The 269,298-nt window shown below is 40.7% G+C and overlaps 6 protein-coding genes, 1 non-coding gene and 1 pseudogene across 16 annotated transcripts; 4 read left to right on the forward strand and 4 right to left on the reverse strand.

Annotated features, from left to right (window-relative positions):
* Window positions 1-15,768: 15,768 nt before the first annotated feature.
* Window positions 15,769-27,667, forward strand: MILR1 (mast cell immunoglobulin like receptor 1). The gene is made up of 9 exons (XM_070392932.1): window positions 15,769-15,961; window positions 17,429-17,698; window positions 18,964-19,242; window positions 20,794-20,901; window positions 23,240-23,329; window positions 24,248-24,301; window positions 24,428-24,487; window positions 25,128-25,208; window positions 26,821-27,667. The coding sequence occupies exons 1-8, from the start codon at window positions 15,871-15,873 to the stop codon at window positions 25,178-25,180; spliced, it is 1,005 nt and encodes a 334-aa protein (XP_070249033.1). The 5' UTR covers window positions 15,769-15,870; the 3' UTR covers window positions 25,181-25,208; window positions 26,821-27,667.
* A 5,292-nt stretch (window positions 27,668-32,959) lies between these two features.
* On the reverse strand, window positions 32,960-46,708 carry POLG2 (DNA polymerase gamma 2, accessory subunit). 2 transcript variants are annotated; one of them, XM_070392931.1, is made up of 8 exons: window positions 46,077-46,708; window positions 40,046-40,172; window positions 39,829-39,934; window positions 38,903-39,076; window positions 37,690-37,830; window positions 36,091-36,171; window positions 34,785-34,885; window positions 32,960-33,134 (listed from the first exon to the last, which is right to left on the reverse strand). In XM_070392931.1, exons 1-8 carry the CDS (start codon window positions 46,636-46,638, stop codon window positions 33,122-33,124), a joined length of 1,305 nt encoding a protein of 434 aa, XP_070249032.1. In that variant the 5' UTR covers window positions 46,639-46,708; the 3' UTR covers window positions 32,960-33,121. The 2 variants fall into 2 exon arrangements, with proteins under 2 accessions (XP_070249032.1, XP_070249031.1); XM_070392930.1 differs by having other exon boundaries at window positions 32,960-33,163.
* A 2,462-nt stretch (window positions 46,709-49,170) lies between these two features.
* On the reverse strand, window positions 49,171-56,168 carry DDX5 (DEAD-box helicase 5). Of its 2 annotated transcripts, XM_070394008.1 has the most exons (14): window positions 56,065-56,168; window positions 55,597-55,783; window positions 54,193-54,358; window positions 53,745-53,841; window positions 53,527-53,660; window positions 53,356-53,421; window positions 52,999-53,140; window positions 52,758-52,918; window positions 52,489-52,661; window positions 52,021-52,131; window positions 51,710-51,771; window positions 51,567-51,626; window positions 50,091-50,315; window positions 49,171-49,876 (listed from the first exon to the last, which is right to left on the reverse strand). In XM_070394008.1, exons 2-14 carry the CDS (start codon window positions 55,638-55,640, stop codon window positions 49,473-49,475), a joined length of 1,845 nt encoding a protein of 614 aa, XP_070250109.1. In that variant the 5' UTR covers window positions 55,641-55,783; window positions 56,065-56,168; the 3' UTR covers window positions 49,171-49,472. The 2 variants fall into 2 exon arrangements, with proteins under 2 accessions (XP_070250109.1, XP_070250110.1); XM_070394009.1 differs by lacking the exon at window positions 56,065-56,168 and having other exon boundaries at window positions 55,597-55,811.
* A 310-nt stretch (window positions 56,169-56,478) lies between these two features.
* CEP95 (centrosomal protein 95) lies at window positions 56,479-88,288 on the forward strand. 7 transcript variants are annotated; one of them, XM_070394007.1, is made up of 20 exons: window positions 56,479-56,692; window positions 58,103-58,231; window positions 59,765-59,872; window positions 63,092-63,202; window positions 64,965-65,070; window positions 66,283-66,398; window positions 71,720-71,851; window positions 72,855-73,048; window positions 74,810-74,922; window positions 75,105-75,234; window positions 76,064-76,214; window positions 79,738-79,877; window positions 81,485-81,571; window positions 82,615-82,744; window positions 83,789-83,958; window positions 84,069-84,143; window positions 85,234-85,386; window positions 87,163-87,309; window positions 87,596-87,667; window positions 87,955-88,288. In XM_070394007.1, exons 1-20 carry the CDS (start codon window positions 56,674-56,676, stop codon window positions 88,129-88,131), a joined length of 2,460 nt encoding a protein of 819 aa, XP_070250108.1. In that variant the 5' UTR covers window positions 56,479-56,673; the 3' UTR covers window positions 88,132-88,288. The 7 variants fall into 7 exon arrangements, with proteins under 7 accessions (XP_070250108.1, XP_070250107.1, XP_070250102.1 ...); XM_070394006.1 differs by having other exon boundaries at window positions 71,720-71,827; XM_070394001.1 differs by having other exon boundaries at window positions 56,594-56,692; window positions 71,720-71,827; window positions 72,858-73,048.
* Window positions 88,289-93,155: 4,867 nt separating this feature from the next.
* Window positions 93,156-186,944, reverse strand: SMURF2 (SMAD specific E3 ubiquitin protein ligase 2). Its single transcript, XM_070395583.1, has 19 exons — window positions 186,408-186,944; window positions 136,476-136,514; window positions 130,957-131,065; window positions 128,169-128,302; window positions 127,066-127,131; window positions 125,439-125,523; window positions 122,755-122,838; window positions 120,203-120,405; window positions 117,689-117,773; window positions 109,923-110,081; window positions 109,298-109,493; window positions 108,148-108,251; window positions 105,395-105,509; window positions 103,480-103,658; window positions 102,598-102,735; window positions 100,228-100,348; window positions 98,089-98,290; window positions 96,751-96,826; window positions 93,156-96,445 (listed from the first exon to the last, which is right to left on the reverse strand). Exons 1-19 carry the CDS (start codon window positions 186,457-186,459, stop codon window positions 96,346-96,348), a joined length of 2,247 nt encoding a protein of 748 aa, XP_070251684.1. The 5' UTR covers window positions 186,460-186,944; the 3' UTR covers window positions 93,156-96,345.
* On the forward strand, window positions 159,762-160,239 carry LOC138994174 (large ribosomal subunit protein eL32-like; annotated as a pseudogene).
* Window positions 186,945-243,331: 56,387 nt separating the features above from the next.
* KPNA2 (karyopherin subunit alpha 2) lies at window positions 243,332-250,708 on the reverse strand. Of its 2 annotated transcripts, XM_070394217.1 has the most exons (12): window positions 250,625-250,708; window positions 250,143-250,240; window positions 249,528-249,626; window positions 249,160-249,297; window positions 248,569-248,657; window positions 247,311-247,579; window positions 246,957-247,051; window positions 246,612-246,875; window positions 245,949-246,182; window positions 245,527-245,709; window positions 244,506-244,655; window positions 243,332-243,654 (listed from the first exon to the last, which is right to left on the reverse strand). In XM_070394217.1, the coding sequence occupies exons 3-12, from the start codon at window positions 249,600-249,602 to the stop codon at window positions 243,562-243,564; spliced, it is 1,590 nt and encodes a 529-aa protein (XP_070250318.1). In that variant the 5' UTR covers window positions 249,603-249,626; window positions 250,143-250,240; window positions 250,625-250,708; the 3' UTR covers window positions 243,332-243,561. The 2 variants fall into 2 exon arrangements, with proteins under 2 accessions (XP_070250318.1, XP_070250317.1); XM_070394216.1 differs by lacking the exon at window positions 250,143-250,240.
* A 4,999-nt stretch (window positions 250,709-255,707) lies between these two features.
* On the forward strand, window positions 255,708-255,780 carry TRNAR-CCG (transfer RNA arginine (anticodon CCG)). The gene has a single exon. It is a non-coding gene; the product is annotated as a tRNA-Arg (tRNA).
* Window positions 255,781-269,298: the final 13,518 nt, after the last annotated feature.

The raw sequence follows: 269,298 nt of genomic DNA on the forward strand, positions 1-269,298 counted from the left end.
TCTTGGAAGACACTTTTAGCTGAAAACACAATGATTGAATTACTAATGACACAGCACTGAGAAGGGTAGGGAAGAGGCCAAATGACAGAATCGGCAGTCAAAGGAAGCAATGGGCCAATATATATACAAATAGAAAATCAAGTTCCTAATCTTAGTTCCTCAACACTGACCTACAGATACAGGATGAGGGAGATGCTACTTAACAGTAGAATGCGTGGGAGACTGGTGAGTTTGAAAGGATGTGGCCCCATCAGTGTTGGCAGCATTAAAGGAAGTAAAGAGTTCAGAAGAGGGGAGGAGACAGTGCCACTGCATTTTGTCATACATGCTTGATTCTGGGGGCAGAGAAGATGTGACACCCCAAGGCAGGTGGACCAGAGATGAAAATGCTGAAGCAGGGACCTTCAAACCATATCCTAAGAGGAGCATTTGAAGGGAGTGGGAATGTTAAGATTTGGGGGCAATGTGATAATTATCTTTAAATAATTACATTGTATTTTTTAAAATATGTTTTCATTTATTTCAGAGAGAGGAAGGGAGCGGAAGAGAGAGATAGAAACATCCATGAAAGAGAAACATCGATCAGCTGCCTCCTGCACGCCCCCTACTGGGAATTGAGCCCACAAGCCAGGCGTGTGTCCTGACCAGGACTCGAACCAGCACCTCATGGTTCATAGGACGATGCTCAACCAACTGAGCCACAGTTGTTTTTATGTGAAAGAGGAATTGGACATTTTTTTCTACTTTTGGGGAGAAATGATAAAGAGGTATACAGGGTGTCCCAAAAATGTATACACACTTTAATAGGGGATAGCTCAATTTTGAAAATTAAATATATTTTAATAAATACTGCCTTTATCATTATTCAAAGTGTGTATATACATTTGGGGGGGGGGGAACACCCTATATTTCAGTTAGAACTTTGCAACACAGCAGGTGAGGCAAAGTTCTGTGAAGGTTTTTAAAGGCAGCCGAGGGAGAGGGAGATGTTTCCAGAAACATCTGTGGCGTCTCCTTTGAGTCAATGTTGGCAAGAGGCGAGTAGACATGCCAGTTCCTGAGGATGCCAGCGCCACACAGGCCATTCCTTCTCTCTCCGGGGGAAACCTGTGGCTACCGAACATCTCTTCACCTTATTGATGAAGCTGCTAAGGAGGCAAATCTTAGTCAAAACCAAAGCCATGAGTCAGAGAAATGTTCCTGGGGATGAAGTGATTGCCAGAGTTGAAGATAAAAGAAAAGGGGGCCCTAGCTGGTTTGGCTCAATGGATAGAGCGTCAGCCTATGGACTGAAGGGACCCAGGTTCAATTCCTGGCCAAGGGCACATGCCTGGGTTGTGGGCTCAATCCCCAGTAGGGGGTGTGCAGGAGGCAGCCAATCAATGATTCTCATCATTGATGTCTATCTCTCTCTCCCTCTCTAAAATCAATAAAATATATTTTAAAAAGAAAAGGGAAAGAGACCGTTGTCGTCAGTCATTGCAGAGGTCATTAGTGGCCCTGTTTGTTGTGGGCTGGGATCACGGTTCTGGCTTGATGCTGAGCAGAGCCGTGATTTTGTTTGTGGAGCTCATGAAGGACCAACCAGATGGCATTCCCCTTCGTGGAAGCCTGAGCACATCCACTGACCAACCGAACAGCAAGTGTGACAGGGACCAAGAAAACGAGAAGGAAAACAAAATGCGGCCCAAGTGCTCACAGTCTTCATCCCGGGGGACTCAAGGGTAGAAGAATGACATACGCCACGGATGGGACACAGAACTGAGGAAGAAAGGAGCCCATCTGGGAGTGAGCGTGACCGAGTGAGACATACGGCTGACGTTGGGAGGGACAGCGGGAACTTGATTTTCTCTGGGAAGTGTGATGCAATGCTTCCCTCGCAGCCCCCCTCAGGTAGCCCCCTTCAAACCACCTTCCTCGAAGGGCTGTGTTGTTCTCAGTGGGGTTGCTGCTGAAATGTATGGAGCATTCAGTGTTTCCCATGTGGATGGAGCATTCGGTATTTTCCAGTGTCTCATTGGATCCTAGGAACCACATGTATCCTCATTGTACAGGAGAGAAACAAGACCCTCAGAGAGGTTAGTACACTTGCCCCAGGCCCCACAGCTAGTTTCAGTGGCCAAGTTCATTGGAGCCCTGGCTGCCCCACTCTAGCGCTGAGCCCTTAAGTTTTTGCACAGCGTCTCTAGAAGAAAAACATTTTGATTGCCCCACAATAGGAAAATCTTTGGCTCAGAACAAAGACTGACGGGGTCAAAATCTGAAAAAGTTGAAGTACACAGAATATGAAGTATTTATTCACCAAGGTTATTCTCGGACGTCATCCTTCAATTTGTTCTATACAACTGTCTTAATGTTTCCTGTTCTTTACAGCTTCATTACCATTGATTTAAACACAATTAGAATCACTAGATCAGTGTTTCTCAACCTTCCTAATGTTGCGACCCTTTAATACAGTTCCTCATGTTGTGGTGACCCCCAATTTCATTGTTACAAATTGAACATAATTAAAGCATAGTGATTAATCTCAAAAATATGTAATTATATATGTGTTTTCCGATGGTCTTAGGCGACCCCTGTGAAAGGGTCGTTCGACCCCCAAAGGGGTTGCGACCCACAGGTTGAGAACCGCTGCTCTAGATACATCCAAATATGAAAGGCAGCCAAGCTGGGCATGAGAATATGCACAGGAAACGGTGCTTCTAGCAGACCTGAGATTTGTGTGAGTTAGGACCAAGCCAGGAATCTGTACAAACATTTCTAATATTGAGGATGTGAAAACACATGGAGGTCTCCAAATGAATCCCTCACAAACCTCAAGGATCTGCTTTAATTAGAACTGTTTTTAAAAATGGACCAGTTCCCCCAAGGAAATTTAAAAAACAAACAAACAAAAAAACGTTATGTTCACACAAAAACCTGGATCTGAATGTTGACACGGCTTTATTTGTCCTTCCAGCTTTCTTGGAAAACTGGAAGCAGCCCAGATGTCCTCCAATGGCCGAATGGTTCAGCACACCATGGTTCATCCATGCCATGGAATATTCCTCAGCAATAAAAAGGAAGGAGCAACAGATCATGCAACATCTTGGGTGAGACTCCAGGCAAATACGCTTGCTGAGCAAAAAGGCCAACCCCCCAAATATGATTCTATTTGCAACACATTTTGGAAATAACAACATTTTAGACATGGAGGACACATTAGCAGTTTCCAGAGGTTGGGGATGAGGACAGGGAAGGAAGTGGGTATGGCTATAAAAGGACAAAGGAGGGCCCTGGCCAGGTAGCTCAGCTGGTTAGAGTATCATCCTGATACACCAAGGTTGCAGGTTTGATACCTGGTCAGGACAGGTATCTGATGCAGGCACTGGCCTCTAAGGAATGTCCTGAGTGCTGGGCCAAATCCAGCCCCAAATCCAGCAGCCTCAGCTCTCTGCTGCCTCCAGCTGAGAACACCTGAAGCTCCTGTGAATGAGGAAGTGACTGATGATGCAGGAGGGCACTGTGCTCCGAACACCGAACACCGATCTCCCTTCCACTGGCATCTCAAGTCCACCTGCAGCTCCCCTCTCCCGTATCCACAGGTGCCCTCCATCTGTAAGCCTGACCCTCCAAGAAGGGATTTCTCTTGGGGTCTCCACTGGTGGGTAGGCACACGCAGAGGAAGGGGGCTCTGCCCTGCCTGGAATCACATCTGCCCTGCCTGCATGGAAGGCTTTGGCCACACAAAGCTAACACAGTATTACCTGCGCCTGCCTAGAAAGCCATTTTAAAAATGTGACCAGGAGAGCCCAGGGGAGGGGAAGAGCGGGGAGGGGGGGGGGAGGGGGGGGCGGGGGGGGCGGGGGGGCAGTTCAGCCATTGTTCTCACACCAGCATTGTTCTCAGGCCTCCCGCGTACCCTGAAGGCCCCAGGACCCCTGGGGAATCAAATGAGATTGTTTTTCCCAAGCTCAGGCTCTTCAGGTGTGAGCTGCAGTTCTAGGACAGATGACAGTAGTGACCGTGGCATTTCTGCAACAGGAAAGAGGAAGGAACTTCTGATCTGTGCAGCAAAGGCATCAACAATGACAATGTGCGCCCCCAACCAGCCAGCGGCAGAGAGGAAGGGAGCTGGGTTTCCATGGTGATCAATCCGCAGGAAGCCAGCGACAGAGCAGAGCGTCAGCAAGAGGACTTTTCCCTCTGCTGCAAACGCATTCCTCACTCCAGAGCTGGTTAGACGCCTGGCACCTCTCCAGGCTGACCCTCCAGAACCACAGGTAGAGGAAGAATGAGGAGGCCTCTGCCAGATGGAAATCAATACTGAAAATCCCTGGCCACTGAGAGCGGGAGGAGAGGGGTTTCGGCTACTCTTAAAGGTATACATTGGGCACCTTTGCTGGGTGGGCCCAGCACTGTGTCATACTGGGGTGGCCATCTGCTGACTTTAAAGCTCTTATACAGTGTATGCCACCTACACTATTCCATTTCATTAACTTACATTGTGCCCCACAGCATGGGTATTATTAGCCTTTTAATGGCAGAAGAACTGACCAGGTGAGGGAGAGTGATTGGCCAGAAACAACTCATCAAGTAGAGATGGTTGCCGCAAACCACTACTGAAGGTCTTCAGGGCCCTCATCTGAGACTCTCTCTTGCCAAAATCAGACTTTTTTCCTAAGGAAAATTCCAGGATATTTTTTTAATGCTCTGAAATGTTATTTGTTCCAAGCCGCATTGGTCACCCTTCATCGTGCCATGTTCTCATGCCTTTTCATATGCTGTTCCCTCTGCTTGGAATGCTGTTCCCTGACTCTTTGATCAGTTAACTCCCCGAGGGAGATGCCTGGCCCCTCCTTCCCAGTGGCTCAGACACCTTGCCACACCATATGGTGAGCACAGAGTAGTGGTAAGAAAAGGCTCCTCTAGGCCCAGCCTAGCTGTGTACCCTTGAGGGACTAACTTAATCTCTCTGGGCCTCCGCTTTCTCATACGCAAGATGGGGAGAGTGGTAGTATCTGCCTTATTGCATTTGCGAGGATTAGATGTTAACACACATAAAGCACTTAGAAAACTCTAGCGCATGGTTAGTGGTCAGTAAACATCAGCTGCTAATGAATTCATTTTCCTAAAGCAGGGGCCATCTTCCATGCATATCCTCAGACGGAGATGCTTCAGCCCTCGGCGAGTGTTCAGCAATATGAACACTGAATGAACACGTCAAATGAACTCTGAATTCATGGACAGCTGTTTTCAAGCTACCATTTATACAACAGACACAGGGCTAGGCACCTTGACACTCCACTAAATATTTCAAGACTGAACCCAGGTAGCTAAGGACCAGCATTTTGCCAGTGGAGCACACAGCAGCGTCCTTGAAGGGGCCCTTCTGATCTCCTGAGAGCACCTCCCAACCTCCTGCCTTGCCCTGGCTGGGCCTGGAAAGGGTCCCCACCCTCACTGCTAGGCCCCAGCTGGGTTACCCCTGTGGTCTGTAAACACCAAGAGATTCAAATATTCCACATACCTGCAAAACCAACGCCACTCCGATGGCAGAAGACAAACCACACCGCCTCAGGCAGCCAGTCTCCTCTGTGGTTTTGCTTGAAAAGTGAAACCAAACTCTTCATGTAAATACCTTGGTTTTAAACTAAACTGTGGCTCAGTGGTTGAGCGTCAACCTATGAACCAGGTTGCAGCCTATCAATGATTCTCTCCCATCACTGATGTTTCTATCTCCCTCTCCCTCTCCCTTCCTCTCTGAAATCAATACAAAATATATTTTTAAAAAATAAATAAATAAACTAAGTTGTATAACAGCTGAATCCCTCTGCTTAAAAATGCAGCCTTCCTCAACTCTATAGAGACAGAATGCAGACCCGTGGTTGCCTGGGATGTTAGGAATCAGGGATTGACTGCAAATGGGCAAAAGGGAATTTTAAAAAATAAATAAAAGGGGAATTTTGGGGGTGATGGAAATGTTCTAAAACTAGCTTGTGGTGATCATATATATTTATCCAATGTAGAGTTCTCAAATTTAGCAAATAAAAACAGGACATTCAGTTAAATTTGAATTTCAGATAAGCCACACATAATATTTTTAGTGGATGTATGTCCTAGATATTGCATGGGACATACTTATACTAAAAAAGCATGTGTTGTTTATCTGAATTTCAAACTTAACTGGCAAACCTAACTAAATGTCATTACAGTGCACACTTAGAATGGGTATAGTTTATGGGTCTGTAAATTATACTTTGGTGTTAAATGTAGCACAGTGCCTACAATAGTTTTGTTGATTAAGAAAAGCACAGCTTTTCCTCCCACATACCCTCTCACTCCCTCCCCACTCTCACCCCTGGCAAAATGCAACTATAAACGACCACCCCACCAGCCCAGGAGCCCAAAGAAGTCAACAGTGTAGGAAATTGAAACAGTCGCCATAGCTTTGTTTTCCTGGGGCTTGGAGCCTGCAGAGGGAAAGACTCCAAGGTCAGAAACACACAGCCTCTAATTGCTGGGTGCTCCAAGCCCTATAATCACCCCCGTGCCACCCCCTCATTAATTGCTGCCCAGCAATTCAACTCTCATCAGCTTGGTGGCTGACTGCCCAGCCTGGACTGCCCAGCACAGGCTGAGCAGGGGGCTACACAAATGAGTACTAGTATGTCCCTGCCCTTCTCTCAAGTACTATCTTAAGAATTGCAAGCCCAGTGCACCCCACCCGCCAACATACACACTAATAGCGTTAAAAACAGAGAGAAAGTACGCTTTCTCTGCTATGGAAAAGAAAGTTTTTCACCTCCTCCAAGAAAATGAACTTTCCTATATATCTGTGGGGTTTGCCCAGAATTGCATTGTGCGATCAAGAAGAGGGTGTCAGTTATCTTATTAGAATTAGCATAGTTAACGCTCGTCCATAGTAAATATAGGTGCCTCTGAACAACATGGGTTTGATCTGCAAGGGCCCACGTATAATCGTATCTTTTTTCAATGTCCCTTCTTATCCCTGGGTTTCTCATCCACAGATTCAACCAAATTCGGAACAAAAACAGTATTTTCACATTCCCAACGGCAGATTCCCAACTGTGGATGGAAAATACTGTTGTCAATCTTCAATTGGTTGAATCCCTGAATGCAAAGTGCCAACTGTATAGTCAAAAGTTATACATGGACAAACCTCAGAGGGAAGGTAGGGGAGGATGGGGGTAAGGGGGAAAGATCAACCAAAGGATTTGTATGCATGCATATAAGCCTAACCAATGGACACAGACAACAGGGGGTGAGGGCATGAGTGGGGGGGGAGTGGGGGGAAGGACACATATGTAATACCTTAATCAATAAAGAAATTAAAAGTAAAAAAGAAAGAAAGAAAAAAGTTATACATGGATTTCCTACCATGCAGGGGTCAGTTACCCTAATTCCCGAGTTGTACACAGATAAACTGTACATACAAAGCCACATGCTGGCATGCCTGGCTGTAAGCAATCCTGGTACCAAATTCTGACCAACCATCTAAATGATGATAATCTGTTTTTGTTTTTGTCTTTAATCCTCACCTGATGATATTTTTCTATTGATTTTTCAGAGAGAGTGGAAGGGAAAGGGAGAGACAGAGAGCGAGAGCGAGAGAGAGAGAGAGAGAGAGAGAGAGAAACATCAATATGAGAGAGACACATTAATTGTTGCCTCCCACATGCATCCCGACCAGGGTCGGGAGCGTGCAACCGAGGTACCTGCCCTTGACTGGAATCTAACCCGGACCCTTCAGTTCTCAGGCCAACGCTCTATCGACTGCACCATGGCTGGTCAAGGGTCCGACCCCAGGGCCCTTGCTCTTCCCTAGCCAGACCAGCTAGGGTGGTAATCTGTTCTTTAAATTCACCAACTGAGATCTGCAAACTGACTCTTCTTGAATGAAAGGCCCTCATCAACATTCCACTCTGCTCTTTACTTCCGTGGTTCCATTTCAATAGCAGAGGATTTCATAAAAATGGCCCCCAAATCATAAACCTAAGAATCCTGTTACTCAGTTCACCAACTCTATAACCAGGGCAATTTGGAAATTTCAAGCAGAGAAGAGAAGCACTCCTGAGCATTCTCACGGCCAGCCCAAAGGTAAACCTAGACCAACAGTGCCCACCTGGGACTTCTCAGGGTGAGTGATGCATACGTCAGTGAGATTCCAAGTGGCTGCCTATGGGTGAGGAGGCTCATGTTGGATAAAATGCCAGTAATAGTAACTGGCGTTCATTGTAGAATGCGAAGTGATTTCTGTGCACCATGGCTCAGTCTCATTAGGCCCATAAAGCTCCAGGAACTCGCCCACAGCACCATGGCTAGTCAGGGCTCCGACCACAGGGCCCTGGCTCTTACCACTCAATTCTAGTTCCTCCCACTTTTGGCTGAAGTTATATCAACCTCAACAGATTGTCCCTTTGTCTATTAGGAACTTTAATTAATAAAATATATACATACGAAATAGAAGAATCACTAGCTACTTAGTAAATGCCATTTTGGATAACAATTTTCCTAATTACGAGATTTACGATATAAAAATAATGGAGATGATAGTGAAAAGGTGGGAATCCTAGCCCACTCAGAATTATGAAAACTCTAAAGTAGCAGACAGCATTTTGTGCTTCTGAAAATCAAGATATCAGCAGTGATTTTTTTTACAGGACGGAGAGAAAGTAGCTTATTTCCAGGTACCAGTCTTTACGTGCATGTGACAGTATTTTGTTGTTGTTGTTTATCCTCACTAGAGGATATTTTTCCATTGATTTTTTAGAGAGAGTGGAAGAGATGGGAGAGACAGAGACATCTATGTTAGAGAGATGCATAGATTGGTTGCCTCTCATGCCCTGACCAGGGACGGGCCAGGGATTGAGCCAGCAACCCGAGGTATGTGTCCTTAACCCTTCAGTCCCCAGGCCGACGCTCTATCCACTGAGCCAAACAGGCTAGGGCGACAGTATTATTATTATTATTATTATTATTATTATTATTTTAATCTAATGACTAAATTCCTTCAATAAGCACTTCAATTCACTTATCCCCATTGACTTGAAAAAGGTTATTTCTGAAGGTTCAATTCCCCATCTAGGCACATGCCCAGATTGCAGGCTCGATTCCAGTGTAGGGCATGCAGGAGGCAGCCTATCAATGATTCTCTCTCACCACTAATGTTTCTATCTCTCTCTCCCTCTCCCTTCCTCTCTGAAATCAATACAAAATATATTTTAAAAAATAAATAAATAAACTAAGTTGTATAACAGCTGAATCTCTCTGCTTAAAAATGCAGCCTTCCTCAACTCTATAGAGTCAGAATGCAGACCCCCCAAAAAAGCTTTCACCTTTTTTTTTAAGTGACTTAAAAAAAAAAAAAAAAAAGCAAGCAAAAATAAAGTCTTTACAGGCAGAAAAAATGGGCTGGTGGGTTCTTTCCCAGGCTCATTTGAAAATACAGAAATACAGCAACAGCGCCATCTAATGGAAGGTTAGAAGGTTAAAAACCATTTTCTCTTTCAAATTTGTTTTAGCAACAGCAGCGTCCTTTTTAAACACCTCTTTATCAGCTTTGGATGTCCCCATTATTTACATCACCTTGAAGTTATAATTTACAGCAGGAACATACTATCAATGTAAAAAAAAGTATATGAAAATAGTATAAAATATTGAAAACTTCCCCATTTATTTCTCCAGATATATATACATATACAAATAAATTAATGAACAAATACATAAACATCTCTATATATTTATATGTGTGTATACATACACTTTATAAATAAATGGGCTGTGTATTATATATTTTCAGCAACATGCTGTGTTTTTGTTTTTTGTTTTTTGCCTATCATGAATATATTTTCACTTAAATACAGAGAACTACTTTATATTTTTGTTTTCGTTTTTTTATTCTTAAAAAAATTTTTTTTATTGATTTCAGAGAGGAAGGGAGAGGAAGAGATAGAAACATCAATGATGAGAGAGAATCATTGATCACTGCCTCCTGCACAACCCACACTGGGGATCGAACCTGCAACCCAGGCATGTGCCTTGACCAGGAATTGAACCATGACCCCCTGGTTCATAGTTTGACGCTCAACCACTGACTGAGCCACACCAGCTGGGCTTCCTCATTTTATCTTTTTCTAAATGCTTCAAAATATCTCATCATGTGTGGAATTTCTTTTCAGGCAAATAAAATTGTTCTAAAATTAGATTGTGTTAATGGTTACTAAAAAACACTGAACTTAAATACTTTAAATTTTATGGCATGTGAATTATATCTCAAAAAAGCTGTTTATCAAAAAGCACAGATTTCAGAGAAACCAAGATGGTGGCATAGGTAAACACCGGAAATTGCTGCCTCCCACAACAACTTCAAAAATACAACGAAAAGACAAAACGGACATCATCCAGAACTACAGGAAGGCTGGCTGAGTGGAAATTCTACAACTAGACGGAAAGAGAAAAGCACACTGAGACTCAGAGGAGCTGCAGAAGTAAAGTGCAGAGGTACGGAGGTTCGAGCTCGCGGAAAGGGGCTGGCACCTGAGGACACGGCTGTCTTTTTGAATCGGGAGGGAGTCACAAGCTCCCGACTGCTCTGAACTCCGGTTCCGGGAAGTCTCTGGGGACCAAGGACTCCTACAGGGAGAAACTGGACTGTCTGGCAGCAGGCAGAACTCGGAACTTGAGGGTGGCTTTCCCTCAGAGGTGCTTGCAGCAATTACTGGGTCACTGGGATGCGGGGCCCCTTAGGGCAGGGCTGAGGATCAGCCATAGCTGCTTGCTGTGCCCTGTTGATTCTGAGACCCCGCCCCACCCAGGCTGTGGCAGAGGCTTTTGCATATGAATGCCCTGGCCCTTTGCAACCTGAAAATTACCTAACAAATTGCAGCTGGGCCAGACAGACCCAGAACTTCCAAGAGAAGGCCCAAGGCCTCATCTGGGCACCTCCAAACTCCAAAAAAGGAAGGGGAATCTGCAGATCTCTTCGTAGCTCCTGCTGGGTAACCTCAGGCAGAGGCTAAATTAGCACCTCCTTAGATCCAAGAGGCAGTGTACCCAGTGGTCAGAGTGGGACCATCCAGATTACAACTCCTCAGATCCATAAGGGACACACTCAGGGGGCAGACTCAGTGAGCACCAAAGCCCCACTGAAGCAAGTCTTGCCCCAGAAGGGTGTCTTGAGCACAGAAGTTCTCCCAATGCAGGCACAGCTGATTCTCACAGCCAATTGGCCTGGAGGTCAATTCCTCCCAGTGATACCTACAACAATCAAGGCACAACTACAACAAGACTGTGCACAAAGCCCACAAGAGTGTCCACCTCAGGTAACTGTGGAGGCTGAGCCACTGGGCCCTACAGGACACCTAGCACACAAAACCACTCTATCAACACAGGAAAGCATAAAAAATGCGAAGACAAAGAAATAGGTCACAAATGACAGAAATGGAGGAAAGCAAATGACTGGATATAGAGTTCAAAACCATGGTTATAAGGTTTTTTCAAGAACTTTCTAGAAACCGCCGATAAATTTAGTGAGACCCTGGAGGATATGAAAAAAGACCAACTAGAAATTAAGCATACACTGACTGAAATAAATAATAATATACAGAGACCCAACAGCAGACAAGAGGATCCCAAGAATCAAGTGAAAGATTTGAAATATGAAGAAACAAAAAATACCCAACTCAAAAAGCAAAAAGAATCCAAAAATATGAAGATAGTGTAAGGAGCCTCTGGGACAACTTCAAGTGTACCAACATCCGAATTATAGGGGTGCCAGAAGAAGAGAGAGGGCAAGATATTGAAAACCTATTTGAAGAAATAATGACAGAAAACTTCCCCTACCTGGTGAAAGAAATAGACTTACAAGTCCAGGAAGCGCAGAGAACCCCAAACAAAAGGAATCCAAAGAGGACCATACCAAGACACATCATAATTAAAATGCCAAGAACAAAAGACAAAGAGAAAATCTTAAAAGCAGCAAGAGAAAAAAAGTCAGTTACCTACAAGGGAGTACCCATACGACTGTCAGCTGATTTCTCAACAGAAATCATGCAGCCCAGAAGAGAGTGGCAAGAAATATTCAAAGTGATGAATAGCAAGAACCTACAACCAAGATTACTTTATCCAGCTAAGCTATCATTCAGAATTGAAGGTCAGATAAAGAGCTTCACAGATAAGAAAAAGCTAAAAGAGTTCATCACCACCAAACCAGCATTATATGAAATGCTGAAAGGTATTCTTTAAGAAGAGGAAGAAGAAAAAGGAACTCTTACCATTTGCCACAGTATGGATGGAACTGGAGAGCATTATGCTAAGTGAAATAAGCCAGTCAGAGAAGGATAAATACTACATGATCTCACTCATTTGTGGAATATAATGAACAACATAAACTGATGAACAAGGACTGATCTAGAGACGGAGAGGCATTGATTGGACTGTCGGGCCTTGGAGGGAAGGTAGGGGAGAGTGAGGGTAAGGGGGAAAGATCAACCAAAGGACTTACATGCAAGTTTATAGGCCTAACAAATGAACACGGACAATGGGGGGGAGGTGAGGGCATGAGCGGGGTGGGGGGGGGGGAGGTGAGGGCATGAGCGGGGTGGGGGGGGGGGGAGTAGGGGGTAACTTGGGGATAAGGACACATATGTAATATCTTAATCAATAAAAAATATATTTTTTTAAAAAGCACAGATTTCAAAAAATGTCCCATTGTAAGGTCTCCAATATTTCAAATTACTAGTTCCCAATTGATGGGCACTTTGCAGTTTTTCATGATTATAAGCAAAGCTGCATGGATGGCTTATGCCTATCTTTGCACCTCTGTCAATATAGAGCAGCGGTTCTCAACCTGTGGGTCGAAACCCATTTGGCGGTCGAATGACCCTTTCACAGGGGTCGCCTAAGACCATCCTGCATATCAGATATTTACATTACAATTCATAACAGTAGCAACATTACAGTTATGAAGTAGCAACGAAAATAATTTTATGGTTGGGTCACAACATGAGGAACTGTATTTAAAGGACCAGAAGGTTGAGAACCACTGCATTAGAGGGAAGATTCTAGGTCTACACAAGCCAGCTCTGGATATGAATGCAGGAATTTGGGTGTTCACTGGTGTGGTAGAAGCCACTTCAAATTTCTTCCAAGAATATAAAGGTTGTAATGTGCTAAAGTACATTTTCTGTTGCAGATGGACCCGTGTTCCCCTCAGTGACCATGGATAGGGGAGGAGAGAAAGATGGTTTAGTCTTCTAAAAACAAGGAGTGGTGATGGAATATATTAAAATTTCTTTGATCCATGCATTAAGTTATATATATATAACTTAAATATTTTAATACCTCTGGCCCTAGCTGGTTTGGTTTGCTGTGGTCGGCAAACCACGGCTCGCAAGCCACATGCGGCTCTTTGGCTCCTTGAGTGTGGCTCTTCCACAAAATACCACGTGCGGGTGCACACGTACAGTGCGATTGAAACTTTGTGGCCCATGTGCAGAACTCGATATTTTGTGGAAGAGCCGGTATTTTGTGAAAGAGCCACACTCAAGGGGCCAAAGAGCCGCATATGGCTCGCGAGCCGTGGTTTGCCAAGCCGCAGTTTGCTGACCACTGGAGTGGATAGAGCGTTGGCCTGCGGACTGAAAGGTCCTGAGTTAGATTCTGGTCAAGGGCACTTGCCCGGGTTGTGGGCTTGATCACCAGTGGGGGGCGTGCCGGAGCAGCCAATCAATGATTCTCTCTCATCATTGATGCTTCTATCTCTCTTTCTCTCCCTCTCCCTTCCCCTCTGAAATCAATAAAAATATATTTTAAAATAATAATAATAATAATAATATCTCATAGTAGTTTTACGGGGATTAAAATTATAGGTATTACACAAAGACAATGCAAGATCAGTGTAAGACTTACGCAACAGGAAGGAATATAGTACCTTTCCTGTTTGTATGACTATATTTATTGTTATTACCAATCTTACCAATATGGTGAGTTAAGGTGGACCATGACAATGTGGATTTGGCATGATTTGGACCCCCAGGAATGAGCCCCGTCCATGTACGAACTTTGGTTTTTTCCATTTCAGCTGTCACTTCTGGTTTATTGTGTAACTTCTGACAAGTTATGTCCCTTTTCCTGGGGCCTCACTAAAGTGCTCCTAGCAACGTTTACTAACAGCTGTAAGTAGTACTTCCTCTGGTTTCCTCTGCTATACTTGTGTCTAAGCTGTGGTCTGCAAGCTTCCTGCCCCAGCTGAAATGTTCCACATACACAAAGGCCCCAGCCACATCAGCTTTTCTGAAAGGCCCCCGGTCTTCCCAGGCACGATGGCTCTCAGGGGCCCAGCCTCCCCCCCGCTCTGCCCAGGCACGGAGGGATGAGATGCTGGTTGGTAAAGTGTCAAGAACAAAACCTCCAACTCCCTTAGCAGAAACTCTGGCATTCCCAGGGTCATCTTACCGGAGATCAAATTTGTGGGGTTCTTTCCCTTCCTTTAGTGAAAGAAATTGCCAATAATATCACAATGTGGAAATCACCATCAACCACTGAGTGCCGTCTTTCTTAGGAGAGTTGACTGTCAGAAGGGAATTAGGGCCTTTCGCAAACTGAGGGCTACATAAGAGGATCTGCTTCCAGACAATAGAGGGCAGCTAGGGAAGAAGTAGGAGTGGCAGCAGCTGGCCCTGGCTCCGTTCAGACCCCAGTGGTGGCTAGGTGAGGGACTGGGAATGAATGATCACCATAGTTGATAGCAGAGGTTGGATAATGTCCTAGAGCAGGGGTGGGAAACCTTTTTTCTGCCGAGGGTCATTTGGATATTTATAACATCATTCACAAGCCATACAAAATGATCAACTTAAACATTAGCCTGCTATATTTGGTCAAACATGTAATTAACTTACCCCTAATACCTCGGCAGGGCCAGACCAAATGATTTTGTGGGTCTTATGTAGCCCTCGGGCTGGACGTTCCCCAACCCTGTCCTAGAACAACCCATACCCGGGCAGGGGGCTGGCTTTCCCACAGAGAGGGCACCTGGCCACAGGAATGTGCGAGACCTACAAGCCCAACCCAGGGTGGCAACATGAATCAGAAACCCAAGCGGCCCAGTCACAGTTCCCTCCACTTGGGAAGCCCCTCAGCACTTCCCAGGCCCCACTTCAGAGTGGGGACGCTGGAATATGTGGTTTTATCTGTGTGCACTTCACAGAGCCCAAGAATTCTGGATCAGGCAGAAGTGAACCACAGTGCATTCTGGGATGTAAGTTAGAGACTCTGAAATCGCTGGGGTCCTTGTTAAAATTCAAAGTCCCAGGTTTCATCCCCAGTAAGTGTGGAATAGGGCCTAGGAATCTACATTTCACAAAATCAGGCATGTCTGATGCCATGCTTGTGTATGTCTGCTCTAGATAGTCAATATTTGTTTCCCAAGACTAAAGCAAACTTCCATTAATTTCCTTTTGATATAGGCCAAATCCAAAGAGAGATGATCAGGTGGGTTTTCACAAAGACAACACAACAGTCATATTTTTACCACCCCCACCCCCCCCCCACACACACACACACAGTTCAACTTCCCATCCAACCTGAGTTAGTGCAACCTCCTACATCTCTCTCTCTTCTTACAAGAATCATTGAGGAACACATGTTGGACAAGCCAACCAGTCATATTATGCCAAGCTTATGCAGACAACTGTGATCTCTATAACTTGGTCTAAAATAAGGAAGTTTTCTAAGTGACTCACCACTATGGTAACACCACACCTCCTTTGGCCTCTTCTTCAGTTTCATTCGGGAGAATTCGGAGCCATATGAACAGACTAGGGCATTTTTCTTCTGTCACATCTAAGGTTTGCATCTCAACACCAAACTATGATGTGGAAAAAGAGTATTTTTGTGTTTCTTTTCTCTCTTTTGACTCTAAAAGCAGAACTGGATTGTGAAACAATGAAAAAAACAAACAGTAAGTTTCATTTACTTCTCTCTCTTGTACTAAAACCGTCTTCACCAAAACAGTGGATGGTCAGCTTTAAACATGATCTTTCATGAATAAGTTTTTCTATGCTTTTAGATTAATAACCAGAGCAAAGTCTTTTCTATTACCTGCTGTTTAAAATGAAGTGATTTTAGGGAGGGGGTTGGAGTATCTTTTCTGAGACGCAGAGATAAATTATTGTGAATTGTTAGGAGTAATAATGGTAATTGGTATGTTCACAAAAGAGTCCTTATCTTTTAGCCATACAAACTACCAACACCCTCTAGCCAAAGATCACCAGGGATACACATGTAGTTGAACAAAGCTGGGTTTTGGGAGAAAATGTATACCAAGAAAATCATGGGATGTCTCAGCAGGAGGGTAATAGAAAGGTCTTATGATAAGATTTAGATCTGTGTTAGGTGGTTTGGAGGAAGATTCAAAGCAGCAGCCTCTACTCTGGATTGGATCCAATTAGAAAGTGGGAATAATGATATAATTGGGTATGTTAATAATTCTGATCTGTGTCCAGATATGATCATGGAGTTGTCTTGTTTTTGTCTTAATCCAACGGTCATAGAGTGAGTGGCCTTGTTTGGTATTGGTATTCTAGCTGTGAGTGACAGGTCAGTTCCTAGCCAAGCCAGTCCCCTACTGTTAGGGGCTGTTTTTCTCTTTCTCAATACTGAAATTTATGGGTGCAATAACATGCGGTCTGGGATTTTCTTTAAAATAATGGAAAGGGGTGAGAGGCAGATGAAACAGGATGGACCATGAGCTGATCATTATTGAAGCTAGGTGATAGGCCCATGGGGGATCATTGTACTCTCTTCTCTACTATTATTTTAAAGTTCTTATTTCCCAAAATAAGAACTTTAAAATAAATAATGGACAAAACAAGCTACCAGACATAATGGTTGGTCATAGAACCTAGAACTTTAATATTTCTAAGTCAGCATAGCCAGTCTTTGCAGTGGTTCTCAACCTTCTGGCCCTTTAAATACAGTTCCTCATGTTGTGACCCAACCATAAAATTATTTTCGTTGCTACTTCATAACTGTAATGTTGCTACTGTTATGAGTCATAATGTAAATATCTGATATGCAGGATGGTCTTAGGTGACCCCTGTGAAAGGGTCGTTTGACCGCCAAAGGGGTCGCGACCCACAGGTTGAGAACCGCTGCTTTAGAGGGTCCACTTCAGGCTCTTACTGGCCAGAGAGATAGCAAGCACAAAAAGGCTTGTCGAGGCCACCGCCTCTCATTGGATGGGGCCTCTGTAGGCCCTGAGGCTTCCTCACACACTGATCAGCCAGGCTGTGTAGGCAAGAAACACCCCCTTACGAAAGTTTGCCAAGAACATTATCTCCACCACTTTGATCCACAAAATGTGGCCAGACGGTTATTATCAAGGGACATTAACAAGAACTTTCTCTTGTGTTATTTTGTCTTCCAGAATTCATTTCTCCACGTTTGCAATCAAAAACGAATATAGTCAGGAAGGGTCAAAAGGTATCTCTAAATTGTTCCCACCAGAACAAATCACTACAAATCACCTATTCTTTGTTTCGGGATAAGGATTACATGGGCACCCAGGATAGCAAAGGAAGACCTGTGATTTTTAACCTAAGCATCTCAGAAGCCCGTGATTCAGGGCCCTACCAATGCAAAGCCAACATTTCCAACTGTCAAACATACAGTCAAAAGTTCAACTTCACAATTGTGGGTAAGTAGAGCACTCATTCCATGGGGCCCTGTGACGTGTAGGACCCTTTCCTATTCTACAATGGACTCTCTGTTCCCCTTGCAAGCACTCACTCGAGAGCCTGAAAAGTATGTCACTGAGATCTTTATTCTTAACTAGAGGCCTGGTGCATGAATTCATGCACAGGTAGGGTCCAGCCGGCACTCCCCAATTGGGGCAATTGGGCGGGGCTGGCGGGGGGAGGGGCCGCAGGCAGTTGGCCAGCTGGCCCCGCCTCCCAATCGAACTCCCAGTTGAGGGGACAATATGCATATTAGCCTTCTATTAAATAGGATAATTCCATTTCACTTTCCTCCCAAAGACTTTTGGCCTCTTTCAGATAATAATAGGCTGGTTATCTAAGACAAAAAGTCTTACTTCAACAATTTGGAAAATTGTTGAAATCTTTTCTAGAGGCTTTACTCTTGGATTCCCATCCGGTAGGCAAAAATGCTTTTTCTCTGCAGATTCGAGTGAGAAGTCTGAGAATCAGTGTTGGGCCTGGTGACAAGGGTCTCCAAAGCCCTAGGCTTTGCCCACCTCTTCCCTTTGCAATGACCACCCACCAGGTGCCCCATCAGCCCATGTTCTTCCTGCCCAACTACATCTTATTACTTCTATATTTTTCTCTCCCATCTTCCCACCCTAAGCCTCTCACAACCTAGCATTAATGGGCTCCTCTATGAAGGTGACCTTGATAATAAACTCCTTGGAGAGAGGGTTTCCAGGTAATACATGTACAGTGTACCTGGATTCTTCTAAACATAGATGCCCTGATACTGGTCAAATATTTGAGTGGTGCTCTAGATCTATGCTCTCCATTATGGTAGCCATTAGTCACACATGGCTATTTAAATTTAAATTCTAATTAATTAAAATTAGATGGAATAAAAAACTTAGTTCCTCAGTCTCCTTAGCCACATTTCAAGTGTTCAGTAGCCACAGGTGGCTGCCATATTAGACAACACAGACATAGAACATGTCCATCATTACCGAAAGTTCTACTGGACGCCTCTGCTCTAGGTCAGTGGTTCTTAGCTTCTTAGATTATAACCGTTTTAACCATCTAATGATAGAGTGGTCATTGGCCTTTCCCACTGGTTGCAAGCTTCTTGACTTCTCAAGAAGGGTGTCATTCATCCCTGGGACCACATTGGGGAATAGAGTAGGGGTTCGATCCACATTTGTGGACTGAGTGAGTGAACCCAATCTGCTTATCCCTGTAACATGCACTTTCATTTTTCTAGACCCAGTGACCACTCCAGTGCTGAAAATTGTTCAAAAACAGACAAACCTTTATATAACACTACACTGCATCTCCTTCAACGGTTCTCTGCCCATCAATTATACTTTCTTTGAAAAAGGCATCGCCTTATCACCAGTTATTTCCAAGCATGTAAGGAAGCCTGCTGAATTTAATTTAACCAAGAGCAACACTGGAGAAGGGAAAGAATATCGTTGTGAAGCTAAAAACAGGCTGCCTGACAACGCAAGATACAGTGATCCCGTCACCATGCCTTCAACAAGTAAGGACTACCTGAGCTCTTTCAACAGGTCTGGATTTGCTTCCAGAAACTTCTGCCTGTCCACTTCCCACTTTGGCCATTTGCTTCCAAGTGCTTTTCCTTTGGTAGGGTCCATATGAACTGTGATGGGATTGCTTTCTGCCATAAAAACAAAACAAAAAAAGTCATAGAAAAGCCTAGACACTGTGGCAGGAAGGGACCTTGCAATGAGACTTCCTGACTGGACCCTGCTTCCTGCCTTGACCTACCACTGCCCGGGTTCTGAGCAATCACACTAGAATTTGCATCTCTCTTGGAACTACCAGGTCTCTTTTCTTTTGCTTTTTTGGTGACTTCTAACGCCTACTTGGCTGTTTACTGTACCACTGCTAACACTTGGTGAGTCTAGACTTTCAGTGCCACCCTTGGCTTGGGGCAAGAGGGGCCCCTGTCCCTTCCCTGGGTTTTGGAGGGTACTGCTCCAGTGCATCTTGGCCATGCACATTCCCACAGGCTGAGGAGTCCAGGGGGCCATGGGAATATGCCCACCTGGACCCTCTATCCCCACTTTTTTACACCACACTCTTGGTACCTGGGTCCAAATTCCCTACCCAATCAGATCAGAACCCACCCACAGGGCCCGCGCAAGTCTCTTTCCCAGTTCAGTCTCCCAAGGGTGGACCACAGTGAGGATGTGAGCATTCCTGGATGCAAGCTAAGGGAGCTGCTTGTGGGGGGTGTGAATGGCTTTTGGACATGCAGGCTGGGGTCCACATGCATGCTAGGTCCCTTAGGGTGCAGGTCAGAGCCTGGGTGGGAAGGGGGTCAGGCTGGAACTGGGGCTGGCTCTCACCCATGCTGCCATGTTCCAGTACAGAACTCCAAGAAGCCTGAGAATTCTAGATTCAAACTTGGCCAAAAGTTAGGTTAGCAAAGGCGATAGGCACACTTGGGCATTAACACTCCACCAGCCTCATCCTCAGAAGAGCCCACACGCTAGCCTTAAGTCCTAAAAAGTGAGGCAGACTGTGGGAGTTAGACCCAGAATCAGGCTTTTGTCCACAAATCACAGCCTTTCCGTCTACTAGCTGTGTGACCTTAAGAAAGTCACTTAACCCTTTCTGAGCCTTACTCTACTCATTTGTAAATTGGGAGTGATACTAATAAGACAAATAAGGCAATGCATGTAAAGTGCTTAACACAGTGTCTGACATGTAGTTAATAATAAATGGTAGCTGTTTGGGTGCTGTAAATTACGCCAACATGACTAAGGGCTTTGTCCAATAAGTGACCAGGCCATTCTGAAGCTTATGACCCTAACATTGTAGCCACGATTTGGTCTGTTAAATACTGTGTTGTCTCCTTGTGTGACCCCTGTGGAAGATGCACTTGGTCATGACTTTAAGAACTTCACTGGGAGTTGCAGGTGTCCACAGCAGTGCAGGGATAGGGTGCACAATACATGGGTTACCATGGGAGACAGCCGCGATCGCCCTTTCCAGAACAATTCACAGTCCACGGTCATTGGGAAAGAAAGCTGTGCGCTGACTGGTGAATGCTGTCTTCCTCCAGGTGGAGACAGCTGTCCACTCTGCCTGCCGCTACTGCTTCCGCTGTTATTACTGATGCTAATCATAATCCTACTTCTGGCATTTTGGATACGACAGAAATACAAATCCAGTAAGTTCTATTTTCCATGGGTTTTGGATACAGGCCGCAGGGGAGAAAGTGAGGAGGAAGGGAAAGAGGAATCAGAAATGGATGTGAAGAAATAAAAAGAGAAGAAAAAGCTGAGAAAGGGGAAATGTAAATGAAACAGACTTGCTGTGGTTATTGGGTAAGAGCTTTTCTTATTTAGATTGCTCACCTGTGTAGGCCCTGTGGAGTCACACAAGGCCTGGGCTGAGAAGAGCCCCACACTTGGTTTAATGCTCCTTGGCTGTCACTTTTTAAAATTACTTTTTAAAAATATATGTATTTTTGCCCTAACCGGTTTGGCTCAGTGGATAGAGCGTTGGCCTGCAGACTGAAAAGTCCCAGGTTTGATTCCAGTCAAGGGCATGTACCTTGGTTGTGGGCACATCCCCAGTGGGGGGGGTGTGCAGGAGGCAGCTGATCAGATGTTTCTCGCTCATCGATGTTTCTAATTCTGTCCCTCTCCCTTCCTCTCTGTAAAAAGTCAATAAGATATATTTAAAAATATGTATTTTTATTGATTTCAGAGAGGAAGAGAGAGATAGAAACAACAGTGATGATAGAGAATCATTAATTGGCTGCCTCCTGCACACCCCCTATTGGGGATCAAATCTGCAACCCAGTCATATGTCTTGACTGGGAATCAAACTGTGACCTGGTTCATAGGTCAACGCTCAACCACTGAGGGACACTGGCTCAACAAAATTACTTTTTAAATTGTGGTAAAATATATAAGACCATAAAATGTACCATCTTAATCAGGTTAAGTATACAGTTCAGAGGCATCGAGTATTCTCATTGTTGTGCAACCATCACCACCATCTATCCCCAGCACTTTTCTCATCTTGTTAAATTGAAACTCTGCCCCCATCAAACACTAACTCACCAGTCACTTCCTCCTCCTAGTCCCGGGCCACTACCATTCTGCTTGTCTACTCTAGGGAGGACCTTATATATAAATGTAATCATAGAGATTCCATTTGTAACTAGTTTATGTCACTTAGCATAATGTCCTCAAGGCTCATCCATATTGTGCTCTTGGGTTATTCCACCTTTGGGCTATCATGAATAGTGTGCTATGAACATAAGTATATAAATATTAATAATTTTTAACAAGAGGCCTCACATTTTTACTTTGCCCTGAGCCCTGCAAATGATGGAGCGGTCCTGATTGCCAGCTCCTCAAAGGCAAAAGCTTTGTCGTGTATTTTTCAGCTGCTTGGAGGACACCCAGTACATGAAGACAAACACGAGCAGCCTTCCTCTCTGCTCCACCTTAAGTGCTGTGTCAATCCCTCATCTTATGGCTAACTCTAGTTAAGATTTCAAAATGGCCTTTTCATTGGGCACACAAGTGTAGAGGAATATGGAGATTTGCACAAAAGACACTTTGTGTCTCAGCACTGGCACCCACCAGTGAACCTGCCTGAGCCTCAGCATTCTGACCTGTAGAATGGGGTCCTGGGAGAAACTGTCACAACTGGGGAGAGAACTAAGCAATAAATGTTAGGCTCCAGCGCCTCCTCCACCTCTGTATTATAATTCAGAGAAGTCAGGGACTCAGCTGGTATGAAACTTGAAAATAGATGTCAAGCCCCAGCTGGTTTGGCTCAGTGGATAGGCAGCCGTGGGCAAACTACGGCCCGCGGGCCGGATACGGCCCGTTTGAAATGAATAAAACTAAAAAAAAAAAAAAAAGACCGTACCCTTTTATGTAATGATGTTTACTTTGAATTTATATTAGTTCACACAAACACTCCATCCATGCTTTTGTTCCGGCCCTCCGGTCCAGTTTAAGAACCCATTGTGGCCCTCGAGTCAAAAAGTTTGCCCACCCCTGGGATAGAGCGTTGGCCTGCGGACTGAAGGGTCCCAGGTTCAATTCTGGTCAAGGGCACATGCCCGGGTTGCGAGCTCAATCCCCAATAGCGGGTGTGCAGGAGGCAGCTAATCGATGTTTCTCTCTGGAAGTTAGAGTTTCTAACTCTCTATCCCTCTCCCTTCCTCTCTGTAAAAAAATCAATAAAATATATATATTTTCTTTAAAAAGTAAGAAAATGTGTCTCTGGCCATCTCAAGCATAATCTGATAGGCAAAGGATGTCACTTGCTGAGCTGGGAGAATAAATCAGGATCTTGGCTTGGGAAAGCAGGTATAATGGACACCTTGCTGAGTCCACAGTTTTCCTTTAATAGATAACAAGGCCATTGGAGCAGCTCATTCTTTGTTTCAGAACTTTGGGGAATTCTACTCCTTGGCAGAGGAGACCAGAAAAATGTGGCTGAATTGGTTTAATTTAATTAATCCTGCACAATTTACACAGGAAAAGCTATGAGAGATAAGGCACCCAGAGACTATGGAAACACACCCATAGAAGTTGGAATATATGCAAATGTCCATGAAAATCAAGCAGGTAAGATAACTTTTGGGGTATTTTCATTAGTTTGGTTGGTTGGTTTTCATCTTATATTTTTAAGGTCATACAGACACACAGGTACAATGTTTCCTTCCCACCCCTGATGCCCAGTCCCACTTTCCAGGGACAATAACCAGTTTTTAAAATCTTTCTACAGACAGTCTATGCGTATGCTGACATCTAAACCCATGGCAGAAATGGCAGCATGTCACAGAGAGGCTCTTCTACATCTTGATTTTTTTTTCACTTAACAACATACCTCGGAAATTTTTTTATATCAGTTTGGAATGATCTTCCCTGTGCCCCAAATCCCTTTATGATCACTTTTTAAATATATATATTGATTTCAGAAAGGGAAGGAGAGGGAGACAGAGAGAGAAAAAAAAAACATCAAGGATGAGAAAGAATCATTGATTGGCTGCCTTCTGCACTCCCCACACTGGGGATTGAGCCTGCAACCCAGGCAGGTGCCCCAACTGGGAATCAAACCATTACCTCCTGTTTCACAGGTCAATGCTCAACCACTGAGCCACGTGGCTAGGCACCTTTTTTTTTTTATTATTGATTTTAGAGAGAGAGGAAGGGAGAGGGAGAGAGATAGAAACATTGATTTGCTGCCTCCTGTAGGCCCCCTCCTGGGAACTTAGCCCTGACCTGGAATTGAACTGGTAACTCTTGGTGCATGGGGCGATGCTCAATCAATTGAGCCACACTGACGGGGCTATGATCACCTCTTAAAGCAGCCATCATACACTGCTTTACGGTAAAAAGACCCACAGCCTTGGCCAACAAGAACAAATCCAGTCAACACTGACTGAGGGCCAGCCATGTTCCAGGCACAGTGCTAAGCAATGTACCTGCCCTGTGCCACATAAACAGCCCTAACTCCCAATTTATGCCGTTCCCATTTTACAGATGAGCCTGTGCCAGGCTTGGAACCAAGACAGTGTGTGTCCACAGCCCAAGATGGTAAGCACTCTCTGCAAAGTCCAGAGGCTACATGCCATTGCGAGGGAGCCAGCCGAGCCACTGCCCTCGAGTGACCAGAGATTCCATTTGTAGGCCCAATAACTCTGTTTCTTGTCTTTTGCCCAGAAACTGAACATTCTCATGAGATACATTATGCCACCCCCATGTTCCTGGAGGTGACACCAGGTGAGCCACAGTTTGGGATAAGAGATACTATTGAATGAGACAGTGGTCCCTGTGAGGCCACCATATTTCAGGACTCTAGGAGCCCAAAAAACGGGGTGGATGGGGACCACATGCACACCCAGGAGACCAAGAGTAATCAGTATCACGGCTCCTAACAAGGAAGAGAGAACGCTGGGACAGGTAGAGTATTACATAAAACATCGAGAGGAGGATGCAGGGGCACTTCGAACCCATTTTCAATAATAAATTACTTGGAAAAGGTGAAGGGATTAGAAGTACAAATTGGTAGTTACAAAATAGTCATGGGGATGTAAAGTACAGCATAGAGAATAGAGACAGTAATATTATAATAACTATGTCTGGTGTCAGGTGGCTACTAGAAATATCAGGAGAACATGATGTAAAGTATATGATTATCTAACCACTGTGCTATATACCTGAACCTAGTACAAAATAATATTAAATGTAAACTGTGACTGAAAAATAACTTTATTTTTAAATAAAAATTTACTTGATATAGTCCAGGAAAAAAGTTAATACTTGTTTGTCATTTCTCTTTGCTACTAAAATAAAATAATTTAAGCGACTCTATGGATATATATTCTAATTTTACGAAATCATTTCTTCTTTTATATTTCAGAAGCCCATAATGATAATAAAACTGGATGTGTCTATGCTAAACTCAGCTTATGAAATTTGAAGATACAAACTACATCTCAGGGTAAGATAATTTTTACAAAGCTGATTTACATGAAGAAAAAGCAAACTTGATTTGACACTTTAAATATGTTTGTATTGATTTCAGAGAGGAAGGGAGAGGGAGACAGATATAGAACCAACAATGATGAGAGAGAATCATTGATCAGCTGCCTCCGCACTGGGGATTGAGCCCACAACCCAGGCATTTGCCCTGACCAGGAATTGAACCATGACCTCTAGTTAATAGGTTGATGTTCAACCACTGAGCCACACCGGCTGGGCTTGATTGACACTTTAAAACATCTCTCTTGCCCAGCTGGTGTGGCTCAGCAAATGAGCCTCCACCTATGAATCAGGAGGTCACGGTTTAATTCCAGTCAGGGCACATGACCAGGTTGTGGGCTTGATCCCCAGTCGGGGGCATGTAGGAGGCAGCCGATCAGTGATTCTCTCTCACTGATATTTCTATCTCTCCCTCTCCCTTCCTCTCTGAAATCAATTTTTTTAAAATGTCTCTCCTGGAGTATTATGCTAAGTGAAATAAGTCAGTCAGAGAAAGATATCCCATGATCTCACTCATATGTGGAATCTCAGTTAACAAAATAAACTGATGAACAGAGTGGATCCAGAGACTCCAAGACTGGAATAGAGTTCGGAATCTCGGAGGGAAGGTGGGGGAGGGGGAGTGGGTGGGAGGTAATCAACCAAGGACCCTGTATGCATATAGGCATGGCCCATGGACCAAAAAAAAAATGTCTCTCCTGGTTACCTACAGTGAATCACTGATTTTTATGATTAAACACTATCCCTTTGGCACATTCAGGTACTGCCAATCCTGTCATCAGACAACAGCTTTGTCAGGTGGGATCCTGACTGGTGACAGTTCTTAAATGCTTTTGCTATTTTTAGGCATGAACCGTTCTCCCCATTTCCACATCACTTAAGAAAGAATAACTGTTAGGCCACTGTGCTTTTCATAAATGCATCCTGAAAACTTTATGGTCATCTTTCTGGTTTCCCTGGCCCCGTGCCCATTAAAGCAAAAACAGAAAGGTCTAAATTCTAAAACAAAAAACAGTGACCTTGAAAATGTGCCTGAGGAAAACAGTGCCTGCAGTCACCATGAGAGGCAGGTAAGATTACTTAACAAGTACGCGCTTGTTACTCACTGCCATTGAAACTTGTTCTCAAATTTTCAGAGGCTACAAAAATTTTTATTTATAATATATTTTTATTTATTTCAGAGAGGGAGAGATAGAAACATCAGTGATGAGAGAGAATCATTGATTAGCTGCCTCCTACATGACCTTACTGGGGATTGAGCCCCCATCCGGGCATATGCCCTGACCAAAATCAAACTGGTGACCTCTTGGTTCTTGGGTCAAGGCTCAACCGCTGAGCCACACACGGCTAGGCTGCAAAAATATTTATTTATTTTTCAGGGATTTTCTCAGTCCTCAAGACTGAGCTAATGTCAAAGCATGCCTATATGCGTTGCATATCCAATCAGTGTTCTGTGGAGAGAACAGCCCAGAGTTGAGTTGGTGGAGAAGAAAGAATGGATTAGTTTCCTAGGACTGTGGTAACCAATTATCATTAACTGGTGAATTAAAACAAAAATTTTTTTCTCACAGTTCTGGAGACCAGAAATCCAAAATCAAGGTGTCAGCAGGCCCACACTCCCTCCAAAGGCTGTATGGGAGAATCCTTGCCTGCCTCTCCATATCTGGTGGTTCCTGGTAGTTCTTGGTTCGTGGCAGCATCACTCCAATCTCTGCCTCTGTCTTCACGTGGCCTCTGCGATTCTCTTATAGAAAAACTGGTCACAAGATTTAGGAACCACCTGGATAATCCAGAATGACCTCATCTTAAAATCCTTAACCTAATTTCATCTGCAAACACTCTTTTCCCAAATAAGGTGACATTCACAGGTTCCAGGAGTTAGGACTTGGACATATGTTTTTGGGAAGTCACTATTCAGCCCACTATAGGGGACAAATGAGAGAGAAATAACACCTATGTCATGGAGCTTCTGTGAGAGTCAATTCAGGCTTCTTCACGTCTTACCCTGAGCTCCTTCCTGAAGCAGAGCTGAGACAAGGCTTGGGTGCAAGTTGTTTATATGGGAGGTGATCCCAGGGGGCAGGAGAGTTCAGGGAGAGAGAAACAGGGAAGGAAAAGAAGGCAACACAAAGGGTAGGGAGGGGCTACATCTACACAATGGAATACTATGCCGCTATGAAGGAACTTTTATCATTTGCAACAGCATGGCTGGAACTGGAGAGCATTATGCTAAGCGAAATAAGCCAGTTGGAGAAAGATAAATATCACATGATCTCACTCATATGTGGGATATAAGGATCAACATAATTTGATGAACAAAAATAAATCCAGAGACAAATGGCAGGGGAGGTGGGGGGGTTAGAGAGCAACAAAAGGACTTGGATGCATGCATATTATTAACATAACCAATGGACAGACACTGGGGTGGTGGGGGCTTGCCCTGGGTGGGAATGGTTGGGGGGTGGGGGAGACATATCTAAAACTTTAGACAATTTAAAAAAAGGGTAGGGCGGGGCTAGCAAATGAGTGAGCATACTGGTAACTGGATTGGGTCCTATCTAGACCTCCCAAGGTCTTGAAGTGCAGAATGCTGCTGGGTTCCACAGCTTGCCCTCAAACTATCAATAGCCTCTCATTTTCTCCTTGCAAAGCTTCTAAAGCAGTTAGTAAAGCCAACCACCACCACCATCCATATAATTAGCATTGCCCTGTGTCTTCCAAGTGCTAGAACTATTGCATAACCTAGTGCTCACTATCTACCTCTGCAGTGGAAAATCTTAGTAAGTATGAAGCTATGGTGTGTAAGGGTTATCACCACTCCCCTTACTTCCATCCAGGAAGTAATTCCCTTTCCCAGGGCTGATTTCTAGGACCTTCTAATACCCTGTCTTATCCTGGGCTAGCCCTGAAAGCAGAACCTGAGATAAGATCTTCTGGCAAGCCCTGACCAGTGTTGCTCAGTTGGTTAAGCATTATCCCAAGGATTAAGAGGTTGCTGGTTCGATTCCCAGTCAGGGCACATGCCCCGGTTGTGGGCTCAATCCTCAGTAGGGGGTGTGTAGGAGGCATCTAATCGATGTTTCCCCTTTCTTATCAATGTTTCTCTGCCTTCCTTGATCTATAAAAATCAATAAAAATATTTTTTTTAAAAGACCTTTCGGGCAAATAATTTATTTGTGAGGTGAGGAGACAGGCATGAGGGACTGGAGGAAGAGCCAGTCCAAGGATGTATTGCTGTGTTGAGCACTGCTGTGGGCCACTGGGGCTTGATCCCACTGGAACCTGCTGAGGAACGAAAAAGGTGTCTCTCAGAATTGTCCACTTGAGGAACATAGTGAGAAGCATGTATCCATTGGCTGAGGGCCACCCCAGGAGGTGAGGCACCCACTACCCCCGCCCCCCGCCCCCGGCCTGACTTCTGGGCTATGCATGTGGGCATTCCAAGCAGTCTTCCATTAGTGTCTCACCCAGGACACTGGGAAGCCCCAGGGCAGAAAATGAGTGGTATGTGTTGTACACTTGAAGCATGAAACTGTCAACACAAAGTGAGTGAAGTCGCAGATGCAGCTGGAGTAAGAGGTGAGGCCCAGAGGATGTGACACAGGACACAGAGGTGGCTGTTATGCCATCTCTCAAACAACTATAAGGACAATAACTATCATGTGTTGAGCATGTAGCAAGGTTCCAGGTACTTCAGTGCTTTCTGTACTTATCCCCATGTAGTCCTCAAAATCCCCTCCTCCCCCAGCTCCACCTCAGCCCTGCACAGACTTCAGCAACCCCTGCCATGTGCCACCCACCATGGCTTCTGGATTGAATTGTGTAGGAAGGGAAGAAGAAAAGTAAGAGGAGAAGAAAAGTAAGAGGAGAACCTACTGGATTTTCATTTCAGTATCTACTTTTTTCCATGTCCAGAAGTTTCACTTTGATTCTTTTACAAATCCACCAATCTTTTCAATATTTTTTTTTGTTGTGAAATACAGCACACATTATATGGAGATGAATAAAAATATACATGCAAAAAATATATACATGCAGTTTAATAAATTATATCAAGTGAACACTAGTGATGAAATGTCACCAGCATCCCAGAAACCCTTGGCAGGTCTCTTCCCAATCACAACCTCACCTCCCCAACTTAACTACTACTCTTTTCTGGGATATTTAGGTGATTGTGGGTTTGGGGCTGTTACAAATAATGGGGCTATGCCTGGTTGGCGTGGCTCAGTGGTTGAGTGTTGATCTGTGAATCAGGAAGTCACAGTTTGATTCCTCATCAGGGTACATGTCTGGGTTTCGGGTTCAATCCCCAGTAGGGGATGTGCAGGAGGCAGCTGATCAATGATTCTCTCTCATCATTGATGTTTCTCTCTCTCTCCTTCTCCCCTCTCTGAAATCAATAAAAAGATATATATTTTTAAAAAGATAAAAAATGAGGCTATGACTACTCTTATGCATGTCTCCTGGTTCCCATGCGCATGCAATCATGTTGAATATACGTATGAATGGGTCATGGGGTATGTTTATCTCCAGTATAAGCAGACAAAGCCATACTATTTTCTTTCTTTTTTTTTTTTAACTTTTAATTAGAGCATTGTTGGATTTTAATATTCATCTTTATTAATTTTATCTGGAATGCACACGAGGTGTTTTTTGATAGAGACAGATTTTTTTTAATGTATTTTATTGATTTTTTACAGAGAGGAAGGGAGAGGAATAGAGAGTTAGAAACATCGATGAGAGAGAAACATCGATCAGCTGCCTCCTGCACACTCCCCACTGAGGATGTGCCCGCAACCAAGGTACATGCCCTTAACCGGAATCGAACCTGGGACCCTTGAGTCCGCAGGCCGATGCTCTATCCGCTGAGCCAAACCGGTTAGGGCAGATTTTTCTTTAAAAAAAAAAATATTTGTATTGATTTCAGAGAGGAGGAAGAGGGAGAGAGAGATAGAAACATCCATGATGAGAAAGAATCATGAATCGAATTGGCTGCCTCCTGCAAGTCCCCTACTGGGGATCGAGCCCACAACCCGGGCATGTGCCCTTGACTGGAATCAAACCTGGGACCTTTCAGTTTGCAGGCCGATGCTCTAGCCACTGAGCCAAACTGGCTAGGGCCACACTATTTTCCAAAGTGGTTCTATGTTGCCTGTTATAGCATTCTATGATCAGACACCATGAATACAATCCTCCTGTGAAGGCTAAAGTCCCTAAGACAAAGTATCTGAATAAAAGTACCTTTGGGGAGAACTAAGATTTTCTTCAGAAAAATCACTTGTAAAAAATAAACTTTTAAGTTTCTCATAGTTACATTAAAACAAAGTATTGAACCCCAAACTACAAAAATAAAATTGAAAATTTTAGATAGACATATGATGGTAATATTGGTCTTTCAATTCTGAGACTGCTGTGATTACTATGAGACAAAGCAAATGAGCATGGCATGGCATTCCAGTATCCTCAATATTCTTGAGAACTGGGATTCTTGCCACGAGAGGAGATACAACGTATGATAGAAGAGTTAAGTAAAAACCCTCAAGTGCTAAAGGGGCACGAAGGGACTTTTTCTCAGTGATGGAAATGTTCTATAGTGTCATTACGGTGGTGGATACACATTTCTCAAAACCTGTATTTGTACCTTTAAAATAGGTCAATTTATTGTATGTAAATTATATATTAATAAAGTTGATTAAAAACACACACACATTTTGCAATCCTGAATTTAAATGGAAAATATCAGTGTGGCCTTAGCCATTTTGGCTCAGTGGATAGAGCGCCGGCCTGGGGACCAAAGGGTCCCGGGTTCGATTCCGGTCAAGAGCACATACTGTGGTTGCAGGCTCCTCCCTGGTTGGGGCATGTGCAGGAGGCAACCAATCGAGGTGTTTCTCTCACATCGATATTTCTGTCTTTCCTTCTCTCTTCAACTCTCTCTAAAAATCAATGGAAAAATATCCTTGGGTGAGGATTAAAAAAAAAAAGAAAGTAAGAAAATATCAGTGTGAATTCATTAATTTTTTCATTTGTGGGGAAATACACACACACACACACACACACACACACACACATGGAGATATGTTTGCTAGCTCTAAACACTGAAAAGGCATCCAATTTAGCATCCAAAAAATTAACTTTAAAGGTGATGAATCCAACATTTATCCCAAACCTTTTCCATACCTCTAAGCCAGTGGTTCTCAACCTTCCTAATGCCACGACCCTTTATTACAGTTCATGTTGGGGTGACCCCCAATTTCATTGTTACAAATTGAACATAATTAAAGCATAGTGATTAATCATAAAAACAATATGTAATTATATATGTGTTTTCCGATGGTCTTAGGCGACCCCTGTGAAAAGGTCATTCAACCCCCAAAGGGGTTGCGATCCACAGATTGAGAACCACTGCAGTCTAAGCAAACAGTAGATGAAACATTTTCCTTTATAGAATTACTAGAGGCCTAGTGCACAAAATTCGTGCATGGTTACAGTCCCTAGCAGCTGCCGGCTGCTGGCTGCCAGCCGGGGCCTCCCTTCGCACCCACCTTGGCCTGGCACCACCCGCTCACCTGCTCCACCGATCTGCCCCAGTCCTGCTCTCATCAGGGCGGCAGCACCTCCACTGCCAGCACTGTGTTGCTGACATCCACCATGTTCTGCACTGCCCCCTGGTGGTAACCGCACATCTAACTCCCAGGTAGGTTGAACTCCCACCCATAGGGACAATTTGCATATTAGCCTTTTATTATATAGGACTAGAGGCCCAGTACATGGGATTCGTGCACTCGGGAGGTTCCTCAGCCCGGCCTGTGCCCTGCACCCTCTCGCAGTTCAGGAGCTCTTGGGGGATGTCCTTGGTGCTGCTGCAGAAGGAGAGGCTCCCGCCACCTCCGCTGCACTCGCCAGCTGTGAGCCCGGCTGAGCAGCGCTCCCCCTGTGGGAGCACATTGATCACCAGGGGGCAGCTCCTGCATTGAGCATCTGCCCCCTGGTGGTCAGTGCACATCAGAATGACCAGTCATTCCGCCATTCAGTCAATTTGCTTTTATTAAATAGGATTCTAGCCAACAAAAGAAGAAGACAGAATCAGAATATCACCACTTTGCCATCTCTAATGAACTGACTGATCTAGGCATTGATCAATGACTGCTAGCATCCCCTCAAAAGAAACAACAAGCCCTAGCTGATTTGGCTCAGCAGATAGAGCGTCGGCCTGCGGACTCAAGGGTCCCAGGTTCAATTCCAGCCAAAGGCATGTACCTGGGTTGCAGGCACATCCCCAGTAGGGGGCGTGCAAGAGGCAGCTGAATCGATGTTTCTCATCGATGTTTCTAACTCGCTATCCCTCTCCCTCTCCCTTCCTCTCAGTAAAAAAAAATCAATAAAAAAAAAAGAAAGAAACAACCAGACATTAATGACTCCTGATGGGAGAGCACAACAACCTAAAGAATCTTGCCACAAAAATTGAACTTAAAAGCTGATCAAGCCACTGGATTCAATTTCCAATCTAGAGGAACAGGTTAAATAAACTACATCCTGGGGATGTAATAAATAAAATCCAAACAGTAAAAAACCTGATAATAATCCAATTCTGGGGGCGGGGGGGGGGGGGGGGGGGGGTGGGGGGGGGTGGGGAGGGTAGGGAGGAGAATGAATCTATAGGATAAGAGAGCTAACAACCAATTTCAATAAATTAATATGACACCCAAATTAAAAAACACAAACATTTATTACACCAATATTGAAATTTATACATTCTTAGCTGATGATATATACTTGGTTAAAAAGTCCTTTACTTTGGATATATGCATCATTTCCTTCATAGTGGTGTCTCTACTTCTCAGATGTATTAATCCATTCTCCAAAGTAGCATCAGTAACCAAAACTGTGAAGAGGATACTCATTTCATCATATCTAAGAAAAAAGGTAGTTAAACAAAATACATGCACACAAACATAAATTGTAAATGCACCACATTAGCAGCTTTAATTACTTTAGAACTCATGCCACTTTCAGGGTCACGAAACTCAAAGCAAGGCTGGAGGGCTAGACCAAAACCACCTTTTTCAAGTTTCTGAATCGCATTCAACGTAAAATTTTCAGAAAGTTTCTGACTTATTGTAATAGCTGAAAAGTCATAAAAAGAAAATAAAATCTGAGAAAGAATCAAAATACCATTTGGGGTGATATTATGGGTAAACCTCAGAATAACCTCCGCCTTTTGGTATTTTAATGCAGTCCAAGAAAATTGTTTTAGATGAAAGTCTCTTATAATGCTACCATAATAAAAGTCCAGTGCACAATATATCATACCAAAATCATGCTTGATATGTAACTTTGTAGGCTAATAGCTTTTTAGCCAGTCACACTATCTCATTGTTTCTTTGCTTTGTTAGACTCTTATCAACATTACCTTATTTATCTATTTACTTGTTTACTGTCTATTTTATCCCACTAGAATATTAGCTGCATAAGAACAGGAAACTTCTCTGCCTTTTTTATTGCTATATCAAAGTACAGAAAACACACTAAGTGCTTAATAAATATTTGGATAAAAATATCCGAAAACAATAAAGCCTTTACTGTATAAAGAAAAACTATAATTTGATAACGTCCACATGACTCAAAGGATATGATTCTAGAACCGAGAGGACTGAAAAGTTTAAATACCATCCCTTCATTTTGGTTTATCTTACCCATAACAACCTACTTATCTTTTTACATCATCTGAAAGGTGTATTTTAAACAATTATTAGAGAACTAAGGAGAAAAACACAAAGTTTGACAACTTTTCACCCAAAAGGTATGTATTCAACACAAAAAGCTACATAAAATCACAAAATAAATCCAGAGGAAAGAATGAATTCCTTTATTAAAAAACAGAAGTTTTAAAACTAGAGACAGGAAGGTCAATTAGGAGATTACTTCAATAATCGAGGCAAGAGATATTGGTGACCTTCACTTGGGTAGTAGCAGTGAAGATGGAGAGATGTGGATTTGAAATGTATCTAAGAAGCAGGGAGCAACATTTAGTGACGAAATGGATGTGGAGAATAAGGAAGGGGGAGGAGCTAAGGATGACACCCGGGTTTTAATCTTGAGCGACCAGGTAAACAGAGATGCCAATCACTGAGGAGACTAGTTTTCTGCCCTCTGGGATGGAATTCTTTTCCACTCAACCTCAAAATAAACCACAACTCCAGTAAGGAAAAGGCACTCTGTTCAATAAATGCATCCAATGTACATAATTCCAATCCTGATAAATTGATAAACTCAGGTATACATACTTCATGACATTAAGTCTTGAAGTTGCACATGGTATGTACTCAAGTATGGCTGATGAAGAGTGTTTCCTGCTGTAGCAATTAACTACGGGCATGTGGTTGAGAAATGGGAAAATTAGGAATATTTTCAAGTTACATTATATAAAGATATGTTTAGAAGAGAGATCTGTTACTCATAAAATAAAGAAGAAACATCTAAAAAGACAACTCTGAAAAAAATACTGTTTTAGCGAAAGGAAGACAATTCTTACTTTGAATAAAGCTGTTCCAATGAGGATTGTGTAGTTTCCAAATAACCAGGCCACACAGAAATTCCACTTTCTAGCAATTCATTAAATAGCCCTTGACAAACCTGGGGAAAAAAAATTCAAATATGAAAGAAATCAAAGTAGCTAGAGTGATAACTCTATTTTTTTGAAACCACAAGTCACCTTTTCCAATCTTAAAAATGGGCATAAATTCCTTTAATTATGTGATAATATTGCTTATAATTTACATATTGTACACTTAAAATTGTATACTTTCTCTGAAAATAAAGAAATTAAGCACTGCAAAGATGAATATTAAATGCAAATCTTCTGAGAGAAAATTTTATACCAAATATAAGAATTTTTATCATCATCATTCAAAACACAAATAAAACCAAAACAGGTTTTGTCAGAGAAAAACCTAAGTCCAAAGGGCTATCAATGTCCACTCTAAAGTCATCTGAGTTGAGAAACTGAGCCCAAAAGTTTTTACTATCATGTCAGCAAGAGAAAAAAGAGCCAGGAAAGGAAACTAAGGAGAAGCCACCAGAGAAGTATGAGGACAACTTCGAGAGTGGTATTCTTGGAGCAAACTAAAGAAAATGCTTCGAAAAGAAAAGATGATTGATTAGTTACAGTGGAATGCTGGAGACAAAAGCCTGGCTGAAAATACACATAATAATGAGTCAATGACATAGTAAATTTACTCCTTTCTTAACAAGCAATGGTGAAGTAAAATGAAGCAAAATTTTAAACGCCCTGGCCCTGGCCAGTGTTATTTACTGGTTGGAGCGTCGGCACAACACCCAAAGGTCTCCTGTTCAATTTCCGGTCAAGGGCATATACCTGGGTTGTGGGTTCAGGAGGCAACCAGTCAATGTGTCTCTCTCACATCAATGTTTCTCTCTTTCTTCCTCTCTCCCCCTCCTTTCCTCCCTCCCTCTCTCCCTTTCACCCTCCCTGAAAAAACAATGGGGAAAAAAATGTCCTCCCGAGGATTAACCAAAAAAAAAGTGTTGTTTTTGTGTGTGTTTTTTTAAACACCCTTAACAATCTAGAGCTAAAACATTAGAGTAGGATTTCTCCCATTCGGCTCTGCTGACATAATATGTTTAGAAGCATCCCTGGCCTCCATTAGATCGATTCCAGTAGCACCCCTTCCCCACTGTGACAATCAAAAGTGTCCTACTTGAAGAAAAATAATTTTTTAAAAAGTAGATGAATCAAAATAAAATTCTAAATGGCAAACTCATTTACTTGAAATAATGGTTATAATTAAAATAATGACATCAGAACTCATTTAACCCACCTGTCTTAGTTCCACTGTTGGGCCTTTTCCCATATCCAAAGCAACCTTAATAGGGGCTAGACAAGGGTGAAGCTTAAGTACCTAAAGCAAATGAAAGAGGTGGGAGAACAATACATCTTAAGTAAAATACAAGCACTAACAAACATGGGCTTCTTAAACAGTAAAATTTTCTGTGTGAAAATGGAAGCTAGCTGGGGCCGCACAAAATCCTCTAACAATGTCTTCAGTTGTGTATATCCAGCTGCTCATGGATTTCTCCAGATGTTCTGCAGAAATGAGTTCACCTGATACTCGCCCATTTTCCTGACAACTCTTATTTTTTGTCAGCCAAAATGCCTCCTGGCATCGTTTTCCCACTCAGCTGGGGCCGTATGGACTTATCACTTAGAAAGAGTGGAGGTGGGAAGAAATGGTCAGATTCAGGATATATTTTGAAGGCAAAGTCAAATAGGTTTTGCTGATGGTTTGATGGGTATAAGAGAAAGGATTCACCTTGTTTGTATGCTACAGACACCCTATAAATCCCATCCCCCAGAGCAGTTTCATAATCTGATTTATGGCCATAGGTTAACTGAGCACTGCATAATCAATCACTTAACTACACAGAGTGGTGCTACAAACTCAGTTTCCAAATCCAGTTGAACACTCAACATGTTAAAACTTTTGATTTGGGACAGCTGCCTTTCATATTCAAGGGGAATATAACTATTCTAAACTCTTGCCACTTAAATCCCTACTCCTCCACATTTTAAGCAAATACTTGCCTCCTAATTCCCTAAGAAAATACAGTGTATGAATAAAACTTCCTGCAAAGGCTAACCAGTCCTGGTAGCCTATTTATATCTATACCATCATTTCTTTCCTCCCTGTTTCAAATAACTCCTTTTCAAATCCCTCCACCTATACTCTTGATTCTGTCTTGATTCTTCCTGTTTCTTCCAAAGCTTTACTTAAAAAAAAATTCATCTTTATTATTGAAAGTATTACAGATGTTCTTTTTTCCCCCACTAACTCCCCAAATCTTACTCTTTAGTAATTTCTTTCCTTTCCTATATAGTAATTTCTTTCCTATAGCATTAACCCCTCCTGCTTCTTGATTTGATTCCCCCCTCCCCCCAAAAATTGTTTGTCCTAAAATAAGCCTTTCCCTTAACCCGACCCATATCTAATCCCTATGATCCAGTGATCAGCCACTCGGGATCAGACCAGAAGCAGAGGTCAATACCACAGTTTTGACCTTGTCTGTCTTATTTACTCTTACTTAACGCTTCTGAGGCAAATGGGAACTATCAATGGAAAGGCTTAGAGGCTAAAAATCAGAGATAGCTGTCTAGTTCCCTAAGATGAAACAGAAATGCCTTTGGAATTACCCAATAGGAATGTCTTGTTCTATTCTGTGAGCACCTGCTTATTATTCCTGCAGCCAGATTTAAAAAAAAAACACAAAAAAAAAACCTGAAAAATACTCAAATTACTTGCACTAAAGAAAATTTCATTTTTCAGACTTTATGTTAGAAACCAAGCACATTAACATTAAAAAAAGGAGGAAAACATATATTTTTTTGTTTCCCAAGTCTATCTCTGAAATATCAAAAGCACCTTTCTATGAAGATTTTTCTTTCTTGTAAAGGAATTCTCTGTTAGCTGGAAAGAATCGTAGAGGTAAGCCAGCATGCCTCGGTCTAGATCTCCATTTATAGATAAAACAGAAGGAACCACATTTTTTCGTCCATCTCGGCCCTTCACAGAAAAGTAGAACAAAAGCAAAGTATCATTTAGCAAGCTATCTTTTAAAATTACATATCTTAGACTTATAAAATCAGAACATAGACTGACTGATAAACCTAGAAGAAATGATAAAATCAATTATTTAAAAATCACCATTTGGCAACCCTTTGTGGTAATAATTGATTTGGGCAAGAATCATCAATAGAAGCTGCAACTGGTAGGTCAAAATTTTGTGAAAAGCATAGTCTTTTAAATATCTGCCCACAAAAGACTTATTAATTACTCATCAATTAATAAATACAACTTTACATTTGGAGAAACCCAGCATGCATAGCAACATGTTAACCAAGTGATAAAAGTTAATATCCCCAATAACCAATTTATATCACAAGCCTCCTATGATATAATGAATGGGCAGCACCATTTCTGTGGCTGAAGAAACATGAAAGAAACTCAAACTAAGGAATATCCTACAAAGGAACTGGCCTGTACTCTTCAAGAACATGAAGATCGCCCTAACGGGTTTGGCTCAGTGGATAGAGCGTCGGCCTGTGGACTCAAGGGTCCCAGGTTCAATTCTGGTCAAGGGCATGTACCTTGGTTTCGGGCACATCCCCAGTAGGGGGCGTGCAAGAGGCAGCTGATCGATGTTTCTAACTATCCTTCCCCCCTCCTCTCTGTAAAAAATCAATAAAATATATTTTAAAAAAAAAAGAACATGAAGATCATGAGAGATAAGGAAAGACACAAGGAATTATTCATTGGAGACTATAAGGATATACAACTGCATGAAGTATGTGACTTGATAAGGTCCAGAACCTATAAAGGGCATACTGGAATAATCGGTTACATTTGAAGGGTTCTCTGATGGGATGGTAATCCTGAATTACTCTTACCAGTACTTTCCTCATTTTGATGGTTGCACTGTGGTTACATAGGTGAGTATCCTTCCACTAGAGAGATACATACTGAAGTATTAAGAAATCATGTGCACATGTCTGCAGCTTATTTTCATTCAAATGGTCAAAAATGATTACAGAGAATCTGGGTAAAGGATACATTACGAGTTCAAGGTAATACATACATGTAATTGAGACACATTTCCAGGATACATGTGTAAAAGTTCCTGATCTCCTAGATTCCACAGGGTTTCTATTGGCTCCTTTCCCCAGGGAAAATTGTAGTAAAGTTTGTTTCCTTTTCGTCCCTCTTCATCCTGACAGTCACTGCTGCTGAAGTTAGATGGACTCACAGCAAACTGAAAAAGAAAGTTCATTTGTCTTATTAACTTATTAAAGTAAGTGTTGAAAAGTAAGTTGCCTAAGGCTATTATGCAGCAGCTGAATAAAAATGGTCAAGCCCAAATCAAAACTACAGAGAAAAACTGTTGATGATCATATATATTATCCTAATTAATTAGAGGGGAAGGCAACCAAGAACTAAGTGAGATGAAGAAGTATCACGTACCATACTTATCCTTTTGTAAAGAGCTTGATTGTTTGTGATTATTCCACTTAATTTAGGTAGGTGTTTGGGGATTTTAAGAGTTGGAGAAATGGGGAGACAAAAATGCTTACTTCAACTCTTTCGTCTTCAGTGTATACTAAAACTTGATTACAAATTTATAGAACCATTTTGACTAATATGGAGAGTTCGTGGAGATAGGGAACAAAAGTTAAAGCCGTAAGAGCGGACAAGGGTCAAATTCATACCAGCCAGGAATGCCAGGTGAGGAATGTGAACTTTACCTTGAATGTAAAAGCTTATCAACAAAGGCTTCTGAGCAAGAGAGAAATATTAACAGATGTCTTTACCAAAGTAACTTTGCTATATGGAACAATGAAAATCATTAGAGTTTTTTATTTGTATTTGCTGATTTAGTATAGCTGTATCTTATAAATATGATATAGCTCCATCAAAACTTTTCATCTATTAAAGAGAAATATTACCTCTGACACATTAAGACAACATACTTATTAACTATTGAATTAAGGGTGGTTACTGTAATACCTTTCTCCACCACAGGAGTCGATGACGTAACCAGAAATCAAGCCACTGGCTGGCAGTTCTTGCTGAAGTAAACCATACCAGTGAAGCTTCCGTCGTCTCACCGATTCTTTGAATATCAGAAATATCAAATAGTTACTTATTTGAAAATTATATAATCTCTCTCAAAGTGAAAATGACTGATTCTTGACTATTTAAACACAAGCCATTTTTTCTGTACCTTTTAACACCATTAGATGTCTGCTTAGTATCAGAAGCAGGACGAAAACACACTCCAATCTGAGCGAGGCCATAAGGCAGCCTCTTGTTTACCAGATCCAGGCAATTAACATAGTGCTCCAAGGCCCCTGTCAAAAGGTAAATCAATCATCACATAAATCTATTCTATAAACCCAAATCATTTTGGTCAATTCACAGGCAAATTAATAATAAATTAATGCTAACACAACAGTACAAGTAGCATGGAGCTATTTATTAAGGCAGATCTTAATTACCACTTAATTTTAGGTAGCTTTCCCCCAACTTTTCAGTGTGAAGATTTTCAAATCTACAAGGAAGTTGAAATAGTACAATAAACAAATATCTGTAAACCTTTTACTGACATTCACCCATTACCAACATTTTGCCACTTTTTTTGTTCACCCCAAAAACATTTCAGCATTCATCTCCTAATTTTCTGTTACCATTATTACACCATAAAATTAATCATACCATAATTTCATCTAACATATGGTCAATATCCTTATTTTGTCCAATTATCACCCATGTCATTTATTGCTGTTCTCTTTCTCCGTAAGGTTCAAACACCATTTTGACTACATCTCTTTAACCTTTTTGAATCTAGAACATTTCCCCTGACTCCTCCCCCTCTAACTTTGCTTTTAATGACATTGACTTTTGAGTCCAAGCCAGTCATAGATTATCTCACATTAGAGATTTGTCTGATTGCTTCCTTATGATTTAATTTGGGTTAATTATTTTTAGCAGAAATAATACTACATAGTCAATGTGAATGTCTTAGTGCATCTTAACAGGAGGAACAAAATATCAAATTATCCTATTAATGAAACAAATTTGATTACTTGATTAAGGTAATCCATTTCCTAACAAAACCCTGCTCCCCCACAATCTTCCACCTATATTTTAGAATCCACTAATGAACATTGCTTGAATCAATTATACCTTTGGGGATTATAAAATCATACCATGGTGATTTTTCTTTTTTTTAAAAAAAAAATAAGTCATTTTATTTATTTGTTATTTTATTTTTATATATTTTATTGATTTTTTTTTTATATATATTTTATTGATTTTTCACAGAGAGGAAGGGAGAGAGACAGAGAGTCAGAAACATCGATGAGAGAGAAACATCGACCACCTGCCTCCTGCACATCTCCCACTGGAGATGTGCCCGCAACCCAGGCACATGCCCTTGACCGGAATCGAACCCGGGACCCTTCAGTCCCCAGGCCGACGCTCTATCCACTGAGCCAAACCGGTTTTGGCTATTTTATTGATTTTTTTACAGAGAAGAAGGGAGAGGGGATAGAGAGTTAGAAACATCGATGAGAGAGAAACATCGATCAGCTGTCTCTTGCACAACTCCTACTGGGGATGTGCCTGCAACCAAGGTACATGCCCTTGACCGGAATCGAACCTGGGACCTTTCAGTCCGAAGGCTGACGCTCTATCCACTGAGCCAAACCAGTTAGGGCGCATGGTGATTTTTCTAATCAATCTTTCCTTCTACATTTATTGCACAGTTTGTGTGCTAGTAAAAACATTAATTTTCTCTACTTTCCCTCCAACAGCAGCCTCAATCATTTATTTCTTTCGTTAACACTATGGTTTAATTATTTTAAATTTTATTTAATGTGTTATGATCCATTACCATCAATATTTAATGTTCAATTTGTCTCAAATTTAGCCAGTGGGAGAGAGTCTCCTTCAAGCCAACATGTGTGCTTTTGACATGACCCTACAAGTCTTCAAGTAATTCCTTGCTTCTAGCACCATAAAATGTTCCAAACTCACCTTGTATTTTCCCTGCCCTGGACCTGGAATCAGCCCTTTCTCCAAGCACTGGTTTACTTTAGAAACCAAACGTTGGGTATTAGGTGTACTCATTGCTATTGTCACTGCTTCTAGGCCCTTTCAATGAAGAAAGTTAGGAAATTTTTTTTTTTAATCCTGAGTTCATACTGATATTGCCAATTCAAATTTAACATTACAAAATGTATCCGTCTTATATTTTTTTCCTTTTTTTTTCTTTTATATTTGCATCTCTTTTCTATTATTGAGAAAATCCTGGTTTCTAAGAACATAAATCTCTTTGCTTTATCCCATAATATATATGAAATAGCCTCAGAGTTACAATTCCAACATTCCTATTTAGAGTAAACCTAAGTTCAAAATTTCTTTGCAGTTGTCTATGCTAGTTATATAAAAGGTTATATCCCACTAAATGACAGGAATGTGTTCAAAAGTTACTCGAGATTCCCACTAGCTTGTTGATAGCTGGTCCAGAAACTTAAAAAAAATCTGTTTAAAGACACGGGAGAACACCCTAGCTGGTTTGGCTCAGTGGCTAGAGCATTGACCTGTGGATTGAAGGGTCCCGGGTTCGATTCCAGTCAAGGGCACATGCCCAGGTTGCAGGCTCAATACCCAGTGAGGGGCATGCAAGAGGCAACCGATCAATGATTTTCTCTCATTATTGACGTTTCTATCTCTCTCCCTCTCCCTTCCTCTTTGAAATCAATAAAAATATATTTATTTTTAAAAAGACACAGGAGCCGAGGCCGGTTTGGCTCAGTGGATGGAGCGTCGGCCTGCGGACTGAGGGGTCCCAGGTTCGATTCCGGCCAGTGGGGGATGTGCAGGAGGCAGCTGGTCGATGTTTCTCTCTCATTGACGTTTCTAACTCTCTGTCTCTCTCCCTTCCTCTCTGTAAAAAATCAATAAAATATATTTTTTTTAAAAAAGACACAGGAGAACTATCAAGGCAGTAAGGACGTGAGGGTCCAAATTTTGGAGAAAAGGGAAGAGCATATTTTCCCTTTCAGTGCTACTTTTCCAATTCTCAAGTAGCAGAGCTGAGCAAAGCTTCCTGACATTTTATGTGATTGGAAAGTACAAAAATTATAGTTCCTGCCCTAGCCGGTTTGGTTCAGCAGATAGAGTATTGGCCTGTGAACTGAAGCGTCCCGGGTTCAATTCTGGTCAAGGGCACATGCCCAGGTTGTGGGCTCATCCCAATAGGGGATGTGCAGGAGGCAGCCGATCAATGATTCTCCCTCATCATTGATGTTTCTCTCTCTCCCTCTCCCTTCCTCTCTGAAATATATACATATCCTATATAATAAAAGGGTAACATGCAAATCAACCAAACAGCAGAATGACCAGTCGCTATGATGCACACTGACCACCAGGGAGCAGACGCTCAATGCAGGAGCTGCCCCCTACTGGTCAGTGCACTCCCACAGGGGTAGCTCTGCTCAGCCAGAACCAGGCTCACAGCTGGCAAACACAGTGGCGGTGGTGGGAGCCTCTCCCACCTCTGCAGCAGCGCTAAGGAGCGGGCCTAAGCTGGTAGGTGGACATCCCCAGAGGGGTCCCGGACTGTGAGAGGGCGCAGGCCAGGCTGGGAAATCCCCACCCCCACCCCCAGTGCATGAATGTCATGCACCAGGTCTCTAATATATATAAAAAATTATAGTTCCTGGTTTATCAAGGAGGGGCCCTGGTAAATACACCCACCTTTCACTAGGGACACTAGACTCTAGAGCAGCGGTTCTCAACCTGTGGGTCACCAACCTGTGGGTCACGACCCCTTTGGGGGTCGAACAACCATTTCATAGGGGTTGTCTAAGACCATCAGAAAACACATATATAATTAAATATTGTTTTTGTGATTAATCACTATGCTTTAATTATGTTCAATTTGTAACAATGAAAATACATCCTGCATATCAGATATTTCCATTATGATTCATAACAGTAGCAAAATTACAGTTATGAAGTAGCAACAAAAATAATTTTATGTTTGGAGGTCACCACAACATGAGGAACTGTATTAAAGGGTCGTGGCATTAGGAAGGTTGAGAACCACTGCTCTGGAGGTAGAGATGACTGAAAAGACAGCCCAGCCTCCAAATAAACTTAATCCTGGATTGTTATTAAGAGGATATGCTCCCACTCTAGCTGCCTGCCAAAAGCAAAAGTAAAACCTTCCAGAAGGAAGGAAACACCACTCAAAGCTTCAATTTATCTCTACCATTTTTCACAACTTAACTTAGAATATCAGGAAAGTCCAAATGACCAAAAGCCCAGAGAAAAACAGATAGTAGAAACAGAAAATTGTGAGTTACTGGACATGGACTTTAAAATGGGATTGTGTTTAACTAAAATATGGTAATTATCGCCGAAACCGGTTTGGCTCAGTGGATAGAGAGTCGGCCTGCGGACTGAAGGGTCCTGGGTTCGGTTCCAGTCGCATCCCCAGTGGGAGGTGTTCAGGAGGCAGCTGATCGATGTTTCTGACTCTCTGTCTCTCTCCCTTCCTCTCTGTAAAAAATCAGTAAAATATATTTTTTTTAAAAAATAAAAAATAAAATAAAATATGGTAATTATCACAGAAAGGCAGAAAAGAATGAGTAAAAATATTTGAAGACATAATGGCCAAGAATTTTAAAAAACCAATCATAAAGTAAGAAAGGGTGCCCAGCCAGTGTGACTCAGTGGTTGAGCATCGACCTCTGAACCAGAAGGTCAAGATTCAATTCCTGGTCAGGGCACATGCACAGGGCAATTCCAGGGTTGCGGGCTGGATCCGCAGTGGGGGACATGTAGGAGGCAGCCAATCAATGATTCTCTCTCATCATTGATGTTTCTGTCTCTCTCTCTCTCCCTCTCTGAAATCAATATATTAAAACAAAACAAAACAAAAAAGGTTATTGGAAATAGAAAGCAAGGGCAAACTGGGTAACTCTAACACTAGATAACCAAAGGATTTGGCAAATAGATGGATTAAGTTTCCTACAGGCAACAAAAAGTCTGACACAACATAGATGCTTTGATGGGTGGGCATCTAAGAGAGCTAAGTTTCATTTTCTAATAAGGAAGAAAAGATTGATTGGGGGGGGGGGGGACATGGTAATGAGTAGTGGTTTAACTCCCCCAAAATAAAACCATGGAATAAAGAGGTGTAAATAAAAATTATCACACTTGTTTCCATTTGATTTATTCCCTTAAGGAAATCTTTAACAATTTATAATGTAGGTACTGATTTTCAGAGAACCATGGACATTGGTTATTTTAAATTACTTTATAGTACAACTTAATGAAAAATGGCAAGGATAGCATTTTGCAAAGATGAGATGCTGTGGCTGCAAGTTGGTCCTATAAAGAACCCGAGTTGTTTTGTTTTCAGCATCTCTGCAATCATGTTCTATTTGACTTTAAAGGCAAATGGTCCCCTATAAGTTTGTGTATCCACTCAAAAGTCACTTGTAAAGCTTGATTAGTCCTCTTTTGCCTACATGACTCTCGAAACAACAGATTGTAGATCAGGAAAACCAGGGAAGGGCATTTTCTTTTTGCTCTAGAAAAATGAGTTTTGATTTTGTGTAAAACTGAAGGGTGACCGTGGAAGTATTTACAAGCATTTTATTTTTATTTTTTATTTTTATTTTTTAAATATATTTTATTGATTTTTTACAGAGAGGAAGAGGGAGAGATAGTTAGAAACATCGATGAGAGAGAAACATCGATCAGCTGCCTCCTGCACATCTCCTACTGGGGATGTGCCCGCAACCCAGGTACATGCCCTTGACGGGAATCGAACCCGGGACCTTTCAGTCTGCAGGCCGACGCTCTATCCACTGAGCCAAACCGGTTTCGGCAACAAGCATTTTAGTAACGATGAACAAATGATTCAAATACAGGCTTTAATTTAGGTCCTAATTCTAGGGCTGCTCAATTAACTCTAAAATTATAGGGGTTGCTCTGTGAAATGAAGAGCATTACCAGGTTGGTCCTTCGGTCAGATTCTTTAAGTAACAGTAAGGATTACATGGCCAGTTTTCTCCAACGCAGAAGCACTGTCAATACACCCAACTACCTCAAAAAGTGAGAACCACATAACCTCCTCCTTTCCACGTGAGTAAAGAGCCAGTTGCAATTCGCAGAATCGCGCGAGATTGCCTTTCCACCCCGACACCTATTTTGAAGCATGAAATCATGAAGCATACCGTGAAGAAGGTTCTCCCGTAGTTTCCCAGAAGTTTTTAATAAGTTCTCAAGAAATGCTACTAGCTGTTCCTTACTCAGTTCTTTGTCTTGCAGGATTTCGCGTAGAGTTTCTGCGGAAACTAACCTGAAGGCATTGTCCCCGGGCAGCGAAGGGCCCGATTCATGGTGGAGGGCGTCTACCGGAAAGACCTGTTCCCTGAACACCACCACGGAGGACCACCATTCTGCCACCAAGTTCTTCCGCAACTCTAAGCCCAAGGGGCCAAAGCCGGCGTGGCACCCGCTCAGGAGAGAATCGCGGCTAACCCGCCGCTGGGTGCCACTGAGGAAATGCCTTCTCTGACAGATCTCTACCAGCGCTTCGCTCCCCTCTCCAGACTCTGGGGCTTCTCTTGGTTCGCTCCCCCCAGGCAGCTCCGCGGGCGACCTCGGGGGCTCTCCAAGGAGGCTACTCCTTTCCGTCAACCGCTCTGGCTGGCCCCCATCTACTCGACCCCCAAAACCAGACAACAGGCATCTGCAGGCTTTCTGGCAGGCCCTGACGGCTGCCCCAGAGCGCATCGCCCTCGGGAGTGAAAGTACACAGTCTATTAGCTAGCAACCCCTACAAACAGCCGCAACCGTAAGAACCCGGAACTTCGCAGCCGCGTCGGAAGTGAGCTTGCGTGCAGCTGGCCCCGCCCACGGAAGCACGTCAGGGTTCCGGGGCAGCGGCAGCGGCAGCGGCAGCGGCAGCCCCCCAGGGCCTACCTCGCTCGCCCGGGCAGACAGGCCCTTCTCCCCTTGTCAAGCCAGGTCTCCCAGCCAGTGTTTTCATGTCCTCATCACAGATAAAGGGCATTCCCATCTGCTTTTCACTATCGTGCGGTAGCCACTGCTACCATCAGCTTCACTTTCCTTCTCCATTCTCTTGCGCATCAGACGTGAAAATACTTAAGATTGAGAAGGTGATGTGGAGAACATTTAAGTGCTAACGAAAATATACGTTGGTTCCCATTTTTTAAATCTTAGTCCTTTACGGTGGTTTAGAAACCCAGGTCTTCCAAATGCACCACCAGCGTGCCTACCCGTCAGAGCAGTTCTCTCCTGGATGTGAATGGGGCTGTAACTGGAAAGAGGTGGGGTCACTTTACTGTCTCAAAGGGCAGTGCCGGGCAAGTACCATCTGCACCACTTGGGAACCTTAACCTGCCGAGTCTGCATGTGAATGTGTTCCTACAACTGAGAACCTATAAGTTGCTCTACCAGAAGTTCCTTTTAGGTTTCATCAAAACATGCAATAAAACTCGACCACCAGTTTAAAACAGAGATTCAGGATTGCCTACCAGGCCTGTTAATTTTACAGTCTCCATTTTAACAATAAAAGCCCTTAAGAAAATTGCCCAAAAAGTGTAAACGGTGAAAATGGCTCATCCCCAAACCCATGATTCCCGTCCTCCAGGTTCCCTTCAAGTTTGGTTAGGAAAACCTTGAAAAATGAATTCATGTAAAATTAACTACTAGGTTCCACTAAGCTACCAGGAAGGGGCAGTTTGTGGAGAAGTGTAATAGCTTAGCAATTAATAGTAAAATTTTTCATTGCAATGGTGTTGTAGGACCTCAGACTATCATTCCATACAGTTAAGTGTGCAAGTTTATAAAAAGAGAAACTAGAAAATGGAAACGATTGGTAGGAAGCAACTATATTAACTGCAAAGCTGGGCACTATTAATGTACGTTTCCCACACTCAAGAAACGCACCAAAGAGGCCTATACGCAAATAAATCAGAGAGAGAATGGGGAGGAAAAAAAAAACATTTATTAAAGACAACCACAGGCTGGACACAACACACATGCTAAAAAGTGGACTGTCTTTTAAAATTTACTTCAAAGGTAAATAGATAAATGTTTCCCACAGCCCCACAATCATTTCAATTAAGTGTTTACAAATTTAAAGGCCCACAGTAGACATTAAACAGTAAAATATGTTAATTCCAACCTACCCTGAAAGCTTATTATGAATTGTCATTACAAATTTGACCTACCATGCTATTGAAAACTGTTAAAGGTTTATCAGTTTTCAATGTATTAGTCCAAAAAATACTTCCCTCCCCCCCCACAAACTCTATTTCAGAGATAAGGCATTAACACCAATTAAAGCCTCAGTTTAATAATCAGAATTTAAATGTCTTAAGACTTGTATCCTGGCAAAAAGAACATATATACCACTTTCTGGGTAGACAATCAGACCTACTTCTAGTCATTAGTGAAACAAAGTAATAAGAAATATTGGTGAGCTGAAGTTAAATCTAGAGCTAGTTCCTGGATCTTTCTAGCAATAAACCCATGTTGACACTAACAAGACTTGTACTATAGTCACTGTGCTTTTGGTTATGTTACTTCCTCTTGGTTAACCATTAATTCTGACAAGGATTTTTTTGTGTGTGTACAAAGATGAATAGACCTTAGTTTGAAGTGCTGTAGAGTTCCCTGGATTATTGGAAAGACATTCAATGACTCCCAGTGTGACTGTAATTAAGAGTCCCTGGGAGGCTGTGAAGACTAGAATCTGCACTAAGAAAACAAATTGAAACAGCTCCTGCCAACCTTATCTTTAAAGGTGGTCTTAGCTTTGCTCAACATTCCAGTAATTCACAAGAGCATGAATATAATCTTCAAAAAAGGAAGTTTTTGGAGCTATTAAATAAATTTTGCAAAAGGGAACAGTCATCCATGTTCCCACACTAACCAGTTTGAAGGTGGGGCAATACAGTTAGTTGATTATTTCCTATCTACTTTAATATCTCATTTCACCATTCTAACAAATAGGCTACTAAATGACTCACCTTATTATGTTGGGAGGTACTGACAGAATGCCATTACACAATTTAGCCTAGAATTATAAATTAACCTAAATCTCATTCTAATTCTTGCAATATAAATAGATGACTTCAAAGGCCTTCTGATCTCCCCACTTCCCCAAACTAAATTATGGAAAGTTTAGTTTTTTATTTAAAAAACAAAAAAAAAAACAAAACAACACAAAACCAACAGACCACCTAAGCAGTTTTACATGACATTATATATGTAAAATAAAGTACAATTTCCACTTAATTCAGTCTTCAAATATTTTTTATTGGAAGGCCATGCATTGCCTTCATTCATTGTATTTCAAATCACTGTACATTTACTTTGTGAAAACACTGCCTGCATTTTCTAGTACAAAAAAAACCTAAAAATTGTTTCAGGAATGTAGAGAAATATCCAACTTAAATAGCGAAAAAGTGCACCATAATTACTGCTGCACTGCAGTCATTTCTGCATTTCCCATGTTTCTTAAATAACTATCTTGTCTGATAACACACAATATAAAGAGCAATTATGAAAAACAGACATTTACATATACTTCTAAAGTCTTATTGAGAATATCCTGTTGGCATTGGATAACCAATCATAGGTGCAGCTGCAGTAGCAGGATATGCATATGCCTGTTGGTTCATACCATTGTGCATATTTGGAACATTACTTCCATATTGCTGAGTGCTATCATAACCATTCTGGTAAGTCCCTGTTGGATTACCAGTCCTAAAACTGGTCTGTATACCAGCAGACACAAAATTACTTCCAAAGCTCCCATTGGTGTAATTTGCAGCACTGTAAACACCATTCTGGGTCTTTGCCCCAAAATCTCTCTTAAGCAGACTAGAGTAACCCCTGTCATAATTTTCCCTGTCTCTAAAGGTATTAAATCCACCCCTTTTGCCTGCAGAGTATCTGTCCCGACGATCATCCTTCATGCCTCCTCTACCCCTGGAACGACCTGTTAAGAAAAAATAATTGCAAGCTGATTATTTCTGTCGCACAAATAATTTCTAACACAGAAGGAATTAGGTACCTCTCACTATAGATGAGGATCACTTTCTATTTGTGTCATACCCGTTTCACTCACCTGCCAATCCCTTTTAAAAATGGGTCTGTAGACAATTATGAAACACAAAACCACCAACATTTCTTATTGAAGATTATAGTCTTACCTGAACCTCTGTCTTCAACCAACTGAAGCAACTTGGGATTAATTGCTTGATTAGCTTCACGAAGCACAGAGATAAGGTCGCTCACTTGCTTTATATTATTAGGTGTAAAGAAAGTGTATGCTGTGCCTGTTTTGGTACTGCGAGCAGTTCTTCCAATTCGATGAATATAATCCTCTGAGGAGTTAGGGTAGTCATAATTGATGACAAATTTCACATCTTCCACATCTGTAAGGTGTTGCAGTGTGGCAAAATAGCAATGTATGGAGTTTTGCACACCACAACAGCCAGACCAAAAATAAAAAGTTAGACATTTGTATTCCCAAGAAGGTACGGGCTGCAAAAAATAGTTAAAATGGTTATCCGTTCCCTGAAGGAATACCATTGAGGTTGGGGGGGAAAAAAGAGGGAGAAGAAAAAAAAAAGCACACTTCAACTGTGTGTTATTGCCCACCCAATGATAGCACTTGTAAAAAGGATGTGTATTCCCTAACACACCCCCAAATCAGTAAGTCCCCGTATAGGTCATCAAGTGACATCTGAATGCTTCTGTGCAGTAGGGCCACTTAAAGGTTCACAGCAACCTCTTCATGTGCTCATTTTGAGGACCTTTAAACAAAAATGTACATGGTCCTTTGCATTACACACTCATCAGAAGTTCAAAATTCTGGCCACACTGCTTGTCTTGCCAAGACCTTACAACTGCAGCTGCAAGAAAAACATACCTGTCCCCAAAAAGTTGTTTTTATGCACTGTGTCTCGTCTAGGCAAGCACTTCCAAGAAGCCAGGATTCACTTGAGAATGTCTCTCTCTCTGGCAGGTCTCGACATGACGACTACTGTGTAGGTGAGGGAGGAACTTTCAAAGCATTGTTTTATTTTCCCACTGACTAAGTGTGGGAAGTTGTTCCTGCTCTAGAGGCTCATGTGCCAGTACTCACCAATTTGTAAAAGGCTTTTAGTACCTTTTAAAGCTGCTCTCTCCATTTCAAACTTGAACAAAAATGTCATTGAACATTGAAGTTTGGAAATATTTCTTCGACATTTCAGCAAACTCACTGAAACTCAAAGACTCACAGATCACAGTAAACAGTCTGAAACAATGCAGTACCATGGCAGTCATGCAAAGCATGGGACAGAAGAAATACCACGGCAGTGAACTGTGAGGATAACTTCCATTTTTTTCCCTCGGAGAGAACAGTTTATGCGGCAGAGGTGGTATGTTCTGCCTTTTGAAGATTACTGGCACACTTTCAGTTTTTCACCTCTCTAATCGACTGGAAGCAGCCAGCCGATCACTAGTCCTCCATCCCCCTCGAGTCCTCCGATTGTCATGCCTAGGCCTTGCCACAAAGACTGCACCTTTATATGAAAAAAAACTTAGAAAAATGCAGAGGTTAAAGAAAGCAATAAACTTTCTTTAAAAATTGTATGGAGATCTTCCAGAAAACTAAGCCATGAATTCGAGTTTGTACTAACCTAGCCCTCTGGAAGCCACATCTGTAGCAATCAGAATAGGAGCTTTTCCATGTTTGAATTCTGCAAAACAAGGTATATATATGATCATTAATCTGAGAAAAATCCTAGGTGTGGGGGAGGGGATCTTCATTTGAAATCCTTACCATTTAGAACCCAATCACGTTCCTGTTGACTCTTGTCACCATGAATACCCATGGCAGGCCACCTAAATTAGAGAGAAATTATATTAGTAGACTCACATATAGAGTAAAACCTGATAGACTTTAGTTTAACACCTAGCCATTTTGGGGGTCACAGATCCCTCCAATTTCACCTGAAATAACGTTATACATACAGTTTTACCTACAAGATGATTCCCATCCACAAAACTCAAATCCATCACTCAAGATCTAAGTTTGCCCTTCCCCTAAACTCAGCTCTAGTACATCTGCTCCAATGGAGGAAGCCCACATACCCGTCTCTCCTCATTTTTCTAGTAAGTTCATCACATCTTCTTTTGGTTTCAACAAAGACAATGGTTTTATTCTCCTTCTCACTCATGATCTCTTCCATCAGACGAATAAGTCTGGAAAGAAAAAAAAAAGGTGGTCAATTTTTAAACTCCATGGTGTGACCATGAATTTATGGTCAATGTAAATAGCTACAAATAAAAAGGGAGACACCTGATTAGTAATCACTTATCAAGCAATTATACCCTTTGCCCTTAAATAAACCACAGGACACTTGCGTTCCATGTCCTACAGGGATTCTGTAGTGATAGCCAATTATCTGAATGAAGAAAGCAATAATTTTTAGAAAGACTAACAGGCTAGTTTTAAATTAACATATCCAGGTTACACCCACCTGAAAGTCACTTTAAGGTAACCTATAAAACAGGAACTGAATTTACACAGCATTTGTTTTTATGTAAGACATAACTTACTTTTCATCCTTTTCTACATCATGACACACATCCACAATCTGAAGAATGTTGTGGTTTGCACTCAGTTCCAGTGCACCAATGTTTATATGAATATAGTCTTTCAGGAAATCTTCAGCAAGCTGTCTTACTTCTTTTGGCCAAGTTGCACTCCACATTAGGGTTTGCCTGTCAGGCTAAAGAATTTTGAATTAGAACAAACAAAAACCAATCTTGTATTCTAAGAATAAACTTAGAGCTAAGTTTGAAGAAATATATGTTTGGGCACTTACTCTTATCTGATCCACAATCTTTCTTATTTGGGGTTCGAAACCCATATCAAGCATTCTATCTGCTTCATCAAGGACAAGGTAGGTGGTTCTTCTCAGATTTGTTTTTCCACACTCTAAAAAGTCAATCAGTCTTCCAGGTGTTGCAATACAGATTTCCACACCTTCAATGAAACACAGAGACTAAGACATCTAGAACTTTTCATAGTATCAAGTGACAAAAAGAATCTTTTTTGTTACGTGCCTCTCTCCAAATCTCGTATTTGTGGTCCCTTGGGAGCACCACCATAGATGCAAGTAGACTTCAATCGGCATGCTCTACAGTATTCAGCAGCCACTTGCTGCACCTGCTGGGCCAGTTCCCGAGTTGGTGCCAGCACCAAGCACTAAAGAGGAACAAAAAGTAAAAGCAGCTTTTAGCAGAATCCTGGAGCCTACTTTTAAACTAATTATTATACCAACAGATGACAATACCTAACTAAATCGAGTAAGATCATTAGTATCTGTACATAAAACCACAAACTGTGTCCTTTGTTATATATTCTACAAGATCTCCACACTAAACTTCTGGCCAAAAATTGAAAGAAAAAAATATACTTACAATAGGCCCATCACCTCTCTCTAGGAACGGCTGATGATTGATGTGGACAATGGCAGGCAGCAAATACTATTTAAGGGGTAACAGAGAACAGAAGGTATGTTAAAATACTTCTGGTTTCTTTTGATTCCCAATCCATTCCCTCCAAACATCTCAAAAGTTCTCCAAACTTACAGACAATGTTTTCCCAGATCCAGTCTGTGCTACTCCAACCATATCCAATCCACTTAGGGCAACTGGCCATCCCTGAGCTTGAATAGCAGTGGGTTCAGTAAAGTTCTGTCTTGCAATCACATCCATGATGTTTGCTGCAATTAGGAGCAATTTAGAAAAATTAGTATTGCCAAGAGAAAGGTTTTTAAAAAGAAAGAAAACTCAAAACTAGCACTTACCAGGGAAGTTTGCTTCATAAAAATTCAGAACTGGCTTTGGGCAGTTGTGTCCTCTAACTGTAATTTCCTTGCTTCTTCTGTATGTCTCTACCTCTTGCTACAAAACAAAGAATTTAGTTAAATCTTATGACAGTTCCCCTAACTTAAATATGCAACTAGTAAACCCCTAAGTATATAAATTATTAGATACTTCAACATGGCCATTTTAAATCTGGATCCACATATGAAAACCTCATTTGACACACAAAGCACCTATTACGTTATACTCAATCATCCTAAGTAGAAAAAATTCAAAGCCATCTGTTTCCAAAAATGAGTAACACTTCTTCCCCAACAAATTAGCATGAATTTCCAACAATTTGGTCATTTGGAAGACATTTCTTTTCTGATTTTGATTTACTATGTTATTTTTTAGGTAAGCTTGATGAAGCTACATGAAATTACTCACCGCTGTGCGCCTGGCCAAATCAGGGTGTTCTTGGTAAAAATTCTTCTCAAATTTGGGCAGCTCATCAAGATTCCACTTCTTTTTAACTAGTTTCTCCCCAGGGTTTCCAAACTTCTTTCCTGATAGAGGCCCTGCCCTACTTCCTCCAAATCGAGGTGCACCAAACCTGAAATTAAAAACAAAACAAATAAACCAAGAAAACCTAATGCTTTCAAATATCTACATAGCAATGTGTATACACACCAACCTACCATCCGCTTGGCACACCCTAAAGATCAATAAAAGACTTGTAGTTGTGAGAGAGCGCGCTGTCCTTAGTGACGACGATTCAGCAAACAATTAGCACCCCAGGTTTCACTTCCCCTTGCCCTAAGTACACGCTACAGAAGCCAAGTCAGTAGCCCAGGATTTATCAGGTCGGAAACTGGCTGCCCAAAGGCCAAAAGCTTAGATTACACGGATAGACTACAGCTTGTGGTTACGTCTTTCCCACGAGCTCGGGAATTAAGTATCTGGGAGAGAGACAATACAAGACCGGAGAAGCTTAGCGGTGATATAATTTACCAGCTGTTTTCAAGCCAAGAAGCCTTGGTTTTCATGAATAACGGGCCAGAACAGGCTAGGAGAGCAGAACGTGGACGGCGGGGGTCTCTGGGACACTTAGGAAAGCCAATCGACTAGGGGAATCCCGCGGAAGGGCTCCCGATCCCGGTAGCAAAATTATATAACAAAAAAAAAAAAAAAGAGAGAGAGAGAGAAGGAGGAGCCGGCGACTACCGGGGGAGGAGTCGCGGCCCGGGCGGAGTCGGCCGGGCGGCGTTCCCGCTGGGGCGGCGCTTCCCCCTTTGTCTCGCATTTCTCTCTGCGCCACATTTTCTCGCCGCTGCCATTTTGAGCTCCTCCGCCGGGCGGGGTAACAAAGGCGCCGCCATGTCCGGCAGCGGCATTTTGTACCCGCGGCCCCGCCACATGGCCGAATCCCGTGGCGCCGGCCCCCGTGCTGCCCCCGCCGCACCCATGGCTTCGGGGGCGGCCCTCTCCGCTCCCACAGAATTCCCGGGGCCCCTAAAACGCCTCTCGAAAGTAGCACCTAGCAGCGGCGACTTCGCCCGCCTCGAAGCGTCGCGTCTCCCTCCCTTTGCAATACGTTCCTCCGAATTCTCCCCACAGCGGCCTCATCGCCGAGGCCCCAAAGCCCCCTCCCAAACTAAAGGCGAAGTCGACGGCCGTTAACAGAAAAATTTTTCAGTCAGCTTTGGGCAAATATCGAAATGGCGCAATCCTTCGACGGATGAGGCCCAAAAATGTTGAAAAAATAGATTCGAGTCGCTGCCCACCCCTCATTACCTCATCGGCCTCCCATCCCCCACCCGCCGGGCCTGACAGGTCTGTTCCCACACTCACCCTCGATCCCGGCCGCGGTCTCGGTCACTCGAATAGCCCGACATGGCGTCAATGATTGCGGTTGGCGGGGAACGAAGTGGAGAGAATCGGGTGCGACGAGTCGCTGGTGGAGGCTTCGGCGACAGCGAAGCCTTGCGGGGGCGGCAGCGGCGGAAGAACGGCGATGATAGGAGCCGGAGCTGCTCGCCTACAGGCCGGTGGAAATGAATGAGGTGCCGGCCGCGTCCCGGCAGCCGGTTTTATAGGCTGGACCGCCTCCTCGGCCGCAGAGGATGCTGGGAGCCGCTCTATGACCTAATCACCCCGCCCCTGCGCAGAGGCCGCAACGCCCGCCGGCGTTCCGGAATCCGCCATGTTCTCGCCCCTCCCCCCACAGCCCCTCCCTCAGATTCGCCCGTTTTTTTGCCCCTTTCTTGCCTGGGCCCACCCACCACCGCGATGCCTCAGCCGACACTCTCTTGACTTCACCTTTTTCTCGTCTTTCGACACCTCGAGGAAGCCACACCACCCTTTTTCAGGTCCAACCCAAGCGATAAAATGGCCAACGCAAGACAACCCACTCCGCCTCCTCGGAGTTGTTTACGTCTCCAAAGAGCCTTCACGCCCAGAACCAAATGCGACGAGAAGGCGGAGCCCGTATTGTCACGTGGATGCCCCGCCCACCGGGTGAGAGGGCCGCACTATTTCCTCAGTTGGCGTCGGCGGAGGAATACAAAACGAAAAGCTCACCGGAAGTGCCCTCTCCTGCCGCGCTAAAGCCGCGCTAATGCCGCGGGGAGACCACCAGGGGCTGTTGGTGACCCGCCCCGTCAAACCCACCCACCTGAGAATCCCTCAGCTCGATCTCGTCCGAGGAGAATAGTATCTAAGGCCCCCAAACCGCCGCCTCGGCGCGCGCGGCGAGAGGAAGTGCCCGGAAGACCAATCAGCAGCGAGAAGTCGTTTTACCGTTCCTCCCTCTCTCACCCCTCCTCTCCTTCCCCTCCTCTCGGTTCGGTGTGGGCGCCGTGCGTCCCTTCCCGGACACCGTCCCTCGCGCGCCCAGCTCGGAGTCCGGCGGCGACCGGCCTCCGCGACATGGCGGGCTCAAAGGCTGGTGAGTCTCGGTCTGGAGTCCGGGTTTGTGTGGACCCGGACGCCCCTGCCCGCTTTCTATGGAGACCTCCGGCCAGCTCTACTAGGTCTGGCTCGGGACGATCTCCCGTCGTGGTGGGCGTGTTCTCTGCATAGGGTCTCTCAGCCCAGCTCTCTGTCTGAGGGGAGGCCGGGGAGTGCGATTTGGGGATGGGGGGAGAGGAGGCCCGTGGCACACCCGCATCCCGGCTGCAAAAAGCAGGCGGAAAGTTTCTGCCCCGGACTCGTATTCCTCTGCGGAATCTGGCCGCTGTCAAGCACCTCTGCTCTTGTGCGGACAGAGGTCGTGCCTGCGTCTGAACTTACAAGGAATGGCACGTACAAGACAGATCTGTGGTTGCCCCTGCCAAAGTAGATGGTTGGGGGTTTTCTCTTTCGCGCCCTATGGGGTTACCGTCTCTGTCTGGCACCGCTCTGGAAAGCGACCTGGTTCGGTTGTCTAGGACGCTTTCATCCTTTTCTCCCGGACAGCGTTCAAACCAGTTGCCATGGTTTGGTCCTATGTGAGAAATGGACACGGGAGGGAGGGAGATAATGTGTCTTTAACACACAATCACACACATGTCTGGAACATACTGAAGGCAATCGAATACAGAATAAAATAAATTGCCCTTTAATCACCAATCACTTCAGGGAACACATTTCAAGGTTTTTAAACTACCTTGGTCGAGAAACCTTTGAAATAACTTTGCAAATTCCAACAATATGGGAGGGGGAGGGGTGCACAGGAAATTTAAACAGTATTGGCAATATGCTAATTCTGAATTTACGGACTTTTGGCGTGTATTTTCCATATTTTCTTTAATATAACCAAATATTAAAAAACTAACAAATGCACTAATGTTGGTGTCGTTACTCCAGTACTTAACAGCCTAAGTTAATCACTACTTTTTTGGGCACCAGAGAAATTCTGTCTTGCACAAGATAATTGGATAAAACTATGACTAATGCTATTGGGAATTTGAAACAACATCCATTAATTAGTTTCTAGTAGCCTCAATATCATTAACAACCCGTCTTGTTTGGGACATAATATTCCCATTTACTTGTAAACATGGTCTAAATAAAAAAACACTGAAGTATGGCTTGTAAAATAGGAACTACTGTAAATAACAAGATTTTAGGTTCCAAACATTGAATATTGGATTTGCATCATATTTTTGACTGCACTGAAATTATAGCAGTCTGGAAGACATTCCAAGACATTAAAAAATCATGCCTTGGAGGGTCTTTGAAATTCTGTCATGATCAAATTTCTTATACAGAGTTCAATTCCTATTCTTTGACAGTTTTGTGAGGATTGGTGTTTTAAAAATGTATAACTTTTTCTAGTGGTATTTAAAGCTGAACTTTTCCCTGTCTTTCCCAACAGAGTGGGTAACAGTTGCCAATAACCTTCTCCAGAAATGTCACATACACCTGAGGATACATGAACTAGAAGATTGTGATGCTAATGTCTTTATTGCTCTTTATCAATCCATTTTGGGAGAAAAGGTACCAGGTAAGGATACTAAAAAGTGGGAGTAATAGCCCTGACCAGTTTGGCTCAGTGGATAGAGCATTGGCCTGCTGACTGAAGGGTCCCAGGTGATTCCGGTCAAGGGTGTGTACCTTGGTTGTGGGCACATCCCCAATAGGGGGTGTGCAGGAGGCAGCTGATCGATGTTTCTAACTCTCTATTCCTCTCTGTAAAAAAATCAATAAAATACTTTTTTTTAAAAGTAGAAGTAATAATGTTTGTATTTTGAGCCAGAAGTTTCTAGTGCCTTTGGTTAGAGCCTGTAGTATTTATAAAACCTTGAGTTTTCTCTTTGTCTACATGTTATTTCTTCTAAATTATTGCATTTATTTCTGTAATGATACCTTATGAGACCAAGCCATAATAACAGCCTTGGTCAGATCTGTTTAACCTAATCATGCTAAATGCTCTGTGAAAGTCACATTTTTTCTGTAAATGTACCTTAAGAGGTTCTAAAATTGAGTGGAACTTAGATATTTGTCAGGTTCTCTCTTAACCAATATTATGGATAAGAATTGGTATTTGTACTGTATCTTTGGACATTCAGTAAGCCTCCTTTCACACCTGTTGTGGGGTTTTTTTCTCTCATTGAAAGGAGCCTATAATTATTGGTTCAAGTCTCACCCTCATGTATTGCCTCGCTTATTATCATTCTAGAGGCCCGATGCATGAAAATTCGTGCAAGAGTAGGCCTTCCTTCCCCCAGCTGCCAGCACTGGCTTCCGTCCAGGACCCAGGCTCTCTCCTCCAGCCGCCAGCAGGCACCTGGGACCCGGTCCTGCTTCCCTCCAGCCCAGCTTCGTCAGGAAGGACGCCCAGTCTAATTAGCATAGTACCCTTTTATTATTACAGACTAGAGGCCCGATGCATGAAATTCATGCAAAGGGCTGGGCCCTCGCAGCTGCAGCGGTTTGCCTTGACCCTCACAGCTGCAACTGGAAGGATGTCCAGTCTAATTAGCATAGTACGCTTTTATTGTTATAGATTATATCATCTCATTGAATTTAGGGACCTCTTTATCTTTTTTTAGCATGGTGCTTAATGTAGAGCATCCTATATAATATAAGTCTAATATGCAAATTGTTCCCTCCGGAGTTCGACCCACTGGGAGTTCAACTGCTCACTATGATGTGTGCTGACCACCAGGGGGTGGCACGGAACGAAGGAAGGCCCCAGCCAGCAGCCAGGAAAAGGAAGGCCCCAATTGGCCCTGATTGCCGGCCAGGCCTGGGGACCCTACCCATGCACGAATTTCATGCACTGGGCCTCTTGTGTTCATATATTTACTAAACTGTATTCAATCAATCAATAGTCAACCAATAAAGATTCTGTGTGGAATTCACGTATGCTCTATTAACTTTATCTGTACTTTTAAAAACCTGTTTTATTTGGGGCAGAGTTTACTTTTGTGGTAGGTGAGCTTATTTAGAAGCCTAATCAGAGACAGATGAAAATGTGGACCCTCATAGATGCAAAATCATGTAGCTTTCTCCCTCTCCCCTCTCCTCCCCCCAGACCTCATAACTTGTCCCAGGAGTCAAGAGGATGAAGCTCACAATGTACAAGCAGTAATTGATTCTTTGGCCTTGGATTACCTGCAGGTCAGCTTGTCTCATATAACAGGTTGGTATATACTTAACCATCAGATAATTTTGCATTCTACTAACATAACTTGTTTAGAACCCTAGACATTGTTTAGCAAAATGAGTAAGCTTATGATATAGACCAAACAGCAAGAATGAGCCAAGACAGCTGACTGGGTATAGTTAAGGCAGCCACCCCTGAGAGCTTTTCCAGGACAGTCAGACATTGAGTTTATAATTTATCTGGGTCCATAGTCCTAGCTGGTAGTTTGAAGTGTTATTTTTTAATTTTTTTATTTTAAAGCTACCAATGCTGCTTGTTTGTAGTAGCTAAGAAACACTTGGATGTCCATTAATGGCAACAGGTTAAGTAAATTATGGTAGCTCCATAGAGGGAACTACTCTGCAGGTAATGATTATGCTCTCTATGTACAGTGTCCATGTTAGTGAAATAATCTCCAGTAGAGTGTGAGAAAAATGTGGTGTAGTTACAATGACAATATGTAGAGTATGCTGTTATTTGTAAATACAAAGGTAGGGACAACATACGTATATGCAGTTGATTTCATGCAGAAGGACTCTCTAAAAGCATATACAAGAAACCCATGATACTGTTTGCCTCCAATAAGGGGAACTAAAGGGCTCCAGGACAAGGGAGGAATGAAACTTTTCATTGTATGTTTTTTATATTTTTTAAATTTTGAAGCGTGAATGTATTACCTATTCAAAATAACTGAAACTGTAAATTGTTCTTGAACCTTTCTCTTAAATAGAGTAAATTATTTCCAGCTAACAAACAGGGTATCTTGGAGACTTGAAACTATATTTAAATCACTAAGAGAAGGTTTATATTGTTGATCTATTCTTTGACAGTAGTTAAAGGAGATAAATGTTAATCAGGTTATGTCATTTACATCTCTTAATTTGATATTGACAAGAACAAATTTTTGTAAAAATACTAAAGTTTTTGAATACAGGTAAGTAAATGTGGTACATTAGTTTGGAAATAATTTATTTTGAGGGATAATCCTGGGGTTTGTTTCCCTGTTCTTTTGCAACTTAGAATTGCTTTATCACTAGAGCAGGGCAATTTCTAGTATTTGTGCTTTTTAAACATACTGTATAGCAAAGCTGTGTCGCTTACAGAACTTTTTTTATTGTAGAACTTCCCCTGATAACTCATACCCACCCCATGACAAGTTGCAGAACTGCTTACCTCCTCCAGTAGACTGCAAAGCAGCTTTTTACTCCGTGTGTTTTGTTTAAATCAGTTTCCATGAATTACTGGATTCTGGCAGGCAGTTGTAGTTGCTGGGTTGGCAGAGTATACTCCCCTTCCTGGAAACTGTGAAGTCCTAAGTATGCCCTTGGGTATACCTGTGTATCTTGTTAAGCTAGAAAAACATAAAGCTGTAAGATTTCTGTTTAGTTGTTTTAAACACACAAAAATCTGTCAAACATTGTTTGACTAGCAGTATTGCAAAACATTAAGTTTCTGGTTTGTTTTGCATCATAACAAACGGCTAGATTCTCTCAAATATCAAATTTCCACTCTGCTTCTTCATGCTGCTGTGAGCGCATGAGAAGGCCAGGCTTGATCTCCCTCTTGAGTGCCTCGAGAATTAAGTCTGTCCATACCTGATGTTGACTGGAGACTATCTTAAGGGGCATTTAACACGGCAAGTTTCCATGCTTTAAGAAACCCGTTTCTTGTCAACATTTCCAATTTAACTTTTATTAAAAATCTATTATGGGCCAGGTGGTGTGTTAGGTACTATTTCAAGATTAACTTCTGGGCATAAAGTGGTGTGGGGAGAGGTTGGGGATGAGGTGAGATTAAAAAGGGTTTTACAGTCCTAACTGGTTTGGCTCAGTGGATAGAGCGTCGGCCTGAAGACTGAAGGGTTTGATTCCGGTAAAGTGCACATTCCTGGGTTGCAGGCTTGATCCCCAGTAGGGGGCGTGCAGAGGCAGCCAATCAATGATTCCCATCATTGATGTTTCTCCCTCTCCTCTCTGAAAGCAATAAATATATATATATATATTTTTTTTTTAAGTGTTTTTTATGTTGGGAGCCATTGGCGGTTTGTTGTTTGTTTTTATTAATTTCAGAGAAACATCAACCCTAACCAGTAATCAAACCCACCACCTTTGGTTTTTGGTGTACGGAGATGAGGCTCAAACCAACTGAACCATACTACCAGGGTCCATTGATAGTTTGTTTTTGTTTTGTTTTTTTTGGTAATTCCCACCTGAGGATATTTTTTCCATTGATTTTTAGAGAGTGGGTGGGGTAGAGAAAGAGAGAGAGAAGCATTGATGTGGGACAGACACATCAATCAATCGCCTCCAGCAAGCATCCTGACTGGGGCCTGGGATAAATCTGCAACCCAGGTATGTACACTTGACCCTGAATTGAACCCTCCGCCCTTCAGTGGTGTGCACGCCAACACTCTACCACTGAGCCACACCAGCCAGGGCCCATTTATAGTTTTTAATTTTAAAAAAAATGGTATGATCTATACACAATAAATAGGAATTAACATATTTGAAAAAATTAGGAAATCTGATTAAAGTATCCCAACACATTTCTTATTGTTTTCTTTTTATATTTCTTTATTGCTATTATCTTCAAAAAAACCACCATCTGGGAGGATTCCACAATCTGAAACAGTGTTCTCTCCTTTCATTTTTTTTTCACCAGCCAAATAAATTTCTGCTTAGCTGTTTTATACTTTGGTATAAATTTTATCTGAATATGTTTTCTTAAGTCCATTTTTTGCTTCTTGATAAAGGAGGGAATATGCCAATGAATTATCAAACACCATATTCAAACCTACCCTCTTTGTTTCTTCAGATATAATCAGGTATCAGGAAATTGATGTTTTTAATACAGTGATCCTTGAGCAACACAGGGGTTAGGAGTGCCAATCCTTGCACAGTCAAAAATTCAGGTATAACTTAAGTTAGCACTCCACATATGCAGATTCCCAACCACAGATAGAAAATACTGTTTTCAAACTGGGTTTGGTTAAATTCGCAGATGCAAAACCCGAGGATAGAGAGGGCTGACTGTATATTTATTGGGGAAAAAAAAATCTGTGTTGTTCAGGGTCAATAGTATTACATTGTTTCTCCAGAGTTGGTTTATAACCCTTGTATCTTGAGCAATATTTTCATAGTGGTATATCCATTTCAAAATTATGAGGCTTTTGATTTCTTGGTTAAATTTTTTAATAGCTCTGTATTCTGTGTCCAGGAGAAAATATAATGAAAGGAGATAAAGAATCTATTAAGAATCTCCTAGAAATATTTGATGGATTGCTGGAGTATCTTACAGAACACATCAGTGAAGCATCTCACGAGAAAAGTAAGTTTAAGAACAGAAATTTGGTTTAGTTTATTTGTTATGTCCCTTTTTGCCTTTTATATTTGGGCCTCCCTATGTAGTAGTGCCTTAGTTGGACAGTGTTTTCTAAAGTCTGATTGTTACCTTTGCAGGTGTAAGTTTATATGGCAGTATTATCTATAGCTGATCAGATTCCTCAAAACACCAGTTAATGATGGGAAGTAAGTCTTTATTAACATTAGTCACATCTGGTGTGCAGAGCAGCTTCTTTGGTACCTGAGCTAGCATTTCACTTACCAATGATTAAAAAGGTATTTGAAGGCAGACCATGGGCTAAGTGCCATTCTCATCTGAAATTCACTTATAGTTGTAAAGAAGGTTAAGTAAGTAGATATGCATAAATGGTTTAGCACCAAGCCTAGCTCAGAATAAATGCACAATAATTGTTACCTAATGTTATTAAAATGTTGCTTGGTAAATACAGAGGGGTAGATCTGAATCATAGGACGTTTCACCCACATACCTTCTGAAATCCCTCCCCTGGTGAGTTAATGCCTCTAGTGAAAGTGTATTCCTCATGTATTTGGGGTAGAAAAAAGGTTGATAGTCCTAAGGAAAATATTATCCAAGACTTGATGTGGTCTCACTCTTAGAGCTTAAGGTAGGCTGACACAGTCATTTTTTTCTGAAGCCACACCCTAGTCATCTTGCCTCAGACATCCCTTACAGATAGAGAAGTATAATAATAATAATAATAATAATTAATAAATCTGCTACCTAACTTAAATAATAGAACATTGCTAATACAACTGTAGACCCACCTTTTTTTGTTGTTGTTGTTAATCCTCACCGAAGGATATTTTTCCATTGATTTTTAGAAAAAGTGGAAGGGAGAGGGAGAGAAAAACATCTGTGTGAGAGACACACATCGATTAGTTGCCTCCTGCACACACCCCATCCAGGGAACCTGCAACTAAGGTACGTGCCCTGAATCGAAATCGAACCCAGGACCCTTCACTCCAAGGGCCGACGCTCTATCCACTAAGTCAGACCAGCTAGGGCTAGAGTCTAGCCCAGGGGTGGGCAAACTTTTTGACTCGAGGGCCACAATGGGTTCTTAAACTGGACCGGAGGGCCGGAACAAAAGCATGGATGGAGTGTTTGTGTGAACTAATATAAATTCAAAGTAAACATCATTACATAAAAGGGTACGGTCTTTTTTTTTTTTTTTTTTAGTTCATTTCAAACGGGCCGGATCCGGCCTGCAGGCCGTAGTTTGCCCACGGCTGGTCTAGCCGCTAGACCGTGCTTTTAAAACAATACTTGTGCCCTAGCTGATTTGGTTCAGTGGATGGAGTGTCGGCCTTTGGACTGAGGGGTCCCAAGTTCAATTCCGGTCAAAGGCACATGCCCGGGTTGTAGGCCTGATACTCAGTAGAGGGTGTGCAGGATGTAGCCTATCATTGATTCTCTCTCATCACTGGTGTTTCTTTCTCTCTCTCCTTTCCCTTCCTCTCTGAAATCAATGAAAATTAAAAAAAAACAAAAAAAAAAACACCAACAATACTTGTATTGTTTCTTTGTTACCCAGATAATACATTCTCATTATAGGGGATGATTTGGTGCTTTCAAATTTCACTTTTGCAAGAGCCCAGTTTACCAGGAAGAGTTGAGGGTGCCTTACTGTTCTTACCTTTACCCACTCCTATATAGAAACAGTAGTATATTAACTTGGGGTTTTGTGTGTGGGGTTTTTGGTATTGTTTTTATCTATTCTAAACAGGTGAAACTGGAGAGGGTTTTAAAGAATCCCATGGAGAAGAACCTTTGGAAGAGTCAGAAAGTATTAAAGAATCCAAATCATCATGGAAAAGAGTTTCTTCTGGGAGGTACCACTCAATGTTTGAATTTAATCATTACAAGTTACACTTTTTCCTTCTCCTAAGAATTAAAATTGTACACAGTATACCAGAATGGCAGCAAAAAAACAACAACAAAACACACACACAAAGCTAATGTGAAAATTTTACTAACTTTTAAACCTCTCTGAGGGAATTTTAAGAACCTTGAGCTATATACAGTGCTTAATTCTCAGCATTAACTACCTACTTATTTTAATTTTTCCACCACCTTCAAAGTAGCTTACATCCCTTGCAAAAAGAAGAGAAATAAAAAAAAGAAAGATATCTACCATTTAGAATAGCTACTTTAACATTTTGTTATACTTCAGTCTTCCTTATTATGTTTTTTTATTTAGTTATATTGTTTATATAATTTTGTTTCCTGCATTTTAAAATTAGCATATCAAGTCTTTTTCCAAGTTATTAAACTCTTTATAATCATTTTTAATCACTGTGATAACATACCATTCTTACGGGTGTATCATAATTTACTAAACCACTTCTCTAAAGTGGAGGTGGTTGTTCCTGTGTGTGTGTTCTTTTTAATTTTATATATATATTTTAAAGAATAGTTGATTGATTGGGCGGGGGGTGGGGAGGGAGGAGAGAGGAAAAAAACATTGATGTGAGAGTGCAACATTGATTGACTGCCTCCCATGCACCAACCAGGGATGGAGCCCGCAACCCAGGCATGTGTTTATAATTTTTAAATGTGATCTGTACCTTTGTTTATTTTTTCTTCCCCTTCCCTCCCAATATCTTTAAGTTGCATTCAGAGTCAAAGAATATAAATGCTACAAGGCTGTCAAAAGTTGTTAAATTGCTTTCCCAAAAGGTCATGACTGATTATACACCCACTAGCAGGATGAAAGTGCTGGGTTACTGAACCCTCGTGTACCAATATCACTGACCAATATTAGAGTTTAAAATTTGTGCTATTTTCATAGAAAAAATAATTATTACAGGCTTGATTGTACTTCTGCTAACTAGATGTTGAACATTATAACAATACTTTCTTTTAAATATCTGATTCTCAGATAAACATCAAGAAGTGATAAGTGATAGAAGGGAGTGTCTCTCTTTCTGTGTAAAGCAATGAATACTCACAGGCAAGGCTGCTTGAAGCAGCTCTTGGGGTTCTCAAGGGAGGGGCCCTCTATGGTCAGGCTGGGCCCTGAGTAAGTAAGGGAACTCTTTCAGGTATTCCTGGTCATCTGAGGCTTTGGACCCCTCTTGGGTTGGAGATGAAGTAGAATCTACTGGTGAAATAATTAGACTTGGAGACACAGCACACACCTTTTCTCTAAGAAGTAATGGTGAGTAGTTAAACTTTAAATATAAGTTATTGTTATTCAGCATACAACTGTTAAAATGTAAATAATCCTATTTAGAAGTGTTTAAAGTTGAGAATAGAGAGAGCCCTAACTGGACTTAAGAATTGAAATCCCTGAATACCACCATTACCCACTAAATATGAACAGTTCTCTGAAATTAATGAAGTGGGAATCATAGGCACATGGGCAAATAGGCGAATGCAAGTTTGTCCTGTAATATGTGGGACTTGATGCCATGGGAATGGAATTCTAGATGCAGCTTAACAATCTAGTCACACTCAGGGTACCCCTTAAGTATAGTTTCCTGAACTGGGTGACTCTTTTTTTTCATGGTTTCAACCAACAGGACTGTACATCCAGTGGCAGTTTTTCTCTCAGGTTTCAGGCCACACATATCCTACAATCTACTGCTTATATACAATAAACCTGAATATCTTTCAGGCCCATTTTGAGCCTTTCTCCTTACCCTCCTCCAACCATCCCAATTCCCTGTGCTGTCCACTTGATTGCCCTGCTCTTCTCTGACATTATATTGTTTCTTCTGCAGAGATGCTCTTCCTTTCTATTCCTGGAAAACTCACCATACAAAATTGAGTCTCTCCCTGACCTGCCTCAGGCTCTGAGGCTCTTTTACCCTCAGTATAGCCCCCACCTTATTTTGGTAACACCATTTTATAATTTTTTTTAATGTGTTTTTATTCATTTTAGAGAGAGAGGAAGGGAGAGGGAGAGAGAGAGATAGAAACACAAATTATAAGAGAGAATCATTAATTGTCTGCCTCTTGCATGCTCCCTACTGGGGATCAAGCCCACAAACCGGGCAAGTGCCCTGATCAGGAATCAAACCATGACCTCCAGGTTCATAGGTCGATGCTCAACCACTACGCAACACTGGCCAGGCTTGGTGGTAACGCCATTTTTTTTTTTTTTTTAAATATATTTTATTGATTTCTTACAGAGAGGAAGGGAGAGGGATAGAGAGTTAGAAACATCTTTCAGCTGCCTCCTGCACATGTGTCCACAACCCAGGTACATGCCATTGGCCGGAATCGAACCCGGGACCTTTCAGTCCGCAGGCCGACGCTCTATCCACTGAGCCAAACCGGTTTTGGCGGTGGTAACGCCATTTTCACTTTGCATATTAACTTTGAGTTTTTCTATTATGTTAACTGTAAGTTCCAAGAACAGTAGCCATATCACATTCATTCAGTAAAGAAGGACATTTCTGCCCTAACCAGTTTGGCTCAGTGGATAGAGCTTCGGCCTGCGGACTCAAGGGTCCCAGGTTCGATTCCGGTCAAGGGCATGTACCTTGGTTGCAGGCACATCCCCAGTGGGGAGTGTGCAGGAGGCAGCTGATCGATGTTTCTCTGTCATCGATGTTTCTAACTCTCTATCCCTCTCCTTTCCTCTCTGTAAAAAATCAATAAAATATATTTTTAAAAAAACAAATTTAAGAAGGACATTTCTTAATGGTAAAGGGATCAATCCAACAAGGGGATATAATCCTTGTAAACATTTACATACCCAACATAGGAGCATCTAAATATATAAAGCAAATATTGACAGACATAAAAGGAGACATAGACAGTAATACAGTTATAGTATAAGAAACTTTAACATCACGTTAACATGCAGAAGGCAACCAATCAATGTGTGTCTCTCACATCGGATGTTTCTCTTTGTCTTTCCCTATCTCTTCCACTCTCCCTAAAAATCAGTGGAAATATATCCTCAGGTGAGGATTAACAAAAAAATTCAAAATATACAAAGAACTACTACAACTTAACAACAAAAAAATTCCAATTAAAAAATGCACAGCTGCCCTAGTTGGTTTGGTTCAGTGTGGATAGAGCATCAGCCTGTGAACTAAAGGGTCCCAGGTTTGATTCTGGTCAAGGGCACATGCCCAGGTGCAGGCTCGATCCCAAGTGTGGGCATGCAGGAGGTAGCCCATCAATGATTCTCATCATTGGTATTTCTCTCTCTCTCTTTCTCTCTGAAATTAATTTAAAAAGTATATTTTTTAAAAATGCACAGCTCTAGCCAGTTTGGCTCAGTGAGTAGAGCATCACCCTACAGACTGAAGGGTCCTGGGTTCATTTCTGGTCAAGGGCACATGCCCACCCAGGTGGCGGGGCTCGATCCCCAATGAGGGGCGTGCAAGAGGCAGCCAATCAATGATTCTCATCATTGATGTTTCTCCCTCTCTGAAATCAATAAAATATATATATATATTTTAAATGCACAGAGATCCTGGCCGGGTAGCTCAGTAACTTGGAACCAAGGTTTTGGCTTCAATCCCAGTCAGGGCACATACATGGATCAGCCAATGAATGCATAAATAAATAGAACAAATAAGGGGGGAAAGGAGATAACTATAATAGTGTCAACATTAAAAATTTAAATAATTTTAAAAATAAAAATTGAAAAAGGGATTAAAAAGTCAAGAGAGGAGAAGTCATGAATCCACTTCATTTATGCAAAGTTTGTGTATGGTAGATTTATAAAGGAGCAAAGTGGATAATTTGCTTGATCTATAAATCTTTGATTATGGTATCAGCCAAGACTCCTAGCTTAGAGCTATACCTACACAACAGTCAGCGTTTCTATAACTCTAGCATATATTTTTCTAAAGCAAACTAATGAAACACTGTGTAAAACTTACCTTTCAAGTTGTATACATAATTCTGGGCTACAGAACTACATCTTGCTATCTGATAGTCATGAAAAGTAATCATTATTTTGGGGGAGAAACCAAGATGGCGGCATAGGTAAACACTGGAGATTGCTGCCTCGCACAACCACTTCAAAAATACAACTAAAAGACATAACGGACATCATCCAGAACCACAGGAAGGCTAGCTGAGTGGAATTTCTACAACTAGAAGGAAAGAGAAAAGCATACCGAGACTCAGAAGAGGTGCAGTGCTGAAGTAAATACAAAGGTGCGGAGGTGCATGTGGAGAGGGCTGGCGGCTAGGACACAATTGTCTTTTTCTTTTTTTTTTTTAAATATATTTTATTGATTTTTTGCAGAGAGGAAAGGAGAGAGATAGAGAGTTAGAAACATCGATGAGAGAGAAACATCGATCAGCTGCCTCCTGCACACCTCCGACTGGGGATGTGCCCGCAACCCAGGTACATGCCCTTGACCGGAATCGAACCTGGGACCTTTCAGTCCGCAGGCCGACGCTCTATCCACTGAGCCAAACCGGTTTCGGCCACAATTGTCTTTTTCAATCGGGAGGGAGTCTCAGGCTCTGAGCTCCAGTTCCGGGCAAATCTCTGGGGACCCAGACTCATACGTGAGAAACAGGACTATCTGGCATCGGTCGGAACTCGAGGGCAGCTTTCTCTCGGAGGCTCTTGCTGCAATTGCCAGGACCTCTGAAGGCAGGACTGAGAGCAGCCATACTGCTGGCTCGCTCGGCCCGCCCTGTTGATCCCCTGGGGCCCCGCCCAAGCCATGCACGGAGACTTTTGCATATGAAAGGCCCAGTCCTTTGTAATCTGAAAATAACTTTACAAACTGCAGCTGCCCCAAGGCTCCAGGGCAACTTGCAGAGCTGGCTTCTGCTGGGTAGCCTCAGGCAAAGGCTAGATTAGCACCTCCTTAGATCCAAGAGCCAGTGTACCCAGTGGTCAGAGTGGGACCATCCAATTACAACTCCTCAGATCTATAAGGGACCCACTCAGGGGGCAGACTCAGCACCAAAGCCCCACTGAAGCAAGTCTTGCCCCAGAAGGGTGTCTCCAGCACAGAAGTTCTCCCACTGTAGACACAGCTGATTCTCACAGCCAATTGGCCTGGAGGTCAAATCCTCCCAGTTTTATCTACAACAATCAAGGCTTAACTACAACAAGACTGTGCACCAAGCCCACAAGGGGGTGCACCAAGAGTGTCTACCTCAGGTAATTGGGACACTTAGCACAGAAAGCCACTCTGTCGACACAGCGAAGCATAAAAAATGCCGAGACAAAGAAACAGGACACAAATGACAGAAATGGAGGAAAGCAAACTACTGGATATAGAGTTCAAAACCACACTTTTAAGGTTTTTCAAGAATTTTCTAGAAACCACCAATAAACTTAATGAGACCCTCGATGTTGTGATAAAGGACCAACTAGAAATTAAGCATACACTGACTGAAATAAAGAATATTATACAGACTCCCAACAGCTGACCAGAGGATCGCAAGAATCAAGTCAAAGATTTGAAATACGAAGAAGCAAAAAATACCCAACCAGAAAAACAAAACGAAAAAAGAATCCAAAAATACGAAGATAGTGTAAGGAGCCTCTGGGACAGCTTCAAGTGTACCAACATCCGAATTATAGGGGTACCAGAGAAGAGAGAGAGCAAGATATTGAAAACCTATTTGAAGAAATGATGACAGAAAACTTCCCCTACCTGGTGAAAGAAATAGACTTACAAGTCCAGGAAGCGCAGAGAACCCCAAACAAAAGGAATCCAAAGAGGACCACACCAAGACACATAATTAAAATACCAAGAGCAAAAGACAAAGAGAGAATCTTAAAAGCACCAAGAGAAAGACAGTCAATTACCTACAAGGGAATACCCATATGACTGTCAGCTGATTTCTCAACAGAAACTTTGCAGGCCAGAAGGGAATGGCAAGAAATATTCAAAGTGCTGAATACCAAGAACCTACAACCAAGATTACTTTATCCAGCAAAGCTATCATTCAGAATTGAAGGTCAGATAAAGAGCTTCACAGATAAGAACAAGCTAAAGGAGTTCATCACCACCAAACCAGTATTATATGAAATGCTGAAAGGTATCCTTTAAGAAGAGGAAGAAGAAGAAAAGGTAAAGATACAAATTATGAACAACAAATACACATCTATCAACAAGTGAATCTAAAAATCAAGTGAATAAATAATCTGATTAACAGTATGAACTGGTGATTATAATAGAATCAGGGACATAGAAAGGGAATGGACTGACTATTCTTGGGGGGGAAAGGGGTGGGGGGGTGCAGGAAGAGATTGGACAATAATCATGCACCTATGGATGAGGACAGTGGGTAGGGAGTGAGGGTGGAGGGTCGGGTGGGAACTGGGTGGAGGGGAGTTATGGTGGGAAAAAAGAGGAACCAGTGTAATAATCTGAACAATAAAGATTTAATTTAAAAAAAAAGTAATCGTTATTTTGAGCAATCACACCAACATGGTTCTATGATTATGTCATTCCTGTGATTTTTTTATCTTCTGGGTACAAAATGCTTGTTTCAGTATGACATTCACAATTTTAAAAATTTACCTTTAATATTTTCTAGGTACCCAAGATCCTAACAAAATGCATTCTGAACAGTCCTCAACTGTACCATGTTCTAAGTCACGTGAAGAAGTGTTGAACCCTCTCTCACCCAGTTTTTTGTCCAAGAGTAAGACATCCTTTCCTAAAGACAGTAGTAAGGTTATTAGTTCTTGGACAATTTCTGTGAGTTGGAGATAATAATTAGTTCCTGGGACAATGCTGTTGCTATTAGCCCTTTTACTTTTGTTGCTCTATACTTTATGCAGTTCTTTTGGGTTTTACATGATCTTATTTGTAAATTAGAGGCCTGGTGAGACAGCCCGGTGAGGTTGAGACAGCCCCAGTGAGGTTGAGACGGCCCCTGTGAGGCTGAGACGGCCCCTGTGAGGCTGCAACGGCCCCTGGGAAGCCAAGAAAAATACCACATGATCTCACTCATTTATGGATAATAAAGACCATTATAAACTGATATACAAAGGCAGAGCAGCATTGAACAGACTGTCAAACTACAGTGGGAAGCCTGGGGAGGGTTGGCGGGGTAAGAGATCAACCGAAGGACTTGTATGCAGGCAAATAAGAATAACCAATGGACACAAGACACTGGGGGGTAGGGGAGGCTGGGGGAATGTCAAGGGGCGGGGGGGAAGGAGACATGTGTAATACTCTTTGTAATACTTTAAGAAATAAAACAAAATTAAATTTAAATAAAATAAAATAAAAAATTAAAAAAAATAATTTCATGGTTGGGGGTCACCACAACATGAGGAACTGTATTAAAGGGTCGCGGCATTAGGAAGGTTGAGAACCATTGCATAAAGCCATTGTTAATGACTGTCTTTATAACATGTGGACAACCATAATTTATATAATTATTCTTCAAGCTATTTAGGGTTTTTAGTAAGTTTTTCATTGCTTTTAAATAATTTTTCAGGAAACTTTTATGATAATTTGTATTCTTCCTAATTTAATTAGATCCCTACTTGTTTACTGAGGATGAGTCCCTGATTTGTTTTTTTGTGTGCTTTTTTAAAAAAATCAAGTTAAAATGTATTTCTAAGTAGTATTATGAATATGTTTACATAGGTATATGTGTATATAAGATGATTTATTTCTTAGAGTTTCATTTTAACGTCCACTTAAATTCATCCAACTAGCAGAAATTCCTTCTGTGGAAATGACTCCAAGTGCTAGGAAGCTAGGGGAGCCTATCCGATCAGCTATTCCTTTACATCCACCTTATCAGCCTTCAGAGCCTCGAGCACCCTATCCCATAGGAAAAGAATACTTGCATTCAAGTCATTGCTCCCCTGCCATGAATTCTACTGGAGAGGGCACAGAATTTTTTGTGGTAAGTAGAAAAGCTTGCTTTCAATTGGTTAGATGTCTATAGATTTAAAGAAGTCTCTGCTAGAATAGTAGTCAAGGATATTACACTAATCAGAGCACTGTACTTCTTAAACTTTACCTCTGCATATTCCTAATGGTCTTACTTTAGGAATATAGGGGCAGGATGAATGTATAAAAAGGGAAATAATAAGAGCCAACACGTTTACTTTGTACCAGGCACTGTTCTAGGTACTTTACAAATAGTGAATAATTTACTCTTCTCAACACAGCTCTGGGAGTAGATACTATTTTTCATTTCCCATGGGGAAGCTGATAGAGGTTTAGTATCTTGTCCCAGGTCACACAGCAATTGTAGAGCCAGGATTTGAACTCAGGTATTCTGGCTTCAGAACCCACATTGTCCCTGATTAAGTAAATTAAAATGTTTAAAAGTATAAAAGGCGTGAAAAAAACCTTTTATCCATAGTCCTTTTATCCAGCATGAACTACTATTAATATCTTGGCCTATTTGCTTCCACTCTTATTCTTTAAAAAAAAAAAGAAAAAATTCTTCATAAGAGTTAACCTGTCCTTTATCTTCCTAGAAATAAGAACAGGTAAGTATATGCAAAGAGTAAATTTATAAATAATGATATATTCTCATTTTGAAAAAGTCAAACAAAACAGAAAAAGTACAGAGACAAAATGACCATCATTAGCATTAGGTGACCATCATTTTAAACATTCTATGTATCTATTCAGAGAGGAGGGTGGATGAAAGAAAAGAGAGCAAAAAGGAATCATAGGACAGTGATTGCATTTGGAAGAGGCTTGGGGGTGGTGGTGAAAGGACTTATGAGTTGCTGGTAATACTCCATTTCTTGACCTGAGTGGCAGTTGAGCGGGACACTTAAACTTCAATTAAAAAGTTTTTTAGCCCTAACTGGTTTGGCTCAGTGGATAGAGCTTCGGCCTGCGGACTCAAGGGTCCCAGGTTCGATTCCAGTCAAGGGCATGTACCTTGGTTGCAGGCACATCCCCAGTAGGGAGTGTGCAGGAGGCAGCTGATCTATGTTTCTCTCTCATCGATGCTTCTAACTCTCTATCCCTCTCCCTTCCTCTCTGTAAAAAATCAATAAAATACATTAAAAAAGAAAAGTTTTTAAAGTATAATATTTTAAAAATATTATAGTTATTTACTAAAAAAATATTAAATTTAACTTCAATAGAAGAAAAAGATACTGAAGTGAAACTAAAAACATTGTTAAATATCAAATATTCCTTTATCGCAAGAAATATTTTCCAGAAGATTCCCTCTGAGGTTAAGAAATAACTTGTTAAAATATTAGGAATTTATATTCATATTTTAAGAGGTTTTGTTTTTAACTGTTTCAATTTTGGACAATTTATATTGACTTCTTGATATGAAAGATAATGACTTTAATACTTTCCACTTGTGATTTGATCATTTTTCATTGTTCAGGTTTAGCCATAATCCCTGAATTTTCGTATTTGCGAATACCTCACCTGCCTTTATAGTTGAATGGCACCCTGAGCCACACTTTTTCTCTGAGTACAAGTTTACAGACATTGCTCCATTCTTTTAGTATTGAGGATCCACAGTGTATTTGGCAAATTCTCTATTTTTAAAAAAAAGCAAAACATGGAGAATAAAGGGACCTAGCTTTGTGAAATAGATCCTCCCCTTCCCTCACACTCAAAATGTTATTTTTGTGTGTCTTCTTTATAGTTTTTCAAATCAACTCTCTTTTGTTTTTAATAGGAACCAGATAATAGAGTTTTCTTAACTTCCAAGTTGCCTGAAGATAACAAACAGGAAACATATCCAACTCAAGTCCAAAGCCCTAGGACAAGGAAGCTTCCTAAAGGAAAAAGGTAACATTACTGCAGGCTTCATTGTTTATAATCTAGTAAAGGGATTTGAGGTTAGGGCTATACTCTCCAAATTTAGCTGTGAAGACCGGTATGAAATATTTGTTAAAGCACATATTACAATTATTTTAAACTAAGTAATGTACACTTGGCTACCTAAATATCCATGGTCATTTTTATTACAGATATGAAAACAAAGCTGCTGTCTCATCCTGGGATTCACCTTTCTCTCAGAAGCCAGAAGATAGGTTAACAGGACAAGAATTACATGCAGTATCAGAGAAACTCTCTCAACGGCTCTCTGAACTAGATTGGGCAAGTCTTGTTTTTATCTATATTGATATTGCCATAGTTGGTGAGCATTTAAGTCATTTTATAATTGAAAGTGAAAGCTAAGCTAAAAAGCTGGAAAGTTACTTGTGTTTTAGTTGCTGTGAAAATGTTCTTAAATAAGACAGAACATAGGATGAAAAACAATCTAGCCTTTCATGATATAACCAAATTTGGTACAGATTTACCCAAATTTTTATTGAATTCTGATGAAAACGAATCACTTAACATAGGTAATTACATGAAATCATTTATCTTTTTTGTTTTTAAATACATTTGTATTGATGTCAGAGAGGAAGGGAGAGGGAAAGAGAGAGAAACATCCGTGATGAGAGAGAACCATTGATTGGCTGCCTCCTGCACGCCCCCCCAATGGGGATCCAGCCCACAACCTGGGCATGCGCCCTGATCAGGAATTGAACCATGCATGACCTGGTTCATAGCTCCACACTCAACCACTGAGCCACACTGGCTGAGCTAAATCATTTATCTTTTGATACATCTGTAATATAGTTTCCTTTTGTCAATAAAATTTATGGATCTCTGATTCTCACAAAATACAATATAATAGTTTGGGGGTATCATTGAATAAATGTATTAAATCCTTATTGAATTACTCCAAAGTTTATTGAAACTGAATAGTCCAAAGCACTGGTATACACTCTTTAGAAGTTAAACATGCATAAACATCTGAAAACTTGTTATTTATTAGTGCCTGATTATCAGGGGAAGCTTTCTAAAGGTTGCGTTTGTCCTGTCCTTCCAACTTACTTTCTGCTAAAATCAATAAAAAGATGTTGAATTTCATTGGTAGATGTTAAAAAGTGCCCTGGGTGATCGAATTAAAGAAAAGACTCACCACAAAGAAGATAATGGAAATGAAGAAGTGAAGAGTGGAAATTCTGAGACACTGTCCCAGCACAGTGACGGCGTCATGGAGTGTGGGCCAAAGAAGCGAAAGCCAGGTACCTATCCCAGAGGGGCAGGATGAGGACAGGCTACGGAACCACATAGGCACTTCTATGGGTTTATAATGACTGGCTTTCTCATTTTAAATAGTTCATAAATATAAAAAGGATAAAAAATAATATCAAGTACCTGTATCTTCACCATCTAGAAGTAGCAGATGTTAATAATAGTTATACTTTACATCTCTGCATTGAAGTAAGAATCTAAATACCTTATCTGTCCTTCCCACAGTCAATTCTTTTTCCTTCCCTCAAAGAAACCACTCTCAAAATTGGCATATTTTTTTCGTATTCCTGTTTTTATTTTTTCTTTCCAGTTTTATTGAGGTATAATTGACATATGTCATTGTATTAATTTAAGGTGTACATCTTGATGATTTGATGTGTATATACTGCAAAATGATTTCCACAAGTTTAGTTAACATATAACCTTTAAGATCTAACCTCTTAGCAACTTTCAAATATGCAATACAGTATTTTTAACTAAAGTCTCCATGAAGAACATTACATCCGCAGAACTTATAACAGGAAGTTTGTACCTTTTGTTCACCTCCACACATTTCGCCCACTCCTAACCCCTACCTTTGTCACCTGCAAATCTGTTCTCCGTATCTGAGTGGGGTTTTTTTAGGTTATACATACGAGTGAGAAAATACAGCCATTTATCTTTTTTGTCTGACATATTTCATTCAGCATAATGCCCTCAATGCCCATCTATGTTGCCACAATGGCAGGATTTCCTTCTTTTTTATGGTTGAATAATATTGCATTGCATTTATATGCATTCCTCATCCATTTATCTGTCAGTGGACACTTAAGATAGGTTGTTTGCATGTCTTGACTGTTGTAATACTACTACTTTTCACGTGGAGGTATAGATATCTTTTACATTACTACATGTGTGAAAGTAGCAAACAAACCAGCCCCCAGCACTGTGGCCCCAAGTCCTCAGCACCCACACTGTCTTGAACTCTCTCATCATTTAAATGACAATGTTCCATCACTTCGATTGTGGTTTCTGGAGAATTGCCATTTTCTTTCTGCTACCTGTGACCTTGGTTATTCATGGTATTTGATGGGTTATTCCTCTGCTGGCATATTTGAAGTAGTGAACACCTTTATTTAGGTACAGTCTTGATTTTAACAATTCAGCAGGTTGATTAGATCTTTCTTTTTCCCCCCAGTAGGTGGTGCTATAGCACAAGTTTTTGTTTTTTCTTAGGTGCGCTACTTTGCACCCTCTGGGGTTGTGGTTTGTGGGGGTGTATGGTTGTAGGAGTCTCCACCTGGGTGACTGTGTGTGTGTCCCTGCTGTGTCTTAGTCACCTGGATCTCCAGACATCACCATCATGGTGGGGAGATGTGACGTGAGGGGATAGGCTGGGTTTTCTAGCCTGCTACACTGCTACCTGGTTCCCTGTGGCTGCTTGGCACCACTGTGCTGTAGCCAAGAGGCTGTAGACATGTCTCCACTGCTGTTACACAGCCCACTGCAGTTGGGGGAGGGAGCGGATTCTCAGGTACAGACACTGCTTCTGCCTCTCTTACCCTCTGCCAGGCTGTAATGTGTGGGCTGCACCCCTACTACACCACTGCCACCACTGTTGTGTTAGCTGGAGCCATGGGTCTAGCCATAGCAGCAGGGAACTGCATCTGCAGGTACCATCCTTGTCCTTACCCCCACCCCCTTCTCCCCTATACATTCTATCTATACACCCACCTTCGGATGTACCAATGTGTGGATCTCTCAGGCATGGCAGTGTTGAACAGAACCTTTGTTGGGTTATAGATGTCTGATTAGTTGTAAATTTAAGGGTAGATACATAGGGGTCTTCCTACTCCACAATGATGCTGAAGTCACTCCTGTACTGCCATCTTGAACAGGAACCCTTTTAACCATGTGTTTATACTTTAATAGCCTGTGTTACCTGTCTAAATATGTTATTGTTTTATTTTTTTAAAACAGTTTACATAGATACTGTATATATTATTTGGAAACTTGCCTTTTTGGTTAACATTGTTTTGGAACTCAATGTTGATACTTATACATTCAGTTCATTCATTTTAACTATTATGTAACTAAGGTCATACAATTTATCCCATTTGGGTTTGTGTATATATTTCTCACCATTTCCCCTATTGTAGGACATGTGGATTGTTTCCATAACTACAAACAGTTCTGCTATGAACAACCTTAACAAGTTTCTCTAGGATCTACATCTATTAGAATTACTGGATCATGGGGTTTACACTTTTGCACCATTACCAGATTCCCCTCCAAAGTGATTGCACCAGTTTATATTCATCTCAGCAATGCATGACAGTTTCCAGTTTGCCACATTTTTGCAGATACTTCCTATTGTTTGTTCAAATTCAAGTAATTATCTTGTCTTTCACCAACTAGAATTCTGCATGTTTTCCATCTACTTTGGCCATCCTTTTTTCTCTAGAAACCGTACTTCTCATCTAAAACTTCCTGAACATTTTCAGTTGTTGTTTTTTGGTGTGTGTGTGGTTTTTTTTCACTCCAAGAATATTTTTTCCTTCTCGTGATTATTGTATCTCTTCCTTTACACTTGGCTCAGGTAATCTCTAGAACCCTAACCCACTAACCTACATGTTCTCTTACTATATGCATCCATATGGTAGTCAGTTTTCAAACATTATAAGTTAAAATGTTATTTTAGCTAGATGTTCAGTTTCTAAAGAATACTACATTATGGCTGTAGTAAAATGTCCTAAAAGTATCATTTTAAATAGATTGTGCAATTCAGCTTTTCTTAAAATCTCAGAATTCGAAATGAATTAAGATTTGAAATAAGAGTGAAAGGAAAAATAAAAGCTCCGGGAAGTTTGATTTCTCTGGGAAATTTTATTTAGAAAGATATTAAACTAATTTCCTTGACCTTAGAACTATATTGAATTATTCCACTTTTCCAAAAAGGCACAGAGTCCCCCTCTTCACAACTGTTAGATGTCCAAGCACAGCTATAAACAATGGAACATAAAACAGTTTGTGAAAAGTGATTTGTTAGATTATAGGTAGTGTGGAATTAGGATGGCTAGATGGCTAAGTAGGAAATGCCAGGACTGCTTAGAAAAAACTAAAATATGTTAACTTTTGCTGATAAGCGCACTGCTTTATAAGGATAAGATTTGGGTAAGTAAAAGGATAGCAGACATAACTCAGATGGCCAAACATTTTCTTTCTTCCTCTACCACTAAGAGCACTTTATCGGCTTTTGTGTACAGCTGGCATCCCACATTTTGCTCCATGTTCAACCCCAAGTTGAGTATAGAACCTAAGTACTTTGAGACAGTGCACATTTATGTGCAGTTGTCTGTTTATTTGGTAGGATTAAAGATACAAATACAAATTAGTCATAGGAAGAGTCCATTTAGAGTACACTTAGCAGTCACGGCCACTCCCTTTGGATTTGGTGAAAATCAACTATTTCGTCTCTTATTTAACATTTCTGGTTGTCAGGAACTAATGGTATATGTCTCTTCTGTGTTGTAGGACTTGCCACGCCTAGAAAGCCACCCTACAGATCTCATTCACTCTCTCCATCTCCAGTTAACAAAAACAAACAATTCCATATGGAAAGAAAAAAGCAGAGAAAGCCAAAAGAAACAGATATCCGCCAATTCCAAGCTAAGGTACATTCCATCTCTTGACTACCATTGGACAGCAGGTAGTACCATTTACCCTCAGCCAAATGCTACAGTGATTAAAGGCTAAAATGCATTTAATATTCTTGAGCTAAGTAGATGATAGGAAATTATGTGACATGGCTTTTATGTCCCATATTAGGGAGCATAAAACTTGTACTCACAAAATTTTAAGAAGACTAACCTTGTCAGATATAGACCAGTACTGAAGGAAATTAAGAAAGAGTAGGTCAGTAAGGATTGATCGTTTCAGAGAGACCTTTAGAGATTAACGGAATTTGAGGTAGATTAAATGTGACAGGCCATTTGAGGTACAGATAGGATGAAAGTAACCAAGACAGGAATGAGAGGAGGTGGTTAGGATTCAACAAGGAGATTGTATGATTACCAAGGAAGACTTTCTGCTATGGAGTAGGGATTTTGAAATGTAATATAAATTTAGAACACTTAAGTTGTTTTCTATAGTTTCCTATATAATGAAAGCCTAATATGCAAATTGTCCCCTTGGGCAGTCATTCTACCGGGAGTTTGACCGTTCGCTATGATGTGCACTGACCACCAGGGTACAGCGTGGAAAATGGTGGGAGTTGGCGACCTACTGCGACCTCTCGCAGGCTACCTGGGGGCAGGGGTGACGGGGACAGAGGTGCAGTAAAAATGCGGGATGTTCACTGAGCTCACTCTCACTCTCACATCCCACACCCGCACGGCCTCTTTCAGGTGAGCTGGGCCATAGCCACCAGGACTGCAGGGGCCCGTCGGGCTCCTCATGGGTTTGCGCAGGAGCCAGTCTGCAAGGCCAGCTGGGAGAGAGTGTGCTGCCCACCCCATGGGGACTTGGATGCTGTGACTAAGGCAGAGAAGGGCACATGGAGGCCCGGGGCCCAGGTTTTGCCCAGGACCCAGAGGTCAGGTAGGACCTGCCCTTCCACGCCAGAAGCTCACGCTTTGATCGCTGGCCAGGCCTAGGGACTGAATCCATGCATGAATTTCGTGCACTGGGCCTCTAGTATTTTATAATTCACACTAGAGGCCCGGTGCACGAATTCGTGCACAGGGGGTCCCTCAGCCTGGCCGATGATCGGGGCTGTCTTGCTCAGTCTCATTGGGGGCCGGCCAGCCGGGGGAGGTTGGCACTGACCACCAGGGGGCAGCTCCTGCATTGAGCGTCTACCCCCTGGTGGTCAGTGCACATCATAGCTACCGTCCAGTCATAACGGTCATTTAGGCCAGTGGTCGCCAACCTTTCAGACCTCACGGACCACTGATGGCGACCGCTGGCTTAGGCTTTTATATATATAGATATATAGATGAGTTACAATAGCATGTAACTTCAATTCAACATGTAAATTCCACTCAAGGGAGTATCAAAATAATTTCAAGAACTATTAGAACAAAAAAATACATTATGTAGAATTTCATTTTATGTCTCAAGTACATGTCTATTAAATAATGTATATTTGTGATATAGATCACAATATAGAACTTTTTAAAGAAGTGAATACAATGGCAGGATCTTAGATGAATTTTCTTCCTTCATTTTCATTTGTATGTTTTTTTATAACTAAATGTCATATGGCCTTTTCCTGTTGTAGGCACTAACTGAGGCATTTGAAAGGGAACTAAGAAGAAATAAAGTTCAAGAGAATATTGAACCTCCAGAAACAAATAAGGAGGAAACAGTGGGTAAAAGTCTCTACTGTAATAAATGCCATTTGATCAGATCAGTGGAAAGTACAGAGAAATGAACTTTTTAATATGAAAAAAGAATCAGCAGGGCATTCGCTCCTTAGAAAAAGACAGGATTTCATTTCATGATGTGGGATTTTTCTCTTATTTATAGGGTATCCAAGTTGCTGAATGTAGCAAGACATGGTACCAGAGAACACGAGCATTTTTCCTTCCTGCCTAAAACTTCCCTCAGTTTTTAAGGGGTTCTATTGCTTAGCAATTCACCAAAGTTCTAATAGATAGTCTAGGCCAGTGGTCGGCAAACTCATTAGTCAACAGAGCCAAATATCAACAGTACAACGATTGAAATTTCTTTTGAGAGCCAAATTTTTTAAACTTAAACTATATAGGTAGGTACATTGTTATTAACTTCATTAGGGTACTCCTAAGGCTTAGGAAGAGCCACACTCAAGGGGCCAAAGAGCCACTTGTGGCTCACGAGCCGCAGTTTGCCAACCACGGGTCCAGGCTGACAAGTTAAAGGGATGTAAGAAAAGACAGGAAATCTCAGTTGTTAAAACCTGGTGGGAAGAAACCCAAAGCATCAGTTGCCATTGCCTTTCAAAAGGATGGTTATAGAAACTGAAAGCATGGAAAAAATGCTTATGCTAAAATGTTCAATAAATAAAACAGGATATAAAATACAATATGGTTACAACTAAACATTGGGAACTTCGACAACTTTTTCCATGTAGATTTAAAAAGAAACAAGTACATCAAAACATTATTAATTGTATTTAGTGTGTGGGAATATGGCGACTATGAAATTTTTTAAAAATTCAGTCCTTTTTCAAATTTCAGAGGATGCTGGAAGTCAAAAGATTCTTTATACTTAGAGTAGATAAATACTAAGCAGATTTTAGAAATCTAAAGTAAAATGGTTTGGCTCAAGATTAGTTAGCTATTTTTGTCAATATGTAATATTTAAGATGATGTATTAACAAGTTATTAGACTTCTGTCTTATTTCTACTCTGTTTTGTATCTGCTTTTAAGGAAAAAATATACAGAGAAGCTGGTCCTAAAAGAACTCCAAAACACAGTCAACCCTGGAAGATTTACTCTAGAAACACCATAACTCCAAGTCCAAGAGGTGGCTTGCCAAAAGCAAATAAAGTAGTTCCAAGTAAGAACCACAAAATTGTACTTTGTGGAACACTGGCATCCTTTACAAGTGTGTGCTACATCTCAAGGACACTCACCGAAAACTGACATCCACAAGTTAGTTGGAGAAAGTTTCCTCTTTTATCACTGCCATGCTAGATTTCTGTAAAGAGATAAAACTCTTCAATAAGGCATTTATTTAAAACTCTTCAATAATATCTTTGGTGCCAGGATATAAGCCACCCTAAGGAATACTAGGGCCACTCACTACCTGCTGCTCCGGCTTTATTGTTATTCTGCTCATTCATCCTGGCTGCCTTTTCTTTGTTTCTGGGAAGTTGGTAGAATCAGAGGGATGCGCCAAAGCAAGCAGATGGCCTGTCCAGCTCCTGTTATATTGACAGTTGGTGCCAGTGAGTGCTAGAGTTCTGTTACAAGGAAAATGAGGTCATGAAATGCCAAGGTGCGGTTTCTAAGACGGCTGGCCTAACTACGTCCCATCAGACACACTCTTTGCCTCCCAGTAGGGCTGAGGAGTCTGTGTGACCACACACAGAGCATCCACTCAAGGCAGCCGAGTCAGCTGAGCAGTTAGGATGGACTTCACAAGACCAGCTTGTCATCAGTCAGATCTGTTGAGCTTATTTTCATTCGTACTAGTAGTTGGCTTACTCTGATCAAAGAAGGGATGCAAAAGTAATAACATACTTTTAGAATTGTTCTTTTCAGGATCTGAACCACATCACTTAGGTAAGCTTTGATCTATCACAGCGGTTCTCAACCTGTGGGTCGCGACCCCTTTGGCAGTCAAAAGACCCTTTCACAGGGGTCGCCTAAGACCATCCTGCATATCAGATAATTACATTACGATTCATAACAGTAGCAACACTACAGTTATGAAGTAGCAACGAAAATAATTTTATGGTTGGGTCACAACCTGAGGAACTGTATTTAAAGGGCCAGAAGGTTGAGAACCACTGATCTATCAGGAAGGTGGGATGAGAGTTCTTATTAAAAACTGTCAGCAAGTCTCTCAGATTGAGCCTTTTTTCTTTTTACCTTGCAGTGAAAGTAAATGAACACAGTCTCCTGCCCCTGATGCTTGAGCAGTTTCCATTTCTCCATGTTTCTGGCCAAACACTAAGCAAAATGTGGAAACAGCAAATTGCACAGATTGAACAGCTCAAAAAAGATGCATATAGAGAAGATCGTTCAAAGAAGAAACTCCAGGATGAAGTAAGCTGTTAATTTTAAGTGTAGGAATATAACCAAAAAGGGAAAGAGCTTATCCCTGAAAATTTAGTGAACAGAATTATTAACCTCCTTCCCTTTGGTTTCATTTAAAGATAGAAGAAGCCTTAAGAAGGCATGACCTGCTTACTGCACTTGTCAAGAAAGAATATGAACATGACAAGAGATTGGTATGTCAAGAGCAAGTTGGGTATAACTTTGAATTTATAACTTATATTAATTACTTTTATTTGTACCAGCTGGGCAGTAGCCCCACAGATTGTTACCTTGAACACTTGCCTGTGGAAGCATCTGGGGCTTGAACCAAAACTGATGAGTGGGGAAGTTGCTAGGTGCTTTCTAATATAGTTTCATTTAGTCTTTATTGTAACAAGATGGACACATTTTCTATGAAATGAAAAACCCAAGGCTTTGAGATGTTAACTTGCCCTGGATCCCACCATAATCAGTAAGGAGCAAGGTGGAGATTTTAATCCAGGTCTGTCCCTACCTTCATGTCCCCTTAGAGGTACCACATGGTTGTAACTAGTTCTTTAGTCTACTCCCATCTTCTCAGGTCCCAGGTAGAGATGAGGTAGTTTATCAGCCTCCATTATAATTTGGATAGAGAATTGTACACAGCACATCATCCTCTGTTGAGTATAATGAAGGGAAAGGACAGAGGTCAGAGACAATATGCCAGAGAAAGATTTAAAAACCACTGGCTGTATGTAGAAATAAGCAATGAGAACCATAATCCCAGACATTTCCAAAGAAGGGGAAGCCATCTGAGGAACTGCATGTGGTACTTTGATATGAGGGAAAAGAAGCAGATACCTGAACACCTAGTTAAAGGGTTTATGTACATGACCTCATTTATTTCATCCTCACTACTTCATAAGAAGATACTGCCTAATTTCCTTAGTATTGATGTAAATACTCTTGGTGACTCAAATTTTGCTTGAATTGAAAGAGAGCCATTTTTCTGCTCCTAAGCTGGCATGTGGGTGTGGAATGGGAAGATGGGATCCTCAGCTCCACCAGGTCTCTGCTCCTCTCTGCAGCGGAGGGGGCTCATTGAGGCGGTTGAGGTGATGAACCACCAAAGGCTAGAAGACGTCTGGGGCTGAGTCTTTCACACTCTGTGCCCAGGCAGTAGGCCACTGGTCCTCCATACCCGGCTGCCTGCTGGAAGACACTGGTGCGGAGTGGGACAGATGGAATGCTGGAGTCTGTATTCCTCTTATCCTTACTTCTCTTTCCCTTTCCTCCCTTTCCCAGCAAGACTTCAAGGACTGCATTCATAGGCAGAAGTTGACCCAATCAAAAATAAAAGAGAGTCGACAGCAGATTGTTCGAGCCCGAAAATATTATGATGATTATCGAGTTCAGTTGCGTGCAAAAATGATGAGAATGAGGACCCGAGAAGAAATGGTAAGTATGGCTTTTCTAGCTAACCCTGTTAAGGTGAATTTTGTCTGTTACCTTTCAGGACCACCGTCTTTGTTTGTAACTCTTGTCCCAGTTTGAATCCAAAGTTCAAATACAAGTCCTAAAATGCTGGCTGTGAGAGTTCAGACTTGACCATACCTCATATTATTACCCCATAGTACATCCCAGTCTCTTCTCAGTCTCCACTGCCCTCATCCAAATTCCCTTTGGCCTTGTGCACACAGGTACTTCTCCCATAAAACGGCCTTAGGGGCTTGGGGGCATGTTATCAAAGACAGGAACTTAAGATGTGATTAGATGACCTAGGTTTGTACATAAAATCAGGAAAAGACATAGGGCAGATATGTTTGAGATGTTTCCACAAAGTATTTGCTGTCTCATCCAAATCAAGCTGAAATGCTCTAGAAGATACTACTAAGGCTTTGAGAGGTTAAGTGACTTGAGTAAGGTAATATGGCTGGCTAGTGCATACATGGCTCTAAGAACCAGTTCTTGATCAAGAATTCTTATTAATCAATGGAGGAAAAGTGAGCATATTCAAATCTGTTGAAGTTTGTTTTCCTGTGGCCTGTTATGTGCTAATCAACATCACCCTCAGTTATTCACAAGTGTAGATACAACATTTGTTTCTGCTTTGGAGTTCTTGCCCTATATACATGGCTGCTTTAGATATCTTTTCTGAAAGCAATAAAGAATCTTTGGGCTCCAGGAAAAGATGCTGAAACATCATTAGTCAAAACAGAAATATAAATCAAAACCACACTGAGATACCAGCACACCCACTAAGATGGCTGAAATAAAAAAGACAAGTGTTGGCAAGGATGTGAACTTGGAACCCTCATGCAGTGCTGGTGGGGCTATAAAATGGTACAACGACTTTGGAACAGCCTGGGGGTTCCTCAGAAGGTTAACATAGACCTACCATATCACTCAGCAATTTCACTCCTAGGTATTTATCCACAAAGATAACTTATATACAAGTGTTTGCAGAAGCACTATTTATAGTAGCCAAAAAAAGGAAATAACCCAAATGCTATCAGCTGATGAGTGGATAAATAGAATATGATATTCATACAGTAAAATAAACTTTAGCAATAAAAAGGAGTGACACATTGATACATGCTATGATCTAGATGAACCCTGAAGACATGCTAAGTGAAAGAAGCCAGATACAAAAGGTCACATAGTATATGATTCCATTTATATGAAATGCCCAGAATAGGCAAATCTGTAGACATAGCAAGTAGATTAGTGGTTGCCTGGGGAGGGCAGAATGGGGAGTAGGGTTTCTTTTTGTAGTGATATAAATGTTCTGAAACTAATGGTTGCACAACTATGAATATAATAAAACCTTACTGAATTATACATCTTCAGAAGGTGAACTTTATGGTATGTGAATTGTCTCAATAAATCTGTTACTTAAAAAAATATTTGTGCCCTAGCTGGTTTGGCTCAGTGGATAGAGCATCAGCCTGTGGACTGAAGGGTCCCGGTTTGATTCCGGGCAGGGGCACATCTCAGTTGAGGGCTTGATCCCCAGTGGAAGGTGTGCAAGAGGCAGCCAATCCATGATTCTCTCTCATCATTTACGTTTCTATCTCTCTCTACCTCCTCTTCCTCTCTGAAATCAATAAAAATATATTTTTTTAAAAATCTGTGTGAAATACAATGAGTATATACCTCTATTTGGGTAAAATGATTATATTCCTCCATGAAAAGTTCAGCATAACTTAATTTTTCTGATTAAATAACTGACAGATATTTAAGAAACTGTTTGAAGAAGGCTTACAAATTCAAAAGCAAAGATTACGAGACCTGAGAAACTATGCCAAAGAAAAGCGAGATGAACAAAAGAGACAGCACCAGAATGAACTGTGCTCGATGGAGAACTACTATAAAGACCAGGTGGGCTTACTGCTGCCTGCTTACATTCTCATGTGCTTAGTACTGACCACCCTGTCAAGAGTCAACTCAGTCTGCTAAACAGTAATTCTACATATTAATTCAGAACTTGTGACTGTACAGGTTAGACTAACCCATTTTCAAGATTGAAATTTAAGATTAAATAAGCTAGTGCTTAACTAAAGTACAGGTTCTATATTGCCCTATTTCTATTAGAATAAAAATATAGAACTGTTATATTTAGACTACAAATAAAGTATTTGATTTTTTTTTTCTTCCCTGTAAACAGTTTTCATTGCTGGCAGAAGCCATATCACAGGAACATCAAGAACTCAAAGCCAGAGAAAAATCCCAGACCCAGGTAATGATTAACAGGATAAAAATCATTTATTTACACTTTTAAGAAGTAAAAAAATATATATTACACCTTAAGGGGAACAGAGAGAATACTAGTAAGAAGGTTCATCTATGGTCCAAAACATTTATCCTGTGATTTTAACTTTACCTACTACGGCCTCTATATATTAAATTATTAAAATTATTGCAGGAGCTTGATCAGATGGAAGTTGGAAAGGGAATAAAAATAGATAGACAAGGGTGGCCTGGCTATATATTCTGAATAGCAGGATGACTTAAATTCTCTTTTAGACATTATATAAGGTGAAGAGGGAGCTGAGATCTAAGATGGAGAAGGAAATTCAACAACTGCAGTACATGATCACGCAGAACGACGAAGATGCTTTCTTTCGGGAATTAGAAGCTGAGCGCTTCAAATCTCGGCTTCACCTGGCTTCCTTTCAGTACAGTAAAAGTCCCTTCCCCTGAGGCTACTTCCATAAGTGGCCAAGTCTGGAAGACTTGACCAGGGCAGACTTAGAATTGAGTAAGTAAACTAAACCAAAAGAATCATTTCTAAATGTCTTGTCTACTTATTCATTCCAATACTTTTAATGAAGTAACGTTTTAAATAAAAATTGTTTTCTTAAAATATATTGCTCTTGAATTTATGACCTAAAACCTTAAAAGCACACATTCTTCGTGAGTCATTTGTACTAAAACAATCAACAAGCCTTGACTAAGCAGCCAGCTCCTGAAGCCTATTGTGGGTCAACAAAAATAGAAAGGAAAAAAAAAAAGTGCCTGAGGACCAAAAAACTCTCCAATTCAAAAAAGAGAAGTGTGAGCTTGTCATCAGAGATGGGACATAGGAGTAAACCTTAAAGACAGGTTCAATTCTTTTTCACATGGTGGCTAAAAGATGAGAATTTATGCATATGGCTTCTAGCAGTTGGTAGAGGATAGCATGAGGAGAGGCCAAGGTGGAAGGCCAACTGGTGTGTGTCTCAAAGCAAATTAGTGATGGCAGGTAGGAAAGAGGCATAATGGACTTGAAGCAAGCAAGAGGACACCAACCGTAGTGTGGGGGAACATGAGAAAAAAGAACCCAGTTGGGGTGATGTCTTCCATAGAGAAGAGGGCTTCAAAGAAGGCCAAAAACTGGAGGAAGGCTTCAGAGCAGTTGAGGATGCGGGGACTTTTGCTGATCAAAGCCATGGAATGGCAGAGGACACAAGGAAAGGAGTGGAAGGGAGAAGAGAGATTCCCATTAGGGCATGTAGAAAGTAGCATGGCGCCCTAGCTGGTTTGGCTCAGTAGATAGAGTGTTGGCCTGCGGACTATAGGGTCCTGGTGGGTTTGATTCCAGTCAAAGGAACATGCTGGGGTTGTGAGCTCGATTCCCCAGTAGGGGGCATGCAGGAGGCAGCCGATCAATGATTCTCTCTTCTCATTGATGTTTCTCTCTCCCCCCCCCTCTGAAATCAATAAAAATAGGTGATGAGCATATGAACAATGGTCAGTGGAACAGAACAGCCCGCACATATATGGTCGATTAATTTATAACAAGTGAGCCAAGAATATGGGGAAAGGACAGTGTCTTTAAATGTTGGGCAAACTGGATAGCAACATGCGAAAGGACACTGGACCAGCAGAGCTTACACTATACACAAAAATTAACACAAAGTGGGTTAAAGACTTGAACATAAAACTAAAAGAAAACATAGATCGTAAACTCCTTGACAATGATTTTTTGGATTTGACGCAAAAACACAATGAAAAAGTGGAACTATATCAAACTAAACAGCTTCTGCATAACAAAGGAAACCCAACAAAATGAAAAGGCACCTATGAAATAGACAATTTTTTTTTTGCAAATCAGGTATCTGATAAGGGGTTACTATACAAAATAATAGAGAACTCATACAACTCAATAGCAAAAAATCAATCCTATTAAAAAATGGGCAGAGGAACTTAACATTTTTCCAAAGAAGACATAAAGATGACCAAAGGTATATGAAAAGATGCTCAACATCACTACTCATCTAGGAAATGCAAATCAAAGCCACAAGGAGATATCACCTCACAATTATTAGAATGGCTGCTACCAAAAAGATAAGAAATAAATGTTGAGGGCATTGAGAAAAAGGAGCCCTGTGCACTACTAGTGGGAATGTAAATGGATGGGAAACATTAAGTTCCTCAAAATATTCAAAATAGACCTACCTAGCAATTCCACTCTGGGTATTTATCTAAAGAAAACAAACACTAACTGGAAAAGATATCTACACCCCACCCATGTTCCCTGCAGCATTATTTACAATAGTCAAGATGGGAACAAGTGTCCATCAGCAGATGAATGAAGAACTGGTGTATATGTATACAATGGAATATTATGCAGCCTTGAAAAAAAGGAAATTTTGCCATTTATGATAAGGTGGACCTTGAGGGCATTATGCTAAATGAAGTAAGTCAGAGAAAGACAAATACCATATGATCTCACATATATGTGGAAAACAAAAAAACTGAGCTCATAGATACAAATAACAGATTGATGGTTGCCATAAGGGGCTGGGGAGGTTAGTGAAAGAGATCAAAAGGTCCAAACTTCCAGTTATGAGATGTGATGTACAGAATGGAGACCATTGTTAACGATACTGTATGGCATAAAAGATCCCTTCACACCCAGAAAAAATTTGCAACTATGTATGGTGATGGGTGTTAACTAGACTTATTGTGATGATCATTTCAGAATATATACGGAACATTATGTTGTACACCTGACACTAATATGTTATATGTCAATTACACTTCAATTAAAAGAAATACCTTTTTGGTCTCGATGGTTCTCCACCACTTGGCCATGCCAGCATTGTCTCTGAGGGAGGGAGTGGTCTGAAAGGTTGAATCTGATGTGCTCTCCATCTTCACTCCCAATTCCGGGGCTGAAAGTGAGACAACTTCATGAACACTTTAGGCAGAAAAAACATCTTGGAAGGGTCCTTTGCCTACCCCACAGGCTGCTCCATTTGCCTCTCTCCACTTCTTTTTTTTTTTTAAATATATTTTATTGATTTTTTACAGAGAGGAAGGGAGAGAGAGATAGAGAGTTAGAAACATCGATGAGAGAGAAACATCGATCAGCTGCCTCCTGCACATCTCCTACTGGGGATGTGCCCGCAACCCAGGTACATGCCCCTGACCGGAATCGAACCCGGGACCCCTCAGTCCGCAGGCCGACGCTCTATCCACTGAGCCAAACCGGTTTCGGCTCTCTCCACTTCTTTTACTTATAAAACACTCACCGTAAGGGAGACAGAAGTAGGGTTTACAGCTCATATTAGAGACTAATTGATAACCTAGATAAACCCCAACCCAAACATTCATAAGAGGTATGCTATTCAAGAGTTGAGCACATTACCTTGGAAATGCAGCCAACTGTATGATGAACATGAACACAAGGAAGGAGCTACCTGTCCTGGAGACTAGTGTCTCTAGGATCTGAAGTATCATGAGGGCAGGAGGTAGGAGAACAAAACCAATTGTTTTAATACCAAGCCTGGGACTCGAGGCCTTGCTGAAGAAAGGTATTTAATCCTGTGCTCCCATCATGTCGGACTTCTTTGCTGTACACAAACTGAGTTGTGAGTACCTAAGTTTGAACTTCAGCTTCGAACAACCATCCTAAGCTAGTACAGAGCTTGACACATAGTAGTAGCATAGTAGTTATCTGCTGAATGAACGAAGAACAAGTCACATTTAGGGCAAATACCTTTTAATACAATGTAACTTTAAAATCTTTGTCTATTTAGCTAAGAATATTAATGTAGGAATGTAACCCTTTTTCTGTATAACTATCCTGTCAGTAGGCTCTTGTTCTGTTGTGTATTTCCTACTATAAGTATTTAGGACAAATAAATGCAGTGCGTGCCAAGGTTAACCTTCATTATAATGAAAGGACAAACCTTTCAGGTCACCACACAGAAAAACATCACATATTAGTCAAATCAAACTTTTGGGTAATTTATAGCTGACTAGAAGCCTAATGCACGGATTTGTGCACTGGTGTGGTCCCTTGGCGTGACCTGTGGGGATCAGGGCGAAACCAGCAGTCCAACGCGGCCTGCCACTCCTGCTCATCCTGGCCCTGCTGCACCTGCTGCCGCTGCTGTTTGGTAGGCTCACTGCCGCTCCACTGCTGTCTCCAGGCTGCGGCAGCCAGCCGTGAGCCCTGCATCTGGTGCCCGTCAGTCAGCTGAGCGGCACTCCCACTGTGGGAGTCCACTGACCACCAGGGGGCAGCTCCTGCGTTAAGCGTCTGCCCCCTGGTGGTCAGTGCACATCATAGCGACCGGTCAACCAGTTGAAGGGTTTCTATGATACACACGGACCACCAGGGGGCAGACACTCAACACAGGAGCTGCCCTCTGGTGGTCAGTGCGCTCCCACAGATAACCTGCCGCAGCCAGCCAACCTCTCACAGTCCCTCCCCCCGGCCGGCCAGCCCCCATGGGGACTGGGCAAGACAGCCTCTATCAGCTCTGAACGCCAGCCAGGCAAAGGGACCCCACCCATGCACGAATTCATGCACCGGGTCTCTAGTATAGATAATACTACTAAATTCCTTAATGTACTAAAATTTTATTTTATATATATATATATACATATGTGTGTGTGTGTGTGTGTGTGTGTGTGTGTGTGTATTTTATTGCTTTCAGAGAGGAAAGGAGATCAAGCCCACAACCCGAGCATATGCTTTTGACCAGAATCGAACCTGGGACCCTTCATTCCTCAGGCCAATGCTCTATCCACTGAGCCAATCCAGTTAGGGCGAATTTTACAAATTTTAGATAATAAACAATAAACGTGGTAATATGAGACAAAGCAAAAAATAAACTTCAAAAGGATAAAAATGGACAGCATGCCCAGTCTTGGAACTTTAATATACTGCTGCTACTTCACTGTATTTCCCAGACCTTTATTGTGGAGAGACAACACAGACTACATTGTGGATGAAAAAGCATCATCTCCATTCTTTTTCTCTCCCATATATTTAAGCTGGACTTTCATCCACTACCATGTAGAGTTGTGAATAATTACCCTTAAAGTCATGGCTTCTTTTCATTCTGAGGATTCTACTGATCAACACCAGGGTAGGAAGTGAAGCCCCTACTGTAGCTCTGCCCTCCAGGGCCCTGGCACATTATTTGCTGGACTGGAACACTTCCCCAATAAGCCTGTATTGGCCTCAGAAATCCATCTACATGATCCTGCCCCCAACAGCCACTACTGACTAATCAGTTTGCCACGGCAGCAGAAATGCCATTGGCACCTTCCCTGCTTTACCTGGAAAGGAGGTCCTGAGCGCTCTGAAGCTCCAGCTCTCCAAAGTGACAGGCATCAACTAAGGAAGGTGTGTGAAACTTCCTAAACTTCTCACTTTATGGTTCACATGCTGTCACCTTTCATAAGCCAATCAAGTTTTTTCAAAACAACTCATTATAAACTCAATCTTCTTTAAAAACTTTGATGCTGTGACAGTGCAAACAGCATTCATTTTATTGCTCAACTTCGGCATGGGCACATACATAGTTAATTTTTAAAAACCATTTATACAGATGTTATTAATAAAGCTCATGTAACAACTGAGTGAAAATACAAAGAATATCAAAGCTAAAACACTCTGTAATAAATACAATGAAAATGATAAAACTTTGTTTTTAAAGTCAGTTTGAGAGAAGGAAGAATATTACATTAAGTGAACTAATTACATCAAGAAACAAAACAACTCAGCATTTGGTACAATCATCACCCTAACAGAGGAAGGTTAAACACCACAAACGGCACCCACATGTGGTGCTGCAGCTTACAAACAGAAGCGGAGGCTGCTCTGTCAACGAAAAGATGGCTGGACAACTTCTAACTCCCATCAATGCAATCAGCTCAATGCACCCGAAGTTCAAAGCGGACTTAGTGTTGTAAAATAAAGCAAATTACATTGTATTTAAAAGAAAGGAAACTTGTGCTCTGGACTGTAAATACAAGAAAAAAATGACGATAAAAATAAAACTCATTCAGGGCAACAAACTATGTGCAAAACAAGATGTACATTATACACAGCACTATTTAAAAACTCTTTACACCAAGAAATAAGACCCTCTGAAATAAAACTCACCTCTGTACTGCATATGAGCTCTACAAAGTAACCACTGTTCATAATTAAGAATTCATGATGGAAAGGCAATGCACGGATACACAACAGCACATATCTGAAATAACACTAGAGGATTAGGAAAAAACCCAGTTAAGAGGGACATGTGGAAATAAATATTCACATTAAACATGAGGTGCAAGTCTAAGGTTCAAGGACACATTGGAGAGTTTTGTTTGCTTAGCACCTATTTGGAAATAATTAGGTAACATACTTTTGAAAATGAAATCTAAATCATGTTTTTATAAATTACATTGGTGATACCACAGACTATTAGGGTAATTTATTTATTTAAAGCTCTATTAAGTCATTTTTATAAAATTTTAAAAGGCACTCAGAAAGCGATGGTATTTGCCTGCTTGATATTGTACATTATGACAGTAGCATTTCATTAGCACTGCCTCCATCAGCTATGATTTCTCTAAAGTGTTCATGTACTTAATTTTTACCGAAAGATTCTAAGAGTAGGCACAATGACACTGCACTAGTGCTGTAATATGAGAGAGATGGACCTGCGACTAATTACCAAATAATATACAAACCTTTTCTGTACCTTTCAAGATGTTCTTCCGTACTAAGAATGCAGAGGGAAAGCACAAAGTGGGAAGAAAAAGGTCAGCAAAAGCACAGTTAAGATTATGACTAGGTTTGCATGTAGCAAATTTGGCTGAATACAATGAATTTAAATTTTTAGGAACTACACAAGTAGTTTTCAACTTTTTTAAAAAAGCAGGTTTCTATTTCTTTTACCCTGCCCCTACCCCTGTGAAAGCTTACTTGGAATTCCAATATATAAGAGAGAAAATCTGGAGCTGCTCTGAGTAAAGAGGGTGGGGAGTTAGAAGCCCCTGCTGAATACCAACTAGTCCTTTCCTCTCCCTCACTCTGTCCCTCCTCTCGCAAACCACTATTCTGAGGCACCTCTGAGGAGCCCCTTCGCTCTACGAACAGACTGAAAACCAATCCATCCCATGAAAGAACACACGGGCCTATTATTCATTTGGTAAGCCACAAAATTTAAACAAAGCTATATCATCAAAATTTGCTATTGTTGGTTTCACATCAATATATTTAAAAAAGAATAGTTCAGATTTCTAATGGCTGAGTTTAAAAAAATCTGCCCATGATTTCAGATTTTTCCAGTCCCTCACTCCAGAATTTTGGTTGCCTTCTGGATCATGCGACATGCCTCACCCTGAAAGCTAAATCTGGATATTTCAAAATCAGATGCTGATCTTCAACACCAAGGGAACTGGGATTCCCTTACTTCCAAAATTCACTCTCCGGTTTAAAGTAATTTATACTATAGAGTTAGAATCACTATTTCTTTAGTAATCACATCCCCTGCCCCACCAGCCGCACCAGCCCAACTTCATTTTGTTAAATAAAAGCAGGGTGTTTTAAGTTTGCTAAATAATCTTTAGAGCAAATTTTTTTCTTTTCATAACTTTAGCTGATTAAAATATCATGAGCAGCTGAATAAAGATTTAGGATGATTTGCTTGATAAAAACTTACACCGTAATTAAAATATAATATAAACTAGGTGTACTGGTCAGAGGAGACTTTGGTTTACAAGAAATAGTATATCTATTAAAGTTAAGTTGACCCAGCAAAAGAGTTAAAATCCTATCCCATCCACATGATCTGAGAAGCTATAAAAATGCAGGATTTCCATTTAAGGTGAAAAGTAAAATCCAAAACACCTGGTCATATTGATTCAAGATAAAAAATTAGGATTCGTTTTTAAAGTCTCTTAAAAATAGGGAGCCCCTGAAAGCATCTTATGTAGCAAATAAGCTACTAAGTTTAGACTAAATGGTTGCATTAGGAATTTGACAACCAAAATTATATAGCTGTATTCCAGGTAATTTGTACTTGAAAAAATATAAAAAAGACTCACCTAGGCTAGGTTGAAACATATAATGCTTTTAAAATATAATGCTTTGCTATAGAAAAATGTAATTAAACGTGTAAATGGCTTACTTTTTTAAAGACAATGATTCTTTTAGCCAATTGTTTACAAAGGTAGAATAATTCAAAATAATTTTATTTCATTTTTTTACAAAGAGCAAGTACAGGAGCTGTTCAAAATCATGTATTCAATCAAAATGAAATGTGACTTGTACCGCCTGCTGAAGTTGTCTTGATGTCTGAGGCTTGAAATCTGTGAAGCGATGTGAATAGGTTACCTTTATAAAAATAGTAGTAGTCTTTAAGTGTAGAATACTGCCTAACTCTGGAAATGTAGGAAAAGTCAGCATTCTTTAGGTTCAAGATATTAATTTTAAATAGCAGCTGAATGCGGCCTCATGGCAATGCATAGAGACCTGTTTTTTTCCTTGAAAAGGAATCTCAAAATTGTCCTTTCCCCTCACAGTGTCCTAAAATTTAAAAAAGGGAGGGGGGCATGTTCCTGTATTTCAGCATTCCTTGACACTGCTGAGAGGAGGCTGTCGAGCATAAATAGTCCTGGGTAGAACCTTGAAGTCTGTCATTCCACAGCAAATCCACACGTTTCTTCGATGGCTGTTAGCAGCTTCTCATATAACTTTTCATAGCTCTCATAGGGCGGAATGTCGATTCGATTGAAGCTGTAAATAAGCACATCAGATTTAACACAGTTCCTTCAAGATAAGCAAACCAGCCTCCAGTAGCCACATCGCTCTCTGTGTCACACAGAGAAGTAAAGGAATAAGGTTATATTTCTCTACAGCAGAGATTACCACTTGTGGGTGTTCCTACCAATGTCAGAATAATCTTCAATCACTCAGAGTTGCTTATCATTCCTTTTAAAGGTCCATTTAATAGTAAGAACAATAAATGAAAAGCCACCTGTTTAAAACTAATACCTACAACACACATGGAATAAGAGGGGAAAGCTACAAAAATAACTCACCACGTGTGGGCTTTGGGCAGGTTGTTAGTGCAGGCATCGATTTGGTGGATGGTAAAGAGTCGTGGGCCTGCAGCACCTGCCAAAGGAGTAAACATGGGTCAGATCACTGCAGGTGCCTGTATTCATCTCTAAAACATCAGGATGAAACTGGTACATAAACCACAGACGGGGTCTAGGGATAGAGGAAAACTGGTGACCCCACACAAGCTGCCAAAAAAATTCTTTTCCCAGGAAAAGAATCTGGGTTTGAAAGCTGGAATTGACCTTGGATAAGGCTGGATTCCTTAATATCCTAACATTTCAAATTTGAGAAAAAGTTCAGGATTGAAATCCTCTGCCAACTTCTTTCTTATTTGGATATCAATGTCCCAAAAGCATGAGAAGAAAAGTAAATGGGCAAATCCAAGATTAAATATACACCATTCAGAAAGATGATGGCCTAAATGCAAATTTAGGTTTTAATGGCTCAAACTTGGCTGAGAGTAAAAGATCAGCAGTCTACAGAATAAATTTGTTAATATAAGACAGCCCATACAAATATATGTAGAAGTACAACTTCACTTTATGGACAGTCTGATAAGGATGAGTTCTCCAAGTAGGGACTGTCACACAACTCCGAGTATGCTTTCCCCAGGGACTTCTGACACTGCGCTGTGGGCAACACTGTAGGAGCATGTACTGTCTGGCTTTGTATATCCTCAGTCATCACCAGCAGCAGCAACTTGGAAAATGAAGAGCTTCAAAGATAAAGCACTGCCATCCAGTGAAGCGCTATCATCCAGTCTTTAGCAATATTACCAACTCATCCAAAAAGCAAGCAGCTATTCCACAGAAAACTATGCTTTAACACTGAATATGGTTGTAAATAAACAGGCTGATGCCATGCAATGCACATGCGCTGACCCAACAAATGGCTTCCACAATTCATGCTGCCTGTTTCTGTTAAAGGATGAAAAAGGAGAGGGGAGAGGCACCCGGGGAGGGGTGGGGGTGAACGTTCTGCCAGGCTGAGATGTGGAGATGGCAGTGGACAGACTTCCCCCACAGGAATGTGCAGCAGAATCGAAAGCAAGGGGCATGGAAAGGCAGAGCATCACCACACACAGTCGAGCGTGCGGCACTCACTACAATCACAGAGAACCCCAGCAGAAAAAGCTCTTGGGAGGGGAACAAAGAGAAAGAAGGAGAAGAAGGGATCAAGATGTGAGAGTTACAGATCAGAAACAGGGTGAAAAGAGAATCTGTTGATAAGCACTTGGTTGTAAACCAGCTAGATAGCCCAAATAAAGACCCCTCCCCCAATCGTGTGGGGCCAGGCTGGGCCCTCTGGCCGACTACCTTGTAAAGCTTTGAAGCCCTGCAGAGGCACTCGAGACGATCCCGTCACAAACTGAAGCAACCGTGCTCGCTGCTCTTCATCAAAAAACTCCACGGCTTTCCAGAACCACTTGACCACATTGCTGTCCGGTGTGCAGTGTTTCAACCGGGTGTTGACCTTCCAGTCGTTAACATCTATCTTTCCAAGTCCACAAATAATGAGCTGTTAAAATATTGCACAAAGCATGAGCCAATGGAAACCCAAATTAAGCCAAAAATTCCTCAAAATAGAACTTCAGATTTGTAGTGTTGGCTCTCATAGGGTGATTCTTAAATTCGAGGGTACACACCAGAATCATCTTGAAAGTTTTTCAAAATACACACACCAAGTCCTATGTGCAGAGATTTTAGTTCTGTGGATTGGGGTGATACTCAGAAGCTGTGTTTTAAAAAGCTCTACAGGCACCTATATTCACTTTCAGATTCCCCACCCAGAGTCTGAGAACCACCCCTGTGAGCGACTCGGCAAGATGGAAGTTCTATAATTTCACATAATTTTACTTTTTTTATTTTAATGGACAGAAACTAGACTCCATAAGTAAATACAATTTATATGTGCCTTCCTTAAGACCTGCATCATATTCTAGTTTCAACACTTACTAGCTTGGGGATTCTGAACAATTCATTACATCCCTTGGCCAGTAATTAGTTCCCTATGGCAGTAACATCTATTTCACTGCATCCTTGACAGCAACCCGTGGCGTACAGGAACTCAAGAAATGTGTTGAAAAAGTGATGCAATATGTTTGATAATCTGACAATTGTAACAAAGTACAAAATACATAAAAGCACTGATCTAGCGCTCTGTGTGGCGTCCTGATGCAGGGTCAGTGGAGGTGAACGCCATCAACATCACCTAGATGCTATTCATACTTAGGGTCCTTCGGGTCCAATGCTAGCTCATCTCAGTAACGTGTTTCTAACAGTGAATTAGGATAGTGTGTAGTGTAAAACATAACTTGCAAATCCTATCATTCTATTAACCCAGTATAACACTAAAATAAATTATATATTTTTGTAAAATATATAAAAATTTTAATTTCATTAGCAGCAGAAGCTATATAATAAACCCTATCTCTGTTGAATAAAATCTCCAACAAAGCTACTATAGGGTTCCGAGGATTACGGAGCCACAGCCACACTGAAGAGGGAAGTGGCTATCCAAATAGGATCACAGAAGTATTTATACCAAAAAGGTAACTCCTAAATTCTTTTCTTCAGAAGTGGTAATTATAAGGCCAAATTCCTCATTCATTGTATGAACTAATGAAAAGGCATCGTATTTCAGCTTTATTGTCGATCCTGTTTTCCTCCTCCTCCTGACCATTCACTGTTGAGCAGTTCAATTACAAAGAGGAGAGGGGATGGTACTGAGTCAAATCCATTTTTAGACTTGTTTGCTAACAGGTTTGTTAACAGATTTAGTTTAAAAAGACACTGAGGTTAATTAATAAATCATGTAGACTTTGAATATTTATGCTCTCCATAGTTAAATTTGGAACCTCTGATAGAATAAAACCTCGATTTTTTTTACAAAGTAGTTCAATAAAAATTCAGATGTATTTGTTAAAGGTCTTAATTAAAAAACCAGACCTAAGGTGCTTTAATAACCAGCTTTAAAAGAAAACAAAACCAAAAAAAAAAAAGTTAACTTTATTACTGCTACTGTTAATAATGAATGTTTCCAAAGAGACTGAGGATGTTTAGACACAGTTTATCCTAAGTGTTTTAATTATTTCCTCTATGATCTTGTTTACCAAATGCCTTCTTGCAAAGCTTCGTGTAAATCGACTGAGCTTAGGATTTCATTCCAAATAAATTTCAATAGAAAACAACATTGGAAGAAGTTACACATAAGACATGAAATCTGTTGAAAACAAGAACGAATAATATGAAAAAATAAAATGTTCACAATATAAGGGAGATTGCTCATTTGTAGAAATTCCACAGCAAGATGGACTTCCTATGAATAAGAATGCTCACAGTACTACACCATGAAACTTCAAAAGTGCCAGAAATACAACTTTCCTCTAAAACTAAGAGAAAATTCCTAACCTTTCCTTGCTACACTAGATGATGTCATGACATTAATATACTGACCTCTAACTCCTTCTCATCAAATGTCTTCAGCAGATGCTGTGGAATGACTTCATTAAATCCTTTCTGCAGAGCCAGGAACTGAGCCTCGATGCCTCGTAAAAACCTCCAGTTCACATAGAGCCTAGAAACATGGGGCGAGGGTTTCCTATGATCCAATATGTTCAGATTTGGTCATTATGATGAATCTCTACTTTAGCAACATTACAAGGTGGCAACCTTCCACTAACAAAAGCTCCATCAACAAAGCAACTCTTCCCATCAGAGAAATTCCGAGTAAACTGGAAGTTGGCTGGAGCTTGGATGGGTCTGAAGTCACAATCTGGATGAAACTTCCTTCAGAACTTCTAGCCAAAAGCCACAGACAAGAGCCCATTCAACAAAAATCACTATTTTTCTGGTTTCACTTGAAAATATGGTCTGAATATGTTAGGTGTTTTGTTTATATTTTGGGAGTAGATGAGGGAAGAGGTAAAGAGAATGAGGAGAAATAGTAAAAGCCAATAGTAAGCACTTTTTAGTTAAATATTCATTGTTCCCTGGAGGCTTTAAAACCCCCAGAAGATGTAATTTACCAACAAAAAGAACACTACATTCAATGTGTAGCTTTTCTTATGCTTTTGACTTGTAATTTAATAAGTGAACTGCTTTTTAAAAAATCTACCCAGGAAAACCTCTCCATCTCACACATCTCAGAACTATTCATCTTCCAAGTTTATCAACATATCCTTTCCCAAATTTGGAGAAATAGTTCTCTACTTTAAGAAATAAGTTACTTAACATTATATCCTTTGGGGGACCTTATTTTTGCGTGTTTGGTTAAGGGGACACCAAAACTGCTCATCTGCAAAAAGGTTTTCTTTGTCTCAAAACTCTACTGGATGAGGGATATTACTAAGCGCTATAAACACGACTGACTCCTGGAGAGTGGGAGCCAGGGGCTGAGCTGTCCACACCAGGTCCTGGAAGTGACGCACAACAAATTCAGGAAATGCCCATCCATTCTTTCATTTTTTAATTAGAAATATAATAAATGCTTGTTAGATAAAGAAAAAAAAACCTAACTGTGGAGACAGAGTAAAAGCTGAAAGTCCATTATTTTATCCTCTTTTCCCTCTCTACTCCCAGGCCCGGCACCTCCGCTTCCTCATCCCAAACACTTTATTTGGTGAAGAGCCTTTCTGAACATCTTCCATATAATTATAAAACACAGAATGTCCCTACATAATTTTTCTAAGACTTGCTTTTTAAATCTGACAGCTTATACAGAGTCTCTCTTCCTTTTAAAAATCCACATACTATTTCTGCCAAATATATGTATTTAATCATTCTCCTCTAAAAACTTTTAAATTTTTTACAAGTAATATTTAGTTGAACATCCTTTCTCGTAATTACATGTGTTTCCACAGCATAGATTCCTAAAGCTGGAGCTTCTAGTTAAAAAGCATACACATTTTTATTTTGGAAGCTATTATCAAACTGCTTTCCAAAAAAAACTAACTCAATGCTCACGCCCATCAACTGTCTGTGAGACTGATGGGCCTTGTGTATAAAGTGGGAACATTTTAACCAGTTAAGACTTGGGGACATAATCTATATAAAGTAGTATAATGCATGTTTTTGTTTACACTCCTCATTTGATTACCAGAGTTTTATGTTCAGGAGAACTTTAGTTGCCATAGTCAAATGATCTAACCCACTACTTTTAAATTCCTCCATCAACAGGTGATTTTGTAAAACTTGGAGAACATTTTCTTGTATCTACCCTTAACCTCACAACATGCTTATTTGCAACAGGGAAGGTGCTAGAATACAGCACAGAAGTGCTTCTGCATAGCCAGCAGTCTCCTCCACACTGAACCTGGGTTCGCATGTGACTGGCTCTAACCAAAAATATACAGAACAGAGGTGACGCTGGCCAGTTCTAGGCTTAGGCCTTAAAAAGCTCCGACAACTTCTCTTGTGCTCTGGGAAACCAGCCAACCACCCCTCTACCTTGCTGGGGAGAGAGAGGCCACGGGGAAAATGAGTGACTTCTGATTCCACGTGAGTGTAACCATGGAACCCAGCCAACAGTGAGAATGAGGCCCCAGTGGCTGGTCCAGCCAGCCCCAGCCCTCAGAGCCCCCCGCTGAGTCATCAGACATGCCCCCACCAATACCACGCGAAGGAGCTGTCTGCTATCCTGTTGTTTATCCTAACTCCTAACCCTCAGGACTGAGCAAGAATAAAATAGTTGTTTTTAAGCCACAAATTTCTGCAGAAACCTGTTTTGTAGCAATAAGTAACATGACCTAAATACTAAAATGTTTTTCTGTTCTGCTATTCTAGAACATTCAACAATTCTCAGTCTTGGGAACACAGAAGTGTTACCTGACATATTCCTTTTTATTTTCTTCGGTAACGGGGATACTCTTGCCATTTGGCTTAAGTTCATGCTGAATAATTTCCCCATATGCATTATGTTCGACACAGAAGGTATGGTCCAAAACACCTGTAATATCATTCTCACTAGAAAGGAAAGAGAAGGAAAGATACTTAACTGGGAAATCTAAAACACAGATGTATTAACTGTGAGACAAATAAAACTAGAACAGTTTATGGCATGACAAATATAAGATCAGATTCCTCTGAATATTCCTATACTCTAAACCTGGTTCTGGGGCAGAAAAGTCAGAGCTTTAACCCTCATCAACACCGGGAGCATTTCACTTCCTGAGCCACAAGAAAGGGTGCTGGCCATGGCCGGGCTTTACGGGGAAACTTCAGTTGTGTTTGGCCTGCAGGTAAGAGGCCCTACTTGAGTCTCACTGGTTTGGCAAATAAGTATAGCCAATATACCTTCATAAGCTAATGCCTTCCCACAACACAGAACTGGTTCTTACAGACACCCCTTCTTAAAGTACAGCTTCAACAATCATCACTTCTGCAGGAATCTTGCTATTCTAACACATGCAGGACGGGAAACAAACTTGCATCGCTTTGGGAAAATCACTTACATATAGTAGTACTTCTAAAAATAGGACATACTAGATATTTTTTTTCCTTTTTAAAGTAATAACGTTCACTAACTTTTAGGAATTTGAAATATATAGGGAAGCAGTAGAAAAAGGAAAAATCTAATGTGGTTCTATCATTCAAATAGTCACTCTTCGTATTTTCTGTTTTTTAAATTTTAAAGAAGTACATCCATTGAGACAGGATCTTTTTTTAAAGCTCAGATTCTAACTATAATGAACAAGACTCAATACATACAGTATCCACACTAAACTGTTATGAAGATCTGGATCAACTAACTCCATGTCATCCAAAGTAATTGACTTCCCAAGCAGCTGTTTATAAAACGGCAATGTGAAGCCACCATCAATATAATGTCCATGAAACACAGCCATTCCCATTATTCGTCCAACAAAGTGGAAATATGATAAGTGTTCCTGAAATTGAAAAGAGTTTATATAAATACTGAAGTTAGACACTGTTCAGGGAATTTTTAATAAAAAATTAAAATTTAAGCAACATTAATCTTTTTATATCAACTTATACTCTAATTTATAACTATTTCAATGGAATAGGCTATCATACCAAAACTCAGTAATCATTAGGGTGAGTTTCTACTGGGCATGCTCAAGATTCCCTACATTGTTATAAAATGCTACACCAGAGTCAATGCCTCTCTCAAAGGATACAATCACTTTGTAAAATTCATCTTTAGAAACTAAGTCCAGACAAGAGTCCCACTGCAGCTTCATTAAACCACCCATAGATCCTGTTCTCTTCCTCTCGCATCCTGCTAAGCCCTTTACAATCTTGGCTGTCACAGAGAGAGAGAAAAAAAAAAGCTTTCAACCCTAAACCTCCCTATTTCCCTGACCTAACCAGAACTGAAATTCAAAACCTCACAGATTTAGGGCACAGATTTCATGTCTAACTTGGACTTGAGTCCGGATTCTGCCAGTTACTAGCTATGCATACTTGGGCAAATTACTTAATTCCTATAGGATTAATTTTCCACATCTGGAAAAATAAGGGAAATAATAGTATCTAAAAAGGATCTCTGTGAGGAGTAAAATGAGATGATGGAGCCCATGGCACTGGAGCTGGCAGAGGGTAAAAGCTCAACAAACATGAACTGTTATTACTACAACTACAATGGCAGTAATGGGACCCCAAGCAGAACCTTTGCCTGAAAATCTTCCCTTTGTGAAGGACTGCCTGCAATGAATCTAACATTCCTACCATGTTTCGGTATATCTGGTCTTTCCTGATAAATTGTTTTGTTAATTAGTATTTTAAACTTCTTTTACTTCTCTGTTTAGTAAGCGATCTTTAAACCCCCCTCTTATCTTAAAAACAGCATTTGTTTCCTTGTGAAAAGTAATATATGTTCACTACCCATAGTCTAATACCCAGAAGTAACTAATGGCATATTATAGGGTAGAGCCTTTCGATGTTGAAACATATACCTATTTACCAAAATTGTATCATACTATATTTTCCAACCCTCTTTTCACTTAATACATCACAAATACCATCTTAACATGTCATTAACTTTTATCTCACAATGTCATTTTAGAGGCTATATAATATGCCCTTGTATGGATAGCTAATGGAAATAATGTAGAAACAAATTAGTAACAGCTACTAACTTTTATTGAGTGCTGAATAATATTTATATGGTTAATAATGTAGAGCACTATGCTAAATAGTTAATGTGCAAGATCTCATTAAATTCTCACAAGCCTTCTCTGAGGTACGAACTCTATTTATTATTTTTAGCAATAATAAAATTGAAGCTTAAGTCAATGAATTTGCCCAAGGTCACAAAGCTTAAGTAATGGGACCTGGTTATGATCTCATGTCTAACTCCAGAATCTGTTTTGTCACTGCTAATGTCATTCTGCTTCATGTCACAATGTAATCAACCCTCTGCGTATGGACAGTGATCCTCTTTTGAATTGGGGCTACTACAAACAAAGATGCAGTCAATATACCTAGGCCCAAATTGCTGAACATATCCATAAGCATTTACTTGAGAAAATTTTCTAAAGAGGAACTGCTAAGTCCAAGGCTGTGACTAGGACAAGAAAAGTAATCCAAACTAATCGACATTTAAAGATGACAAGTATTGTAGGTCACTTGTTAATTCACGTCACCAGAACAGCAACCATACCGGGTTAACTGCAGAATCAGGATTGATCTGCAATGTATAGATATCATCTCTTGAATACTGGAAGAGGCCATAGTATGGATTCAACATTTCATGCGACAAGAGATATAACCACTCCCTAGAAAACAAGACATGACAAAGGAATTTTTTGTTAAAGAATTTATTTTTATTAAAATATGCTATTGATCATTTTAGCAAATAATTTTTTAAATAAAAGAAAATAAAGCACTAATTAGTTATAGATCACACTGGAAAAATATACCATGCCCAAAAAGCAAATGGAAACGCTTGTTTTATTATTATGCAGTCACTTCTCACTCACGCAGGCAACTTTATGACATAGCGGCAGAGAGCATAAAGGTATTACCCAGAAGTACCAACTACTAATTACATAATGCCTCCAGCAGTCTGCTCCTTTTAATTGCTAAATAAATTTTTAATCCATCATAAATATAAAATAACGGGAAGGGTATGGTTCAAAATATCCATGTGACCTACATTTCCTGTCCGCTGCTGTCACGGCAGACTTGTACTCGGTAGCATAGACACAGCAGTAATCCACTCTCGCTTTCGGTTAGGACAGTGGTCGGCAAACCGCGCTCGCAAGCCATATGTGGCTCTTTGGCCCCTTGAGTGTGGCTCTTCCACAAAATACCACGTGCGGGCGCACACGTACAGGGAACATTGTGGAGTGAAAGAAGATGTAGTGTCGAGGATTGAGAAAGGTATGTGGAGATGGTTTGGACATAGAGAGAGGATGAACGAAAGGAGATAGACAAAACAAGTATACAAGACGAGTGTGGATGGGAGAGTTGGAAGGGGTCGACCTCAGCGAACGTACCTCAATCAGATTGAGGATGTTTTTAGCAAAGGCCAGCATAGGAGTACCCTAATTAAGTTAATAACAATGTACCTACCTATATAGTTTAAGTTTAAAAAATTTGGCTCTCAAAAGAAATTTCAATCCTTGTACTGTTGATATTTGGCTATGTTGACTAATGAGTTTGCCAACCACTGGACTAGGGTGTGCTTGCTGTTGGTATTGTTTTAAAAGGAAATTCCATTATCCATTCCATCATCTTTTTTGTGTAAACCTTGAAATGTGGCGTGATAAAAGTGTAAGTGTTCACCTAAAACAAAGACGTGGTATAGAACATACCAAAAAATACATGCTTGTCCTAACCTGCATTTTTTGGTGTGTTCCTTACCACTTCTTGGTTTCAAGTGTAAATCAATATTTTTAAAACCTCATAATAAATAGCACTATCACCTTAAATTTATTAAATCCTTCATATTTTTCAAAGGATGAAAGATAACACTCTTTTTGAGGAAACTGAAATACAATCACTAGGCTATCACAGATGTAGTTCTCATCCCGATTCCTGTCCTTCCTCACCTAGGAAAGGTATTTAAATGATATGTTCTGTTATTATGGAATAAACACATTGAATAATATACTTTAAGGAAATACAGTGAAATATTTTTAATAAAAAGTTAGAGGAACATGTTTTCAGTTCTATAATGTGATGAAGTCTAGCTCACATCACCACCATTGAGGTAATATTTGAAAAACTCGAGATTAAAATGAAAGGGAGGTCTCCATATAAGAACGTTCTTGTGTGTGTGTTGTGTGTGTATTTTTTAAAGAAAATCCTAATTTTTGTTTTGTTTCACCAAGTATTTAGAGCACACATGAAAGCAAAACCCTACTTTTGGCTTCTAGCATGGAATTAGATCAGAAAAAGCAGTTCACTGCCACATCCCTTTTAGTCTGCCCAAACCCTGAGAGTAGTGAGGTTAAGAAATAAAAAAAAAATGATTTAATTAGCTTATACATATAATTATAGCATTTAGATCCCATCAGCAGGTAATTAATAAGTTTTCACAATAAGCATTAAAAACCAAGTTATAAATAAATCATAAGAATTCCACAGAAACGATCAAGTCCTAAGTATGATGTACAAGGGATCAATTCTAAAAATCCAAATTTAAGGAACTTCCATTTGCAGGTAAAAAGGTTGCAGAATGAAAATAAGTCTACAGGTAAAAACAAGTAATGCTAAGTAATAATTATGGGACTTGGTGAAAATACAACTTAATTAAGCCTGGATTTAGATTCGGGTAAGTGGAATTATCATGATGGTCCTTTAGAATGTTTCAATACAGAGCTATAATGTTTCTGCTACATTTATATAAAGTGAATTTCCACACCTAAAAAAATACTTTATGTATGAATATAACATTAGGACCACTGAGGATACACACACACACACACACACACACACACACACAATCACTCCTTTAACAAGGTTAAAAAGCATGGCAATGAAAGAAAAGGGAGCAGTATTCTGTTTAGATTATGTCATTAAAGCCTGAAGACTGTCCCTGACAATATAAAGCAGAGGGAATAACACACACTAAAGGGGAGATGAAGAAAATACAGGGCCTATGGTCACCAACAGTCCATGTATGGCTGCAGCTAGTTTTCAGAGGGTGTTCCATTGGGCTCTATGATCCATGAAGGAGTCCCAAACGGAAAGTCCAAAAGAATGTAAGTAATCATTAGTGTTCTCTTCTGGTGAAAGTACTACCCTAACCTCATTATGAATGTATTGATTAGGATATCCTCCTATTGTAAACATTAGGGAATATTATACTAGAAAATAAATAACAATGAGAAGGTTACACCACAGGGAGTATCTTAAATTTGTATATATAAGGATTCATATGGCATTTCCTGATGAGTGAGTCTTTACCTGGCAACCCCTCCATAATCAAGACCTTCTTCTCCACGAAATTTTATCATCAATCGCTTCCAAAGATCTTTTGGTCTCATTTTCATGACCTGTCGATAAGATTCCTAAAAAAAAAAAAAAAAAAAAAAAAATTAATATACTATAATTACTAGGTGCTTTTAACCTGTTATTTAAACTCTCCCTCCCATTCCACCTACAAAGCATGTTTATAAATAAGGTGAAATTCAACAATCAAATCAATGGTTAAACTCCAAATGTTTGAAACCTCTTGGAACTTCTAAAAACAAAATGAATATAGCTTAATGCTACTGAAAACAATTCAGGTGATAAATATTATATTAAAACCTACTACGTGTAAAACTCCGTAGTTAAGTTCTATGAACCACAGCAATGATTTCACTCATATTAAAAACAGAATTTGATAGAAGTACCAAAATTTTTCAAGTTGGTTGACCTAAATCTAGGTAGTTCACAGGCAACAATAGAAAGTAAAGGTAAGAAAGAGAAAATTCCAAAAGAATATCAGTAATCATTAGTGTTCTCTTCATTAAATCAACATTATTATTTTAAAATACAAATGATGGACTACAGACAAGGCCAGAACTGTTCCGAAAGAAAAAAAGTTCATCTTTTGGGAAAAGGGTTCTCAAGTCCCCAAACCTCTTGCCCAGAAATCCTCTAGAGTGGGAAGTCCCTGCCTGGGAGCTCTGCCACTAGTTCTGTAAGAACTCTGAAGGTGATGTTAGGGGTATAAAATCCAAAGGTAAAGAGTATAGTAGGAAGGAGGATTTTCAATAAACGAAGGAAATAGTCCAATAGTAATGAAACAAAATGATTTTCTGAGTTAAAAGCCCCTTACCTTTTGGAAGCATTAAAAGAGGAGGATGATACTTATGGTCTTTCAAAACTCATTATTAACAAACACTGGCAATGCAGAGGCCAAGCTGAACCAAATGGAACACCAAACAATCTTGATCCTATTTAAATGTGTACCTTCTACATTAAATCTCTCCCATGTTATTGCCGTTAATCCCCACAATTGAAAAAGAAATTAATGAAAACTCTCTCATTCTAAAGAGTCTCAAAAAGTTTATTGGAAAACAGAGCAAAACACTAAAATGTTATTTTTCAATAAGACTTGAAAGTTTACCTCAAAAATCTCTTCCCTGGAAACCTCAATGCGGCAATGGCCAGCCTGAGGCTGTTGTTGGGAAAGTTCTTGCCGCAAAATTTTTAGTTTCTGGACCAGGTCTCGCTTGTAGCGTGGGACCGTCAGACACTCAGTGTCGTCAGGGCATAAGGATACCACCTGCTGTTGCTGTTGATCTTTCAACTGATTCTGCCGACTAGAAGTAAACAAAAATACTATTAAACGAAAAAGATTATAATTACACATTTAAAATAGCCACCAACCATAAAATAAATCTACTATATCATTTTCACACCTTACTGTGTTCTTGGCTTGTCATTTTTGACAACGATAAACTAGCTCCAAAGTTTATTTCTGAGAATCCGTATGAATGTATGGAGTTTTATCCATCTACCCCATAAAGCAGCCTGTCTCTTCAGGTGTGCCACGGTGCACGTTGCTGCTTTAGCACAGCAGGATTAAAATACTCTTATATCAAAGTAAAACTTGTCATACTCTTATATAACATTCTGTTCAATGAAAGTAATAATTGAAGACAGCAGTCTATCCCACTTATTACAAAAAGCATCATCAGTCTTCTCTTGTTCAGACTCGCATTTTCACACATATTGTTTCAAAAACTTACTTTAAAACTAAATGCAAGTTAGCAGAGAGCCGAGGATCTGTGAACTGTGTTGTTCTGTTGTTATGGTCAACAAAATAAACTCTGCCTGTTGCCGTATTACGGATCTCCCATCCAGGAGGCAATGGACCAAGCTCTTCACAATTGATGTTGCTAAGATCCCTGCAAAAACAAATAAAAAATACCTCATTGCTGGGCCTGCTGAGCCAAGCAAGTGTAAATGACACAGAACAATTTCATGAAGTCTGAGAAAATGTATTGTTTCAGAAACTTGAGATGTTCAGCTGGAATCTTTAATTCCCAATGGTTTAACAAACTTGCATACTCAAAACTCAATCCATAAATGGCCCAGAAACTTATCACATAGCCTACATTTTTAAAAAAGTTTGTTCCTGGGCTTTAATGTGACACATATTTTAAATTAATATAAAAGCAATCACAATACTTGCCAACATAAACTGTACTTCAATCCTTATCTGACAAAATATTGTTTTACAAATGTCAGTGGTATAAGGAATGAGATGTTTTCTAAAATTTCCCTTCAATTTTTCTTTCATTACTACACTGTAAAATGTGGGTAAATCAATGTTCATTCCATTTTTAATTTTAAGCTCTCCAACAAAACAAAACTATAAATTATATTAAAATTTGGATCCTTAAAATAATCACAGTATATATTTTAAAGAATTAACGTCTGCATTTTGAATTTGGAAGCTAGTGAATGAAGAACCTGTTTAAGATACGTAAGGAAGAATAGTCTAAGGCTTGCTGCTACAATAAAAAAAAAAGCAGAAAGACTTTTAATGGACCAAAGACCATTGTTATGTATCACACATTCTTAAATATTATTATATACAAAGATTTACAAGACTTTAAGAATGAAATAAGAGCAGCATGTCTAATGTAAACTTAAACTATAACAGATAATTATAATGAAAAATATCTTCAAAATCATGTTTTAAAAGTTGAACTAGAAAAAAATTTTGCCTGGTCATAATGAAACAGCTATGGGCACATATAAGCACCCATAGATTTGTTGAAACCATAATTCTGACTTCTGCTTATGGGTGCTTCAAGAGACTCCTGCTACAGAACTATAGCTTGACAAGAACACACTATTTGAGACACTGCTAGTCTCAAAAGAGACAAGGGGGAAAGTTCTAAAAATCCTTCTCAAATTTATTTATTTATTTACTTATTTTTTTTTTTATAATATATTTTATTGAATTTTTACAGAGAAGAAGGGAGAGGGATAGAGAGTTAGAAACATCGATGAGAGAGAAACATCGATCAGCTGCCTCCTGCACAGCCCCCAGTAGGGATGTGCCCGCAACCCAGGTACATGCCCTTGACCGGAATCGAACCTGGGACCCTTGAGTCCGCAGGCTGACGCTCTATCCACTGAGCCAAACCGGTTCGGCTCCTTCTCAAATTGAAAAGAAAAAGTGGATTGAGCTTGCCCTAGCTGACACGGCTCAGTGGTTAGAGCGTCATCCCAAGCACCAGAGGGTCAAGAGTTCGATTCCCAGTGAAGGGCACGCACCTGGGTTGCAGGCTCAATCCCCAGCCCTAGTCAGGGCACATGCAGGAGGCAACCAATCTGTGTTTCTCTCTCACATGGATGTTTCTTTTTTCTTTTTTCTTTTTCTTTCTCTTTCTCTCTCTCTCTCTCTCTCCCTCCCCATATCTCTTCCACTCTCTCTAAAAATCAATGGGAAAAAATATCCTTAGGTGAGGATTAAAAAATAAAGTGGATTGAAATGAAGCTGGTACCTGAGTGGCAGGAAGGCACAGGGGTAGGAGGGGTAGGACTGCTGGTGGGTAGCTGTTAATTGGAAAACAGCCTCAGGCCAGCAGCAAGGTTGGAAAAGCGAATCTGACACTTCCTCCCTGAGCTGAAAACTAAAAAAGAAAACGAAGGAATCCCAGGAAAACTTCCTAAATTCCAACTTAGGTCCACAGAACTCAAACCAATTAAGATCAAATAAATTCACACAGATCACCAAACACTTCAGAAAAGAAAGTCATGCTGACTGAGAGTCAGTGGAAACAATAAACCACAGAATCAGATCCCCAAGTACTGTCAGAGATCAGAGAACAGCTACGACATGCGACATTAAAAAAATAAGAGAAAAAAATAATAAAATAAGGGAACAATTACAAAGGCAAAGTATCAATGAGAGATTATTAAAAATGAACAGCTGGATTTTTAAGTGGAGCTTTTAGAAATGAAAAGCAAATACTGAAATCAAAGAATAATCTTGATATAATGCAGAATTTTATTTACTTTTATTTAGAACTTTATAAATCTATTGTCATACATGGAGAGCTCTAAAGAATTGATTAAAAGAGCAGAAAACTGGGAACAATCTTTATTTCCACTTGGAAAATGATTGAAGAAAAATGTTTCACAGCCATAAAAAGTAATACAGAGCTGTATTTCAAGACTACACAGTCAGGATGCAATGGCATTAATCACTGTTTTAAAGAGATATGCAAAACTTGATGAAATGGGAATTCTCAGATAAATCTAAGTTTACTGGATATCTTTAAAAGAAGTATCTGAGTTACACTATTTTATAAATATCTTTGAATAGTGATTTTTAAAAAATATACTTTTATTGATTTCAGAGAGGAAAGGAGAGGGGAGAGAGAGAGATAGAAACATCAATGATGAGAGAATCATTGATCAGCTGCCTCCTACACGCCCCCTACTGGGGATTGAGCCCGCAACCCAGGCATGTGCCCTTGACTGGAATCGAACCCAGGACCTTTCAATCCACAAAATGACACTCTATCCACGGAGCCAAACCAGCTAGGGCTGAATAGTAACATTTTAATAGAATCTACATCAGGGGTCCTCAAACTACGGCCCGCGGGCCACGTGCAAATACAAATATTGTATTTGTTCCCGTTTTGTTTTTTTACTTCAAAATAAGATATGTGCAGTGTGCATAGAAATTTGTTCACAGGTTTTTTTTTAAACTATAGTCCAGCCCTCCAACGGTCTGAGGGACAGTGAACTGGCCCCGTTTAAAAAGTTTGAGGACCTCTGATCTACATATTTAAATAGTCTGCTTTGATAAAAGATCCTCCATGCAAACGGCATGTTTGCCAAAGGATCCTCCAAAAACAAAAGATATGATGATACTAGTGGCCTGGTGCACGAATTCATGCACATTGAAAGGAAATTAATTAGAAGAAATATTTTAATATCACTATTCACCCTTTCTCTATAATAGAAGTGTCAACCAATAATGACAGATGGAAACACACACATGATTGGCGCCAGTGAGAGCTTTATATGTATCATGCATGTGAGAGTTAACTTAGCCTTTTATATATCTAGAGTAAACTTGCCTAATTAGACCTGCTTTCTGATTTAGCTAACTTTTTCCAGCCCAGTGAAACACCCCAACTTCTTTTTCAGGTAATTGTCAGCAACACAGCAGTAAATATCAACATGAAGCAGATTATTATTGTAGATCATGCAGGGAGAACAAAGGGTAAAATATTTAACTGTAGCAGTGTTTGACTATATTCTGCACAGTGAGAAAACCTGAAGTCATTTTCAAGGTCCACCATTTCTTACTTCTTTTCAGTCAGGTCAAGTTTCTAAGCTTTCTAAATCTCCGTTTTCTAGCTAATGAAAAGAAAATAGGATTCCACCAAGTCTCCTATCTACCTACTCCAGGACTTCTGTGAGGATCAAATGAGATGAGGCACGGGAAATGCTTCACAGACATTTGGTTAAAGTGTAAAATGTTTCCACCTGGCTATAAAGCAAGTCGTGTTCCTAGGCTGAAGAAACTCCAAGGAGGCTAGTTGCTAGGGAAAGGAAGCCGGGTGTTGCTATGTGATGTCATTACCCGGACGGACAGTTAGCATATTAGCCTTCTATATATATAGATATGATGATATGAAGATATGATTGTTAAGATAACAATTTGGAGCGTAGAGATTAAGGAGAAAAAAAATAATGCAGAGCATAATTTCATAAAGCCATTATTCAGTACTCAACATGAAATATTCTTAAACCTTTATTGAAATCATGTATATGTTAATGAAAAACTGACACATTTCCTTAGGAATAAGAACATATTACCAACAGTGCTGCCAAGACCTCTCTCTATTTCATCTTCTGATGCCAGCTTACATGCTGTTCTTTCAACAGATAACTTAAGGTCTACTTTCTCACTACTGTAAAACATTTAGTTTTTAAAAATCACTTTCTTCTATACATTTCCTTCTAATGATTTTAAATTATTTTATTGAAAAGCTTGTCACTGACCTTCAATTGGATAAACAGAATCCATACCACTTTTTATAATTTACATAATAAAAGTCTTGTTGCTAAAAGTTAAACCCATGGATTTTTTTCAATGAGCTTATTAATAAAACAAAAATGTCCTCCTCACTACTTTTTTTAAACTAAAAACTTATATTACCAAGACAGAGAAATGGCAATCTTGATACAAAAGTTAGTGATAGCACATTTCTTTGGTTGCCAACCTCAAAAGACACTAATCAAGTTCTATGAGAAAGTAAAATATTTTTATTACTTTGCTTTAGTTATAAATAAAGAGATGGTATCAAAGCAATCCAAGATCAGCTAGTCACATCTGGTTTTGACATGAATCTTGACAAATAGAGCTCTGAGTATAAGCTTTGGCATTTAATAGAAATTTAATTTAATTAGGTTATTTATTTTCTATATTAAAATGAAGCTTTATTAAGGAACACATAAAAGAACACTGGATACACTCATATAAGGTTAACATAAATAAACCTTTTGTAAAAAAGCCTAACCAGAAATAAAAATGTCAATTTACTACCCTTTAAAAAATGGGTATGTTTTTTGTAAGATTTTGTATGTTTTTTCCCCAGGTCAGTTTTCAAACTCCTAAAAGACTCATGTTTTTGCCCAGACTTTTTATTATTTAAAAAAAATTTCATCCGTAAATCAATAAACGTAATACATCACATAAACAAATTGAAACAAAAAAACCACATGGTCATATCAATTGATGCAGAAATAGCATTCGACAAAATCCAACACCCATTTTTGATAAAAACTCTCAGCAAAGTGGGAATAGAAGGATCATACCTCAACATAATAAAAGCCATATATGACAGTCCCACAGCCAACATCATACTCAATGGTCAAAAACTAACACCATTTCCCCTAAGAACAGGAACAAGACAGGGATGCCCACTCTCACCACTCCTGTTCAACATAGTCCTGGAAGTATTAGCCATTGCAATTAGACAAGAAGAAGAAATAAAAGGCATCCAAATTGGAAAAGAGGAAGTAAAACTGTCCTTATTTGCAGACGACATGATATTATACATACAAAACCCTAGAGACTCCATCAAAAAACTACTAGACTTAATACATGAATTTGGCAATGTAGCAGGATACAAAATTAACCCCAAGAAATCCGAGGCATTTCTATACACCAATAGTGAACTTTCAGAAAGAGAGATTATAAAAACAACCCCATTTACCATCGCACCAAAAAAATTAAGATACCTAGGAATAAACTTAACTAAAGAGGTAAAAGACCTCTACTCAGAAAACTACAGGACGTTGAAAAAAGAGATAGAGGAAGACATAAACAGATGGAAGAACATACCATGTTCTTGGATTGGTAGAATCAACATCATTAAAATGTCCATACTACCCAAAGCAATCTATACATTCAACGCACTTCCCATTAAAATACCAATGGCCTTCTTCAAAGATCTAGAACGAACTCTCCAAAAATTCATCTGGAATAAAAAAAGACCCCGAATAGCTGCAACGATCCTGAGAAAGAACAAAGTAGGTGGGATCTCAATGCCAGATATCAAGCTGTATTACAAAGCCACTGTTCTCAAAACTGCCTGGTACTGGCACAAGAACAGACATATAGATCAGTGGAATAGAATAGAGAGTCCAGAAATTAGCCCGAACCAATATGCTCAATTAATTTTTGACAAAGGAGGCATGAACATACAATGGAGCCAAGATAGTCTCTTCAATAAATGGTGTTGGGAAAATTGGACAGATATATGCAAGAAAATGAAACTAGACCACCAACTTACACCATACACAAGAATAAACTCAAAATGGATAAAGGACTTAAATGTACGACAGGAAACCATAAAAATTCTAGAAGAATACAAAGGCAACAAAATCTCAGACATATGCCAAAGCAATTTCTTCACTGATACAGCTCCTAGGGCAGTTGAAACTAAAGAGAAAATGAACAAATGGGACTACATCAAAATAAAAAGCTTCTGCACAGCAAAAGAAACCATCAACAAAACAACAAGAAAACCCACTGCGTGGGAAAACATATTTGCCAACGTCATATCCGATAAGGGCTTAATCTCCAAAATTTATAGGGAACTCATACAACTTAACAAAAAGAAGATAAACAATCCAATCAAAAAATGGGCAAAGGATCTAAATAGACACCTTTCAAAAGAGGACATTCAGAAAGCCAAGAGACATATGAAAACATGCTCAAAGTCACTAATCATGCGAGAGATGCAAATCAAAACAACAATGAGGTACCATCTCACACCTGTCAGAATGGCCATCATCAACAAATCAACAAACTACAAGTGCTGGAGAGGATGTGGAGAAAAAGGAACACTTGTGCACTGCTGGTGGGAATGCAGACTGGTGCAGCCACTATGGAAGGCAGTATGGAGTTTCCTCAAAAAATTGGAAATGGAACTCCCATTTGACCCTGTGATCCCACTTCTAGGAATATATCCCAAGAAACCAGAAACACCAATTAGAAAGGATATATGCACCCCTATGTTCATAGCAGCACAATTCACCGTAGCTAAGATCTGGAAACAGCCTAAGTGCCCATCAGTAGATGAATGGATTAGAAAACTGTGGTACATCTACACGATGGAATACTATGCTGCTGTAAAAAAGAAGGAACTCTTACCATTTGCAACAGCGTGGATGGAACTGGAGAGCATTATGCTAAGTGAAACAAGCCAGTCAATGAAGGAAAAATACCACATGATCTCACCCATTCATGGATAATAAAGACCATTACAAACTTTTGAACAATAATAGATACAGAGGCAGAGCTGCCTCAAACTGACTGTCAAACTGCAGTGGGAAGGCCAGGGAGGGTTGGGGGACAGGAGGGAGGGGAGTAAGAGATAACCGAAGGACTTGTATGCATCCTTATAAGCATAACCAATGGACATAAGACACTGGGGGGTAAGGGAGGGCAGGGGTTTGTCAAGGGCGGGGGGGGGGGGGAAGGACACTTATGTAATACCCTTTGTAATACTTTTAGCGAAAAATTCAAAAAAAAAATTTCAATGTATTTTTATTGATTTCAGAGAGGAAGGAAGAGAGAGAGAAAGAGAAACATCAATGATGAGAGAGAATCATTGATCGGCTGCCTCCTACTAGGGATTTAGCCTGCAACTGGGGCATGTGCCCTGCCCAGGAATTGCACACTGATCTCGTTCACAGGTAGAAGCTCAACTAATAAGCCACACTGGCCAGGCATTTTTCCCAGACTTTTTAAAAGGGAAGAGTGGAGAAGGACTGGTTAGGGGGTAGGGCACTGGGGTAGGATCGCAGAGAGGTAGGTAAGACTTTCTACAAACGTCAAACTAAAATGAGTATTAGAAAGAGCCAATCTTTTACATAAGCTATTTTAAGACATTAAAGATTAAATAATCAAAGAAATCCTAAGAAAAATGGAGATTCAATAGTATGAGGAACGTTTAGAATGTGTTCTTACCTAGGCACTCTTGGATCATGCCACGTGCTCACGCCAGTTTGAGTATGTAAGAAATACACCTGACCTTGTTGTGTTGTCCTCTGTTCTGTAAAATTAAGAAACACTAATAATAAAGACATATTCAGAATGTCCAAATCAAAGACAGCTATAGACATGAGAATATTATATTAATAAGTAAGTTATCCAAATGACCAATCTGTATCATTACAACAATTTTGTTTCACACATCATTTGTTCTGAACTCCTGGAGAATACATTTTCTCCTAAAAACAATCTTGTAAGTAGTGATGAGGGGTCACAGGCCAGCTATTTAAAACCAACTATACTTATAACATGGCTCAAATACTAACCATGGTGCAATGCAAAATAGAAAACAGGATTGTGACAGTACCAATAATTCAACAAGACAAACGTGAAGAAATGATCCTTTATTTGTCTTGAATGTGGAGCGTGAGGGAACAAGAGAAGGCTCAGAGAAAGAGGCAAGCCAGCTTTGGGAACATTCTGAGGAACTTTCAGAAACTTTCAAAGGGTTTGCAGGACAGTAATGTGTTTTTTTTCTTATGCCTAATTCTTTTCTTTAGAGAGGTGTATTCTCGACTACATTTGGACTTAAAGAGAAGCAAAAAGGATGGAATACAGGGGAGACTCTCACTCTATAGTAAAAAATAGGCAAAGATGAGGACTAAACAGCAGTGTGCATATTGGGGAGTGAGGAAGCCAGGGCAGAGAGGGGGTCTATGAAAGGTTCCTTCACTGGTGGTTTTGGTCTTTACTTATCCATTTTTTTAAACAAAATCTAATGAAAAATTCCAACATATTAAATGACAACTATTGCTAATATTTATTAGTATAAATTTGTTTATAAACTTATAATTAAGTCAATGAATTTAAACTTTAAACTTTTTAAAATTATAAACATAAAATATTTAAAATTGGTTATACAAGACAGCTCCAAAGATTTCAGTCTTGGTACCCACTTTACTCCTATGTTTTGGTTGGATTTTTAAAAATTTTAATCCATATCATACAAATATTATAAAAGTATAACCACCTCCACTCCAAACAGCTTGCCTTATAATCTCAAAAAGAAATGGCAAGAAATACTTTATTCTGAGGTCTGAGCATTAATAATAGCAGCTACAATTTACTAAGTGCTTTCTATGCCAGACATTGTGTCAGGCACTACAAATGAAATTACCACTTATTTCTTGTAACAAGCCTACATAGTTGGTACTATTATTTTCCTCTTTTTATAGAAGATAAAATTGGGGTTCAGAGAGGTTAAATAATGTGCCCACTCTTACACAACTAATATGTGCCCAAGCCAGGATATAAACCATGCCTGCCTGTCTCCCAAGCCCAAGCTGTGCTGCAAGTTCACCTGTGCAGCATAGCACAGTGGAAAAACAGGGTTTTTAAAATTTAAGTAAAGAGTTCAAATACGTTAAAAAATAAAGTAAAAATCATGTGTCTGCAGAAAAGTTTAAAAAATATCCTACATTAAAAATAAAAGTAGGATCAGGCGATTCCCAATATTGGCCACTAGGCGTCACCAGCAGTCCAGGACAGTTTATGGGCAGGCTGTTGAGAGCACAAGGATGTAAGTAACTGATTAGCATTTAGCAAGAAAGGAGAGGACAGTTGAGTTCATACTATCTGCAAGAGTGTTCACAAGTTGTGATTTAGAAAGTTTCGTATTCAACCAGAAGATGCATGTCATCCTCACATGAAATTCTACAATTCAGGAAATTATATAAGATTATAATTTTATACAAACAGAAATGACTAAATCATTTATAACAATAACCCAATTACTCAGATACTCAAAATTATAGGTAATACAAATATATAAATACTGTTAGAAATATGCTTTTGAAATTATTTCTAAATATGCATGTCTAGAAAATTACATTTTAGGTCTGACTGCAGATTTCCATTATCAATAACAATACCATCTTACCTTTATACAGTGCCTATTTACAAAGAAGTAAATTATTTCATATGTTGCTCACAATACTTTTGTGATCTATTTCATTATAAAAGAGCAAAAAGGCCCTGGCTGGTTTGGCTCAGTGGATAGAGCGCCGGCCTGCGGACTGAAGGGTCCCGAATTTGATTCCTGTCAAGGATACATGCCCAGGTTGTGGACTCAATCCCCAGTTGGGGGCACGCAGGAGTCAGCCGGTCAATGATTCTCGTTATTGATGTTTCTCTCTCTCTCCCTTTCCCTTCTTCTCTGAAACCAATAAAAATATCTTTTAAAACAATAAAAATAAAAAACATAAAAGAGCAAAAAGGCTGAGGTTAAATGACTAGCCCAAGGTCAAACTGTTGGTTAGGCAGTCTTCTACCACTTCAAAGACTTTTCAAAGTTGGGAGGTTTTACATTTATTTTCATGCAGAATTCCTAAACCCAGATTAATAACTTATTTAAAAAGTTGATTTTCTGGATTTCTTAGCAAGCTGGAATTAGTAAACCACACTTTATTTTTCCTTTGCTAGTTGTCATACCATAGCCTTCTGGTAGGTCTGGAGGCGTATGTAAATGTGTCCTGCTCATGTAATTTCTATGTCGCTGTGACCTGACTCTCCTCTCTGCCAGTCTGGGATCTGAAGATTGTCCACATGTTGCACCATTTGTTCCACTAATTGGAGTGTTCTCATCAACAAAGCAGCTAAGCGGTCTGCCAGGACTAGAATATTCAGAAGCCGGTCTATTGAAAAGTAACAGGGGGAAAAGTTATTCAATTCAAATATCAAAAGTAGAGCTCTCTAAACAATGTATGCACTTGTAGTAACCATCACTTATAGGAAAATGGAATGACTAATACAAATATGATTTCACAAACTCTGAATAAAAACCTGAAACCTCTAAGCACCAATGAAACTCAAGTCATCAGCAGAATGTCAATTACTAGTATGTCTTTAAATCATTTAATATTTATTTTAATTACATTTTATATGAAATCCACATATATCTGTAGATATGAGTATTAGTTCACCAAGCACTACTTGACTTAGCTACAGCCCACCTCTCAGACCTGACTTCCCACCATTCTCCCACTCTGCTTCTGCTACATTCACATTCTCGCTGCTCCCTGAACCTGCACAGGTCAGCTACCTTTAGTTCTGGACAGTAAGCTCCTCCTTCCACCTAAAATGTGTTTTTTTTCCCTATTCCATCTAGGCCAGGCTCCTTTATTTTCGTGTGTGTGTGTGTCTGTGTGTGTGTGTGTGTGTGTGTGTGTGTGTGATTCAAATCGTAGCTTTAGCTTAAATGTGGCCTTGAAGAGGTCCTTCCTGACATTAGAATCTGAAGTAATCACCAGCATTTGATAGTACATCACCCAACTTCATCAGCATAGCAATTATTTCTGATATTTTTCTTATTTGCATATCCTTGTTTCGTCTGTCTTCCAGCACTTGAATACTTACTGAGAGACTAGAGTGCCTAGCTTGTTCCCCACTACACATACCCCCACACCCAGAATAGAGCTTGGCATACATGTAAGAGCAGCTCAATAAGTACTGAATGAATAAAGGAAAAATAGTCTGTCTCTTCAAAGAGCTTTCAGTCTATTGAAGGTCATCCAAAATAAGAGGATAATCAAGAGTTAATTTTTAAACTAACATTTACAACACAATCAACTTTATACATGTTGAAATTAAAGTCAATTTTATCAGTTTGTATGAAGTAGAAGGAAACGGATTTCGCTAAAACACTGACATAAGTACACATTTGTTTACACTCAGATATAATAAAAACGGCTATCTGACTTCAATAAAAACCTTGGTCATTTAATTCAACTCTCAAGCATTTTTTTTAAGAGACTGAGGTAGGCTTTTATTTCAGAAAGGCAAGTCTGATAAACAGAGTGAAGGCTGGGCATGGAAGTAAATTCTAGCAGCAGAAAAAAAATTTCTGCTAGACTCTGAAAGTCCAGGACAATAACCTGACACAAAAACCAAAATGCTAATTTGCTCATTTGTGCTATCAAGCATTTTTTAAAATAGCAACATGAGCTAAGTGTTTAACCAAGTATCACAATAGGGAAAACTGTGATCCAATGAGTTAAACAATTCCTAGCAAATAAAAGTACATATAGCTAATGAGAAGCATTTGATGTTCTGTGTCTGGTGCCAGCCAGGCCTGCTCGGGGGAAAAAAAAATTAAAAGGGTGGGGGCAAAACAAACACTGAGTACAGGTAGCAAATAAACTTTGTTCTTACTTTCTTTTGTTGTTATTGAACTTTGTTCTTACTTTTAAGAAAATGAAAAAATATTCAGCCACTTATCCTATTCATTTTCAGTTAATAAAGCACTCCCTTGGAGTTTCCAAAAAATATCTTGCATCCCTGTCTTTACACATTAAGCTCCATGAAGGTCTTTCCAACGTGTTCAATGTTACAGCCCAAACGCTGAGCACAGTGCCTGGCATATAACCACTTGGTTCACTGAACGATAGCTGTGAGCACTACTACCCTGAACACTTTTCATCATCTTCCCCTTACCTGGCTAAATCCTAACATTTTTCAGGATTTAGTTCAGAGATTCTGCTCCTTCAGAGTTTTCCTCTGCAAGTTCCACCATCCCCTTGCCCCCCATTCTAAGCCAGGTGCCCCTCCATATAATCTCAGAGCATCTGGTTCTTATCCTGATTACAGACCTTACTGAACGCATTATAATATATTCATCCCCTTACATGACTGAGCAAATGTAGATCCTGTATACATACTTTGTTACAGCCATTCAATAATGGGCTCAAAAAATTTTAAGAGTCCTAGAAATAAGATGACTTCTCAATTTATTCATTTACTTTATTTAATAAATATTTATTGAGTATCATCGCAGGCCCTGCAGCTACAATAACAGGATAACCTGCTAAACAATCCTTATTGAAAATTACTTTTAAAAATAATAATGGCACTTGCTATAAGATCTACTGATCTAGAGCAGTATAAACCAAGATAGGAAATCTGGTAAAGCTGATAGCTAAACAGAAAGGAACGCCTTCAGGAGGGTGAACAACATAGACCACGGGAAGATATTTGTATGTTCTTACCGTGTTGGGCGTTCCCATTGCGTAGTTCTTGTTATGTGGTTTAGATACTGGATTCTTCCAGAGGCAGTTCTCCTTTCTTCCCAGCTTAAATAAAAATATTGAAAGATAAGGTATTAGTAGGAAGCTGGATAGAAAATATTTTTAGTGTAATAATCAAGCCAGGAAAAGATTTGTGAGTATGAATCAAGAATGACAAATTGAAAGATCAAGTCACAGACACAGGAATTTTTTCAACTTATTCTTAAAATGTACAATATTATTTTCTGGAATTCTGAAGCTTCTAATATATTTGCATTGAGGTGTAATTACTATTTCCCATCAGCCAAACTGAGAATTTTTCAATAATGTCAATAAGGTTCAATTAAATTACACTAATTTATCCAGAATTTAGTGGGGAGGGAGGTGCAGACCAACTGAAAATTACATAATTTTTTAAGTATTTAATTTAAGAAAATATATAAAAGCTTTTTAAAGCATTTAACCTACTCAAACTAATTTTTTAAAAAGCAAGAATGCCACCTTTTCCTCAATATCTTATTTACATAACAAAAAATAGTCTAATGACTATAGAGATGCGGTAATATTAGTTACTATTTCCACTAAAACATTGGCAGACATTGGAAGGACTTAAAAAATAGGAAATAAGGCCTGGCCAGTGTGGCTCAGTGGTTGAGCGTCAACCCATGAACCAGGAGGTCATGGTTCAATTCCTGGTCAGGGCACATGCCCCGGTTGCAGGCTCAATCCCCAGTGTGGGGGTGTGCAGGAGGCAGCCGATCGATGATTCCCTCTCATCATGGATGTTTCTCTCTCTCTCTCCCTCTCCCTTCCTCTCTGAAATCAAAAATATTTTTTTTTTAAAAAAGAAAATAAGGAAATGTTAACATGATCTCTTCCCTGTGATTACAATTATATAGTATAATATAAAGCAAGTTTAGAATAATTAAGCCTTAGATTGTTGTAATGTCTCAATATTGATTAGTTCTTTCACCTTAAACTTCCCCTTAAAAACTACCATAATCTACCTCACATCCATAAAAGTTAATGGATATATCAAGAGGCTAAAGAGATCTATAAATTGGACAAACTTAAGTTATAGCAATTTTTACCAGTTTAAATAAAATGAGCAAATGCCACAGCTTGGATGTCAAATGTCATGTCAAAAATAATTTAAATCACAACTCAGCCACTTATACACTTTATATGTATATAATCTATAGAATATAGACTGCTCCTCATTGAAGTTAATTAAAAATACTTTGAAAGTTAAAAATAAAATCAGAAAAGTGTCAGAACTAGTATCAAAGATAGAGAAGAATGATAAATAAGCATGAGCTTTGGAATAAAATTTAGATTTATGTTCCAGCTCTTGCCATCTACCATGTGGCCTTCGGCAAGTTACATAATTTCCTGAGTTTCAGTTTTTTAATCTGTGAAATGAATGAGCGTAACAAGAATAGTAGCAGCAGTAATAATAAATTATTTTATATATATATATATATATATATATATATATATATATATATATATGTATTTCTTTATTGATTTTAGAGAGAAAGGGAGAGGGAAAGAGAGAAACATCAGTGATGACAGGGAATCATTGATCATCTGCCTCCTGCATGACCCCTATTGGGGATCAAGCCCACAACCTGGACATATGCCCTTGGCTGGAATCGAACCTGGGACCCTTCAGTCCGCAGGCCAACGCTCTGAGCCAAATGGTCTAGGGCAGTAGCTAATTATTTATTAAGCACTTACTATATGCAAGACATTGTGCTAAGTGATTTACACAAATGATTTCATTTAGTCTGCACAACAATTTATGTCATATGTACTATTATCATCATCCTCTTTTATAAATAGGTATAAACCAAAACTTACAGAATTAAATAAATTCATTATATTCATACAGCTAGTAAGCAGAAGAGTAAGGATTAGATATCACATGGTCTAATTCCAGAACCATATACTATGAGAATTAAATTATATAAATGCATTATATAAAGTGCTTTTAACAGTATCTGACACATGTATGCTCAATAAATGTTACTATGTTATTATAATTACTATTACATGGATCCTCAATCCTATACCTCTAAACAGAGCAATGTCTCAGATTCAGTACTTACTAGTATATACCCAGTTTTGAGTAATTTTTTAACATATACTTTTATTGATTTCAGAGAGGAAGGGAAAAGGAAAGAGAGATAGAAACATCAGTGATGAGAGAAAATCATTGATCAACTGCCTCCTGCATACTCCACAAATGGGTATCGAGCCTGCAACCCAGGCATGTGCCCTGACCGGAAATCAAACCGTGATCTCCTGGTTCATAGGTCGATGCTCAACCACTGACCCACACTGGCCAGGCTTGAGTAATTTAATAAAACAAAAAAAATTTAAAAAAAAAAAAAATTTTTTTTAGTATATAATATTTACAAGAGTTCTATTTGCCAAAAATTCATTTCCTAATCAAAACTCTTAAAAACCAAATTTAACATCTAATTCGTGGTTTATTTTATAAATTTATGACAAGATCCCTTACTAATTTTCCAAGTATAAGGAAAACCTAGATTTTGGAATTGATCAGCAAATTTTTAAAGTTATGTATACAATAAACACCAACTTCTTTCACATTATTTTAAGGATGTTATCCACATATTTCTCTAATGATTTTAGCTTACCCATCTGGTAAATCGTTATCAAACAAGCGACTGCAGTCCACAACTTGTCCTCCTGTGCCTATCCGGTCTCTGGACTGAAGACTTACTATTAAACAACAGAAGCATTACTAAGAGTCATAGATAATAAAGAATTGTTACAATTTCATAAGACATCTGGCTTAGTTTAATATTTTAGAATGAACTCTTTAGTAATTTATTTTTTCATGAGATTTTTTCCTTTACAAGTGATATTAGAATTTTAAGGTTTCCTATGCTTTATCATGTTCATGGAGAAGAGTCTAATTACTTTTTTCCATTATAATGGGCAATGCAAAGCTACTACTTCATTTAAGAAGAGGCAGAACACATGAACGGTATATTCATGTACAGAAGAATTTGAAAAGATCACATTAATTTCAGTTTAATTCTTGACTCGTCTTTTTTAAAAAATACACTAGATTCCGACACTGGGCAATATCTGAATTCCATGAGTTAAAACAGTACATCATCATCCAGTGTAGTATAAAACTATCACTATAAACTTGGCAGCAAGAGATGTGAACTCTAAACCAAGCTATAGCAACTAGTTTAGCTCTGTGACCTTGAACAAAACACTTAAGTTTTTGAGGGTAAAATAATCCCAATCTGAATAATGAGGAAGTTTGGCTAAATAAGATGCCTGATATCCTTGCTGTTTTGTTATTCTTTAGAGGCCCGATGCACAAAATTCATGCAAGAGTAGACTTTCCTTCCCCTGGCTGCCGGCACCGGCTTCCCTCGCAGCCCAGCTTCATCCGGAAGGACGTCTGGTCTAATTAGTATATTACGCTTTTATTATTATAGATTGTATTTTTGGCAACTCTCTCAAATCTAGAAGGGATACAGGAAAACTTGACTACAGCCCAACTTCTTAAAAGAACACTACATAAAGTATGACAACTTACGACCCTTCTAGGAAGGGTCTCAAAATTCTGAAATTTTCCAGGTCTGTAAAAATTTTGAAAAATCAGACAGTTCAATGCATTGTTCCATTTACAGGAGACAATACCCTAACACACCTTCTCAGTGAATGCAAATAAGACATTAGTGTTAGAATTGTACTAGAAAACTATATCAGAAAAGCTAAGTGAAATGCTTACCACAATACAATTACGGCAGAAACAAGGTTATTTTCTCATTAGCTTTGTTTAGAATAATATTAAGGATCAAAGCTATAGGATTTTATAAGCTTCAATGTACATCTCCAGAATGCTGTCTTACAAAAGACCTAAGAAATTTTTAGATGATATTCTGATTTTAAGTAGCCTAATTCTAGCAATATATAAAATGAGTCATAGAAAAATTATGTTTATCACAGCACTGCTCATAGTATTAAAACATCAGAAACAATCTAAATGTCCAACAATAAGAACTGGTTAAATTAGTTATTTGTCTTACCACAGACTACCAAACAAAATTTTAAAATGCTATAGAAATGTATCTATGTGACCTGACTGGGCATTGAACCCATGACCTTCCTATGCATGGGATGTGCTCTAACCAACTGAACCACACCAGCCAGGGCTGCACTTTTATTTAAAAGGTATTTAGAGTTTAGGTCAGCTTAAGTGAAGGCAAAAATTCATGTAACTTTGAGTTCCACACTTACCTACTATCTGTCCTCTAACTGTATCATTGTCATTTGGCCCAAGTTTGCAGAGATCCAACCTCTGATCTATTTCAAATCAACAACAACAAAAAGCAATGAAAAAAGAGGCTGGTATCAGAAATTCTAACATCTATTAAGTGATAGCAAATTTCTACAATCCACTGGAAATCAGGCCTGTCATTTAAAGTAAGCATGTCAAACTCGCGGCCAGCAGGCTGAGTTTGTTGACATGCTTGATTTAAAGAATTAATCATGTTTTAATGATGAAACATGTTTTAAATTTTCTGACTGTATATATAATTAATGTAAATGTCTCAACAAAAGTTTTGATAAATTTAGATTTCAAAAACCATGAGACACTGGTGTGATACTGCCAATATGCAATTACTTTCTCTCCAAAGATTTCAGACCACTTCAGTCTGTGTCTTGGCTCGACACTTAAATAGCTGTTGTTCTTAACAATTCATCCCTGAGTAACATTCAATAAATGTTAGTGTCATTGTTTTTCTCTCTAACCACTTCAAACGCACCCCCCCCCCAACCACCACACACAAAGTAAGTACTAACAAGCAGCCAAGTATTAACTGTAAGAAAAGGGTTTGAATCAGTCTGCTACTAACTCATGTAGGGGCAACTCATTCTCTCATGTCTCATCTATAATGTTTACCTTTCTATAACTTTAATTTTTTTCAGTTTTATATATCATTTTTATTCACTAATAATTCCCCTTTAACTGCCATCTTAAACACTCCAATTGCCTAAATAAAACTCACTTTATCTCAAAAATTCACCAAAACCAGAGAAGGGTGCTAAGAAATAAAAAAGGCACATATATTCTGACATCTTTCTTATTACTCTCTGGAGAGCAATCATTTCTGAACCCTTACATATTCACTGGAAACCTAGCACCAGCTCTGATTCAGTTCTAGGATTCACATATCTAAAATGTTTCATTGCTTTTTTAAAATAATATCTAATAAATTTAGACCAGGAATTATAACCAGTGTTTCAAACATACACAGAAGTTTTTGAGCTCCTCCCCCAAACATGTATGTATGTGTGTGTATATATGCACATTTTTAAAAGTACTAGTATCTACTCACAACCAGTGTCTTTAAGGCGGTTGATGGCATTGGAAAGAAGACGAACACAACCAAGAAATCCAGCACCTTGTTTTTTATGGATCTTCTTGTGATTCCATACACTGATAGTAACTGAATCAGACTTTCCAATGTACCTAAAAACACAAAATGACTACATGAGTAACTTGGCAATTATAAGTAAGCAGTATAAAATTTTTATTTTGCTTTTGTAGCCTAGAGTCACAAATGTTTCAGAGTATGGCTAGGTAATGTAAAACATGTTTTGAGTTCAATCAATCCACAGTATTGAATTTAAATATATTTTTTTTAATCTTAAGAGTAAAAGCTAAAATGAATTGGTTTTTAGATTGCTTTTTAGAGAGAGGAAGGGAAAAAGAGAGAAAAACATTGATGTGTTGCTTTCCGTAAGTGCCCCAACTGGGGATCGAACCCGCAAACTTTTGGTGCATGGAATGATGCTCCAACCAACTGAGCCACACCGGCCAGGGCTAAAAAGAATTTTTAATATATCCTTTATCACATCTGCCACTCTCAGGCTGAGTAACAATTTTTGTTAGTGAAAAAAAATATTTTTAGTAACTGGTGTTAAATAACACCATGAGAGTGTATGGTTATTTCTTTCCAAGAACAAAATCTTGTAAGAACATCTTTATAGTCACATTTTAAATATATCTCAATGATATGACCTGCTACCTCATAGAGTACTCCGTTCATTCTCAAGGGGCAGTGTCAAGGCTGACAGACCAAAAATCTGACATACCTGTTATGTTTTTAAATGCTGTAGAACAAAAGCTGACTGTAACGCTTTTTCCCTGCTTCTTTCCTGTATGCAGGCCTTGAGCGAGCAGGACTCTTGCAGATTTCACTTCACTGCCTGCAGACAAGCAGAGCAGGGAAAAGCGTTACTACACTTGTCTGTGCATATACCTGAAAGCATGTAAAAGCTCTACCACAGCCAATTGTTCACATGGTGTCATCCCATGCAAAAATATAATAAGATAACATAATTCTATCAGCAGGACCCTAACTGTATTTCAGTGTCTCAAAGAGGTCAAATTTTTGGTCCAGCAACCTTGATCTTAATGTCATTTAATAAAGCAGCAAATTCAGAAAAATTCACCTAATACATTAAAAAACCTAAACCAGAAAGTGACGACTAAAACTTTTACATGAGGAACATGGAAGCCACATGTGTGCTCCTGGGTCCAGCTGTCTTTAAAGCATGCCCACCCAACCCCCTAACTTTTAATTAAGCAAGCTTCTACATTCTCTTTTTTTTTTTAATTAGGCCAATTTGAATTTCATGTCTGTTGCTTGAAATAAAATATCTGAACTAAAGTATCACTCAGTATGAATGTACCGATTTTCAAAAAGACCTAAGAGACCTAACCTGACAAGTATCTACCACATGACATGTTGAAATTCTAGAACCAGATCATGTATTAAATAGCTAAATATCCCAAACCAAACATTTTTTTAAAAAATCACATTAAATCAGTTTCCCAACTGGGAAGCTGATTTATAGGAATGCTAAAATACTGATTCCCTCAGGTTTGAGAACAGCCCATCATGGCTGAAGTAGCCTATTGGGAGGCTAGATGTCAAGATCCATGGAGACCCTGAGACCACACACTGCAAACAGGGAAGCTTCAGTCAGCCTGTATTCCTGAATGACTGTATGACAGTGTCTCACCTCCCTGCCAAATGGACTTTATACATAAAATACACTTCTACTGTTTTAAGCCAATGGAAATTTGATGTTGTCTGCTCTAATCAATAGGGAGGACAAGTCATAAAGGGCCTTGTCAGCCACAGTATGAACTCTGGCTCTTACCTGGAAGTTAAAAATGTGAGAGCAGAAATAAGAAGGGAGCAGAGAATTGCATTTTCCCATTAAAAGTCCCACAGTAGTATCATTTGCCATTTTGAAAAAGTACATTTCCTATCCTATATAATAAAAGCCTAATATGCTAAGTGTTTGGTCATCTGTTCAACCAATCAAAGCGTAATATGCTAATGACATGCTAAGGCCGCTCAACCACTCACTATGACGTGCACTGACCACCAGGGGGCAGAGAGTCGACCAGTAGACCAGTAGCTACGATGTGCACTGACTACTAGGGGGAAGACGCTCCAACTGGTAGGTTAGCTTGCTGCTGGGTTCTGGCTGATCGGGACTGAGCGAGACAGACTAGACACACCCTAGAGCCCTCCCACGGTCCCTCCCTGGCTGGCCAACCTCCCACACCCCTCCCCAGCCCCAATCGTGCACCGGTGGGGTCCCTCAGCTTGGCCTGCAATCTGGGACCCCTCAAGGGATGTCGGGGAGCCGGTTTCGGCCCAATCCTGCAGGCCAGGCTGAGGGACCCCACAGGTGCATGAATTCATGCACCAGGCCTCTAGTATTATTATGATTAAAATAAAATTTAAAGGAAATAAACCATCCATATAGAAGCAAAAAGAATGCCTATAAGTGGACCTCAATTATGATTTCTGGTTTTATAATTATATTGGCCTAAAGTGAATACCTTCATTTAATTGATAAAAGTGGAGGGAGGGGAACTGCTCTATACTGTGTACACATTTTGTTCTTCATAGAGTCATGAAGGTTACTTCATCTTCCAAAACCAGCTATAAATTAACCGAAGTACCTTCTCTTTATATCCCTTGGTGAAGACCAAATTATACCACAGATCAAATTCAGATCTTTTTTAGTGATTCTTTTCCAAGACTTTATCAAATAATACTGATTTCTATGTTTCATTTCAGATTAATCATTTAAACCTACAGGTCATAATGCTGATTCCACTTTGGATCGAGTGTATTCTTCACAGTATCTGTAGAATGGCATTGCCCAGATCCATCAACCACCACCTTAGCAAATGGGTCTGGAAGTCCTGTGAAAAAGGAGATGATTTTTTTATTAAAAAATATTTTACATGGAAGATAGAATAATTACATGAAGATTATTATTTGCTACAAAGATTACTTCATTCTTTATAAAAGTTTAATGTTTACCTATAAAAGTGATCCATTTTGAAAACTAAGATTGAAGTTAATTCTACGTTAAAAACCAAAAACTACATTTTTTCTTATTCCTATCTGAAAACATTCTCAGCTTTAAACTACCGAGGTCTAGAGGTTACCTCAAATATGGAAGTTTTTATAGATCTTTACTTTTGACCCCAGAAAGGAGAACGCTTAAAACACTCCTGGCTCTCATAGCTTTCCCAAGGTCTCCCTGGGTAGCTTATTTAAAGAAAGAGCTTACTAAAGGTTTTCACACAGGAACATGGGCCACAGAGAAATTAAACTAGCCAAAAAGTATTACTGAGTAACTTCCATAAGTGTGAGAAATTGAAACAAAAAATCTAATACCCTGCCTTAAAAGAGATCAATACCTAATTGGGGAAATAAGAATGCCACACACACACACACAGCCCTGAGAATAAATGTTTGATTGTACTGATCTGTAATATGATGAATGTTTTACATATGTATTAAATCTCTCAATCCTCACAATAACCCTATGGAGTAAATAATACTATTATCTCTATTTCATCTATAAGGAAACTGAGGCACAAAGGGTAATTAACTAGTCCAAAGTTACAGTAGTAAATGGCAAAGCCAGGGTCTAAAGTTTAGATTCTAAACCCAAACACACACAGTCTGGTTCTTGATTTCATGCTTTTAACTACTATGCTGTACTATACCTCTCTCTTACTATGTGATTCACCAGTCTGTACAAGAGCTTCGAAAAAGAGAACAGTTTGAGTTTGAACAGTAAAGAAAAGCTTTTATTTTCTTTTGAGGGGATGGGGCTCATTTGGGCTTTAAAGAATAAGTAGGAAGAGCACCAAGGAGAGTATGATAATATCTGAAGGGTTCAGAGGAGTCTAACCAAAGGGTTTGTGCTAAGGTGTGAAAATAAATATGGTTGGAGAAATAAGACTGACCCAAGAGAGGCTTAAAAGTCAGAAAATCCAGGCTCAGAGTGACTGAGGTAGATAGCAGGGAGCCATTTTAGGTTCCCGAGCTGGCTGTGAATACATTTTCATAATTTCTATTAGTGGTATTCAGATGGACTAAGCAGCATAAAGAACACTAAGACGAGTAGACTCTGAACTAGTGAAGTCACATGGAAAGGAAAAGGAAATGAAGTGAAGAAAGCTACTCTAAAAGATCTAATATAATTCATAAGAAACTAATGTCAAAAAATGACACTACATTTTTCACACCAGACAACACTTTAAATAGTAGCCCTTTTGACCAAAAAACATTAGGAGAAAGTAGAACTAAATAAATTATTAAAAAGACAAAAATGACGGTTTAGATGTGAGACATATTGGGATGGTATAGATTTCCTATGGACAGCTGAAAATACTTCAACAAAATTTGATAAGTGTTAATAATTGGAGAAACTTTGCACCTAGACATCTATGCTAGTTTCTTTTTAAAGTCATGATACTAACATGCCAAGATTCAAGGTCAGACAGAAATCACCTAGCCAGTTCCAATTCTATGCTTCTGTGATCTGCAACTTCAAAAAAATGAGAGAAGACCTAACCTAAGAGTGTTAAGTATTTAAGAAGAAACTTGGTAAATTAGGGTATCAATTTATTTAACTACTAGAGGTCTGGTACATGAAATTCGTGCACTTGAGGGGGGGCCCTCAGCCCGGCCTGCACCCTCTTACAGTCTGGGACCCCTTGGGGGATGTCCGCCTGCCAGCTTACTAGTAGGCCTGATCCCCCCCAGGGATCAGGCCTAAGCTGGCAGTCAGACATCCCTCACACAGTCCGGGGCTCTCGCAGTCCGAGACCCCTCGCTCTTTACCACCTGCCTGCAGAGGCAAAAGAGGCTCCCGCCACCACCGCTGTGCTTGCCAGCCATGAGCCTGGCTCAGGGCTTCTGGCTGAGCGGTGCTGCCTCTGTGGGAGCACACTGACCACCAGGGGGCAGCTCCTGCATTGAGGGTCTGCCCCCTGATGGTCAGTGTGCATCATAGCGACCAGTCGTTCTGCTGTTCAGTCGATTTGCATATTAGGGTTTTATTATATAAGACATTGTTCTTGAAGTTTACTGCTGTTCATATTATTTCCATAATGCCTAACAATTTGTAAATGTGTTTAACAGAAAATACTTTTCCCTCTACATTCACTAACATTAAGTATTTTCTCCTGGGAGTAATGTACTCTACCTTGTTCTTTTGATTCTTCAATATAAGCATATAAACATATAAATGTATGATTGTAAGCAAAAACAAACAAAAATCACATTGAGGATTAAGAAAAACAACTTTTTCCACACAAAAACACTAGGTGTGTTATATGTATAACCCATAGACAACAGTGAGGTGATGGCCTGAGGGAAGAGGAAGTGGGGGCTGGATAGAGATGGGCAAGGGTGAAGGGGAATGGGGACATCTGTAATGGTGTCAACACCTAAAATAAAGTTTTTTTAAAAAGTATGAATGCCTGAATCTCACCTTCCTATTTCTCTCTTCTGTTAAAGAACACAAAATACAAGCTCTATATCCTAACCAAAAAATACTTTTTTCAACTTACCTAATTATATTATTCTACAGAATTTTCACTTGAGAGCCAAGTTAATCTAATGTGGTCAAGAGCTATCAAGTTTGCTGAAGTTATTGAGACCTCTAAGAGTGGTAAATATAAAGTGGGTAAAATATTTTCTGTATTTTTTTAAATTTCTCAATTCTCCCCATCACTCCTGAGTCATATAAAATAGCTAAAGCTCAAGAACTTTTTCACTACACAAATTTACTTAATAAGCTGAAATTAATAATAAAATAAAAATTTCAACTTAAAACTGAATTACTTATTAGGGAAAAGAAAGCTTTGTTTTTGATTAGGGGAAGAAAAAATAATTCAGCTAACCAATCTTGGTTCTGAGTGATTTCAGTATGGCCCCTATACAATATCTCAACAGAATATGTTACACACAGATATTTTATTTAAATGTTGCATAAAAGAAAAAATAATTTGATGCTAATAGCATTCTTTTAAAAATAACCATAATGGATATATGGATAAAGTTAATAGTAAAATCAAATGGTGAGTTTTCACTGTAAAATTCTTTATATGTTCCCACAGGTTGAGAACCGCTGTCTTAGAGGTTTACAAAGAATTAAAGATCCCTCTAGATTTCCTAGGAAAACTGAGACATGGCTATCTGGATATTTCATTGGAGAAAGTGTATCTTGGGGCTCTGAAGGAAAGAAAACAATTTGGGGAGGAAGGCTGGAAGACAAAACTGAAGATTTTATCTTTAAAACCAGAGCAGATGTCTTGGGAAGTATGCAGCTGAACATGTGCAGTCCTCACTTCCCCATCCTTTTCTTTCTCCTTGTCACCAACCTATCCGATCCTACCTGCCATACTGCAGTCCTACTAGGATAAATCCTACCTCAGAGCAACCTTAAGAAGGGTAAAAAGAGTACACACTGGCCCAGCTGGCGTGGCTCCGTGGTTGAGCTTCCACCTATGAACCAGGAGGTCACGGTTCGATTCCTATTCAGGGCACATGCCCCGGTTATGGGTTTAATCCCCAGTAGGAAGCATGCAGGAGGCAACCAATCAATGCTTCTCTCTTATCATTGATGTTTCTATCATCTCTCTCCCTCTCCCTTCTCTCTGAAATCAATAAAAATATATTTTTTAAAAAAAGAATACACACTCGTTACTAGGTTATTAAAGATAGGGTTGATTGAGGTGAGTAGTCCAGCACCAGCTGGTGAAGACAATAGTAATTAGTGGTAGCCCAGAGAAAGACCACTGGGTACAAAATTGGGGCATAGGGTACATGGAACATCAACTGGTTATATCTTTCTTCTTAACTTTGTCCTATAGCACAGACACAAATTTTAATTATAGAGTTTTATAAGAAGTTATTTTATAAGCTTTAATTCAGATTCTACACTAGGAAGATTGGAAGTAATAAAATTTCAAGTGGAATGAATTAAGTACGATTTAAAAATATATCAAGAGCTTATTATTTCTTTTAACCAAACCCTCAAGAATTATCTAATGTCATATTAAATTAGCACTTACAGCTAGTTTTTGCTGGCTGGTAGGACATGAATTTTTTTTAATATATTTTTATTGATTTCAGAGAGGAAGGGAGAGGGAGAGAGATAGAAACATTAATGATGAGAAAGAATTATTGATCAGCTGCCTCCTGCACGACCCCTACTGAGGATCAAGCCTGCAACCCCCGGGCATGTGGCCCTGACCAGAATCGAACCTGGGATCCTTCAGTACACAGGCCGATTCTCTACCCACTGAGCCAAACCAGCTAGGGCTAGAACATGAATTTAAAAATCTAATAATTCTTTATTTCTAACTTCAAATACTTTACATATAAAATTTTGTTGGCTTAGAGTTTTTAATAAAAATTTTATCATGTTTTACTCAATAAATTAAAGCTACCCACAATCCTCCTTCACAAAACTTAATCCTAAATAAAGCCACAAGAAAATTCACAACAGATCAGCAAAAAGACTGCAAATACGGGAACCAAATGTCCACTTTGGGGTCTGAGACAAGAGCATCTATGATCAAATGTGACATAGATTTCTTTCCTACAGCCTGGAAACTCTAAGCAAGCTGAATGACTTTGCTACTTTCCGAGAAATCCTGAATGCATAGGTAAAATTTGCTATAAAATGTTAGGGGGGAAAGTGTTCACAAAATAATCTCAAACTTTTTCTAGAAATCTAGTAGCATGAACACCTTTAATATACATTACACACATCTGCATATACACAGCACCACGCGCACATGCGCGCACGCACACACACATACACATTTCACACAAATATATGGGAGGGGTGACTAAAGGGAAGGGGTTAAACTAAAAAGATCAAAATCCTCCAAAAACAGAAAAAGTGCCCTAGCCGGCTGGCTCAGTAGATAGAGTGTCAGCCTGCAAATTGAAAGGCCCAGGTTCAATTCTGATCAAGGGCACATGCCCGGGTGGTGGGCCTGATCCCCAGTGGGGGGCATACAGGAGGCAGCTTATCAATGATTCTCATCATTAATGTTTCTATCTCTCTCTTCCTCTCCCTTCCTCTCTAAAATCAATAAAAAAAATATATTTAAAAAAAAAAACAGAAAAAGTGATGCCAAAAGGCTCTGAACCAAAAAAACAAACAAACAAACAAAAAAACCAACAACAACACTGAGTATATTTCTGAATAGAAAAAGTCCTAAGTCAGACAATTCTGAAAATGCTACCCAAAAAATTCACACACAACATACAAGATTTAAAGTTAATTTTACTTACGGAAAAAATCCTTTTTCACCAAGTTTTTTGCACAGAGTACTGTAAAGGAAACAAAAAATACAAAGGAAAATTAAAATAAAATGGTAAGACTGCATTGTCAAAAGTGTCATTTTTAAACACTGAAAACACCACTGAATAATAAACACTAACTACAGCAATGTATGAAATATGATCACAAACTTTCATTAAAAGACTAGCAGAAGACAGTTGAACCAGTGGTTGCATCTTTAGCAATGTAACAGCTGAGGACAAAAAGTTTGTAAATCTGGTATTCTAATAACGACCCAATTCCTATCTTCCACCAAGATCTGTTCTCAGGGTAGCTTGGTGGCAAGAGGGAAAACAGTTCTAAGACAGAAATATGTAAATTCGGGTTGACATATATTTTAGGACAGTGGTTGTCAACTGGTGGTCTGCGGACCACTGGTGGTCTGTGAGGTCCAAAGGGTTGGCAACCACTGGTTTAGGAGATAATTTTATGCTGAAGAGGATCATAAATAAAATAAAGCTTCCCTGATATAGATGAGTTTTTTTAAAAATAACACTGTTATTTACCCTGCATCTAAATGCCATAGAAACTTTACAGGAGAGATAAATTACCTTCTAAATTATAAGCTCAACTAGTGGCCCAGTGCACAGATTTGTGCACACTGAAAGGAAATTAATTAGAAGAAATATTTTAATATTGCTATTCACCCTTTCTCTATAATAGAAGTGTCAGAGATGAAAGAAAATTAGTAAAATGTATATGATAATAATATGTAAAATGATTAATAAACAATAACATGCCATAACAACAGACATGATATAAAAACAACTAAAACATGATATAAAAACAAAATATTATATAAAAACATTGATAAAAACAATGACTGATAAATTGATTAAACTTATTCTAATATCTTTCTGTATACCACATTAAGAGTAAAAACACTTTCAGAGTGCTTGACTAATTTCCCTTGTGATGAAATTTACAACTTTAACGTCACACGCTCTTCAAACTTGAGAGAAAGCAACATATAACTGATCATGTCTGAAAACGGGTTTAGGTAGAAATATTTCTACTTTGTCTAGAGTTTGTCCTTGTAATTTATTAATAGTCATTGCAAATGCTGGCTCACGGGAAACTATCTTCGAATTAATTTAAATGGGAGGCCAGTGTCAGACGGGGACAAATCAATTCTTGGAATCAGAACTACCTCTCCTTCCACAGATCCTGTTAATACTTCAGCTTCGATTATGTTAGGTTGCAATCTTTTGATAATAAATCAAGTACCATTACAAAGACCCCATTTACTATTAAGATTTCTCAGTAGCATGATGATTGCACCTACTTTCAATTTTAATTTATGACACGGCATTCCTGAAGGGGTAATACTATTAAGAAATTCGATGTGAAAATTTTCCGTTCTGGCATCATCTGTCGAATCAATGGAATCATCACTCAAATAGGTGTGAAAAACTCCAGTATATCCAAAACGTCTTCATTTATTTTATGAACGTGCTCATTTTTAGGACAAAGAATCGCATGTTTAAATATATTTTTAATATTATCTATAGATATACTATTTCCAAAGGTAGCTTCAAAAATAGATCCGTTACAAATCATTTCACAGGGGATTTCAATAATATCCATTCTGAGAGCTTTATATGTATCACGCAAGCACGATTCAACATTTATTTTTTAAATTGCCAGTGCACGTCAGATGTACTGGCCAGTTGGTCAGTCAGACAGTCGGATGGACAGTTGGTCACTTAGCCTTTTATATATATAGGTGACAAGATAGATCTACTATATCTTAACAAAAAATAAAAGTTAGTATACTGAGCTAGATATCCCAAATCTACATTCTCTTGATTACGTTGTATTAAATTATTATTTATAGGGTGATAGATGCACAATCTTGTGAATATATTAAAACCACTGAATTGCAGCCCTGGCCAGGTTGCTCAAGTTGGTTGAAGTGCCATCCTATAACACCAAAAGGTCTGGGGTTCGATTCACAGCCTGAGTACACAGCTAGGTTGTGGGTCCGATCCCCAGTCGGGGCACATAAGGGAGGCAACCAAATGATGTTTCTCTCACACATCAGTGTTTCTTTCTCTATCTCTCTCTCTCTCTCTCTAAAAATCAATTTTAAAAAAATAACACCATTGAATTACACACTATAAAGAGGTGAATTTTATAGCATGGGAATTATATTTAAATTAAAATATTACTGCCTATACAGAGTCATAAACTTCACTTTTTTAATTCAAGCCCAATACAAGTGAAGAGGAAACATCAATTTCCATGTATTTATGGTTTATAATTTATAAAATATCTATGAAAGTAATGACTGATTAATTTCTACCTAATTCTACTCACCATTAAATAGTCTATTCAATTAGTTACAATTATTGGAAGTTCAGTGTGTAAAAATTCATTTAACATTATAAACCTTGGGAACAAATCTAAATATAACTAATCACTTTTCAAGTTCAAATAAAAGTCATTTTGAAGACAGAGGCCATTACTAAATGAATAAAATTTTTTTTTAATTTTTTTAAAAAAATATATATTTTATTGATTTTTTACAGAGAGGAAGGGAGAGAGATAGAGAGTTAGAAACATCGATGGGACAGAAACATCGATCAGCCGCCTCCTGCACATCTCCCACTGGGGATGTGCCTGCAACCCAGGTACATGCCCTTGACCGGAATCGAACCTGGGACCTTTCAGTCCACAGGCCGACGCTCTATCCCCTGAGCCAAACCGGTTTCGGCAATGAATAAAATTATTAAGTAAGCACAAGGTACAGATTGACTAAGCAAAGACTCTTAGAAACAGTTTTATTTTTCAAATCATAATAACTCAATCATGAGAACTATGGCCATAACTAAGTACCAAATCACAAACTTGATTGGAAGTCTTCTCCAAATTTTTATTATCATCATATAAACTAAATAGAATACTTAGGATCAACACATATACAATATAAATACAAATTATAGTCTTTAGTATTAAAGAGGTGATCATAATTCAAGAAGTGAAATGGCCCTAGCTGGTTTGGCTCAGCGGATAGAGCGTCGGCCTGCGGACTCAAGGGTCCCAGGTTCAATTCCGGTCAAGGGCATGTACCTGGGTTGCGGGCACATCCCCAGTAGGGGGCGTGCAAGAGGCAGCTGAATCCATGTTTCTCTCTCATTGATGTTTCTAACTTGCTATCCCTCTCCCTCTCCCTTCCTCTCTGTAAAAAAATCAATAAAATATATTTAATAAAAAAAAAGAAGTGAAATGATTTCACATCCTACTTCAGAGAAAGAGAAAAATATGCAAATTCTCTCAACTTCTTATTACTAAACCTACAAACTTAATGCTTTGATACTCATTCTTTTTTTTCTTCCTTTCACTTACAATGTCCACTCTACTCTCCTGCCTAACTCTACTCTCCTGCCTTTGCTCTGGATCTTATAGCCAACTCACCACTTTCTCAAGGATATTATCTCTCCTCTCCTCTACTAAACAGTCTCGTCAGCACTTAAACATACTCAAGTCTCACCCATGTCTCCTACCTCCAGCCACCATCCAACCTCTTCTCCTTCATAATGAAACTACTTTAAAGAACTGTCTACGCTTTGTGGCTCCACTTCTTTACCTCCCACTGTATAGGGCTTCCTCTTCCATCATTTCCCTACACTGCTTCTCCAAAGCCCTGGGAACCTAATAACTAAATCCATCCAATGGACGCTTTTCATTCTTTATTACATTTGTCCCTGAAGGGCATTTGCCTCTACTGACTACTCCCTCCTCTGGCACCTCTCTCTTCTTTTGGTTCTGTTTAACACCACATCCACCTGGTTTTACAGTAGGTCATAAAACTCATTCTAAGTCTCCCTTGCCAGATTTTTTTTCCTATGTACCATCCATGAAAGTTAAGGTTCTTCTTGGTTTTGCCCTAAGTTTCTTTAAATCTATAACCTGAGGAACACAGATGCTCATATTTGTAAACCTTAGAATTATTTGTAAACTGTTATATGTACATGAAAGAACTCACTTTTTTTTCTGGGAGAAAGTTCATAGTTTAATAGACTCACAAGTCTCTTCCCTCTCAAAATATACATCTGAAAGGCCATTTTCCCATATATTCCTCCCTGGTCTGTACCATTTTAATGACGCCTAAATCTATAAACCCAAACCTTTGCTCTCTCCTGAACTCCAGGTCCACACAGGCAAACTAAATATATCCCCAAAATAAAATCCCCATCGTCCCTCTCCCCCACAAACTTCCCGTTTACTTTTTTTCAATAAATAGCTTTGCTTTCCACTCCATTGCCTCAGACAGAAACCTTCATAGCAGACTTCACTACTCCTCCCTCACCTCACCTCCCAGCAATTACCAGTTCTAACTAATACCCTTCATCTGGTCACTTCTATTATCAGAGCCACCACCCTAGTCCAGGCCACATCAACCACTATCTAGGTCAGTGATGGCGAACCTTTTGAGCTCGGCGTGTCAGCATTTTGAAAAACCCTAACTTAACTCTGGTGCCGTGCCACATATAGAAATTTTTGGTATTTGCAACCATAGTAAAACAAAGACTTATATTTTTGATATTTATTTTATATATTTAAATGCCATTTAACAAAGAAAAATCAACCAAAAAAATGAGTTCGAGTGTCACCTCTGACACGTGTCATAGGTTCGCCATCACTGATCTAGGTCATTACAGTAGCCTCCCAATCAATCTCCTGCCTCACCCCCCTTCAATCAGTTCTCCACACTGGACCCAAAGTGATCTTCCTAAAAATATGATTAAGTCCTTCCATCCATTTCCCCTCCTTCTAATATTCTAAAGCATCCTTAAAGCATTCCTCAAAACTATCCTTCTGCCTGTGCTCCATAGCTCATACCCAACCTACCCCCCTTCCTTAGGGACCTTGTCTCTCTCTCCTCTGCTGACCTTCATCCTTAAAACATTCCCAAGGTCTTCAGGCCCAAACTTTACTTTGGTTTACAATACCCTTCTGGCCCTGGCTCCTGCTTACCCCTCTGACTTCATCTTTCATCACCATCTCTCCCTTCCAAGCCCCCAAGTCCAAGACCCAGCCACTCTAAACTTTCACTTTCTTAAATGTACACTATCTCTCACCCACAACCTTCCCAGGCCTGACACATTTTTCTCAGGCTTCACCTTCTCATCTTTTAGGTCTCAAAAGGGAAGGAAGCCTTTTAGAACATGTTTCTCTCAACCCTCCGCCCACTTGTATTTTCACAGAAGCCCATTGCTATCACAAGCATTTATCACACTTCATTATAATTGTTTAAGTGTAGAATGTTGCTTATAACTATAGAGCTGGAAAACTCCATACAGCAAAACTCCATGTCTGCCTCATTTCTTTGTACTTCCAGCATCAAGTACACATTGCCAAGCATTTGATGGGCCCTCAATAAATACTTGTTGAATGAATGAAACAGACTTCAAAAAAAACTAAAATAATTTCACTGAAAGAGGAACTTTTATTCTATATGATAAATTACCAATTCTCAAATCATCATGATTTTGACTTAGGAAATCTTATTTTTAGTGTATTCCTTTATTTAAAACATACTCATCTTCTTTTAAAAATCATAAATAAGATGTTGCTAATATATAAAAAAGTTTCAAAGGGCAACTAAAAAATCAAAACAAAGAATTTTAAAATCAAGTTTAAAGTTTATGAAGAGAAACTGAATTTCAATAACCCAGAGACCAGGGAAGATAAAACAGGGTCCTACAAGAGGTTCATTTAAAGGTTAATTTAAAACATAAAGAGAAAAAAAATAAAATAAAAAATAATAAATAAAAAAATAAAATAAAACATAAAGAAATATCAGGATTGGTCAGACTGCTAACCTTAACACTAGATAGACAGCTCCAACCAATTTTGTTTTAAGATTTTTTATTGATTTTTAGAGAGAGAGGAGGGGAGAGGGAGAGAGAAACATTGAGACACTGATAGACTGCCTCCTGCACACTCCCAACCAGGGATTGAGCTACAACCCAGGCATGTGCCCTGACTAGAAATTGAACCGTCAACCTTTTGCTGCATGGAATGACGCCCAAGCAAATGAGCCATACCGGCCAGGGCCAGCCAGTTTTTCCCTAAATTATTTTATACCCTAAAAGAAAAAAAAAAAACTCTCAGTTGTATATTTTAAAAGACTGATTCTTAAACATAATTTGAGATTTGGTAATTTATTTGCATAAGTAAATTATTTTCATGCCTTGGAGTCTTTATTGCACTGTTCTTTTTCTTAGGAATATACTCTGGGTACTTGAACCAGCGCCCATTGCTCTTTCCATCCTTAGTACCAATTATAAGAGCTCAGGTAATGCTCAGAGAGTTAATGTATTTTTTTTATAAATATTTTTATTGATTTCAGAGAGGAAGGAAGAGGAAGAGAGAGATAGAAACATCAATGCTGAGAGGAAATCATTGATTGGCTGCCTCCTGCAGGTTCGACCCAGCCCGCAATCTAGGCATGTGCCCTTGACCGGAATCGAACCTGGGACCCTTCAGTCCGCAGGCTGACGCTCTATCTACCGAGCCAAACCGGCTAGGGCGAGAGTTAATGTATTAATAGGACAAATCTAATTTGTCACCATAATAAATTCTCAACTAAGGAGGTACTGTATATATCAGAATCTCCTGGGCAGTGGTTCTCAACCTTCCTAATGCCGCGACCCTTTAATACAGTTCCTCATGTTGTGGTGACCCCCAACCATAACATTATTTTCGTTGCTACTTCATAACTGTAATTTTGCTACTGTTATGAATCGTAATGTAAATATCTGATATGCAGGATGTATTTAGGCAACCCCTGTGAAAGGGTCGTTCGACCCCCAAAGGGGTCACGACCCACAGGTTGAGAACCGCTGCTCCTGGGGAATGTATGCACCATATTATAATGTAACTTTATATTTGTAACAATTTATATTTATATTTGTATAAATTTGTATTTGTAAATTTAACATCTTTTGTAATAGATACTATCGAAAGTTGAAACAAGATTGGAAATCATGGAGCTAGGGAGGGGTAGCAGTGCGGAAGAACTTTCATTTTAGTTTTCTAAATGATTATTACAGGAGAAAGGTAAAAATAATTTTGAGAAATGCCAGACTAAGCTACTAGAAGGGACTAGCAGGAGAGAAAACCTGTAAGGTAGATGGGGCCAAAGCAAAGGCTAGAGAGTATAGACTTTCTCCTAAATAGTTACCAATACTTGAATAATTTTAATGTTTAGTAAGCTTTCTACTGAAGTAACATATACAGAAAGGTGCAAAAATCTTAAGTATATGATTCAATAAATTTTCACTAATTTTTGTACTAAAACAAAATATTAAACTGGACTCTAGATATTTATGTAGCAGTCATGTGTCAATTTGATTAATGCTAACTACAAATGTGGCATTACACCAGCACAACGCCATTACTCCAGAATCCATTAGGGACCATGTCTCACATGGCCTATAGATTTGCACTAGATTAATCTTACTAGACTACTTTGATCATGTACCTTTCTCAAATCCCTTCAAAGCATTTCTCATTCTTAAGTTTACACTCCTAAAACCTATCCTGTTCTAGCTATTCTAATCACCCCTTCTACAGATAGATGGTTTGAAATAGGTGGAGGAGATTATCAAAATAAGCTAAGGTTGGCCTCATTGGTATACTGGTAACTCCTATTTCACACAGATGCTGATGTGACCATCTTGAGATGCTTAATGAGAAGGGAGCACTGCCTATCAGTGGTTCTCAACCTTTCTAATGCCTCGACCCTTTAATACACAGTTCTTCATGTTGTGGTGACCCCCAACCATAAAATTATTTTCATTGCTTCTTCATAACTGTAATTTTGCTACTGTTATGAATCTTAATGTAAATATCTGATATGCTATATGTGTTTTCCGATGGTCGCGACCCACAGGTTGAGAACCGCTGGCATTCATTCTTTCATTCAACAGTTCCTGAGCACCCACTTTGAGCCAAGTGCTATGATAGATTCTGCAGATACAAAGATAAATAAGATGTAGTCCTTTGCCCTCAGAGTCTGTAAGTCAAGTATAATTCAAATATGCTATAAATGCCTTTGTTGTTGTTGTTTTCTCAAGAAATGTTCTCAAATTTTGCAAAGATCCCCTTTTAGTAACTTTTATTTGAGGCAGTAACTGGAGGAAATCATTTGCAGAAGTGCAGATGTAATAAATATTACCATTTCACTTAAGTCAATAATTCTTTTCTGGATGAAAAGGAGTTACTACATGCAAAACACTATGTAATAATATCAGAGTATAAATCCCAGCTGTAGAAATAGAATGCTATTGCTGTTCTTACTGAGTTGTACTCATAATGAATGGCTGTCTATGCTTCATCTGAATAAAACTCCCAACTGCTCAGTGTCTTCTTGCCAAAAATTCCCCTTCCTCCTCCAGATTGGAGTTGCATTCCAATTACACTGCTGATTGGAATGAGACTGCTTGAGAGAAAGGAAAAAGAAACACTCAGACATCCCGTCTTCCTTCGCTGTACAAAAACAGATTTTATAATACTGTTCTTGCAACTCAAAAGTTGTACAGACTATTTTTGAACAGAGTAGAATTCTCTGGGTTTTCTTTGAACTTATATTATCATTGTAAAATACAACTGAAGTTCAGGATAACATTCCTATGCAAATTCCAACAAGATGGGCTAGTGTTTTAAAAATGTCTACTAATATGCACCCTTCCTGATTGCTGGCACATAATAGCAATTTAGATTTTTCTGCTCCAAGAAACAACCTCTACCTCAACTCTTAAATGTGAAGTGAAAATGAAAAAAGTTCTACAGAAAACCTGCACACAGTATAATTTTTATAGGTATGTGTTTTAGTAGTTATTGTTGCTTGAAACAGGAGCACTGCACAAAGAGCCACATTCAAGAGCATTATTATAAAACTAGAGGCCCCATGCACGAAAATTCGTGCAAGAGTAGGCCCTCCCCCAGCTGCCGGCACCAGCTTCCCTCCAGCACCCAAGACCCAGGCTGCTTCCCTCCTCCGGCCACCCGCAGGCAGGCACCCAGGACCCGGGCTGGCTTCCCTCCAGCCGGGCTTTGTCAGGAATGATGTCCGGAAGATGTCTAGTCTAATTAGCATATTACCCTTTTATTATTATAGATGTTGCAATGAGCAAAAATATCAGATACAACCCTATTTGCCCAATAATAATCAAATGGATAAGGATAACAACCAGCATCTTGAAATATTACAGAGCCATTAAAATTATGTAAATATGTTTACTGACAAAATATTTTCTTAACATGCTATTAAGAATAAAAGTCTAACCCTGGCCGGTGTGGTTTGGTGGTTGAGCATTGACCCATGAACCAGGAGGTTTGATTCCTGGTCAGGGCACATGCACAGGTTGGGGGCTGGATCCCCAGTAGGGGGCATGCAAAAGGCAGCACATCAATGATTCTCTCTCATCATTGATGTTTCTATTCCTCTCTCCCTCTCCCTTCCTCTCTCTGAAATCAATAAGAGCATTTTTAAAAAGGTTAAAAGTCCATTTACAAATAGTACATTTACTACAATGTAATTTTAGTAGGGAATATAAAAATATTGTATAACATTTACTGAGTATTTACTATGTGCAAGTATGTATCAACCACTCTGTGAAGCCAATAGTATTACCTACATTTTATTTATTTATGTTTGTATCACCTACATTTTAAAAATAAAGAAACTAAAGTTCAGGCATAAAAGACTTGCCAAAGATTACACTAAGTTCTAGAGTTTAGATTCCAAGTCAAATTAATTTAATTACAGAACCCAAACTCTTAACCATCATATATAAAATGAAACAGTCCCTAAGGTCAGCTCTTCCTTTTCAAAGCAACTTAAAGCATTTATTGGTGATATAATTTCACAAAATGGTTAATAAAAACCTAGATTGCAGAAGAGCCTTCTCTAAAACATGAGAGTTTTCTCCCACCTTCATGTAATCTTCCCTCCTTAATTCCAAATGCAGAAAAGAAACTGCAAACTGTTATTCTGGGAAGCATTGTTCTCAGTCTGTTGAGATCTTGCTTCCAGATATACCCTCTGTTTGGCTCAAATAAACTCTAATAAATTATTTTTAAAAAACACATAAGAATTTTCCTCTTTCAATAGATATAATAGTTTACCCTCTATAACCATATTAGACCTACTTTTAGCTAAATATCTTGCTACAATGCCATCTAATCAAGGAATTTTAGGCAATTCATGCTGCAAAACAAACTGGACCTCTAAGTTTAACTTACTGTACTTAGTATCTGGCAGGTAATTTAATTAGTGTATAAGATGATGTATTAAAAGACATAGGTTCTACCACAATGAGGTAAATATTCTTACTAAAACAACAAGCAATATCAGCATTTAAATATTTCACCAAAGGAAAAACTGGTTCTCAAGTTAACCAATTAAAAGTGACCTTTCTAGCCTTAGCCAGTTTGGCTCAGTGGATAGAGGGTGGGCCTGTGGACTGAAGGGTCTCGGGGTTTGATTCAGGTCAAGGGCACATACCTCGGTTGCAGGCTCCATCCCCAGCCCTGGCCAGGCCTCGTGCAGGAGGCAACCAATTGATGTGTCTCTCTCACATTCTAGTTTCTCTCTGTGTCTCCCCCTTCCTTCTACTCTCTCTAAAAATCAATGGAAAAATATCCTCAGGTGAGGATTAATAAACAAAACAAAAATAATAATAAATGGACAAGATTTTGAGGGTCAGTGGTTAGAATAATAGCACTTGAGGTGAGGGGAATATTTTGAATAAAGGCAAAGGCAGAAAAGTCCTGGGCTTATTAGTGGGAACAAACAGGTTCAGATTTTCACTCTAGAGGTTAATGAGAGAGATGGCTGGGATCACTGATAGCCTTTTGTGTGAGGAATCTATAGAAAAAGAGGATGGAGCCTGGATTCAGAATGCTCCTTTTACTAGGTGACAGGTTAGGGCAAGCCACAACTCTCAGCTGTAATTTCCTTTTCTGTGGATATTAAACATAACTCACAAACTTTTAAGGATCAAGCAAGAAACTGTGTGTGGAGGTCTTTTGGCACATTATAAAATAGATATATTATTTAAATGTGAATACTGGAAATGGAAATAGGCAGAGAGATATGTGATACTTGATGTAATCTGGCAAATGCTTTAGATGTGGGGTGGTCAGGGAGAGGGAGAGATAAGGAAGACATTTGCTTTCTGGATAATGGGAAGCATGTGGTGCAGTTCACAGAACCAGAGAAGTCAAAAGAAAGAAGAGCTGGTTCACTAGGGAAGCTGATTAATTCAACTTTGAATAAATATAATTTGAAGTGCTGGTGAGATTTCAAAGTGGGTGTGTGGTAGTCAATTTGAAATGTGGGTTCTGAGCTTGAGAGAGGAGTGAGGCTAGACATACAGAGTTTTGTGTTTTATTGAGACATACAGATTTAGACATACTTATTCATGTTTACTGAAAGCTTACTAGATGCATAAACTTTGTTATTGATTGAATGTTTGTGTTCCCGAATTTCATATGTTGAAGCCCCAATCCTCAATGTGATGACATTTGAAGGTGGGGCTTTGGGGAGGTAATTAGGTCCAGAGGGTGGAGTTCTTATACTTGGATTTGTGCCCTTATAAGAAGAGACTTAAGAGAGGTCACCATTTTCTTGGCCACGTGAGGATATAGCAAGAAAGCGGCTGTCTACAGAATAGGAAGAGGGCCTTCACCAGGCATTGAATCTGCTGGCACCTTGATCTTGGTCTTCTAAGCCTCCAGAACTGTGGGAGATAAATGTTAAGCCACCTTTGTGTTATGGCAGCCCAAACGAAAACAGGCTTCTCACCAGGTTGTGAGAAGATCCCTTTCTTGCTCTTTAAGATTCTTGCAACCTGGTGGATTAATTTTAAATTTTAGAATAGAGGAATAATAATAGCTGATATTTATTGAGCACTTGTTGTATATCAGGTAATATTCCAAGTGTTTTATATTTCAATTTATTTAATCTTTAAATCAGCACTATTAGGTATCTGTCTCATAGTATCTTCATTTTTACAGATAAGATATCTGAGGTAAAGAGCTATTAAGTAGTTGTTCAGGGTCACAAGTTAATAAGTGACAGTAAAACCCAGGCATCTGACTCTAAGTGTTTAACTTTATATAGTCTTATAGCTTAACACTAAACTATGCTGTCTTTTATGAGTGTCTATAGAAAAAGAAGGCAAAGGAGAAAAACTTAGGAATGGCCAGAAAGTGATGTAATTTCCCCCCTACATATAGAATAGTGTTGTGGCTTCACTGCAACTATATACTTGAATGATATAATAAGGTTTCTTTCTCTTGGTGTTCCCACCAAGAAAGTAAATTATTGTGTGGCTAAATTTAGATATACTGTATCAAATCTCTTGAGCAGTCATCCTATATAATAAAAGCCTAATATGCAAATTGTCCCCTCAGGTGGTCGTTTGACCAGGAGACCGAGTTCAACCACTTGCTATGACGTGTGCTGACCACTAGGGGGCGGGGCGACCATGGTGGGCATCAGCGACGCAGTGCTGGCAGTGGGCAGCAGTGGAGGTGCTGCCAGCCCCCGATAGGGCCCTGATGAGAGCAGGACTGTGGTGGGATGGTAGAGCAGGTGAGCAGGAAGCACCAGGCCAAGGTGGGTGCAACCGAGGGTCTGATCACCCTGCCAATCGTCCCAGAGACAGCGGTGGGGGGCGAGGCCACTGCCCGGCTCCCAGGTACTGAAGGAGATGGGATGGGGGGAGTGGCCCCGATCGATTGCCCTGCAGACGGGATGGTGGAGCAGGTGAGGGGGCAGCGCCGGGCCAAGGCCGGTGCCAGGCGGGATTGCGGGGCTGCGAGGTTGGGGGCACAAGCTGGGGCCCGATCTCTATAGGCCACCCCGAGGGACCCCACCCGTGCACGAATTCGTGCATCGGGTCTCTAGTCATCAATAAGGAAGTGGGTCTGTTTGAATGAAGGTGACCAGTAAAGAGAAGGTGGTGAGTGGCTGAGTCTCCAATAGCACTAGGCAGGACAGTGTTCAGTCCACAATTAGCATAGGAGATTCTTAAGTCATAGTGAATGAAAGTACTTTTACGTGTTTTCATCCTCAAGTTGGAGAAATGAAGTTACAGAAATACAAGATATATAGCTGAAATGCTTTCAGATAGTGCAGTAATAGCTTCCACAGTGTGCCTGCTATATGCCAGGCACCTAGACTACTTGCTTTGCATTTATTTCGTGTTGAATGTCTTGCTTGGCTTTAGCTGAACCTTATTTTTTAACGTGAATTTACACCAGAACGTGATTATTATGTTCCTAAGAGAAGCTTTCTTTTAAAGCTACCTCTGATCTCTATACGGTAACCATTTACAGTTGTGGCTGGCTAGAATAAACTATATCTGCATTTATTATATCAAAGTAGAGCACTGTTTTTGTGTTGAGAAAGTTAATAAACTTGCACTTAACTTTAAAAAAGCTTTTTTGTATATCCTAATCTTGTTTCAGTTTTATTCAGTTAAAAACTACACTTGCTGGGAAACTTTTTGACTAAAATCTTCATACATTTGATATAAGTGAACCATTTTTGTTGTTGTTTAAAATATATATTCAAGCCCTGGCCGGCTTGGCTCAGTGGATAGAGTGTCAGCCTGCGGATTGAAGGGTCCCAGGTTCGATTCCGGCCAAGGGCACATGCCTGGGTTGCGGGCTTGGTCCCCAGTGCGGGGCATGCAGGAGGCAACCAATCAATGATTCTCTCTCATCATTGATGTTTCTATCTCTCTCTCCTTCTCTCTTCCTCTCTGAAATCAATAAAGAAATATATTTAAAAAAAATATATATATATATATATATTCAAAAAAACTTAACTTCATAATTTTTAAAAATATGTTTTTATTGATTTCAGATAGAGGAAGAGAGGGGGAGAGAGAGATATATAAAAACATCAATGATGAGAGAGAATCATTGATCGGCTGCCTCCTGCACCACCCCACCCCCCTTTCTAAGGATTGAGCCTGCAACCTGGGTATGTGCCCTGACTGGGAATCGACCCAGCAACCTCTTGGTTCATGGGTCAACATTCAACCACTGAGCCAGGCTATAACTTCATAATTTTGAAGTATTTGCTGTGTTAATAGGGAATTACTAAATTTAATAAATTTTTTCTTTTAGAATAATTTTAGATTTACAGAAAAGTTACAAAGATAGTACAGTGTTTTCATATACGCACACCCATTTATCCTATTAATATTTTACACTTGTCACACTTTAATGAACTAATACTGATACCTATTAACTGAAGTTCATATTTTATTCAAATGTCCTGAGTTGTCACATCTTTTATCTGTTTAAAGATCCCAATGAGGACACCATATTACATTTAGTCATCATGTCTCCTTAGACTCCCCTTGGCTATGACAGTTTCTCAGATTTTTTTATTGTTTCTCAGACTAGTTATTAATGACCTTGACAGTTTTTAAGAACAATGGTCGTTTTGTAGAATGCCCCTCAATTAAATTTGTCTGATTTTTCATGGTTATTCTGGGTTCATAGGTTAGAGGAAAAACCACAAAAGGTAACAGTACCGTTTTCACAATATCCTATCAAGGGTATATACTATCAACATGACTTACCACTGTTGATATTAACTTTGACCTGACTCAAGTTGTGTTTTTAAGGTCTCTCCACTGTAAAGTTATCCTTATATCCTCCTTTCCATACTGTACTCTTTGGATGGAAGTCACCATGTGCAGCCCACATTAAGAACCAGGGAGTTATTCTCCCCCTCCTTAACAATGGAATGGCTACATAAATTATTTGGAATTCTGCATGGGAAATTTGTTTACCCTCTTCCATTTATCTACTTTTTTTCAATCACTTATTTGCATCAGTATAGATTTATAAATATTTATTTTATACTTTGGGTTATAATCCAATTCTACTTTATTTTATTGCTCAAATTATTTTAACTTTGGTATTGGGAGCTGTTACAGTTGGTTCCTGTGTTCCTTTGACATACCCACATCACTGGGGAGAAAGAAGCACACTTCCATACTTTCTGACTCTAGAAAAAGCTACCGGCTTATCTCGTATGTTCCCTGGCCCAGCCCAGGAAACAGTCATTTCTCCAAGAGGGCCTAGGAATTACCAAATTTAAACATTCATAAAGACCCACATTTTTCAAACAAACAGTTAAGCCAATTAACCCTTCAGTTCCTAAGGTCTTCCTCAACTACAACATTAAACTCCATGAGGTCAAGAACTTAATTTTTATCTCCATTGCAGCCCCAGAGCCTAAAACACCATGCACAGAGTACACAATTCAGTAACTTCTATAGATACCAAAGTCTCAGACATTCTGAAGCTCTATAGCAGGGCTCAGGATTGAGTCACAACATAACTTGCCATTCCAATGGAATCTGCCTAGATTTATCATACTTAGACTCCTGTTCTAACATCGCTATGTCTAATTCACTGCATTGTTTTACAGTAAACAAAAGGCTTCCTTTTTCCACTGCTCCTCCCTCTTATTCCACTGCAAGCCAAATGTGTGTTAAGTATTCCCCAGGAAAATTTCCAGTGCAAAGGACTAATGCATCACATTTCCTAGATTTTTTTCTATAATGGCATATTGCCATATACATCATTCTGCCCAAGCTCTATTCAAATGATCATTTTAACTTGCTATGTGTAGTTTAAATGAAAGGCACAATGCCAAATTCTTATCAACATTGGCAGAAGAAAAATCACTGACAACGAAAGTGCCAGAAATTCACTGATACCTGTTTACACATAATGCCCCCTCAAACACCCAGGTAGTATGCATGTAAAATAAAGCACCTGAAACCTATCAATATCTTTTTATAAATCTGTAAATATGTAGAAAGAAAAAAGCATAAGCTAAACATATACTGTCTTATGTGTATAGGGTTTGATTACAATTTGAAGGCATGTTTCCACGCACTATCCAATTACATGCAAAAATAAGCCAAGATTATAATAAGATGGTTCTATTAAACTTTGTATCTACAATTTAATTAAAATATTCACTAAATAATTTGTGACAGCTTATTTTTTAGAGATAGTTTCTGTAAGGAAAAAGAAAGCTACTCACTACTGACCAAAAGGAAGACACATTTGTATAGTGTGACCTTTACTCTGGCTAACTTACTAGGTTAAGGCTTGTTCTGTAGATAGCACTGTCAAGTTAAATGCTTTACAGAGGCATATATTTAGAGATTCCAAAGGAAAAATGAGCACAAAACAAAATTATAGCAGCCCTAGAAGCCCTTGTTTTCTTGTGCATACTGGCCTTTCCCAACCCAATGTTGCATCCAATACCTGTACTCTGGACTAAAGATCTTATAACAGAATATATGGTGCTGACCCTACTAAGACTTCAAATTGATCCTTACAAAGCCCTGCTTGGTTGCTCCAATATTCATTTAAACCTTAAATGATTATCAGGAATAAATCTCACATTGAGTCTTTATTAGAAGAAAGGCTTATTGTAATAAGTCTTTTGTAATACTCCCCTATTGCTCCTTTAGAAAATTAATGGAAAAGACTACAGACTCATTCAAGTTCTCAGGGCAATCAAAAGAATTGTGATGCTTAGAATTCCTGTAGCTCTTAACCAAACCCCTCCTGATCCTCCATTCCTTCCATAAGAAATCAAACAGCAGTGTTCACACCAGAAGCCTACTGCATATCTTGCTAAGACATACCCTCCCTGCTTGCATTTGGTGGCACTTTTCCACTCACTCTATGGATCCCACATGCTATGCAATTCTTATTACTTCTAAGCAACATTCAATAATTTGTCAACTGAAATCCTTTTTTATTAAATCCTTTTCTGTTCACTTTGCATATCACTCTTCAACTCTTTATTCAAAACTTAATTTTGCAACAGTACTCCCTCTTTAGATGAACGGGAACTACATGATTATTTAGCAATAACTCAAAAATTAATATGCCCAGCTCTAATCCTAAAACTACCTCCTATTGTCACCTCTGATTTAATATTGTCTGTGGAATGACTTATCTTTAAAATAACCAAAAATAAATAAATAAGGGCATTTCCTGTGCAGGATACACTGTTACCATTAAACATGCAGCCACTGAAGCAGGTTCACTGCTTAATGAAACTTGGGGAGTCCCTACCTTCCTGTCAAATGATCAAGAAGTTTGTTTCACTGGAGGAGTTAATTAACCACAAACTGGGTAATATCCTCTCTTAACACAGAAATTCCACTGTTCATATCATCCTCAAAGTTTCAGAAACCTTTCATGTTTCCCAGCCTGAAGTTTTGCCACTTACACTAATGGCCATGTAGTTGTTCCCTTAGAGCTCACACAGACTTTCTACCTATGAAATCATTATAATGTGCCCAATGCAAACGGGATCAATTCCACTAAAAACTTATTCTGTACTCTTACATGAAAATCTAACTAAGTAATGTCAGAGACTAACCTGATTTACTCAGTCTTATACTGAACAAGTGTAAGTTACACCTTTCTTCTCTAGAAAGGATCTCACCTAAAGGGATCATTTTCAGGTCCTCCTGTCAACAGCTAGAACAGTCAAGCTTCAAAGGTTTGTGTGTCACAGTAAAAACAAGCTACCGATCCAGACCACCAGATTTCCATGCCCCTGAGCGATCTTAAACTGAGTCTAATTAAAAGGACTCGGAAGCAGATGACTCCAAGAAACACACAACTTGCCCCAAAACTGCAGCTCAAGTTCATAACTACATATACTGACAGATGCTGCACAAGATTTTGGAACACAACAGAATTATATATGTTCTTTTTTTTAACCATCTGTACGCCATAAGCATCTATAGACACAAGCAGCGGACATTTTTTAATTAAATTCAAAATATCGTGGCAGTTAACTGATTAAAAAGGACTGCTATAATATTTTTCTGGTGATTTAATTTAAATATAAAGTGATGTTGTTAGTGGAAATGAGCTTAACTATGTTTAATTCGTGATACACTTCAAACATGTTTTCAGATTAGCCTGTGCCTTGGCAGCTACCTACACACCATAATCGCAAGACAGGTACATATGTATATACTCAAAACATATACACAGACCACTTCTGGCCGATACACTCCTTGTCTGACCAACAAATCCATATGTCACCAGCCTATCAAAAACACTCAGGGACTTTGCTTTCCTAATATAAACCAGAGAATCTCAAGGTCTTCTAGCTACTCTATTTCTCCTTCCCAAAAGTTGTCCCCAGCCTACCTAGACTCTGCTAGATCTGGTTCCTTGCTTGGCAATGCTCATTTTTTGTTCTCTGATAGCCTTTGTTTTTCTCTTTAGTAACTGTTTCTAGGGTTCCCCACTATTATATTCTTATTCATCTTTCCCTCTCTCCTTCATTTAACAGCATCACCAATACACATAGTAATCAAGGAAGCCTAGAAATTTACCTATTATCCATATACTTTCCATAGCAAATTTTCTAAAACAGAACTCAGACTACATCACTTACTTGCTTAAAATCTTTCAATGGCTTGCCAAAACACCTTAGCACACACAGTACTTTATAATTTGGTCCAGCCTAATCTTCCTACACACTCACAAACACCCTTCATCCACTATACACTTTCAATACAGAACGCCTTCTTCACTAACCTCCAACTTACATACCTGGTTAAATCCTATAAGCCTTAAAAATTGAGCAAAACCATCACTTCCCAGCAAAAAGTGATCCTTAACACCTACTCAGACCTCTACCGACCTGGCCAAGTTCACTTTTCCTTTCTTAGTCTCTTCACAGTACTTTTATCTCTATCATATTAAAATATCACACTGTAAGCTACCTTAAAATCAAAGATAATATCTTCTTAAATCTCTTCTGCTACCATAGTGCCTGACCCTTAACAAGTACTCAATAAATAATTCTTTACTGAATGATGCTCTCAGTATGCTAGACTGTCTCTGTTTCTCTTACCCCCAACCAGTTTTATTGAGACATTATTGACATATAACATTGTGTAAGTTTAAGGTGTACAACATGATGATTTAATATACATATATATATTGCAAAATAATTACCACAGAAAGCTTAGTTAACTGAGGTCCATTTCTCAAGAGGGAATAAAACCTTTGGTATGTAGATGCTCAGTATCTTCTAGACATCATCTTTTATATAAACTGTTCTTTTAGTCCCACAAAAATTATATGAGGAATATATAATTTTACTGATGAGGAAACTGAGACTCAGAGTCTCAAAACTACCAAGTAGAATAGGAAGATATAAATTCAAATTTTTCTCAGTTCAAGATCTATACTCTTCCCATTATGTTTTGCTGTTTATTTATAGGTAGAATCTAGAGAGAAAATAGCTCCCTTCATGTACTGTTTTATCCCCACCCAAAACATCATTATAAATTATAAAGGGTATTTAAGAACACATAAGGCAAATTAGAGCAATTATCACTGCACTGGAATTAAAAGGAAAACCAGACCAAGGTAGACCACGAGTTTCTAAAGAGATGAAGTTTCTAAAGGAATCAACTGATGTCCTGGGAAAGAATCTTAGAGGCTGAGACTAATGTCCCAGGGCAGAATCTTGAAGACAACTTTTTAGTAACACTGCAGTAAAAAGGCTAGAGCGAATGACAGGTAAGCGAAATTTAAGAAAAGAGGCTAAGCCTGGCAGGTGTAGTTCAGCGATTGAGCATCGACCCAGGAACTAAGAGGCTGCTGATTCAATCCCCTGTGGGTGGCATGCAAGAGGCAGCTGATCGATGATGTTTCTCTCTCTCTAAAAAAAAAAAAAAAACAATAAAAACATTTTTTTTAATAGGAAAAGAGGCTAAGATGAGCAGCATGTTAGTAGAATTTTAAAAACATAGCAAAAGGAAACAGAAGCAAACAGAAAAACAGAACTAAGAGAACAGAGGCCAGGAAAAGCAATCTTGATAACAAACAGGTAAACTATCCAGAACCAAAGTAGGTCTATTCAGAAACCTCCTACTGAAAGAGCCTAGAACACTCTCCAAAAAGGCTGCCTTGATGCAAGAATTTTGGCCTAAAGTCTATAGGAAATTAATTTGATGAATTGACTGCAAGAAAAATACTTATCCAGAAACCTAGACTACTGGTAGAGAAAATAAAGGGTTAGGCCCAGAAGATGTAGAGACAACTTATAAAGACAATAATGCTTAAGTGTTAGTTAGGTTTAGGAGAATGACCTGAGAAATCACAAAAGGTACCTGGAAAGAGCTATTTAATATTTGAAACAAGGGTCAACCTGAGAGACATGAAACTATATGTAGTTTGAACCCAGAAATGCTCTCGTAATATGAAGATTAACTGTTTACCTGATCTCGGTGAAAAGGGTGGTTTTACAAAAAGGGATAATGAATGACAAGGAAAGACCAGCCACTTGAGGTGACTGGAGAGAATAATCATCTGCTTTTACCCTTAGGTAGTGAAATATAAACTTAATGCAGATTAACTGAACAGCAAAAATCTTAGAAGCTTTTGCTGGTTTGTCTGTTTATTTTATAAACTTGCAAAGTCTTCATACCTGCATCAAGTAGAAAACACTTCCCTTGAGAGATTATCAGTCAACTGGGAATTTCTAAAATATACAATCCCAATCAAATTGGGATTGTCACAAAAGATGTTACTCTGCAAGTGAGCAGAGAGCTAATCTGCCCAAACACAATAAATGAGTTCCTGCCACCACACCCAAACTGGTGCAACAGGTTGGTATAAGCAGTAAGAGAACTAGCTCTTAATACTGTTCCACCTAAAAATTTCTACAGGCTCTAAGACAATCATCAGGGGAGAGAAAACAAATGATGGTCCATCCTCAGTTGAAACAAACTGAGCCAAATTGATTTTTTTTAAACTGTCCTTAGAAAACTATAAAAGCACCCAGAGTTTGCTTCTCATTAGCTGAACTGATAGATAAGAATAAGTTGCTTTACAAGCTCCTTGAAAGATCCAGGTAAGAATTTGCCTTGGATGATTGGGGAAAATTTTAAACACCCCCTGAAGCCCTACTTTCAACAGCACTTAACTAGCTCTAGGATGACCTTAAAAAGCAACTACTAGTCAAATGAAGTACATGGTGAGGTCAAGAAAGGTAAGACAGAAAAGTCTCCACACATTTTATCAATTAGGGAACTAGTATCCTCACCAAAAGCAGCTTTATAAGAGTACTGAACAAACACTGAATTAGCACTTAAACGAAAGGTGGGAAATGTGGATAGAAATGAGAGTAGACTACTCTTTTCTAAAAGTCAAACTTGAAAAGAATAAATACAAAAGCCCTGGCCAGTGTGACTCAATTGGTTGAGTGTCATCCCATGTGCTCAGAGGACACTGGTTCAATTCCAGGTCAGAGTACATGCCCGAGTTTCGGGCTCAGTCCTAAGAGGGGGCCTGCAGTAGACAGAACCAATCAATGTTCCTCTCTCACTGATCTCTCTCTCTCTCTCTCTCTCTCTCTCTCTCTCTACTCTCTCCTCTTTCCTCTCTCCTCTCTCTCCTCTCTCCCCCCCCCAAAAAAATCAATAAAAAACATATTTTTAAAAAAGAATGCAGGAGTTAAAGAAAATGGCCTGAAGGACTTTTTAAAGCACATGTGAATATTTAAATTCTGAAAGAAATAGAAAAATGTACTTGATAGGGCAAAGTTCCAGATCCCAGAAGGAAAATTAATTTCCTTGATGTGGAACACACCGTGACAGGTGTTCTTTGAAAACCCACTCAAGTTCCTATGACCTACTCTTTCATGACACCAAATGCACCTAACCAATGCCCTCACAAGATCCTAAATTCTACTTCTGAACTCATTTCACACCCTATTTATTGAGTGTAAAAAGTATTTACACAATAATAACTAATATTCATTGAGCATTAACTACTTCCCAAGTACTTTATATGATTAGCTCATTAAGTTCTCTGGATTAATAATATTTTTCCCATTCTACAAAAGAAAAATAAGGTTTGGAGAACAGCCACCCAGTGAGGTTGCGCTTTACTGTGACTATCTGTTAACCACCCATCATTCTAGTTTTCCTCTAAGCCTCTCTTTTTTAAAAAGGGGGGATAGGCAACACTTTCAATCTCCGCAAGCTTTGACTTGATTAAGTTTTGGCACATTAATCACAAATATCTCCATTAGCTTAGAAGTCTAAAGGTACAATGGTCAAAGTATCCTGTGTAATCCACACCACATGGTTAATAACTCACCACACCCCAACATACTCCAACAATCAGTCTTCCCAGGGAATATTTGCCAGTTAAACAAAATGAATCTCCAACTGACTTAACATTCAGTCAGCTGTCAAAAGAGACATGGGCAGAGAAAACAAACTTCTCTTAATCCAAAACACTCACTCAGCCTATCTGACCTAAAACCTGGTTCTAAGGAAGTTACAAACGCTTCTGTCTCCCTTTTCTTTTCTTTTTTTAGCTGGAGGGAAAACTGACACAAAAAGGAACTGCTTAGGGGGAAAAACTGTTCAAAAGCCTCCAGCCCTCTCTGTCAAGAAATCTTAAACAATTTAGGAGACAGTGTAACACAGAGCTTAGAAATGAGAGAAAAACACATCTGTTTTCAAATTCTAGCTCCTCCCACCTACTAGCTTTGAGCCCTTGGACAAATTACTTAACCTCTCTAAGATCAGTGTTTGCTGGTAATATTTGTACCCACCTATTTCATAGGATTACTTTGAGAATTAAATGAAATGATTTAGGTAAAGAATTTAATAGTCGGCAAATAGAGGTGCTTTATATCTACTATTATAATAAAAGGAAGAATACCTAACGACAGATTCCTCTGTATCCCGAGTATTGGGAGTTGATCAGGATTCCTTAAATTGGAGCAAAGGGACAAGAACTTCAAAGTGTATAAAACAGAAATAGAGGCAAGAAACTCCCTTCCCATTGACTCCTCCACACCCACCCAAGTATGATTCCATCCCAGGTGAAATGTTTGTATTAGCTGGGTAAAAATAATAACTTTATTATTATTAACATATAAATTATAATAAATTTATTGTTAGTTAATAATAATAAAGATAGTAAAATAGTCATTTCCATAAATCCCTTAGTATTTATTTACAGTCCTCTGGTGAGTATCAATAATAATAGCAACAACTATATATATATATATATATATATATATATATATATATACACACACACACACACACACACACACACACACACACACGGACTTCAGCTCTTCCTTGGCGCTGCCTATGGAGGTGGCAGCCATCTCCTACTTGGCACCATGGCTGCCCTCAGACCCCTCGTGAAACCCAAGATTGTCAAAAAGAGGACCAAGAAGTTCATCCGGCACCAGTCAGACTGATATGTCAAAATTAAACAGAACTGGCAGAAACCCAGAGGCACTGACAATAGGGTGCATAGAAGATTCAAGGGCCAGATCTTGATGCCCAACAATGGTTATGGGAACAACAAGAAAACAAAGCACATGCTGCCCAGTGGCTTTCAGAAGTTTCTGGTCCATAACGTCAAGGAGCTTGAAGTGCTGCTGAAGTGCGATAAATCTTACTGTGCTGAGATTGCTCACGTCTCCTCAAAGAACCGCAAAGCCACTGTGGAAAAGCAGCCTAACTGGCCATCAGAGTCACTAATCCCAATGCCAGGCTGCGCAGCAAAGAAAATGAATAGACAGATTGTGTACACATTGTATTTGTGTTAATAAAATCATAAAATTCTGCCAAAAAAATAAAAATAAATAAATAAATAAAAACATGGACTTCACAGAAGTAGAAATGGCAAATAAAAATATAAAAATATGATTTCCACACTAAGAATCAAAGAAATTAAATATTTTTTTTTAAATCCTCACCAGAGGATATGCTTATTTATTTTAGAGAGAGGAAGGGAAGGAGGGGGGCAGGGCAAAGAGAGGGAGAAAAACATCAATTGGTTGCCTCTCTCATGCAACGTGGATATATGCCCTGACCAGGAATTGAACCCTAAACCCTTCAGTGCATGGGATGACCCCCCAACCAGCTGAACCACCTGGCCAGGGCTCATGATAACATTTTTAACCAACCAAATTGGCAAATATTTTTCAAAATCTGTTAAAAATGAGCTTTTTAAAAGTATATTATGTATACATTATAGAAGGATTCTGAAAGTATACATCAGACATATTTCCTGCCCTTAAGAATTTTATAGACTAGTAGAGAAGCCATGACTAAAAATCATAAACCTGCCATAGTTGGTTTGACTCAGTGGACAGTGTTGGCCTGCGGACTGAAGGGTCCCAAGTTTGATTCCAGTCAAGGGCACATGCTCGGGTTGCAGACTCAATTCCCCAGTAAGGGGCATGCAGAAGGCAGCCAATCAATGATTCTCTCTCATCATTGATGTTTTTATCTCTCTCTCTCTCCCTCTCCCTTCCTCTCTGAAATCAATAAAAATATAGTTGAAATAAAAAGAATAAAAAACATAAAACTACCATCAATTTAGTGCACAAAAAGTAGTCCAAAATAGAAAAGTTCAATTAACAGAATATTTATCAACCACAAGTACATAAAAGCATTGTGCATGGGAAATAAATACCATAACTACCTATATATATATAAAGCTAATATGCTAAGTGTCCGTCCGGGTAATGACGTCACATAGCAACACCCAGCTTCCTCTCCCTAGCAACAACTAGCCTCCTTGCAGTTTCTTCAGCCTAGGAACACGACTTGCTTTATAGCCAGGTACAAACATTCCACACTTTAACCAAATGTCTGTGAAGCATTTTCCCGTGCCTCATCTCATTTGACCCTCACAGAAGTCCTGGAGTAGGTAGATAGGAGACTTGGTGGAATCCTATTTTCTTTTCATTAGCCAAAAAACGGAGATTTAGAAAGCTTAGAAACTTGACCCGACCGAAAAGAAGTAAGAAATGGTGGACCTTGAAAATGACTTCAGGTTTTCTCATTGCACAGAATATAGTCAAACGCTGCCGCAGTTAAATATTTTACCCTTTGTTCTCCCTGCGTGATCTACAATAATAATCTGCTTCATGTTGATATTTACTGCTGTGTTGCTGACAATTACCTGAAAGAGAAGTTTGCATGCTTCACTGGGCTGGAAAAAGTTTAGCTAAATCAGAAAGCAGGTCTAATTAAGCAAGTTTACTCTATATATATAAAAGGCTAAGTTAACTCTCACATGCATGATACATATAAAGCTCTCACTGGCGCCAATCATACGTGTGTGTTTCCATCTGTCATTGTCGATCGTGAATTTGGTTGACACTTCTATTACAGAGAAAGGGCGAATAGCGATATTAAAATATTTCTTCTAATTAATTTCCTTTCAATGTGCACGAATTCATGCACTGGGCCACTAATGTTATATAATCTAGCAAGGCTGTTAAGACAAGCAACAATAGAAAGCAGTAAGTGACAAGTGCCTTAAGTACAAGCAAAGAGTTCTGAGATTTCAGAGCAAAGAACTCAAATTAGCTTCCAAATTATTTGAAGAAGCTCTACAAGGAGGCACAATGTTAACTGAACTCTTAGGATAGGCATAATTTTTAACCAGTAGAGATGAGACTAGAGAAAGGATGACCCAGGAGAAAGAAATAGACAAAATTAACAAATGGAATGGGGCTAGAAACATGAGAGGGTAAAAGGAAAATTCCAAGTTCGCTAGAATCCAGGTTAAATAAAGGGGAAAAGGTAAGGCTTAAAAGGTAGACTGGATTAATTTTTGGAATGCCTTGAATGGCTAAGAAGTCTGGATCTTATCCTATCAACAACAGGGAGAGATACTAAAGGTTTCTGAGAAGGAGAAATATATGATCAAAATGAAGCTCTAAGTAAGATTAATCTAATACTGGTGTCCAGAATGGGCTGCAGGACAAAGGGCTTAAAGCTGAGAAATCATTTATTAACTACGGCAGCAATCTCAGTCTGATGTAAGAAAGACTGAATGATGGTACTGGAATGATTAAGAATGGAAAAGGAAGGGATACGTTAAGAGTTTTCAAAGGAGAAAAAGTAGGATTTGACCATTAGGGCTGAGAGGAATAGGAAATTAATTACAAATTTCCCCCTTGTTTGGAAATGTTTAACTCCTGACTACCTACTGGATAAAATCCAGGCTCCTTAGCCTATCATTCAAGTCACTGTACAATCTGACCAGGTGTTCCTTTTTTCCACCCCCCACGCCCACCTCCCGCCTACTCCAAATACATAACTTGGTATTTTATAGCTTGTGCTTTTTTTTTGCTCATGCATCTCTCTACACCTGGAGATTAGAACAGCTTGAGTCAATGAGGTGGGCTTAGAGCAGTGGAATTACTTGGACTGTGAGTGAGACAGAAGAGGTTCCTAAAAGAAAAAGGATACGTTACCAACAGAAGGGGCAAAACCACAAGCATCCTCTACTTTAGCAGCTAGCAATTTACAAAGTAGGTGAAACTGGTAACATTACATGTGGGGGAGGATGTTGAGAAACTAGGCACACATAGAAATTAATCTTTTCACTGTACAGTCTCTGTACAGGCTAAATTTGCCATGTATATAAACATTTTAGCTTAATCTATTTCTTTAACTTTTTAAAACCGTGCACGAAAGACATAGAAACTGGGTAACAACTTTTTTAAGTCACCTCAAATCAATCACAATATCAAGCACATAGTTCAAGCCAAAAAAACATTACCCCAAGATAATTCTGATCCTTCCCTCGCTCACTGTGTAGCAAAGTTGAGAGAGAGGGGGGGGGGGGGGGGGGGGAAGGAAGGAAGGAAGGAAGGAAGGAAGGAAGGAAGGAAGGAAGGAAACTTTTAAATAGAGAGGGAGGAAAAAAAGAAATTTTTTGACTGCATATCAATATAAATCTATTTTTAACCTTAGAGGGGAAAAGTACCATAATTTCCCCATTCAAGAACATTTCTGGGCCAAAAACTATTAAACAAAGAAAATGTTTAAATATAATCCAAAATGTAAGGTAATCTTGGGGTAATGATTTACTTTACTTTTCTAGTACTTAACAGTAATTTTCAAAATTTCTAAAATGTATCTGCACCATGTATTCAATCCAATTTCCTACATTACTTAAGGCCTCAATGCTAACATGCATTCAAACTGACATTCAAACTGCAAGAGTGGGAGATCATGGAACAGCCTTGAAGACATTACTAACTAGGGCAAAAAAGGAGATTTACAGTTTAGAAAAAATTTCAACACAGCAGATAAAACAACCCAAGTTGTCCTTAAATACTCATTCTTCAACAATTCTATAATATATTTATAAAATGTGTGTGTGAGAAAGATGTGTACTTTAATACTTTAGGAATTTTTCTTCACAGTTCTTTTCCTTCACAAACAGAAACGTGTAAAAATTTTGTTCTCCATAATGCTAAGGACTATTTGAAATGTCTATTTTAGGCTGACACTTTTTTAACTTTAAGGTGTTTTAACATAGTACTATAATACTCAAAAGAAACTCATTGGTTCTTAGATTCATCTTATTTATTATACAATGTTCAAGAAATTTAAAAGTGATCACGCAACAAAACTATACTAATTCAGAACCCTGAAGACAGCATGATATAACAGGGAATGTACATCAAAATAGGAGTCAGAACATCACTGTTGAGTAAGCCCCTGAACCTTTCTAAGCTTGTGTGATCTGAAATTGAACCCTATGCCACAGGGGGGGAGGGGGGGAACAAAAACCTGTCCGAATATACAAATTTACATATAACCCAGGGGATTCATAAATTCTACACAGTCCCAGGAGCCAATCCACAGATTTTTGAAAGGTCTACATATCCCAGGTTAAGGTAACCACTTGGTTCTCAGCCAGCTCTAAAACTTGAGCATTTCTGAGTATTTTAGCAATATATCCATAAAGTAATTGGCAAAGCAGATAAAAAGAAAAAAAAGCTGATAATGAAAGTAATCAACTTTTAATAAAAGGCTTTTAAACTCAAAAATTTTAAAACTTACCATTTCACTCACCCACAAAATTGTCAAAAACTAAAAAGTTGATAATGTTCATGGCTGGCAATGCATGAGTTTGGCTTTTGGTCATCCTTAACAAGAGCCCCAATGCAGACCGTCTCCCAAGAAAATATATACAAAATGTTGCATAGAATTTCAGTCTCTTGCCCTAAACTTTAGGTTCATTTTCCGGGGACTTCCCTTCGCCTCTCTCTGCCTTTTCCTTTGTGTACAGGGATACAATCACCTGTGTGTTCCTCTTTTGACAGTGTGCTCCCTCTCTTTGGGAGATACTATATCCTTCAGTAGCTTCCTAAAAAGGAACAAGTGGAAGTAACGTTTTGAGATCTGAATGCCTTTATTCTGCCTTCACACTTGACTGATCAAATGGTTGGGTTCTAGGCCAGAAATCATCTTCCCTCAGAATTCTGAAGGCATTGTTCTACTCTCTTACTCCTATTGAGAATTTAGGGCCATTTCTAATTGTTCACATGAAGTTTAAAGACTGAGTGGTCAGACGCTCGATCCCCACCTGTCAACTGATAAATTTCACTATAGGGTGTTTGGCGGGGTGATCTAGCTAAGGAGACTTTACAGATCAGTATTTGTAAGTGTTTTCTTTTTTTAAAAATATATTTTATTGATCTTTTACAGAGAGGAAGGGACAGGGATAGAGAGTTAGAAACATCGATGAGATGCCTCCTGCACACTCCCCACTGGGGATGTGCCCACAACCAAGGTACATGCCCTTGACCAGAATCCAACCTGGGACCCTTCAGTCCGCAGGCTGACGCTCTATCCACTGAGCCAAACCGGTTAGGGCAATAAGTGTTTTCTGTTAATTGTCTAATTTTTTCCATAAAGGATAAAAGACACAATTGGCTGCTAGTGTTCTTGAAGCTGAGCAGTGAAAGTGCTGAAAGTTTCACTATTTAAGACGTTGCCAGTCCCCTCATTTTCAGGTGAGCCCTTACCCTCCGACCTTCTACAGTGCCAGATATCCTGGGTCTGAAACCAGTTTGGTTAACTTCCTCCGCAAAATAAGTCTAATTTTTTGTGAGGGTTGAGGAAGAACAGTCACCAGGCTGCCTGGTATGAGGTATGTACAGAAGTTTTCAGCTTCATATACCACCTGCACCCAATTAGCCAATTTTTTTTTTTTAATGAAGCTGCTCTGTGGAGAATGGATTATAAAGGGCTAAAGAAAAACAACACAGATCCAATGGGGAAGCACTACAATTATTTTATTCTTAAGCCTGAATTGTAATATTTTTTAATTATAAAAATAATTACAGAGAATTATTTTATTTGAATAAAATTATTTCATTTGAATAAAAATGTATGCCTTCTTTCTTTTTACCAGTCTGCTTCTGTTTCCATTGAGTATCTTTATTATTTACCAAAATAATTTATGGATTTTTATACTTTAATAATAAACTATCATAACTTTTCTAAAAGATGTTAAAACTTTCTTTGCCATTAAAGTGCTCTGTAAAAAAAATTCCTAGAAACTTCAAAGACAGAACATAACAACTAAATTATAAAATCTGGGAAATGGTATCTATTAGATTAGGATACCAAAGAGTATGTACTCCGACCCAAAAATCAAAAGATAGCAGTAGCAGCAGCCATTGCTGCTGCCATCTATAAAATTTTTATTTTTTATTTTTTTTTTATTGATTTCAGAGAGGAAGGGAGAGGGAGAGGGAGAGAGAGAGAGACAGACAGACAGACAGACAGACATCAATAATGAGAATCATTGATCTGCTGCCTCCTGCACGCCCCCTACTGGGGATCAAGCCCACAACCCAGGCATGTGCCCTTGACTGGAATCGAACTCGGGACCCTTCAGTCCACAGGCCACGCTCTATCCACTGAGCCAAACTGGCTAGGGCTATAAAATTTTTAACTGACTGCAAATTCTTGATACTTTTTCCATTAAGAGATGGGGTCAAAAAAAAAAAAAAAAAAAAAAAAAAGACCCTGCCAGCGTGGCTCGGTGGTTAAGCATCGACCTATGAACCAGGAGGTCACGGTTCAATTCCCAATCAGGGTACATGCCCGGGTTGCAGGCTTGATCCCCAGTGGGGGGCATGCAGAAGCCAATCAATGATTCTCTCTCATCATTGAGATTTATATATCTCTCTCTCCCTCTCTGAAATCAATAAAAATATATTTGTAAAGAAAGAGATGGGGTCTATCCTCTTGCCACTTGACTCTAGAACTTGTAACTAACTAACTTGCTTGTAACCAATAAGATGTGGCAAGGACTTCCTATGCTAAGGTGGAAAGGAGATGCAGCTTTCACCTTGCTCACTGGGCAATTCGTGTTGGTGCCCTGGGCCGGCCATAATTAGCAGTGTAACTGCCATAAACTAGCCCATGCAGACAGACCACCTGAAGAGAGAGAAATGCTCAGCCAACCCTCAGCTATTCCAGCTCTAGCCACCATCTGAATAAAACACAGAAGGGACCCTGAGCCAAAAACATCCAGCAGAGCCCTTCCCAAACTTATATCCCACAGAAACTATGAGAGGTAATAAAAAGTATTGTCTTAGGCCTCTATGTTTTGGAGTAATTTTTCATGCAATAAAAATAAGCCTTTATAGCAAATATATGATAATTAATTCAACTACTTGGGGGGAGGAAAGAATTTCAATCAATAAGGGTGGTTTTCAATAGGGGTGAATTTTCCAGATAGAGACCAGCTTTCACATATTTATGAGATTTGAAAAAGCTATGTAATAAGGCACACTCTTCCTGAAGTCAACATTTTTATCTTACAGACTCTACAGATTCTTTTCCTGCATCATGATTTTTCTATAGAAAAGAAAGTGCATAAATATACTAACCAGGCCACTGAGCAATCAACTCAGAGTCCTGCATTATAATTCTTCTAAATGTAGTAATCTATTATGGCCTAAATTAATCTCTGGCCTCTCTTCAACCAAAATGAATGAGCCAGTTATTGCAGAAGCATCAAAGCTGCCAAACAAAGCAAATATTATTAGATTTACTCTCTTCTGAACAAAGAATCACCACACACAAAGAATGACCACACTTTACCACTAAGTAAGACAGACCTTTTAAATTATGTATCTCATCCATCTTTTTTATACTTTTATTCATTTAATTAACAAATATCTAATGAGTACTGTGGTTATACAAATATAAATAAGAGACAGTTCATAGCTCTAAAGAAGTTCATGGTGCTATGGGGAAACATTAATACAAGCAATGAATTTTCAGTCAATATGATAAACGATACAATGAAGTATGCTAAAGTATTACAGGAGTAGAAATAGGGTGTGCTGGATGTTTACTTGCTCCTCCAGAACCATTCTCCTTCCTTTATCCAACGCTTAGTGTCCTAGGAGGCTTACCTTTATGAACTACATAAACAGGGCTCCCTTGCCCTCTGGATTCAAATTGGGTTCAGTAAATCAGAAGCAACAGTGAGGTATTTCTGGTTCCCCTAGTACTAGCTCCCTTTGTTCATGCTGGCCCAAAGATGGTGCAACTTCCTTCCTATCTTTGCTAGTTCCCGGGAGCTGCACTTCCTTGTTGGATTCCCTTATCCCTGCCATTCACTGTTAAGTAGTCCCTTCAGGACATTCCCTTTCACCTACTGTGGGGATGTTAACTGTTTCCTATTTGAACCCTAACTGATGGAGAAGAGTACCTAACTCAGACTGGAAAAGTCTGGGGAGACCTCTAAAAAAGAGTAGATCTGGCAGAAAAGTAAGGAAGGAAGGTAATAGAGTCTAAGGAAATAACACTGTCAAAAACTTGGAGACAGCCTGGCCGGTGTGGCTCAGTGGTTGAGTGTCGGCCTGTGAACCAGGATGTCACAGTTCAATTCCCAGCAGGGCACATGCCTGGGTTGCAGGCTTGATCCCCAGTGTGGGGTGTGCAGGAGGCAGTCAATCAATGATTCTCTGTCATCATTGATTTTTCTCTCCCTCTTCCTCTCCCTCCCTCTCTGAAATCAATAAAAATATATTTTAATTTAAAAAAAAACAAACCTTGGAGACATGAGAGAATGTGAAAAGAATAAGAAAAGGTGAGTTCAGAGTGGTGTAACATAGGAGTATGATGGGAACACAGACATAATGAGAAACAATGTTAGAATCAAATTATAAAGAGTTTTTAGATTAAGGTATTTAATAAACCTGGTTTCTGTAATAAATAAATTCAAAGAAAATTCAAAGAAAAAAGGGGGGAGGCTATAGTTTAAAAGAGATTTGAGACATACCAACCAAATAGACCTTTTCTGTATTCTGATTGGAACAAACCAATTATTCAAATATGGGAAGGGGAAGAGGAGGAAACGAATTTAAAATGCATCTCTTCATGAGACGGATAAGGCTTTCTTATTTTCCATTAGTTCATGTATCTATGAGTAAATATTGTTTATTGTAAATACTATATTCCTATTCTACTCCTATTTCTCATTATTATAAATATAAGTGCTAAGAAAACTAATTCACATAAATAAGCATGAGAGTTTAATTACAGCAATGTCAAATTTTTTTAATTCTTTAATTTATATGCCAATAATGTATCATGATTTTTTTAACTTTCTGGAAAGTAATGGCATTTACTTGACTTCTCTTTTATTAAAATACTAGAGGCCTGGTGCACGGGATCAATGCACTGATGGGGGGCATCGCTTGTGGAGATCAGCCCACTGTGGAAGCGCCACTCATCCTGGTCAGCCAAGTAGCTATGGACCTGCCCTCTGAGCAGCTGCTCCCTGTTCCGGCATCTTCCGTGGAGCCAGAGCACTCGCCTCTGCAGGGGACCTGGTCAGAGTCTGGCCCAAGGACAATAGCACTGAGAGGCAGCAGAGTAGGCCTCAGTCCTGCAGCAGCCATGAACCCGCCTCCCAGCCTCCAGGGTCAGCTCTATGAGCCTGGCTGCCAGGCTGCATAGCCTGTGGGTGTCTGGAGGAGATAGCAGGGAGGGAGGAGGAGGAGCCTAGGGCGAGGAGGCCACGATCCCCGGTCGGCCAGGGGCTTGCAGTGGGAGCAGTTGCTCATCACAGTCAGAGGAGCAGCACTCCCACTGTGGTAGCACACTGACCATTGGGGCAGCTCCTACATTGAACGTCTGCTCCCTGGTGGTCAGTGCGCATCATAGCGACTGGTCAACCAGTTGTTCTGGTCATTCCACCATTCAGTCGCTGGTCTTTTATTATATAGGATATCTTTATTGAATTCAGAGAGAAAAGGAGAGGTAGAGAGCAACAGAAACATCAACGATGAGAGAGAACCATTGATGAGCTGTCTCCTGCAAGCCCCTACTGTGAATCGAGCCAGCAACACGGGCATGTGCCCTGACCGAAAATCAAACCATGACTTCCTGGTTCATAGGTCGATGCTCAACCACTGAACCACTCCAGCTGGGCAAGAAAGTTATATTTAAAGCCTAATGACATAAGAATATAATAAAAACTATATGTAGCATATAGTTTATATAAGAAAGTTTATCCTAAAGTATGAATTTGTATTAGAAGCCAGCATCACCTTTGGTAGTTTCAATTCTCCAACTCCATTTATTTGAAGTGCGTACCCTCATTTAGATAGTCCCAGTTTTACAGGTCTTTACTCACTCTTGACACCTACCTGTACAGAAATAATCCCATCTACTGGGAAGAGGTGAAACTACAGGCTATTTTTTTTTTTAATTTAAATTCTTTATTGTTTAAAGTATTACCTAAGTCTCCTTTTTTCCCCATTGACTTCTCCCCAGCCACTCCCACCCCCCAGCACATGCCCTCACCACCCCCCCCCACCCCCCCCGCATACTGTCTGTGTCCATTGGTTATGCTCATATGCATGCATGCATACAAGTCCTTTGGTTGATCTCTTACCTTCCCACCTGCCCCACTTTCACTTTGAGGTCTGTTCGATGCTTCTATGACTCTGGCTCTATTTTTGTTCATCAGTTTACTATTTTTGAAAGTGCCAACAAGCTACAGGGAAATGTATTTAAGACTTGGGTCCAAACAGTTCCCCCACCTCCAAAATCCTAAGCCATTCAAACTGTTCTTTCTTTCAAAAAAAGAGAGGGGAAAATACAGTTAATTTTCTAAGCATTGTCTATATTATTTAAAGATAAAAATTATCACAGTAGCTAATTTAATTATATAAATTCTTTATGATACACTAATACCCCAAAGTGGGTAAGACGTTTATGCCTCTGTTATAAGACATGATATCATCTAAATCAATACCTACATCAATGTTGTACTTGCTCCTATAAAACACAGCATATAATTAGTTATGACTAAGTTATTTAAAACACAGTCTTCGGTAAAAAATGACAAAACACCTTAACATAATACCTTACAGCTTAAACAATATTTTTCATATACATTATATCTTGCCCATTAGAATTCTAAAATAAATATTCTGTAATTTAAAGAATGCATTTATAACTAAAAGCAGAGGCACCAAGAAAGTAAGTGATTTGCTTGACGGCACAAAACTCATCAGTGGCATGACTAGTATCTGAATCCAAATTTTCTGCCTCCAAGTTCTACATTCTTTCTACAACATCCCAACTGCCTCCCACAAAATTACCACCTATATCTTTCACAGTAAATAAGATCTACATTATGATGACAGTTCTGAGAAATACAAAGTGGTCAAATAAAAGCCTACTTGGATTTTAATAAAATTAAGTTTCTTCCTTTCTTTTGTCATATAGAAAAACATACATGATCATAATATAAAATACAAATTTGAAAACTAGAATCCAATTCACATTTAACAAAACAATTATATCCTTTCTTTTCTACTGCCACATTTTAGAGATGTTTATTCTTTTATCCCACCTTTTCCAAATATGAATTGAGGAGGGTGGATAACAGGTAAATAGGCAAATCCTGTTAAGTCATGCTTGTTGCAATTCATTTTCTTTTTTTAAAATTAAATCTTTATTGTTCAGATTATTACAGTTGTTCCTCTTTTTTCCCCCCATAGCTCCCCTCCACCCGGTTCCAACACCACCCTCTGCCCTTACCCCCCACCGTCTTCATCCATAGGTGTACGATTTTTGTCATCTCTTCCCGCACCCCCCACACCCCTTTCCCCCTGAGAATTGTTAGTCTACTCCTTTTTTATGCCCCTGATTCTATTATATTCACCAGTTTATTCTGTTCATCAGATTTTTTATTCACTTGGTTTTTAGATTCACTTGTTGATATGTATTTGTTGTTCCTAATTTTTATATTTACCTTTTTCTTCTTCTTCCTCTTCTTAAAGAATACCTTTCAGCATTTCATATAATACTGGTTTGGTGGTGATGAACTCCTTTAGCTTTTTCTTATCTGTGAAACTCTTTATCTGACATTCATATAGCTTTGCTGGGTAAAGTAAATTTGGTTGTAGGTTCTTTTTTTTCTTTTTTTAAAATATATTTTATTGATTTTTTACAGAGAGGAAGGGAGAGGGATAGGGAGTTAGAAACATCGATGAGAGAGAAACATTGATCAGCTGCCTCCTGCACACTCCCCACTGGGGATGTGCCTGCAACCAAGGTACATGCCCTTGACTGGAATCGAACCCGGGACCCTTGAGTCCACAGGCCGACGCTCTATCCACTGAGCCAAACCGGTCAGGGCTGGTTGTAGGTTCTTGCTATTCGTCACTTTGAATATTTCTTGCCACTCCCTTCTGGCCTGCATAGTTTCTGTTGAGAAATCAGCTGACAGTCGTATGGGTTCTCCCTTGTAGGTAACTGACTTTTTTTCTCTTGCTGCTTTTAAGATTCTCTTTGTCTTTTGCTCTTGGCATTTTAATTATGATGTGTCTTGGTGTGGTCCTCTTTGGATTCCTTTGGTTTAGGGTTCTCTGCACTTCCTGGACTTGTAAGTCTATTTCTTTCACCAGGTAGGGGAAGTTTTCTGTCATTATTTCTTCAAATAGGTTTTCAATATCTTGCTCTCTCTCTTCTTCTGGCACCCCCATAATTTGGATGTTGGTACACTTGAAGTTGTCCCAGAGGCTCCTTACACTATCTTCATATTTTTGGATTCTTTTTTCTTTTTGTTTTTCGCTTGGGTGTTTTTTGCTTCTTTGTATTTCAAATCTTTCACTTGATTCTTGCGGTCCTCTAGTCTGCTTTTGGGTCTCTGTATAATATTCTTTATTTCAGTCAGTGTATGCTTAATTTCTAGTTGGTCCTTTTTCATATCCTCCAGGGTCTCACTAGATTTATGGAGGGTCTCACTAAATTTATCAGCGGTTTCTAGAAAATTCTTGAAAAACCTTATAACCGTGGTTTTGAACTCTATATCCAGTAGTATGCTTTCCTCCATTTCTGTCATTTGTGACCTGTTTCTTTGTCTCCACATTTTGGCTGCTTCCCTGTGTTGATAAGAGTGGCTTTCTGTGCTAGGTGTCCTATAGGGCCCAGTGACTCAGCCTCCCCAATTACCTGAGGTGGACACTCTTGGTGCATCCCTTTGTGGGCTTTGTGCACAATCTTGTTGTAGTTAAGCCTTGATTGTTGTTGGTATCAGTTGGAGGAATTGACCTCCAGGCCAATTGGCTGTGAGATTCAGCCGTGTCTACGGTGGGAGAACGTCTGTGCTGGAGACACCCTTATGGGGCAAGACTTGCTTCAGTGGGGCTTTGGTGCTCTCTGCATCTGCCCCCTTATGGATCTGAGGAGTTGTAATCTGGATGGTCCCACTCTGACCACTGGGTACACTGCCTCTTGGATCTCTAAGGAGGTGCTAATTTAGCCTCTGCCTGAGGCTATCCAGCAGGAGCTACGGAGAGATCTGCAGATTCCTCTTCTTTCTTTGGGGTTTGGAGGTGCCCAGATGAGGCCCAGCTCTGCACTTTACTTCCGCATCTCCTCTGAGTCTCAGTGTGCTTTTCTCTTTCCTTCTAGTTGTAGAATTTCCACTCAGCCAGCCTTCCTGTGGTTCTGGATGATGTCCATTTTGTCTTTTAGTTGTATTTTTGAAGTGGTTGTGCGAGGCAGCAACTTCAGGTGTTTACCTATGCTGTCATCTTGGTTTCTCCTCCATTGCAATTCATTTTCAGTGAGCAAGAGAAAAAAATTAATAAATTTTTTAAAGACCCTTAATAGAAATTTTGAAAAGAAAAAGAGAATCCAATCTAGGTATGTTCTGATTTCTTCTATCATGTCTGACACATGTCAAGAAACTGGTAAACTTGCTAAGTGAAATAAGCCAGTCAGAGAAAGATAAATACCACATGATCTCACTCATTTGTGAATTATAGAGATCAACATAAGACTGATAAACAGGGACAGATCCAACGACAGAAAAACAGTGATCAGACTATCACTCCCCAGAGGGAAAGTAGGGGAGGGAGGGGGGTAAGGGGAAGAGATCAACCAAAGGACTTGTATGCATGCATATAAGCCAAACCAATGGACATGGACAACAGGGGGATGAGAACATGAGTGGGGGGGGGGGGGGGGGGGGGGCTAATGGGGGTTAAGGACACATTTGTAATACCTTAACTAATAAAGAATTTAAAAAAAAAGAAACTGGTAAACATTTGTTGGCTAATTAAACAAAATAAAGGCTCTAGAGCATTACAAGATTTTAAATCATTATAAGATTCTAAATTTAAAAGATGCAATTATGCTATTAATCTATTCTTATAAAAATGTTTATGAAAAGCTTCTACATCAATGTTTGAAATCAGAAGGCTTATGTGAAAGCTACAAAAATAAAGTGTGGATTATAAATGATAAACTTATAAATAGAATTATAGATAAAAGGAACAGAAGAGAGTCCAGAAATAAAACTACATGTATATTATCAATTGATGTTTTAGCCAAAGTGCCAAGATAATTCAATAGAGAAAATAAAAATATTTTTTTAACAGCCAAAACCGGTTTGGCTCAAGTGGATAGAGCGTCGGCCTGCGGACTGAAAGGTCCCGGGTTCGATTCCGGTCAAGGGCATGTACGTTGGTTGCGGGCACACCCCCAGTAGGAGATGTGCAGGAGGCAGCTGGTCGATGTTTCTCTCTCATCGATGTTTCTAACTCTCTATCCCCCTCCCTTCTTCTCTGTAAGAAATCAATAAAATATTTTTTAAAAAAAATATTTTTAACAAATAGTGCCATATATATATATATATATATATGAAGAACTGTGATTCCTACCTCTCACATCATATTAAAAAATTAACTTTAGAAGAGTCATAGATCTAAATATAATAACTAATATTCTAAATAATTCAGAAGAAAATATAGGAGAAAATCTTTAGCACTGAGAATTAGGAAAAAATTTCTTAGCTATAACATAAAAAGCATAAACCATAGAGGAAAAAAATGACAAACAGGGTTTAGTCAAAACCAAAACTTCTGTTCTTCAAGATACTACTGAGGGAGGAAAAGTCAGAATATAAGAGAAAATACTTGTAAAACACATATCTGATAAAGGACTTATATCTGGAATACAAAAAGAATTCTCAAATCTCAATAAGAACACAGCCCAATTTTAAAACTATGAGCAAAAGCCCAGTGGATATGGCTCAGTGGTTAAGCATCAACCCATAAACAAGAGGTCATGGGTCCATTCCCCGTCAGGGCACATGCCTGGGTTTCAGGCTTGTTCACCAGTAGGGGGGCGTGCAAAAGGCAGCCGATCAATGATTCTATCATTGTTGTTTCCATTTCTCTATCCCTCTCCCTTCTTCTCTCTGAAATAAATTTTTAAAAAGCACATAAAACTATGAGCAAAAGATTTGAATAGCTATTAACAAGGATAACAAGTCCATGAAAAAGATGCTTAACACTGTAGGTCAATAAGAAAATTACAATTAAAGCTATATTAAAATATCTCCACATACCAATTAGAATAGCTATAATCAAAGACTGACAACAGCAAGTACTAAGTTTGGGAGCAACTGGAACTCTCATACATTTTTAAAAAAATTCTTTACTGTTTAAAGTATTACATACACAGCCGAAACCGGTTTGGCTCAGTGGATAGAGCGTCGGCCTGCGGACTGAAAGGTCCCAGGTTCGATTCCAGTCAAGGGCATGTACCTGGGTTTCGGGCACATCCCCAGTGGGGGATGTGCAGGAGGCGGCTGATCGATGTTTCTCTCTCATCGATGTTTCTAACTCTCTATCTCTCTCCCTTCCTCTCTGTAAAAAATCAATAAAATATATTTTAAAAATAAAAATAAATAAAATAAAAAATAAAGTATTACATACACAGCGGTTCTCAACCTGTGGGTCGCGACCCCTTTGGTGGTAGAACAACCCTTTAAAAGGGGTCGCCTAAGACCATCCTGCATATCAGATATTTACATTATGATTCATAACAGTAGCAACATTACAGTTATGAAGTAGCAATGAAAATAATTTTAAGGTTGGGTCACAACATGAGGAACTGTATTTAAAGGGCCAGAAGGTTGAGAACCATTGACATATAGTATTATTACATATGTCTCCTTTTCCCCCCATTGACCTCTCCCCGACCACTCCCACCTCCCAGCACATGCCCTCACCCCCCTTACTGTCTGTGTCCATTGGTTATGCTTATATGCATGCATGTAAGTCCTTTGGTTGATCTCTTATCCCCTCCCCCCAAGCCCCCACCCTCCCCTACCATCCCTCTGAAGTTTGATGGTCTGTTTGATGCTTCTGTCTCTGGATCTATTTTTGTTCATCAGCTTATGTTGTTCATTATATTCCACAAATGAGTGAGATCATGTGATATTTATCTTTCTCCAACTGGCTTATTTCACTTAGCATAACACTCTCCAGGTCCATCCATGCTGTTGCAAATGGTGGTAAGAGTTCTTTCTTTTTTACAGCAACATAGTATTCCATTGTGTAGATGTACCACAGTTTTTTAATCCACTCATCTGCAGATGGGCACTTAGGCTGTTTCCAAATCTTAGCTATTGTAAATTGTGCTGCTATGAACATAGGGATGCATATATCCTTTCTGATTGGCGTTTCTGATCTCTTGGGATATATTCCTAGAAGTGGGATTACTGGGTCAAATGGGAGTTCCATTTTTAATTTTTTGAGGAAACTCCTTACTGTTTCCCACAGTGACTGCACCAGTCTTGCATTCCCACATCCTCGCCAGCACTTGTCATTTGTCGATTTGTTGATGACAGCCATTCTGACAGGTGTGAGATATACCTCATTGTCATTTTGATTTGCATCTCTCAGATGATTAGCAACTTTGAGCATGTTTTCATATGTCTCTTGGCCTTCCGTATGTCCACTTCCAAAAAGTGTCTATTTGTCCTTTGCCCATTTTTTGATTGGATTGCTTATCTTCCTTTTGTTAATATGTATGAGTTCCCTATACATTTTGGAGATTAGGCCCTTATCTGATATAACACTGACAAATGTTTTCCCATGCTCTCATACACTTCTGATAAAAATGCAAAACTGTACATCTATGAAAAATAGTTTAGCAATTTTTTAATATATTTTTATTGATTTTAGAGAGGAAGGGAGAGGGATAGAGAGATAGAAACATCAGTGATGAGAGAGAATCATTGATCGGCTGCCTCCTGCATGCCCCCTACTGGGGATCAAGCCAGCAACCCAGACATATGCTCTTGGCCAGAATCGAACCTGGGACCCTTCAGTCCGCAGGCCAACGCTCTATCCACTGAGCTAAACCGGCTAGGGCTTTAGCAAATTTTTTTTAAGTTAAATACATATTTACCATACAACCCAACAATCCTAATCAGTGGAAATAAAAACATTCATAAAGAGAGGTGTACTCAAAATGTCATAGTGACTTTTTTCATGTCTAAAGTCCCAAAACAAAAATGTCTGTGAATATATGTGAACGAATAAACAAAATGGGATATCTGTATACAATGCAACATTTCTCAGGAATAAATAGGAACAACTGATACACATGAATGGACCTCAAAAGCACCCTGCTAAGTGAAAGAAGCCCGATTCCATTTACATAAAATTTTAGAGAAAGCAAAATTCTAGTGACAGAAAGTAAACTAGTGGTTGCCAAGGACTAGAGATGGGAGAAGGAGACTGGCTATGCGAGGGCACAAGGAAACTCTGTGGGAAGAAAGAAATACCCTTTGTGCAATCATCTATGTAGTAATTCCTACTAGAATGAATTCAAGATTTATTTTAAAAATGAAGTTTTATGTCTGCTGTCAATTTTTAGTAAGAAACTAAACTGCCAAACTTGAGATACATGTTGATACTCAAAGCCTTGTTCAATGTAGTTTTTTTTCAAAGCATTCAAAACTTTCAGAAGTTCCTCTAAAACAAATTAACATAAAATTCCTCTTTTTATACTAATTATACATTAGTGGGGAAACCTAAAAGAGAAGAAAAAATGTTAACATTCAACTGCAAAAACTGCCAGATACTGATACCCAGACAATTGGCATCAAGTGAAAAATTAAGAGGCTTCATGTTCTGCAAAACTCTAATGAAACAGAAATATGCATGATGGCATTCCTACATATAAACCATAATGAAGACCAGAAAATACAATGAAATGCCACAAATATAAATTAGCTGGAATTACATTAAAACATAGGAAGAGCCCTAGTCAGTTTGGCTCAGTGGCTAGAGTGTTGTTGGCCTGTGGACTGAATGGTCTCAGGTTCAATTCCAGTCAAGGACACATGCCTGGGTTGCGGGCTTGATCCTCAGTAGGGGGCGTGCAGGAGGTAGCCAGTCAATGATTCTCTCTCATCATAGATGTTTCTCTCTCTCTCTCCCTCTCCCTTCCTCTCTGAAATCAATAAAAATATATTTTTAAAAAACACAAGAAGAAAACTATTAAACTATTCTGAGCAATACAGACAAATGCTTAAGTAAGTATAAAAACATAAAATGCTCCTAGGTGAGAAAACTAAAAACTGCACTTAAATACCTCCTTCTCCCAAAGTAATGCAATTCTAATTACAATCCCAATGAAATTTCTTTATAAATTTAACAAGTTTAATATTCATATAGAAAAGCAAATATATAAAATACCAAAAAATATTAAACTAAATTATAAAACTACTATAATGAAAAAATATGGCACAGAACAAGAGATAATCTGATTCTACCATAACTAATTTAACGTAACTAAAAAGATATCATATCACTATGGAAAGGAAGAACTGGTTAATAAATAATGATGAGGTGACTAAATAGCTATTTGGGAGGAAAGAGCCTCCTAAACCATTTTTTTAAAACACTAAAATAAAATGTACTTAAACATTTACTAAGCCTCTTGAAGAAAAAGGCCTTCCTAAGTATAGAAATAATAGGAAAAACAAAAGAAAAGTTGGACAGATTTGACTCCTAAAAATAACAAATTTCTGCGTGTCCAAAAATGGTCAAAATTAAAAGACAAATAACAGACTGGGGAAAATGTTTGTAGCAAATATGACAACAGACTAATATCTTTTTAATTCTCAGGCAAATCAATAAGAAAAAACTAAAACCCTAACAGATAACTAGGACAAAGCCAAACAAGTCAACAAAGAGAAATATAATTAGGAAACAGAAAGGAAAATATTCAACTTCACAAATGTTTAAAACTATATGCCAACTCCTGACCGGGTGGCACAGTTGGTTGGAGCATCATCCATACCAACAACAAAAGGTTGTGGATTCGATTCCCAATCAAGGCATATACCTAGGTTGTGGGTTCCATCCCCAGTTGGGCACATATGGGAGGCAATTGATCTATGTTTCTCTCTCTCTCTCTCTCTCTCTCTCTCTCTCCTTTCCTTCCTCCCTCCCTCTCTCTAAAAATCAATAAAAAATTGTCCTCAAGTGACAGAAAGGGTGAGGATTTTTTTTAATTTTTTAAATAAGAGTTAATGCTTGTAATAGAATAATAAAAAGAGATATTTACTTATCCATTGCTGCTCTAAAATAGGCACAATTCTTTTAGGAAGCAGACTGAGAAAAATTAATCAAGAACCTTAAAAGCATCCATACCCTTTAACCCAGGGGTCCTCAAACTTTTTAAACAGGGGGCCAGTTCACTGCCCCTCAGACCGTTAGAGGGCCGGACTATAGTTTTAAAAAAAAAAACTATGAACAAATTCCTATGCACACTGCACATATCTTATTTTGAAATAAAAAAACAAAACGGAAACAAATATAATATTTGTATTTGCATGTGGCCCGCGGGCCGTAGTTTGAGGACCCCTGCTTTAACACAATAGCACTCTTTCTATAAAATATCCTAAGAAAATAATCCTTAAAACAAAATCAAAGTTATATACATCAAGATGTTTATAGCAATTATCTGTAATAACAACATTGGGAAATAAAAGTGAAAAGAAGAAAATCTCATGAACAATGGTTTTTGTGGCATCCTATTAACTGGTTATCCTAAAAAATCAGTCTTCACGATTCCCATCCCAGTCCATCCTCCCTATTGCCCCAAGATTAATGTTACTAAACATCAAATATACCAAAGCTTATAATCCTCACCACCTTAAAAAACAAATCAAACTTTTTGGCAAAATATAACAGGGTCTTAAATGGGTTTGTCCCTATCTGTTGCCTCATGTCTTGCCACTCACACTCAATGCATTAGTCACAAAGAACACATACAAAATTACATAGAACCACTTCTGTGTCTCCATCATCCTATATAATAAAAGCCCAATATGCTAAGTGCCTGGTTGGCCATTCAACCAATCAAAGCATAATATGCTAATGATATGCTAAGGTCACTCAGCCACTCCATATGATGTGCACTGACCACCATGGGGGGAGACAGTCGACCAGTCACTATGACATGCAGTGACCACCAGGGGACAGACACTCCGACCGGTAGGTGAGCTTGCTGCTGGGGTCTGGCCAATCGGGACCAAGCGAGATGGGCCGAACACGCCATGGATCCCTCCACAGTCCCTTCCTGGCTGGCCAACCTCCCACGTCCCTCCCTGGCCCCATGCAGGAGCTGCGCCCTGGTGGTCAGTGTGCTCCCACAGAGGGAGCACCACTTAGCAAGATGCCAGGCTCACAGCTGGCCAGCACAGAGGCAGTGGCAGAACCCTCTCCTGCCTCGGCTGCAGGCGGGCAGTAAGGAGGGGGGGGCCGGACATCGAGAGCCCCCGAGTACAAGAGGAATGTCTGACTGCCGACAGGTGGACATCCCCTAAAGCAGTGGTTCTCAACCTTCTGGCCCTTTACATACAGTTCCTCATGTTGTGACCCACATAAAATAACATAAAATTATTTTCGTTGCTACTTCTGTAATGTTGCTACTGTTATGAATCGTAATGTAAATATCTGATATGCAGGATGGTCTTAGGCGACCCCTGTGAAAGGGTCGTTTGACCGCCAAAGGGGTCTCGACCCACAGGTTGAGAACCGCTGCCCTAAAGAGTCCCAACTGTGAGAGGGTGCAGGCTGGGCTGAGGGGTGTCCCGTCCTGCCCCCTCCCCCCCCTCCCGCCACAGTGAACGATTTTCATGCATCGGGCTGCTAGTTGGTTCAATAAAATGCCAAAATGCTCTTAATCCATATTGAAACAAGGATTCTGCCTTCATGGATTTTACAGATAGAAACAACAAATGCCCTTCTGTGAGTTACAGAGGAAAGGTCAACTCAGGTCAAGAAAAGTTATAAAGATAAGGGTAATCCTGAACTTGAATCTTAAAAGACTGGCAAGGATGGCAAGTGTAATTCTAAATAAATGGAAAGTATTTGTGTTTCCACACAAAATCTTGTAAGTTTGTAACAGACTTTCTATATAGACAATTCCAAGTTAACCTCTCCAACTTTCTATCTCTTGGAGCTATTGTGAGAATTAAAACTGATAACAGTATCTGGCACTTAATAAGCATTCAATACATGTCAGTCATATGGAAACATAACAATGCTGATTACAAAAGTATATTTCCCCAGCACTCTTAGAACAAAGAGGTAACAGTAAACAAGACCAGGGTATCCCTGGCCGCTTTGGCTCAGTGGATAGAGCGTCGGCCTGAGGACTCAAGAGTCCCAGGTTCGATTCCCGTCAAGAGCATCTGCCTTGGTTTCGGGCACATCCCCAGTGGGGGGGTGTGCAGGAGGCAGCTGGTCGGTGTTTCTCTCTCATCAATGTTTCTAACTCTCTTTCCCTCTCCCTTCCTCTCTGTGAAAGGTCAATAAAATATATTTTTTAAAAAAACAAAAAACAAGACCAGGGTAAAAAGAGAAAGAGCAGTAAGAACAGGATTGATTAAACAACATATCACCAAATAGCGAGGGTCAAACAGTTCTCCTTACACACCATGACAATATCCTCATACTACATATCACAACAGCACAATAATTTATACTCATGATGATACTGAATCATAAATAAAACACTAAGTTCTGGTAAGTATGGTCTATTTTAAGGAGTAGGACATATTACATCTTTAAAAGCCTTCAAAATCTTTAAGACATCAAAAATAGCTAAAATAAGCCCTGACCAGTTTGGCTCAGTGGATAGAGCGTGGGCCTGCGGACTCAGGGGTCCCAAGTTCGATTCCAGTCAAGGGCATGTACCTTGGTTGCGGGCACATCCCCAGTAGGGAGTGTGCAGGAGGCAGCTGATCAATGTTTCTCTCTCATCGATGTTTCTAACCCTCTATCCCTCTTCCTTCCTCTCTGTAAAAAAATTAAAATATTTTTTTTTTAAAAATAGCAAAAATAAAAATCTTGTTGCCTAAAGTATAGTCCTTCCTTTACATTGAAAATTTAGTGATATGAGAAATACACTAAATTATATGCTAAATAAATGACACGTTAGTATGCTGTGATAGTTAAAATTCAACCAAGAGGAAAAAAGTAGAATCCATGATTAAAACACACACACACACACATACTTTACATGCCAATGAAAACCAAACTACATGTAGCACCTAGGCCTGTCTAAAGGTTAGAGTAGACGAAATAACTTAAAGAGAAAAGGAAGGAGGTAAACTAGATTGGCTTCCTCCTCAGAAACCAAGAAAATAAAATGAATTGGGGATATTCAAATCACTAATACCACTAGAATAATTCATTTTGGTATATAGGCACTTTCCTACTCAGAAACCTGTGAGATATAATCAGGTTATAATTTTTAAAGCCTTGAATCAATAAAATATGCAGGAAAACAATACTAAAATACCAGCATATCTAAAGTGAGGTTTTTAAAGTTAATTTTTCTTATTTTTTTAAACATTTTTATTGATTTCAGAGAGGAAGGGAGAGGGAGAGAGAGATAGAAACATCAATGGAAAGAGAGAACCATTGATTGGCTGCCTCCTGCATGCCCCCCACTGGAGATTGAGCCCTGACCAGAATTGAACCTGGGACTCTTCAGTCCACAGGCCAAAGCTCTATCCACTGAGCCAAACCAGCTAGGGCTAAAGTTAATTTTTTATTAGCAAGACAAGGTTAACCTCATTACTGCCAAGGGTTTTATAAATTAATAATATGAGGAGCAGCATACAAAAACATTTAAATTACAAAAAGGTCTGGAAAGATCATCTATTACTTCTCCATATCTAAGAATTTTAAATATTATAATTATATTAAACTGCTTTTTCCAAATAACTAGGGTCAAACAGTTCGTTGGTTCTCAAAAACAATGAATGAAAAAAAAACACAATAATATTAAAAAATTACCCCCAACATTTTACTATAACCAAATACAAAGAATATGTAAGAAAAGCCTGTTATCAGATATTCATAAGTGTACTGTATATAAATTTTATAATCAATTTGCTTCTAGAAGTACTTGTTAAAATTGATATCTTTACCACAGAATTCATTGTAATGAACAAATATTAATACATCATAAAGATCATCAGAAGTAGCTTAATGGACTCAATCTGATTTTAACCACTAATGGCCTGAGGAATCTCAAATTTGGGTTTAAATTAGCTCTACCTTCTTAGCATCAACAAGTACCAAACTGTTCACTAGTTGATGTGGTCTTCAGAATAGGTGGAAAAATCTAATATCTGTTGCGGGCAGAGATCTCATAGCTCAAATATTTCTTCTCCTTCAGTTTGTGTGTATGTGTACTAGTAAGTGAGTGAGGGTGTGTGTCACCACGTAAGAATTGTTTACACCTTTCAGTAAAGGGGCACCTCTACATTAACAATATAATTGAGTAACTACAGTTCATAAAGCACCCTGAAATCAAAGACACTGTAAATTTAAAATGCTGGTATTGTATTAACATAAAGCAAAGAACAATAATCTAAAGCATCTAACAGATCCAGTGTATTGTAAAACGTATAAAAACTCACTGTGTGGCCGAGACCGGTTTGGCTCAGTGGATAGAGCGTCGGCCTGCGGACTGAAGGGTCCCGGGTTCGATTCCGGTCAAGGGCATGTACCTGGGTTGCGGGCACGTCCCCAGTGGGAGATGTGCAGGAGGCAGCTGGTCGATGTTTCTCTCTCATCGATGTTTCTGACTTTCTATCTCTCTCCCTTCCTCTCTGTAAAAAATCAATAAAATATATTTAAAAAAAAAAAACTCACTGTGTGATCTGCCCTTTTTTTTTTTTTTTTTTAGTGATTTTCCTCTATTATGGAATTCGGATCTAAATGAACTGTTAAACACTTAGTCTAAAGGTATGCCAAACATTTCTTAAGGTCTTAACAAAGAACCAACTTTTTTTTTTTCCAGAAAACAAAATGAGGCCTAGGTTAAATATTTTATTTGGCTTCTCAAGATGGACTGAAAAGTTGGGCACCAGCTCCAGACCAATTCCTGGACGCACATCAAACACAGCCCTGTCATTTATCCAGTCAGTCAAAACAATCTTTTCCATCTAACCCTTTAATGTTTATGTCCTAAAAAGCTGCTAATTGAATCCAGCTCTTGAGATCTATTTGTTAAAATATATACCATCTAATTTGTAAATGAACAAAAAAGAAAAAAATATATGTTAACTTTCCTGGCAAAACAGAAGAAAACCCATCACATGTAACCAAAAGGGAAAGAGCAATGTTTTTTTAATATTTGAATATTTTTCTCTTAAAATACGACAGAGACAAATTCCCAATGGTTTTATGAAATTCAGAGTACCTTAACTGTTTTTACAATTACTAGTAAGGGGACACAGTATATTTAAAATTCCTCAGAAAAATCTAAAAATACAAAATCATTCTATAAATTTAGTCCAGTGTTCCTGTCCTCCCCTCCTCCCCCCAAAAAATAATAAGTAATCTTTTCTCCTAACTTTATGTATGAATTTTTATATCATATGCAGTCAAGAAACCACAGATAAACACTTTGAAATCTAATGAGTCACACAAAAAAACCTCAAACTTATTTTATCTGCAGAAAATCAAAATCCCTGTTTTCTCCCTCTTTTTTTCATCATGTATATAGACTAGAAGGAAGTAAATGGCCAACAGCCTATTTCTGATGCTTGCTGCACACCTGGAATCACAGGTTCTTTTCATAATCACTGACTCAGGACTGACTTGGAGAGGAACAGCAGTAGATAAAAAAGCAACAAAGATCCCTTATAAAGGTTTCCATTGATTCATAAGAAAATAAGGAAACTGAATGGGGGAAACAGGGGAGACAGATAGGCATTCCCCCAGTCCAGGTTTTCCATTAAGAACCACTCAGTTAATGATTCTTTGCAATTTTCCCTAGGGAAAGTAAAACTGTCATGAAAGTAATATATTTTTTAAACTGCAGCCAACAGAGGCTAACTTCTCAAATACCAAATTCACTGCAAGTTTGTTATCTCGAAAGTTCAGCCAGTGGACTGGGATGTGACACACAAGCATACAATTACAAAAATTAGTCCATATAAATCTCAAAGTCTAGTGTAGGCAAACATAATTACAGTTTACTCTTACACACACACACACACACACACACACACACACAGACTAAGGAAAAACCATCTTTCTCACCACACATCCGAAAATCAACGTGGGGAATGTATGCACAGTGAATGGTAAATCGCGGATAACGACGCTGATTTCAGCTACACTTTTCAAACCAAGAATTAATGTTTCCTTAAAACGTGTAACACGGCTGTGTAAGCATGCCCACCATGGCATGGTGAGCAAAATGGACCTGTGATGTTAAAGATTCAATGACCCTGGACGCATGGACACTGCAAGGGAAGCCTTCCATCTAGCAACCCCTCCGGACATGCTTTTCCATCTAGAAGAGGGAAGGGGGGGCGGTTGAGGAGAGAAAGGAAACTTCGGTTGAAAGTTTGTATGAGCACATACTTAGACATGCACACACAAAAAAGAAAGAAAGTGTGTGTGTAAAGCCGGCCTGGAGTTCGCAGGGAGACAGTTGTGCGGCCTACAGGAGCAGCCCCGAGCACGCCGCCCTGCAATCAAACGCTCCCAAAACACAGGGTGCAGGAGCCGGGGCGGCGGGCGGCGGGCACGCCGGACGGTGCCCCGCGGTGTCCTCCCTCCCCGGGACGTGCGGCCAGGTGTGTGGACGGGCTCCCGGGCTGGCAGCAGCGCGCGGGGTTTGCACGGAGCCACGAGTGGGCGAACAAGCGAGCCGCCGGGGACACACACCCCCTCCCGTTAAGCGCTCCATCTTTAAGGAGTGCTGACGGCGCGCAGCCCGCCGCCGGGTCCAGGAATCCCCGCGCCGACCCCACCTGGGCTGCCTCCCAGGGCCGCTCCCCGAGGCCCGGGGGAGAGTCGTGCTCCTCGGCCATGGCTTTTCGGCCTCGGATCCGCCTGGAATGCCAACCGGGTCCCCCTCCCCTCAACAAAAGACCCCGAGTCACCTTTAGCTTTCTCAGGAATTTCCCAACAAGGGCGAGTGGTGTGGCGCTCACTCTCCCGGAGCTAGGCCTTCCCCCGTCCCCGACCCCCCAACTCACCACTGATCGCGACCCCGGCCCTTCCCAAGGCCACAGGCACCCCCCGCCGGCTCGCCCGCCCGCGGCTGCCCAGCCGGGCCCGCCGCCCGCCCGCCCTGCCCCCTCACCTGTCAGGCGCAGCTTGACGGGCCCGTTCCTCCGGCCCCCGGGGTTAGACATGTCCCCGGCGGCGGGGGCGGCGGGGCTGCGGCCGCGGCGCGGGGCCCGGGCCGGCGGGCGGCGGGCGGGGGCGACGGCGAGGCGCGGCGGAGTCACCACAGCGGCCGGGGCTGGGGCCCGAGCAGCCGGCGCCGCGGCCGCCACGGCCGGAGGGTCCCGGATGTGCCGAGCGTCGTCGCCATGAGCCGCGGAGGGAGCGGGACGCCGAGCTCCCCCCTCCTCCCACTTCTCCTTCCTCTGCCCGGGCCGCACAACAAAGCGGCAGCCGCGGCCGGCCGCGCCGCCTCGGCCCGCGCCCGCGCCCCCGCCGCCTCCACGCAGCCGCCGCCGCCTGTCCCTCCTCTCGGCGTGGCGGGGCCCGGAGCCGATGGGGCTGGTCGGCTGCGGCGGGCGGTGCTCGGCGGCGCCGGAGCAGACTCGGGGATCGGCCGCTTCCTCCTCCACCCGCCCTCTTGTCTGAGCGAACCGGGTCCTGCGGCCGCCGCGGCCACTCGTCGGCTGCGGGGGGCAGGGAGCAGACGCGGGGGGGGGGGGGGGAGGGGGCGGGGTCAGAAGTGATGGGCGGGGAGTGGGCGGGGCATGGGCGGGCGCGCGCCGGGGCGCGGGGCGCGGGGCTGGGCTCTGCCCGGGCGGGCGCCCGCGGTCCGCCGGGTCCCAGGCCGAACTTGAGGGAGCCCCGCAGAGAAAGTGGCGGCGCACAGCTCTCCGGCACCAGGAGCGGCTTCGTGCCCGGGCCCCGTCAGGGAGCGCTTTTGTCCGCGCGACGCGGACTGCATTCACCAGGCGCCCACTGCGTGCAGCGCGCCGAGAGGTGGGGCGGACAGAGTTAGCACCGCTGCGCTCTGGGGACGTAGCGTCGCGGAGGGAAGGGGCACTATTTCCTTAACCGCGGATTCCAGCAAATGCCCCCAGGTGTGTTGCTCCTGGTATCGCAGCTGCCACCTCCATCCAGGACTCACCTGGTGAGAGAGATCAGGTTACCTGCCTGCTCGGGCTCTTTCCAGCTGTAGCGCAAGGATAGGAGGATAATGAGACTGCCTTCCTTACAGGATTATTAACAAGACAAACCTTGGAGAGAAATGTGTGAAACGCTTGACATACAGTACTGTGTGTCGTCATCTCAGAGGGGCAACACAAAAATAAGTGTACCTTATCCTGTGCCTCTGTCATTGCACTTTTAGAAACTTATTCTTGACGAATAATAATACAGAAGATGTTCTTTGCAGAGTTTGGTTCATAACAAAAGGTGGATTGAGCAAACAGCCTGGTGATTATATTGCATCAACCGCATGGGGGTTTGTGCAGCCATTCACGTGGCAATTGTGAAGATCATATATTCTGGAAAAGTTTACAAATAATCAAAGTTTAAAAGCACAATAAAAAGTTGTGTGTATGCATGCAAAAGTGTCCAGCACAGTGAAAACTAAGGATTACAGCATGGGTTTTGTTTTTTTTTGTATGCTTTGTTTAAGGCTGGTATAACATTAATGCAATTTTAAATGTTTAATAAAGTCTAAGATCTTTTCATCTTAAATCAGTGTCAGTTGTTATTTCGAACTCATCAGTGATGTCACTTCATGATGCAGATGAAGTTACCTCCAAGAGCATCTCATCAGTCTGAGTACAACCTGCAATTAAAGTGATCCAAAAATCATATCAAGCTCTAGAAATACTAAATGCCTACTATGTGCCAAAGAGTGAACAAGACCCTTTTTAAGTGCTTCTTTTACTACAGAAGCTCTGAAGATACACTAATCAATTCGAACAATAGCCGCTATCACAATTTAAGAGACTAGATGGATAGCGGAAGTAAAAGTTAGCAAACTGATATACACATACACTTTGGCCTTGTTCTTATGGCGAACACTTGGTTCCCAACCACCCACTAAAGTAATTTGCAGATTTGTATTAGGTAGAAGTTGGGATTTCAGAACGTGATGGGAGAGCTGGGGAGACTGCCTGTTGTGAAATTCAAAGCAGTGCATTCAGCTATAAGAGACACTGCAGAAAAACGCACACATGCTTAATCTGCAGGGAAGACGCTGTTTAGGCTTGCCTATGTGTAAGTGTAAATCTTACTGCTTAAAACAAAAGATTCCAATAAGAATAATACTTTAAAACCATTCATACATTAAGGAGAGCTAACCTTTCATTGAATTAAGTTTCAGCATTAGATGTGTAGCATTGGCATCATCATAATTTTAGTCATATTTTTGAAGGAAAAAAAGGAAGAATAACAATTCTTAGGAAATTCACCTTTTTCTTTCTTCCTGAAATAGAAACCCACTACCTATACATGTCACTAATGGGTATGGGAATTACAGAAAATATTTCAAAGCCTTTTAATTCCCTTATTTCTTCTAATTTGCTCTCGGTTGAATTGTGCGCCTTTATCAAACCATTGGTTTAGGCATCTGTCTCAAGTACACAAACTCCACCTATTTCATACCGATAAAATGTCTTTTTCCATGGATGTCACTACGTAGAACCTTCCAGTAAAAATGCTGTAACAACTAATTAAATAGCATTTTTTAGCAAAAGTTTTCAACTTTTTTATTATTGATCACTTAATGTTGCACTCTTTATGATGTATCCTAAACCAGAGGTAAAAATCGAGACCAGGTTATAAGGATATTTAAAAGCTTTTGTTTAAAACATGTTTCTATTTTCCAAGGCTAATGTTAAATTTGATGTAACTTTGCAAGCAAATGCTTACCATCTGTAGTTGGTATTTTTCTTCTGCTCCAGCCATTAATATATTTTTTACATAAAAGAGTTGTCTCCAGTAATAAAAAATCTGTCTGAGGTAAGGTTATGTTAATAACGGTACTCCTGTGAAGCTATTTTTATAGTATAAATTTCAAATTTAATGCCATTTATGTGCCATGGAAAAAGCAAACATCAGGCACGCAGCAATTTCTACCCCTGCTGAAAAATTCAGCTTTCTTTAATGTTTAAAATGTCATGAGTTGAATTTAATATTTAGTTCTAGCTTCCTCCAAATCAGCTTATAACTGATGAAGCAGCCAAGCACAGCCCCCAAGTACTTGCAGTTGTCAATCGGGCCCTTCCTTCCCCATTTCCAATGATTTCCTTTGCCTTCCCAGGCCCTCAAAGTTAGGATCACCAAAAATGTGCAGTCCCTGTCCAGTCCCTGTCCCGACATGGTTTAGGATTAGGTCACATTCCAGGCCATTTTCTGTGACCCTTTCCCTGTCCCCTTCCCTGCAGATCTGATTCCCAGTGATGGAAACTGAGGTCACATCCAAGACCTGTGTCTCTCCAGACCTGTGTCTGGGCTCTGCCATGCCACTCTCCTTGGCTCTTGCTTCTCAGCCTCTACCTTGGTGTACCAAGATGGTAGTCCTTACCCACATCCTCTTCTAAATAGGTCCCCATCTATTGCTCTAACATAGTGTCCCCGGCTCCATCCCTACAGATACTGATTCAACAGGTTGCCGTGGGGCCCATGAATTTGCATTTCTAATGCTGCTGGTGGGGAAACCCTACTTTGAGAACCACTGCCTTACGGGGGGGGGGGGGGGGGGGGGGGGGGGGCAGGGGGGGGTGAACTCGGACGGCTCTGTTTGTAATAGTTCAGCTTGGCCTCAACTAACTGAGCCAAAGGTGGATGGCTCACCAAGAGGCCAATAACATTTTCTCTCCTTGGAACTTGAAATGGGGACACTGGGACACGGAGTTAGTGGTGGGCAGCTGGGTTGAGAGGTCACAGAGTTAGCAGCTGAGAAAGCCATTTTAAGTTCAAGTAGATAAACCAAAGAGGAAATGAGTGTGTAGAAAATACTAAAAACTAGACAGAGAAAAGTGGAGACAAAAGACTTCATAACCCCAAAGAGGGAGACCAAGAGAGTGATTGTCTGACAGATTTCCTGCCCATACTCCTGGCCCAGGTGTGCCTTCTTACAATTTATTTCCAAGGGATCTCACTGTGCAGAATGACCACCTAACTCCCCCTCCCCCTGACTTTGACAAGCTTAAGTGGATCCCTGTCCCTTGCATTCACTTTGTCTCTAGTTGGAACACTGGGCCTGTTTCATCTCCAGGCCTGTTCTAAGCTCTTCCCCAAAAACCCTCAATCACTTGCCTTGCTTCTGCTTGTGTCCTTCCCCAGAGCTGAGCCTTACCTGCAACCCAGCTGGTGGCTTGGATCCTCCCACCGAGGGGCCGCACTTCTAGAACCTAGAGCAGTCTAATACATATGGCTCTCGTGCTCTTGAAACATGCCTAGTGATGTGCTGCAAGTATAAAATGCATATTGGATTTTGAAGATTTAGTATGGGGAAAAAGAAAGCAAAATATTTTAATTTTTTTATACTGATGACATTGAAATGATAATATATGGGATATATTGGGTTAGATAAAATATAATATTAAAGTTAATTTCCCCATTTCTTTTTACTTTTTCTAATATGACTACTGGAAATTTTGAAACTACAACTGTGAGTCACTTATACTTCAGTCGTACAGTGGTGATCTAGAGGATGATGACCATCCCACCCATCTACCTCCTTAATGTTTGCCACCAGCTGGATTCCCCCATCAGTGGGCTCTGTGCTCTGCCCAGCACCAGACTTTCCCTGCATCACTCTTTAGACCAGGGGTCCTCAAACTACGGCCCGTGGGCCACATGCAAATACAAATATTGTATTTGTTTCCGTTTTGTTTTTTTACTTCAAAATAAGATATGTGCAGTGTGCATAGGAATTTTTTCATAGTTTTTTTAAACTATAGTCTGGCCCTCCAACAGTCTGAGAGACAGTCAACTGGCCCCCTGTTTAAAAAGTTTGAGGACCCCTGCTTTAGACCTTATGTTACCCACCCAACCCTCCAACCAATTTCTATAGCTAGGTCAGTTCAACAGCAACTATCTCACCCCAGTGAGAATGGGAAGATATTCCTCAAAGGTTATGTTTAAATTCTAAACTGCATCCTCTGTACCAGTAAATGTGGCCTTACTTGAAAATATAGGGTCTTTGAAAATGTAACCAAGTTAAGATCAGGCCAGTAGGGTGGGTCCTAATTCAATGTGACTGGTATCTCTATAATAAGAGGAAAACACCATGTGAAGACAGAGACACACAGGAAGAATGTCATGTGACAACAGAGACAGAGATTGGAGTGTGTAGCTGCAAGCCAAGGAACGCCAAGGGTTGCTGGCAACCACCAGAAGCTGGGAAGACACAAGGAAGGAATCTACCCAGTGTCAGAGAAAGCATGGTCTTGCCAACACCTTAATTTTGAAATTTAGACCTTCAGAACTATGAGAAAAAACTTCTGTTGTTTTCAGCCATCCTGTTTGTTATACTTTGTCACAGAAGCCCTCGGCAACTAATACAACCTCTAAGTCCCTTCCATGCTGTATTATATTCTACACAATAAAGTGAAAAAGCACACAGCATAGTTGATTTTCATTATTTGCTGCATTTACAATACTGTGCTTCTTAAAAAATAGAAAACCCTGTAAACCTAGGCCATTTTTATGCACCCATTTTCAAATGTCTTAAGTACGCCGACTGCCCTGTTACATTGTGAATTCTGAGTTAAAAGAGAATATAATTTGAAGAGCTTGCATATTTTCCAAAGCCAATTTGGTGATTTAAGCATGGAAGTATTACAATTAAATGTTTGAAAAGTTATCTGTGCATGGTTTGCTGTAAGCTGATATCATGAAACAACACATCTTTTCAGGATGAGGTAGCAGCCCCAGCCCCCGGGGGAAAGGGAGCGGGCGCATCACTCAACTGCAACTACTTTGGACAACTGAGCAACATGAGCAGGCACAAAAAAATAGTCATATCCAATCATCTTCAAAATAAAAACTGTAGTAGCTACAACACGATTCTCTAAGGGCAGGATGGGAGGAGATGTGGAAATACTTGTATGATGCAGTCTTCATGGGTAATGCAGAGAATATGGGCCAAAATGAGATCAACATGGCTCATAAGCCAATGGGTCAATGTCAACCATTGCTTAAAAACTTTCAATGGCTGCTCGTTGCCTTTAGCAGCCAATCCAAACAGCTTTAATGGCATAAAGGAATGTTCATGATTTAAATATATAAACTTTCAAAAAGCAGAAAACAAAAATATATGTGAAGAATGATCCCAATTTTTAAATAAATATACTTATGCATTCATTCAAAATGATGTTTACTAAGCATATGTTAGCTGTTGAGCACAGCTAACTAGTGGAGGAAGACAACCAACAAGAAAACAATACATAAAATACAAAGGGTAAGACAGTATTATCTGTTGCTTTCTAGGGTGCATTTTCAATGTTTAAGTCAAATCAATCCCAGTGATTCTCCAAAGTTTAACTGAAATGTTAAGAAAGATTTTACCTCGCCCAGCTGGTTTGGCTCAGTGACTAGAGCAAATTGAACCCTGCGGACTGAAGGGTCCTGGGTTCAATTCTGGGTTGCAGGCTCGATCCCCAGTAGGCGGCATACAAGAGGCAGCCGATCAATGATTCTCTCTCATCATTGATGTTTCTATCTCTCTTTTCCTCTCCCTTCCTCTCTGAAATCAATTTAAAAATATTTTTTTAGGAAAGATTTTACTTCTTCACATTAGACACGAGCTAGAAAGGACAGAAATTGCTATGCCATATTGTGGCCCTCCATGTCAGATAATGTCTAAGATTGAAGTCAATACAGAAGAAGAGGGGCCAAGAGATGGAGAATGCAATTTGATTCTGATGATCCCATCTAAGTCCCTGTATCCAGCCATTCCTAAAGCTACCATGTAGTTGGGTCAAATTTTCAGTCTCTTGCCCACAAAGAGTTCTAACTAACACATCCAATAAAGCAGAATCTTGGGTGGAAGCTGCAATCTGCATTGTTAACTAGGTCTCCGTGTGAATAATCATTGAGGAGGTGAAGACTTGGTTGGAGAACACAGGCTGGCAAACTTTTTCTATAAGGGACCAGAGAGTAAATATTTTAGGCTTTACCAGCCACTCAACTACTCAACTGTTGTAATGCAAAAGCATCCATGTATGAATGTGCATAGTTTTATAAGCTTTATTTGTAAAAGCCAGCAGTGGGCTAGTTTTGGACAACTGGCCATCGTGCCAACCCCTGCTCTAGATCTAGAGCCATAAGTAAAAAGACCAGTACCATTCCTGGAAGAAAGAGCCAGTAGAATTCAGTGTTTTTCCAAGATCTGTGAACTCTGAAACCATTTAATAATTTAGGAAAAGAAGCCAATACAATTATAAACAGAACTAATATTTATTGAGGGCTCACTGTGTGCTAGATGCTGTGCTAATGAACATATCATATAGAATGCTTTGGTTAGCAAGGGACAGAAAAGCTGACTCAGATAAACTTAAATAATAGAGAAGACTTGTTATTTCAAATAACAAGTAGTTCTGAGATAGATTGATTCCATCATTGGAGTTTCAGTGGTTTAGTGATATGTTCAGGACCCAGGTTCTTTCCATCTCATGCCTCTGCCTTCCTCTGGGCTTGGCTTTGCCTTCAGGTAACTCCCTCCATGACCACAAGATGGCTACTGCAGTCCCAGACCTCTCATCCCAACAAAACAATATTCAGCAGAAACAGATCATCTCTTCCTCTCTCTGCTTCTTACAAGTGAAGACATCTTTTTCAGAAGCCCCTCCACATCAGCATCTTTCCCTCTCATCTCTCATTGGTCAGAATTTGATCATATGCCCACTCTCAAACTAATCACTGGAAAGAGCAATGGACTTTCCAACATTAGCTGAGACGAATGAGGAATCCCCTCCTGATGTAGATTATTTATGTAGAGTACAGAGGAGGATGTGGATGATATATGAATACCTGAGTGAAATCAGGGTTCTGTTAAAAACCAGGAATGGATATTGCATAAGCAACCACAACTGATATTACTAAGTGATATTCTTTTTCATTATTATAGATGAGAAAATAAAGTTCAGAGAGAGGAAAGTGACTTGCCCAAGGTCATACAACTAATAAGTAAAAAAGGCTGGATTCAGTTCCAGGTCTGAGACTACAGTGTGCACTTCCTCCACCAACACATTAAAGGGCTCTTGTAGAGCTGAAGATGTTAGGGAAGAGCAGGATAGCTCCAAAGGTTGCCTCATAATCAAGTAAAATTGAGCCAGTTATTAAACCTGTGATGTGACCAGACCTCCCTAACAGGTCTGAGCCTTTGCTGTACAACAAACAACCTCGTAAGACAGTGTGTAAAACCACAGTAATTTACTCAGTTCACAATTATGTGGGTCATCAATGTGAACTGGGCTCTGGGCTCAGATGGATTCACCCACACATCTTTGGCTAGTTGCCAGTTAGCTAGCAGATCAACTGGGGACTGGCTGGTCTAGGAAGACCAGGTAAGTGGCTTCCCTTAGCTCCACGTGGTCGCTCATCCTCCAGCAGAGTGCCAAGAAGGAGAGTGAAAATATGCAAGAACTCCTGAGAACTAGCTCAGATGTAGGAAGAGTAACTTTTTGACTAGGGACTGAGGTGAAAAAGGATCTTCTTTCCTCATTCCACAGAAAGATGGATGCTGTAACACTCGTGGGACATTATGCCCCATTCCCATATTTGTAGTTTAAATAGGTTGGCCTATTTTATGACCAACACATTATCTAGGCTCCCAGATGACAAAAACTCTTAACTAGACATGGCAGATAACATCAAAAGGTGGGACATGGATTTAGTATGGAGTGTTAGAAAAGCAGCACTGTGGTCAATGGATTGAGTCTGGGATAAGAAAACATGAGGAGAGCATCTGCAAACCAAATATTTAAACCCAAAGACAAAATTGCACCATCAATTTGTGTCACCCTCCCCCAAAAAACATTCCATATGGTAATAAAGAGACCATAGCCATATTTTCTACTATCCTAGTAAATATAAGCTATACATTCATTCAGCAAATATTTTTTGTATCAAACTCTGTCAAATATGAAATGAATAAATTCTTATCAAGTTGCTGTCTTAAAAAATATCCTTCAGCCCTAACCGGTTTGGCTCAGTGGATAGAGCATCGGCCTGCGGACTGAAGGGTCCCAGGTTCGATTCCAGTCAAGGGCATGTACCTTGGTTGCGGGCACATCCCCAGTAGGGGGTGTGCAGGAAGCAGCTGATCGATGTTTCTCTCTCATCGATGCTTCTAACTCTCTATCCCTCTCCCTTTCTGTCTGTAAAAAATCAATAAAATATATTTTTAAAAAATATATCCTTCAGAAGGACTTGTGTTATCTTTTTAGGAACCAAGTTTTCCCTAATATCAGAATTTCTTTATGTGCGAAATTATTAAAACATGTGGTCTAATCTATCTGAAACTATTGATATCTTTTTTCTGAATTCATTCACTGCTATCATTAGCAGTTTAAATATATGGTTGTATGTAGGCATTTAAAACATTTCCTTAATTTCTAAGGAAAGGCAGTGCACATAAGCAAGTTGAATTTCATCTTATGAACCCATTCAGAAATTTACAGTCTAGGTATGAACTTACACAGCATGAAGCTTGGCCCACAGCATTTCTGAAAGTGGAATTTGGCTCATGCGAATTCTCATAACAAAAGAGGAATTGCCAAAACAAGCAACTTTCTCTACATACAGGTGAAATAATATTCTTACAGAGTAAATCCTCACAATGTGAAAACATACAAAGTTCACTAAATGTTCTCTAAAATAGTTTTCCGTAGAACCGAAGCCATGAAAAGTGATTGAGTCACTACTATAGAGGGAATTCCTCTCCTGCTTCATTATGTGGGAGATACAATAAAGAACTCAAGCAAACCAAGGTCAAATCACCTAGCCCTCAGGTAGAGGAGCCTGAAAGGAGAGGTTCTATTGGCTTGAATTATCTCTACTTCTGCAGTTTGAGAAGAGGCACAGATATAGAAAATGTTCATGAATATGAATATAGAAAATATATAGAATATAGGAATATAGAAAATAAAAACAAAAGACATTTACTGTATTATTTAATGTTCATTATGAACTTTCTTGTTGAAAACAGCAATTTCTAATGTGCCATTCATGATTACGTTACAGCTAAGCAATTTATGATATATTCAACTAATAGATGGCCATATGGGCCATTAAACTACATTAATACACTGAAATGTATATTTGTAATAAAGTTATAAAAATGTTTAAGAACATTGAGTTAGGCATCATTGAGTTAGGTTTTACACACTGACTTATGAGGTTGTTTTTAACTTCTTTGTTAATAGTAAGTATTAACAAAGAAGTTAAAAACACATGACCTAGTGGAGTGATTCTGTTTAGAATAAAAAGGTTGTATTCCAGCAAGAAAGTTTAAACTATCTGAATATCAAATCATATAGGATCAGTTAAATAAATTATGGCACATTCATATTATAGAATACCCACACCCATTAAAATATTATAGAAATATACTTTAAGTATAAGATACATAGCATATATAATATATAAATATATTAGTCATAAGTCTATTTCTTCACTTGATTGTAGCCAAAAGACTGAGAAGTGATTATATGTCTACTTCTTGACATGGGAAAATACTTTAAGCATGCTGTCAAATGAAAAAAGCTTTATAATATTACTGTATAAATTCATTTCTTAAAAGAAAAATAAAATAAATGCATATTTAAACATCTTAAAAGAAACACATCAAAATGTAACTAGAGTTTTTTTCTAGATAATGGGGATTTCTATTTCTTCTTCTTTCATATATTTGTGTTTTCCACTTTCTATAATAAGCCTCTATTACATGTAATAACACAGTAAAAATATTGGGTTTTAGCAAGCTAAAATTATACAAATTTAAAAAATGAAAAAAATGAACCAAATGTCAACAATGGTTACCACTAGATGATGGCATCATATGGGATTTTCATTTTCCTCTTTAACTTTGATCTTTTCTTAATTTTCCACAAAGGGCATATGTTAAAATCATACTATATATTACTGATGTATATAATCTCATCATATATTGAATGAATGGGCAGGAGGAAAAAAATGGTTACATAGTTAGGAGAAAGGTGCTTCAATAAACTAAAAATAAAAACTTCTGCATTATCATCAATTGCTGTAGATTCTTTCTTCAGAAAATCTGATTTTCAGTAGCAGGATTCCTAAATAAGCCGATAAAGGTATAATTTGCAAATACCAGTGACACCTTTATATTGGTCCAAATGGTGGTGGGATTCTCTGACTCGACACTGCCCCCTTCCTGTAGTCATAGCATCTTTCTCTGAGACAAGAACAGCCCATGTCAAATTCAATCGAGTAACTGGAGCTTAAGAGGGGTTCCTTGGGTAACTTGGGTCCAAAGAATCAATTGCTCAAGTGCAACTTGAGGGAGATGTGAATCAACAGCAGCTCCTGTGGAAATAACTTCAGGATCTTAATTGACAATGGGCTCAGCATGAGTCATTCTAGTGACATGGACTTTTAGCTGAATTCAGAGCAGCATTCTATTGGGAATGAGGGTCATTATGGTCCCCCTCTACTTGTAGCCCATCAGTCTACACTATAGCAATACTTTGGGTGCTGCACTGTACAAAGGATAAGGGGTAATGGAATAAAAAATGCTAAGGGGGGCCTGGCTGGTTTTCTAAGTGGTTAGAGCATCAGCCCTCGGACCAAAGGGTCTTGGTTTCAATTCCCAGTCAAGGGCACATGCCCCAGTTGTGGGCATGCAGAGGGCAACCAGTCAATGTGTCTCTCTCACATCGCTGTTTCTCTCTGTCTCTCTCCTTCCTCTTTTCCCTCCACTCTCTCCAAAAAAAAAAAAAATCAATGCAGAAATCGGGTGAGGATAAAAAAATTAAAATGCTGAAGAGCTTCAAGTCATGTCCCATGCAGAATGCTTGGAAAAGCTGAGAAAGAAACCCAGAGGAACACATCAGCTGCCTTAAAATAATACATTCAGGTGAATTAAACTTGTCCATGCGGTTTTACAGGAGGAACTATGACCAGTGTGCTGAAACTAGGATTGGAATTCTATTAAGAACAGACCTTGAGATAAAAGGAAGGCTTTTTTAGTAGTTTGAATGAGCAGAAGATATACTGGCACTGAACCTGCTCCTCAAAGTGTGGGCCATGGAACCACAGCATGGAGTAATTGGGAAACCCGTTAGAAAAGTGCTGGATCTCAGGACCAGTCTAGACCTACAAAACCAAAATGTGCAGTTTAAAAAGATGGCCAGGCAACTCAAATGCATATTATTACATAGACACAATTGATTTTTTTAAAATGTATTTTTATTGATTTTAGAGAGGGAGAGACAGAAACATCAATGATGAGAAAGAATCATTAATCGGCTGCCTCCTGCATGCCCCACACTGGGGAATGAGCCTGCAAACCGGGTATGTGACCTCCTGGTTGGGAATCAAACTGTGACCTCCTGGTTCATAAGTCAATGCTCACCAGCCAGGCCAGACATGATTGATTAAATAATTGACCAATGGTAATTGAACTCAATCTCCAGCCCCTTTTCTCTCCTGGAAGGTCTGGAGGTCAAACTATACCAGGTAAGTTCTAATCTCAAATCATATGATTGAGTCTCCTATACCAACTAGGCCTCATCCTTAGGTATAGGGCAAAAGTAATCTTATTAACATATCAAAAGACACATTTTGCTTTCATCACTTAGGGAATTCTAAGGAATTTTTAGCAGCCCTGTATCACAAACAGGGAAAAGACCCAACATATTTTCTATGTTATAAATCACCATATCACAAAAGCATCATTGCTTGTGATAAATTAATGAATTAAATGCTCAATTAAAGGGTATATATACTTTAAATTTGGGTAGACATCACCAATTTGCTCTCCACAGAAGTTTAATAACTCACCTAACCTGGAGGTAGCGAACCTTGAATTCAAACTCAGGTCCTCCACGCCACAAGTCAGGCTTCTAACCACCAGGTGAAATGGCCTCGCTGACCTTTGCCATTCTGAGAGATAATACTAATATGTCTGCACAGTTTTCATGTGAATTTCTCTTAGTGAAAGAAAGTGAACACTTTTTTATATATATATATTTAAAATGATTTGTGTTTCCTTCTCTGTGAACTGCCTGTACATAGTCTTTGCCCATTTTTCCACTGTTATTGGCTTGTTCCCTTACCAGTTTGTAGGAACTCTTTTTTTAAAAAAGATTTTTTTTCCCTTTTAAATATATTTTTATTGATTTCAGAGAGAGAGAGAGAGAGAGAGAGAAACATCAATGATGAGAGAAAGTCATTGATCAGCGGCCTTCTGCAGGCCCCCCACTGGGGATTAAGCCCGCAAGGCAGGCATATGCCCTTGAACTGGAATTGAACCTGGAACCCTTTAGTCTACAGGCTGACACTCTAACCACTGAGCCAAACCAGCTAGGGCAGGAATGCTTTATATATTAGAGAAATTAGTCCTTTCTGTGTTTGGAATTTAAAAATTTTTTTCCAGTTTGTCATTTGTCTTTTGATTGCATGTATAGTAATTTCTGCCATGAAGAAATTAGACTTTTATGTAATCACTAGAGGCCAGGTACATGGGTGGGGTCCGGCCAGCCCACCCCATCGGGCGGAGGGCAGTGGCTGGCCAGCCCCACCCCCTGGTCGAACTCCTGGTTGAGGGGACAATTTGCATATTAGCCTTTTATTATGTAAGATATTTTTAATATATATTTTTATTGATTTCAGAGAGGAAAGGAGAGGGAGAAAGATAGAAACATCAATGATAAGAGAGAATCATTGATCGGCTGCCTTCTGCATGCCCCACAGTGGGGAACGAGCCTACAACCCAGGCATGTGCCCTGACTTGGAATTGAACCATGACCTCCTGGTTCATAGGTTGATGCTCAACCACTGAGCCACCCTGGTAGGGCTATGTAATCATACTTATCCATTTTTATTTTATGGATTCTGGACTTAGTATCATACTTGGACAACATTTCCACTTATAAAATAAAACAATATTCTTCAATGGATTTTCAAGTACCTTTATAGTCCTTTTTTGTGTGTGTTTTTGTTTTGTTTTATTTTGTGGTGTTTTGTTTTGGTTTGGTTTTGGACATCTAAATATTTGGTGCATTTGAAATTTATCCCAATAAAAGATATGGTTTTAAGTATTTTCCCCCAGATGGCTATTTAGTTGTCCCCAACACTATTTTTTAAAAATTATCTATACTTTCCCATTAATTTATACACCATTATCCTATATTAAATTTCACTGGCAACATTAAAATGATAGTTTCTTTACTTGAGTGTTAAAAAATACTGGGTGTACATGTTCTTGGATTGGTAGAATCAACATCATTAAAATGTCCATACTACCCAAAGCAATCTATAAATTCAAAGCACTTCCCATTAAAATACCAATGGCCTTCTTCAAAGATCTAGAACGAACTCTCCAAAAATTCATCTGGAATAAAAAAAGACCCCGAATAGCTGCAACGATCCTGAGAAAGAACAAAGTAGGTGGGATCTCAATGCCAGATATCAAGCTGTATTACAAAGCCACTGTTCTCAAAACTGCCTGGTACTGGCACAAGAACAGACATATAGATCAGTGGAATAGAATAGAGAGTCCAGAAATTAGCCCGAACCAATATGCTCAATTAATTTTTGACAAAGGAGGCATGAACATACAATGGAGCCAAGATAGTCTCTTCAATAAATGGTGTTGGGAAAATTGGACAGATATATGCAAGAAAATGAAACTAGACCACCAACTTACACCATACACAAGAATAAACTCAAAATGGATAAAGGACTTAAATGTACGACAGGAAACCATAAAAATTCTAGAAGAATACAAAGGCAACAAAATCTCAGACATATGCCAAAACAATTTCTTCACTGATACAGCTCCTAGGGCAGTTGAAACTAAAGAGAAACTGAACAAATGGGACTACATCAAAATAAAAAGCTTCTGCACAGCAAAAGAAACCATCAACAAAACAACAAGAAAACCCACCTCGTGGGAAAACATATTTGCCAACGTCATATCTGATAAGGGCTTAATCTCCAAAATTTATAGGGAACTCATACAACTTAACAAAAAGAAGATAAACAATCCAATCAAAAAATGGGCAAAGGATCTAAATAGACACCTTTCAAAAGAGGACATTCAGAAAGCCAAGAGACATATGAAAACATGCTCAAAGTCACTAATCGTCAGAGATGCAAATCAAAACAACAATGAGGTACCATCTCACACCTGTCAGAATGGCCATCATCAACAAATCAACAAACGACAAGTGCTGGAGAGGATGTGGAGAAAAAGGAACACTTGTGCACTGCTGGTGGGAATGCAGACTGGTGCAGCCACTATGGAAGACAGTATGGAGGTTCCTCAAAAAATTGGAAATGGAACTCCCATTTGACCCTGTGATCCCACTTCTAGGAATATATCCCAAGAAACCAGAAACACCAATCAGAAAGGATATATGTACCCAGATGTTCATAGCAGCACAATTCACCATAGCTAAGATCTGGAAACAGCCTAAGTGCCCATCAGTAGATGAATGGGTTAGAAAACTGTGGTACATCTACACGATGGAATACTATGCTGCTGTTAAAAAGAAGGAACTCCTACCATTTGCAACAGCATGGATGGAACTGGAGAGCATTATGCTAAGTGAAACAAGCCAGTCAATGAAGGAAAAATACCACATGATCTCACTCTTTCATGGATAATTAAGACCATTACAAACTTTTGAACAATAATAAATACAGTGGCAGAGCTGCCTCAAACTGATTGTCAGACTGCAGTGGGAAGGCCAGGGAGGGTTGGGGGACAGGAGGGAGGGGAGTAAGAGATCAACCGAAGGATTTGTATGCACCCATATAACCATAACTAATGGACATAAGACACTGGGGGGTAAGGGAGGGCAGGGGCTTGTCAAGGGCGGGGGAAAAAAGGACACTTATGTAATACTCTTTGTAATACTTTAAGCGAAAAATAAAAAAAATAAAAAATAACTCTCCATGAAAAACAAAAAAACAAAAAAAAAAATACTGGGTGTAGGCACTTCATTTCATTCCCCTTCTCCATTACATTGTTAAATCAATATCAGGAACACCTTAAAGATTATGTCAAAACACAGGGGAAATGCTTCTGATGCAAATGACAAGTGGAAACGGAAAGAGAAAAACTTTATGCAAACTGAGAATGACCACACTGAGAAAGCATGTGCAGCAAAGAGTCACATGAGCAATACACCAGAAGGATAATAATGGTTTTGTTGGGATGAGAGACAAGAGATTCCCCCCACATTTTTCTTCTGAATGTTCTGTAAAGTGGTGGTATCAGCATAATTTTTAAATATATTTTTTAATAATGGCAGATTGTCCACATGGTTTTTTTCCCCTCTGAAGAACTCACTAATATGATAGTAAAGAAATAAAAATATTATAAACCTAAAGAGAGAGAGGGAGGGAGAGAGAGAGAGAGAGAGAGCGAGAGAGAGAGAAAGAGAAGGGGAAGAGAAAGATCTCATGGTTGAAAAATTCCAACACGTTTTGGGAGAGGGCAAGCTCATGGAGGAGTGGTCACAGACACCACAGAGCTGTGAAGGAACCAGAAGACGCTGGGTGGGGTGGTGATTAAAATAAAACATGTCACTTGTGGACAGGACTCCAGACTCCCCTCCTGGGAGACATCTCTGACTCACTGTGTGTGCCCTCGAGCCAAGACACTTAGAAGTGCTCTTGCCTCTTCTCCCAACTGAACAAGGAACACTTGTATTTAACATCTCTAGCTTCCACTTGGGGCTGCGGGGAGGTTAATTACTGTTTGAGAATGTATGTGAGCTGGTGGAATAAAAGATCCAATAGGCAGGAGGAGGGTTACTACCAGTCAAGTAACCCTTTAAATCCTGTGATCCTCTCATGCACCCAGAAGGTCAGCACCCAGAAGGGTTTCTAGCTGGGCAGCTGCAGGTGCAGCTTAAAGCAGGCTTGGTCAAATGCTCGCATCGCTGTAAGAACAGGGCAGGGGTGGTCAACTGTGCAGATATGAATGGGTGTAAGACTCCCAGCCGGGACACCAGCCCAGGCACATCCTTGGGCAGCTACACCCTATAGAGCCAGTCACATGTCTTCCTTGGTCTCCCACTCAGTACCCTTATTCATCCCCAGATCTGGAGCCCTGTCTTAAACTCTCATCTAGAGCCCCTCATTGCCCTGCCTTGCTCCTACTTATCAAGACAAGTTCAGACCTAGCCGGTTTAGCTCAGTGGAAGGAGCGTTGGCCTGTGGACCAAGGGGTCCCGGGGTTCGGTTCTGGTCAAGGGCACATACTTTAGTTGCAGACTCCTCCCCAGCCCAGGCCTTGGTTGGGGCACGTGCAGGAGGCAACCAATCAATGTGTGTCTCTCACATTGATGTTTCCCTCTGCCTTTCCCTCATCCACTCTCCCTAAAAATCAATGGAAAAATATCCTCGGGTGAGGATTAACAACAACAACAAAAAAGACAAGTCCAGTCTCCATGTATTGGGAGCTCCGATGCCCTAGAGTTGCTCCTCAGAATGCAATCGTCTTCTCAGGATATAGAAATGTGGTATAATTTCATTATCTCCAATAAATTGATGATGTTGGCAGTTATATCTACTCAGGAATGCAATGTGCATGCATACACACACACACACACACACACACACACACACACACACCTCTGATTTCAAGAAACTGCTGGTGGGTTTAGATCCAGTCTCTTTTCTATGGCTTGAAAACCAAATAGAGCTAAAACTATTCATTCATTCATTCATTCATTCATTCTATCAGTTGTCTTTATTCTTTCTTTGAAAGAATAAATTTCTTAGCCCAGAAACATAGCTTTAAAGACCACAATAATCGTTCACTGAAATTCCACTCTATGGGTCAGTCCCTGTCCTAGACTCTATGGAAAAAAAAAAAAAGAAAGAAAAAAGAAATACAACTCCCATCTCAGAGTCAGCTAGACTATTCATAGATCTTTTAAAGATCTAAGCATTCTTTTCTTGAGAAAAGCAGGAACCACGTCTGTCTTATTTGCTGCTGCATATTACGTTCATTCATCAAGTAAATATTTACTGAGCACCACTGTGTGCCAGATCCTAATTCAAGCACTGGAGATTGAACAATGGACAAAGTATCTATTTTCATGGAGCTCAGATTCCAGTAAGAGAAACAGGCAATAAATAAATGAACAAATAAACCCATAATATGTGAAACAGTGAAAAATGCTTAAGAAGAATAAAGAGCACCCTGGCTGGTTTGGCTCAGTGGATAGAGCGTCGGCCTGCGGACTGAAGGGTCCCGGGTTCAATTCCGGTCAAGGGCATGTACCTTGGTTGTGGGCACATCCCCAGTGGGAGGTGTGCAGGAGGTGGCTGATCGATATTTCTAACTCTCTATTCCTCTCCCTTCCTCTCTGTAAAAAATCAATAAAATATATATTTTTTAAAAAGAAGAATAAAGAGGGTAAGGGACAAGAGTGGCAGGGGATGTTATTTCACATAGGTTCATCAGGAGAAATTGCTCTGATAAAGAGAAGTTCAGGCAGAGACTTGAATTAGGCGAGAGAGTGGGCTGCAGGGATATCTGGGAATAGATGGAGCTGTCAATGCAAAATCCTCAAGGAACAACCAACATTGATATGTTGGAGAACAGTAATGAGAAAATTGTCTTAAGAGTGGAGTGAGCCCAGTGGGAGTTGCTTGGTGGGTTGAGTGTCCTCCTGTGAACCGAAAGGTTGCCGGTTCCCCTGGTCAGGGCACATACCTAGGTTGTGGGTTTGATCCCGAGTCAGGGCATATAGAGAAGACCTCGAATCCTCTTCTCTTCTCTTCCCTTCTCTTCTCTTCTCTTCTCTTCTCTTCTCTTCTCTTCTCTTCTCTTCTCTTCTCTTCTCTTCTCTTCTCTTCTCTTCTCTTCCCTTCTCTTCCCTTTCCTTCCCTTTGCTTTCCTTCCCTTCCCTTCCTTTCCCTTCCTTTCCCTTCCCTTCCCTTCCCTCCTCCCCTCCTCTCCCCTCCCTTCCCCTCCTCTCCCTTCCCCTCTTCTCTCTCTCTCTCTCTCTCTCTCTCTCTCTCAGTATGTTCTTGAGTGAGGATTAAAAAAAAAGAATGGAGTGAGCAAAGTTAGGGTTCAGCTGGAAATGGGGGCTGGAATGAGCAAAGTTGGGGTTCAACTGGAAATGGGGTTGGGGAGAGGGAGTGGCATTATCATGCAGGACAAGGACTTTGTGTAAGCTTCTAAAGGAAATATAACACATATAGAGAAAAGCACACACATCATAAATGTACAACTCAATGACTTTTCACCCACTGGACCACCTACTTAAATATCCATCCCAACTGAGCTATAGAACAATGCCAGCAGCCCTGAAGCCTCTCTCCTGCCTCCTCTGTTATTATCCCCCAAGGATAACTACTATTTTAATGTTTATTATCACAAATTAATCTTACCTGTTTTTGAACTTCATGTAAATGGAATCATACAATATTACCCTTTGGTGTTTGGCTTTATTTGCTTAATGTTTTGTTTGTGAGATTACTTTATGTCTTCGGGTATAGTCATTGCTCTTTTTTTTTTTTTCTTCATTATAGTGTAGTATTGCACTGCATAAATAAACCACAATTTATCTCTCCATTCTACCACTGATCAACATTTGGATTGCTTTCAATTTGGGGGCTATTTCTTTTTGTTTGTTTGTTTTTATATTTTTATTGATTTCAGAGAGGAAGGAAGAGGGAAAGGAAGATAGAAACATCAATGATGAGAGAGAATCATTGGTCAGCTGCTTCCTGCATGCCCCCCACTGGGGATAGAGCACGCAACCCGGGTATGTGCCCTTGACTGGAATCGAACCTAGGACCCTTCAGTCTGCAGACCGACGCTCTATCCACTGAGCCAAACTGGCTAAGACTCAGGGGCTATTTCAAATAATATTGCTATGAGTATTCTCATCTGTGTCTTTGGAGCACATGAGTGTGCATCTCAGTTGAGTAGATATTCAGGGTGGTATCACTGGGCTTCAGAAGATGCTACTAAACTATCTTGGGACCTTGCATTTTATTTATTTGTTTGTTTGTTTGTTTGTTTATTATATCTTCACCTGAGGATATTTTTCCATTGATTTTTAGAGAGTGGAAGAGAGAGGGGAAGGGACAAGAGTAGTAGGGGATGTTATTTGATATGAGAGAAACACATCGATTGGTTGCCTCCTGCATGTGCCCTGACCAGGGCCCAGGACAGGGAGGAGCCTGCAATCGAGATACATGCCCTTGACCGGAATCAAACCCAAGACCCTTCCGTCCATAGGCCGACCCTCTTTGATTTTAGTCTGAGGAGAAAGGGAAATCATTTGAAGGTTTAAAGTAGAGAAATCACATAATCTAGCCTACCTCTTTAAAGGAGGATCCCGTTAGACCTTTGTTAAGATTACATTTTTTAGCCAAAACCGGTTTGGCTCAGTGGATAGAGCTTCGGCCTGCGGACTGAAGAGTCCCGGGTTCGATTCCGGTCAAGGGCATGTGCCTGGGTTGCGGGCACATCCCCAGTGGGGGATGTGCAGGAGGCGGCTGATCGGTGTTTCTCTCTCATCAATGTTTCTGACTCTCTATTTCTCTCCTTTCCTCTCTGTAAAAAAATCAATAAAAAATATTTAAAAAAAAAAAAGATTACATTTTTTAAAATGCTCATATGAAATGAAGCCCAAGCTCGTCAGTGCCAGCATGAAAAGCATGACTCCAAATTGATATCTGTAGCCAGGACCACTACTCTGAAACACAGATTCATGACTACAGAGCCCACCTGACAACTCCATGTGGATGTCTAATAGGCACCTCAGACTTCCTATGACCAAAGCCAAGTCTTCCAACAGGGTTCCCATCTTCATTGATGGCAGCACTGTCCTTCCATTTACTTGGGCTGAAAACGTTGGTGCAATTGGTGTTATCTTTATTTCCTTGTATTTTTTCACACCTCATATCCTATCTGTCAGCAGACCCTGTGAGATCTACCTTCAGAATATTCTGGAACCACTGCTCATCACACCCCTACCACTACCTTTCTGGGCCACCATTATCTGGCTTTCACATCCTGCCTCCACCTCTTCAGGCTACAATCTGTGCAGTTTGTCAAGAGATCCTGTTGAAACATAAATTAGATCCTGACCCTTCTCTATTTAAACTCTCCTGTGGCTTTCCATAACGCTGGGTGAACATACTACACTCAGAGCATGATATGGCTCCTTAACTCTTCTGCCTGCCCCTCTCTTCTTTAGCCACACTGGCCTGTCTCCTGTTCACCAGACAGTCCCACCTCAGGGCCTTTGCACTTGCTGTTCCCTCTGCCTAGAATGTCCCTGCTCCCACTGCTTGCTCCCCTGCTTCCTTCAGATCTTTACTCAAAATATCCTTTCCTGCCCGGCCATCATGGCTCAGTGGTTGAGCATCGACCTATTAACCAGGAGGTCACAGTTTGATTCCTGGTCAGGGCATATGCCCAGATTGTGGGCTTAATCCCTGGGGGGAGGGCATGCAGGAGGCAGCTGATCAATGATCCTCTCTCATCATTGATGTTTCTCTCTCCTTCTCTCTCTCCCTCTCCCTTCCTCTCTGAAATCAATAAAAATATATTTAACGCAAATATATCCTTTCCCAGCAAGGATGTCTCCAGCCACCTTGTTTAGCGTTCCATGCTTCCTCCCATCATCAACATTTTGTATTTGTTTCCCCAGCTTTGTTTTCTCAGCTTAGCATTTATCACTATCTTACATGCCATAATGTTTTATATTTTTTATCTTACTTATCAGCTGTCCTTCCCAGTGAACGTAATGGCGATGAGGACATTGGTTTTTATGTTTTGTTGTTTACCTCCGTAGCCCAGCATTTAGAATAGGGCTTGGCACGTAGTAGGTACAATAAATATTTATTGTCTGAATGAATGAACGGATGGATGGATCCTTGCCCTAGATCCTTTACTCATTACCTGTGCCTGAGAAGCGGTGGTTTCTCAGCACCTCCAGTGAGTTCAAGTTGCCAATAGAAACATGCTCCTTCTATACTCTCCCTTCCTGGCGTGCGGGGACTTGGGAAAAGCGGAGATGCTGATTGGTATCTCTGACTGGGGAGGAAGATGGGATTAGGAACTAGAAATGAGAGGAAGGATGTCTCCGCCCGGCCGTCTGCTCCCAGCAGCAGAGGCTGTGATCTGCCTGGCAAGTCGCCTGCTCCCAGAAACAGGATGTGTCCAGAGAGGAAGTGACTGCAGACATGGTTCGGGGTGGGGGAAAATACGCTGTGCCTGAGACAGAACACTTGAGGCCAGTCATTCTGGAGCCTTCCAAGGGTCCATTCCTGGGGGATGAGTAAATTCCGCTGCATGGTCCCAGGGTGACTCAGTCTGTATCTCGGGGAATTCGCAGCCCATCCCTAAGACAGAGCGGACAGGTGTTTCCTCCTTTGGGGTTCCCAGCTTGGGTGACTGGATGCTGACAGGGAGAGGATGCCCATGCCAAGCCCACCGCCAGCTCAGGTGGGCTGAGAGAGTAACCTGCTTCTGTGCCAGCATCTTCCCGGGGTGATGTGGATGAGAAAACGAGCACTTGACATGGCAGCAGGTCTTTTTTCTTTTTCTTTTTATTGATTTCAGAGAGGAAGGGAGAGGGAGAGAAACATCAATGATGAGAGAGAATCATTGATTGGCTGCCCCCTGCACACCCCACAGTGGGGACTGAGCTTGCAACCGGGGCACGTACCCTGACTGGGAATCAAACTGTGACCCCCTGGTTCATAGGTCGATGCTCAACCACTGAGCCACACTGGCTGGGCAAGGCAGCAGGTCTTAATGCCGTGCCTACTGCTGCAGAGAGGAATACTCAGGGCCAGGGAGAGGAAAGAGCGCCTGTGTTTAAGGCTCTGCAGGAACTGTCAGTGGGAGTGGCTCTCTGGCAGGTTCTCTGACCAGTCTTGTCTTCCTTGATTTGAGGTCAGAGGTTAAATGGTTTAGAAAGCTATTGCCTGGAGATCTCTAGCTCTCAGTACCTTCCCCAGGAGTGGGTAAGGAAGCGAGCTTGGCCTGCCCATCCCTGGGACCTCACGCTCAGGCACCCCGGCAGTGGGCTCTCCAGCTTTATGGAGGTTCTCCAGCCTCAGCACCACGGAGGCCGTGGCCTGACGTCTTTTTTCGCAGCAGAAGCGAGAGAAACAGCGCCTACAGACTCTCCACGGCAGCTCTGCCTTGGTGGGCGCTAAGATGTGGACTCTGCATGTTGGCCAATAGGCATTAATGTCATAAAACCCATAGCAGGAAACTCGATGAAAAACAACGTGGCTGTTTAAGAAAAAAACCACAAACCCAGGGCTCAGCATGGAAATGGCAGATGCATCAATTTAAGTTCCCAGAAGAACAGAAAAAGAAAAAAAAAACCTCCCCACACGCCGTGTGACCACAGAAATCTCCAGATGAGCTCTGGGCCTTCTGTTTATGGTGAAACGCAGTGAGCAGCTCAAAGCTGGGAAGGTGACTTATGAGCATTACAATTACTGTCATAAAAGCTGCAGCATTTTTGTTCTTCCTCTCTGAAAACCAAAACAAGCATCTTTAAGCTTGTTTATGATAAGAGATTAAAGCTAGCAGGAGGTGTCATCCTGCAGGCTGCTTTTTTATTTACAGAAAAGTGTTCAGATGGCACAAACCATCCTGCAACCTGCTTCTTTTGCTTAGGCGATGCCTGGTGAGCTCATATATGTATTGGTGGCATATGTGTTGTATATACATCTACACCCTTCTATGTGCTTCCTATAAACTAAGAAACTAGTCATCTTGGGGTGGCCTGAAGGTGGGCCCCCAAGCAGACATCCACTCTGCTAAATGACCTGCTCACATCCCACACAAGGGGCTCACCACCCCAGCACTTCCTCATGTGAAGCAGAAACTGGCCCAACTTTGTCTGAACTCCCTCTTCCATGTGACAGTCAAAAAGGTGGGGAGGGTACCTCCTCTTGGCTGTCTATTGCTCCCGCTCTCGCAACTTCCCCTCACCTTGCTCCCACCTCACTTGTTCCTTTTAGAAACTGGAGATGGAAGGCAAAGCAATCATCTCCCTGGCAGAGGGAACCACCCTCCTGGTTGGCCTGAAAGTGAGAGGGTTTTCCTGGGACACGTGACTGGGTTTTAAAACCAGGACAGTCTCAGTGAAACCAGGAGGATTGGTCACCCTATTCCCAGAATTATGGGGTTGGAAGGGTGTGGTCAATCCTGACTAAGCTGCTGGAGATCCCCTTTTCACAGATCCACCAAGGTCAGGCTGGAAGTTTCTGGAAGGCACGCTCAGAGATTCTCATTGACTGAGCCTGCTTAAACCTACCCTGGAAACAACCGCCAGGACGGGAGATGGATGCCTGGGAGGCTGAGAGCCATCCACCAGGAAGGGGGTCAGCTCAGGTCACTCTGCAAAGCCATCACGTGTCTGAGCCAGTCACACCTTCTCCCCAGATTCTCTAATGTGTCACCAAATGAAGTGGCTCCCAGGCCCTCCCCTAGTCCAGTCTGTGGGATCAGGAAAACGATCTGCCTGGGAGAAGACCTGCAGCTTTTTCTCCCACCTGAGTGTTGGTATTCTCCAAGGAGCGGAGGTGGGAACCAGACAGGCCCCAGGAGAGGAGGAGCCGCTAACAGGCAGGACGGACTCCACTCCTTCCCCATGGAGACACGCTCAGGGCCCGCACAGTCAGAGACCAGGATAAACGTACGTTTAAGGAGTATAATCAGGGACACTTTCAAATAACATGCTCCACATGTTTGAATACCTCTATGTTTAAACCAATGGGGAAATACATAATACACAAATTTCCCTGTGTTTTCAGACTCTCTGGATATTCTCTTGGGGTTTGTGGTACACATATTGTACTTTTTTTGGCTTAACGATTAAACCCAATAATTTCAATTTAAAGGTACTTTTGCCCAACTAGTGTGGCTCACAGTTTTATTCCCGGTCAGGGCACATGCTCAGGTTGCGGGCTCGATCCCCAGTAGGGGATGTGCAGGAGGCGGCCGATCAATGATTCTCTCTCATCTTTGATGTTTCTATCTCTCTCTCCCTCTCCCTTCTTCTCTGAAATCAATTTTAAAAAAATAGCAGACACTTTAAAAAAATAAATTATTGCATAAATAAATGGATGGAAAATAAAAGATAAACTTCCCATACAGAGGAATTCCAAATAATTGATGTAGTTACTCCACACTCAGGCCGAGGAGCGGAACTCCCCGGTTCCTGGCTGCGCATCGTGACTTCCTTACAAAGAGCACAGTCTGGAAAGGGCGTAAAGAGTAGCTTTACATGGAGAAACCTGACAACACGACCTCAGCCAGGTGATTCCAGAAGAAAGAGCGTGTCCTGTGTTCCTGACTTCGCTGGACACCACCGAACTGAGGAGAGGCGGTCTGCTGAGGCACAACAACCTTGAATCTGAGTTCCAGTCCTCCCTCTGTGTGTCCTGGGGGCAGTCACCTCACCTAGTTGAGCCCTAGTTCCTCATCTGTCAGTGGGAAGAGGAATGGAATGGGGTGACAAATGTCTGCTCTGAGGTGCCAGGGAGGAGTGCAGGGGCTGGCTCGGCAGAGGGGCATGCTGTCCCCACCCCCTAGCCCAGGCAATTTCCCTGGCCTCCTGATCCATGCGGCTGCTCACTCATTCTCCCCCCATGTTAGCAAGGTCAAGGGCCTTTCAGACCCTCTTAGTCAGTTTGGTTAGGGCAGGGGATAGGGTGGGGGGGTTTGCACAAAGCTCTGCTTGTTAACTTGAAGGACCCAGAGGGCACGCTTTATAGAACACAATGTTCATGCCAGCATCTCAGACCACAAACCCCAGGAGTCTGCATGCTGAGACACTCAGGAAGTCGAGAGGGCTCTCTCATCTTCAGAGGCCCAGCCCAACTCACGGGAATGGCATGCATCAAAGGCAGGAAGTCCCTGCAAGTCTATCCCGTCAAGCCACCAGACACTGGTTACCTTTATGTGGCTGCACAAGAGGTTGCATTCTCAGGGAGGGGTGAGGTGATCTGGGACCTTCAGAGCTGGGGAGGAACTCGCGTCTGAGAAGGGAGGCCACCACAGGAAGCCGGGCTCCCCGCTGCCGAAAGAGGGACTCAGAGTTGGGGGCCTCAGCTCCCTTCCAGGAGAAGGGCCATGTGGCTCCTGTGTCCTCCCCTCTCTGTTTTTCTTTTTTTCCCTCATGCATTCTCCAAGGAAGTCTTAACCATGGACTGCAACCCCCAGGAACAAGCTCCCCAGAGTAACACGAAGAGTGGGTGGCCTTCCGTCAAGATTTGATGTACCAAGAGCCAGGGACAGCCCTGGCTGTCGCTCTCCCCTGCTGGCTGTGCCTCACCACTGGCTCACCAGGGCACCAGCTCCCTGTCCTGGGCTTTCCGGGGGAAAGAGAGAAAGAGAAGGCAGATGGCCACACTGAAGAGACGGCCTGACGGGTCACGACGTCCAACTTAGTCACAACTGCCTGTGGGAATGTCTCTGCAGTCAGTGGCCCCATGATGAGAGAATCTCTTAAAGAAGCATTTTTGTAGGAGGGAGAAGCATTTTTGGCCAGGGAGCCCAGTCTGCCTCCTGAAGGCAGCCTTAGGTAAAACACACCAGTGGTCACTTGAGTCCTGCTGAAGACAGAAGCAACCCAGAAAGTGAAAGGAAAGGAGGAGGAATAGCACAGCAAGAACAGGAGGAGGAGGAAAGGCAGGCAGAGAGGGAGACGGAGAGCAACATGCAGCCTCTGTGTGCCAAAGCCCTCCTCTGAGCCACGGAACGCCCTAGATCTAATGATCATTGCTCCTTGCATCCTCACACCATTTACAGATAAGAAAACTGAGACCAGTGAAGTTCAAGTCTTCACCTTGGGGCCACAGGATCGTGAATCTGATTTGAACCCAAGACTGTGTGACTCCAACAACCTCTAGGCTCATCAGTAATTGCCTCGGAGCTGCAGTTCTGCCTGCTTGGGGTCACATGTGACCCATGGGTGCCTTTCATTGCTTGTAATTTTCAAAATAATCATGTAAAAGAAAGGGGACAGCCGGGGAGTTTGAGCACATCATTTCTCCTCACGTTGTATAGACAATAGTCAAAAGAGCCACATCTAGGGGCAAACGAATGACAGGTGAGCCAAAAAGGTGACGCCCCTCTGTTCTTCGGGCAGCCAGGGGAGGCCTGGCCTGGTGGGTGTCTCCCACCATAAGCAGCCTGGTTTATTAACCCAGCATTCCACCTGGCTTCTACCCTCCTGGAATTTGGTTATTCTCGTTGAGATCAAGGACTCTGATTTCTCCATAGCATTTCTGGCCTCATCTCCAGCCCACAGTGGCATCACAGCACTCCCGAAGGATGCTGGTGCCTTTCTTAACGTCTTGGTAAAGGAAATATGCTCAGGCCTTGGGGTGGGGGGAGGGAGGGATGGTCAGGGATGGCTGAGAGGTCTCATAGAATTGATGCACTTAGACATTCCTATTTCTTTGAGCTTTCAGACTCCTTCCTCTGCACACAGCATGCCAGGGAATTTTCAGCATGTCAACCTCATTAACTTTAGGTCACTACTGAATCTAGTCTGAATTAGAATTAGTGTTCTTCATTGCAGGAGATTATTTATGCCAAACTCCAATGCCCAAACCTGGGTGAGTATATCCATGTCAGCGAATTCAGCCCAATCAAGCCTTGAATTTACCCTCCTCGAGCTATAATGCATGGAGTTCGTTCCAAGACATGTTCTCAAGACTCTGGATTTAAAAATTGGATAGGTCCTGCAACTCGTTCCACATATAAGGTGTCCCAAAAAATGTATACACACTTTAATAGCTGGTAGCTCAATTTTGAAAATGAAATGTATTTTAATAAACACTGCCTGTATAATTATTCCAAGTGTGTGTGTACCTTTTGGGAGGCACCCTAAACATAGTCCATCTCTTCCTGGAGCAGGGCTTGTACTTCCCCATCTGGGCTACGTTGGGATCAAACTCTCCTTTTGGGCTTGGAGGTTTGAGGAGGAGGTTTGACATCCCTTTTGTGAAGCGACTGTGCTGAGTGCAGTCATGGAAGGCTCCTAGGCAGGGCCAGTTGGTTCCCCGGATGACAAGGGACATTCAGGGGGATTTGAGACTTCAAACGTCTCAGCCTTGTCTGTGACTTTCTAGGCGCTCCCATTGTAAGTCTTGGGGTCCCACTACTTCCCTGCTGGGCCCTCCCCTGAGCATTTACTTTCTGCTACATGTACAGTGAAGCCATGGGCCGCCTTCAGCCATATACACTCTGTAAGGGCAGAGGATCAGGTTCCTTCACAGCTGCCACCAAGCCTCTCTCACTGTCCACTGCATTCTCAGTTCGAAATCCACCGCTTTCAGTTTTTCCTTTTCCCTTCGTATTCTCTCTAGTTATGTCAGTAGACACAAGAGACTCCACAAGCTGTATAATGGTCATTATTGACGTAGTATCTAAGTGCCCAAGTCACTCCAAGTCCTAGAGCCTTATCCTCCACCTGCCCTTCATCCCATGCCACTCCTGATAAGTTGAATGACTATAATGCCACCAAATCCCATTGATGACACCTGACCCATTCCATGCCCACTGCTTCCTTCAAGGGGGCTTGGCTCAGTGGGTAGAGAGCCGGCCCGTGGACTGAAGGGTCTTGGGTTTGATTCTGGTCAAAGGCACGTACCTCAGTTGCAGGCTTGATCTCCACCCCGGTCAGGGTGCATGTGGGAGGCAACCAATTGATGTGTTGCTCTCACATCAATGTTTCTCTCTCTGTCTCTCCCCCTTCCTTCCTTCCTTCCACTCTCTCTAAAAATCAATGGGAAAATATCCTCTGGTGATGATTAACAACAACAAAAGAAGAAAGAAAGAAAGTGAAAAGAAGTGACAGCAGCAGGAATCCAGATGACAAAGGAGCAGGGTGGGTGTGAGAGGATGAAAAGACAACCCACAGAATGGGAGAAAATATTTGCAAATCCTATATTTGATAAGGGCCTAGTATCCAAAATATATAAATAACTATTACAACTCAACAATACAATGACAAATAATCCATTTAGAAAATGGACAAAGAATCTGAATAGACATTTCTCCAAAGAAGATATACCAGTGGCCAATAAGCACTTGGAAAACACTAACAACATCAATAGTCATTAGGGAAATGCAAATCAAAAACATGAGATACACCTCACACCCACTAGATGGCTATACTCAACTAGATGGATAATAAGATGTATTGGTGAGGATGTGGAAAAATTGGAACCCTCATACATTGCTAGTGGGAATGTAAGTAGTGCAGCTACTTTGGAAAGCATTTGACAGTTCCTCAAAATCTTAAGCATAGAGTTGCCCTGCAACTCAACAATTCCACTTCTAGTTATATACCCAAGAAAACTGAAAACATATGTTCACATAAACACGTGTACACAAATATTCATAGCAGCATTATTCATAATAGCCAAAAAGTGGAAATAATCCAAATGTCCATCGACTGATAAATGGATAAACAAAATGTGATATAGCCATTCTATATAATAAAAGGGTAATATTCAAATTGACCCTAATGGCAGAACAACCAGGAACGACCAGTCACTATGATGCGCACTGACCACCAGAGGACAGGCGCTCAATGCAGGACCTGCCCCCTGGTGGTCAGTGCTCTCCCACAGGGGGAGCGCCACTCAGCCACAAGCCGGGCTGATGGCTGCAAGCGCAGCACCTCCTCAGCAGCACTAAGGATGTCCGACTGCAGCTTAGGCCTGCCTAAGCTGCAGTTGGACATCCCCCGAGGGTTCCCGGGCTGCCAGAGGGATTCTGACTGCCAGCTTAGGCCCGATCCCCGGGAAGCGGGCCTAAGCTGGCAGGTGGACATCCCCCGAGGAGTCCCGGACTGCAAGCGGGTAAGGCCAGGCTGAGGGACCCACCAAGTGCATGAATTTTCGTGCACCGAGCTTCTAGTCTATATATATATATATATATATAAAAGGCTAATATGCAAAGTGTCCCCTCGGGAGTTCGACTGGGAGACTGGGAGTTCAATCGCTTGCTATGATGTGCGCTAAGCACCAGAGGGCAGCGTGGAGAAAAGGAAGGCCCCTGTGGGCAGCCAGAAGGCCCCGATTGGCCCTGATCTCCAGCCAGGCCCAGCACCCTACGCGTGCACGAATTTCATGCATGAATTTCATGCACCGGGCCTCTAGTACAATAGAATATTATTTGGCAATAAATATAAATGAAGAACTGCCCTAGCTCAGTGGATAGAGTATCATCCTGTGGACTGAAGGGTCCTGGGTTCGATTCTAGTCAAGGGCACATATCTTGGTTGAAGGTTCGATCTCCAGCTCTAGTTGGGGCCATGTGGGAGATAACCAATCGATGTCTCTCTCTCACATTGATGTTTCTCTCCCCCCCCCCCCATCCTTTCCACTCTCTCTCTAAAAGTCAATGGAAAAATAGCCTCAGGTGAGGATTAACAAAAAAATAAAAACAAAAATAAATAAATGAAGAACTGACAAATGCTACAACATGGATGAACCTAGAAAGAATTATGCTAAGTGAAAGAAGCCAACACAAAATTCCACACACTGTCTGATCCCATTTGTCTGAAATGTGCAGGATAGGCAGATCCATAGACACAGAGGCAGATGAGTGGCTGTCTATGGCTGGAGGGGAGGGTAAGTGGGGAGTGACTGCTAATTGGGCACAGAGTTTCTTTATGGAGTGATGAAATGTTCTAAAATTAGATAGTGGTGATAGCTGCATAAATGTAAATATACAAAAAGTACTGAATCATAGATTTTAAAAGGGTCAATTTTATGGTACATGAATATACTTCAATTTAAGAAAACACATTAAAGATCCTGCGTTGGAGTCTGTGGCCTGCTCTGCTCCTCCCCGTCTCCCTGGAGGGGGTCAGGACAGCATATGGGAGCATGACTTGGCGGTTGCTCAGAGGCTTGTCCTCCCACAAAGACCATGAGGAAATGAAGTTGGAACCCTGTGTCAGAATCCAGTTTTACAGGCTGCAGTGTGGCATCAAGAGTGTTTGCCTCTTTATCCTATAGCCAAGCAAAACACGTGCTGATTACAGGAAACAAATGATCTCTGGAGGGAATGTGATGATTTAAAAAGTCTCTGCATATTTTTGACCTGTGTAATTGCCCTGAACCCTCCTATATAATAAAACCCTACTATGCAAATCGACCGACCAGCGGAATGACCAGTTACAATGATGCACACTGACCACCAGGGGCAGACGCTCAACGCAGGAGATGCCCCCAACTGGGGGAACCTAACACAAAGGGGAACTTATGGCTTCCCTCCCTGGAAAGTTTCCAGGGAGTGTTTGAGTGTTTGCCCCCTGAGAGGGAGGCTACTGGTGGCAGTGATCAGGGGAGGCAGTGCCAGGCCGCCAGCCAAGGCAGGTGCCAGCGGGGGGCCCCCTGATAGCGCCGCCTGCCGGTCACCCCACAGATAGCCCTGATTGCCAGTCAGCCAGGCCTAGGGACCCAACCCTATATATTGGGAACATTCTCTTAGATTTAAAAATTAAAACCTGGCAAGGCTACTCTAACACTGAAAAAACAGGATGATACAGCAATGACATGGATGGACTCTGGCTTGCGCATTTTGTGGTCAGCCCTGATTCTGATACTTATAATTGTGTGACAAAACCAATTACTTAACTTCTCTCTGCTTCGGCTTTTCCACCCATAAGATGGGGGAAATGGTACTACTGCTTCAGAAGGACCATGTTATGTACTATTTTTTATAATCAGGGCAAAAAAATGTAGCTGCCCATACAACAGCAAGATGCCTTTCACCTGTATGAAAAGTATGGTCACTGGTGCATGCAGCGTCCCAGATTGCGAGAGGGATGTCCGACTGCCTGTTTAGACCCAACACCCCTGAGGGGTCCTGGATTGCAAGAAGACGCAGGCCAGGTTGAGGGACCTCCCCCCCCCCCCCCGCCCCATGCATGAATTTCATGCACCGGGCCTCTAGTTTACTTATAAAACTGCTATAGTCATGTCACAACAATCGGTGATAGTCTGTTGACATGCAATCATTTTCACTTGTTTTGCAAGCAGATATGAATACAGTTTTATTTCAAATATCTAAAACACTTGTAAGTAAAAAATGCATATTATACATGTGTGCATTCATTCATTTATCCATCCCTCTAACAAATAGATGCACCTAACAAATGAGTACCTACTATGTGCCAGGCACTGTTCTGGGCACTGGGAGGGCAAGATGAACAACACAGAAACAAACCCTTCTTTGATCAGGGAGACTGAAAATGAACATATATCACATGAGGCAGGTGATCATAAATGCTATACTGGCAAAAAGAGCAGGGTGAGGGAATCAAATATCAGATAGCAGATGGGACATTCAGGGTCCACTTCTCTGAGAGGATGACACTGAGCAGAGAACCAATGACAGGAGTGGGAGCTATAATAATCTCTGCAGCCATCAACAAGCACAAACATCCAGAGGTGGGAACAAGCTTGGTGCATTTGAACCATAGCAAGAAGGTTAATATGGCTGAAACAGAGTGAAGGGGGGAGATGCAGTTGGGAAAGATGACTGGTGCCACCCATGGAAGTTTCCAGGCAGGTGCTAGGAGCCAGCCTTGGTAGGTGCTGGATGCTAAGTGCTAAATGCTAGGGGATAGGTGCTAGATGCTAGGGGCTAGGTGCCAGTCATGAAAGTTTCCAGGGAAGGAAGCCATAAGTTTCCCTTTGTATTAAGAGGCCGACTGTGACTTTGTGCACAGGATACAGTGTAAGGGGACAGGAATGGAGGCAGGGAGAGTGACACAGCCTTCTATGGGGAAGCACAGATAAAGCTCAGATGGAAACAGAGCCAACACTCAGTGAAGTGACCACCAAGTAACGCTTACCTTTTTATTCTTCTATACAGTTTAGACCTGTTCTAATGGGGATGCATTAATTTGGAACTTAGAATAAAGATGCTTTGAAAGATAACCACTCATTTGGAAGCCTCATGCCTTCCTGGTGGGAATACAAAATGATGCAGTCACTGTGGAAAACAGTAATGATGGTCCCCCCAAAATAAAGCACAGAATTACCATATGATCCAGCAATTGCACTGCTAGTTATAAACCCCAAAGAACTGAAAACAGGGACTCAAATAGACACTTGTACACTGATGTGCATGGCATCATCATCTAATCTAATAAAAGAGAAACATGCAAAATTGACCATACCTCTGCCGCAGCCACAAGCCACGCCCACAAGCCAATCAGGAGTGGATATGCAAATTAACCCAACTAAGATGGCAGCAGCCACGGAGCTGGAGCGAGCAGGAGGCTTGGGTTGCCCCCAGCATTGGAGGAAGCCAAGCTTCCCGCCTGCCCTGCCGGCCCTGAGCTCCGCTCAAGGCCACAAAGTTTCAATTATAGAAGATAAATAAATCCCAGATACCTGCTTCCAGCCACCGTGGCCTTCACTAAAGGAGGGGCTTCCAGGACCTGGGCTCCGCTCAAGGCTACAAAGTTTCAATTATAGAAGATAAATAAATCCCAGATACCTGCTTCCAGCCCGCGGCCATTGCCAGCCTGAAAACAGCCCTCAGCCCTTCACCCAGGCTGGCCAGGCACCCCAGTAGGGCCACCCACCCTGAAGGGGCTGTGGCCAGCCTGAAAACAGCCCTCAGCCCCTCACCCAGGCTGGCCAAACCCCCACTGGGAATGACTGGTCACTATGACACACACTGACCACCAAGGGGCAGATGCTCAATGCAGGAGCTGCCCCCTGGTGGTCAGTGTGCTCCCACAGGGGGAGCTCTGCTCAGCCACAAGCCAGGCTGACAGCTGCCAGCACAGCAGTGGTGGCGGGAGCCTCTCCCGCCTCCTCAGCAGCACTAAGGATGTCTGACTGCCAGCTTAGACCTGATCCCCCGGGGAGCAGGCCTAAGTCAGCAAATGGACATCCCCGATGGGTCCCAGACTACGAGAGGCCACAGGCCGGGCTGAGGGACCCCCCCAAGTGCACAATTTTTGTGCACTGGGCGTCTAGTATGTAATAAAAGGGTGATATGCAAATTGTCCCCTCGACTGGGAGTTTGACCAGAGTTCAGGGGCACCCCCCTGGCCAGCCCCACCCTTGATCGGCTCCCCACACCCTGATCAGGGGTGGGGCTGGCCCGCCAACTACCCGGGGCCCCTCCCCCTGGCTGGCCCAGCCCGATCAGCACCAATCGGGGTGGGCTGGCCAGACCCCACCTGTGCATGAATTCGTGCACTGGGCCTCTAGCTATTCATAATAGCCCAAAGGTGGAAACAACTCAAATGTTCATCAACAGATGAATGGATAAATAAATGTGGTTCATGTGTGTGTATATGTATATACAATAGAATATTATTCAGCCTTTAAAAGGAATGAAATTCTAATACATGCTACAACATAGATGAAACTAAAAAGCATTATGCTAAGTAAAACAAGCCAGATACAAAAGGACAATTATTATATGATTTCACTTATATGAAGTAACTAGAATAGGCAAATTAATAGAGACAGAAAACATAATGGAGATTGACAGGTGCTGGGGAAAGAGGAGTGGGCAGTTACTGTTTAATGAGTAAAGAGTTTCCATTTGGGATGATGAAAAGTTCTGGGAATGGACAGGTTGATGGTTGCACAGTATTAAGAATGTACTTGCCGTAACCGGTTTGGCTCAGTGGATAGAGCGTCGGCCTGCGGACTGAAAGGTCCCAGGTTCGATTCCGGTCAAGGGCATGTGCCTTGGTTGTGGTCACATCCCCAGTGGGGAGTGTGCAGGAGGCAGCTGATCGATGTTTCTCTCTCATCGATGTTTCTAACTCTATCCCTCTCCCTTCCTCTCTGTAAAAAATCAATAAAATATATTAAAAAAAAAAAAAGAATGTACTTAATGCTAATGTATTGTACACATAAAAATGCTTAAAATAAATTATACAATAAAAAACTTAAAAAAAAAAAAAAAGAAGGTAACCACTCAGAACAGCCAGGAGACAAGTTCCCATCCCCCACATTTATCAGAGAGGGTGACATTTAAAGATGGTGGGGAGCCCTAACCGGTTTGGCTCAGTGGATAGAGCGTCGGCCTGCGGACTGAAGGGTCCCAGGTTCAATTCTGGTCAAGGGCATGTACCTTGGTTGCTGGCATATCCCCAGTAGAGGGCTTGCAGGAGGCAGCTGATTAACGTTTCTCTCTCATCGATGTTTCTAACTCGCTATCCCTCTCCCTTCCTCTCTGTAAAAAATCAATAAAATATAAAATAAAAATAAAAATAAAAAAAATAAAGATGGTGGGGAGAAATCTGCATAAATGCCATCTGAGAGCAGACACTGGGGATGAACATGCTTTTACAAGATAATGAGATCATATGTCTAAAACGCTCCTCTATGAAAAAGACTGCCTGTGATGTGGTCTAAAGCAGCACTGTCCAATTGAAATGCAACGTGGGACATGTATAATTTTACATTTCTAGTTGTCACATTAAAGAAAAACAGGTGGTATTCATTCTTGCAAGATATTTTTTTTAACCCAACATATCCAAAACATCATATCAGCTTGTAAACAGTATTAAAAAATCATTAATGAGAGTCTACATTCATTATTTTTTTCATACAAAGCCTTCAAAAGCCAATGTGAGTTTTGCACTAGCAGCATAGCTCAATTAGGACTCACCACATTAAAAGGATCAATGGCGGCCCTAGCTGGTGTGGCTCAGTTGGTTGGGTGTGGTCAGCACGGAACCGGTTCAATTACTGATCAGGGCATACATGCAGGTTGCAGGCTCCCTCCCAGTAGGGGGCATGCAGCAAGAGCTGATTGATATTTCACTCTCACATCAATGTTTCTTTCTCCCTTTCTCTCTCTCTAAATAGTCAATTAAAAAAAAAAAAAAAGGCGTAAGGGCCACACGCAATCCGTGGCTTCCATACTGGGCAGCTCCAGGTTCGGAGGAGGAGGAGTGAGGCTCTGAACCAGCATTGGTCCCCTGGCTTCCGGCTCCAGCTCCCCCACTTAAAACCATAGAACCTGTGGAAAGTGCCTTAATAGTTGTAAATCTTGGTCCTCATCCTGGGAAATTCCTAATAAAATGGAGTTAGCAGTTCACCTGCACATATTACAGTTATTGGGAGACTCCAGCAAGATGACATCAAACTAGAAAGGTTCGCACAGTTGTGATTTCTGATGGAATCTATGAATCAACCCCCCAATGCAATGTGCTAAAATTCTAGTGTTAGGCAGTAATAGATGTAGGCAAGACAAATACTTCTGTCCATGTGAAGTTGGGGGAGGCATGCAGAAAGGGTAGAAGAAGGAAGAAGGCCATGGCATTAACAGCAAATAACGCCACAGCAGGCTTATCCAAGAAAAGAAGCCCCAGAGCTACTTGTCACTGACTTATGGGTATGTTGAGCCCAAGGAACACAAGTCATAATTGCTTTGTAAGTCAATTTTCTTTAAGGTTTTAAGATGCTATTTCTTAAAGGAAGGAGCTCAGAGGTTCTTTGTTTGTGAATTTATTTTTCGGAGGTGGGGTGATTTAAAGAGCCCGGGCCATTTCCTGACGGTGCACAGCGAGCTGGCCTGCAAGCCTCAGGCCCCAGCAGGGCTGACCACGAGCCAGACCCAGAGTAAGCTTCATCCCACGCTTCCTGTCGGGCCCGGCAGCCTGAGTTTCCTGGTGACCCTTCCCTGCACCCAGCTGATTCAAAGGCCTGGCAAGACCTGGTGCCAGCCAAGAAAATCTGAGGCAGCCAGGTTTGTTATTTCAAGTCTTTAACCCTGCAGACCTCTGTGTTTGGCTAATAAATATGAAAGTTAAAACAAGGATGCATGTGATAGCTATGATTATAGAACACGTGAGCAAAAATGCCTGTATGACCAGCCTTCTAAATGCCAGCCCATTTCAAAGTTAACTAATTTAACTACTATAGGAAAATAATAAAAGCAATGGGGAATGTAAAATAGTACAGCCATTCTAGAAAGTAGTTTGTCAGTTTCTTATAAAGTTAAACGTACATTTACTATAAGATCCAGCAATTATACTCCTGGGTATTTATCCCAGAGAAATGAAAATTGATATTCATACAAAATCCTACACATCAATGTTTATAGCACCTTTACTTATAACAGTCATGTGTAAATATGTAAAGAGATTTATAATAAAGAATTGGCTCACGTGAATATAGAGGCTGACAAGTCCCAAGATCTGCAGTCGACAAACTGAAGAGAGCCAATGTGTAGTTCCAGTCTGAGTCCAAAGACCTGAAACCCAGAAAGAGCTGATGTTTCAGTTGCAGTTTGAAGGCAGGAAAAACAAACAAACAAAAAAACAGTGTCCCAACTCAAGATAGTTAGGAGGAATTTTCTTATTTGGAAGAAGGTCAGCCCTTTTGTTCTATTCAAGCCTTCAACTGATTAGATGAGGCCCACCTACATTAGGGAGAGCAATCTGCTTTACTTAGCTATTGATTTAAAGGTGAAATTCATCCAAAAACACCCTCACAGAATAAGATTTGCCCAAATACCTAGTCACCCCCCATGGCCCAGTCAAGTTGACACATGACAGTCATCATCACAAGTCAAATGTCCTTCAACAGGTGAATGGACAAACAGTGTACATCCACCCAATGGAATATTACTCAGCATTAAAAAGGAAAGAGCCATTGATACATGAAACAACTTAAGAGGATTTCAGGGCTTTATGCTGAGTGAAAAAAAAAACAATCTCAAAAGGTTACATACTGAAGATGCTAGCTATGTTAACTAGCTTGATTGCAGTAATCACTTTGCAATGCATACATATATCAAATCATTACATACACCTTAAATATATGCAATTTTTATTTTTCAATCATACTTCAACAAAACTAGAAAAAAAAAAAGAAAGAATAAATTAACCCTAGCCGGTTTGGCTCAGTGGATAGAGCATTGGCCTGTGGACTAAAGGGTCCCGGGTTCAATTCTGGTCAAGGGCACATGTCCAGGTTGCGGGCTCGATCCCCAATAGGGGTGTGCAGGAGGCAACCAATAAACGATTCTCTCTCATCATTGATGTTACTACCTCTCTCTCTCTGAAATAAAATAAATAAATATATATATACTAGTGTGTGTGTGTGTGTGTGTGTGTATATATATATATATATATATATATATATAACCTTAATATGCAAATAGACCAAAAGGCAGAACAACCGAACAACTGGTTGCTATGACATGCGCTGACCACCAGGGGGCATGCGCAGAACATGGTGGGCAGCAGCTGTGGTGGAATGGTGGAGCAGGTGAGCAGGGGTGCCAGACCAAGGCAGGGCACCGGTCACTGTCATTGGGGTGAGCCTCTGGTGGTGACTGAAAATTCTTTGCTCCCTGCGCGCTGCAGTCCCGCCAGGCACTCTGCCCGTGCTCACACCTGTTGCCGGAGCTGCCGCTCGCACCCACTGCCGGTGCCCAGTGCCAGCCCCAATCGCTCAGCACCATCAGCAGGTGCGAACGGCGGCTGCCAGCCCCAATTGCCTCTGAGGGCTTCTCCACCTCCCCCTACTCCTGAGGGGCAATCAGGGCAGCAGCCGTCACTCGCACCCACTGACGGTGCTGGCCCCACTCGACCCGCTGCTGGCGCCGGCCCCAATTGCTCCGCGCCTTCACTGGGTGTGAGCAGCAGCAGTGGGAGCAGGGCTGCCAGCAGACAGGGGACCAGCGGCCACGGCGGGAGGGGCTGGGCGGGGGCATGGAGGATGGGCTGAGACCCACCCTTGTGCCCGCTGCAGCCTCGCAGCCCACAGTTCCTTTCAAGGTGCATGAATTCGTGCACTGGGCCCCTAGTATATGTGTGTGTATATATATATATATTTTTTTAATATATTTTATTGATTTTTTACAGAGAGGAAGGGAGAGGGACAGAGAGTTAGAAACATCGATGAGAGAGACACATCGATGAGAGAGACACATCGATCAGCTGCCTCCTGCACACTCCCCACTGGGGATGTGCCCGCAACCAAGGTACATGCCCCCAACCAGAATCGAACCTGGGACCCTTGAGTCCGCAGGCCGACGCTTCATCCACTGAGCCAAACCAGTCAGGGCGATATATATTTTTATTATTATTATTATTATTATTATTATTAAACCCTGCCCTTAAGCTATTTTGCTCCTTTTGCCTGGTATAGATACTCATTTTTTAATTTTAATAAAACTAATATATGTTCATTGCAAAAAAAAGTTACATATTGTTTGATTTTTTAAGTGACAAAATTATAGTGATAGAGACTAGATCAGTGGTTGCCAGAGGTTAGGGTTAGAGGGAGAATGCAACTATGAAGAGGTAACTAACACAGGTTTTCTTGGTAGTGATGGACCAGTTCTGTATCCAGATTGTGGGGATAGTTACTTGAGTCTGCACAGGTGATAAAATTTCATAGAACTACACACCAAAAAAATTATAATAATAAAAGGAGTATGCCCCAGCCGGGTAGCTCAGTTGCTTAGAGTGTCCTTCCAATACACCAAGGTTGCAGGTTCAACCCCGGGTCAGGGCACATACAAGAATAAATCAATGAATGCATAAATAAGTGGAACAAGAAATGTCTCTCTCTTTCCCTTCCTCTCTCTAAAATCAATACATTTTTTAAAAGGAGTACATGTTATTTTTAAATGATGATAAATGTCTATTTGGTGGTGAGTACCACATTCCCCACACTACTCTTGGAACTTTACATACATTACATGATACTGACAGTAACCTTGTGAATAAACACTATTGTTCCCATTTTAAAGAGGCGGAAACAGACACCCAATGAATGTCAATAATCCTACATGATCACATAGCAGGTAAGTGGCAAAACCAGGACTTCAACCAAACCTGTCTGACTCCAAGTCTTCTGCCTCATGGAGCCTCCATCACTCACATAATAGGTCATTCCAGCCCTGATGTCAACTCGTGCCACAGCTAAGCAACCTGCACTTATCCTTCTCACATTCCCTGGAACCTCAGGTCCCGAGATAAACACAGGACAGGGGTTCCCAAAGTATAGGGAGCAGCTTTCCCCTCTAAACCTCACTTGAATTTAGAAGGTGAACAACTTTTCAAGGTCCCTCTTCAATGCTCACACATCAATGGACTTATCAGAGACTTACCATGCAGTTCTAGAATCCGCAGTGTATGTGCCATTGATCTTGGAGCCCAGCACAAAACTTGATTTGAGTGGGGGCTCTGTGTTTGTGGAGTGAATGAACTGCAAAAATCTAACACAGGAGTTGTGGACTTAAATGCCATCAGAGGCCAGGCAGACAGTACAAATGAAGGAGGTTGAGGGTGGAAACAGTAGGGAGCAGTGAGGACGAGAGTGAAATGGGTCACGTGTGCCACACCTCAAGGGGCAGCCACTGCTCGTTCTGGCCACGTGCTGCCATGTGGGAATGTGCACCATCTATTCCCACATCTGATTTTTCAAGAGAAGCCAAAATGCAGACTTTTATGATGAGCTCCTGATTTGTTCATGTTGTAAACAAATTTTAAATTTTATTAAGTGAGGGCCAAACGAAACACATATGCTAGGTGACCACTGCCCAGAGGACATGTTTGGAACATCTACTCTGAAACTCCCAGATGTTTCTGATGTAGTGACAGTGAGTTTGCTGAGAACTGCTGGGCAAAGGGGTCAACAGCAGGCAAAGGAAAGCTAGTGTCACCAACACCCTTAAGCCAGGTCCATGTGGATGGATGGCTTCTTCCTCGGGCATGCCATTGAGAGAAGCCCAAAGAGCAGGCAGGAGCTCTGAGGCTGGGGTGGGGGTACCAGATGGCCTGAAGACTGCTATGGGATTCCCCTATAACTCCACCCTCCTGAAAAATACATCTCTTCTGAATTACCTGATTATTCTCATCCTGGCACCACAGGCACAAAGACCAGGCAATCTCATCTAATGGACAAAAGATGGTCTTGCCAGGTCTACTTGAAGAGGAGCTACTTGCCGCAGACAGAGGGAATTTAAGACAAGACTGGACAGGGCACTGGGAAGAGGCCACAGAGGTGAATCAGCCCTGGCTGAAGGACCGAATATGGATGTAAAGTCTCCCACCTCCCACCTCCTACCCTCCACGTCAATACCAGGGGCCTTGAGTCATCTCCATCAGACAGCTCTTCCTCTCAAACTAAGGAAATGGCACAAAGCTCAGAATGGCTCAGTTTCAAATCCTCCTTCTATCATTTGCTTGCTGTGGGACTCTAGGCAGGTGACAGCTTTGGAATCCCAATGTATACCCCTTTATTTATTTTATTAATTTATATTTTAGAGAGAGAAGAAGGGGGAACAAGAGAGAGAGAGAGATCAATTTGTTCTCCCACTTATTTATGCATATCATTGGTTGATTCTTGTATGTGCCCTGACCAGGGGATCAAACCCGCAACCTTGGCATATCAGGACAACACTCTAAGCAACTGAACTACCCGCCAGGGCCCCAGTGTCTACACCTTTAAAATGTAACCAATACACATTGATATCACACATCCCGTTATATGATAGAATAAAGCTTCATCTCTTTGGTATTCTTTCCAAAAATGTACATCCCCAGTCTAATCGCGAGAAAACATCAATGAGCTCAAATTGGGGAACATTATGCAAAATATCCGTGTGTACTCTTTAAAAGTGTCAAGATAAAGAAAAACAAGGAGGACTGGGAAAATGTCCCATAGTGAAGGAGATGAAGAAGATACAACTTGATGCAACATGCTATCCTGGATTGGGTCTTGGGATGAATGAGGCCATTGGTAGAACAACTGGTGAGATATGAATCAATTCTGTAAGTTTCATTTAAAGATCATGAGACTAATAGCTCTTCTTCATATCCCTTTCCCCTTCCTGAAAAAGACAGTCCTAAAATGTAGGTGGGACAAAGCAAGGTAGGCAACCAAGGTAGGAGGTAGGGAGCTGTGGCAATCCAGGGTGGGTGCCCACACAGGGAGGAAGTGAGGCAGAGCCCAACAAGATGAGAAGAGTGTCCACATAGGACATGGCCATGGAGGGGTAAAGCATCGCTGTCAGAGAAGGGAGTTACAAATACATAAAGGAAGAGGCTGGAATGAGCCCTGTGGTGTTGGATAGACACTGGACATAGCAGTGTGAACTCAGGCTTTCATATATACAGATAGATTTAAAAACAAACCTAGAGATGAATGCTTAATAGGTATTGAGTTTCCGCTTTACAAGATGAAAAGCATTCTGGAGATGAACGGTGGAGATGGTTGTACAAAAACATAAACGTACTTAATGCCACCAAACTGTACACTCAAGAATGGTTAAGATGGTAAATTTCATGTTTTGTGTATTTTACCACAATTTTTAAAAATAACAAACAGCCATATCTGGTTTGGCTCAGTGAATAGAACGTCGACCTGCAGACTGAAGGGTCCTGGGTTTGATTCCAGTCAAGGGCACCTAACTGGATCCCCAGTAAGAGGCATGCAGGAGGCAGCTAATGATTCTCTCATCATTGATGTTTCTCTCTTCTCTCTCTCTCTCTCTCTCTCTCTCTCTCTCCCCCTCTTCCTTCCTCTCTGAAATCAATAAAAATATATTTTAAAATCATAATAATAAACAGCCCAGCCAGTGTGGCTCATGGTTGAGTGTAGACCCATGAACCAGGAGGTCACAGTTTGATTCCCGGTCAGGGCACATGCCCGGGTTTCGGGTACAATACCAGGTAGGGGGCATGAAGGAGGTAGCCAATCAATGATTCTCTCTCATCATTGATGTTTCTGTCTCTCTCTCCCTCTCCCTTCCTGTCTATCTTAAATCAATAAAAACCTATTTTTTTAAAATAACATTAAACATGGATGTAAATGATTGTGTGTCAAGTGTGTCATTTTGTGTGTGCATGTGTACACATAGCCACATTCCCATGCCCTGCCCACTGAGAGGGACTGGGAGGCCTCCCTCTAATAGCAGTGAGCACACCAGCATCCAGATCTTGACTTCTAAATACCATTTTAACTAAAACCAAACCAGGTTCCTTGGAGAAACGGCTGATTCCAGGGCTGGGCCAGGAAAAATACAAGATGAGCCTAGAACAGCTTGTGCTAGAAAGCTCAAAGAATGACGGATTATAGCCAAAGGACACTGCAACCAGCCAAATGGAAATAATTTCATTAACAAAATAAGTAATGAGAGTAATGGATGGTAACCGATTGACTCCAGGAGTCCATGCAGACATAAAAATATTATTTGCCCAACATCACAAGGGGGTAAGAACACTCACTCTTTTTTCTTTTTTTTTAATGCCGTGAGTGGAAAGGATATGACACATAGAACAAACTGGAAGCCAAAAAAATTCCTAGAGAGACTGTCCAGGACATATGGACTTTTAAGATCTGTCCAGTGTCATTTCCTGTTGGTGGAAAGGGAAGATGCAAGGTGCCCATGAGGAATGGGATATGGGGGTGAAGGTAGCAGGAGAGGGGGGCTGGGCCCCAGGCACTGAGGAGCTGGGAGGTGGTGAGAGGCGCCCTGGAGTGGCCTCTGCCCTGCAGAATGAGGTGCCCCACATCTGGTTCATATCGCCGGGTAAAGGCCAACGGGTTTCTTCGCTGGAAGAAGCCCAGCTTCACCTCTTCCGAGGGTCACCAGGCCTGGCCAGCTCCCATGGGCCCATAGAGGGGATGCCTTTGGAATGAGGCCATCTTCTCTGCTTAGAACCACGTTCTCTGGGCCCAGCTCTGTCTAATATATAAAACAGCCTCATCGTGTGTCCAGAGGGGCTGGCTCTGTGACTTGCAGATGACTAATTTCAGGTCTGGAATGACGCTAGAGCTGCACACACACCACATGTAACCATCTCCACCCACAGGGCTTGTCTGTGCTTCTCTGGATGCCTCCCTTGGCTGGGAAGGGACAACTGTTTGCTGTGGAAACTTGAGCAACTTTCTTAGCTTCTGAGCCCCGGTTTCTCCATCTGTAAAATGGGAACAATTCTTTCCTCACAGAACCATGGTTAGCCTATTAGAGCTACTAAACATGAGGCAGTTACAGTTCCAGAAAGCTCTCAATTAATGTCCACCATTCCTACTGGTCATTTGGATACCAGTCTTACCCTTCTAGAGGATGATAAAATCTTGGGGGGAACAGGTTTTTTTCTTCCAGGCTTTGTAGCCCAACAATTAGTACCATCTGTGGCAGCCTGAGGCAAGAACAGACAGCCAACAGTTCACTCTCCACTGTTGCTCTTTGGTGGCTGTGTGACTCTAGGAAGCTTCCTTAATCTGAGTCTCCATTGCTTTCTCTGTAGAAGTGGAATTCTTGCCCCTGCGTCCCAGGTGTTTGTGAGAATTGAGGGAGGTAATGCATGCCAGGGGATGGTTTGTGTTGTAAACTATTTTCCTTCCCAGACTTATTTTCAAAGCCCAGAGAACTCGAAGCTGTTGGGTTAAAGGGATGCACATCAGGGAAGCTTCTCTTAAAACCATCAGCTTTGGCCCTGTCTCTGCCCAGCATTAATTCTTTCCTCTTCAAAAATTGGCAGCAGCCAGAAGAGAGCTGATTCATCCTGGGGAGAGCTCTGAGGCCCAGCATCCTGGCCAGTGCCCCTTGAAGGCTTCAGCTTCCTTCCCTGCTCTTGCCTGTTGCTGTGTCCTCAAACTTATAAAAAGGACGTCGCCCCTTTGCCAGATGCAAGCAGCTTGCTCTTCCCCAGTGCCCTCTTGGGTGGTCTCAGGGAGCCAAGCAGCTTCAGTCGGGGTTCTTGTCCATTGCAAAGAGCCCTGGCCAGGAGCCACGTCTGCAGAGCAGAGTCTAGGTTTCAAACACCACCTCCTTTTGTCCTTTGGAGAAGATGAAACCAGAGAAGCTAGCTACACTGTGGCAAATCATTTGACCTCATTATGCCTCTGTTTTTTCATCTGTAAAAGGGGCTTATAGACACTATCCACCTTATAGAGTGTGATGAGGCTTTCCTGAGAGGTTCCAGTAAGGGGTGTACTTACTACAGTGCCTGGGACATAAGTGCTCAGCAAAGGGTCACTCTTATGATTATTGCCTCTCATTTGGAATCTCTCTGGCTCTAAATAATTCCTGCTGAGCAGCTCAGAAGTTGCCAGGGTTCAAGCTCAATTCTAACATAGCAGAGCTACTGGAGGAGAGAAACAATCTCTACTTCTATTCACTAGTGAAGAATCTGATATTCCATCAACATCTAATTCACTCCTATAAAACCAGCCAGACAAGCTAATCTGCAGATGGATTCATAACACAATCCAGTGATGAAAACTAAATTCCTCCCTTGCCCTGGCTAGTGTGGCTCAATTGGTTAGGCGTCATCCCATGCACAAAGAGGTTGCTGTCCATTGCAAGTCAGGGCACATGCCCAGTTGTGGGCTAGACCCCCAGTAGGGGGTGTGCAGGAGGCAGTCGATCTGTTTCTTTCTCATATCAATGTTTCTCCCTCTCTCCTTTCCTCTCTCTAAAAATCAAATCTTAAAAATCTTTAAAAAAACAAAACTAAACTCCTCTAGTCTGATGACCTAGATTTCAACACACCCAATTAACCCCTCTCCTCTCCAAAACTTTTTATCACCCATTGAAATACCAGCCATAATATAACTACCCACCCCCAACTTGAACACTGTTCAGTGTAATCAACACCCAAATTGAAAGCTTTTGCTTAAAGTTCTGTCTTTGAAACCTTGAATAAGAAAAAGAGCAAAAAAAAAAAGCAGCCTTCCCCACCTCTATGGAATCCTAACTGAAAAGCCCAGAATAAAAAAAGATAAATTAAATACAAAATTATAATATATAACATTACATGATTATATTACGTTAATAAAATAATTACATAACAGATCATTTCCATGTGTGTTTGTATACATGCTACCAAAGGCTAAAAGAAAGCTTGTCACCCTCAAGAGTGAAATGGAACGAATTACGCATTTTTTTGCATGACAAGGAAAAGCTAGAAGAGTAACATTGCGGAGGCCACTGTTTCTCTGAAGCAGCTGTTGGAATCTGCTTCATGACCAAGACTGCAATGTGAAGACTGGGGATAGGCTCACTGAGTAACTGTTTAGAGAGGTTGTTCTCAAAAAAGTTTTATCTAGCTATCATCTAGCTATCAGAAATGTGTTGCCCTCAACAAAATAGAAACAGACTCATACAGAGAACAGACTGACAGCTGTCAGAAAGGAGGGTTAGGTGGCTAAGTGAAAAAGTTGAAAGAATTAAGAAAAAGTCCTCATAGACACAGACAATCGCATGGTGATTACCAGAGAGAAAGCAGGGTGGGAGAGGAAGAAGGGAGTGAAAGGGGGATAAATGGTGATGGAAGGAGACTTGACTTGGAGTGGTGAGCACACAATACAATATACAGATGATGTGTTATAGAATTGTACACCTGTAACCTATATAATTTTATTAACCAATGTCACCCCAATAAATTCAATAAAAACAAATAAAAAAGCAATCCACCTTGCAACTTATATTTTACATTCCACTGCTCAGCTTGAGACTAAGTCCCATTACAGCACAGTAACAAAATGTAATAAATTTGTCTAAAAATAAATACATAAATAAGTTAATTAAGTTTAATTTTTAAAAATTTGTTGCCATCCTGGCTAGGTGGCTCAGCTGGTTGGAGCATTGTCCATACACCAAAAAGTTGCGGTTCAATCCCCAGTCAGGGTGCATATAGGAGGCAGCTGATCGATGTTTCTCTTTCACATTGATGTTTCTTTCTCTCTCTCTCTCTCTTTTCCTCTCTAAGAAATCAATATAAACATATCCTCAGGTGAGAATTAAAAAAAAAAAAATTGTTGCCCTCACCCTAAACTTCTACTTTTCAAAAATTGAGGTATAATTGGCATATAACATTATATTAGTTTTGGTTGTACAAGGTAATTTTTGTTATCTCCACAGTAAGTCTAGCTGACAGCCATCACGATACATAGTTACCAAAATGTTTTTCTTTTGATGTAAACACTTTTAAGACCTACTATCTTTACATCTTCCAAATATGCAATACAGTATCCTACTTTTTAAACTACCACCAATTGAGAGCTTACTCATGGAGCTAATCTCGTTCACCCTGAAAATATCCCTGAGTTGGATACCACTTTTATCCCCCTTTTTGCTGCATTGGAATGAGAGCGGTTTAGTAACTTTCTGGAGGTCACACAGCTGTTCAGTGCCAGATTCAGATTCAAACTCAAATCTGATTCTGGAGCCCATGCTGTTAACCACTGGGCTCTACTGCCTCCCTGTGGCAGATTTTCCAGTTGGGAGGAAGCTACTATTTTCACAAATCTGGACCCTCCCACCACTTAAGACAAAGAGCTCAGTATCCCCCAGGGCGCTTTTCATAGCAAACCCCACACCCTGTGTTCACAGTTTCAACATGCATTAAGTATTAACCCACTGTGAGAAAAAAAAGAATGCATTGGTTTGGTTTTCTTTTCACCAATATCTTCTACTCTCTCTCTCAACCATTCTAAGGAAAGCATTGTTTTTCACCTTCAGCGTAAATCCAAAAGAATGAACTCACTGTGGGCTCACAGCGCATTGTGGAAGCCATTTGGAATCTGCTGCTGCCTGGCCTCAGTTCCAGAGAATTCACCCAAATTTGTAAACTCGGGAGATAGGTCGTGTCTCCCAAGTTTTAGAAGCATCTTCGTTCTTCATATCAGTGTTTCAGACTCCTCAGGTGGCAGGAAGGCAGGTTTATTTTTCTCCTGTTAACACTCTCAATGTTCAAAGCAAAAGCTTTTGGCCTGGAAGGTTAGTTTCATTGTGTGGTGGGTGGGGTAGGTTTGATTTAATTGATGGAATTGGAAGCAAATGTAGCCCCATTAACTAGATTAGAGCAGAGCTGATGGGATCTGGGTGGGATGGATTGAATTAAGGTTTGATTGGGCATTTAGTTCCTTACTCTTTACCCAGTAATGTGGAGGCAACAAAAAACAGCCAAGGAAAGGGCAAAGAAGTGAGTAGGAGGGGATGACCCACTGGTGGGATTCTGAGGCCCAGAGTTAAGTGTTAGGACAAGGGAGGTGAGCTTGCAAATAGGTAAAATAAAATCATTAAACAGACGAAAATACTGTTTCCTTTATCTTTCTCAGCTATCTCCGTCTCTGAATCAAAGCTTTCTGTGTGAGTTTGCTGAGAACTTGTGGAGGTTGTGGAAGGCAAAGACTATGCCATCCTGCCAACAGCTGTTACTGAGTGCTTGCTGTGTGCCCCACACTGCCCTAACCATTTCATCTGCGCGAAGTCATTTAACCTTCACAACAACCCCATAAAATGGACGCTGAGGCCTCCCTGATGGCTGGGCCTTGAGAAATGCAGAAATAAGTAGCTTCTCACTGAACAGCCCATCAGAGAAATGAAAATACCTCACCCTACCCACTGCAGGGACAACAGGACCTCGAAGCCCTGGGGCCCGACTGGGAGCAATGCAAAAAGTGGTTCCCTTTCCAGAAAAACTACTCACAAGATACACAATGCATGTGACTCCCAGGGAACATATGGTGCAAAGAGAGGCAGGAGTGTCTCCCATATCCCACGGCTTAGGGAAATGTCGTCACCTGCAGATGCATCCAGGGCAGGGCAGGGCTGGGCCAGGAACCCAGGATGGTCCCAGGAGCTTAGAGTCTAGATCTGAATGGGCTCAAAGGTCAACATAAGATCTGGGGCTGAGAGAGGACACAAGCCAACACTGAATCTTTGAACCTTTAGACAACAGGCTTTGTCTGCCTTGGCACTATTGAAATTTCGGACCAGATAACTGTTATTGTGGAGGGCTGTTCGTGCATTACAGGATATTTAGCATCCCTGACCTCTGCCCACTTAGAAGCCAGTAGCATCCCTCTTCCCAAGATTTGACAACCAAGAATGTCTCTAGACCAGCCGTGGGCAAACTACGGCCCGCGGGGCCCGTTTGAAATGAATAAAACTAAAAAAAAAAGAAAAAAAAAAAAAAAGACCGTATCCTTTTATGTAATGATGTTAACTTTGAATTTATATTAGTTCACACAAACTCTCCATCCATGCTTTTGTTCCAGCCCTCCGGTCCAGTTTAAGAACCCATTGTGGCCCTGGAGTCAAAGTTTGCCCACCCCTGCTCTAGACGCTCAGATTTTCCCTTGGGGGTTAAAATTGCCCTCAATTGAGAACCAGTTTTAGATGAAAATTAATCTTAAATGGTTCTTTTTTAAAAAATTATCTGACATCTTGCTCAAAAGTCTAAATGACCCAATTTAAACACCAGTATCTGAACTCCACAGAATGTAGCAAAAAGCCAATCAAAGAGGAAATTAATTACATGATGCCTCACTTGCTGCTTCTTTGCAGTTTCAATGGCATGAGGCAGTCGGTTTCCTTTCCACTGTTTGAATTGTTGCTGAGGGTAAAGAAGGCAGCTGGTTCACCTCAGAGCTGGCACATTTCAATAGCAGCTAGGAGGACTCCCGTGGGGCTTTCCAAGCTTAATTAGTTTTTATTTGTAAAGTTTCTTAAGCTCAGGCCAGGATGCTATGGGAAGTCCAAGTTACTAGGACTCTTGCCACACTCTAAAAAGAACATTTCTGCAAGAAAAGGCTGGGAGAGTCCGAAAAGAGCTCCTAGGAGTGTGTGTGTGAATAGTGGAGTCCTTGTGAAGCACATTTGAGAGCAAAAGGAGAAATACTTTCCAACTTTCTGGCTCTCCTCCTATTCTCTAGAGCAGGGAATTATTTCAAGTATTTCCTGAACAGCTGAAGTATGTTAGAAACCTGCTAGCATTCTCTACAGGAAATAGACACTGAAGAATTTCTTCCCAACAAGAAACTGAGCTCTACTGCCACTGCCACCTGAACATGTGTGTGTGTACTGTCACTCTGGAAACTGGAGACTACAATCATCTTAGATTATTTTGATGTCATACTGTCCCAAAGAACATACCCTGGAGAACTCTTCTAGCATTGTGTGTGTGTGTGTGTGTGTGTGTGTGTGTGTACATGTATATATGTATGGAGGGAGAGGAGGAGGGAAAACTCTTCTAGCATTGTGTGTGTGTGTGTGAGTACACATGTATATATGTATGGAGAGAGAGAGGGAAGGGAGGATGGGAGGGAGGGATTGATTTTCTTCACCAGGTAATTTAGCAATGTAATGGTTTGCTAGTTATCAAGTTATCCTCCGTCTTTGGTGGAGGGTAAGAATGAGGTCAATTTCTTCTGTTTTAGGCCAAACTCCAAAATGTCCAGCAAAAAGAAACTGATTACACCCATCCCACCTCTAGAGAGTTTAACCCTCCCAAGCAAATCAATGTTGGGATGTTGGGGTGGGGGGGGGGGAGGAACATGGGACTGACAGCCATCTGTGAGCCAGCTGACTGGCCAGCAAATTCCTCAGTTCTATGAGAAAGGCAAGCATGCTCAGCACAGCAGAAATACCAGAGGAAAATGGCAGTCCTTACCTCCAAAGCAAAGGACAAGGCCCAGAAAGAAAGCCAATTCATGAAGACAATGACAGATCTGATTATGCTGAATGCCGGTGAGTTCCCTGCTGTCTAACAGTTAGGAGCTATCCATTCCCCCAGGTCAGCAGGGCTTGGGATCCAACATCGGGAAGTGTGTGATTGGCCTCTCAGAGACTTGGCTGTCAGCAGGAGGATGAGGAGCCAAACATGTCCTGTGTTACCGCCCATCCTCCAGGGCCTGCAGGAAAGCCCAACTGAGGCCAAGAGAAGAACCACAAGCCCCTGCCATCTTCTGTGGACAAATACACCATTCTTTGGACTGACTATTCTTGGGGGGGAAAGGGGAATGGGAGATTCGGGAAGAGACTGGACAAAAATCATGCACCTATGGATGAACTCAGTGGGTGGGGAGTGAGGGTGGAGGGTGGGGTGGGAGCTGGAAGGAGGGGAGTTATGGGGGGAAAAAAGAGGAACAAATGTAATAATCTGAACAATAAAGATTTAAAAAAAAAAAAATACACCATTCTTGTGGAATGAATGTCAACCAAATGCTAACATTTAGGGACAGCAGTTACGACTCCTGTTCAACTAGAGTTCTTTAGTCAAATTACAGCTATATTCATTGGTCTGATTTCTTAAACTACTGTCTGAAAGCAAACTCAGAGGGTGAATTTTTAAAAAGCACACTACACATGTGAAGAAAATAAATTGGAAAGATCTACACCTAAAGTTTGTAATATTCTCAAGGTGGCTCCACCTTTGAGAACCTAATTTTCATCAGGCCATGAGCCCATCTCAGAAAAGCTCACATGCATGTATTTCACAGTAAACTTTGCATCGTTTCAGGGGTTCATGGGCCCTCTGAAGGCCTGTCCTGAATCTCAGGTTACTCAGATTCAGAATTCCTACCTATGAAAAAATGTACAATTCAATGGAGGAATTTTAGACTATTTTTCAATGTTTTTATTAATTTTAGAGGGTGAGAAACATTGATGGGTTGCCTCCTGCATACCCCCTACTGTGGATTGTGCCCCAGTAGCCTGCAACCTGTGCTCTGACGGGGAATCAAACATGGGAATCGAATGTGACCTACTGGTTCGTGGGACAATGTTCACCCAACTGAACCACACTGGCCAGGGTAGCTATTATTTTAACCTTTGTGGCATTCTGTGTTTTTAAAATTTTCTAAAATAAGTACTACTTCTGTAACTAGGAAGTTACTTCCCAAAGTTACCAAAAAAACACAAACGTTGGTTGAGAGGATGGGCAAGAAAGGGGTCAGCGATAGTTATCTGCCACCTAAAATTTTGGTGTAAGTCAGAATTATGAAAAGTTTTATTTTATGTTTTCCCAAGTATTTTTCCTGTAATCCAAGTTTTGCTAAAAATGTAATTTTTGTAGCTACATTCAGAAACTGCCATCTGTTTATCATACCTTGACTTTTCATTCCTTTTGAATTTTCTTATTCGTCCAATTTTTCCTCATTGTCCCTTGTTTTTATGAAGGAGCTTCCAATATTTCTGCCTGAACCTGCAAACCTTTTCCAGAGTAAAAAATACAGCTTTGCTTTGCTATTTCAGTCAAGCTTCGTATCACTACTGAGCAAAGGCCTATCTGTTGTTTATACTGACAAGCTTCCAAGAAAACCATCAACACATTGGAGTTGGGTGGCTCAGGTGGCTGTTCTCAGGGCCAGTGAAAAGTTGGATGAGGAGGTGCTCCAAAAATTTTGTCCAATAGAATTAAGAGAAAGGTTAATAGTGGACACAAAAAACTCAGAGTTCTCACCAGATAGGTGCAAAGGCTAAAAGCTGGTGGGCCTTGGGCCAGTTCTGCTGTTCAAAAATCTATGTCAAGCCTGTAAAGAGCTGATGGCTAACAAAACATCCAACTTTTGGATAGAATCCTATCCTGAATAAAGAAACAAACCATGTGGTGAGCTCATGTTGATTTATATCTGTGATTAATAAGAAAAAAAAAAGTAATAATAAATAGCCTAGAAGGTAAAATATATAAAAATAGAAATATGTAGAATAAAAGAGAACTTTTGCTGTTAAATGCCTGGGAAAAGCTGTTATATATCTATAATATTTACCTGGGATATTAACATAATAATGAATATCTAAAGAGTACTTATTCCACACTAGGGATTGTGCTATCTTTTAACAGCCCAATTGTCACCAACTTGGGCAGACATGGCTCCTAACTTGAGTCCATTCCACTACACCCCATCCCAGGAACAAGGATGGGAAAGACATTTGTGATTGTGAAAAGCCTGGGAGGAATGCATAAACTGATCAATTTAAAAGGGTTTGGTGGATACAACTCCTACATAGTGTTATGAAACTGTCCCAAATATTTAGGAGGAACTGGGTGTTTATATAGACACCAGAATTATGCTTTCAAACTATGCCAACAACATGCCATTTAACATACAAATGTTCAAAATTAAATTGTTCTGCCTTCAAAAAAAGCCCTACTTGATAGCTTGAGTGTTTCTTATCTTTATTAGCTGGGGTTATGACACATACATATCAGTGATGTCGCTAAAACATTTTCACTTACACTCTCCCTTGGGGAATGGAGACACTGCATGATTTAGGCAATTTTTGTTAATCATAAATGAGGTCAACAGCCCAATCTCAAAAGAAAGCACCATTAGTGATATTTTCATGGCTTTCCAAAATCAGCCAGCTGAGTTTTGGCAAGCTTCAACAGGGTGGAGGGAGGAAAGGAGTAGCCAGCTACACTTCCACTAATGGCCTTCTGAACTTGGGATCCTGTGTCTCACAAGTTTTCCAACTGCCCATACAAACAAAACAAGATTTTGCTTTTACCACTATTGATAGGATGGAAAGGAACATACCACTTTGGTGAACACAATTTTGGTTCTGGGAAAAATAGGCGGGGGGGGGCAATTTAAGAAGCCAAATGCTGAAGTAAAAATCCTATTTAACAATGAGGATTTACTGTTACAAGAAATTATCCAGAGTTTGGCACAGCCACGGAAAGATTTGAAATTGCGGGGGGCGGGGGGGGGGGGGGGCGGATCAAACCACCTTAGGAATGTTTATTTCCTACTTTACTCTAAAAATAGTCAGTAGCTTGCTTAGATTTAAAGCCAAGATACAATGTAGCAACTTAAAGAATTAATATTTATGCCCAGTCGGTGTGGCTCAGTGGTTGAGCATTGATCCATGAACCAGCAGGTCACTGGTCAGGGCACATGCCTGAGTTGCAGGCTCAATCCCCAGTAGGGGAGGTGCAGAAGGCGCTAATTGATGATTCTTTCCCATCATTGATGTTTTCCTCTCTCTCCCTCTCCCTTCCTTTCTCTGAAATCAATAAAAAACTTTAATATTTTGTGAAATGTTTAATACTAAAAGTCATTCTTTTAATGATACTTTAAAGATTTTTGTAACAAGCAAAATATGCATCAGCAATTTTTGCTTGGTATTTGCCTCATTAAAATTTGTGTTATCTTCCCATCCTTACTTTCTTACCTACAATACAAAAATGAAAGTTATAGGCAAAGATTTATCATTTATTAAAGTCTTAAATGGGATTTAAAACTGCTAGGAGCTAAAAAAAATTTAGTGCATCAACAAAAGCAATTAGATATTAACACATGAAAGAAGAAAAATTTGGCAACTATATAGTATTCTTTTCAGATTTTTAAACATCAAGCTGAATATGAAAACTCATTCTCAAAGTCAAAAATTTTATCCAGTTAAGTTCAATGAAAACAAATGCCTCTAAGAATTTCAACTCCAAGAAAACCAGCATAACAATTTTATCTAAAATGTGAAAATGTATTTTTGGAAATCAGCTGTCTCTTGTCCATTACTTCATATTGAATCACGCTTTTACTTTAACAAACCCAGACCTTATACTGTTTACACTAGTCCCTCCGAAGCCATTGAAGCTCCACCTATGTTTAGGGCAAAAGTCTAGAGCAGCGGTTCTCAACCTGTGGGTCGCGACCCCTTTGGGGGTCGAACGACCCTTTCACAAGGGTCGCCTAAGACCATCAGAAAACACATATATAATTACATATTGTTTTTGTGATTAATCACTATGCTTTAATTATGTTCAATTTGTAACAATGAAAATACATCCTGCATATCAGATATTTACATTACAATTCATAACAGTAGCAAAATTACAGTTATGAAGTAGCAACAAAAATAATCTTATGGTTGGGGGTCACCACAACATGAGGAACTATATTAAAGGGTCGCGGCATTAGGAAGGTTGAGAACCACTGGTCTAGAGGGTCCAGATTTATTTTCACATTACCTTTTCTCAAGTTAAAAGACTTTTGGATCCAGCATCCAAGAAGGGACTTATGTTTTAGAAAGAGTAGAAATGAAAAGGAGGGAGCAAGAGGTAGCTGGGAGAGCGTGGGCAGTCTATAGAGCTGCAGTTTTACTTCTTTTTCCTCCCCCCCACTTCATGGGAAAGCCTTTGAACAGAGAAAGCAAGAAAAGGACTACAAAATGTCCTATACTTAGCGGAAACTACATGTAACATGGTTAGTGTTCCAGGTTAGAAACTTGCGTTCTTTTTCTGCACCCAAACAGCATAAGCACTACATTCTATTTCATGTAGGAAACTTTAAAAGCCCATTACCTGCCCTGGCTGGTGTGGCTTGGTTGGTTGAGCATCATCCCATGCATTGAGAGGTTGCCGGTTCAATTCCTGAATGTTCTCTCTCTCTCTCTCCCTTCCTCTCTATAATCAATAAAAACATATTTAAAAATAATAAAAGCCCATAACCTGCAAAAGGTAAAATATATTTGTGACATAGTTGACATTTCTCAGTGGTTCCCAGGACATGCCTTCAGTGGCATCTGTCTTGAATTTTGCAAATTATACTGTAATAACTTTTCAAAATGAAAAGTAGCAAATTAAAGTGATTTTATTGTTTCCTAAAAAAAAAATAAAGTATTTACATGTATCTTGAATTGGGGGAATACCCTTACTGCTCAGAGGAGGTAAACAGAAATTTGTTACATTACTACTAACTTGAAAGACTACCATGCCCTAGCCAGTTTTCTCAGTGGTTAGATCATCAGCTTGCAGACTGAAGGGTCTCAGGTTCAATTCTGGTCTAGGGCACATGCCTTGGTTGCAGGCTCAGTCCACAGCCCCGTGTGGGGGGAACCAGTTGATGTGTCTCTCACATGGATGTTTCTCTCTTTGAGTACAGTGCCCTTAAAGGTCATAAATCACTTGTGATTTTTTTTGCAGTTTTATAATTTTATTCAACAATCAGCAGTTAATTCTCATCTACATTAACTGTAGATTTTTGAAAGTGGTGACACTTACGTAGATGACCAATGCATAGACCTTGTTTGGTCAATCTTCACCCTCGTTACATTTTCTGAACAATGGCACCCAGACACAGTATGGCACATTCCTTATTCCTTTGGCCCAGTTTATCTGGAGTTCTCATCTCCTTCTTGACAAATTTCCAGATCTGAGTGCCTGAGGGGCACAATTCTTGAAACCCACCCCATGCACATGCTTGTGAATGTTGATAGTATATTCTCTGGTCACTATCACAGTGACAGAACGACCCTTCTCCCACCCTTCTTTGCGGGAGCCATTCTGCCATGCCCACAATGGAAAGTACAAATCACTTTTAACTTGAGTCTCAACCCAAATCCCCACTTCTACCACCATGGCTTTTATTTTCTATGGGGGAAACGGCAGGCAAGGCTGTCAGAAGTCAGCAGTGGAGGCTTGACTCATCACTTTTCTAACTCATCCAAAAAGCACAAACAAGACTACTTTTTAAATCATTTCATTTTCCTCAGACTTATGGATACTGTAGTTAACACTCCCACCACAACCACAACCACCTCAATCCATTTCCTATCCTGCTAACAGCGTAACTATTTCTTAGAGTAGTGGCTTTCAACCCAGACTATATGGAAGAAGCACCTGGGGATTAAATTCTAAAGAGATTAATAGTTGGACCAACCCCTTACCAAATAAACATAAATCTGGGTAAACTTTGAAGGTGCCAGGTGCAGCCCTGAAACTACTTTCAGCCTTGAAAGTTGGAAGAAATGAATGTCGCTTGAAACTCCCAGAGACTCATGATTAAATTTAAGTTTTTATTCCCTCTCCCTGGCCACTGAGGCTAGAGGAGACTGGCTGAGGGCTCATTCCTTTGTGAAAACTCTTGAAAAATATCTTTCTGGCTGGTGCCATTATTACTTACCAAGAGGAGAAGCAGCCTAGAGCAAAGCCGAACTCAGAAGCAGGCAGGAAAAGCTATCACCCATGTATCCTTACATCAAATGATGTCTGTAAACAGAACTACACCTCTAATTAGTCACATCATTTTGGTTCATTGGCAATGTAAGAGCTCCAAATTGGAAAACAATACATAGGCATGGTAAATGGTGGAATTTAATCTTTATTTACAGGAGACTGCAAGATATGAAATTCCACATAGAAGAAACTCACTGAGAGTAGAAGCTTCATACAGTATGTACAGTTTGGAACTGTTCAAGTATAGATTCGTTGTAAAAAGTGCTACAATAACAAACCACATTTAAAAAGAGTTCTTAGTAGAGAAACAGTAAGACGTACTTATACCAAACATAGTACACAACAAACAGCTTTATGCCTCAGTTGTACAATCTAAAAGTTAAAGGTCCCAGGAGTGCCATCCTGAACTTGGAATGTATAACCTTCAGAGGTAGTTTCTGGCACAACATTTTGATCTTCCTCTTCCTGGAAACATTAAAATAAATAATTCCCATAAATATGGCATAATAAATAAGTAAATATTCCCACAAATATGGCATATCTCATCTCTAAGTAGTAGCCTGCCTAGAAGTTTGTATTTACTCTTAAGGTCTTCATCTGCATATTTCACCTTTAACCCTGTACACTTTTGAAATAATGGAGGGAGGGTGGGTTGCTGAAACTTGCCAGTTTATTAGTACCTGGGAGGGGAAGGTTCTGAATAGGTTCAGAAATGCACTACGATAACAGAAAAAGAGAGATTTCTTCTCTACCTATCACTTTAATAGGCAAGGGAAAAACTGCTTATTATGCCCAGAGTATAGCTATGGGGTTGGTTGACTTCTCTACTGACTCCTACACAAGCTTACTCTCAAGATAGTTCTAAGACTCCCAAGGCCATTCATTTGAAAGTAAATTGGTGATTTTTTTTAAAATCTCAAGTTAAAAAGATATCATGACAGGCCCGGCCAGTGTGGCTCAGTGGTTGTGCATCAACCCATAAACCAAGACGTCACTGGTTCACTTCCTGGTCAGGGTACATGGCGGGTTGGGGGCTCAATCCCCAATAAGAGGTGTGCAGGAGGCAGCTCATCAATGTTTCTATCTCTCTATCCCTCCCCCTTCTTCTCTATAATCAATAAAAATAATTTTTTTTAAAAGGTATCATGCCAAACATTTGAAGAGCAAACATATACATTATGTCCCACTTACACTAATATTTTGTTATATTTAGTAAGGATACAGGGTTTATTGAAAAAGTATGACAAAAAAAAAAGTCCATGGGCTTGACCTTAAATGTCCCTTTTCCAAGTTCTCAATGTTAACAGGTTACTCACCTCTACAGAAAAATATTTCTCAATCAAGTTTAGTGACGCTTTGTACACCGACTCATTTTCATGGTTTTGTAGAGCTTCAATTTTGTCCAAACCTCCACATTCTTCAATCATTATACTTAGTTTCTCAGTTTCACCTAGTTTCTCAGCAGCCTAAAAAAATTCCAATCTATGTTTGAGTGCTAATATATTATCAGACAGAAATAAACACTTGACACTTCCTTCAACAACCCTACAAGACAAACACTATCTCCATTGTACATTTTTTAAAAATTTAAGGTGATCAGATCTGTACTTGCTCTCAGCAACTACTTCTATAGTATTGAGCTACAAAGAGTTTTGAATAATTCTCAACCTTTTCTGTTCATCACCACCTGGGCAACTTTAAAAATGACACTATATTTAGGTTCAACTGGTCTGTAATGGAAACAGGAAATTTCTGTTTTGTAAGAGCACCCCAGATAATCCCATAGTGCGGTCAGGTGGAGAACCAGCCCGGCCGGTGTAGCTCAGTAGTTGAGCACTGACCCATGAACCAGGAAGTCATAGTTCCCTTCCTGGTCAGGGAACATTCACAGGTTGCAAGCTTGATCCCCAGTAAAGGGGGGGGGGGGGGGGCAGTTGCAGGAGGCAACAAATTAATGAGTCTCTCTCATTGATGTTTTTCTCTCCTCCTTTCTTCTCTCTAAAATCAATAAAAGTATCATTTAGATAAATAAATAGCCCTAGCTGGTTTGGCTCAGTGGATGGAGCATCGGCCTGCAGATTGAGGGGTCTTGGGCTCAATTCTAGTCAAGGGCATGTACCACAGTTGCAGGTTCGATCCCTGGCCTGGTCTGGATGTGTGTGAGAGGCAACCTAGTCAATGTGCCTCTTTCACATCAATGTTTCTGTCTCTCCCCCTCCCTTCCACTCTCTAAAAATCAATGGAAAAATATCCTCAGGTGAGGATTAACAAAAAAAATTAAACAGTAAGCCAATTATCATCAAACCCAAACACAAATGATATCTTGATAAGACTTACCTGAAATATATTTGAAATGGCATCCAGAATAACCAGAATAATTTTGGTATCTTTCGCAGTTAAGAGGTTCATCAGTGGTTCTATTATGCCACAATGAACGAGGTATACAATTTGTTCAACTGTTCCACCACTTGTATAGTTGGTCACAGCCCATACAGCTTCCTTTTGTGTCTTAAAGTCTGCCTAATAAACATAAGGAAAGAAGTTTATTTCAGAATGGTTGTAAAAAGAAGATTCTAAAAGTACTGTTTTAGAAAAAGTGACTATTGAACCTTAACTGAAAGAGATTACTGGCCATTTTAGCAAAGGACTCTAAGTAGAAGCTAACATTAGTACATCAAGAATCCTATCAAGCACAGCTTTTCCAATTGCCTGTCCATAAACACTAACAATCCTTTGATTAAGGCCTAAGACTCCATTACCTTAGAAAGAACAACAATGAGGAATGGGACTAATCCATGATTCACAACTTGCTGTATCTGGTCCTGGCGGCCAGCTGTGATGTTTGACATTGTCCATGTAGCTTCCTTCTGAATATTAGTTTTGGAGTTCATTAGTAGGCTGGGAAAGATGGCAAGTGCTCCTGCATCTATTACAACCTGCGTCTGTTCATCTGTCCCGGTGACAATATTTCCTATGGCTCTTAGCGCAGGAGTCTAAAATGGGGGGAAAAAAAAGTTATGCTGACAGTTATCTTTTATTTTTTCCAATATTGCTCAAAAACACTGTACCCCAAAAGTTTTTTTTTAATTTTTTAAAATATATTTTATTAATTTTTTACAGAGAGGAAGGGAGAGGAATAGAGAGTTAGAAACATCGATGAGAGATTAACATCGATCAGCTGCCTCCTGCACAGCCCCTACTGGGGATGTGCCCACAACCAAGGTACATGCCCTTGACTGGAATCGAACCTGGGACCCTTCAGTCCACAGGCTGACACTCTATCCACTGAGCCAAACCAGTCAGGGCTACCCCAAAAGTTTTGACAATAGGCTTATCATGGCCTAAAAAGGCAATGTCAACATTAGTATCAACTGATTATGTTCCTTATATTTTATGTTCTCATCTGAAAGTTAGTAACTTACCACAATTGGCAATTCAGTAGCTCCTAGGAGCTTCACAAGTTGGGGCACAACTCCTGTTTTCACAACCATTTCAATCCGTTCATTTGGACCATCAGTAAGGTAGGAAATGGCCCAGCAGCTATCTGCTAATACTTCTGGATCATCATGATGCAGGAGACGAACTAAAGTAGGAAGAATCTGCTCAACAGCATCTAATGGGGGTACAGGATTCTTGTTGCGACAAAGGTTTGAAAGTGTCCAGGTCAGATTACGTAAGTAACCACACTGCAGGAAAAGAAAAATGCAATGAAAAGTCCTGTTTTCTGAGGTGGTGGGAAAATTAGAATCAACAAGTGAGTAACTTACTGCTAAAGATGACATATCAGGAACTGCAAGAAGAGCCAACAGTGGGTCAACTGCACCATACTTGATAACCAAGTCTCGGAAAACTGAACCATCACCTGAAAAAAGGGCAAAGTTAATCCTATCTACTTTTCTAGTACCATCAATGGTCAGTGAGTGACTCAGTGCACCAACGTCTTAACATAAAGACAATACTCTCAGAAATTCCCTAACTTACTTAGATGCCACTTTCACACCTAATAACCACTGAAAGAAAGCAAGTTCAAAACACAAAGGTCACTTACTTATACCAAGCACTTACCCCAACCTCAGCATGATTAGAGACATTCTGTCAAAAGAACTTAAAATGCCAAGTACCTGCAATATTTCCTAGAGCCCATACGGCTTGTTCACTGATGTGAGCGTGGGGAGATGCCAACAGAGAAATGAATGCTGGAATAGCACCTCCATCTACTACAGCCTTGGTCTGTTCCGAAGTCCCAGAAGCAATGTTAGTGAGGGCCCAAGCAGATTCAAACTGGATGGGACTACAATCAGTTCTGCCCAAGAAGGACACAAATTTTGGGATCAAACCAGCCCGGATTATGTTGTCTATGGGTGGCTGTTTTTCCCTAGAAAGCAGTTTCCTATGGGTGAACAAAAAGATAAACAAAAGTTGAAGGTGATTAACAAATGAAGTTTGTGTAAAAAGCGATTAAAAATGCAATTCAAGGATTTAGAACTTTAGACAGCCTTTTACAGTGAAGCACTAAATGCTCAGATATCCTGGATTGTAAAAGGAGCTAAACAGATTGGCTGCAGGGTACTGCCATATGTGGTATCTTTACTACCTTTTTTCCAAAATAAAAATATTACCAGTAGTGTAGGTCACCCTACTCTACATCCCTGCAGAAATCTACTTTAGATCTTGTCAGTTTTTTTTAATCTCTCATTGTTCTTTTAATTTGTATTTCTCTGACCAAGTAAGGTTAAACATCTTTTCCATGCTTGTCATTTAGATTTCTGCAGTCAAGCTCCAGAAATTATTAATCCTTTCTGTGATGGGTGTCACAAATATCTGTGTATGAGAGATAAGTCTAAGTATACGAATTTTCTAAATGGGTGTGCCAATCAAAAACTTTGTAATTTTCTTTAAAAGTACACCAAAAGTTGCCCTAGCTGGTTTGGCTCAGTGGATAGAGTGTCAGCTTGCCTGCAGACTGAAGGGTCCCAGGTTCGATTCCGGTCAAGGGCATATGCCCGGGTTTTGGGCTCCATCCCCAGTTGGGGGCATGCAGGAGACAGCCGATCAATGATTCTCTCTCATCATAGATGTTTCTATCTCTCTCTCTCCCCCTTCCTCTTTTAAATCAATAAAAAATACATATTTTTTTAATTTAAATTCTTTGTTTAAAGTATGTCTCCTTTTTCCCCCATTGACCTCTCCCCAGCCACTCCCACCCCCCAGCACATGCCCTCAACCCCCTACTGTCTGTCCATTGGTTATGCTTATATGCATGCTTAACCATTCATCACCCACACCATCTATCTGTCTTTTTCCCACCAAAAACAAACAAACAAAAATCTAAAAAAGCTAATTTCTAGGGTTACCCATGCTACGACAGACAACACTTACCTTGCAGCCTGAGTAGCTTGGAGCTGGCTTTCCAAATTGTTGCTATTTATGCCTTTGACAATGTCCTCAACAGACCAATTTACAGTGCCCTACAAAAGCAATGGAATTTTGCAAATTATCATTTTTTAGATTAGATAAAAATAAAATCCCTTATTTGCCATTTTTTGGTTTATAGTCGGTTACTAAATGTTCATTAGCCCTACATTTGTTTGCCTGTTAATTAAATATCAATTATATAGAACAGTCTCAAACAAGTACAAAAAATAGAGACTTAAAAAAAAAGGTAGGAATAGGCCAGAAAGTGGCTCTGGACACACTTTCAGTTGGTACTGGAATGAGCCAGGTTAAGTTACTGAGCTGGCAGCTGTAAATGCAGGGAAACTTACTAGTAAAAGAGATCGGAGCTAAAGACCTTGCAATCAACTTGAGTAGATTATGGAGAGTGGGTAGGAAAGAACGAATTCAGAGCAAGGGGGAAAAAAATCTTCAGATTTTATAGCTAAAACCGTAACACTAGCAATGTTTTTAAAGACTGAAGTCCCATATTGGCTCTCTGGCTTTACCATAATTCATAAGCTAAAATATATTTACCTGGTTGTTGCGGTTTTCCTGCAGTGGAGACGTAGCATCATCGGGAAAGGAGCTCACATTTCTCCTTTTCAGCATCTGGTCATCCTTCTTAGCTTTCCTCAGCTCCACATTAACTTCTATTCGGCGCCGCCTCATTTCCTTGGAAAAAGAGAACATGTCATTTCACCCATCATTTCGGGTTTTGTTGCAAAATGAGGGCTTTCTTATTATTTCCAAATTCCCTCAGAGTTTTGATTATCTTCCCATTTTAAAAATACCATGTGATGGGGAGGATGAGGGGACAATGGGGGGATAAAGACACATTTGTAATACCTTAATAAAAAACATTTTTTTAAAAATACCACGTGAAAGCAACAGAAGGTACTCACTGTACTGTCTTTCCCCTTGTTCTTGAATCTGTTAAGGCGGGCAGCTGGCGAATTAGCATTCTCGTTGGTGGACATGGTTATGAGACAAAGGGAGAAGCTCTAAGACGGGGGAGAGAAAAAGAATTTCCCTTTTTTATCATTTTGCTTTGTCAGTAAGAAGAGTGTTGATGGCTACTTCACATTCTTTTTTTCATACCAATTCTTCAAAATCTTGCGTGTCCTGTAAGCTTACAGCACAGCTCAAGGCTCGGACTTGCCACAGGCATTTGGTAACTCCCCCACGGGACAGTGCAGCTCTAGACTCTGCCACATGCAGTCCCCAGATAGTGAACTGAAGACAAAAAACGGCGCCTATAAAATCTATGTCCCAGCCGCAATATCCAGAGCCTCTGGTCTTTTAATGGCCAAAATAGGCGCATTCTTCACATTGAGAAATGAAAGAGAAAGTTGGTTCATTTTTTGCGTTGTCTCCCATAACTCCTGCCAACCCTGAAATTCTGCGAGCCGTTCTGCATCTTCAACATCCCGATAACATGTTCCTTTCTAGGAATTTCGAGGGAATGCCCTCCATTAGGCTCCTATTAGCTGACATCATTCAGACTCGGATATACTTACAAGCGCTCTCCACACGATGACACAATTTACTTCAGTCTTTCCGACGTATTTTTATTCCATTACGTTAGTTCACAAAACTGACACAGCCAACCCAAAGCCTACGTTTTGAGAGAGAGTTCCAATGGCCACCTCCACCTCCAGTCCCTTCCCCTGCCCCCCCCCCCAACACCCCCACACACCCCCCGGAATATGCAGCGGCCCCCGGCTCCCTCCGGGACTTTGGCCCGTAGGCCTCGCTCTGATTCTGCGAGTCGCGAACCGCAAAGGCTCCCGCTGAGGTTGTCCGGGCCCAAAGCCCGCGGACTCGCCTCGCACTAACAGCCTCCTCGTCAACGAACGACGCCCAGGAGGCCTGGTCATCGAAGGAGGCCGAAGCCAGGCCAGGCGTGTCCCCGGGGCCTCCCCTCCCGCCACCCGTCAGCAGAGCGCGGCCCGCGGTCCCGCCGGTACCGCTCCGGCGGGGATGGGGCCTGAGTTCTTACCCACAAGCCGCTCAGGCTTTCACAGGAGACCGTGAGCGGAGGACGGGCTGCGGTTCGGTTGCTCCGAGAACGTCTACGGCGGCTCAGCTCTCAGACGGTGTGGCTCGCGCAGCCGGCCGGCGCGATTTAAATTTCCCGGCGGCTCCGCATTCTGATTGGCTGGTTCGAGCCGATGATGAGCGTCTATTGGTGGATTTGAAAAACACGTTGGGGGCGGGGAGTTATCGGGCCTAGCCGCAGAGAGCACAGCATCGCGAGATGAGGGAGCGGACGGGCGATCCCAGAATACCTCGCAGCTCGGAGGGTAGAGACTCCAAAGCCGGGCAGGGAGCGCCGGAAGGGCAGGTTCTCAGCCCGGTCTGCGCCTGCGACCTCGGCCTTTGGCAAAGGAATTGGGGGTTCTTGTGAAGTCGACGGTCCTTTCCCCCCCCAGGCTGCCTTAATCAAGTAATACGAATGATTCCCAAAAGTCATTCTCTTTAAACTTATTGATATAGAAATATATTGCTACCCTAACCGGTTTGGCTCAGTGGGTAGAGCATTGGCCTGCGGACTGAAGGGTCCCAGGTTCGATTCCGGTCAAGGGCATGTACCTTGGCTTGTGGGGACGTCCCCGGTGCGGGGTGTGCAGGAGGCAGCTGATCGATGTGATGTTTCTCGCTCATTGATGTTTCTGGCTCTCTATCCCTCTCCCTTCCTCTCTGTAAAAAATTAATAAAATATATATATATATTGCTATGCACAGTTCACCAGAGGAACTTGGCAGGCGTTTCTGGCCATTCTGGAGCGGAGGGACAAGGCAGATAGGTGCGACAGGTTTCCTTTTAACTTGCATCATACTGTTACAGGCACCTCTCACCGACACTAAATCGGATCCAGCAATATAGTCAAAAGATCATACACCATGACTAAGTGGGATTTATTCCAGGGTGTGTATGTGTTCCCCACGTCCTGTGTGGTTCAGGGTTTTCAGGATCTGGAAGAGGACCCACACACAAACGAAAGAGAAGAGACAAGAGATAATTTGGAAATATTGGGGGGCCAGACGGGCAAGTCCAACTCAAGGGTAAGGACTTCCACCAGTGCCCAGGCCTCGCCAGCCTTTTATTCAACTCGGGTTACACATAAAGCCCTTAGGCAATTTTGGTAGCAGACAGACTATCTTAAAGGTCAGTAAATATTAGGATTTACTCAGACTATTTGATCAGGAAATAGCTTGAGCCCCCATTGTCAGGACTAGACAATTGGTGCATAACTCAGGCCCTTGCCATGGGTTCAAGGTTCACCAGTGTTCCAGGATCCTTGTTTGCACTTCTCTGCTAGTGAGGACAATGGGCAGCCTCCTGCACAGGGATGCAAGGCTGGTACAATATTCGCAAATCAGTAAATGTGATACATCACATAAACAAACTGAAAGACAAAAATCACATGAGCATATCCAGAGACCCAGAAAAAGCATTCGACAGAATCCAACACCCCTTTTTGATAAAAGTCTCAACAAAGTGGGAATAGAGGGATCATACCTCAACATAATCAGGACTATATATGACAAATCTACAGCCAACATCATACTAAATGGGCAAAACCTAAAACCATTTCCCCCAAGAACAAGAAAAAACAGGGATGTCTGCTTTCACCACTCTTATTCAACATAGTACTGGAAGTCCTAGCCACAGTGATCAGACAAGAAGAAATGAGAGGTATCCAAATTGGAAAGGAAGAAGTAAAACTCTCATTATTCACAGATGACATAATATTGTACATAGAAACCCCTAAAGACTCCATCAAAAACTACTAGATTTAGTAAATGAATTTGGCAATATAGCAGGATACAAAACCAACACCCAAAAATCTATGGCTTTTTTATACACCAATAATGAATTCTCAAAAAGACAAACTAAACAAACAATCCCATTAATCATTGCAACAAAAAAATTAAGATAGTTAGGAATAAACTTAACCAAGGAGATAAAAAACTTATACTTGGAAAACTACAGGACATTGAAAAAAGAGATAGAAGAAGATATAAACAAGTGGAAGAATATACCGTGTTCATGGGACTGGTAGAATCATCATTAAAATGTCCATACTTACCCAAGGCAATCTACAGATTCAATGCAATCCCTACTAAAATACCAACAGCATATTTCACATATCTAGAACAAATACTCCAAAAATTTGTACAGAACCAAAAAAGACCCCGAATTGCTGCAGCAATCTTGAGAAAGAAGAATAAAGTTGGAGGAATCACAATACCAAATATCATGTTATGCTACAAAGCCACCATAACCAGCCTGGTACTGGCACAACAACAGGCATATAGATCAATGAAACAAAACTGAGACCTCAGAAATTGAACCAAGCCTTGATGCTCAGTTAATATTTGACAAAGGAGGCAAGAACATACAATGGAGTCAAGACAGTCTCTTCAATAAATGGTTTTAGGAAAATTGAGCAGATACATGCAAAAAAATGAAACTAGACCACCATACACAAGAATAAAAATCAACATGCGCCCTAACTGGTTTGGCTCAGTGGATAGAGCGTCGGCCTGCGGACTCAAGGGCCCCAGGTTCGATTCCGGTCAAGGGCATGTACCTTGGTTGCAGGCACGTCCCCAGTGTGGGGTGTGCAGGAGGCAACTGATCGATGTTTCTCTCTCATCGATGTTTCTAACTATCCCTCTCCCTTCCTCTGTGTAAAAAAAACCCCAATAAAATATATTAAAAAAAAAAAAAAAAATCAACATGGATGAAAGACATAAATATAAGTCATGAAACCATAAAACTACTAGAAGAAACCACAGGCAGCAAAATCTCAGACATCTCTTGTAGCAATATGTCTACAGATACATCTAGGGCAAAGGAAACGAAGGAGAAAATAAATAGGACTACATCAAAATAAAAAGCTTCTGCACAGCAAAAGAAACCATCAACAAAACAAAAAGGGAAGCCCACTGTATGGGAGAACATATTTGGCAATGATACATCTAATAAAGGGTTAATATCCAAAATATATAAGGAACTCATACAACTTAACGAAAGGAAGACAAATCCAATTTAAAAATGGGCAAAGGACCTATATAGACACTTCTCCAAAGTAGACATACAGGTGGCCAAGAAATTTATGAAAAAATGCTCAAAGTCACTGATCATCAGAGAGATGCAAATTAAAATGACAATGAGGTAACACCTCACACCTGTCAAAATGGCTACTATCAACAAATCAACAGACAAGTGCTGGCGAGGATGTGGAGAAAAGGGAACCCTAGTACATTGCTGGTAGGAATGCAGACTGGTGCAGCCATATGGAAAACAGTATGGAGTTTCCTCAAAAAATTAAATATGGAACTGCCATTTCACCCAGTGATCCTACTTCTAGGAATATATCCTAAGAAACGGGAAACACCAATTAGAAAGAATGTATGGACCCCTATGTTCGTAGCAGCACAATTTACAATAGCTAAGATCTGAAAACAGCTGAGGTGCCCCTCAGGAGATGAGTGGATAAAAAAGCTGTGGTACATTTACACCATGGAATATTATGCAGCAGTAAAAAAGAAGTATCTCTTACCCTTTGAGACAGCATGGAGGGACCTGGAGAGTATTATGCTAAGCGAAATAAACGAGTCAGAGAAAAACAAGTATCACATGATCTCACTCATATATGGAATCTAATGAACAAAATAAACTGTTGAACAAAAGACAGAAGCATGGAACAGACTGTCGAACCTCAGCCAGAAGGTGGGGATGAGTGGGTGGGTGGGAAGAAATCAACCAAAGAATCTGTATGCATATATGCAGAACCCAGGGACACTGACAATAGGGTGGTGGAGGCCTGAGGTGGGGGCAGGGGTGGGCTATAAAGGGTCAATGGGAGAAAAAAAGGGGACATATGTCATACTTTGAACAGTAAAGATTCACAAAAAATAAAAATAAAAACGTATACTCAAGGGTGGAGATTTAATTCAATTAATAAATTCTTATAGCATTATCAAGGACATTCTTAAGTGAAGCTGACTCCCCCCCAAACACACACTTCCAGTGCATGAAAGTGAAAATGCCATTTGGTGCCACTGTCTTAATTCATAAGGTGACAGTTTTACCCACCATCACTTCTGCACCATCAGTGCTGGATGATTCGTTCATTATTATTCACTAAGTGTCTTAGTTTCCATGAAAAGCATTTCCTGGATGGCTCATGACCCACAGATCAAACAGTGACACACAGACAAGATTTGAACTCACCAAAACTTTAAATAGTGCTTAACTCTGAATGGTAGGATTAGTCATTTTCCTTTTTTTTTTTTCTTTCGTTTGGCTTATCCATGTTTTATAGTTTTACAATGTATTATGTGTCCAAGAAGAAAATGAAATTGTGTTGTTCTGTAGTTTGGTAGTAATTTGGATGTGGCTGTGGGAGGATGCGAGTACCACATTTACCTACCCTGCCGTCGGGACTAGAAACCTCTCCATTTTCCCTTTCATCCGGAAGGAAAGAGGAGAAAAATAAATGTAGATAAGTGGGGTACAAGGGCAGATTTAAAGGAAAGCCTGTTTGCCCTGGAATCCCCCAACAGTCCACAGCACATAGTCGTTTATTAAGTTACTGTTCCTTGAATAAACGCAGGAAAGAGGGAGAAAGAAGGGCCTGCGAGGGATGGGAAGGTTGCGGTGGCGTGCGGGTTCTTCATACCAAGCGGCAGAGAAAGGTCCAGGGGAACTTTGTAAAATGCAGACGCCAGGTCCTGCCCAAGTCAACAGAATTAAAGTTGGGGGGGCGGGGCACAGCCGGTGGAATTTTGCTTAAAGTTCCCCAAGTGCGAGTAATGTGCACCCAGGGAAAAGAACCTCCCCAAACCCAGCAGCCAGGGAGCGACCCGGGCGTGGAGAGCCACGCGCAGGCGCTCCCGGATTGGCCCCAAGTCTAGGCCCGGGGCGCACAAGGGCGCAGGCGCGCGCGCTGCCGCCGTGGGGGCGGCTTCTAACACTCACACCGCCCTACGCAAGGCCGCGGAGCGCAGGGGCGGGGCGTGATGATGGCATCGCGTAAGAGGGCGTTGTGAGCGAGCTGTTCGTGTGGTGACCCAGTGGCCTAATGGATAAGGCATCAGCCTCCGGAGCTGGGGATTGTGGGTTCGAGTCCCATCTGGGTCGTACGGAACTTTATTTTGGCGGAAGGAAAAAGGCGATGTACTGAAATCAGTAAAAATAGATTCTGAAATATGGTTACCAATATTTCGATCGCTGCAGCGATCTCTGGGAGGATTGTCTTGACAAAGCAGGAAACGCATCTCCGTCTTTTAAAGACATCGCAATTGAGGATTTGTAAGTGAAAGCCAAGGAGTGATCCAAAAGTGGGGTTTTTCGTCTTGCTTAACTTTTTTAAAAGAAAAAAGCCGTCTGGACAGATGGCTCCACTCCTTTTTCTGTCTGCCTTTTCAAGGTGAGCTTCACCATGGGCAGCCACACACGCAAAACTTTCTCCTCATCCTTGTCCCAAGGGGTATGTGAGCAGATCCAACTGTGCTGGCTCCAAACATTTATTTCAAGTGCTAAGTTGAGTTCATAGAAAAGCAATTGTGCTGTTACAACACACAAATATAATAGGCGTAATTTATGGTTTCTGTCTCTAAACTATTATGAACAATAAATTGTAGTTAAAACGTATGGGTTTGGGATTGAGGGATGTCTCTGTGTCTATGTTTTATTTGCAAATTTGTGTGATGAAAGAAAATCAGAATTTAAGCTTTTCAGGCCGGGTCAGTTGACTAGCTTGTAAAAGTTTAAACTCTTCTTGCAGAACTTGTACAGGAAGACTGAGTTAACTCCTACTCTTGGAAAACTACTAAACACTAAATGCAATATAGTATCCGGAATTTGAGCCTGAAACAGAAAAAGGACATTAATGGAAAAACTAGTGGAATCAGAACACAGTCTGGAGTTTGGTTACCAGTCATGTCCTAGAGTTGATGTCTTAGTTGTGACAGATGTGCATGGTACATTTCAGCCGTTTGCTGTTTTATTTCCGTTGTACTTCCTTCCTTTGTAATGTTGACTGGAGTAAAGGTGACCACCATGCCCAGTGAGAACACCAGTCTCCACTTGGCCACAGGGACAGTAGCAGCACCACCAGTTTTGCAGACAGACATCCTGGAGGGGCAGACACAAGGTCTTACCCAGTTGGATGAGTTGCTGGCAGGATGCAATCAGAGCTTCAAGCAACGTGGTTCTGCTGGCATCGGCATCTTTACAGGTGACTTTCCATGCCTGGAACCAAGGCATGTTAGCACTTGACTCCAGCATGTGGTCACCATCCCAACCAGGAACTGGCGTAAATGTCACTGTGTCAGGGGAGCCACTTTTCTTTATGTGGGTGCTGACTTCCTTAACATTTTTCTTATATCTCTTCTGGCTGTAGGGCAGCTCAGTGGAATCCATTTTGTTGACACCAAAGGGAAGAGTAGGTCCAAGATGCTTTCAAACATAATTCTGGGGATGCTTAAGGTAAGCGGGGATCCTTGCTGAGTTTAGGGCCCAATCCTGGAAGCCCAACATCACCAAGAGAGCAGGCTGGCACGTGAGGATGGCAGGGCCCCAAAACGTTGGAATTCACGCTATAGTGTATAGGCGACTGTTTGCCCCCAGTAGCAATATATGACTACAGCCCCGATTATTTGAAGAAACTCATTTTCCCCACAGAAAGATATATTATACCTATAATCAAAGATAGAATCCTTGATAAATGAAAGAACATGGCAAAATTCAGATATTTGAAGTTTTTGCATAAATTTCTCCTTTCCATTTTGACTGACCCAGATAAATATCATGTGTTTACTAGAATCGTGCTTTGTTTTTAATTATAGGCTATTCTACTTTTCAGTTAAAAAATGACTATCAACGTGTAATATACATGCAGAAAAGTCACATTTCATGTGTGCAGTTCAGTTATGTTCACAAACTCAGCACACTTGGAGAGCCGGCACCCAGGTCAAGAAATGGGGCATTGATCACTGCAGGAGCCCCCCTTGAGTTCCCTCCAATCACTACCTCCTCCCAGGGTGACCAGGAGCCTTATTTCTATTGTTTAACTTTGCTGGTTTTTATACTGTATCACTTTGGAATTTTTAAATCTTGGATACATACAGATATTTATTAGTAGTTAATTAGTTCAAATTTTCAAAACTCAATTAATATTAAAATGCAATCTATTGTATTAACATTCAGAGTTGTCATACTTCACGTTTTACCGGGTTGCAGTATTAAACATACAGTAAAGTTGCCATTTTTCTCCATTCCTCTTGGAAATCCCATAAAAGCAACAAGGGGGATGAGTGGCAGAAGCACAAACACCATCCGTGAAACCAGGAGATATCTGAAACTCTTCCAATAAAAGGGGAAAGCTACTAAAAGCAATGAGGAACAATGGAGGGAGATGTTCTAGCCTCGGATCTTAGGGAAGGCCAGCAGAGGGCGCTTCTCCAAAGCGAAGGTCAGACTCCTAGAGGTAACAATAATCCCTTGTTTGCAAGGACAAGACTGCGTGTGTGGACAGCGCCTCCTCCTCAGGGGGGCAGACCCGTGTTCTGGGTATGGATTTGCTTTCCTCGCTCGCAGAGCTTCTGCTGGCATCACCACTCCTGGATTGAGCCATTGCCAGATTGCACGTCGAGCCTGGCCCCTCCCACTATATCCTTAATGATTCACTGGGAGAAGGTTTTACTTTCCTTACCAGTGATCCGGGACTCAGTAGTTTCAGAGGTCCTAGAGCCCAAGGGAGAAATATTTAAACTAGGTCACACTGTCATGGTTCCATTCACGGGAAGCTGAGGCTGCCCGTTGACCATGGGACTCTTCATGGTGCTGAATCAATAGACAGAGAAGGGTCATGGTTTATATCACCCCAAAATCTATATGTTGAAGCCCCAACCCAAATTTTTTAAAATGTATTTTTATTGATTTCAGAGAGCAAGGAAGAAGGAGAGATTGAAACATCAATGATGAGAATCATTGATTGGCTGCCCCCTGCACACACACCCTCCCCCCCTCCTCCCCCCCCCCCCCCCCCCCCCCCCCCGCATGTGCCCTTGACCGGAATTGAACCCGGGACCCTTCAATCCGAGGCTCTATCCACTGAGCCAAACCAGCTAGGGCCTCAACCCAAATCTTATAGTGTTAGGAGGTAAGCCTTTGGAACTAATTAGGTTTAGATGGGGTCATGATGATAGAGGCCCCAATTTGGGATTACTGTTCTTGTATTTCTTACTAGAGGCCCAGTGCATGAATTCGTACCCTGGTGGGGTCCCTCAGCCTGGCCTGTACCCTCTCGCAATCCGGACCCCTCAGGGGATGTCGGATAGCTGGTTTCAACCCAATCCCCATGGGCCTGATCCAGACAGGAGGGAGCCCATTCCCCACAGGCCCAATCCAGACAGGAGGGAGCACGATCCTGTGCATTGTGTCTGTCCCCTGGTGGTCAGTGCCTGTCATAGCGACTGGTTGACTGGTGGTCACTTAGGCTTTTATATATAAAGATATTAAGGGGAAGAGTCCCATTTTCTCTTCCTCCCTTCCCCTCTCTGCCATGTGAGGACAGAGCAAGGAGGCAGCCATCTGTGAGCCAGGAAGGGCGTACTGGCACCCTGATCTCAGACGGCCAGCCTGGGGAATAAAGACCTGTTGTTTAAGCCACCCAGCCTATGGTACCCAGCCTATGGTACGGCCAGCCCCAGCCCCAGCCAAGATGGCGTGGTCAATGTGATTACCAAGGGGAAAATGGCTCTGCTACTCAATGGAAGAAGGAGGCAAAGTCTGGAACCCAAGGATTCATGGGGGGCACATCTTAATGTGTCCTAGTCCCAAAGACCTGGTTAATAGGAATCCAGCACAGCAACCCAACAAAGACAAAACCACCAGGAACACAGGTCCTGCAGGAGTAAACGTGTGGGTCTTCCTACCAGGCAGAGAGCACTGGATCACAGTTGTATAACCTTGGGCAAGTTACTTAACCTTTCTGTGCCTCAGTTACTCATCTGTAAAATAATATATTGAGCTATGAGTACATACTGTATTTATATTGAATGTTTACAAATTTGGAATTAGAATTTTCTTTAAAACCCTCAAAATTAATTTATAAGATTATTTTCCAATAGTAGTTGGTTTAGTCACAATAGGAAAAAACATCCAAGAGAATGGTAGAAACCTCAAGTTGAGCATAATGATAACCTCTGGGAAGAATAGGAAAATGCATTAGGAAGGGGCATACGGGGCCTTCAACTGTATATTAGTTACTTATTACTGCAAACAACAAATTACACTAAAATTTAGTGTAACAATAAACATTTAATAATCACACTTTCTGTGGCCCAGGAATCTGAGAGTAGCTAAGCTGGGTAGTTCTGCTCAGGTCTCTTAGGAAGTTTCAGTCAAGCTGTGGGCGAGGGCTGCAGTCTAATCTGAAGGCTCAACTGGAAAGGATCTGCTTTCAAGCTCACTTACTGGTTGTTGGAAGGTCTCAGTTTTTTAAAAAAGTTAAAATTTGACAAAAACTGGGTCATACTTAAACAAGTATTCATTATATTTTTCTCAATCATTTTCTGAATGTATGTAATCTTTTGTAATAAAAATATCTTCCCTGATTGCCAGATGGGAGGGGCATTGGGAGGCTTAGTGAAAAAGGTGAAGGAATTAACAAGTACACATTGGCAGTTACAAAATAGTCATAGGGATGTAAAGTACAGCATAGGGAATATAGTCAATAATATTGTGGTAATTTTGTATGGAGCCAGGTGGGTACTAGACTTATTGGGGTGATCACTTCATGTTATATAAATGCCTAACACTGTTGTACACCTGAAACTAATGTAATATTGAATGTCAACTGTAATTGAAAAATAACAAATGTTAAAAAATAAAAATTCCTTCTCCTTAAAAATGCTTGGAGGAAGAGTATACCTCAAATTACGATGACAAAGAATTGTGAAGACAGTATCAAGAAACAGTTAGGCATTCTCACAAAAGTACAAAAGAAATGGTCCTGTGAATCAGGAAACTTCAGAAGTGAGTAGACTCAGATGAAAGAACAGGAAGACCCAAAATAGGAGTTAACTAATAACAATTCCTTAGCATTAAGTCCTTATTGGAAGGAACCAAGGCAGAGTTGATACTATTGCAAATGAAATCAGTGACATAATGTACAAATTCAAGAACCTCTCCTAGAATGAAAAGGAAAAAGAGATAAAAATGATTAAGAAAAGATACAATATATAAAAGACACAATCTGATAATCAATATTAAGAAAGTCACAGTAGAATAGAAATATTTCTCAGATTTCTAAGGTAAAAATGATGTGGGTGTACAGATAAATATGGCTCAATGTACTTTAAGCAAATCAAGTCTTTAGTCACTTTGAAAATGGAACATTTGAGGTGCTTTCTAGTAATGAGGAATACCACTAAAACAAAGATGATGACTATGACATTATTCAACAAAGTTTGGAAAGTTCTCATCAATGCAATAAAAAGTTAAATAAATATTTCAGAGGAAGAGGCAAAATATCATTATTTATAGAGTATATGGTTTTTTACTGGGAAAACCCAAGGGAATAAATTGAAAATAGTTTGGACTATTTTTGGATACGCACAAATTGGGGTATAAACAGTAAGTGCAGATATACACACAAATCCATCCTTTTTCTATATACCTAGAAAAACCAGTTAGAAAATATAAAGGAAAAAAGATCTTCCCAAATTGCATTAAAAATATAGAATACATAGGAAATACATTTAACAAGAAAAGTGTAGAGCTTAGATGAAGAAAATGATAATATTCTGACAGAGGGAAAAGACTCGAAGAAATGTAGATATTCTATCTTCATGGACAGAAAGACAATACAGAAAAGCTGTCAAATCCTTTACAATGTATTACATCCCTAATCTATACATGTAATGCAAATTCAATAAAACCAACAGGATTCTTACATTTTTAAAAAATATATATTTTATTGATTTTTTACAGAGAGGAAGGGGGAGGGATAGAGAGTTAGAAACATGGATCAGCTGCCTCCTGCACACTCCCTACTGGGGATGTGCCGGTAACCAAGGTACGTGCCCTTGACTGGAATCGAATCTTCGACCCTTCAGTCCGCAGGCTCATGCTCTATCCCAGTGGTTCTCAACCTTCCTAATGCTGCGACCCTTTAATACAGTTCCTCATGTTGTGGTGACCCCCAATTTCATTGTTACAAATTGAACATAATTAAAGCATAGTGATTAATCACAAAACAATATGTAATTATATATGTGTTTTCTGATGGTCTTAGGTGACCCCTGTGAAAGGGTCGTTTGACCCCCCAAAAGGGTCACAACCCACAGGTTGAGAACCGCTGCTCTATCCACTGAGCCAAACCGGTTAGGGCCAGGATTCTTAAATTTAGCAGAATAATTCTAAAGTTAACTTGAAAGAAAAGCAAACACTATCATATAGAAAACAAATTTTTCAAAGAAATATCTATAATAATAAAAGCGTAATATGCTAATTAGATCAGATAGCCAGACGACCTTCCAGATGACCTTCCGGACGAAGCTGGGGCTTCGAGGGCCTAGGCAAGCCGCCGCAGCTGCTAGGGCCGAGCCCCTTGCATGAATTTCATGCATTGGGCCTGTAGTATGTTATAACAACATGATAACTATAACCATGCCCCACTGTGGACATATATGTCAGTGACTTTCTTTTTTTTTTTTTTTTTTTAATATATTTTATTGATTTTTTACAGAGAGGAAGGGAGAGAGACAGAGAGCCAGAAACATCGATGAGAGAGAAACATCGATCAGCCGCCTCCTGCACATCCCCCACTGGGGATGTGCCCGCAACCAAGGTACATGCCCTTGACAGGAATCGAACCTGGGACCCCCCCAGCCCACAGGCCGACGCTCTATCCACCGAGCCAAACTGGCTTCGGCTATGTCAGTGACTTTCAATCTATTTCATCTCATGGCACACATAAACTAATTACTAACATTCTGCGGCACATCAAAAAATATATTTTTTGCTGATCTGACAAAAAAAATAGGTATAATTTTGATTCGTTCACATTGGACGGCTATTGTGTTGGCTGTTGTCATTTTTTTATTTGACAATCTGAGGGAAGACAGGCCAACGCCTGTAATTAAGTAGTCAGGTATGCATGTTTTAAAAATTCTTGTGGCACGCTGGTTGAAAATCGCTGCTTTATGTTAAGGGTGACATCTCAATGTTGGGAAAGGATGAATTTATTTGGCAATTGGATGAGACAACTTCCTAGTTATTTGAGAAAAAATTAAAATTAGATTCTTACCTCATACTACATACCAAAATAAATTCCAGATGGAATCGTGATTTTACCACAAGCACTAGAAAAATATAGGTTTATATATATTTTGAGATGGAGAAAGACTTTCTAAGCATGATAAAGACACCAGGGACATTGTTAAACAAGAGATTGATGGATTTTACCATGTGAAATGTAAACGTTCTCTGGACAAAAAAATTGCTAAGAAGTTACAAGTCAAATGAAATTCTGTGAGGAAATATTTGCAATATATACAGGGTGGGGCAAAAGTAGGTGTTGTGAGTTCCTGATAGAGTTTATTCTTGTGTTATTATTTAGTAATTAATGTATTCTTTTCTGTATAAATAACTGTAAACCTACTTTTGCCCCATGCTATATAATGGACAAAGAGTTAAAATTCTTAGGCTATAAATAGTTCTTAAACTCATAAAGGACAATATGAACATCCTAATAAATAGACAAGGAATATGAACAGGAAATTAAAAGAAATCTAAATGGCCAATAAATCTATAAAAAAAAGTGTACAATATCACCCGCAATAAAAAAAAAGGGGGTGGGCGGGGAGTTAAAGAGAAACCTTTTAAAAAAACCTCTTCAGGGTGAAAAAGGTGGAAGGAGTAAGAAGCACAAATTGGTAGTTACAAAATAGTCATGGGGATGTAAAGTACAGCACAGGGAATACAGTCAATAATATCGTAATAATGATATATGGTGCCAGGTGGGGACTGGACTTATCCCGGGGAATCACTGTGTAAATTATGTAAATGTCTAACCACTATGCTACACACCTGAAACTAATATAACACAATATTGAGTGGCAACTGTAATTGAAAAAATATTTTTAAAAAGAATTTACATGGAAATTTAAAAAAAACCTCTTCAGAACAGCAAGGAGCTCAAACACTGATGTTTCCCACCCCGATGTGGAGAAAGGCCTCGGTGCATGCCTGCGCTGAATGCCGCTCAGTGTACACTGACACAGCACGTCTGGGGACCGCTCAGCAGCACGCAGCAAAAACACTGACGTATCCTATCCTTTGACTCAGCAATTCAATGTTGAGGAATTCAGTCCATAAAAATGATTAAGGAATCCTGTGTTTATTGAAATGGAAAGATGCTGACAAATCATTAAAATGAAAAACAAACAAACAAAAACAAACATGTCGCCCTGGCCAGTTAGAACACTGGCCTGCACACCAAAGGGTCAAGAGTTTGATTTCCAGTCAAGGGCATGTAACTGCAGGTTCTATCCCCAGCCCAGGTCAGGCGGGTGCAGGAGGCAACCAACCAACGTGTCTCTTACTCATCGATGTTTCTTGCTGTGTCTGTCTTTGTGTCTCTCTCTCTTTCAATCTCTCCCTTTCTCTCTCTCAAATCAATAATAAATATGTGTACACCATGATCCCACTTTTACAGAAAGAAATTATGTAACATATTTACATGTACATATATGTGTAGAAAAAGTCTGAAAATGGGCACACCAGAATATTTATAATAGTTTTTTCTAGACAATAGAATTACATTTAATTTTTTAATTTTTTCTTATCTGTAATATCTAATTCTGGAATGAGTATGTATTACTTGTATAAATTTAAGCTTTTATAAAGGGATGACAGATGTTATAAACTTTATGACATCTTTTTAAAAAATATATATATATATTTATTGGTTTCAGAGAGGAAGGGAGAGGGAGAGAGAGAGAAACATCAATGATGAGAGAGTACCACTGATTGGCTGCCTCCTGCACGCCCCCTACTGAAGATTGAATCCTGCAAGGTGGGCATATGCCCTTGACAGGACCCTTCAGCCCATGGGCCAATGTTCTATCCACTGAGCCAAATCGACTAGGGCATATATGACATCTTTGACTATATAAACTAATTTTACGTCTTATTTAACATATCAAAAATTAGTAAGTCAAACTCTAGAAAACTTTAACACCAGAGACTCCCCTCCCCCAGTATTCTTTCGAGTCAAGACCTACTCCCAAGAATAACCATTATCCTGACTTGTAACTCCATAGATTAGTTTTGCCTATTTGTGAACCCTATACAAAGGAAATTGGACTTTTTGTTACTTGACTTCATCTTTATGAGATTCATCTCTTTTTGCTTTTGTAATTGTGGCTCATTTATTTTCATTGCTGTATTAGCAATGAATATGGTTTGTGATTTCGCCCCCAGGAGACATTTGGAGACAGTGGGGGTTGTCACAGCTGGAGGCAGGGTGCTATTAGTATGCGGTGGATAAGGCCGGGCATACCAGTCAAAGTCCTACAACGCACAACAAAGAACTATCTGCCCAAAATGTCAATAGTACCTGCTCTACAGTATTTCACTACGTCACGCGATAGCCGGCCATTTCTCTGTTGATGGAGACACAGAAAGTTTTACAATGGCAAAAACTGAAAGCAGCCTAAAACATTCCAAATTATGGTTTGTCTTGAAGTATGGTAGCTGCCATCTATAGTTTAACTCTAACCCTGCTGTTTGGCTTAACAATAGAAAAGTTACTTTGATTTTCTGAATTGTATAAATCATCCCATTCGATTGAATGCCTTATTGGTTGTAATGTGACTATCCCATTGATTGTGATCTTACTGGTTTTAGAAAGCAAATTCCTCTGTACCTGGGAACCAGGACAGCACAATTATCCCAAGACCTGAGGGTTCCAGATAATGTTTCCCTGTCAACTCAGTGGTCCCAAGACCCGAGGGCTCTAGATAATGTGTTTCTGTCGACTCAGTGGTCCCAAGACCCGAGGGCTCTAGATAATGTGTTTCTGTCGACTCAGTGGTCCCAAGACCCAAAACTATCAATATTCTTTGTAGATAACTAATCAGCTCAATCTCGCTTCTGTAACTGCTTTGTGCAAACCAGGGTCCTCATTCCAAACCCTGGGATGTAATCAATACCTTTGTGATTTTTGCCTATATAAGTCTGGTTTTGCCACCATCTTATTACTATGAGATTTGGGAATGTCCCCTCATAGTCCCGGATTGCAATAAATGTGACTCTTTAATTCGACTTCTTGAGGCGTCCTTCTGTGATTCATGGGGTACATTACAACAGTCTGAAAGAGAATATGTTATGCAGTTATGAGATTTCACGTTTACAAAGAGTTTGTAATAATACTTTAACAATTTTAATTAAATAAAAATTGGCGCCGAAACCGGTTTGGCTCAGTGGATAGAGCGTCGGCCTGCGGACTGAGGGGTCCCAGGTTCGATTCCGGTCAAGGGCATGTACCTGGGTTGCGGGCGCATCCCCAGTGGGAGATGTGCAGGAGGCGGCTGATCGATGTTTCTAACTCTCTATCTCTCTCCCTTCCTCTCTGTAAAAAATCAATAAAATATATTTAAAAAAAAAAACTGGCAACAAACCTGGGGGTTCTCACGACCCCCCTCAGATTTGATGGTTCTCTACAATGGCTCACGGGATTCAGGAAGGTGCTATACTTACGACCAGTTTTATTGTAAAGGGTACAGATCTGGGGCAGTCAAATGAAGAGACAGATATGGTGAGATCTGGGAGGGCCCAATTGCAACGCTGCCTTGTTCTCTCTCCATGGGTCAGGCGCAGCACCTTCCCAACACATTAATGTGTTCACTGAGCGCCACTGACTTTTCTTTCTTTTTTAAATTTTTTTAAAATTTATTGATTTGAGAGAAACATTGATTTGTTGTCCCACTTATTGGAGCATTCATTGGATGTCTCTTGTATGTGCCCTGACCAGGGATCGAACCTGCAGCCTTAGTGTATTAGGACAATGCTCTAATCAACTGAGCTACCTGGCTAGGGCCAGCCACTGACTTTTCACTGGGGTTTGCTGGTAGGCAGGATGGGTTAAATGACTGCCCACCCGAGTGAACCCAATCTCCAGCCTCTCTCCCCTCCTTGGAGGTCCCGTTGGCTCAAAGTCTTGACCATCTAATTGCATGGTTGTTCTTTCTGGTCCCAGCTCCCATCCTGAAGCTATCAAAGGGATCTCTCCAAGAGTCCCCTCATTAGCATAAACTCCGGTGTGATCCAGGAAGCTCATGAATAACAAAGACCCTTCTATCACTTGGGAAATTCCAAGGGTTTTAGGAGCTCCATGCCAGGAAGCTGGCACAAATTCCTTCTTATACACATAGTAGACGCTTAACAAATATTTGCTAAGCAGAAAGATGCACTCGAAACACCAGAAATTGGCAGGAAAGAGGAAGGCTCTTGGATTCTGCCACCTGCCACACACACACACACACACACACACACACACACACACCTATTATGGAGATGGACACATTAGGCTATGAGAAACCAATACCATTAAACATTCCAATCATATGACAAACTTCTCGTCCTCTGGTTTATATTACCAAGCATCGTGATGATAATTTGGCTTCCCACGTGGCTTGTGTATAGGAAGAGAATGTCAGCCAGGCTGACATAAGCATGCACACTTGCCTGGGTTGATCTCTTGTAAATTAGTAAGTGGCATTCTGGCTTACATAGATCCATCTCTGAGCTCTTTGTGCCTCCCACCGTTTGTGTGGTTCAGAAGTTGCAAGCCAGCTGCTGCCTAGCCCTGGACCCTGCAAGTTCTTCCAGGCTGGTGCCACCTGGGAGCCCGTAGGCAATGTGGGAGCCGTACAGCTGGTCTCTGCCTCGACATTGCAGGGTGTGGGCTTTGGGGCATTCACAACATTCCAGCAACAGAAGAGTTTCTGGAGCACCAACACCCCAAATTGGATCTGCGTGACTTGAATATAATCTCCAGCAGGTATGTCTGAGATGTGATTGTAACTAAGAAAGCTGAAGCCTAATTAATTCTATTTCACTTGACTTAAAGAACAAGAAGGGGAGCTCAGGACATCGGTAAACTGGACCCCCAAAAACACGGATTTCACCGAGTTTATGTGGTCCTGACCGGAGGTTGGAGACACTGACTGGTGTACTCAAGCCTTGCAGTGATTGGAGAGGTGTGAATGAGAAAGATTAGCCTCCCTTCAGCTGTAATTCAATTAAGTGCTCAAAACACAACCTTCTGATTAATCATTAGACCTCGGAATCACCTTTACTATAGCCCCTCCATTGCCTATTAATAAATAACATTCTGGTTTATACATCTGCTTTTGACGAGTTTGGTTAACATGAGTCAATCCCATGAATCTGATCCATGGACATCCTCTGGGTTACAAGCTGAGGAAAGTTGAGAACCAGACTACGGAACATAGGGGCCCCCTCCAACATGCTGCCAGCCTGTGGCTAGACAGCTCCTCTCCAGGGGACCACATTTACCTCACTGTATCCCTCAAACCACAATGCACCTCATGCAGGACACTCTCTACAGCATCCCCGAACGATGCTCTCTCTGAGGGCCCCCAACGGCCAGGAGCTCGCTGTCACAACCCTTCAGTCTGCTTTCTTGGAGATCTCAGTTGTTACAATATTTTCCTCGATGGAAGTTAAACTTGTCTCTTCCTAATTTTAACCTACGGGTTCTTTCACAAAACACAACAAATGTTCTTGTGTGTCTAGACTGCCAATCCTGCGTTCCTCCAAAAGAACGTAAACACGATGGAGTCCAGCCCTCTCACCGCGCCATTGTTCTCCTTCTAGCTGTCCAGTGTCTTTCTGGAAAACTCGACCCCCCGCCAGAATCTGGTCAGTCCACGCGCACTATTATTTCTGAGACGTGAGATGTTAGTGCAGCAGAAGTTGGCTGTTTCTTCCAGCTGCTGCACCTCACTGTTGGCTCAGAGGCTTCTGAGAAAACGCCTTCATCTCAGCGCACGTCCCCTTCCTTTTGGGTTTGAAGCCATTGAAAGGAGGTACACGCGGGGCCGGCTGTGGGTTTACGAGGCTGAGCCTGTTTCTGCCCTCGGTGAATATTGTTTCGGTGCAATCTGAGGAGGAGGTTCCTTCGCCCAGGACGGTTTCAGAATTCAGCCCTCAGCAGCGACTCACCTTTCTGCAGGAGATGAGCCATCACTAGAGACCTGGGAAGGTGTTTGTTCACCTTTGTACCCGAGCACCTGGTGGGGGAAAAGGCTTGATGAATCCTGCCAACTACATACCAGTTTCAATGGGGGTGCGGAAAGGAAGAGGAAAAGCTATTTTGCGGACGGCTTTTGTCCCTTCTGGTTCTAGAATATGAAAGTTGTAGACAGAGTAAAATCGTTTAACCAAACCTAGGATGTGGTGGCTTGTTTCTCCTGGAATCCCTGACACATTCTGCGAGGAACTTTGTCATCTGAGATCTCCCTGCCACCAGCCCAAGCTGTCTGGAGCGCTAATGGGCTTATTTGTTGCAGGCTTCATCAAGAACAAACTCCCTCTCACTCGTTCTCCCCCGCCCTGTCC

The sequence above is a fragment of the Myotis yumanensis genome, unplaced genomic scaffold, assembly GCF_028538775.1.
Source record: "Myotis yumanensis isolate MYYU_CA2020_CCGP unplaced genomic scaffold, mMyoYum1.0.hap1 SCAF_16, whole genome shotgun sequence".
NCBI lineage: Eukaryota > Metazoa > Chordata > Mammalia > Chiroptera > Vespertilionidae > Myotis > Myotis yumanensis.

Excerpts from the sequence above, each read along its gene's own strand:
- MILR1 (XM_070392932.1), top strand. The coding sequence starts at position 15,871 with ATGATGTGGAAAAAGAGTATTTTTGTGTTTCTTTTCTCTCTTTTGACT. Across the intron at positions 19,243-20,793 it reads CGTCACCATGCCTTCAACAA|GTGGAGACAGCTGTCCACTC; the intron begins GTAAGGACTACC and ends GTCTTCCTCCAG. Across the intron at positions 23,330-24,247 it reads TGTCCATGAAAATCAAGCAG|ATGAGCCTGTGCCAGGCTTG; the intron begins GTAAGATAACTT and ends CCCATTTTACAG.
- KPNA2 (XM_070394216.1), bottom strand. The coding sequence starts at position 249,602 with ATGTCCACCAACGAGAATGCTAATTCGCCAGCTGCCCGCCTTAACAGA. Across the intron at positions 247,580-248,568 it reads CAAGCTACTCAGGCTGCAAG|GAAACTGCTTTCTAGGGAAA; the intron begins GTAAGTGTTGTC and ends GTTCACCCATAG. Across the intron at positions 247,052-247,310 it reads GGCTCTAGGAAATATTGCAG|GTGATGGTTCAGTTTTCCGA; the intron begins GTACTTGGCATT and ends CCCTTTTTTCAG.
- DDX5 (XM_070394008.1), bottom strand. The coding sequence starts at position 55,640 with ATGTCGGGCTATTCGAGTGACCGAGACCGCGGCCGGGATCGAGG. Across the intron at positions 53,422-53,526 it reads GATCTGGGAAAACATTGTCT|TATTTGCTGCCTGCCATTGT; the intron begins GTAAGTTTGGAG and ends CCCCTTAAATAG. Across the intron at positions 52,132-52,488 it reads GATGTAGAAAAGGATGAAAA|ACTTATTCGTCTGATGGAAG; the intron begins GTAAGTTATGTC and ends TTTTCTTTCCAG.
- SMURF2 (XM_070395583.1), bottom strand. The coding sequence starts at position 186,459 with ATGTCTAACCCCGGGGGCCGGAGGAACGGGCCCGTCAAGCTGCGCCTG. Across the intron at positions 136,515-186,407 it reads CGTCAAGCTGCGCCTGACAG|TACTCTGTGCAAAAAACTTG; the intron begins GTGAGGGGGCAG and ends TTTCCTTTACAG. Across the intron at positions 98,291-100,227 it reads TTGATGAGAAGGAGTTAGAG|CTCATTATTTGTGGACTTGG; the intron begins GTCAGTATATTA and ends ATATTTTAACAG.
- POLG2 (XM_070392930.1), bottom strand. The coding sequence starts at position 46,638 with ATGCGCTCTGGGGCAGCCGTCAGGGCCTGCCAGAAAGCCTGCAGATGC. Across the intron at positions 34,886-36,090 it reads CAACAGTGGAACTAAGACAG|GTTTGTCAAGGGCTATTTAA; the intron begins GTGGGTTAAATG and ends TTTTTTCCCCAG. Across the intron at positions 33,164-34,784 it reads TTGGAACAGCTTTATTCAAA|ATATGATGAAATGAGTATCC; the intron begins GTAAGAATTGTC and ends CTTTTTTCTTAG.
- CEP95 (XM_070394007.1), top strand. Across the intron at positions 81,572-82,614 it reads AAACAAATAAGGAGGAAACA|GAAAAAATATACAGAGAAGC; the intron begins GTGGGTAAAAGT and ends TCTGCTTTTAAG. Across the intron at positions 83,959-84,068 it reads AGAAGAAACTCCAGGATGAA|ATAGAAGAAGCCTTAAGAAG; the intron begins GTAAGCTGTTAA and ends TTTCATTTAAAG.